Source organism: Sinohyriopsis cumingii, chromosome 10, assembly GCF_028554795.1.
Source record: "Sinohyriopsis cumingii isolate HCF-2022 chromosome 10, ASM2855479v2, whole genome shotgun sequence".
Lineage (NCBI taxonomy): Eukaryota > Metazoa > Mollusca > Bivalvia > Unionida > Unionidae > Sinohyriopsis > Sinohyriopsis cumingii.
This window is the reverse complement of record NC_142970.1, coordinates 35,550,375-35,805,668: the sequence shown is the minus strand read 5'-3', so window position 1 is coordinate 35,805,668 and position 255,294 is coordinate 35,550,375. Positions and strand designations below refer to the sequence as shown.

Below are 255,294 nucleotides of genomic sequence, written 5' to 3'. Positions count from 1 at the left end.
TTTGATGTTCTTCTATTAAATTTGACATTTGTTCCATGAAGCAAGAATTTCATAGTAGATAGGTTTATAAAGGATGGTGTTATCCAGAAGGGACAAGACTCATTCCACTTAGACTGCAGCAAAATAATTATTAAAAGAACAATTAGATTTGTAGATAGCTTTAGTTTTTTGGAGCAGTCTTTAGGTGTCAAAAATTGAAATGATGACAAATTTACAGAAGCATGAAGTATTTAGGGACAAGCATCCAACTGTACATGAACTAATGTTTTTGTTCTGAACAATTTCATGAAACAGCTATACAAGTCAAAGGAAAGTGTATTTCATATCTGTGTGTCTCAGACATGTATCTGTTGATGATTGCCAGTATATTTATGCCCATGATGTGATTTCACACTTCAAATTGATCACACTATGTAACCTTTCTATTAGATGAAAAAATATGGTTTGATGTGTGGGACTTTCAAGGAATTCTCAAGATGTATATCAAGGAATTCTCAAAATGTATATATGAAACACAACAAACTTGACCTAACTCACTTAGTTTTATTCATGATTGAGTTTAAAGAAATCAGGTATTGAACTTCAACGTTTCATGGACTATGACATGCATTTGATGATTGGAGTGGAATAAGGAAGGCATTTATATGATAAAACACAGATGTGCCAAAGTGAACTTTCAGTTATTGTGTTGATGATGATAGAAGAAAACAACATGGGAGCATCCAAGTCACAAAGAAGAGTACAACCAGGAAGTCAGGTCAGTGTTAAAGTCAATGTAATGCATCTTTTTTACCAAGATTCCAATAATTTATATTACCGAACAATGAGCCAATACACATGAGTAACAAATGTAAGATGGGGAAATGAACAAATGTAGGCAGAGAAAAACTTGTTAAATATTCATAGAGTCAGTGATGCACGGTGGGTTATAGAAGTGGATTTGGAGATAACAGCACATTAAAATGACCATTTCATGGACCATCCCTGTTCCAGAGAAAATAACTGCAATGAAAATTATGCAAAATAAATTGTTAAATGATTCAAGGGTATCAAACCAAAAGTACCAAAATGGAGTGTAAATTGAATAATACAGTAAAGGGTGGGACTGTTAAAAAATCTAAAGCTTCACCTACAAAAACAAGTATTAAAAAATCAAAATAACCAAACTATATCATGCAGTTTTGCAGTGTTAGATCTTTTGAAATGGTTGGTATATGAATTCTGTACCATGCTGATAAGCAAATATGATGACAGAATTAGACTTCTCATGACTGATGCCAGCTCATTAGAGAATTATGTAGGTTAATTAATAAAAAAAATGAATAAAATAGAAATGCATGTTCCAAAGAATGTGCACTATGAGACAGGTGATGATTGCTTATTTGATCACAAGGAAAATTACCAGGTACATGTAATACATTTACACAGGTTATACAATCACCACATGTATGACATCGCAATGAACAAAGTAGAATTGTTTATGTTTGATGATACATGTTATTAATTGGCAATATAATTACATTTTTAAATGTGTATTAGCCATAATACCCAAGATTCTCTGTCAACGTTATCATGGAAGAAAAGCATTTTCATTTCTTTACTTGTCATTAATCAAACTTATAAAGTCTGCTCTATTTTAATGCTGCTGGGAATGACAATGATGTGTTGGACTGCAGCATTTAACTCCTTGAGGTATTTTGCCTGCATGCTAGGAGTTAGGTATTTAACATACACTGATGTTTAGTATATGACATTTTAAATATTTGTTTGGTTGAAAAAGCAATTGCATTTTTGGTGCAGCCTTGTCAATGTCCTTAAGGGACAAACATTCTTGCACCTGAAAGCCGTTGTTCACCAAAGGTGTACTTCTCCAAGGTCAAGCTGGGCGTGATCATAAAAACCTGTAAGCAGATCGTATATGCTAGTACATACCACAACTGCAATGAAAAATGTTAGATATATGACTTTATCATCAGAAGGCTGGTAAACGCATCCATTTTGACCTAGTCTGATTAAATCCATTAGAAGCAAGGAACTTAGTTGCTTAAAGTAAATGCTAAGCCATTACATTTTTTGTGGTCACAATCTTGACTGCTGCTGTAGTCTTTTTGGGGATGAAAATCATCTTCTCCAGAGATAAGATCTGTCAGAGGCAGAACATCTCAAGTGAGGTGCATCCGAGGAGAAAAATAGTATAGTCTATGTTCAGTCAGAGGCACAACATAAGCCCTTTATTTTGAGTCTCATATTTTAATACTGGTGCAGGATTTCACAATACCTCCTGATGGAACAACATCCGGCTTTTTTTGGTCTCACAATTCAGTGATTCACTATAGTATATATATTCTCTTCCAGGTATTATATGAATTTTTGTTTATGTTATTCTAATCAGCTGTTATGACATCATTTGTTATATCATGGTTTATATCAAATTCTTTCTTTATCTCCACCGAGTAAGCAAAAATTTGTTCACCTACAGGTACTGCAGTGAAAAAATAAAATAAGGTTCACCAACAATAAATCTAACATGTAAAAGATGTAAACAAATCAAGTTGACAAATTTGTTTATAAACCTGACTTTTTAAAATCTAATTAGATAAAGTTGTCTAGTATCTATTGCTTATATCCTGTAATCAGCAAAACAGGATGGAACATAATTAAATCCATATGTGTCAGCTAATGTTTGAGGTGTAATTTCATTCTAACATCCAGTGCAACATTCTTGGATCCCATTTCTGTGGTATGATGCAATTCAGAATACCTCTGTTTCCATTTGTTTCATTATTAACTCTGTCAATGCTGCTGTGCACTTGTCTTTTATGTGTTCAGTTCAGTTGCTTTTATTCTGTGTTAACTCAGTCTGTGAGACCATTTAATTTAAGATTCATTTTGCTCATCTCAGTTTTAACAGCTTTTTTTTCCATAGTGACTCTGTCAACGATACTAATTAATGCAAGTATTATTTTAAATTTATGAGTATATCGCCTTATTGGTTTCAAAACAAAATCAGTGATGGACAAAAATTGTTAAGAGAATGAAATTAAACAAAATTAATATATAGGAAAAGTATTGTTTTAAAATCAATAACTTTAAATTGACACTTATTCTCAGTCTTGCAACATCTGGCAGTCAGTATTATAAAATATTTAGATGTATTTTTTAAACATTTATGTGGAATAATGGTCTTGATTAAATAAGTAGAAAAGCAGTTTTTAATAAGCAGAAAATGAGGGTTGTATTGCACATGAAACACTTGCCATTTTTCATAAAAATATATGTATGTGTGTATACATGCAAAACAGTCACAAGAATTTAAAAGCCAAAGTAGAGGAACTAAAACAAGCGCAAGAGGCAATGAATGACATGTTACAGCTAAGTCTGTGACTGAAAGTGCTCAAGATGAATCAGAGAAAATAAGTTTTTTCACAGGTGGTCTGATTGTTACATTTAGAATAGGTATCCCATTTAGGTGTACAAGAGCTGTGTTTTCAAAACTGTTATTATGTTACTTTAAAAAGAACCAATTAAATTAATTAATGAACAGGAAAATCAGTTTCCAGACATAATATGTACAAGATCCATTAATGATTGATTATCTGATATCATACCACCAGATAAAATAATGATGTAAATACATAGAAAAAATGAATGTTGTTGGACACAAGGGAGGTAAATATATGCCCATGCTAAGATCTAAATCAAGGTAGTGAATAGGAGTAATGACAATGAGCACAGTGTTAAAACCTCTAGTGGCACAGGTAGAGAAAAGACTAGGATGAAAGCTATCTGTATCATTCTACAAGTAAGTACACAATAAGGTTGTTAAATATGACCAGATTGTAGCTTTTTCTACAAGTAAGTACACAATGAGGTTGTTAAACAAGACCAGATTGAAGCTTTTTCTACAAGTAAGTACACAATGAGGTTGTTAAACAAGACCAGATTGAAGCTTTTTTTACAAGTAAGTACACAATGAGGTTGTTAAACAAGACCAGATTGAAGCTTTTTCTACAAGTAAGTACACAATGAGGTTGTTAAACAAGACCAGATTGAAGCTTTTTCTACAAGTAAGTACACAATGAGGTTGTCAAACAAGACCAGATTGTAGCCTTTTGTACAAGTACACAATAAATTTGTTAGATATGACCAGAGAGTAACTTCTTCTACAAATTAGTACACAATGAGGTTGTTAGATATGACCAGATTGTAGCTTTTTGTACAAGTAAGTACACCATAAGGTTGTTGAAAAACAAAATTGTAATTTTTCTACAAGTACACAATAAGGTTGTTAAACACGACCAGGTTGTAACGTTTTCTACAAGTAAGTACACAATGAGGCTGTTAAACATGACCATATTGTAGCCTTTTCTACAAGTAAGTACACAATGAGGTTGTTAAACAAGACCAGATTGAAGCTTTTTCTACAAGTAAGTACACAATGAGGTTGTTAAACAAGACCAGATTGAAGCTTTTTCTACAAGTAAGTACACAATGAGGTTGTTAAACAAGACCAGATTGAAGCTTTTTCTACAAGTAAGTACACAATGAGGTTGTTAAACAAGACCAGATTGAAGCTTTTTCTACAAGTAAGTACACAATGAGGCTGTTAAACATGACCATATTGTAGCCTTTTCTACAAGTACACAATGAAGTTGTTATATATGACCAGAGAGTAACTTCTTCTACAAGTAAGTACGCAATAAGTTTGTTAAACAAGACCAGATTGTAATTTGTTCTACAAGTAATTACAAAATAACATTGTTAAACAAAACCAGATTGTAGCTTTTTTTACAAGTAATTACATAATAACGTTGTTAAACAAGACCAGATTGTAGCTTTTTTTACAAGTAATTACATAATAACGTTGTTAAATAAGACCAGATTGTGGCTTTTTTACAAGTAATTACATAATAACGTTGTTAAACAAGACCAGATTGTAGCTTTTTTACAAGTAATTACACAAAAACGTTGTTAAACAAAACAGATTGTAGCTTTTTTACAAGTAATTACACAATAACGTTGTTAAACAAAACCAGATTGTAGCTTTTTTACAAGTAATTACACAATAACGTTGTTAAACAAGACCAGATTGTAGCTTTCTTTTACAAGTAATTACATAATAACGTTGTTAAACAAGACCAGATTGTAGCTTTTTTACAAGTAATTACATAATAACGTTGTTAAACAAGACCAGATTGTAGCTTTCTTTAACAAGTAATTACACAATAACGTTGTTAGACAAGACCAGATTGTAGCTTTTTTTACAAGTAATTACCCAAAAACGTTGTTAAACAAAACAGATTGTAGCTATTTTACAAGTAATTACACAATAACGTTGTTAAACAAAACCAGATTGTAGCTTTTTTACAAGTAATTACACAATAACGTTGTTAAAGAAGACCAGATTGTAGCTTTCTTTTACAAGTAATTACATAATAACGTTGTTAAACAAGACCAGATTGTAGCTTTTTTACAAGTAATTACATAATAACGTTGTTAAACAAGACCAGATTGTAGCTTTCTTTAACAAGTAATTACACAATGAGGTTGTTAAACAAGATCAGATTGTAGCTTTTTCTACAAGTAAGTACACAATGAGGTTGTTAGATATGACCAGATTGTAACTTCTTCTACAAGTAAGTAAAGCAGTATTGATGACCTTATGAGTAAAGCAATAAGTGGTAACGAAATAAGTCATGAGGAATTTAACATGATACAATAGTTACCATGCAATGAAATATAAATAAAAGCAAAATAGCTTGTAACACAGAAAGCCCAAATATTGAAAAGTCAAAACTAAACTGTTTTCATGGAAGCAAAGACATTAAAAGAGAAAGAAATCACAAATAAGCATACAGTCAAATCAAACTTTTTAAAACAAATAAAGAATCCAAGTAATTGACGATTGTGTAAAAGTCACAAATATAAGAGGCAAATCTGTACTATAATATCTTTAAGATGCACAAGCAATTTTATGTTACATAATGACTTAATCTTAAGCAACAACTGTATTATAAATTGAGGTGATCTTGTTAAAACCGTCTGAAGCAGCTACTTGGCCATTTGTACAATGACCTGTCGACATAAATGCATCGGACTTTGATAAATAATAACCTGAAAGATATAATATGGAGAGAACGAACTAAAAATAAGTTAACGAATGTGAATAGTGGTATAACATAAATAGATAACAAAGTTGAAGAATAGTTACTCACGAGATGGTCAATGACAACGGACAAAATTTCATTTGCATATGACTTATTTAAGCTACAATTTAATACCCTGTCCGATGCCAAAAAAGCACTGCAAGCTGTGAAGGAGGAAGTAGACAAAAGATCAGAAGAAAAACATAGCAGCGCTGCAATGCACAAATTCTTGAAACCAATTGAACAAAAATAAATTCAGAGACAGATGCGTAAAAAGTGATAGGAAAGCAATGAAGTCTCAAAGACTAGAGTTACTGAACCATCATAGCTGCAACAGCTAAAGAAATAAATCAATAGCGAAATGCAACAAAATAATCCATCAATTAGAAACTCGTTCCATCAATAATAACAATTTAATATAAACAACCAAAATAAGATGTATAAAATAAATAAAAACTATATGTGAGTTAAAGTGTGATTATATCTACGAGGAGTACTTACGAGTTGTGGGTACAATAAATCTAAAAGAACATGACTTGATCACTCTTCAAAATAAATTTACAAGATAATGTAAAACAGGTAATAAAGAATATAGAGATTGGAAGCTTTCTTAGTAATCATGTAATATAAGGAAATAATTACATATTAGACACAAAATTTAGGAGAAAATAAGCGAACATAGATACATTCTAACACTGAATGAAATAAAAATCTGCATAAAAATCAAAGCTTTAAACACACAAATTGATCAGATTAAAATCATGACATTAAATACAACAATTGATAAGATAAAAAGCATGGCATTAATTACAGCAAGAAGATTAAAAACATGGCATTAATGGTATTAAATACAGCAACAAGGTTAAAGGTATTGTGTTAAATACAGCGATAGATAACATTAAAATCATGACATTAAATACAGCAATTGATAAAATTAAAATCATGGCATTAATTACAGCAACTGAGATGATCAAAAGTATGGAATTAAATACAGCAATTGATAAAATTAAAATCATGATATTAAATACAGCAATTGGCAAGATGAAAAGCATGGCATTAAATAGAGCAAAAACATTAAAATCCTAGTATTAAATACAGCAATTGGCAAGATGAAAAACATGGCATTAAATAGAGCAAAAACATTAAAATCCTAGTATTAAATACAGTAATTTAGATGATTACAATCGTGACATTAAATACAGCAATTGAGATGACTAAATCATGATATTAATTACAGCAATAGATAAGACTAAAATCGTGACATTAGATACAGTAATACAATTAAAATCATGGCATTAAATACAGCAATAAGAATAAAATCTTGGCATTAAATACAGCAATTGAGATTATGATTAAAATCATGACATTAAATACAGCAATCGATAAGATTAAAACCATAACAATAAATACAGCAACTGATAAGATTAAATGCATGGCATTAAATACAGCAATTAATAAGATTACAAGCATGGCATACAATACAGCAATTGAGATAAATAAAATCATGGCATTTAATACAGCGATTGAGATGACTAAAATAATGGCATTAAATACAGCAATTGAGATGATTAAAAGCATGACAGTAAATATATCAATAAAATTAAAATCATGACATTAAATAAAGCAATAAGATTAAAAGCGTAGCATAAAAGCAGGAATAAGATTAAAAGAATAGCTTTAATTACAGCAATGAGAAAAAAATCATGACAATTCAATACAGCAATAAGATTTAAAGCAAGCCATTAATTACAGCGATATGATTAAAATCAATACATTAAATGCAGTAAAAAGATTAAAATCATGACATTAATTACAGAAATAAGATTAAAATCATAACATTAAATTCAGTAATAGGATTTAAAGCATGGCATGAATCATGTCATTAAGCAAAGCAAAAAGATTAAAATCATGGCATTAATTACAGCAATAAGATTAAAATCATGACATTAAATAAAGAAATAAAAATAAATGATGATATTAAATACAGCAAAATGATTTAAAGCATGGCATTAATTAAAGCAATAATATTTAAATCATGAAATTAAATACAGCAACAAGAACACAATCATGACATAAAAAAGCAATTGATAAGATTAAAATCATGACATTAAATACAGCAATTGGTAGGATTAAAACCATGACATTAAATACAGCAATAATATTAAAATCATGACATTAAATACAGCAATAAGATTAAAATCATGACATTAATTTTAGCAATAAGATTAAAATCATAGCATTTATTACAGCAATAAGATTTAAATAATGACATTAAATACAGCATTAAGAATAAAATCATGACCTTAAATACAGCAATAAGATTTAAAGCGTGCCATTAAATACAGGAATAAGGTTTAAATAATGACATAAAATACAGGAATAATAATAAAATCATGACATTAATCACAGCAATAAGATTTAAATACTGACATTAAATACAGCAATAAGAATAAAATCATAGCATTAATTACAGCAACAAGATTAAAAGCATGACATTAAATACAGCAATAAGATTTAAATAATGACATTAAATACAGCAATAAGATTTAAATAATGACATTAATACAGCAATAAGATTACAATCATGAAATTAAATAGAGAAATAAGATTTAAAGCATGACATTTAATGCATTAATACTATTTAAAGCTTGGCATGAATTACAGCAATAATATTTAAAGAATGGCATTACATACAATAATAAGATTAAAATCATGGCATTAAACACAATAATAGGATTAAGATCATGACATTAAATACATCAATAAGACTAAAAGCATGACTTTAATTACTGCAATAAGATTAAAATCATGGCATTAAATACAGCGACAAGATTAAAGTCGTGACACTAAATACATCAATAAGATTAAAATCATGACATTAATTACACAATAAAATTAAATAATGACATTAAATACAGCAACAAGATTAAAAACATGACATCAAATACAGCAACAAGATTAAAAGCATGACATTAAATACAGCAACAAGATTAAAAGCATGACATTAAATACAGCAACAAGATTAAAAGCATGACATTAAATACAGCAATACAATTAGAAGTATAGCATTAAGTACAGCAACAAGATTGAAAGCATGATATTAAATACAGCAATAAGATTAAAAGCATGACATTAATTACAGCAACAAGATTAAAAGCATGGCATTAAATACAGCAACAAGATTAAAAGCATGACATTAAATACAGCAACAAGATTAAAAGCATGACATTAAATACAGCAACAAGATTAAAATCATGGCATTAGATACAACAACAAGATTAAAAGCATGGCATTAAATACAGTTCTAAGATTAAAAGCATATCATAAAATACAGCAATGGATCCGATTAGAAACATGACATTAAGTACAGCAATTGATAATAATAAAAGCATGGCATTAATGCAACAATACTTTTCAAAGCAATGCATTAATAGAACAAAAAGATTAAAAGCATGTAATTAAATACATTAATTGAGATGATTAAAAACATGGCATTAAATATATTAATTGAGAAAATTAATAGCATGGCAATAAATGCAGCATTAAGAATTAAACTATGGCATTAAGTACAGCATTACTATTAAAAGCATGGCATTAAGTACAGCACTACTATTAAAAGCATGGCATTAAGTACAGCATTACTATTAAAAGCATGGCATTAAGTACAGCATTACTATTAAAAGTATGGCATTAAAGACAGCATTACTATTAAAAGCATGGCATTAAGTACAGCAATACAGTTAGAAGTATAGCATTAAAGACAGCATTACTATTAAAAGCATGGCATTAAGTACAGCAATACAATTAGAAGTATAGCATTAAAGACAGCATTACTATTAAAAGCATGGCATTAAGTACAGCATTACTATTAAAAGCATGGCATTAAAGCCAGCATTACTATTAAAAGCATGGCATTAAGTACAGCAATACAATTAGAGGTATAGCCTTAAAGACAGCATTACTATTAAAAGCATGGCATTAAGTACAGCATTACTATTAAAAACATGGCATTAAGTACAGCATTACTATTAAAAGCATGGCATTAAAGACAGCATTAAGATTAAAAGTATGGCATTAAATACAGCAATACAATTAGAAGTATAGCATTAAATGCAGCAATAAGGTTAACAACAGTTATATAAATTTAATGATGACACAATTTATGCAATTATATTGGTTTATGAATCTCGTATTGTACGGGATAATAGTATGAGAATGAACTAGATTACACAATAAAAAAAATGATCAATCTTTGAAAATAAATATTTACGAACGAGGCTTTGGATATATTAGATTCCCAAGACATTAAGTACTACATTTGAATTTGTCTAAGACCAATCACGTTATATTCAGTACAAGTACCATCGATTTATTTGTAATTTTTATCAGTTCCAGAAGCACATAACTTACTTTTAACAATACAAATTTATTGTATAGGTAGGTCAGTCACGTCTTCTTTAAAATGGCCCGGCTTCTTTTTTTTTTATTAATCTGAGGAACACCAACGATCTACTTTTTGTAGTCATACGTGTCGAAAGACTAGATGTTTTCTGCTATGCCGTTACAAAATATACACGAACACATACAAAATTTATCTCCGTCATTAAAAGTTTCCTTTTATTACTGCAGTAGTGTTAGATTGTTATAGCAGAAGTTGCAAAAGTTATACAAAAGCAAATTTGCTAGTACCCTTGTTGAACCACCATAAATATGTTTTGTTAAGTTTTATCTTTTGATTTTTTAAATAACTATTACTATATCTTTACATATAACTGTTCTAATTTTAAATAAAATATCATCTTCAAGTGTAAGCTATTTCATTTCTTAATTACATATTTTTACATCAGCTCTCTTTTTTAAACTTTCCATCTGTTACCGAATACAATCTATGTTCATCAGTTTAAAAAAATTAAACCTCTTTTGTTGCTTTTTGTGTCAAATAAGCAAACAGTTCTATGAACTAGTGTAGCCATGACTCTAATAAAATAAACCAGGGTTTGTATATTGTTTTAATTTTAATCAGAAATGTACTACAACTTCAACCTCATACAGTAAGATGCATATATGTTTTTGTTTTCATGCGTCCACAGTCACTCAGGAACGGAAGATTTTGCATCCTGTTTCTCTATTATTGTATCTGTAACGTATGTCAGCCATGCTCTTTAAGCGAGCACCGGGTAGCCAAGTGGTCTAAGGCGCTCGCATTTACAGTTCACCCAGACATGTCACTACTGTCCGCTTGTGTCCGGGTTTTGGCTCGACCAACGTGAACATGTGAGAACGCTTGTAACCTTCCCGTGAATCGGTGATTATTTTCGGGGTCTTTTTCAAGCCCAATATATAGTTGTCACTTTGCCTGCCCCCGATTACGTAAGGTGTTGCTCTACAGTTTCGTATTTTGCATAAGATAAAGAAATTCCCCGAGTTTCTTCACTGGTTATGCTGACTATTTAAAAAAGACCTTGTATATCTTAGGTATAATTCAAAGAACCTTTAATTCCCTTTATTTTGGTGTACGATTGATTGGTGTAATATGAGGTATAGAGTATACAGCTTGGCCTTACTCCAGATGTGTACCTTTCAAAAAAGTGCTAGCTCCACTTGGTCATTTTCACTTCCGAAACTTCAGAGGTAAATTGGATAAAAAAGAGCTGCTAACTTTTTTTAAAATACATTTTATATATTTGGTAACTCATTCATTGCACTTTCAGAAGCTGGTATTGTCTAGTCTGGCAAAATTCATTTTCCCTATTTTAACAGCTGCTATGGATAGTGTACTTTAGACTAATTCAGGCTGAATTTTTAGTACAAGGGAACAGTCATTTTAGTTAGCAGTGTGCTTAGATCATGTACAATTTCCAAAAGTACAATATCCAAAGAAATATCATCCACACTGCATTAATGGAGCATAGAGGTATACCAACTTTCTCTCCATTGTGCATGTTTTAAATGCAAACAGCTTCACCTTACATACGTCACTCTCTCAAAAGTACATAATAACTGGTGAGCGCCCCCTAAGTCAAGAACAAAGGAATTGGTTAGAAGCCACGTTTATATGTTAGACCCCCTCGGTTATAGTGGCCCTGTTCATAATTGTTACGAGAGCCCAGCTTTTGTGTGTCAAAAATCACATGTGAACGTTGAAAGCTTTGTTCAAGAACAAAAGCTTTGTTCAAGAACAAATGACCCTTATTGGCATCGTAAATCTTACCACGCCGACAGACGGCCGGAGCATTGTCTGCTAAGTTGAATAGAACAGGGTATAATCGATATCCAATCGGAATTGAGAGAGGGTGTGGTCACCATTTCAACCCGAATTTAACTGAGTATTCTAGACTAGAAACCCCAGTCATTGTGAAACATCGTGCTCAGAAGTTGTAGCAATAACTCCGGGAAACCACTCGTGAATTGGCTGGAAAACTTAGGAAATTCTAAGGAAAGACAAAGCTTCTTAAAGGTCAGTGAATTATTTGCTCGATTATTGCAAAATATTACGGCATTGTAATTGTAATTATGTGCAGTATGTATACTTCATTACTAGAATCGTTAGTACATAGAATTACCTTTGTAGTGTTTAATTTACATGCGTATTTGAGAAATGAGCTATGATTATGTAAAGAATTATGTAGATTGTTAGCTCGTAGTTAGAATTAATATTGTAATTCGCTATTTGGTTAATTCGTAGCAAACTAGTGCATTTATTCATGTGATATTCTAGATTTTGCAACTGTTGAATTGAATTGTAACTTTGGAAAATGGCTGCAGTGTGTAAAATTAGTTAATACGGATATTTGAATATTTGTGTACACTTGTGGGAGTGTAATGTACAGAGATGCGTCTGATTGCTGTGCTATTGTTCAGTATAATGAGAATAAGAATATATATATGGATGTGACGCAATTTATTGATGTCTGTATGATAAGTAGTTGATACCGTGCTTTTATTACGACGTTGTTTAACATACAAGAGCGTATGGGTATTTCGATGTGCACGAATGCGTGACCGAAACATGTAAAAGCCTTTATCTGATGATTGATTGTTGGTTTAGTGTGAGACGAGATGGTTAAGGAAATATGCTAACATCCTTGTGTTTTCACGGGAAGCTTTTAGGGGACAGACTTCCGGTGTGGTTTAGTCCCGAGTCTCTGGGAGAGAGACGGAATAGAGACTAGTGGAGAAGTCGATTGTGAATCGAAGGCTAGTCGGAGAGCAGACTCAGGAGGAGGAGGAATAGGAGAAGAGGAGGAGAAATTGGAGAAGGGGCAGTCAAGGAGAAGGAGTTAGGAGGAAAGTTGGAAGGAGAGAAGGAATTGGCGGGATAGGAGAGATACAGATGAGTAGAAAACAAGGACAGGTGGAAAAGCGATCTCACACTATAAATCACAGGATGCAATAGCCTATCACTTGGTCGAGAGGAAGAAGGATGATTGGGAAATTATTATCATTTGAATATTGGATTGTATTAAATTGTTATTCCTTTGAATTTCACCTTTGTCTTCTCAATAATTTAACTGTCGGCATTGCTGGCTGGGGGCTCTGAGCTTTACCTGTCTCTATCACTAATTTCACTTCCTACAAAATCGAGCCTGTGTGGGATTTCCATAGTAATTTAAATAATATATTGGGAGCACCCCACCCCAACCCTACCAAACGCCACATACAGACTGCCATGTATAGCAGATTATAATATCCTGAAAAATGGTTTTACAACCCACAAACAAACAGATTCTTTAGGAGTTTCTTTTTGTATTTTCGAAAGGAATTATTTAAAATACTCGTGCAAATGTGTTTCTAAAATGTATTTCTCGTTTTTCAACAAAACTTTTTTTTCTCAGTCTACGAATGGTGTTGGTACATGACCCGATTATATTGTTGATGCCGGCGAACAAAAGGAATATCATTAACCTTGAATTATCGTATTCTAAATTTTCTTTCTTTTTGAACTTATACATAATAGTCTCAGTTTTATTTAGCGAATTTATTGGGCGTCATAATGAGTCGTCCTGTAGTCTCAGACTCAGTCATAACAAAGTATCATAATCAGGGAGCAATGTTTATAACGTTTTTCATACTGACATCATAATCTTGTGTAAGTCCATTAAAATAATGTACAGGATTCAGTTTATAATCATTTATGTAGATATTCCTAAATTATTCTAAAGTGTGACATACCATCCAAGTATCTTTTTTGACGCATTCGTCAAGTAAGTTAAATATGTTTTTGTCCGAAATAATTGTTCAGCCCACCGTGCACTATTTCACGGAACCCAAATCGTTGTTTTTCGCCAAAGGTTATAGAAAATATAAGTGATAACAAATGTATTAAACAATTCTTACATTTCCTATTTTTCAGTTATACATACGTCATATATGACATAATATGATATATTCAAATATTATATGATGTTTAGTCTCATTTGTCAATCAGCAAAGAATAATCGAATTGAGCAGATCACGTGACTATTAAATATTATATATATATGTGTGTGTGTGTGTGTGTGTGTATGTGTGTGTGTATATGTATGTATATATGTGTATGTGTGTATATATATGTGTGTATCTGAGTGTATATATATATATATATATATATATATATATATATATATATATATATATATATATATATATATATATATATATATGTGTGTGTGTGTGTGTGTGTGTGTATGTATGTATATGTATATATATGTATATATGTATGTGGATGTATGTGTATGTATGTGCATGTATATATGTGTATGTGTGTATATATGTGTGCTTACCTGTATATTGAATATTGTTCATATTTGTATGTTTCCCAGTATAGTTACACATAGTCATTCTTGTCAAATTTGTACGAATGAGTGTGCAACTATACATGGTTATGTGCATGGTCTTCTATTTTTTTTTTATTACAAAAACTGAGGACCACATGGCAGATGGGTCAGCCATGACCAAATGTGTTATCCTCGTTAAAGATAGCTTATTAATATTACTATTATTATTAAGGAAGTCTACTCCACTATTTGTAGTTGTAAGCATGTGTTGACGTGTGAATCTGATTACAGTCGTACTTCTCAAACATATACCGTAAACTGTGTATCAAGAGTAAATATTTCCCAGTATTCTAAGCTTAACTGACTGAAATCTGGATGATTTTAAGCCCCTCCCCCCCCCCCCCCAACAAAACAAAACATAACATAGAGAGAACGGAAGCATATCTAATTCTGAAGTACTTATCGCTAGTATAAAATTTTGTTTCTTTGTCCGACTTTGTAGGCTTATTCCTTCTCTCAGTACTAACCGTAATTATTTTATTTATATAAATTTAAATAGTAATCCGTGACTACTTCGCCCCCACCTCACACACTTACATACACACACACTTTAACAAGTATATCGGAGCAACCAACATATCTAGTGTGGATGTCTTTTAAAGCGGAATGTTAATGACATGCTCAGACAGAAATAGTTCTGTAGTAGGAAAGCTTCAAGAAAATTCAACTCCATTGAACTTTGTATTACGAGGATTTTATTTTTCTCTTGTCTTATTAATATGTCATGATCAGCACGTTCCGTACCACATCAACCTCTAAGTGCGGTTCTTGAAAGGGAACATGTTGCTTTTGACGTATTCACAATCGGGTACACTTTTATGTTCTAGGAGACTCAAGTTGGATTCCGATATATCGTTCCAACGGGCTATTTTCTGACAGATATCTGTGTAAAATTTGCCCCCATGGCTCGTTGTTCCTGTAGGTAATTGGATGAATCAGTTTTCAAATAGCTTTACAAATATTTAAGAGTGTATAAGATGTTCATTAGCTATTTATAGACATAGATATGTAGCACCACGGGAATGTTAATAACAGCAAATAAAGAGACAAATGTGTAGCACGATAGGAAATGTTAACATCAACATGTACATAGAGAAATCTTTAATTAGATATAATTATAGATATGATGTTCTAATACATAGAGAAATCTTTAATCAGATATAATTACAGACATGATGTTCTAATACATAGAGAAATCTTTAATCAGATATAATTACAGACATGATGTTCTAATACATAGAGAAATCTTTAATCAGATATAATTACAGACATGATGTTCTAATGCATAGAGAAATCTTTAATCAGATATAATTATAGACATGATGTTCTAATACATAGAGAAATCTTTAATCAGATATAATTACAGACATGATGTTCTAATACATAGATAAATCTTTAGTTAAAATATAATTACAGATATGACGTTCTAACAATTCTCGCAGTTTGTAATGACATTGGTCATTCCTGTCAATTCCTTGTTTACACGTATTCAGGCGAATGATGCTCGTCTTCTTTTTTGGGGTCAAACTTCTGACCCAAAATATCCTAATTAAGAAATTGAGAAAACTCGAGAGTATTTTGCCTTTTGTAAACCCTTTAAATTGGTCTGCCATTATGAGAATATATGTATAGACTATATATATATATATATATATATATATATATATATATATATATATATATATATATATATATATATATATATATATATATATATAGATGGACAGATAGATAGATAACTTACTTACCAGCAAGAAGATAATCCGTGTCTCTCGTTAGAACGAAGCCGCAGAGGGAATCCCCTCGTGGAGCCGTCATTTCAAATACAGAATCTTTCGTGGATATTTGGACAGGACCTGCCTGAAAAACGAATTATGAAACGTTGTGGAATAATAATCAGTAAACCTCAATATATATATATATATATATATATATATATATATATATATATATATATATATATATATATATATATATATATATATATATATATATATATATATATATATATATATATATATATATATATATATATATATATATATATATGTGTGTGTGTGTGTGTGTGTGTGTGTGAAGCCAAATCGCAACCACCGTATGTGCAGTGTATGCTGAAGGTGTTTCAGCTGGAATCAGGTCATTGTATCTGCCAACGATTACATATGAAGAACTCTTCCTGAGCTCATACACTGCAAAATAAGAGAAGGGACGAAACAGATGTATTGGACTGACGGAAAAGTCCATATGAAGGTTGATGGAGAGATTTAAACAATAAAATATATGACATATTGTGGGGGGTGGGGTATGTCGGAACTACTGTGAGGTACAACATTGTCGTTCAATGACTTTCTGTACGCAAGGTCACATATTATCAATGGGAAAGGAAGGGTTTGCGCAAATTGTTTGAACAACACAAATGTCGATGTGTTGATGAGAATCAACCAAAATGAAAACAACAAATAGCAGGAGAAATGAGTGTGTGATATTGCTCCTTTAAAACCTTTAACTTGTTTCATGGTCCCAGTCTCAAAGTTCCTCCTAACAATCAGCAATAGCTCAGGAGGACAACCCTCTTCAAAAAATAACATGGTTAGCAGCAGTATAAATAGGTTCGCAAAAAAGGAGGACGTCTTTAACTGAAGCGTTTAATAGTGTTCATACCAGATTATCGATGTTTATTTTCCTTTTAGATATTAGATATGGATACTTAGCTTTGAAGACCCCAAAGCATATACTGAAGTGTTTACGTTTTCTTGTCTAAACTCAACGGCAATTGTGACATGTATTACTCTAGTTAGTAGTTGTCTGAATTGCTAGCTAGTAGTATCACAACAAGACTTTTACACTTCGATTGCTGAGAAAAGTCAACTCTTTCTATACCCCACGATTTTACTACTCGTTTCATGATTGTCACACACGAAAATATGCGCTATGGGGCAATAAAGATAATTCTAACGCAAGCGTGAAAGATTTTGCAAAGCAAAGTCGGCTAACTTAAAATGATGTAACTGTTACTAATTCTTTTGGTAATTCAATTATTAATGTTTAGAAATGTTAGAAATATTGAAGGACAACAACGGCGATGCCGTCAAATGCAGGTGCAGAAAGCTCCGTCTTTGTGTATGCAGTGTACATTGTTGTCGCCGCTTAGATTTGTAAAGGGGATACTCGTTACTAACACACTGGATACTATTCGCTTGACTGAATGATTTGCTATATGTTGAGTACACCCACTGGTCGCGTAATCAATTTTGCTAAACAAAGTCTCATACTAAACAGTTACTCGAATTTCACGGTCTGCAAATTAATCACCTGTTTTGGGGTTACTAATGCCTCGGTTTCGTATCTGTGCAAGAAGTCGTCGGTGGTTTTCCATTTTCCACCACCACCATTTCGAAGTCAACCATGATTATTTTTATCCGCAACTGCCATCGAATAGAGGTTATTAATGGCACTGAAACTACACTGTGCTGCCGTATGAAGTTCCGAAGAAACACGTATTCGTGAGTGCAGACGTAATTAAACTATTTTACCAGTACCACCATCCACACTTGTTACTATCGATATGGCTCAGATAACAATTCAGACTGGTGTTCCTACAATAGTTGCTGTGGTCAAAATTCTAGCAATACCAAGTCCTACGATGGTAATGGCGCTGCAGTATCTACCTCCAAATACACGGTCTATCTTAGTTCTTTCATTATTTACGTGATCGTGAAATATAAATGTTTGGAAGGCAAGCCTTCTTTAGGAGTAAGACGCACACGCACTTATAACCAATTACTCTTTTCACTGGTACAACTAACATTATATACCATAGAAAATATATTTCGTTGGAATATTTAAATTTCGGGCTATTGCGGTTCTTCGAGTCCTGGCATTACATCATAAAAACCATACTAATTGCGCCATTAGTTTGTTTCTAAAACGATTCACCTGTTACACGGACAAGTGCATCCTTGTTGAATAACATTCGAAATTTTTCTCTTCTTTGCTGAGTTAATGCTGGTAAAACATAATCAACAGATGAAGTCAACCGGGGTGGATTTGTCAGTGAACTCCAACTCATCAGTTGTCGAAACAATCCCTATGTATTTCATGCCTGTTGGTGCAATCAACGACGAAGTATTTGTTTCACTTGTTATTGGCATGACTCCAAACCGGCCTCGAGAGTCGGTAGTGGTACACCAGGGTGGTTCAAACGGTCTATTTATATCTTGCACTAGGTAGATTATAGTTGAGCGTATACGAGGGTCTGGTAATACCATACTGAAGCAGACTTTAATTAATAAGTGGAACATAACTGCAATGTTGGTATCATTGGTCACCCGTTCCACCACCCCGTCGACAAACTCAGCAACCTCATCACCACGTATTGGTAAATCTCATCTTAACACAAACGCCAAAGATGCTCAAGTACCTTCCGGATTTGTGCTGAGTCCTTCGAACTTAATTTCATTTGCGGCAATTAATGATTTTGGTATTGTATAAGTGAAAAATTCTTGAAAATAGGAGTCTGGAACGTCGTATGTAAAGTGATGTAAAACTACGCAGCTCACCATTTATATCTGTTGTTATTGTACCCTACTCAGTAAGTATGAGTAACATAAATATTCAGTATTTATTTGGATTTGTGTGCATTCAGGATTTCCCCATGGAGAATGAAAACGTTTTTGGGGATATGAACAAGCATTTCACACCATTTGAGCAACAATTAAGACTTCAATTAAGGGTTTCGGGTCTTAAATTTTAAAAACAAATCTTTATTTTGATTCATATTTTTATCACAATCTGAAGAATTTTCGGAAAACATCAAGGTAGTGTAGTTTCTTCTTTCTTTCCATGAAAAGAATTAGATGGGAGGAAGGACAGATTGATGGAAATTCCATATACTTATGTAAATATTTATTTATCATTCATCCATTGAACGAGAATGAAGAGATTTCTCAGCCATAATACTTCTGTATCATTTCTTCCTTTAATAAGAATGAGGGGATTCCTTGAAATGTACTTTCTGTTTTTCTTTTTTAATGTGTTGAGGGGCTTTCCTTGATGAAGCTATGTATGTATTATTCCTTCTTTTCTTCAATGAATAAGAGCCAATACCTTTATCTGGTGCAAATATCTCTTAGTTTTTCTTCTTTCCTACTGTGAATAAAGATGAAGTTATTCCTCTGACGTCAATATATATGGATGAAACATTAATTATTGTTCATTTACTATACATCTAACAATTAAATTAACGAAATTCTCAGATTTACAACACTTTACAACACTTGAATATATCGGTACTTTCTAGAACACATGCTCTAAAACCTGTAGAGGACTCCTCCAAAAATCTATAATAAAACCTGTTTGAACCTACCAAATTCCAAATAGTGACAAACAATCTGCTTGATTCAAGATTTTATACAAAACTAACTCAGATAGGTAATTCTCGTAATCACTTTTAAAAACTGGGATCAGTATCTAAGCACGATAAGGTAATGGTTTATAGTTCATCGGCTTCCGATACTACCAAGAAATGGCTCTAGTTTCATGAAACTCCTAAACTTGAGTGCACCCAAGCTCTAATTTTACTAGTCTATAATACATAAACTATATGCGATACAAAATTTATAAATTAACAATAACTTTACAGATATGAGTCGTATGTCGCATTACACGTACACCCAGTGTGGCCCTGACGAAACCAATCATTTTATTCTAAGAAATAAACAAAAACTTGTTTACATCTTAAACACGAAGTGCCATCATGACCTCGACAACAACCAATCATTTTAAAATAAAAATAGAACTTGTTTACCTGGTCGCTACACATTTTGAATTAAGGTCAGGTTTTCGATCGACACCTGGTGTTTATAAAACGAACAGTCATGGTCAAACTATTTTCTGACAAAAAGTATCATCTCTAGAGGATAAATCTACATTACAATAGCATGTAAGATAAAATATTTATTTTTTAAACTGACAAACAAATATATTTAAATAAATATATATTAAATCAGATACAAGTAAATCAAATATATATAACAATTAAAAGTAAACCAGAAGTGTTAACAAACAAAACTGTTACATTGCATTTTTACAAGTAAGCCGAGATTGTTTGAAAAAGAGATAAAATCTTCTAGTCTTTTTGTGGTATTACATCATTTTTCGAAAATTACTTTTTTTCCGTTATTTATTCTGGTAAATATCTTTATTCTGGTTAACCTATTGACCGCATGATTTGTAGTTTATGTTCCTCCCGTGGCATACCGCGATGAGGTGATGGAGCGATGAAGTGATAGAATGGAGCGATGAAATTACCATCGCATCGCTTCATTGCCTGGTAAAATAGTATACGATGGAGCGATGGAGCAATTGGCCCTAACAGGATTTCATACATTTTAGCATCTCTCAGTTCATGGCCGTCGATGCTGACTGGAAGTAACTTCCGTATACCTCTGGTGTGCCGTTTGTATAACTGTGATTTGGTAATTGGCGTCTTGTTACTATCCATTTCAGTCTAATGAAAAAGTCCTTGTTAACTGTTAAATCTACTTCAGTCTATTCAAAAAGTCCTTGTTAAATGTTAAATCTATTTCAGTCTATTCAAAAAGTCTTGTTACATGTTATATCCATTTCAGTCTATTCAAAAAGTCTTGTTACATGTTATATCCATTTCAGTCCATTCAAAATGTCTTGTTGAATGTTATGTCAATCCAGTCTATTCAAAATGTCATTCTTAAAAGTTATATCCATTTCAATCTATTAAATAAATACTTCTTAAATGTCATATCAATTTCAACCTATTCAAAGGTCCTTGTAAAATGTTATATACATTTCAGTCCATTGGAAAAGTCTTCTTAAAAGTTTTGTCAATCCACTCTATTAAAAATGTCCTTGCTAAATGTTATATCCATTTCGGTCTATTCAAATAGTCCTTGTTAAATCTAATATCCATTTCAGCCTATTCAAAGGTCTTTGTTAAATGTTATATCTATTTCAGTATATTCAAACAGTCGTTGTTACTTGTTATTTTTGTTTTATGATCTGTGTTTATAACGTCTATTGGGTTCTAATTTATCGGCTTCAAAGAATGAAAATGAAAGTCACTGGACTAACTGTCAACGACATTCTTTAATTTCAAACCATGTGCATTTAAAGACTGCAAAAAATACATCACCATATGAAATAGCAAACAATTTATGCCATACTATTAATACTTACTCCTTGCTTGGTATCTACCTAATGAATTCGGTAATTAATCCCTAGCATAAAAATAATTGAGTATACACAATATTTCCTCTTTATCAGTCAATAACTTATTTTAGAAGCAAAGAAAGAAAAAAATATATAAATATTTACATGAAGAGAATCCCATCGACTCTAGAAAATGAACGAAGAAAGAATATATCAAGAAATTTCCCTATTCTTATTAAATGAGGGAATGATACCTAACTAGTATCATTAAAAAATCTCTTTAAATGCATTCAGTGAAGGACTGATAAATAAATATTTACATAAATACGTGGAATCTCCTTCCAGCTATCCATCGTATCGTCTAAATCTTATCATGGAATGAAAGAAGAAAGGATATATTGAAATGTTTACATGAAATCACCGGGAATCCATCCTCCCCTTTTCTTTGTATCAGTCTAGTGTTGTACAGCGATCTAAAATTTTGCATGGAAGTTTCGTAATAACGACTGAAGTACAAAGTACTCAACCAATAGAAATAAACAAACGTTTGTAATAACGACTGAAGTACAATGTACTCAGTCAATAGAAATGAAAAAACTTTTGTCATAACGACTGAAGTACAAAGTACTCAATCAATAGAAATGAACAAACTTTTGTAAAACGATTTAAGTATTACATTTTAAAAGAATTAATATTTTATTTAAGATCATTAGAGCCGCATGCATGACGTATAGTATATTGGTTTTTTTTATTGTTTTTTTATATATCTTAATTTTAATTATTTAAACTTTGATAAAATCTACCGCTGTTACCCTTCCCTGATATTTTCATTCATTATTTGCAGAAGTTGGGTTTATTCGAGCTTTTCGTGGCTAGTGATTTCCTTCACAAAACACTCATAATTATGCAATATTATAGAAGTAAGGATTCAATTGTTCCACTCACTCATTTCTTTGAAAATCGGTGCTAATGAATGTTTTCGCTCACAATTGTTCAGGAGAGTGATTTTCAACTGCACTAACAGTCGTGAGTCATGGATTCTGCCTTAAATTATACCCGTCCTTCGAGAGAACCCTCGCTTCAAGATTCAGTCTTCTTAATCGACAGCTCTAGGTTTCTTGTAGCCTTGGAAACTGGCGCAGTGTTAGAGAGGAAAAATAAAAAATATACCTAGATTCTTTAATGTGGACCAAAATACTTTATGAGGATTTGAAAATATAGTTGTTGCTGATATCTTACGAAAACAAAATCACTTACATATTACATTTCTCTTGGCATGGATTATTACATGTATTGGATCTTGGTTGTCCGAATGTCGTCTGCAAAACAAATCTAGGCGTGAGTCCTGACACCATCTGTCATGGATGGACCGCCACTCTGTATATTATTGGTGTTTGCTAATTGTTTTGCATTTTGACCTTAAACTGTAGTTGTAGTCAAAGTCAGACTTTGTTAAGTCGTTTACACCCTATACACTCAGTACCATTTTATGTTCCTAAAACTCGAAAACGGTTATTTGACATTGGATTTATTTTACATTATTTTCTTTCTTTTTTTTTTGTTCAAACGATTTCACTGTAATGCTTGCATTGTAATTATACATCAAATCATGTTTTAAGCTAAAACACTTTGATTACCACTTTGTTATTTTTTATTGAATATCAGTTGATCATTCAGACTGGTTTGTGTAAATCATTTAATTTTCTTGTTCTTCATTTTATTTCATGATATGTTGTAACATATTTCATTATGATAATCTTTAATTTGGAATTAGAATTATTCATTCCGTTTTGTTTCTTCAAATCATATGATTTATCCCAGCGTCATTTGGAATCTGAATTTATGATTTCATTTTTTGGGGGTTGAATCATTTCATTTGATACTGCGTCAATTTTGGTTGATGTAATTTGAATGGTGACGGCTGCCCATACATTATTCCTTAATCAAGAAACCGACTGGTCCAGGTTATGGCGTATTCTAAGAAATTGATATAAACCGACCAGCCTGATTCAGTATGAAATCAATGAGACGTGGTACGAGGTATGTCACATCAAGCAGAACTGAAAACTTAGAATGCCCAAAATGAATTAGGTACTTTTAGCTACATTTAATGATGCTAGCCTGGAACTTCACTGACACACACGCTGATATCATTCGAGATGCTGCTCGGAACGAATTATAGTATCTGCTTTAAATCGAACGTCTCATATAAGCGAGTCTGTTATTTCCACAAATAAATGGGTGTCTGTCATTCCCACAGATAAATGGGTGTCTGTCCAGTCGCACAGATAAATGGGTGTCTGTCAGTCCCACAGATAAATGGGTGTTTGCCATTTTAATTCATCTGAAGATACCCATAGTTCATTATTACGTCACGAAAATCTAAATTTTCTGTATTTTCTACATTGGTCAGACTAAAAGATTAGTACGAATTCGGAAATGCAGTTCTGAAAGTGACTGCATTATTGGTGCATTTCTTTGCTAAATATAAAGAACCCTTCCCCCGAAAAAAAACAACCACACCGTTCTTTTGAAATCTAGACATTTAATTCTACTTCATTTGTGAAATAAAGCATACAAGAATTAAATTTATTGTTATTTGCATGTTGTTCTGACAGATATGATGATTTTCACTCTTGGAGGTAATCGGATTATGACAACGTTGAGAAAAAAAATGTTTGTAACATTCAATTTGAAGGACAAAATACATTTGCCAAAATCGGTATATAATTTTCCCGAAAATAGAAAAACAGTAGTTACTTAAATACATTGTCACTAAGTGATTCATACTTACATTTTGCAATGGTGCAAAATTTTGAAGAATAGTTTCTGAATATAATTTCGCTGTACATTCTGTCGTGGTCAGCGCGACAAGTAAACATTAAGATTTATGTACTGGCTAGGTTCTCTATAATTGGCAGTTTGTAATAACTAACATCTCCTTCTTGGAGGCATGAAGTGAATTTTGCTTAGGGACCATTCGATACCGGTCGGACAGATATGTCGCTGTAAAGTTATACGGCGGTAAATAACGGGGTTGAGACGAACTAGGGAGAATTATATAAAGTTGTAGTCCATTTGAAACAGGTGTCATAAAATTATGTTTTTCAGAATCGTTATTAATAAAGGCGAACTAGAGAGGATTATTCTAACTTCAATGGAAGTAATAAAGATTGTGGCAGGTAAAAAGTAATCCTGATTGGCTAAGCTAAGCGAGGGTGTGTGTGTTCCCAGACGTAATTGGCGCTTTTAAAATAATCTCCCTCGCGATATTAGGCAGTCCACGTTTTTCTTTCGAGAGGGAAAGTCTGAGGGACTCCCAGAAAAGAGGGTCTGGAACTTTTAGAGATCTGTAACCAGAGAAAGACAGAGGGAATTCTTTAACGAAACGTGTGCGAAGGCCCTGAAAGCACAAAGTTTGTCTCACTTACATACAATGTGGTCATTGATGTAAATTAGTAAGTATTGTTGAATTTATTCATTTTAAATTTATACTTAAAATGTTCCTTGAGTTATATGTTATATGATTCATGGATTGTAAAAATGTCAATATCTCGTCATAGAAATGAGTTAGGATTCACTTCTTTTGTATGTAACAGAAATCACGTAGCGTAAGATTTCGTGTATTTCTTCTGACATAAGCTGTGATGAGTACATTATCTCTGTTAAATGATTTTGTACCATAAAGATTTCCTGCTTTGTATAAGGTATACCTAAAATTGATTATTCCTATGTCTGGAAATATGTCAATGAATCGCTAATTAGCAGTGGAACGTTAGGCTCAGGAGTGAAGTCCATTAATTAGTGTGTTATTAAGACCTGATTTCTCTTCAACCGAGAATCTAGTAAAGTATATCTACTGGCTAGTTCAGCTGGTAAATTTATAGTCACAGCGGGGTGTGATGGTTCATCTAAAGATGTCTAAATATGTCATGGTCAATTGGAATGCGGTAGCCATTAACAAGACATTGATTTATGATAATAGGATAGTAAGCGTGTATTAGGTGCGAAATTACCATAGCCAGTTCTTTTGAGTTTCGATAGACGTGAGAATATTGTTTGATTTCAGGAGAAATAAACCTGACATGTATGTAGTTGGGTGCTGTATTTTTATTTTGAAGGAAAGAAATAGCTCTACATACACTGTATTGTACAGTGGGGAAAAGAGCACAGTCTGCAGGTGAGAAGTTGATGACCGCAGGAGGAGTTGGAGGACGGAATAGAGAGAGAGAGAGAGAGAGAGAGAGAAACGCCGACCGATTACCTACAGTGATTTGGGAAAAGAAAGACCGCAATCACCAGATGAAGCTGTCATGCCGACAATTTTGAGTTCGATCAGTCACTCGATCACATGACGAAATTTGATTAGCAGTGTAAAAGAACAGCTAATTGAATTTCGTATAATTTTGTAACTGTTTCTGGAGAAAATGAATAATTCACATGTCATATTCGATTTCGTTTTGTTTATGTATAATTAATTAAATTGCTTTATTTTGCATGCGGGGGATTGTGTTATTCTATTATAATCTCTGCTCTGATATCCATTAATTTCATGTTTTATTTTATTGTTTACCCGATCCGGGCAATAACACCGTTGTCGGTCATCTCATAGGCAATGATAAACATATACCATAAGGAGTGGGGAAGATCACCCCCACCCCCCACCCCCGACACATTTACTTAGGTGTATGTAAACATATTTGTAAGTGATTCATCGTTACATTTACTCAGGTGTATGTAAACACGTTTGCAGATGATTTGCAGTTCAAGGCGTTGCTACTCTATTTTTATGTATAGATGCTTATGACTGTATGTATATTTGCAGTAGTGATTGATGGCAGTAATGCCTATTGATTTTTTAAGACTAACATGCAGGTTGTTTTAGCTCTGTGTGGTGCATATGATACAAGACACGTGTGATTGTACATGAATATAACTTGGTATATCCGTATATCACTGCATATGATATTTTTTTTATTATTGATGCATACGTTCAAAGGGTGGCAGGACAATTACCCCCTCCCTCGTCAATTACTCTCACCCCCACCCTCCAGGTTAATGCTCCTCGGTCATTCACCCCCATGTGAATCACCCCCACCCATAGTGTCAGTTACCCCCCTGGACAACTAACCCTATGACATGGTTATTCCTCTGTATAAAAGAAGCAAATACACTGAATAGAGAAGTACAACCATAAGTCAGAACGGTGCATAGGGCTGTCTGCCCTACGATAGTGATAACACGACGATGCCTAGTAGTTGATATACCAATTTGTCATCGGTAGCTTCAGAAAACGTCAAGTCAAGGAAACGTCAAGTTGATTTCGAAATTGAATTTGGTCCACACCTTTTGCATATGAAGATGTGTACCAAATATGACCGATTTCTAGTTCATTTAAAATTACTGCAAGAGAAATAATAAACAATTTTTTTGTGGCTTACTTCCAGTTATCCATAGCGTATACTCCTAAATGTCACTCACTTTGAACTTCTTTGTTCCATAGTCTAAACATAAAATACAATTCTTTTTCTTGCGGTCCAAAAGTATTCTGTTTCAGGAATTACAAAATAATCCGATAGTCTGTAGTGTGGTAAGACTGCTTCGGAAATTATGCCACATTTGCAACTTATATTCTAATATTAAAAAAGAATGCTAGGCAGGGGTAGTAAAAGTGTAAGTTGTGTGGAAAAATTCACGTAAATAACGAATTTTGCTACGTTGATTATATTTACGAATTACACAAAGCAGGCGAACATTAACATCATCGTGGTGCTTTTTTAGTTGATGTTGATGAAAGATTGCGTAATGTGAATAACCATGTCAAAGAGGTAATTATTCAGGAGGTTACTGGTATGGGGGTGACTGACCAGGTGGGTAATTGACAGCAACTATATACGGGGGTGGTAATTGTTCTAGAACCGTTGATGTATGCCACGTTTTGGTATGCGTAATACAAATATGTATATTCGTATATCAATGTATATGTTCAATCATGCCACGTGTTGTGTGTGTGCATGAGTGTGTGTGTGTGTTGGATTTTTATCGTTCAACAATTTGAGTCACATCGCTACGATGCCTGAGGTTTATAGTGATGCAGACACGTGGCATCATGTACCACCAAGTCACATTATCCTGACACTAGGCAGACCAGTCCTAACACTACCTCCCAATGCTAAGCTCCAAGCGAGGCAGCGACTTGTACCATTTTTATGTTGTTGGTATGGTTCAGCCTGGATTGGAACCCGCGACCTCCCAAATCCGAGGGAGAAGTCAATATCCGGCCCTAGGATGTGCCGGGCCCAAGGCAGCAAAAGCAATGAGCGGGACCCGAAAAAAATGCATTGCAGAGTTGATTTCCTGAAAGCGCGGGGCCCAAGGTGGTTGTCTAGTTTGCCTTACTGTAGGGCCGGGCTTGGAGTAGACTAACCACTTAGGCCACCGGAGCGATATCACATTTACGTATGTGTGACTGAAATATGTATATCAGTGTAAGAATGCATACTTTTAGCATGCTATGTTTTTGTACGTGTGATATAAATATGTATATCAGTCTAAGAATGCATACTTTTAGCATGCTATGTTTTTGTATGTGTGATATAAATATGTATATCAGCAATTGAATAAATTATTTTTCTTTTCTTATTTATTGCCATCGCACAGTCTTTAAGTTTTTATTTAACAAATTAAGTTTTAATATCGAGGCCTCAAAAAAGATTAGTGTAATTAGGCTTTATGCTGTTGTTATTATTATTATTATTATTATTATTATTATTATGTAAAATGTTTGTGATTGTTGGGTAAATACAGCTAAAATTCTAATGTTTTCATATGGAATGGGATAATGTGAGAAGTTTGGGTTAATCATGGAGTAGGTTATACGAAACTCTAAAAAATGGAAATTTCTCATCTAGTAAACGTTAGAATCTGATAAGCATCAGAGCAGCTATTGGTATCCGGGTTTCTTTTTTATATAGGAGATTGTCACAGATAATGATGATAATTGACATCTGCATGATCAAATTATATTCAAAATTAAAATGTACTCGTAAGTACATTCACTCACCTTGAATGTTTTTTGCAGCTGTATCTTGTAACGTGTGAGGGCCAAGTCGTACATGAAACTGAAGTCATTCGTCGGTTCCTCTGGCAAGGGATTCCCGTTCGGGCCGATCACTTCCGCACTTAACACACGTGCTCGGATCACTGATGTACACATAAAAGCAGATTAAAAATAGAGAGCAGATCAGTATGAGCTCATGCATATTTGAATTTGTAGAATTTGCAATAATCAATCTCACTTTGAATATATATCTAGCTGAAAGGATGGATATGTGGTAGGTACGATTTTGTATTTCCATAAGACTGGTCACTTCCACTGCGCTTTATGTTATAAATATTAGTGCGGTAGGAAAACCGATTAAGATCTTAAGGGTGCATTCTTTTCTATTTCTCCCTAGATTGAAAGGACAAAAATGTTTAAATATTTCACGTATGTTTAAACAAAATTTTGTCAGAATAATTGTATGTCTGTATATACGTACGTGCGAATGTATATATGGGCAACATAGGATCTCAACAAAGGCCAAAATCTGCCGAAACAAACGTTTGCTGTGTTACCAAGAGTAAAGGGTATTTTGTTTGAATTAAACTTGGGGGATGAGAAAGCAAATTTCATGAAAGAGGAGGAACTATTGATGAATCCGCCAAGCTGAAGAGGAAGAAGAAAAAAAAAAAAAACATCTGGCGCACGATCACCTGCAAGAACATCGTTAACGGTAACATTTACAATACCTCGGACTTGGGCGATCAGTAGAGCTCATCATCCACAACTGCCACGCTTGGTAAGAAAACCTTCATTTCGTGGAAGTGCGCCAGATAAAGTTTTATGAGGGTGATGTCTGGAAGGGAATAGAGGAGACAACAGGAAGGAACTAAAACCTATGTGGGTTCTTGGTATGGTAAGGAAAAAAGAAAGAATTTTTTAAAATCAAAAATACGTAAATCCAATGCTTGGGGACCAGTTTGTGTCAGCAAGGTGAAAAGTTCTTCAGAACCCGTAAAAATGTAAAACATAGCTAACAACCACAGTCTAAGCGAATCCACCTCTGTAGATTAAATAGCGATAGACCAGAACGTCTGGAAACCAACGTTAGAGTTTATGCTGGAGGACATCCAGCGGGCATACGTTGAGCGTGGTTTGGAATAATTCCGATGATTATTACATTAGGTTACAAGCCTAGCATGGCCGCCTGCTATCTTTACAGCTTTCTAGGGATATGAAATTGCGCCGAGTTCTTTTAATAGTTAGGCAATCGAAATAGCACACTGTTAATGTTCTTCTTCTTGACAGGAACCTGATTAGGGTTGCACATGTGTGGTCCTGGGAATTCAGGTCATGCTGATATCCGGTTATTCCCACTTGGTCTGGACGCGACTTGTTGTACCCCTGCAGAAAATTAGTTAGTTCGCACCTACCCACTTCTGCCCCCCCCCCCCCCCCGGCTTTTGCATTTTGGCGTTCTTACGAATTTGCATGTAACGCATTATATATTTTATACCAACAAAAAGCAGACGAAAGTCTGGCTAAAGGAGGGCAATGAAAGGGGGTGAATTATTATTGACAAATTCAAATATGTCATAGAAGGCTCCGAGTGTCCGAGTGGTCTAAAGCGGTCTAAGTTACGGATCACTGCCATCTCACCTCTGTCTGCGTGGGTTTGAGTCTCGGATTCGGCTAATGTGGGTATGTGAGAAAGCTTGCCAGTAGCTTCTCGTGGGTCGGTGGTTCTTTCCGGGGTTTTCCCGGTTTCTTCCTCCACCATTAATACTGGCCGCCATGTACAGCCTATCGTGTGCTGAAAATGGCGTTAAACCCTACAACAACAACAACAACAACAAATATGTCATAGCAAGCGACTACAAACGGATATCGCGTCAGCTGGTTCTGATAACGGCGATCTGGTCTATCTGGTGCGAAGCTGCAAAGAGGCCAACGTTCTAGCAGATTGCGACAATGTGCTGATTGGGTATGTTATTACAAGCCATGACTGTACTCAAGTGCAGTACAAGCATCTTCCGATGTCCATGCTTGATTACGTAAGCATACGTTTTATTTGTGTGCTGTGATGTTACAACCGACATCAAGTCTTAGATAAAGGAGATGAAAGCCTACTACTCTGAGAAGCCATTTTACTTGGAATGCGCTTTTCTTGAGTGCAGTGTCCACGACTGACTGCCCGCTTAGTAAGCTGCAGCATGAGGAAGTGGCGTGTCAAGGAGGAAATGCTTTTGGCACCCAATAACATTAATGCCTACAATCCCAAGCTTGAGTACTGTACGCAATCAAAAGAAGAGATACCAGTTTCGACATCGTTTAGTACTAATAAGTCGTTAGCGGCGGACTTTCTTTCCTATCGTAACGGTGATGGAGGCTTTGTAAAACCATACGCAGATAAACCATTTAGTTCACACATCTATCTATCAGCACGCAAAAAGATATGTGACCAAGGCGTCGGTGTATAAATATATCACACCTTTCGTTGTAATGGATGCCCATTGGCGAAGTGGTGGACTGAACGCATTTGACAAAAATGTTTTTGGTGGTTCATTATTTGGGACGAAATCTGTAATCTTCCGCTAAATCTTTGATATATTTCTCGTACGATTGTAACAGCTGAGGCATTCAGATTACCTACTGTGGCGACCAGGGCCAAGCCGCGCCCATTGACTAAGAGCTGTCCCATGACTGGTTTAGAAGAGCATACAGACTACTACGACGAGGTAGAGAAAGTCCACCACGCCAAGTACGATGCTCTTAACAGCTTAACAAAGAGGATACTCCTTAAATCTTAGAAGGTCCATATTCATGAAGTTTGAAAGGCTCTTCCCGCCTGTCAGAATTGAATTCTGAAGCAGTGGTTGCGGAGGGATCGCTGAGATGCTCGTGTAGCGTAGGACAGGACTCAACAACTGTTATCTGAGCTACACCCACCCCCAAAGCAAACAAGCCCTTTGCAGTCAAGCTGGTTCCACTTCTTTACCATCCACATGATGACCATCCCCAAAACATTCTTTCTATCGTGCCAGAGGCAAACGAATTTATAAATAACACTATTATCGATGTGACAATTGAAACCACCGAGAGCCGATAAAAATTTCAAACGCGCGCCTTGGTTGCAGCATTACTGTGTTGAGGTTTTGGGGATTTTCCTTAGAAAGCCTGTGCAAGATATTGATTGTCGACAAATACGTTCAACATTCCAATATTGAGTAGCTGACATTGCCCCGTTTTGAGTATCTGTCTCCACCTGATTTTGTCCAGTTTATATTCTGGAGTGCACTGCCACTATCGCTCTTTAAGCACTAGTGTTCAGCACACTATTGGTTTATGCTTTCTGGTTTATTTGGCGGTACTGCCAGATTGTCTGGAGGCGGATGGAGACCAATACATAACAAAAGTTGGCCTCGTCAAGTAAGTGACATGGGATGAGCTGATAGCCTTCTTGAATCGCAAAGTGTCGCACCTCCTCTTTCTTTAAAATGGATGATATTGTGTGTACTTAACGGCAGACAGAATCACATCTGTCGACGGAACCAACTCGGTAAGCGCATCCGGATTTTATCGTTGAGATAAAAGGCAAAACTTTCAATATTATGACGATTTTGCTGCCATTAACAACGGTATTACTATCATCAGCATAAAGGTTGAATGATACTGTGTCAGACTCAGAGGCAACTTTTGGGGGCAATACGTGGTCTTTCTTTCAAACCGTGTAAAAGATTTCGTACGTGCCCCATAGTAAAATCAGAGACGCAAAAATGTATATAGAAATTAAGAATCCACATAACTTAAGACATGCTTAAGAGAAAGCGATTGGGTGGCAGCCAGACACGATAGAGCGAGAACGCGATTGGGTGGAAGCCAATAACGATAGAGCGAGAACGCGAGTCATTGGCGCCTGATTGTCCTCTTACAAAAGGCCAAGATGTTGTGTGAACGTTCTGATAAATAATACATAACTTTGCTAAAGAATATTAACCATTGATGGAAGAGTACTTGCTTCTATATAGGCTGGATAAAGTTAAACACTTCATATTAGGATTGGACAAAGATAAATTCAGAGAGACATTTACACTGAGATTACCTAGGACAACTACATAAATGAACCCGTGAACAACTGGGGTTAATTGCAATTGAGATGGCGCAAAAATAATCAATAGAACAAGCACCCTCCCCTAGGAATCTCGGACTCAATAATTACTAAAAATGACAAAGTGGTATTTGGCGAAATGGCCTCAGCATTAGTTCTTCCTTCGGGAACTGTATCGTACTCTATATATCGGCCAACCAGACTCAAACTCCGCGTCATCTTCGCAAAAAATATTTTCGTCATATTATGATGTTAGGTCAAACGCACACAGATACACACACACTTTCTGAATAGGGGAGTCCACTACAAAAAGAACATGCGTGCGGTAAGCGAGTTTGATGGAGCTGTGTTGTGGGCACGGTTGGGCGTGATCGCCTTCATTTTCCACAATCATTGTCACTCCCATCGATGTTGCCCTTGAGATCACAATTTTGAGCTGCAGGCTTGTTTTCATGACCAGAAATTTCTTTAGCGGGAGGCTCTCTCTGAAGGCCAAAATGTGCGACGAATTCCGGGTCCTTGCTGAGACTATACTCAACACAATATCCGACCATGCATCCAAATTGCTACGCGAGAATGCTTTTTCCGTGTGGGTCCACTACGGCGCCTCATATTCTCTGAGGAAGAGTTTTACGTTTACTCTCAATATAGTCGACATGTATATAGCCATGAAAACACCAGATACGGGCTGCGTCATACAAGGCATATGCCTCAGACGCTATCGACAACATTCAAAAAAAGGACAAATGAATTGATAGCCAGAAAAATAGACGAAGCACCCAAAGACATAAAATGTCTCGCTAGACATTTCGCATAAATATAAATTGTCCGGTGTCCATCAAAATGATTGAAGCATACACGGCAGAAACAGTGAAATAGCTGCGACTGCTGAAACAGTAGCTTTTTTGCTCTCAAGCTTTGCTCTATGCCTATGAACGCATGAGACCTATCCGCAAAGCAACCAGAGCCGACAAAAGGGGGGTGGGGGTGGGTGGTGGTGCAGGAGACCGAATGACACTTTTTAATTTTATAAGTGAAAAAAAATTGTTTGAACAAGAACTAGGAGAGGCCCGGGTGTTTCTTTCTCCAGGGCCCGTGATCGCCCTCTACGGCCTCGAAAGCAACACCACCATATGACGAATTGTGCCCATTTTAACCTTCTGATCCACGACGGAAACTGTTGTCTTCGATTTTTCTTTCATGCAGCGTAATATAACCGATAAAGTTAGCAAAGTAAATTAGGACACACATTCGCCCATTAAGTGTGATTGCCCGCACAAAGAAATTCCCCGACTACATGTCTCATCGAAAAAGCCAATTACTTTACGAAAAATATGTTGCAACTCACAAAATTGAATTATAGGCCAAATATACTTGCGTCTCATCTGCGAGCACCGATACGCTTGAAATTAAGGGGTGTCCGTTATGAGCCTGCTTCTAAATACTTTTAGTTACATTTTTGAAGTAGGCCTACACTCTGGGGTAAGTTTTTCTTCTTCAGCGCTTGTGCAAGCGTCTCAGAAAGAACGTCAGCCTCGCATGTCATATCAATCGTTTTGTATGGTTTATCTGCAGTCGTACATTTTAAGATTTAAAATTGCAATCATATTTACTTACTCCGCATTAAGAAAGTAACACTATTGCAAATAACCGTTGTTTGTACTAGGCATCACTTAATTTTTTGTTAAAAAGTGTTTTGACATTTGAGTTGCTTAGTCGTGGTGTTATATGACTGGGAATCGGATCAGAGGCTTACAACAACAGTGGGTTCTGGAAACTCCTGACTGTACATTTCTTTTGTTTAAACAGAGCAACCTATTTGCTCGTATCAGCTCGTTGCGTTAGTATAAAAGTCGACAGACTGCTGGCTACATATATACGTGTACACTAGCAGTTATCTGCTGGGCTTACACTGCATACGATAAATAAAACCTGCTATCACAATCATAATCTGAATTACATCAGGATTTTCTCGGTCTCGTTCCGGCCATAGAACTATAATGGGGTTAAATTTATAGGTTTCATTTTGCTCGAGGAACTCCGATGGGGGTTAAATTCTTAGGTTCATTTCTCCAAAATATCTCCAGAGGGGTTGAATTAAATCACGTAATTAAATAGTACAGGCAACATTCACCTCAACTGGTCATAAGAAACGAAAAGAAATCTGTCGGGGGGGGGGGGGGGAGGTAATACAACTATTTTAATGCTGCCACAACATAGCTATTTACTTTTTGGTACAAAATGTCCGACTGAACGACGAAAATTCAGAACAACATATAAGCTCCTGCGTAAGATATATATATATATATATATATATATATATATATATATATATATATATATATATATATATATGTGTGTGTGTGTGTGTGTGTGTGTGTGTGTGTGTGTGTGTTTTACGAAAATGAATCACTCGTTATCCTATAGCGAAAAGCTTAATCTTCTTAAACGTGATCATTGAAGAATTATGCAACATGGCGAACGAAAAATATGAGATGTTCCTTCACCCATGCCTAGGTATGGGATTTTACGCTGAGATTTGTACTGTGTTCTGTAGTTTCTGGTTCACTCTAATGGGAGGACGGAATTTCTGTCGTTCGGTCAGGTATTTTCCTACCAGAAAGTAAATAGCTATGCAATAGCAGAAGGTAAGGTATTACTGATAATAAAATAACCACTATTCAATGGGCTGCATTATTTTACTCTGGATTCTGGTCTCCACTGGACCAGACGGGGGAGGGAATGATTGACCGGAAATACTGACATATGCATTTGTTAGGCACATTTTGACCTTTGTTGAGACCCTCTGCTATTGTATGTATGTATGTATGTATGTACGTTCGTATGTATGCATGTGTGAATAGGAACTTTCGTTGAACTTGTTTCGTATTCTTTTGCAAAAATATCGCTCTTTAAATCAATAACATACGTGTAAATTAAGTATATGCACTCTGTTTGATAGATCCATATTTGTTTGTCTGTCTATCCGTCTGTTTTTATACATCTGATCATCATTTCAAAAGTAAATACCGTTAACTGCTGAGTGTCATGGATAGCGTAATGGAACACAATTATCAGTTTTGGTTCCAAAAGGATACATTTTATAACACTTACAGTTATTATTGCAATTTTGTTGATAATACTTATTTTGCCAGTGGACCCCGAACCTTCTTAATCTGTGAGAGTGTTCATTATTTGTAATACTCAATTTTTTGTTGTGTTGGCAGACCAAGCAAACCTGGTGGTTCTAACTCACTGATTGTTCTGAATAAATGCAAACTGTATATGATAATTAAACTTGCATAGTTAATCACAATAGCAAATTCTATTAACGAATTACAAGCATGCAGATTTGACGGCTTGCCATTGCATTTCCCAACGGTTTTCATTACACAAAAGCCCACACACCCCAACCCTGGTTAAAATATGTCATTGCGATTTTTGTAGATCTAATCTTTGACCTCTAATATTTGCCTCAACGGAATGCTCAAAAAATGACATCATCGCGTCAGGGTTTACTATGTGGGTAGCCTATATGCTGCTTAGAACAGTGTAAAAGAAGATTTGCTTAGGACTGGCTGACGGACGGACAGACAGAGGGCATCACATTATCCCCAGTTAAAGCGGGGTGGGTGGGGTATAAAAGGTTTGCTTTTCTCCACATGGTAATACCTACAAGAGCGCTCTCCTTAATTTCTTTTTACCTGGTTTAATTATGAAGTTGTTTCATCTGGTGTGTCTTTAATATCGGGTGAATTATAAGAAAATGAAAACACTGCAGATTGGGTAATGATGAATCAACTCGTATCTGGTCAATATCAGCGTTCGTGGTATAAAACTGTTACTGGAATGTCACCTTGAACAAAAAGTCTGGCTAACATTATCCTTTTACTGGTATCTAGGCGTATATAGATACATTCAGGTGCATATAAATACCATAATAATTTGGATGAAAGGGTCGTATAGGGTAATGCACATGATATATTTGCGTTTATACCGATGTATACCAGTTTTCACATTTGCAGAAAAGTATTCTGATTGCCACAAATGTACTATGCCATTAAATCTCGCGAGAATTATCACTGCCAAAACATTTATTGGGGTCCTAAATCGTACATATGAATGACGTCTATATTGTTAGGTACCATGGGCGTCCGTCCCAGCCTACATCAGTAAAACTGCATGCTTGCCCCCTCACCCCCAAAAAAGATAATTATTTAGGTGCACCTGGTTCATGTTATAATTTGCATACGGCCTGTTAAAAGATTAAAGAAAAAGCTAATCTAAATCTCCATAAAATTCATGCTAATTAACGTATCTATCAGCTTTACCGCCCATGTTACTATGCTAGAAAATGCCAAACAACAAAAATAACTGTTGTATTGCTCAGATTTGCCTGGGGAGTCGGGCTTATGTTGGTGGGGGTAGGAGTCAGCTAACAAAACTAAGGTATTCAAAGGTTGAACAATTGGGGTGGGGGCTATTAGACTTTGTGACAGCCCTGAGTTTATCCTATTTACATTTATGCATTTTCTTATCTAAATATTACCATTTCTACAATAATGCCAGCTTCATACACTGCGCTATCTAAAACCAACACTGTGGAGAAAAGAAAAAACAAAACAAAGAAATGTAAAAATTAAAACGAAAGAACAAAAGTGCAACAACATAAAACCTTTTAATTTTAATATATATTAAGTAGAATGTGTTACTCAAGCATTTAGAGACCGACCAACTATTTAATTCTAAGCAGGTGTGAGGGAAGAAGTTACTGGGATTTTCCTTCGAGTCGGGAAATTTGTTACTTTTACATCAAGATATTTTGTTCTCAACTAATTAAATGGCCATCATGTTTATATGTATTCATGAACTATAAATAAATCAGAGCAAGACTATTTTAAAAACTATTTTAAATCCAGATTTTTTTTTTCAAAAGACACTCCACCCCGCCCCAGTTAAATGGTCGGCCCCTTATTGAGCAGTGACACATCATAGTACTGCTTGCATACAACGACAATCACCATCGCTGCCACCAACTACCTATCACGTTTATCGTACGTACCGGTTGAGTGTGAATCACACAGAAAAGCCGCCAGAGGGCGCCAGAGACAAGAACAGGCAGTGGTAACGTCGACAACTACCAGCAAGATGAACAGGGACTGCATGATAATCGTGATCTTCTCCATTGTACAAGTTCCTTCAAAAAACATCATTAAAGGTTTATATTCCCACTTTGGTCATGACAACTTGTATTTTGGTCACATGACTTGAGATGGTTACTGCAGCCACTACACATTAATTTGGATTGATAGAAGTACTTATATGATAATCAAACACCTTCCGTTCCGTTTGTATCCCATACCGATTTTAAAAGCAAAACGCATCAAGGATGTAAGAAAATGCATTAAATTTAGTAATTTCATTCATCAATTGACAATTTCTATCTGCTTGTGGCCAGGGCCTTCCAAACAGTGCCAACTTGTTGTCGTTTCGAATCAAACAGGAGTTTCTATTGTGACACTGTCGACATATTTGCATGGGTTAGTATATATTTTCAAGCAACAGATGTGGTTCACTGTCTTTGATAATCTCAGTAATTCCTCCGGTTTATTTACTCAGTATTTCTTTAGAAATATAACAACTAGACATTGAAAATATAGGACGCAGACCACACATTTTTTTATATTATTGAAATGGATTTTTCTAGGAACCAGAAAAAGACAGTGAGCCGTCTTGCCTGCTTGTTTACATCGAGAGCTCCTGTTTAGTTTGAAACGACAATACGTTGACATTGTTAGGGACCTCTCTGAGACAGGCAGGTTAGAAATTATAAATTGATAAATGAGTTGACTATGTTTTGTGATATGCTTTTTAATATCCTTGATACGTTTCGTTTTAAAACCGGTAAAGGGGTGGGGGAGATTACACACTAACGGTTGAGTTTGCTAATACTATTGTATTTTTTATTGCAAATGCTAATAAGTAGAAATATTTAGCGAGCTGCCAGTAGAACAAAATATTGTTATTTAGCTTCTAACACGGAACTAAAACGAGTTAAAATCCAAACCGTCTCAAAAGCTATTTTGAAACATCCTCTATAGATGTACAGGACATAGAGGACAAAGCTTGGTACAATGATAAAGTAGCAGTTGAAAAATGTCAGTGTCATATGTCAAGAATTTCGATTTCACACGTTGAATCAAAATGTTGGTATTCAAGGCTCCATTCCACACGAAACACTTTTCAATTTTAACTGCTTAATTATACAGCCGTGGCTGAAATTTCGATGTTGTATTTACAGAATTTCAATTTCACACAATTAATGATTATTTGTGTCTAGAATGTTCGTTGCCATAATGTTCCATGTAGACCATGTTAAAAACGAGAAAAGACAAGCCAGTTAGTGCTCTTTGGTATATTGGTATATTTCATCTCCATAACTATAACGTATTATCTATATTGAAACTGACGTATCGACTATAATGAACACATACAATGACTATGACGTAAAACAGCCATTCTCAGACCAGAGTTATGAATGTTTTATTATCAACAAGATTGTTTTGCCCATAACGATTGGATAGAGGCAACAATGACACTATTGTCTTCAAGTTTTAATTGTTAACTGAGAATTGAATGCTATAAGAAATCGTAACTTGAGTAAACTGCGGCAGAGTAACACTGCTTACCTGGCTTTTGAAGATAGTATGATTCCGTTCTTATGAGAAATGCTCGTGATTGTATGGTTTCTATTACCTGTTTATATCAGTGATTTCATTCTTGATGGTATGAGCAAACTTGATGGAGGTAAATATTCATTTAAATTTATTTTTATATAGTTATAAACAGAAAATATGCTGTAGCCATTCAAGACAAACTCTCTGCACATATAATAAACTTCAAATCAATCGTCTGCAAACATTCCAGTTTCTTGTTTCCTCATATAATGAAAATAAACTCAAGTACTTGCTGATATATAATTGCAAGTACGATTATGTGAATAATAATGTCAGACTGATGTAAAATCCAAATAGATTCCCCATCATTCTTTTTAACGTAAATCAAATCCCATTGTCGGGAAATAGTAAATGTAATGTGTAGTTTAGCTAGTTTCGGTTTCATTCCTTTTAAATATGCTTTAGTCGACACTCGCAGCAAGATTACTTATAAGATCTTTGGACCGCCAAGTTTTATCTTTTGCTTACCTTTCCCATTCTCACGAGAAATGTGACTCAGATGAGATATGCATATGCTCAAAATTATACCCAACGTACCTATTGAAAAGTGTACCCACTTACCTATTATTGTAAACTGTACCTGCCTTAATTATTGCTGCAAACTATAGCCACTTTTCCTATTGTTGTAAACTGTACCCACTTACCTATTGTTGTAAACAGTACTCAATTTACCTGTTGTTGTAAACTGTACCCAATTATATATTATTGTAAATTGTACCCACTTTACCTATTGTTATCTGTACACTAAGACTAAACTGGGTCCTAGTTTCCAGTGTTCTATCTTTCAGTTTCTATGATGAAGTCGTTTTATGACCAACTTGTAATAATGTGAACAAATCTAGCTAAACTTGTGAAGTATTTGATCCTCCAAATTAAAACCGTATTATACATGTTGGTGTCAACGTAACAGCTGGAACCTCGTAGACTCATATAACATATCGTTTACATAGAGATTTCTAAATGCAGTCAAATCCAGTATAGCTCACACACGCTCATTACATACAACGTTAAATATAATTTTTAAATATTTTTATATCACATGCAGCTGGTAACATTTATTACACAGAATGACTTAGAATATCAGTAAATATCTGCTCGAGAAAAAGTCGCATAAAAGCAAACATACACGTATTCAGATGAAGAAAAAAAAATACATGAACGAGTCTTACCTTGGCGTTGCCTGTGAACGTGTAGTTTGAATTCGTTCGGTATAAAACTGCAATCACACAGTCCAGCGTGTTTTATACAGAGTGGACGCCTTTAATTGCTTTTGGGAACAAGCTCCAGCGTGGTGGCTTAAAGGTCAGCTTAAATGGATGAACAGATAAAATACTAGGATAAGTCCAAAATTGACGAAATGATTGCCACTTTGCCTTTTTGTAACAACCATAATACGTGTATGCGAGAATCATTATTTGGAGAAGTGCCTTTAATGAAGATTGCTATCCAGAGAGTTTTCATAACATTTCCCACATGGTACACGATATTTCCAGATAGTATAATATAATTATTATGAAATCAAATACTGATAATGACTCGTGGTGATTACATTTCCGACAGTTGTAAAAAATGGTGACAAATTAGTAATCCATTTAAAATGTGCTGATCCGTTTTGTTTCCTGTGAACAATTTAATTGGCTAAACCGCAGTAACGTGGTGGACCGCGCTAATTACATTACCAAATGTATGTGCGTGCATGCATTTGAAATGCACCGGCATTTTGAATTTTACTGGTGAATGGGTTCCCTTACCATTTTGAAACTGTTTGAAACTAGAGGGCTTCAATTTACTACCGTTGTTGTTAGGGGTGGTGGGGTTCATATTGTTGGTGTTGTTATTTTGCCGTTGGTGCTACCCCTTTCTCTGTGGATATCAAGCCGATGTATAGAACAATCAAACGCTACTATTTGAAACTTTACAGGTAAAGTATTGGAATTATGGTTGATTGCAGGACATAAATGAAGTATTTTTCCGTAATTATTTTTTTATCGAAATTTTTACCTATAAATTGACTCAGTTCACCTCGTGATCTCGTGATATCTTGTTGTTTATACAAATTGTTAAGAAAAGTAATAATTCAGAAATCACGGTTTCAGTATAAGGTAATAATAGTGTAAAAACAAGACCAGAATCCCTCACAGATTAAATTCCCAAAAGTTTGTTTGAACAGCGACAGAAATACAGTACACTATTTTTCACTGATGGGTCAGGTCACCGATACGACTAACTTTAAGACAATATAGTCACTGATATATGCCGGCATAATTCAAGATATAGTATAGTTTCCCCCTTAATTTTCATCTTTTTAATTTGCAAAGTCCTCACAACTTACGAATACTTTCTTAGCAGTACATTTTATTAATTCTATATTGCCAAAATATGTATGTCAATTTGGATTCCACCGAATGATTAAAAAAAGGGGGGGGGGGCGGTGAGTGGCTGATGGGGTTTGGAGTCGTTATCGGTATTTAATAAACTATCCATAGTTCATGTGAAAAAACGCACATTTAAAATTAGAAAGTGCTTACGATCACGGTATTTTGGTTTTTTGAGAGTTAAAAAGAATTGTCATCACATATGCAGATATAACTACTCTTATGACACGATGCTCTGTAACTGTGTCTTATTTTTATTTATATAAATGTTGTTTACTTCAGTATTACTCATTCCATATCTTAACATCAGTCTTAGTGAAATCAAGTTGTGTCTAGCTGAGAGGAATTTATTTATTTATTTAAATTATTCATTGGAATTACTAAGTGCTGTTAGTCTTTTTCAGACTAAAATACTATCTTGCAATTATGGTGAATTCATTCAAGGACATTTTGGATTATATCACTGTGATACATCAAGACTTTTCGCCCATCAACGCTATTCCAGAATACTGGCACATCAGCACATTCATTATGGGAATTCATTCGGATACTTTTGGACGTGTGATAGAACTTTTTAAGATTGTTTGGGTGTAGCTCAAAATACCGTAAATTTTTGTTAATTTTTCCGCTTTGTTGTTGTTGTTGTTGTTGTGGGGTTTAACGCCATTTTTCAGCACGATAGGCTATACATGGCGGCCAGTATTAATGGTGGAGGAAGAACCCGGAAAACCCCGGAAAGAACCACCGACCCACGAGAAGCTACTGGCAAGCTTTCTCACATGCCCACATTAGCTGAATCTTAGACTCGAACCGCCGCAGACAGAGGTGAGATGGCAGTGATCCGTAACGAAGAGCGCTTTAGACCACTCGGCCACTCGGGGCCCCTCCGCTTTGAATTATAGGGAAATAAATTGTTAGCTGAATTTGACCACACCTGTTGGTTTTCGCTCTTTTCTGTTACTTATTTTAAGAACATAGAGTCGTAATTATGGTACGTTTGACATTATCAGTAACTAAGCAAATATCAACATCTTGTAGACATTAATAACAATAAAAAAATATATCTATACGGTGGTACATACCTTTTCTAATGCTGGGAACTTGGAGTAAGTTGCACAAAATTGAATTCAACTTCACATCCCCATGTAAGTCGAGGAAGAATGTTAAATAAAACAAGCAAACAACAAACTGATACATTTACGGTACAGTTTAAATTAACACATTTTTAAATCTTTTTTTTAAACTGCGAGGACTCTTGAAAGCATTGTCTTTACTCTAACCTGTAAAGGTTAAACAGTATTTAGGATTTGCATTTTTCTGTCGGAAAATGTAAGACTGGAATGTAATGTTGCTGTCAAAAACTTGCCTTTTGATTTCTTGTAGCCTTGGGACTTCGTGCCGACAGCATTCTTCTGTCGATTTCTTCACACACACACACACACACACACACACACACACACACACACACACATATATATATATATATATATATATATATATATATATATATATATATATATATATATATATATATATATATATATATATATATATATATATGTAATGGTTTTTATTTTAAAGCAAAGGATTTCAACGGATAAATATGTTTCCAATGCATATTGAATGCCTTTTGAAATAAAGTATGACAAAGTTTTAAAGTCAACACCTGTCAATTGCGAAATCCACCAAACGTGGAAAAACAGCATTACTTCACACTTTGACTCTTATGTACGACTGCAGTTTTGATCCCTTGATCCTTGACAAATACAGTAATCATTCGATCTGACTCTTGCATGACATCATTGGAAATTATCAGAGGACAAACTGGTAAACATAATGTTTACATTGATATCGATTCTAAAACGATATAATTCTATTGGAGTACATAGTGTATACGATCATATTTGGAGGCAGTGTTATTCGTGGGTGCATTTTTAAAATAGACTACTCGCCAACAATCAGGACATTTTCGCAACATCAAATGGTGATGCAGAACTAGTAATTTATTGCCATCCAGTTTATATAAAATAAGCACGGAATAGGTGGTACTATGCAGAAAAAAACGAAAACTTCGAATAGCACTATACCATATCGTAGGAAGTAAGGGTATTTTATCGTGGAGTAAGAAAAAACGCGTTATCTACGACATGTCATGGTATATTCCCTTAACATGAATTGTAGCGCTAACGTTGTGTGAAACTATTAAAATCGACAAATGAAGTGTCGAATTATATCTACTCAGTTATATCATAGCTAAAATTGAGTATATAATCTCCAAATTCTTTGCCGTTTTCCCAAGCGTGTTAAAATTTGTATATTTCCGAAGGTACGTCTTTGGTTCATGACCTTGAATTACATGGCATGTGACGTAAGATTGGAATGTCACTGTTAAGCCAAGATCATGTATAAATCGATCGTTTATGATGTCTATATATAGCTATCTTATATATATATATATATATATATATATATATATATATATATATATATATATATATATATATATATATATATATATATATATATATATATAATAATAATAATAATAATAATAATAATGAGGACTTTGTATAGCGTCTAATCTTTAGAAGCTGAAAGAGCTTTACAACATTAGACAACACCTATAAGATAAAAAAACATGTCATGATATGATTACAAAAACAAACACCATGAAATTAGAAAACATAAAAAAAAAACATGCTGAGAATAGTTAAGGTAGGAAACATTATTAGGTCTTTAAGTTTGTTCTTGCAGTCGAAATAAGTGAGTTTTTGAGAGCAGTCTTGAATGTGATCACTGTGTCTTTGTGTCTAAGTTCAGTGGGCAATTCATTCCACGTTGCTGGGCTCTGGTATGCAAAAGAACGCTGTCCATATGACTTTGTTTTCATAGTGGGAATAATGAGTATACGATTGTCAGAAGAGGAGCGTAAGTATCTTGCTGGTGTGTACACATGGGTGAGGTCCGATAGGTATGTTGGACTAGAGTCCGACAGTGAAACGTAGCACAGAGAACAAATTCTGTGTTTGATTCTGGATGGAATGGATAGCCAGTGTAGGGTACAGAGCAGCGGGGAGGTGTGCTCTGATCGTGATACTCTAAGTATGATCCGAGCAGCTGTGTTTTGAACTTTTTGAAGTTTCTGGAGCAGATATTGAGATGAACCAGACAGAACTGAGTTAAAATAGTCCAGTCTTGAAAGTAATAATTAACACACAAGCGTTTTAGGTGCATCAACTGAAAGATATTTGCGAATGGAGCTGATGCATCTCGGCTCAAGATATGCAGCCTTGCATATGTTCATGACATGTTGGTGCAATGTGAGAGTACTGTCCAGAGTAACACATAGGTTTCGTACTGATTGTGTGAATTTAATGTTGGTGTTGCTGATATTTATTGTTTGAGGTAAAGGATGTGAATGAGAAAGTCTTTGTCTTGTGATAAGAATATATATATATATATATATATATATATATATATATATATATATATATATATATATATATATATATATATATATATATATATATATAATTTCATTCAAACTAATATTATCTGAAATAAAACACTTATAACTAATAATGATAAAAATGTCAAAGAAAACGAATATGATGCATATTTCAATATTGTTCCTTCCATGCTTTATTCAGAATTATAACTTTTAAAGATGTGGTGAATATTTAACAAAACAAATCATGCTATTTAATAACAGATCTCTGTTTTATAATAAATAATTTTAATGGAAAATTTCTTTATGTATAATTTTCCATTAGATTCAATTTTGCTAGCCTGACATAAGAAGTGTAGGCTATTTTAACCAAGTTTTTACATTGCCTCACAAAAGTCTCTGTCGTGGGTTTCCCGTAAATGAGGACATAAAGTAAACCAGCATGTGAACAGTTGCCCTGTGTTGTACAGCTAACACTTACTTCAGTACCAAAAACGTGTGGCATATATGTCATTAGTTAAATTTGACATTTCCATTGTGTTTTGTTTCATTTGAATTGTAGACTTGTAGTATACATTTAAATTTTATTTCGTCGAATATTTCTTAATCAGCACTTACTGTTACCGTAAACGAAAGGTACTAACCCAGCTGGAACATCAGGCTCAGATAACAAGCACGTGAGATCGCGAGATATATGGCGTATCAGTCATAGACGGCACAAAGTTAGGACGGTCGAGGATATTTTAACGAGTGGCGAAGCAGTGTACATATGTTCACATTGATGATATATTGGTTTTTGCCTTCTGTTCCCATTCTGCTGGAGAAAAAATCGTCTGCGCATGCGTTTTGGAGGTATATATTAATTTTTTATTCATTTAAAACCAGAATATACAAGAATTATGTCCATGCAATATATCTCGTGGGTGAAAATCTCAAGTATTTTCTCCAAGAAAATATCCGTTATTCACTTGATACAGGTAAATATGATCTTCATATTTCGTACTGAAAGTCAAAATGTTGTTAATATTCATCAGAGAAAATAATAATAATAATGAGGACTTTGTATAGCGCCTAATCTTTAGAAGCTCTAAGCGCTTTACAACATTAGACAACACCTATATGATAAAAAAAACATATAATAATATTATTACAAAAATAAACACCATGAAATTAGAAAAACATTAAAAGATAAAAAAAACATGCTGAGATCGTGATACTCTAAGTATGATCCGAGCAGCAGTGTTTTGAACTTTTTGAAGTTTCTGGAGTAGATATTGAGATGAACCAGACAGAATTGAGTTACAATAGTCCAGTCTTGAAAGTACTAATGAACACACAAGTGTTTTAGTGGCATCAACTGAAAGATATCTGCGAATGGAGCTGATGCGTCTCGGCTCAAGATATGCAGCCTTGCATATGTTCATGACATGTTGGTGCAATGTGAGAGTACTGTCCAGAGTAACACCTAGGTATCGTACTGATTGTGCGAATTTAATGTTGGCGTTGTATAGCCTTCCTCTAAAAACTCAAGGTCTTGTTGATAGATAAGTACGATTATGTGAATAATAATGCCAGGCTGATGTAAAATCCATCCTTTCAAATTTACCTTAGTGTACACTGGACCGCCAAGTTTTTGTTTTATCTTACTTCTCCCTCCCTCACAAGCATTGCGAGGAGATATGCATAAGCTCAAAACAACGTAAATTGTACCCACCGTACCTATTGTTGTAAACTGTACCCACCGTACCTATTGTTGTAAACTGTACCCACCGTACCTATTGTTGTAAACTGTACCCACCGTACCTATTGTTGTAAACTGTACCCACCGTACCTATAGTTGTAAACTGTACCCACCGTACCTATTGTTGTAAACTGTACCCACCGTACCTATTGTTGTAAACTGTACCCACCGTACCTATTGTTGTAAACTGTACCCACCGTACCTATTGTTGTAAACTGTACCCAACTTACTTATTGTTGTAAACTGTACCCACCGTACCATTTGGTGCAAACTGTACCACCTTACCTATTGGTGTAACCTATACCCATCGTACGTATTGGTGTAAACTGTATCCACCTCACCTATTGTTGTAAACTATATCCACCTTACCTATTGTTTGTAAAGTGTACCCTCCTTACCAATTGTTGTAAACTATACCCGCCTTATTTATTGTTGTAAACTATACCTACGTTATCTAGTTTTGCAAATTTACCCATCATACCTGTTTTTGTAAAGGGTACCCACCTTGCCTACTGTTATAAACTATACCCACCTTACCTATTGTTATTAACTATACCCACGGTACCTATTTTTGTAAACTATACCCACGTTGCCTACTGTTGTAAACTATACCCACCTTGCCTACTGTTATTAACTATACCCACCTTGCCTATTGTTATTAACTATACCCACCTTACATATTGTTGTAAACTCTACCACCTTATCTATTGTTGTAAACTCTATCACCTTTGTTATTATTGCAAATTGTACCAACCTTACCTACTGTCGTAAACTGTACGTACTTTACCAATTGCTGTAAACTTTTCCACCTTACCTATTGTTGTAAAATGTTCCCACCTTACCTACTGTTGTAAAGTGTACCCACCTTGCATACTGTAGTAAAGTGTGACCACCATACCTTTTTATGCATATTTGATATAATTGTGTCTGATTCGATATATATTTTTTTCAATTTAATTGTTTTTTTTCTTTTTGTTTATTTTTTTATTTTTAATTACATGCTATTGTGATGTAAATTTATTCACGAGAGATGATACCTTTTTCAGAAAATAGTTTGACCTTCACTGTTCGTTTTGTAAACACCAGGTGTTCATCTAGATCCTGACCTTGATTCAAAATTAGTAGCAACCACGTAAATAAGATTTTTTTATTATTTTAAAATGATTTGTTTTTGTTGCGGTCATGACTGGACCACGTATTTAAGATGTAAACAATTTTATTTTCATTTTATTAGAGTAAAATGATTGGTTTTCGTCAGGGCCACACTGGGTGTACGTGATCTTTAACAAGTTCATCATTTCGACGAGGTTCTTGAACATGATGGCGTGACCCTCTTTTTGCATTTTAGATTACGATATAACCTTTGTTTTGGAGAGATATTCGAAGTAGTAGCTGGGCTTTTTCTTTACACTGGAAGGTGTACGTTGTGCTGTTTGGAGTTATTTCAAATTACTTGGATTAAAAAAGGATTAATTCTTTTTTTCTGGAAAATACGTGTGCTCATGTGAAATTCTTGAACAAGGACAGCTTTTATAAACATTTATTCAGATTTCCAAAACGGAGTGATACATTTTTTTTTCTACAAGGAACTGTTGACTTCAACACTACAGGTTACAGCATGCGTCATCGTCTTCCATCTTGGATTCTTCTTCGGGATTCAAACTTGAAATCAGAAAAAACATTTTGTTATTAGGACTACTACAATTTTACTTGTAGATTATTCTTGGATTATTTTCATTTTTACAGAATTTTTCTAGGGAAATAAATCTTTATATTTTTCAAAGCTTGTTATTTTCACTCTATCTTGTGTTACTGTTTATTCGAGCCTAAACACGTATCAACCTATTTTTGTAAAATGTACCCACCATACCTATTGTTGTAAAGTATAGCCACCTTACCTATTGTTACTTGTTCACTAAAACTTCACAGTATCTTAATTTACCATGCTGGATCTGTCAAATTCCATTATGACGTCGTTCCATGACGAAAGGTCCCTCCTTGTGACTGAGACATAAAAGTCTAGCGGGATAGTTAAATATCAATCATCCAAGGTAAATACGTATTACACGTCCTGGTGCCAACGTAACAGCTGAAGTATCTTAGACTCTTATATAAAATATCACTTTCATAGAGATTTCTAAATGCAATCAAATCCAGTATAGCTTAAATCATTATGTACACCGCTGAATATCATTTTACAATATTTTTTATCACCTGCAGTTGGTAATATATATTTCACATAATGACTTAAAATACCAGTAAATATCTGGTGGAGAAAAAGCCGAGTAAAGGCAAACAAATCAGATTAAATAATACCAATGGGCGAGTCTTTCCTTGCCTCCGAACGTATCTTGTTAATTTGTTCTGTATAAAACGGCTAAACACTACAAGTCCCGCACACTTTATGTAGTCTGAACGCATTTAATTGGGAATGCGCTCCAGAAAATTGGAGTAAAGGTCAGTTAAAATGGATGCAAGGATAAGTGTCCAAAGTTGACGAAATGATTGCCACTTTCTCAATTTTGTGAAACCACAATACGCGTATGCGATAATTATTAACTGCTGAAAGGGGAGAAGTGGAGCCTTTGATATAGATTATTATTCAGAGATTTTCTGAACATTTCCCAAATGGTATAAGTTATTTTCAGATATTATATTATGATAATTACATTTAATCGAACTATTGCTAATGACACGTAATGATTTCACCTCCGACTTTTGTTGAAAAAATAACAACTTCGTACTCCGATTAAAAAGTGCCGATTCGTTTAGTTTCTTGTCAACAATTTAACTGACTAAACTCGCAGTTGCAATAATGAGATTGGACCAAAAGTAATCGCATGCATACGTTTGAAATGCACCTGAATTTTGAAATTTATTGGTCATTGGTTTCCGGACCATTTGGGAATTATTGGAACTTCGCGGGCTTCAGTTTGCTGCTGTTGTTGTTATTGTGTCGCTGTTGCTCTCTCTCTCTCTCTCTCTCTCTCTCTCTCGATTGGTCGATCTCTCACTCAGGTAAACGAAACTTGAATATTTTGGATGTTACAGCTAAGTGTCTTACGGAATGGCATTTTGCTTACTCTGTTACACGCAGGTGTACATAAATTAATTACATTCAGGCTTACTTTGTTCACCTCGTGATAAATCGTGGCGATTTCATTGTTAAGAAATAATTAAGAAAGCACGGTTTCAATCTAATCTAATAAGAAGTGTTATATATGTGACCACAATCTCTCACTCTAGTAATTTCCTGAAGTTTGTTTGTATAGGACAGAAATGAATTATTTTCCACTGACGAGTCACCGTTACGACTAAATTTGTGTAGACACATTGAAAATATAGTACAGTTTATCCCCTTCACATTCGTCTTTTCAGTTTGCAAATGTCCTCACAACTTACGAATATTTTCTAAGCACTGCATTTTCTTAATTCTGTATTGCCCAAAATGTATGGTAATGTGAATTCCAATTAATGTTTGGAAGAGTTTTTATTGGTGGGGTGCAGGGATGTCATTTGGAGGGGGCAGGTGGGTGTGCCCCCCCCCCCCCCCGATTTTCCATGTGCTGTAAAATTACTGTTGCCTATATACGAAAATTAACAAGCCCGTCAAGTTTTGTCCCCCCACCCAAAAAAAAAAAAAAGTTGAAATGACCTTCCTGGTGGGGTGCAGTGGGGTTTGTTGTCGTTATCGGTATTTAATAAACTAGCCACAGTTCACGTGACAAAATGCTCATTTAAAAGTAGCAAGTGTTAACGATCACTGTATTTTGTATTATGAGAGGTGAAAAAATTGTCATCACAGATGCAGATATAACTACTCTTATGACAGGAGGAAGCGGCGATGGTGAAACATATGGAAACACACACACGCACACACATATATACATACACACACATATATATATATACATACATACATACATACACACACACATACATACACACACATACATACATACATACATACATACATCCATCCATGCATGTATGCATACATACATACATATGTTCTTTAATATTTTTGTAATGTACAAGATGTTTGGTTACTTTAAACAAGAGAGTGGATACAATATAATAAATTGCCTTTTAAAAGAAGTAGCCATTTATCTTTAAGACTAGTTGATATACTGATAGATATACATGTAGTATAGTCTCTCCACCATCAACGAACAGAATAGTACTGATAACTGAGGAGAAACATTACTTAGTTTGGGGAAACTTCTACATTTTTATCAGGTACAAGATATAGAGGATCTCAAATAGGTAATGATATAATATTGAATTTATGATTTGAGAATCTTTTTATCACAGTTGTTACTTCAGTGAAAATTATTTAGATGGAAATAAGAAGGAATAATTTCTTTCATTCTGACAGACGTTGCACAAGACAAAGTTGAACTAGTATTAAAGTTTAAAAGTGGATTATACTTTTCTTACAATCTAAAAGTCAAAGAACAAGCGTACTTCATAAAAACAGAACATTTTACACAGACAAAATCATTTTTCAACACAGAACGTCGGATGCGAGTGATGTTTTGTTTGATGCAGTACCCCATTAGACTGAGTAGACTATCCATATTAACGTAACCTATCATGTCACTTTCACAACTAAACATTACATTGTTGCAATATTCACGTGAAAGAAGGTTTACTGGATGCAGAAATTCCCATATTTACTGTAATGTATTTGTGATCTGATATTTGCAGTATTTGACTTGGAACAGCAGACTACAGAATACGTAAACAAATCTCATTTTGAGTCGAAATTGTATCGCGTAAATATGCAGTGGTTGGATAAACTTCTGTCAGTTTGGAGACCGACTTGTGTCCACATTCTAATGTAAACAGAGGTGAGTTTATTAACTTTTGTCACAGGTGCTCGACGCGAGCTTGATGTTGAGAAAAAAACCGATAATCTGAAGGAAAAAAATCGTACAGAGTTACAAAAAATACCGTAGATGACCCCCATGACCCGTTCTGACATAGGACCCTCTCTATCATACTATGTAAGAGAGAAGGTACGTAACTTCCAAATACTTCGTTCCACCGATGACCCTCGATTTCCTTCCATCCGTCTTTAAAGACAAACGACCATACTATATGGCTTGTTTCATTACTGAGATATTTTTCTATTCATCGTTCACTTTTCTGCGTTACGACGAACCAGATTACTGTAGGTTACTTGGTACAAGTTCCGTTTTAATGTTTTCGTCCAGCGCGATGTTTTTCTCTTTCACTTCAGATTTTTGCTTATTTTGTCCCTTACGTTCGAGAGGGGAGAGGGAATGAAAAAAAAAAAAAAGGATTTCGATGAAATTGTGTACCATTTTAATATCATTTCGAAAACAGGGACTATTAATACTTTTTATGGTCATTTTCGTGTCATTAATGAATAATGAATGAGTAGTGTGTGTGTGTGTGTGTGTGTGTGTGATTTGGATTTTTAACGTAGCTTTAACAATTTTTCAGTCATAGCGCTATGATGTCTGCAGTGTGGCAGTTTATACCGGTGCCTAGCAGTGGGGCATCATGTCGCAGACATGTGGCATGATGTCCCACCCAGTCACATAATCCTGACACCAGGCCGACCAGTCCTAACAGATGAATCAGTTTTCTAATAGCTTTGAAAATACGAAAATGTTTATAAGATGTTCATTAGCTAATTATAGATAGAAATGCAGCAAGACGGAAATGTTAATATCAACAGATACATAGACAACTGTATAGTACGATAGTAAATGTTAACATATAGAGAAATCTTTAGTTAGATATAATTACAGATATGATGTCCTAACAGTTCTTGCAGTTTGTACTGACATTCGTCATTCCTTTCTATTTGATGTTTACTAGTATTCAGGCAAATATTGCTGGTGGTTTTTTCTTTCTTCAGACTTCTTATTAATGTAATAACTGAGAAAACTCGAGAGTATTTTGCCTTTTGTAAACCCTTTAAATTGGTCCAAAAGTATGAGAATACAGACGTAGACTATTAAACGTAAAATAGATAGATAGATAGATAGATAGATAGACAGATTACTTACCAGAAAGAAGATAGTCTGTGTCTGTTGTTAGAACGAAACCGCAAGCTGAGCGTATACGAGGGTCTGGTAACATCATCCTGAAGCAGATTTTCGTTGAGAAGTGGAAAATAATTGCGATATTAGCATTTCAGGTTGCCCTTTCCACCACCCGGTCGACTAATTCCGCAACCTCATCACCGTCTTCAGAATCCATCACTGACATGAAATGGTAAATCTAATCTTAAACACAAACGCTACCAACGCTTAAGAACCCAACCGGATATAGGTCGAGTCCTTCGAAATGAATTTCATCTCAAGCAACTAATGATTTTGGTATTATAGGTGATAAAGTCTTAAAAACTTGTGTCTGGACGTCATATGTTAAGTGATATAAAAAAATGCAGCTGATTATTTTTACCAATATTGTTTCTGTACCCTACTGACCTATATATCCATATAAGATAGATTGTTGTTGTTGTTGTTGTTGTAGGGTTTAACGCCATTTTTCAGCACAAGATAGGCTATACATGGCGGCCAGTATTAATGGTGGAGGAAGAACCCGGAAAACCCCCGGAAAGAACCACCGACCCATTAGAAGCTACTGGCAAGCTTTCTCACATAACCACATTAGCCAAATCCGAGACTCGAACCGACGCAGACAGAGGTGAGATGGCAGTGATCCGTAACGGTGAGCGCTTTAGACCACTCGGCCACTCGGGGCTCCTATAAGATAGATAAATAGAGCCAGACTTATACACCTTTATGATAGACTTAGGTCTATCAATGTAATCCCCGTCTCTAACAGCGAAAGGTCAATTAACATCTTGTAATAACAATATTTTATATATTGCCTTAGCCTGTTAATATTCCTTTGATATATTCCCATTAAGTTACTGCGTGTGGTGGCTGGAGCAACTTTGCGGTTGTTGCATCCACTTACTGTTTCACAGCAGATTCGGTAATTTTTTAAAAATTTTAAATAGAACCGACACACCAGAGTCTCTTATTCCTCCGATTTAATTGATTTGGGCCAGATTTTTCGCGACAGCACATCACAGCTTCGAAACATCTGGTATGTCCAAGTTAAGCGTTTTAAGTTTTCCAGTTCGATTTTGGGAAACTCATATGCTCGCGGGTCGACGTCAACAAAATCAGGCTGGAACATTTGGTCAAATTCGCTAAGATGGCAAATCTCAGATCAACATCAACGCCTTGTCGAGGTGAGTAACATCGGTAAATGTTAAAAAAGGTTAAATTATATACTATCAAGTGTAATTTATAAATGACAAGGTAAAATCAATCAGCGTATGAGGTGTTGGTGTTAAGGAAGAGTTGCTTGCCTCGAGTACATGCAAAGCTCCAACAAAAAGATGTCCACGTAGTGGCCCGTCGACTCGAGTTTGTAACGACAGAGTGGAATAAAACAGTGATAGACAATTTTGTCCGCTTCGGGTAAAACAATGTGCAACTTCGGGTCGCAGTGCAAGCCAGTACGAGACATAAACAACAGATGTCGATGCGTTATTATGAATACAATCCAATGGGTACAATGTCATGTTGGTGAATCCAGGCTAACAATGCTGGTTTCCAATGCACATATAATCATCGATACAAGTTCCAACTCTACAGAGACACCGCGGAAATGCTTGATTGACTTTATCACCGTACGTGAAAGCTGGTTAACGTCGCGGTCTTTTGTGAATCGTATCGGGTAGTCGAAGTCGTTGCTTGATGGTAGTATGCAAGTTGTACTGGGTAATAAAATACCTTTTCCTTTTTTGATTCGTTTACGAAAGTCTATGTGGCTACCAACAGCCTTTATCAAGGCCACCCCTAACGCAGCTGCTCTTTCAATTGCAGGAACCGCAGCTGCGAACAATGCTGGAATAGCCAAGAGGAACGGAAATATTTAACCAGTCTTTTGCAGTTGTATCACCACTGACTTGGATAATTTTAATGTCACCGAGGTGTTATTTTGTTTGGTTGCATTAAGCTGATTACGTTTTGTTTGGGTCCACCACACGTGGACAGTTCCAGATCACTGAGAAAAACTCACTGTGACCAAGCAATCATTTGTTTTCGTAAGTAGTTTTGCACTTAGTCCAACCTTAAATTCAGGATAGGACATTATTATTGGAAGATGTAACCATGTTCAACGTCTAGTCTAAGAAAACTTTACTAGTTTCCACCGATGCACCAATTATCTTCATTCGGCCACCCTCCACCAATAGCATACTATCAAAGAGAATCACTGCAATGCATACGTAATTGAGTAATGCGTGGACAAAATGAAGGTTATTATTATGTGCGTGGAAGTTCAAGTGGAACATGCACTGCTTAACAGATCCAGGGGTTCCAACGACAAGTATTAAATTGGCTATAACCAAGTGAAGTGTTTTGGGGAACTCTGCAGAAATATGTTAACGTTTTGAGCTGAGTGTATGAATGATAAAGCTTGTGTAATGCATATGCTACATGATGATTGCAAACGTCAAGCAGTTCTTGGTGACCGTTCAACCGCAGAGAAACTTTAAACACTCCTAAATTGTCAAATACCATCTTATTGATTGTCTGTCCGTTTTTTTTTTTTTTACACTATCCATAGTTTGAAATGTTATGAATGCACATCTTGGTATTCTTGCTGGATAGTTATTTGTCATGAAAACTGTTTAACTCTTGTGTCTGTTGCGTCTGCGTAAGTGTGTGAAATTACAGCGGTGATGTGCCTACAGAAGTCATAAGCAACAAACAAAAAATGCGTTTCTGCAAGCATTGAAATTATCGCATAAAGTCATGCTGTTAATTTAGACAAAACAACTTTGCCATACTGAATAGCAGCAGCACGTCAGATTACACCATTAGTTTTGGGTATCACGTGACCGTATGTTTGACCCCAAAAATAATCTTGCTAAATTTTCATTAGAAATTGAATATATGATTGAGATGAAATGCACACAAAAACAATTATGAAGGTTCGTAAGTAGTCCTCAACGCCCCGCGAATCCAATGTTGTAACTTAGATTTGTCTTGGCAGAACGGCGCCGAAACACCAGGTCAGTCAGAAAACCAGTGGGTTGTGGGCTCGCGAATGCATACTGTCTTATGGATTTCGTGTAATAGCTCTTTTCCACTCGCGTCCAGGCTTAGTCCACATCAATAATCCGTTTTCCATAACCTCGTTTGCAAGCACTGAATCATCCAGACGTTAGTGTGCAGCTGTATTGATGATTTGTGGCATTGTTGCAGCTGATGGAAGTGTAACTGTTATGGAACTGTAAATGCCCGTGGTGGTGGCAGAGCCACTAATCTCCGTGATCGATCTTGAGCTCGTAATCCCAGATTTTTCAACCAAATCGCTGCGATGTTTTCGACGCGATCAAAGACTCGCATTGTAGCTTGTTTAGCGACCAGTGCAGCACGCGATGACAAGAATGCGAGCTCTTTTGGTGCACTTATAAACAAAATCCCTGGATAACATTATTAACCAGTAATATGTCATGTAATCTAGGTTTCTCACGTTAAAAACACGTTTTGGTATCACGCGCCCACGTACTATCGTCATTAAATATTAGGTCGATCTCCATTCATAATTGCATTGTCAAGGTCTTCTGTCGGAGATTTACCATATGCCAGTCCTGATCCACCAGGGTACATCAAGTATGTGTCAACCGGGGACTGTGGTATGGAAGATATACGGGCTCTGCAGAAGTAATCGATGTCAAATCACTTTGTTCGACGGTTGGTGAAAACCTAAACAGTATGTGACCTTAAGCAGGTACATTTGCGGGAAGCTCAGGTTTCATAACTACCACCGATATCGTCTCTGGTTAAACTGGTCTAAATGGTTGAGGTAATCCAACAAATGTCTGCCACGATATGGTACACGGATTCTCCTGGTCCTGTGCGTAAGATTAATTCGTTTGTTTTTATGAATTTTATTAATGTCTTCAGGCCATCAAAGAATTGTTCTTACTGATAATTGTGCAATGTTAATCTCGCAGGGTACAGGTTTACTTGAGATGAAATGACGAACATGGACTGATGCCCGCATACGAAAATTGTAGAGTCTTATCAAAATGTTTCATCGAATCTCTTCATTGCTTGATTCTATGTCGTACGTGCCTGGGGACAGATAAACTTGCCAAGTTACGCCACCAACCATCGAAGACACGAACAATAGTATTCAGGGGAATACCTTCGAACTGTCTTGATCGAATATTGTAATACATAAGCAACAACGCTAGTACTATCTCGAGTATGCAGGATTTCTTCGCGTCGATTGGTGCAGAGAAAGTCACGTAGATTTCTGGCTTTGCTGGTGAGATTATGCTCATCGAGGTGACGCTCTGAGTTTTCTTTGCAACGACACGCTGCATCGCAGCATTAATCTCGCATAAAACACGAAGTGTTTCTGTATCTTCAAAATTCATCATCGGTGTCGTAATATACATCATCATGTCTTCGTGCCTCAGCACGCGAAACTTTCCCGGATCCATGATGTCATGGGTGAGCAACAACTGATAAATCAATGCGGCCTCATTGATAGGTTCTGGTGCGTTGTTGCTGGCTCGGGTCGGTCAAGTTCGAATGATGGCCCATATTTAGGTGAACGTAGTCCGTACGACGGCCCTGGTTCAGGTAGTATTAAATGAAATAATTTGAAGAAACAAAACGAAATGAATAATTCCAAATTAGAAGTTATATTTAAATATGTTGCAACATTCCACTTTGTTAAACATGAAATAAAGTGAAGCACAATAAATTAGAATAATTTGCACAAATCAGTCTGAATAGTGAACTGATATTAAAAGTAACAGAATAGTAATCCAAATTATATAATTTTATTTGAAGTATAATATAATTATTTGCAATAACAATCATTTGAACAAAAAGGAAACTCATGCACTATAGCACTATAAAAAAATATTTATGTAGTCTCGAAAATGGCACTAAGTGTATGGAATGTAGACGGTTTACCAACGTCTGGCTGGGAACAAAACTGGAGTCTAACGTCAAACTGCAAGTCATTTATCGAGAAACCGAAAATACACAGGGTAGCGATGTCATCCATGACCCAAGGTGTAAGAACACAAGTCTTTCCCGAGGTATAAGAACACACAAGACTTTATTCTATGTGTCTGCCATTTCCATAGATAAATGTTGTTTGCCATTTCCTCAGATAAGTGGGTGTCTGCCAGTCCCATATATAAATGGGTGTATGTCAGTCCCACAGATAAAACGTGTCTGCCACTTCCACAGACAGATGGTGTCTGCCATTTCCATAGATAAATGGGTGTCTGCCAGTCCCACATATAAATAGGCGTCTGCCAGTCCCATAGGTAAATGGGTGTCTGTCAGTCCCACAGATAAAAAGTGTCTGCCATTTCCACAGATAGATGGTGTCTGCCATTTCCATAGATAAATAGGTGTCTGTCAGTCTCACAGCTAAATGGGTGTCCAAATGAACAGATGCGTAAAATGGCTTTGTAATGTATTCTCCAACTACCCGCAGAAAACTATGTATACGTCTAGTTGCACACAACAGTATTTTGGTTCATCTGAAGATACCCATAGTCCATGATAAAGACCAGTGCAAGTTCGGAAATACGGTCTTGTAAGTCACTGCATTAGAAATACAGTCTTGTAAGTCACTACATTAGAAATACAGTCTTGTAAGTCACTGCATTAGAAATACAGTCTTGTAAGTCACTGCATTAGAAATAGTCTTGTAAGTCACTGCTTTAGAAATACAGTCTTGTAAGTCACTGCATTAGAAATACAGTCTTGTAAGTCACTACATTAGAAATACAGTTTTGTAAGTCACTGCATTAGAAATACAGTCTTGTAAGTCACTGCATTAGAAATACAGTCTTGTAAGTCACTGCATTAGAAATACAGTCTTGTAAATCACTACATTAGAAATACAGTCTTGTAAGTCACTGCATTAGAAATAGTCTTGTAAGTCACTGCTTTAGAAATACAGTCTTGTAAGTCACTGCATTAGAAATACAATCTTGTAAGTCACTGCTTTAGAAATACAGTCTTGTAAGTCACTGCATTAGAAATACAGTATTGTAAGTCACTGCATTATTGGAGCGCTTCTTCCACCAGAAAGAAAAGCACTGTTCTTTGGAAATCTGAACATATAATTCATACCTTTAGAGCAGCTAATAACATTATAAAGTTATTGTTATTTGCAAGTCGTTCTGAAAGATATGTTGATTTGCACTCTTAGAGGTAATCGAATTATGCCGACGTGGACAATAATTGTAATAAATTCAATTGGATAGACAATATACATCTTCCAAAATCAGTATATAATTTTACAGAAAGTTAAAACATGGTAAAAAATGTACACCTTTCAAAACTAAGTATAGGAAGTTACTTACCACACTGGAATGAAATGATTCTTAGCTACATTTCCTCAAGTGTGTGTAAACCCATTTGTTAGTAATTCTTAGTTACATTTCCTCAAGTGTGTGTAAACCCATTTGTTAGTAATTCTTAGTTACATTTACTTAGGTGAATGTCAACACGTTTGCTGGTGGTTCCTTGTTACATTTACTTAGGTGAATGTCAACATGTTTGCTGGTGGTTCCTTGTTTCATTTACTTAGGTGTATGTAAATACTTTTCGAATAGATTCTTAGTTACATTTAATCAGGTGTATGTCAATACGTTTGTGATTCTTAGTTACGTTTACTTAAGTGTATATAAACACATTTGTAACTGATTATAGTTGCACTTACTTAGGTGTATGTAACACGTTGGAAAGTAAACACATTTGTAGGTGAGTATTATTTACATTTACTTTGGTGTATGGAAAAAAAACATTTGTAAGTGATCCTTAACTAATTTACTTCGGTGTACGTAAACACGTTTGTAAGTGATTTACAGCTACACTTATCTAGGTGTGTGTAAACACGTTTGTAAGTGAGTTTTAGCTACACTGATCTAGGTGTGTGTAAACACGTTTGTGAGTTTTAGCTACACTGATCCAGGTGTATATAAATACGTTTGTAAGTGATATTCATTGACACATGCATATGTGTATGCTAACAAGTTGGTAAGTGATCCTTAATTACACATGCTTAGGTGTATGTACACACATTTGTAAATGTTTCTTCATTACATTTACTTAGGCGTATGAGAACACATATATTATTCTTCGTTACACTTACTAAGCGTATCTATACACGGCTGTAAGTTATTCTTCATTACATTTACTTAGGTGTATATTAACACAGTCGCAAGAAATTCCTCAAGTGATTCTTAGTCACACTTATTTAGGTGTATATAAACACATTATTAAGTGACTCTTATTTATATTTACTTAGATATATGTAAACGCTTTCTTAAGTGATTCTTTATTTGTTACACTTACTTAGGTGTATGTAAACACCTTTGTGGGTGATTCTAATTTACACTTACTTAGGTGTATCTAAACACGTTTGTGAGTGACTCTAATTTACACTTATTTAGGTGCATGTAATCTCCTTTGGAATCCATTATTAGTTGCATTTAAGTACGTGTATATATGCACTTCATAAGTGATTCTTAGTTACATTTACGTTGGTATATGTAAGCACGTTTGCAAGTAAACATATTTGCGTGTGGTTCTTATTAACATTTACATAACACTGTGGAAACACCTTTGTATGTGATACCAAGTTACATTTACTTCGGCATATATAAACACTTTTGTAACTGATTCTTTGTTACACTTACTTAGGTGTATGAGAACAGATTTATACACGAATCTTCCTTATATTTAATTAGGTGAATTTAACACATTTCTGATTCTTTGCTACATTTACTAGATGCACGTAAACACGTTGATATGTGATTTCCTTGTTACATTTACTGAGGTGTATGTCAGTCAAAACGTTTGTATGTGATTTCCTCGTTACATTTACTGAGGTGTATGTCAGTCAACACGTTTGTATGTGATTTCCTCGTTACATTTACTGAGGTGTATGTCAGTCAACACGTTTGTATGTGATTTCCTCGTTACATTTACTGAGGTGTATGTCAGTCAACACGTTTGTATGTGATTTCCTCGTTACATTTACTGAGGTGTATGTCAGTCAACACGTTTGTATGTGATTTCCTCGTTACATTTACTGAGGTGTATGTCAGATTCTTAGCTACACTTACTTAGATGTATATAGTCAAGTTTGTAAGTAATTTTTCCTTATACGTACTAAGACTATGAAAACACATTTGAAAGTAATTCTTTGTTACATTTACTTAAGTGTATGCAAACACGTTTGTAAGTGATTCTTAGTTACACTGACGTAGGAGTAGGTAAACACATTTCTAAGTAATTTTAGTTACTCTTACTAAGGTGTATGTAGACACGTGTTTAGTAATTCCTGGTTACATTATTTATGTGTATGTAAACAAACTTGTAAGTGATCCTTAGCTACATTTACTTTGGTGTATGCAAACTCGTTTGTGATTCTTACACTTCGGTATATGTAAACACGTTTGTAAGTGATTCTTAGTTACACTTACTTAGGTGTATGCAAACAAGTTTGTGATTCTTACACTTCGGTATATGTAAACACGTTTGTAAGTGATTCTTAGTTACACTTACTTAGGTGTATGTAAACATGTTTGTACCGAGAAATGTATGTAAGTGATTCTTATTTCCATTTATTTAGATGTATGTAAGCACACGTGTAAGAGTGAATTTTAGTTGCTATTATTTAATTTTAAGTAAACACATTTATGATTGATTCTTAGTTACATTTATTTTATTGTATGTAAAGACATTTGTGAGTGATTCTGAGTTGCACTTTCTTGGTTTTATGTAAACACTTTTGAACGTGATTCTTAGTTACAATTACGTAGGTGTATATAAACACGTTTGGACGTGATTCTTAGTTACAATTACGTAGGTGTATATAAACACGTTTGGACGTGTTTCTTAGTTACAATTACGTAGGTGTATATAAACACGTTTGTACGTGATTCTTAGTTACAATTACGTAGGTGTATATAAACACGTTTGTACGTGTTTCTTAGTTACAATTACGTAGGTGTATATAAACACGTTTGTACGTGATTCTTATTTACAATTACGTAGGTGTATATAAACACGTTTGGACGTGATTCTTAGTTACAATTACGTAGGTGTATATAAACACATTTGGACGTGATTCTTAGTTACAATTACGTAGGTGTATATAAACACGTTTGGACGTGATTCTTAGTGACACTTACTTAGGTGTATATAAACACGTTTGTAAGCGATTCTTTGTTATACATACTTAGGTGTATGTAAACACGTTTGTAAGCGATTCTTAGTGACACTTACTTAGGTGTATGTAGACACGTTTGTAAGCGATTCTTAGTTACACTTACTTAGGTGTATGTAAACACGTTTGTAAGCGATTCTTAGTGACACTTACTTAGGTGTATGTAAACACGTTTGTAAGCGATTCTTTGTTATACTTACTTAGGTGTATGTAGACACGTTTGTAAGCGATTCTTTGTTATACTTACTTAGGTGTATGTAAACACGTTTGTAAGCAATTCTTAGTGACACTTAGGTGTATGTAAACACGTTTGTAAGCGATTCTTAGTGACACTTACTTAGGTGTATGTAAACACGTTTGTAAGCGATTCTTTGTTATACTTACTTAGGTGTATGTAAACGCGTTTGTAAGCGATTCTTTGTTATACTTACTTAGGTGTATGTAAACACGTTTGTAAGCGATTCTTTGTTATACTTACTTAGGTGTATGTAAACACGTTTGTAAGCGATTCTTAGTGACACTTACTTAGGTGTATGTAAACACATTTGTAAGCGATTCTTAGTGACACTTACTTAGGTGTATGTAAACACGTTTGTAAGCGATTCTTAGTGACACTTACTTAGGTGTATGTAAAGACGTTTGTAAGCGATTCTTAGTGACACTTACTTAGGTGTATGTAAACACGTTTGTAAGCGATTCTTAGTGACACTTACTTAGGTGTATGTAAACAGGTTTGTAAGCGATTCTTAGTGACACTTACTTAGGTGTATGTAGACACGTTTGTAAGCGATTCTTAGTGACACTTACTTAGTTGTATGCAAACACGTTTGTAAGCGATTCTTAGTGACACTTACTTAGGTGTATGTAAACACGTTTGTAAGTGATTCTTTGTTATACTTACTTAGGTGTATGTAGACACGTTTGTAAGCGATTCTTAGTGACACTTACTTAGGTGTATGTAAACACGTTTGTAAGCGATTCTTAGTGACACTTACGTAGGTGTATATAAACACGTTTGGACGTGATTCTTAGTTACAATTACGTAGGTGTATGTAAACACGTTTGGACGTGATTCTTAGTGACACTTACTTAGGTGTATGTAGACACGTTTGTAAGCGATTCTTAGTGACACTTACTTAGGTGTATGTAAACACGTCTGTAAGCGATTCTTAGTGACACTTACTTAGGTGCATGTAAACACGTTTGTAAGCGATTCTTAGTTACACTTACTTAGGTGTATGTAGACACGTTTGTAAGCGATTCTTAGTGACACTTACTTAGGTGTATGTAGACACGTTTGTAAGCGATTCTTAGTTACACTTACTTAGTTGTATGCAAACACGTTTGTAAGCGATTCTTAGTGACACTTACTTAGGTGTATATAAACACGTTTGTAAGCGATTCTTAGTGACACTTACTTAGGTGTATGTAGACACGTTTGTAAGCGATTCTTAGTTACACTTACTTAGTTGTATGCAAACACGTTTGTAAGCGATTCTTAGTGACACTTACTTAGGTGTATGTAGACACGTTTGTAAACGATTCTTAGTTACACTTACTTAGGTGTATGTAGACACGTTTGTAAGCGATTCTTAGTTACACTTAGTTGTATGTAAACACGTTTGTAAGAATACACGCTAGTAAATGATTCTTATTTACATTTAATTATCTGTATACAAACACACTTAAAAGTGATTTTTATTTAATTTATTTACGCGAATGTAAACACACTTGAGGGTCATTCTTAGTTACACTTCCTAAGTGATTCTGCTTTGCATTTCCTTAGGTGCGTGCAAACACATTTGTACATTATTCTTCTCTACATTTACTTAGGTGTGTGGAAACTAAATTATTCTTTGTTTGATTTACTTAGGTATAGGTAAACACATTTGTAAGCCATTCTTAATTGCACTGGCTAAGGTATATGCCAACACATTTGTAAATGATTCTTAGTTTGATTTACTTAGGTGTATGTGCGCACTTTTGTAAGTGATACTTAGTTACTCTTTTTAGGTGTATGTAAGCATGGTCGTTTTTTTTGTTGTTGGTGTATTTAAGCATGATCGTAAGTGATTCTTAGTTACTCTTGGGTGTATGCACATACGTTTGTAATGGATTCGAAGTTAAACTTATGTGTTTATAAACACATTTGAAGTGATTCTTAATTACATTTACTTAGAATTATGAGAAGATAATCAGTGGTACCACTCTTTGGCTGCTGTCCTAAAGCACGTGCTTGGTATGCTTAATGGGTAACCTGGCAATGTACATACCACATTCAAAAGAATACAGAAAGTTATATTTTTAAGACATACTTATTAATAATTTGACTTTTATGTCCATGTTGGCCTGAATAGTTTATTTGTAACGCTTTTTATTCCCTCTGATGACTGTGCAGCCATTGCAAGTTCTGTCTGGTCACCTCCCAGTGAATCTAAGAAGGGTCTAAGGTTAAATACACACAATAATGGCTATTGCAGTAACAGTTGCTCATGTCAACTGTACAGACGGCAGGAGTGCATCACCCCTTGGTCATATTGTGGGCGGATGAGTAGGAACGTTACAATCGTCAGGATTTGCTATTAGTTTTCGTTAACTGCTACCGTTAGGTAATATATATTTAGTGAGTGTATTTCTTTTATTTCGTCTCTTGCTTGCATATATTTTAATTTTAACACTTCCCTGAACCTCCAGTTATGTAGAAAGCCTTAGGGCGAGATATTCGCATGATTTTAACATAGGAATACGGACAAGCACGTCGGCATACAGGTATAGTATACAGTGCTTACAATATTTATGCACAAATGTGCCTTTGAAACTGCTGTCAAGTTATAAAAGTCAATGTGATAATGTGACTAGCTTTCCTTGAATGGTATATATAAACACATAATTATATAACGTTATTTTATTCGTCAAAATGGTTCTATACATTCTTGAATTTCTTCGTTGCCTCCATCGAGGTCCCCAGTTTTTAGTCTCTACAAAGAATTGAATATAGGCCTACATGTGCAGAGAGAGAGAGAGAGAGAGAGTATAGTCGTATATAGTTATTTTAAACAATGATAAGGTAGAAAAATGCTTACTTTGACTCGTTTTTCATCGACGTTTAACTGAGCAAACTTGTTCCTAAAAATTCTTTGAAAGTTCCATTAATTCTATGAAGCCCCGAATCTTGCACGATGTAAATCACCATCTTTGCCGACTCGAAGTGCTGGTAAATATCATTTGCAAAACGAATAATACAAGAATTGCGTTGCTATTTGTTCTCATTATAGGTAGATGTTCTTTATAAACGTGTACATTCTCTCATTTCACAGACAACTATATGCAGTCAGTGTAATGCCGTATTCCCGCACTGGTTTAAAAATAGACGCAAAAGGTCTAGAGAGTACAATACATATAGTCTGTTTCGTTTCTGTATTCTCCAATGCCATTACTTCTAAAACATATTTCACATTTTTCAGAAGTTCATTAAAAGTTCTGAACCAATAGTTTTTTTTTTCTTTCTTATTAATGTCCATATTATATCTTTATGGATGTTTATATATAGATTACAGTTTGACTATAGGCTACCTTAATGGGCGTGGAAGTCAATGTTTTTCTTTTCTTCTAAAGATAGAAACACAGTAGTGTATATGTTATATAGCCACGAAAATGTAAGGATGAAAGTACATAAATACGTAAAGAACACTTGTCATTTGCAGTGAAGGTAACAAACCATGCATTCGGCGAAGAAGCGAACGTACATGCACCTGTTAACGCCTCCTTTACAGTCATATTCAATAATATCAAACACTCATTTAAATAATTCAATAATATTAAACATCATTCAATAATATTAAACACAATTTTATTGAGGAACAGTTTTTGTATTGTACGATTAAGTACCTTTTTATCAACGTATTTTTAGAAACAGTTTTCAGTTGACATATAAGTTCGATATTCTATTTTTGTCTACGATGGACCATTTTGGAATAGTTTTAGAAACGAAACTTTATATATATATAGGTTTATAACCTCTAAAATAATAAAAATGCATATTACAAAAGTGAATAGCTCATGGTAAAGTAGTATCTATGAGAAGTAAATGGAAACGATGACTACTTTTCGTGTCTTTTTTGATAGTGTTTTGACACCGTGTAACCATGGCAACGGAAACTGATGTCAGAATTAAATGTATACCACCTCATGTGTACAGTATACATCATATAGGGACATTTGGAGAGGGGGCAGAAAATTGCCCTTATTCAATATAGTCCTTTCTGTACGTTCAAGTTTGTTTGATTACTCATTTAAGTTCCATGTTCTGATTAGTTCCACGTAGGAACGACATCATTTCCTGATATCATTTTTTGAATTCGATGCGCATCATTCTGTTAAATCCTTTGTTGGACTTCATGCAACCGAGTATGGTGTCAGATTCATTCATCGTTCAGTTACATTATAAATAAACATCACATTCACGAAATGGCGTCCAGAGTCTTCGCTAAATCCAATGCCGACTTCATCCTATTACAGATTTCTTTGTCGCATGGACGAAAACTGATATCTATGTTCTCTTCTTTTGTCGTCTCATGAAACTTAGAGTATTTGAAAGAATATGATAAATGAATAAAAGTAGATATAACATGGAACAATTAACCTACGCACAGGATGTTGATTTGTGTTGATGACTATACCAGAATGAAAAGAAAGCACGTGCAAACAAAAAAACAAAAACAAAACAAACACAAAATGCAAAATAAATAGAAAATAAAATGTTTGTTGTTATACAACAAACTGGTACATACAAAAAAGTGACAAAGCGACTACACTACGGGATAGATACCTAGATAAGTAATAACACAGCAAAATAAATTATAAACAACCTTTATTAAAAATGAAGTTGATTTTCAATACATTTATATGAGGCTGATAAAAATACAGTTTAAAAGATTACATGTTGGTGTATATCGAAGGCATAAAGTGTAATGAAAACCACATAAATATTGATTTAATCATTAAAACAGTAAGACCTCTTTCAAACTTCATTCAAAGAAGATATATAAGCGATTCACGCAACTACTCAATTAGCTCTGCATTTTTCTTGGACAAAATAATTACCATGTTCAATTTGCATCGATAAAGACTTCACTTACAAAGATTCACCGCAAAATTAACTTTTCTCAGAAGATGTAGAAGAAGATAAAATCAGTATACCTTTCACAGTATGTGAATATACTACATTTGATAATTAAATTTTTGCACAGGCATCAAGTTGTTGTGTCAAAGATAAAAAATTATAGACTGTGCATGCACTTTACTCATCTTACAGAGAATGACATCAAAGCTTTTTTGCACATATTGGGTAGTAATCTTCGTTTTCTTCATCCTTACACTCTCACGTTTCAAGTTTTATGTCTATTTCTATACTGTAAAGGTGTCGAAGGAGAAAACTAGTGGTGTGTCAAGCTTTAGGTCTATTTCTATACCGTAAAGGTGTTGAAGGAGAAAACTAGTGGGGTGTCAAGAGGCTGTATGTCATGAACTTTAGAATCTAAAAAAAATATAGAAATTCATTCCATGCAGTGTGATGATCCTGAGAAGGCAGCATTACGAATTCACGCAGAGCACTTAGAAAAGTTTTAATTTTGGAACTGTTTTCTGTGTAAACTTTTTATTCGTCTCAAAATGAGAAAATGTTGGTTTGACTATCGTCCAAGTTCGATATGACGCGTTCGAAGGAAAACATACGGTAACGCAGAATTGGTTTTGTTATATCGCACAGAACGCTTAGGTAAGCTTTTAATATAGAAACTGTTCCAGTCTGAATGCGTAGCTTCTATAATGTGCAAAATATGATCGTTTGTTCCAAAAGAACAAAAAGACGTGGACCGGATTGAACGACACCTACCAGATTATAGTTCGATTATACAGAATTATATATAGGTCTTACGAGGTGATTCTATTCAATCATATATGTTGGTAATCTTGGTTTTCGTTAACCTTACACTCCAGGATCTGAAATTGTCTCATGATTTGTCAATCTGAAAGGGTTGAGAAAGAAAGACCTACATTAATGCTGATAGATTAAAAATAGAAACATAACTTTTTTTTAGAATGAAAAGATGAGTTGAGAGAAAATCGGATATGGTCACGAAGATGGTGTTCATATGAAAAGCTTCATTCAGTGACAATCATTTTCCACTTATCTTCAGGGAAATAAGAGCAACTTGATTTTGTAAATACTTATAAACCATTTCATTCAATAAATCGATGTTCTACATGCATACGATGTAAATCATTCAATAGATCGATGTTCTACATGCATGCGATGTAAATCATTCAATAGATCGATGTTCTACATGCATACGATGTAAATCATTCAATAGATCGATGTTCTACATGCATACGATGTAAATCATTCAATAGATCGATGTTCTACATGCATACGATGTAAATCATTCAATAGATCGATGTTCTACATGCATACGATGTAAATCATGTTTTACAAAAAGAGGTCATGAGCTACGTCTTGGATAGTTTTCGCACAAGGTATCTTTTGTATGATATCGTGATTTTCCCATATTTGATTATCGAAACATTTAAGATGAAAGAAACGTACCAATAAAACTTATAGCCACGCTACATGCGATCTATTTCTGAGAGTTTTCCGAAAAACTCACGTTCCAATTTAATATTAGTGCTACTCTCTCGTATAATTTTTGCCGCAGCTGTTATGTACAACTTTGCAATTGATTAACTTGTACTGACCTGAATTTGTCAATGGTGTCATTATAGCACTGAATCATTCCCATACCGACAAGTTACGAAACTCGTAGCTGGATGTTATTTTTACAGCGGTACAGTGCACCGTGGGTAAAATGATGACATTGATTTAACTTTTGGAAATATGAATGCTGAACGTTTTCTGCAATCTCAACACGCACGGGACGTCTGACTAAGTTGTAGGCGAATAAAAAAAGTATCAAACACAGAACTTAAGACACGCACCTTCTGATAGTGGGTTGCATGGTTCCAAGTATGTTTTAGGAATAGCATGAGAAAGCATTGTCTTTTTATTGCATTTTCTTGCAAAATAATGTATAATTGTTTAAATTTTAATAGAGTATATTTGTGAAAAGGTTGAAGTGCGTTCTTGTGTCAAAACCACTGACTGGGGAATACCGTTCCCCAATAAAACTGGGATACCGTTCCCCAGTAAACCTGTGGGATACAGTTCCCCAATAAAAAAATAGCATAATTTATATGACTTTAAATATAAAATAAAACACATCAGTTGGCGGGAACAAATCATTGGTTTTATTCATCCAGGCTTGATGGCTGTATGCAATCATTACAGGGATCATCGTCACCAGGAGTAAATTTTAGACCACGTTGGACACATCTACAGTAAATAGTTCCATACGTCCACTAATACTCTGTCAAATCATTTAATAAATTAATAAAGAATACGTTTCATTCTGCATACTTGAAGTAACTTTAAAACAGGTCTGATTTGATTATATGCATTTATCACATAAGTGGTGCACTTTAAATACTATGTTTGCAGTTTAAAATTTATATATGTCAGCACGTTAACATATCGCTTTCTTTGAATCTGATTGGTCAAAATGAGCCTCTGAAATTCTTTTTCAGCATTGTCGTTATTAATTGTATGTGGCCATGAAAAGTTTCCTTGCCCGGCCTTCTGGAATATTTTATTTCTACTAATGCTATCAACTCTATGGCGGTAGTCTTTCCAATGAATGCCAAATAGACATTGTGGAAAAACTTTCGAATATTAACAGTAATGGTCATGCTTGCTGAAATATGGTCCATATAGACTACATGGAATTCACTGAATATAACACTAGAACATGCATCCTACCCCAAAGACAAGGGTGGTTTAAATGTCACCCTAAATAAGAGTAAATAAACTAACATCTAATGTCGATGAATTCTAGTCGCCCACAGACAGAACCTTATCCAACAATAGCATTCTCGCAAATCAAATAATACAAATATCTGCTGCAAAGTATTGAATATTAAATCAATATTACATATACAAACAACTCTATAGTCTAGGTTAAGAAACATTTCTTCATTCAGCAATCATCCCTTCACTCGAAACGAACAGGAATGCTGCTTTTGCTGTCATATCCAGCGCTGCATCGATGGTGAATGTTCATAGTTAATTCCACACACTTTTTAGTGGAAACGTTGTAAACAGTCTCATGTCAGTCCATGTATATGGCGCATCAACTACTCCGGCTGGTTTGACTGAGTGAACTATGTGACACCAAACAGGAATTTGCACTGGAGATCTATTGTTGAAAAATAAAGTTGTCAGTCTCAAATATTCTATTGATTTGTTGTCAAAAGTATTTAAAAATATCAGACAATTTTTTTTCTTTTGATAAATTCCTCCGAGGTGGTGGAGGAGGAGAGAGAGGGGGAGAGCGGCTGAAGGTAAACGTAACAGATCCTACTGAAGATTACATTCTGTCTTTAGGGAAAGCTAAGGATCGATAAAAAGAAACGGACGGACAGACAGAAGACTAGAAGGAATAATGGTCATTGAATTTTGTACGTGACATGTTATTATATTTTTTTTAAAATGAAAGATACAAATATAAAGTTTAGATGCATAATAAACGAAAAGCAATACTCAAAATTCATGCAATCTGTGCAAGACACGTTTTGCAAAATTAAAAAGAAATTGTTTTGTTGTGAAAAGTTATGTGCAATAGGGTACCTGTGCAAAACAAAACATATGGTACACCATTTTTTTATAATGAAGGCACTGGAGAGGTCTCATTTTTCCTTTGGATAAATTGCCCCGAGTTAATATGTAAAATATTTTACACCTTATGCGTTTATTTCCTTCACACAAAAAGCTAACGTGGCACACAACGTACGTTTCTCTAGGCTGAAGAGCGAATGCAACTCCTGGTTCTTTTCATATTTGTTCCAGGTTTTACGAATGTGTCCAAAATTAAATAAATCCTACAGTATGAAGGCCCTGACAAAACTATAATCCAAGAATTTTGTATCAATTAAATATCCAAACAGTTTCCAATCGGGAGCAAACATTATGTCATCCATACCACGAGACGTTATGGTTTGCACGTACGAAGCCATTATGACTCTTACAGGTAAATTGTAAAAGACAACATCTACTGTGATCAGAGATCTACATTACTCGATACACACATCCTAATATTATAGTTAGAATGGGTAGTCAGTAAACACGCGCGATTTAGAATGTTTCATCAACGACAGAAAGTGAAGTTAATGCTTGCACTATCTTTATGATGAGCCTCAACTTGTACCCTCCATTCATATTAATCTTATACATAAATGCTGAAACTTTCTCCGCTTCGCTGGTAGCATCCCGTTAACACTGAGAGCACGTCTTCTTCTCTGGGCTTTTCCAACGTTAGAGTTAATATGTTGGTTGTGTACATGTGGTACAATAACTCGTTGCATGGTCCTTTTACGCATGCGTGATGAACAACGTTGTTAAAATCACTCAAACTTATTTGCTTGATTATCCTGACGGTTACGTGCCTCTACGCCTTTAACCCCCCCACCCCACCCCCCTCCGTACCTTGTATTCTTTCGTTAGGAGAAACAAAGAATTATGGTACTTTTTGAAATACAAAACCGTACTTTAACCGTTGTTCGATCTGTCAGGTATAGGTATACAACGATGGAATGATTTGTTCAGCAAATGTTTGATTTGTCGGGTATCGACCAATACAATTAGACTGACGTCTGTTGGACATTGTTCGGCAAACGTTGGGACAGTAACTAACGAAACAAAATCAGCACCGTATGAATGAAATTCCCACTTTACTTCATCCGTTCTCTCGAATGAAAACATCAGATGAAACTGAACGCAGTATTGGAAATTAACATTTATCACAGAATCATCACTGATACACAACTGGATGAATAACGAATGCATCCGCATAACCCTCTCCAGGAGGAGTAATCACCATAGAGACACTGTCACACCGCACTACACGACAATTAGAGCAAATTTATGCAAGCTCTGTCATCTCCTGACAAAACACTAGAACTGTGCTTCTCTTTTCATCCGCTTAAAATCTCGTGCTGAACAACAAACCTTCCTGCAAATGAACGAAGGCCTGGAGTTAGAATAATACAAAGTATTAGAGACAACGTCTTTTCTCTTGCTAATATATGCACAAACTATCATGTTGGACACTGACAAGGTCGGTTATAGTTGGCTGATTTGGATTTAACGCCATTCTGAGCGCAAGATAAACCATGCATGGCGGCCAATATAGTTGGTGGAGGAAGAATCCGGGAAACCCCGGTACGAACCACCGATCCATGTGAAGCTACTCACAAGCTTTCCCACATACCCGTATCCGCCGAGCCTGAGACTCAAACCCACTCGGACATAGGTGAGATGGCAGTGATCCATAAAGGCGACCGTTTAGATTACTCGGCCACCCGGGGCCCCCTGTCTGTTATGCATAAATAATATGTAGTTATACATAGTAACTCGAATATTAAATAAGTTGTGCTTCTACATAGTGACTTGAACTTAAAATAGCATGTACTTATACACAGTAACTTGAACTGAAAATAACATGTACTTTCTACATAGTAACTCGATATAAAATAAATCGTACTTCTACATAGTAACTTGAACTGAAAATAGCATGTACTTATACACAGTAACTGGAATTAAAAATAACATGTACTTTCTACATAGTAACTCGAATATAAAATGGAAAACTGTAAGATGATCGTTATAGTTATTAGAAAAGTAGATCAATACAAGTACCAAGCACCAGTGCCTTCTTTTCATTTATCACACAAATGTAATAAAACATTTCCTTTAATTACTCCTTTTTTATTTAGAGATGTAGTTTTGCGACATGTGAGATTCTAACATTTAAACTGACAAAATTTAATTATTCCTCCTCTTCCTGCTGTTATTATTATCATTATTATTATTATTATCAGTAGTAGTAGTAGCAAGAAACTACCTTGTATTCTCTGTCTTTCTGGGCCATGATCCTCCTTTTCTTACAAGGCTTTAAAACAAGAAAATGAACCCAGTCAGAATTCTAATGATTGATAAATGAAAGTATATAATTAAAGATAAGGTGAATAAATTCAAAATCAATGGTCAGTGATATATATATATTTAGTTCAAAGTAAATAGGAAATACTGATGCATATTTATGAACAGAAGAATTAGATAGGATTATACCTTATTTTAGAAACACCACTACAATAAAACTGGAATAACTTAAAGAACTATACATAACCCATCTTAGAAATGTATCGTCAATGACAAAGGCAAGATAAAACTACTCCTGTAAGCGTGTTTGTGTCACGATGTGGACATTCTTTAGAACTATAAAAATATATCATATAATCTAGTAGAGGTTTCAGAATTTCGGAAATTCGAGATAAATTTGAAATGTTTTTGTAAAAAATACTGGCTTAAGCAGAAAATGAGACAGTAGTCAAATGAACATAAGTACTCTAAACTGCAAATTAGTGCATTTGCATTTTCAGTAGTAACGAAAAAGCATTGACCAGGGGGAAGGGGATAATCCTGTACCACCTGGTAATGTGATGTGATTTTTGATTTTTAACGTAGCTTTAACAATTTTTCAGTCATATCGCTACGATGTCTGCAATGTGGTAGTGATGTCTAGCACTGGGGCATCATGCCGCAGACATGTAGCATGATGTCCCACCCAGTCACATTATCCTGACACCAGGCCGACCAGTCCTAACACTAACCTCTTAATGCTGAACGCCAAGCGAGGCAGCTGTTAGTACCATTTTTTAAGTCTCTGTACCACCTGGAATGGAGACGTCATGTACTAGGACTACGTGAATCCACTTTCTACACCCTGTATCTACACCACTAGATGATACCCAGAACCCAGAGTCCAGCAACTGCACCACCAAAGTTGTAGATAGCGGTAACAGCGATGTCACACGTCACCCTTTATCTCTAGCCTAAAAATGAGCACCTCAGCCTGTCAAATAAATCCATTCATCCCTTCGTCTTAATCCATCTGTACTGCTACTATGTACTAACTGATTAATGTATTGCATTGTTTTGGTATCATATTCATGGCCATCTCGTCTACACATGCAAAACTCCCAAATTTAGTTTATTCAACCTCCGTGTGAAACCCGATAAACAATTTCAGATTGCGTCTATGTTATTTCCATAAATACCCTACTCTCGGGCATTACTTCTAGGTTATTTCCATTAATATCCGACTCTCGGGCATTGCCTCTTGGTTATTTCTATTAATACCCGACTCTCGGGCATAGCATACTTGGGAACGATTTTTCAAATTAATATTCATTACATTTATTTACTTGTTTAAGTAATGCAGTGTGAAAACTAGGATACCACCGTTACATGTGTCAAGCTTGTAGAAAACTAGGATACCACCGTTACATGTGTCAAGATTGTAGAAAACTAGGATACCACCGTTACATGTGTCAAGATTGTAGAAAACTAGAATACCACCGTTACATGTGTCAAGATTGTAGATTTTAAAATATATATGGTACAATATGCATCATTTACTGTATTCCTGAAACATACATATACATATATCCTTCTTGGATATATTGTGCACAAATCAGCACTGATTTAAATGTACGTAACTAACTAACTGACTAACTCTCTTTCTCTCACACACTCGTAAAAATGGATTACATCAAATGCTATAAAATTATAAAGACAAAACTATTTGTACTTCTGCGTTAAGATGTGGATTTACCATCTTTAACATCCGCCTATCCCGTGTTTTGATTGATTTTGTGTTATTTTAGTCAAAAGCTTGAAAAAGATACTAGATTCAAGAAATAAATATGTTTACATTTCTCTTCAGACAATCCCTAATTAGTTCTCAAAGGCTGTATGTTTATCAATTAGCTGATGAATCGTAAACAGCAAAAATAATTAAGATTGAGTCAGCTAGACATCACTAGCTATCTTATAAAATAAATTGAAAAAGAAAATATACATTACAACTGAAAACAAAATGTCACCAACAAATTTGCACTACGTTACTGTCACTGGATTCTTTTCTTGCCTCTGTCCATGAATATTCTTACCTTAATGTTGAACATATCTACATTTTTCAGTGTTACCACTACCACTTCATTTAAAATACACCATTCTCTCTCTCTCTCTCTCTCTCTCTCCAACTCTGATAAAAGGCTGCAACGCAGTAGGCTTCTAAATCTCTATAGCCTCCATAGTCTCACAACCAGTGGTCGAGTCCAATCATATCTTTTGTGTGTTTCCATTTTAGTGTTCATACAAAACACATGACAGTCATCATACTCTCTCCAGGACGATACCATGAATTTGCATCCTAATATAAAATTATTTCATCTATTTTCTACAATGGCTTCCAACATTCAAGATTTTTAAACTGGTAATGTTTGCCACCGGCCCATAATACAAAAGTACTTGCAAAGACTCAAGCTATCATCTAAATCATACATACGTACACACATTGTCTTTATATTCAATATTGTATTATTTTGTTGTCGACGAATCAAATGGTATTAAAGCAATGCAACTCTGTGAATAACATGAAGTATTTTGTGTCGACATAAAGCCGTACATTTTTTTTTCTAAAGATGGGTTACTATATTCTAAATATTTTGTGTTGACATAAAGCCGTACATTTTTTTCTAAAGATGGATTACTATATTCTAAGTATTTTGTGTTGACATAAAGCCGTACATTTTTTCTAAAGATGGATTACTATATTCTAAGTATTTTGTGTTGACATAAAGCCGTACATTTTTTCTAAAGATGGATTACTATATTCTAAGTATTTTGTGTTGACATGAAGCCTGACATAAAGCCGTACATTTTTTTCTAAAGATGGATTACTATATTCTAAGTATTTTGTGTTGACATAAAGCCGTACATTTTTTCTAAAGATGGATTACTATATTCTAAGTATTTTGGGTTGACATAAAGCCGTACAATTTTTCTAAAGATGGATTACTATATTCTAAGTATTTTGGGTTGACATAAAGCCGTACATTTTTTCTAAAGATGGATTACTATATTCTAAGTATTTTGTGTTGACATAAAGCCGTACATTTTTTCTAAAGATGGATTACTATATTCTAAGTATTTTGTGTTGACATAAAGCCGTACATTTTTTCTAAAGATGGATTACTATATTCTAAGTATTTTGTGTTGACATAAAGCCGTACAATTTTTCTAAAGATGGATTACTATATTCTAAGTACTTTGTGTTGACATAAAGCCGTACATTTTTTCTAAAGATGGATTACTATATTCTAAGTATTTTGGGTTTACATAAAGCCTGACATAAAGCCGTACATTTTTTCTAAAGATGGATTACTATATTCTAAGTATTTTGGGTTTACATAAAGCCTGACATAAAGCCGTACATTTTTTCTAAAGATGGATTACTATATTCTAAGTATTTTGGGTTGACATAAAGCCGTACAATTTTTCTAAAGATGGATTACTATATTCTAAGTATTTTGGGTTGACATAAAGCCGTACATTTTTTCTAAAGATGGATTACTATATTCTAAGTATTTTGGGTTGACATAAAGCCGTACATTTTTTCTGAAGATGGATTACTATATTCTAAGTATTTTGTGTTGACATAAAGCCGTACATTTTTTCTAAAGATGGATTACTATATTCTAAGTATTTTGTGTTGACATAAAGCCGTACAATTTTTCTAAAGATGGATTACTATATTCTAAGTATTTTGTATTGACATAAAGCCGTATATTTTTTTCTAAAGATGGATTACTATATTCTAAGGATTTTGTGTTGACACAAAGCCGTACAATTTTTCTAAAGATGGATTACTATATTCTAAGTATTTTGTGTTGACATAAAGCCGTACATTTTTTCTAAAGATGGATTACTATATTCTAAGTATTTTGTGTTGACATAAAGCCGTACATTTTTTCTAAAGATGGATTACTATATTCTAAGTATTTTTTGTTGACATAAAGCCGTACATTTTTTCTAAAGATGGATTACTATATTCTAAGTATTTTGTGTTGACATAAAGCCTGACATAAAGCCGTACATTTTTTCTAAAGATGGATTACTATATTCTAAGTATTTTGTGTTGACATAAAGCCGTACATTTTTTCTAAAGAAGGATTACTATATTCTAAGTATTTTGTGTTGACATAAAGCCGTACAATTTTTCTAAAGATGGATTACTATATTCTAAGTATTTTGTGTTGACATAAAGCCGTACATTTTTTCTAAAGATGGATTACTATATTCTAAGTATTTTGTGTTGACATAAAGCCGTACAATTTTTCTAAAGATGGATTACTATATTCTAAGTATTTTGTATTGACATAAAGCCGTATATTTTTTTCTAAAGATGGATTACTATATTCAAAGTATTTTGTGTTGACACAAAGCCGTACAATTTTTCTAAAGATGGATTACTATATTCTAAGTACTTTGTGTTGACATAAAGCCGTACATTTTTTCTAAAGATGGATTACTATATTCTAAGTATTTTGTGTTGACATAAAGCCGTACATTTTTTCTAAAGATGGATTACTATATTCTAAGTATTTTGTGGTGACATAAAGCCGTACATTTTTTCTAAAGATGGATTACTATATTCTAAGTATTTTGTGTTGACATAAAGCCGTACATTTTTTCTAAAGATGGATTACTATATTCTAAGTATTTTGTGTTGACATAAAGCCGTACAATTTTTCTAAAGATGGATTACTATATTCTAAGTATTTTGTATTGACATAAAGCCGTATATTTTTTTCTAAAGATGGATTACTATATTCTAAGTATTTTGTATTGACATAAAGCCGTATATTTTTCTCTAAAGATGGATTACTATATTCTAAGTATTTTGTGTTGACACAAAGCCGTACAATTTTTCTAAACATGGATTACTATATTCTAAGTACTTTGTGTTGACATAAAGCCGTACATTTTTTCTAAAGATGGATTACTATATTCTAAGTATTTTGTGTTGACATAAAGCCGTACATTTTTTCTAAAGATGGATTACTATATTCTAAGTATTTTGTGTTGACATAAAGCCGTACATTTTTTCTAAAGATGGATTACTATATTCTAAGTATTTTGGGTTGACATAAAGCCGTACATTTTTTTCTAAAGATGGATTACTATATTCTAAGTATTTTGTGTTGACATAAAGCCGTACATTTTTTCTAAAGATGGATTACTATATTCTAAGTATTTTGTGGTGACATAAAGCCGTACATTTTTTCTAAAGATGGATTACTATATTCTAAGTATTTTGTGTTGACATAAAGCCGTACAATTTTTCTAAAGATGGATTACTATATTCTAAGTATTTTGTATTGACATAAAGCCGTATATTTTTTTCTAAAGATGGATTACTATATTCTAAGTATTTTGTGTTGACACAAAGCCGTACATTTTTTCTAAAGATGGATTACTATATTCTAAGTATTTTGTGTTGACATAAAGCCGTACATTTTTTCTAAAGATGGATTACTATATTCTAAGTATTTTGTGTTGACATAAAGCCGTACATTTTTTCTAAAGATGGATTACTATATTCTAAGTACTTTGTGTTGACATAAAGCCTGACATAAAGCCGTACATTTTTTTCTAAAGATGGATTACTATATTCTAAGTATTTTGTGTTGACATAAAGCCGTACATTTTTTCTAAAGATGGATTACTATATTCTAAGTATTTTGTGTTGACATAAAGCCGTACAATTTTTCTAAAGATGGATTACTATATACTAAGTATTTTGGGTTGACATAAAGCCGTACATTTTTTCTAAAGATGGATTACTATATTCTAAGTATTTTGTGTTGACATAAAGCCGTACAATTTTTCTAAAGATGGATTACTATATTCTAAGTATTTTGTACTGACATAAAGCCGTATATTTTTTCTAAAGATGGATTACTATATTCAAAGTATTTTGTGTTGACACAAAGCCGTACAATTTTTCTAAAGATGGATTACTATATTCTAAGTATTTTGTGTTGACATAAAGCCGTACATTTTTTCTAAAGATGGATTACTATATTCTAAGTATTTTGTGTTGACATAAAGCCGTACATTTTTTCTAAAGATGGATTACTATATTCTAAGTATTTTGTGTTGACATAAAGCCGTACAATTTTTCTAAAGATGGATTACTATATTCTAAGTATTTTGGGTTGACATAAAGCCGTACATTTTTTCTAAAGATGGATTACTATATTCTAAGTATTTTGTGGTGACATAAAGCCGTACATTTTTTCTAAAGATGGATTACTATATTCTAAGTATTTTGTGGTGACATAAAACCGTACATTTTTTCTAAAGATGGATTACTATATTCTAAGTATTTTGTGTTGACATAAAGCCGTACATTTTTTCTAAAGATGGATTACTATATTCTAAGTATTTTGTGTTGACATAAAGCCGTACAATTTTTCTAAAGATGGATTACTATATTCTAAGTATTTTGTATTGACATAAAGCCGTATATTTTTTTCTAAAGATGGATTACTATATTCTAAGTATTTTGTATTGACATAAAGCCGTATATTTTTTCTAAAGATGGATTACTATATTCTAAGTATTTTGTGTTGACACAAAGCCGTACAATTTTTCTAAAGATGGATTACTATATTCTAAGTACTTTGTGTTGACATAAAGCCGTACATTTTTTCTAAAGATGGATTACTATATTCTAAGTATTTTGTGTTGACATAAAGCCGTACATTTTTTCTAAAGATGGATTACTATATTCTAAGTATTTTGTGGTGACATAAAGCCGTACATTTTTTCTAAAGATGGATTACTATATTCTAAGTATTTTGTGTTGACACAAAGCCGTACAATTTTTCTAAAGATGGATTACTATATTCTAAGTATTTTGTGTTGACATAAAGCCGTACATTTTTTCTAAAGATGGATTACTATATTCTAAGTATTTTGTGTTGACATAAAGCCGTACATTTTTTCTAAAGATGGATTACTATATTCTAAGTATTTTGTGGTGACATAAAGCCGTACAATTTTTCTAAAGATGGATTACTATATTCTAAGTATTTTGTATTGACATAAAGCCGTATATTTTTTTCTAAAGATGGATTACTATATTCTAAGTATTTTGTATTGACATAAAGCCGTACATTTTTTTCTAAAGATGGATTACTATATTCTAAGTATTTTGTGTTGACACAAAGCCTTACATTTTTTCTAAAGATGGATTACTATATTCTAAGTACTTTGTGTTGACATAAAGCCGTACATTTTTTCTAAAGATGGATTACTATATTCTAAGTATTTTGTGTTGACATAAAGCCGTACATTTTTTCTAAAGATGGATTACTATATTCTAAGTATTTTGTGGTGACATAAAGCCGTACATTTTTTCTAAAGATGGATTACTATATTCTAAGTATTTTGTGTTGACACAAAGCCGTACATTTTTTCTAAAGATGGATTACTATATTCTAAGTACTTTGTGTTGACATAAAGCCGTACATTTTTTCTAAAGATGGATTACTATATTCTAAGTATTTTGTGTTGACATAAAGCCGTACATTTTTTCTAAAGATGGATTACTATATTCTAAGTATTTTGTGTTGACATAAAGCCGTACAATTTTTCTAAAGATGGATTACTATATTCTAAGTATTTTGGGTTGACATAAAGCCGTATATTTTTTTCTAAAGATGGATTACTATATTCTAAGTATTTTGTGTTGACATAAAGCCGTACATTTTTTTCTAAAGATGGATTACTATATTCTAAGTATTTTGTGTTGACATAAAGCCGTACATTTTTTCTAAAGATGGATTACTATATTCTAAGTATTTTGTGTTGACATAAAGCCGTACAATTTTTCTAAAGATGGATTACTATATTCTAAGTATTTTGTATTGACATAAAGCCGTATATTTTTTTCTAAAGATGGATTACTATATTCTAAGTATTTTGTGTTGACACAAAGCCGTACATTTTTTCTAAAGATGGATTACTATATTCTAAGTATTTTGTGTTGACATAAAGCCGTACATTTTTTCTAAAGATGGATTACTATATTCTAAGTATTTTGTGTTGACATAAAGCCGTACATTTTTTCTAAAGATGGATTACTATATTCTAAGTATTTTGTGTTGACATAAAGCCTGACATAAAGCCGTACATTTTTTTCTAAAGATGGATTACTATATTCTAAGTATTTTGTGTTGACATAAAGCCGTACATTTTTTCTAAAGATGGATTACTATATTCCAAGTACTTTGTGTTGACATAAAGCCGTACAATTTTTCTGAAGATGGATTACTATATTCTAAGTATTTTGGGTTGACATAAAGCCGTACATTTTTTCTAAAGATGGATTACTATATTCTAAGTATTTTGTGGTGACATAAAGCCGTACATTTTTTCTAAAGATGGATTACTATATTCTAAGTATTTTGTGTTGACATAAAGCCGTACATTTTTTCTAAAGATGGATTACTATATTCTAAGTACTTTGTGTTGACATAAAGCCGTACAATTTTTCTGAAGATGGATTACTATATTCTAAGTATTTTGGGTTGACATAAAGCCGTACATTTTTTCTAAAGATGGATTACTATATTCTAAGTATTTTGTGGTGACATAAAGCCGTACATTTTTTCTAAAGATGGATTACTATATTCTAAGTATTTTGTGTTGACATAAAGCCGTACATTTTTTCTAAAGATGGATTACTATATTCTAAGTACTTTGTGTTGACATAAAGCCGTACATTTTTTCTAAAGATGGATTACTATATTCTAAGTATTTTGTGTTGACATAAAGCCGTACATTTTTTCTAAAGATGGATTACTATATTCTAAGTATTTTGTGGTGACATAAAGCCGTACATTTTTTCTAAAGATGGATTACTATATTTTAAGTATTTTGTGTTGACACAAAGCCGTGCAATTTTTCTAAAGATGGATTACTATATTCTAAGTATTTTGTGTTGACATAAAGCCGTACATTTTTTCTAAAGATGGAGTACTATATTCTAAGTATTTTGTGTTGACATAAAGCCGTACATTTTTTCTAAAGATGGATTACTATATTCTAAGTATTTTGGGTTGACATAAAGCCGTACATTTTTTTCTAAAGATGGATTACTATATTCTAAGTATTTTGTGTTGACATAAAGCCGTACATTTTTTTCTAAAGATGGATTACTATATTCTAAGTATTTTGTGGTGACATAAAGGCGTACATTTTTTCTAAAGATGGATTACTATATTCTAAGTATTTTGTGTTGACATAAAGCCGTACAATTTTTCTAAAGATGGATTACTATATTCTAAGTATTTTGTATTGACATAAAGCCGTACATTTTTTCTAAAGATGGATTACTATATTCTAAGTATTTTGTGTTGACATAAAGCCGTACATTTTTTCTAAAGATGGATTGCTATATTCTAAGTATTTTGTGTTGACATAAAGCCGTACATTTTTTCTAAAGATGGATTACTATATTCTAAGTATTTTGTGTTGACATAAAGCCGTACAATTTTTCTAAAGATGGATTACTATATTCTAAGTATTTTGTATTGACATAAAGCCGTATATTTTTTTCTAAAGATGGATTACTATATTCTAAGTATTTTGTGTTGACACAAAGCCGTACATTTTTTCTAAAGATGGATTACTATATTCAAAGTACTTTGTGTTGACACAAAGCCGTACATTTTTTCTAAAGATGGATTACTATATTCTAAGTATTTTGTGTTGACATAAAGCCGTACATTTTTTCTAAAGATGGATTACTATATTCTAAGTATTTTGTGGTGACATAAAGCCGTACATTTTTTCTAAAGATGGATTACTATATTCTAAGTATTTTGGGTTGACATAAAGCCGTACATTTTTTCTAAAGATGGATTACTATATTCTAAGGATTTTGGGTTGACATAAAGCCGTACATTTTTTCTAAAGATGGATTACTATATTCTAAGTATTTTGTGTTGACATAAAGCCGTACATTTTTTCTAAAGATGGATTACTATATTCTAAGTATTTTGTGGTGACATAAAGCCGTACAATTTTTCTAAAGATGGATTACTATATTCTAAGTATTTTGTATTGACATAAAGCCGTATATTTTTTTCTAAAGATGGATTACTATATTCTAAGTATTTTGTATTGACATAAAGCCGTATATTTTTTTCTAAAGATGGATTACTATATTCTAAGTATTTTGTGTTGACACAAAGCCGTACATTTTTTCTAAAGATGGATTACTATATTCTAAGTATTTTGTGGTGACATAAAGCCGTACATTTTTTCTAAAGATGGATTACTATATTCTAAGTATTTTTTGTTGACACAAAGCCGTACAATTTTTCTAAAGATGGATTACTATATTCTAAGTATTTTGTGTTGACATAAAGGCGTACATTTTTTCTAATGATGGATTACTATATTCTAAGTATTTTGTGTTGACACAAAGCCGTACAATTTTTCTAAAGATGGATTACTATATTCTAAGTATTTTGTGTTGACATAAAGGCGTACATTTTTTCTAAAGATGGATTACTATATTCTAAGTATTTTGTGTTGACACAAAGCCTTACATTTTTTCTAAAGATGGATTACTATATTCTAAGTACTTTGTGTTGACATAAAGCCGTACATTTTTTCTAAAGATGGATTACTATATTCTAAGTATTTTGTGTTGACATAAAGCCGTACAATTTTTCTAAAGATGGATTACTATATTCTAAGTATTTTGTGGTGACATAAAGCCGTACATTTTTTCTAAAGATGGATTACTATATTCTAAGTATTTTGTGTTGACACAAAGCCGTACATTTTTTCTAAAGATGGATTACTATATTCTAAGTATTTTGTGTTGACATAAAGCCGTACATTTTTTCTAAAGATGGATTACTATATTCTAAGTATTTTGTGTTGACATAAAGCCGTACAATTTTTCTAAAGATGGATTACTATATTCTAAGTATTTTGTATTGACATAAAGCCGTATATTTTTTTCTAAAGATGGATTACTATATTCTAAGTATTTTGTATTGACATAAAGCCGTATATTTTTCTCTAAAGATGGATTACTATATTCTAAGTATTTTGTGTTGACACAAAGCCGTACAATTTTTCTAAACATGGATTACTATATTCTAAGTACTTTGTGTTGACATAAAGCCGTACATTTTTTCTAAAGATGGATTACTATATTCTAAGTATTTTGTGTTGACATAAAGCGGTACATTTTTTCTAAAGATGGATTACTATATTCTAAGTATTTTGTGTTGACATAAAGCCGTACATTTTTTCTAAAGATGGATTACTATATTCTAAGTATTTTGTGTTGACACAAAGCCGTACAATTTTTCTAAAGATGGATTACTATATTCTAAGTATTTTGTGTTGACATAAAGACGTACATTTTTTCTAAAGATGGATTACTATATTCTAAGTATTTTGTGTTGACATAAAGCCGTACATTTTTTCTAAAGATGGATTACTATATTCTAAGTATTTTGGGTTGACATAAAGCCGTACAATTTTTCTAAAGATGGATTACTATATTCTAAGTATTTTGTGTTGACATAAAGCCGTACATTTTTTTCTAAAGATGGATTACTATATTCTAAGTATTTTGTGGTGACATAAAGGCGTACATTTTTTCTAAAGATGGATTACTATATTCTAAGTATTTTGTGTTGACATAAAGCCGTACAATTTTTCTAAAGATGGATTACTATATTCTAAGTATTTTGTATTGACATAAAGCCGTATATTTTTTTCTAAAGATGGATTACTATATTCTAAGCATTTTGTGTTGACACAAAGCCGTACATTCTTTCTAAAGATGGATTACTATATTCTAAGTATTTTGTGTTGACATAAAGCCGTACATTTTTTCTAAAGATGGATTACTATATTCTAAGTATTTTGTGTTGACATAAAGCCGTACATTTTTTCTAAAGATGGATTACTATATTCTAAGTATTTTGTGTTGACATAAATCCTGACAAAAAGCCGTACGTTTTTTTCTAAAGATGGATTACTATATTCTAAGTATTTTGTGTTGACATAAAGCCGTACATTTTTTCTAAAGATGGATTACTATATTCTAAGTATTTTGTGTTGACATAAAGCCGTACAATTTTTCTAAAGATGGATTACTATATTCTAAGTATTTTGTGTTGACATAAAGCCGTACAATTTTTCTAAAGATGGATTACTATATTCATAGTATTTTGTGTTGACACAAAGCCGTACAATTTTTCTAAAGATGGATTACTATATTCTAAGTATTTTGTGTTGACATAAAGCCGTACATTTTTTCTAAAGATGGATTACTATATTCTAAGTATTTTGTGTTGACATAAAGCCGTACATTTTTTCTAAAGATGGATTACTATATTCTAAGTATTTTGGGTTGACATAAAGCCGTACATTTTTTCTAAAGATGGATTACTATATTCTAAGTATTTTGGGTTGACATAAAGCCGTACATTTTTTCTAAAGATGGATTACTATATTCTAAGTATTTTGTGTTGACATAAAGCCGTACATTTTTTCTAAAGATGGATTACTATATTCTAAGTATTTTGTGGTGACATAAAGCCGTACATTTTTTCTAAAGATGGATTGCTATATTCTAAGTATTTTGTGTTGACATAAAGCCGTACATTTTTTCTAAAGATGGATTGCTATATTCTAAGTATTTTGTGTTGACATAAATCCGTACATTTTTTCTAAAGATGGATTACTATATTCTAAGTATTTTGTGTTGACATAAAGCCGTACAATTTTTCTAAAGATGGATTACTATATTCTAAGTATTTTGTATTGACATAAAGCCGTATATTTTTTTCTAAAGATGGATTACTATATTCTAAGTATTTTGTGTTGACACAAAGCCGTACATTTTTTCTAAAGATGGATTACTATATTCAAAGTACTTTGTGTTGACACAAAGCCGTACATTTTTTCTAAAGATGGATTACTATATTCTAAGTATTTTGTGTTGACATAAAGCCGTACATTTTTTCTAAAGATGGATTACTATATTCTAAGTATTTTGTGGTGACATAAAGCCGTACATTTTTTCTAAAGATGGATTACTATATTCTAAGTATTTTGGGTTGACATAAAGCCGTACATTTTTTCTAAAGATGGATTACTATATTCTAAGTATTTTGTGTTGACATAAAGCCGTACATTTTTTCTAAAGATGGATTACTATATTCTAAGTATTTTGTGGTGACATAAAGCCGTACAATTTTTCTAAAGATGGATTACTATATTCTAAGTATTTTGTATTGACATAAAGCCGTATATTTTTTTCTAAAGATGGATTACTATATTCTAAGTATTTTGTATTGACATAAAGCCGTATATTTTTTTCTAAAGATGGATTACTATATTCTAAGTATTTTGTGTTGACACAAAGCCGTACATTTTTTCTAAAGATGGATTACTATATTCTAAGTATTTTGTGGTGACATAAAGCCGTACATTTTTTCTAAAGATGGATTACTATATTCTAAGTATTTTTTGTTGACACAAAGCCGTACAATTTTTCTAAAGATGGATTACTATATTCTAAGTATTTTGTGTTGACATAAAGGCGTACATTTTTTCTAAAGATGGATTACTATATTCTAAGTATTTTGTGTTGACACAAAGCCGTACAATTTTTCTAAAGATGGATTACTATATTCTAAGTATTTTGTGTTGACATAAAGGCGTACATTTTTTCTAAAGATGGATTACTATATTCTAAGTATTTTGTGTTGACATAAAGCCGTACATTTTTTCTAAAGATGGATTACTATATTCTAAGTATTTTGTGTTGACATAAAGCCGTACAATTTTTCTAAAGATGGATTACTATATTCTAAGTATTTTGTGTTGACATAAAGCCGTACATTTTTTTCTAAAGATGGATTACTATATTCTAAGTATTTTGTGTTGACATAAAGCCGTACATTTTTTTCTAAAGATGGATTACTATATTCTAAGTATTTTGTGTTGACATAAAGCCGTACATTTTTTCTAAAGATGGATTACTATATTCTAAGTATTTTGTGTTGACATAAAGCCTGACATAAAGCCGTACATTTTTTTCTAAAGATGGATTACTATATTCTATGTATTTTGTGTTGACATAAAGCCGTAGATTTTTTCTAAAGATGGATTACTATATTCTAAGTATTTTGTGTTGACATAAAGCCGTAGAATTTTTCTAAAGATGGATTACTATATTCTAAGTATTTTGGGTTGACATAAAGCCGTACATTTTTTCTAAAGATGGATTACTATATTCTAAGTATTTTGTGGTGACATAAAGCCGTACATTTTTTCTAAAGATGGATTACTATATTCTAAGTATTTTGTGTTGACATAAAGCCGTACATTTTTTCTAAAGATGGATTACTATATTCTAAGTATTTTGTGTTGACATAAAGCCGTACAATTTTTCTAAAGATGGATTACTATATTCTAAGTATTTTGTATTGACATAAAGCCGTATATTTTTTTCTAAAGATGGATTACTATATTCTAAGTATTTTGTATTGACATAAAGCCGTATATTTTTTTCTAAAGATGGATTACTATATTCTAAGTATTTTGTGTTGACACAAAGCCGTACAATTTTTCTAAAGATGGATTACTATATTCTAAGTACTTTGTGTTGACATAAAGCCGTACATTTTTTCTAAAGATGGATTACTATATTCTAAGTATTTTGTGTTGACATAAAGCCGTACATTTTTTCTAAAGATGGATTACTATATTCTAAGTATTTTGTGGTGACATAAAGCCGTACATTTTTTCTAAAGATGGATTACTATATTCTAAGTATTTTGTGTTGACACAAAGCCGTACAATTTTTCTAAAGATGGATTACTATATTCTAAGTATTTTGTGTTGACATAAAGCCGTACATTTTTTCTAAAGATGGAGTACTATATTCTAAGTATTTTGTGTTGACATAAAGCCGTACATTTTTTCTAAAGATGGATTACTATATTCTAAGTATTTTGGGTTGACATAAAGCCGTACATTTTTTTCTAAAGATGGATTACTATATTCTAAGTATTTTGTGTTGACATAAAGCCGTACATTTTTTTCTAAAGATGGATTACTATATTCTAAGTATTTTGTGGTGACATAAAGCCGTACATTTTTTCTAAAGATGGATTACTATATTCTAAGTATTTTGTGTTGACATAAAGTCGTACAATTTTTCTAAAGATGGATTACTATATTCTAAGTATTTTGTATTGACATAAAGCCGTATATTTTTTTCTAAAGATGGATTACTATATTCTAAGCATTTTGTGTTGACACAAAGCCGTACATTCTTTCTAAAGATGGATTACTATATTCTAAGTATTTTGTGTTGACATAAAGCCGTACATTTTTTCTAAAGATGGATTACTATATTCTAAGTATTTTGTGTTGACATAAAGCCGTACATTTTTTCTAAAGATGGATTACTATATTCTAAGTATTTTGTGTTGACATAAAGCCTGCCATAAAGCCGTACGTTTTTTTCTAAAGATGGATTACTATATTCTAAGTATTTTGTGTTGACATAAAGCCGTACATTTTTTCTAAAGATGGATTACTATATTCTAAGTATTTTGGGTTGACATAAAGCCGTACATTTTTTCTAAAGATGGATTACTATATTCTAAGTATTTTGTGTTGACATAAAGCCGTACAATTCTTCTAAAGATGGATTACTATATTCTAAGTATTTTGTATTGACATAAAGCCGTATATTTTTTTCTAAAGATGGATTACTATATTCAAAGTATTTTGTGTTGACACAAAGCCGTACAATTTTTCTAAAGATGGATTACTATATTCTAAGTATTTTGTGTTGACATAAAGCCGTACATTTTTTCTAAAGATGGATTACTATATTCTAACTATTTTGTGTTGACATAAAGCCGTACATTTTTTCTAAAGATGGATTACTATATTCTAAGTATTTTGGGTTGACATAAAGCCGTACATTTTTTCTAAAGATGGATTACTATATTCTAAGTATTTTGGGTTGACATAAAGCCGTACATTTTTTCTAAAGATGGATTACTATATTCTAAGTATTTTGTGTTGACATAAAGCCGTACATTTTTTCTAAAGATGGATTACTATATTCTAAGTATTTTGTGGTGATATAAAGCCGTACATTTTTTCTAAAGATGGATTACTATATTCTAAGTATTTTGTGTTGACATAAAGCCGTACATTTTTTCTAAAGATGGATTACTATATTCTAAGTATTTTGTGTTGACATGAAGCCGTACAATTTTTCTAAAGATGGATTACTATGTTCTAAGTATTTTGTATTGACATAAAGCCGTATATTTTTTTCTAAAGATGGATTACTATATTCTAAGTATTTTGTATTGACATAAAGCCGTATATTTTTTTCTAAAGATGGATTACTATATTCTAAGTATTTTGTGTTGACACAAAGCCGTACATTTTTTCTAAAGATGGATTACTATATTCTAAGTACTTTGTGTTGACATAAAGCCGTACATTTTTTCTAAAGATGGATTACTATATTCTAAGTATTTTGTGTTGACATAAAGCCGTACATTTTTTCTAAAGATGGATTACTATATTCTAAGTATTTTGTGGTGACATAAAGCCGTACATTTTTTCTAAAGATGGATTACTATATTCTAAGTATTTTGTGTTGACACAAAGCCGTACAATTTTTCTAAAGATGGATTACTATATTCTAAGTATTTTGTGTTGACATAAAGCCGTACATTTTTTCTAAAGATGGATTACTATATTCTAAGTATTTTGTGTTGACATAAAGCCGTACATTTTTTCTAAAGATGGATTACTATATTCTAAGTATTTTGTGTTGAGATAAAGCCGTACATTTTTTCTAAAGATGGATTACTATATTCTAAGTATTTTGTGTTGACACAAAGCCGTACAATTTTTCTAAAGATGGATTACTATATTCTAAGTATTTTGTATTGACATAAAGCCGTATATTTTTTTCTAAAGATGGATTACTATATTCTAAGTATTTTGTGTTGACACAAAGCCGTACATTTTTTCTAAAGATGGATTACTATATTCTAAGTATTTTGTGTTGACATAAAGCCGTACATTTTTTCTAAAGATGGATTACTATATTCTAAGTATTTTGTGTTGACATAAAGCCGTACATTTTTTCTAAAGATGGATTACTATATTCTAAGTATTTTGTGTTGACATAAAGCCTGACATAAAGCCGTACATTTTTTTCTAAAGATGGATTACTATATTCTAAGTATTTTGTGTTGACATAAAGCCGTACATTTTTTCTAAAGATGGATTACTATATTCTAAGTACTTTGTGTTGACATAAAGCCGTACAATTTTTCTAAAGATGGATTACTATATTCTAAGTATTTTGGGTTGACATAAAGCCGTACATTTTTTCTAAAAATGGATTACTATATTCTAAGTATTTTGTGTTGACATAAAGCCGTACATTTTTTCTAAAGATGGATTACTATATTCTAAGTATTTTGTGTTGACATAAAGCCGTACATTTTTTCTAAAGATGGATTACTATATTCTAAGTATTTTGTGTTGACATAAAGCCGTACAATTTTTCTAAAGATGGATACTATATTCTAAGTATTTTGTACTGACATAAAGCCGTATATTTTTTTCTAAAGATGGATTACTATATTCTAAGTATTTTGTGTTGACACAAAGCCGTACAATTTTTCTAAAGATGGATTACTATATTCTAAGTATTTTGTGTTGACATAAAGCCGTACAATTTTTCTAAAGATGGATTACTATATTCTAAGCATTCTGTGTTGACATAAAGCCGTACATTTTTTCTAAAGATGGAATACTATGTTCTAAGTATTTTGTGTTGACATAAAGCAGTACAATTTTTCTAAAGATGGATTACTATATTCTAAGTATTTTGTGTTGACATAAAGCCGTACATTTTTTCTTAAGATGGAGTACTATATTCTAAGTATTTTGTGTTGACATAAAGCCGTACATTTTTTCTAAAGATGGATTACTATATTCTAAGTATTTTGTGTTGACATAAAGCCGTACATTTTTTCTAAAGATGGATTACTATATTCTAAGTATTTTGGGTTGACATAAAGCCGTACATTTTTTCTAAAGATGGATTACTATATTCTAAGTATTTTGGGTTGACATAAAGCCGTACATTTTTTCTAAAGATGGATTACTATATTCTAAGTATTTTGTGTTGACATAAAGCCGTACATTTTTTCTAAAGATGGATTACTATATTCTAAGTATTTTGTGGTGACATAAAGCCGTACATTTTTTCTAAAGATGGATTGCTATATTCTAAGTATTTTGTGTTGACATAAAGCCGTACATTTTTTCTAAAGATGGATTGCTATATTCTAAGTATTTTGTGTTGACATAAATCCGTACATTTTTTCTAAAGATGGATTACTATATTCTAAGTATTTTGTGTTGACATAAAGCCGTACAATTTTTCTAAAGATGGATTACTATATTCTAAGTATTTTGTATTGACATAAAGCCGTATATTTTTTTCTAAAGATGGATTACTATATTCTAAGTATTTTGTGTTGACACAAAGCCGTACATTTTTTCTAAAGATGGATTACTATATTCAAAGTACTTTGTGTTGACACAAAGCCGTACATTTTTTCTAAAGATGGATTACTATATTCTAAGTATTTTGTGTTGACATAAAGCCGTACATTTTTTCTAAAGATGGATTACTATATTCTAAGTATTTTGTGGTGACATAAAGCCGTACATTTTTTCTAAAGATGGATTACTATATTCTAAGTATTTTGGGTTGACATAAAGCCGTACATTTTTTCTAAAGATGGATTACTATATTCTAAGTATTTTGTGTTGACATAAAGCCGTACATTTTTTCTAAAGATGGATTACTATATTCTAAGTATTTTGTGGTGACATAAAGCCGTACAATTTTTCTAAAGATGGATTACTATATTCTAAGTATTTTGTATTGACATAAAGCCGTATATTTTTTTCTAAAGATGGATTACTATATTCTAAGTATTTTGTATTGACATAAAGCCGTATATTTTTTTCTAAAGATGGATTACTATATTCTAAGTATTTTGTGTTGACACAAAGCCGTACATTTTTTCTAAAGATGGATTACTATATTCTAAGTATTTTGTGGTGACATAAAGCCGTACATTTTTTCTAAAGATGGATTACTATATTCTAAGTATTTTTTGTTGACACAAAGCCGTACAATTTTTCTAAAGATGGATTACTATATTCTAAGTATTTTGTGTTGACATAAAGGCGTACATTTTTTCTAAAGATGGATTACTATATTCTAAGTATTTTGTGTTGACACAAAGCCGTACAATTTTTCTAAAGATGGATTACTATATTCTAAGTATTTTGTGTTGACATAAAGGCGTACATTTTTTCTAAAGATGGATTACTATATTCTAAGTATTTTGTGTTGACATAAAGCCGTACATTTTTTCTAAAGATGGATTACTATATTCTAAGTATTTTGTGTTGACATAAAGCCGTACAATTTTTCTAAAGATGGATTACTATATTCTAAGTATTTTGTGTTGACATAAAGCCGTACATTTTTTTCTAAAGATGGATTACTATATTCTAAGTATTTTGTGTTGACATAAAGCCGTACATTTTTTTCTAAAGATGGATTACTATATTCTAAGTATTTTGTGTTGACATAAAGCCGTACATTTTTTCTAAAGATGGATTACTATATTCTAAGTATTTTGTGTTGACATAAAGCCTGACATAAAGCCGTACATTTTTTTCTAAAGATGGATTACTATATTCTATGTATTTTGTGTTGACATAAAGCCGTAGATTTTTTCTAAAGATGGATTACTATATTCTAAGTATTTTGTGTTGACATAAAGCCGTAGAATTTTTCTAAAGATGGATTACTATATTCTAAGTATTTTGGGTTGACATAAAGCCGTACATTTTTTCTAAAGATGGATTACTATATTCTAAGTATTTTGTGGTGACATAAAGCCGTACATTTTTTCTAAAGATGGATTACTATATTCTAAGTATTTTGTGTTGACATAAAGCCGTACATTTTTTCTAAAGATGGATTACTATATTCTAAGTATTTTGTGTTGACATAAAGCCGTACAATTTTTCTAAAGATGGATTACTATATTCTAAGTATTTTGTATTGACATAAAGCCGTATATTTTTTTCTAAAGATGGATTACTATATTCTAAGTATTTTGTATTGACATAAAGCCGTATATTTTTTTCTAAAGATGGATTACTATATTCTAAGTATTTTGTGTTGACACAAAGCCGTACAATTTTTCTAAAGATGGATTACTATATTCTAAGTACTTTGTGTTGACATAAAGCCGTACATTTTTTCTAAAGATGGATTACTATATTCTAAGTATTTTGTGTTGACATAAAGCCGTACATTTTTTCTAAAGATGGATTACTATATTCTAAGTATTTTGTGGTGACATAAAGCCGTACATTTTTTCTAAAGATGGATTACTATATTCTAAGTATTTTGTGTTGACACAAAGCCGTACAATTTTTCTAAAGATGGATTACTATATTCTAAGTATTTTGTGTTGACATAAAGCCGTACATTTTTTCTAAAGATGGAGTACTATATTCTAAGTATTTTGTGTTGACATAAAGCCGTACATTTTTTCTAAAGATGGATTACTATATTCTAAGTATTTTGGGTTGACATAAAGCCGTACATTTTTTTCTAAAGATGGATTACTATATTCTAAGTATTTTGTGTTGACATAAAGCCGTACATTTTTTTCTAAAGATGGATTACTATATTCTAAGTATTTTGTGGTGACATAAAGCCGTACATTTTTTCTAAAGATGGATTACTATATTCTAAGTATTTTGTGTTGACATAAAGTCGTACAATTTTTCTAAAGATGGATTACTATATTCTAAGTATTTTGTATTGACATAAAGCCGTATATTTTTTTCTAAAGATGGATTACTATATTCTAAGCATTTTGTGTTGACACAAAGCCGTACATTCTTTCTAAAGATGGATTACTATATTCTAAGTATTTTGTGTTGACATAAAGCCGTACATTTTTTCTAAAGATGGATTACTATATTCTAAGTATTTTGTGTTGACATAAAGCCGTACATTTTTTCTAAAGATGGATTACTATATTCTAAGTATTTTGTGTTGACATAAAGCCTGCCATAAAGCCGTACGTTTTTTTCTAAAGATGGATTACTATATTCTAAGTATTTTGTGTTGACATAAAGCCGTACATTTTTTCTAAAGATGGATTACTATATTCTAAGTATTTTGGGTTGACATAAAGCCGTACATTTTTTCTAAAGATGGATTACTATATTCTAAGTATTTTGTGTTGACATAAAGCCGTACAATTTTTCTAAAGATGGATTACTATATTCTAAGTATTTTGTATTGACATAAAGCCGTATATTTTTTTCTAAAGATGGATTACTATATTCAAAGTATTTTGTGTTGACACAAAGCCGTACAATTTTTCTAAAGATGGATTACTATATTCTAAGTATTTTGTGTTGACATAAAGCCGTACATTTTTTCTAAAGATGGATTACTATATTCTAACTATTTTGTGTTGACATAAAGCCGTACATTTTTTCTAAAGATGGATTACTATATTCTAAGTATTTTGGGTTGACATAAAGCCGTACATTTTTTCTAAAGATGGATTACTATATTCTAAGTATTTTGGGTTGACATAAAGCCGTACATTTTTTCTAAAGATGGATTACTATATTCTAAGTATTTTGTGTTGACATAAAGCCGTACATTTTTTCTAAAGATGGATTACTATATTCTAAGTATTTTGTGGTGATATAAAGCCGTACATTTTTTCTAAAGATGGATTACTATATTCTAAGTATTTTGTGTTGACATAAAGCCGTACATTTTTTCTAAAGATGGATTACTATATTCTAAGTATTTTGTGTTGACATGAAGCCGTACAATTTTTCTAAAGATGGATTACTATGTTCTAAGTATTTTGTATTGACATAAAGCCGTATATTTTTTTCTAAAGATGGATTACTATATTCTAAGTATTTTGTATTGACATAAAGCCGTATATTTTTTTCTAAAGATGGATTACTATATTCTAAGTATTTTGTGTTGACACAAAGCCGTACATTTTTTCTAAAGATGGATTACTATATTCTAAGTACTTTGTGTTGACATAAAGCCGTACATTTTTTCTAAAGATGGATTACTATATTCTAAGTATTTTGTGTTGACATAAAGCCGTACATTTTTTCTAAAGATGGATTACTATATTCTAAGTATTTTGTGGTGACATAAAGCCGTACATTTTTTCTAAAGATGGATTACTATATTCTAAGTATTTTGTGTTGACACAAAGCCGTACAATTTTTCTAAAGATGGATTACTATATTCTAAGTATTTTGTGTTGACATAAAGCCGTACATTTTTTCTAAAGATGGATTACTATATTCTAAGTATTTTGTGTTGACATAAAGCCGTACATTTTTTCTAAAGATGGATTACTATATTCTAAGTATTTTGTGTTGAGATAAAGCCGTACAATTTTTCTAAAGATGGATTACTATATTCTAAGTATTTTGGGTTGACATAAAGCCGTACATTTTTTTCTAAAGATGGATTACTATATTCTAAGTATTTTGTGTTGACATAAAGCCGTACATTTTTTCTAAAGATGGATTACTATATTCTAAGTATTTTGTGTTGACATAAAGCCGTACATTTTTTCTAAAGATGGATTACTATATTCTAAGTATTTTGTGTTGACATAAAGCCGTACAATTTTTCTAAAGATGGATTACTATATTCTAAGTATTTTGTATTGACATAAAGCCGTATATTTTTTTCTAAAGATGGATTACTATATTCTAAGTATTTTGTGTTGACACAAAGCCGTACATTTTTTCTAAAGATGGATTACTATATTCTAAGTATTTTGTGTTGACATAAAGCCGTACATTTTTTCTAAAGATGGATTACTATATTCTAAGTATTTTGTGTTGACATAAAGCCGTACATTTTTTCTAAAGATGGATTACTATATTCTAAGTATTTTGTGTTGACATAAAGCCTGACATAAAGCCGTACATTTTTTTCTAAAGATGGATTACTATATTCTAAGTATTTTGTGTTGACATAAAGCCGTACATTTTTTCTAAAGATGGATTACTATATTCTAAGTACTTTGTGTTGACATAAAGCCGTACAATTTTTCTAAAGATGGATTACTATATTCTAAGTATTTTGGGTTGACATAAAGCCGTACATTTTTTCTAAAAATGGATTACTATATTCTAAGTATTTTGTGTTGACATAAAGCCGTACATTTTTTCTAAAGATGGATTACTATATTCTAAGTATTTTGTGTTGACATAAAGCCGTACATTTTTTCTAAAGATGGATTACTATATTCTAAGTATTTTGTGTTGACATAAAGCCGTACAATTTTTCTAAAGATGGATACTATATTCTAAGTATTTTGTACTGACATAAAGCCGTATATTTTTTTCTAAAGATGGATTACTATATTCTAAGTATTTTGTGTTGACACAAAGCCGTACAATTTTTCTAAAGATGGATTACTATATTCTAAGTATTTTGTGTTGACATAAAGCCGTACAATTTTTCTAAAGATGGATTACTATATTCTACGCATTCTGTGTTGACATAAAGCCGTACATTTTTTCTAAAGATGGAATACTATGTTCTAAGTATTTTGTGTTGACATAAAGCAGTACAATTTTTCTAAAGATGGATTACTATATTCTAAGTATTTTGTGTTGACATAAAGCCGTACATTTTTTCTTAAGATGGAGTACTATATTCTAAGTATTTTGTGTTGACATAAAGCCGTACATTTTTTCTAAAGATGGATTACTATATTCTAAGTATTTTGTGTTGACATAAAGCCGTACAATTTTTCTAAAGATGGATTACTATATTCTAAGTATTTTGGGTTGACATAAAGCCGTACATTTTTTCTAAAGATGGATTACTATATTCTAAGTATTTTGTGTTGACATAAAGCCGTACATTTTTTCTAAAGATGGATTACTATATTCTAAGTATTTTGTGTTGACATAAAGCCGTACATTTTTTCTAAAGATGGATTACTATATTCTAAGTATTTTGTGTTGACATAAAGCCGTACAATTTTTCTAAAGATGGATTACTATATTCTAAGTATTTTGTGTTGACATAAAGCGTACATTTTTTCTAAAGATGGAGTACTATATTCTAAGTATTTTGTGGTGACATAAAGCCGTACATTTTTTCTAAAGATGGAATACTATATCCTAAGTATTTCAACAACATCTTGATACAGATACATCCTATTCAACACACTCCAGACTACTTTGGAATAAAAATAAGTATCTGAAGCAGTAATACTATGATGTCCACCAGTCTTTATACAAATTATGACTTGAACATCTGAATATCGAATCAGCTTTGATACATAAATATGGAAACCTATGGAAAGATACTTCTCAACATTTAATAATGTTACATTTTTTTTGATAATTCCAATATTTCGACAACTGCATAATTTTATCACGCTAATTTTGACTCGTGCAATCCTTCATTGTGTGAGAAATTGCTGTTACAAAAACACCAACATTTACATCTAGTGATATCCATAGGCAGACAAAACAACAGCTAAATAATAAATGTCTTACATCTGATGCCCATGTAACACGTCGTTATTATTTCATGTTTCAAGCGTTTTGTAGCATTCTGACTAGTATCTAATTGTATCCATATGTAACAATTTATACAAATATTAAACATACCTGGAGTAATATGTAACAATCAGCAGTAGTCGGCCACATTCTCCAAGGGCACCATAATTACTCACATTACGTGAGATAATACATCGATATTGTCTTCAGAAACGGCATTAAATACTTTGAATACATTTAGAATACGCGTGTCCCAAATTTTAGAACCATAACATAATACATGTGTTCAGTATCAAATATTTTAAAGGTATCTACACAACTGATGTACACAAATTTCGCTTTCCTAATAAAGATAGCATTAACATGATTTGATAATTTGAGTTAATAACATTTCTTTAAAAATCGTTCACGATAATTTGGGGTTTGCGAAATGAAACTGTACAAGTTTTATCCCATTTAAAAACCACTTTTCATAATTCCTTAAACACCATAATTCTTGTCTTGTTTAAGTTAACTACCATTCCAGTTGTATTATAAAAGAGTTTTATTATTTGTATATGTTATGGTAATGCTATCACTGGATCGGCGCAATTACCTCATTCGTCAGCAAATAAGAGTCTTTAAAGATCAGGGTAATTTTCTGTAAATTATTTTATACCTCTACCACAATTTGTTCTCAGTAACCGAAACAAATAAAATCATAGTAGACTCACAACACAACCTTGACTAGTCCACAGTGAACAGTCAAATTATTCCGGTAAGGTTTCACTTGACCTTAAAAATATGAGCGCAAGTTAACGTATTCTATCTTGGTAAACGCTTTATAAAACTCTACAATGACTAAAACCTGCTTCCTCTTTTGATATATGTGTCTGTATGGCAGATTGTAGACAAACTCAGGAAGATCGACGTGCGACGCAGACTTGACAAAGTGATGTGCACTTAGTTTTAAGACCAGTTGAGCTAACGCCATCTTGGGCTGCCATCAACCGTAAGTCTACATAATTTGAACAGGTAAGTACGAGATATGAATATTTTTTTCAATAAAAGTGTGGCTTTCATGTATTTCAACAAGATATTGGCCGGGGATCAAATATAGTGAATCGGAATTTTAACATACACATGTAGTTTATTTTTGACGCTCGTGGGACTGTGGTTATATTGGTGGTGATATTGGTAGTAATGGTCATAATGGTGTGATGGTGTGGTTTCGCGTGCCATCTTTTATAGGGAAAGGCTATTGTTACAAAGACAAGAAAGTTCGGCTCTAAAATGAAATATGTATTGATTTCTGCCAAATTCTGACATTCCCCAAAAAAATGGCAGCGGAGGAAGTGTTGTTCTTGCTAGCGGGCGAAAATGCGGAGCTAGAGGTGTATTTGATGATAGGGGCGTGATGGACGTTGTGCATATGATATGAAAGGAGGTCATGGCGTTTTTCGGGGTGTTTCTCGTGATGTGGTGGTGGAGATGGTGGCAGAGAGTGTTTTGGTGGTGGTGATGGTGTAGGGCTTGGGGTGATATATGTGGATTGCGGTCTGTGTGGTCGGAGATGGTAGTAGTGATGACGAGGATGGTAATTAAAGCAATGACGATGTGGTTATATTATTGTGATCAGCATGTGGTGAAGATGGTGGTGATAGTGTCCAGGTGATGTTGAAAGTATGGTGGTGTTGGTGGTTTAATTGTTCTGCATGTAATAGTGACTTAAGATGGCTACAACGATTACTATTAGAGCTGCCATTACCAGCACAATCAGTCCCACTAAAACTATCGTCGTCAACACTACAATAGCCGCTACCATCATTTCCACATAACTATGAATTGTACAAGATACCAGAACAATATCACCATTACCACGACCGCGACCTCTGTATCTTAACTATATTGTCACAATTAACACCATTACTTCGCCACAATAAATTACCTACATCTCAAAAGGCACCTCTAACGTAGCCCTGTCATAAAAGCTTTATACATGGAACAGGTACATATGAACCAACAGTAATGCAAGAAGGGATGCGGTTGGGTGAATGTAATTGCCCCTGGACTCTAGGCGTCGTAGAGAACCTTCTATTCGGCAGCTGAAAGTTTCATAGTATTTCACCTTCATCTTACTTATTTTGAGGGGGCGGGGTGGGAGCCTGGTAACTGACATGAAACGTGTTCTTTATAACAAAGTAGAGGCGCCACTAAAGATCATTGTCGCCGCGCGCCTCAGTTGGTGCGTCACTAAGTCACTAAAGAACACTGCCCCCCTCCCCGGTACATCGAGCTCTCGCTCCGCTTCTGATAGGACCATTATCGCTTTCCCATTGGATAGTGCAGCATTGTTCGAGTACAGATGAAAATCGTGATCAAGCTGTTGTACAGGTAGCAAGATCTGCGATGAAAATAGTCAGAGAAGACCTCAAGTGTATGGACTTCTTTGCAACCATCCTCAAGTGTAAGGACACCTTTGGAACCATCCTCAATGGTAAGGACACCTTTGGAACCATCCTCAAGTGTAAGGACACCTTTGGAACCATCCTCAAGTGTAAGGACACCTTTGGAACCATCCTCAATGGTAAGGACACCTTTGGAACCATCCTCAAGTGTAAGGACACCTTTGGAACCATCCTCAAGTGTATGGACACATTTGGAACCATCCTCAACGAAATGAAACAATTGTGGATAAAGGAACAAAAGAAGAAAAAACTAAGCCTTACATTTGTGATAGGAAGGATTGATTTTAAACGGTATTTTGTTCCAACATCATCACACAAAGTATGTAAAGTATGACATCAACAGATGCAAAAGACTGAGTAACAAACTTATTTTCAGCTCTCTTCTCATTAACATTTAATCTTAGATTAGATGATCAGACTGATGTGAGAAATGAAAGACAATAACCAAAATTTGATGCTAGTGAATGAAATATTTTCCCAAAATTGTGCATGCAACATTCGAATAGTGCTATTCATCAATAAATGACCATTTATTTATTGATTATAGAATTACCGGTATGTTTGTTACATACTGGCAGACACGATCTGAACAAAACTGGTGCTGACTAAGGAGATGGTGTGTGGTGCATTTTAACTTCAAGTCACACGACGCATGTGAAGTAAATAAATATATACCCGAAGGGTCATATCAAAAAAGTATAACGATCACAAACGATATTTATAACTCTCTTGGTTTCTGTTATGAATGTTTTGACCGAGATGAACATATTTCATTTGTCTCAGCGACTGCAAGGGGTCATACAAAACGAACCCAATAACAGCTAGGTATGTCAACGGTTTGGGACAAGTATCCTAATAATAACAAAGAAATGTCAACAGTTTGGGACAGGTAAACCACAAATAACAAAGATATTTCAACAGTTTGGGACAAGTAATCCAACAATAACGAAGATATGTCAACAGTATGGACAAGTATCCCAATAATAACAAAGATATGTCAAAAGTTTGGGACAGGTAATGCAATAATAACAAAGATATGTCAAAAGTTTGTGACAGCTAACCCCCAAAAAAACGAAGATATGTCAAATGTTTAGACAGGTAACCCAATAATAACGAAGATATGTCAAAAGTTTGTGACAGCTAACCCAATAGAAACGAAGATATGTCAAATGTTTGGACAGGTAACCCAATAATAACGAAGATGTGTCAAATGTTTGGACAGGTAACCAATAATAACGAAGATATGGCAGAAGATTGTGAAAGGTAACCCGGTAGTAATTAATATATGTCAACAGTGTGAGACAATTTACGTATGTACGGTTACTGTTAACAATATATTTGATACATTCAACAATGTGAGACAATTTACGTATGTACGGTTACTGTTATACAGTCTCATTGAGATATTTGAGTTTCTGGTTTATCGCCTGAAAAATTGATGTTTAATGACAAATAATGTCTGATTAGGTCATCGCTTAATGAGCTGCGGTATAGTTGATATCTTTAATATAAAAAGCGTTCATGCATCTCAGCCAGTTGTAATACGCAAGACATTAAAAGATTCCTGTCTAAGAATAGCTTATACAATTATGGGTTGTATCTACTTTCTAAGTATAGCTTATACAATGATGGGTTGTATCTATTTTCTATCTAAGTATAGCTTTTACAATGATGGGTTGTATCTATTCTCTAAATATAGCTCATACAACGATGGGTTATATCTATTTTCTAAGTATAGCTTATACAATGATGGGTTGTATATATTTTCTAAGTATAGTTTTTACAATGATATGGGTTGTATCTATTTTCTATCTAAGTATAACTTTTACAATGATGGGTTGTATCTATTCTCTAAATATAGCTATAAAATGATGGGTTGTATCTATTTTCTATCTAAGTATAGCTTTTGCAATGGTGGGTTGTATCTATTTTCTAAGTATGGCTTTTACAATGATATGGGTTGTATCTATTTTCTATCTAAGTATAGCTTTTACAATGATGGGTTGCATCTATTCTCTAAATATAGCTTATAAAATGATGGGTTGTATCTATTTTCTATCTAAGTATAGCTTTTACAATGGTGGTTTGTATCTATTTTCTCTCTAAGTATAGATTATATAATGACGGGTTGTATATATTTTCTATCTAAGTATAGCTTACACAATGATGGGTTGTATATATTTTCTATTGAAGCATAGCTCATACAATGATGGGTTGTATCTATTCTCCGAGTATAGCTTATACAATGATGGGTTGTATCTATTATCTAAGTATAGCTTTTACAATGATGGGTTGTATCTATTTTCTTTCTAAGTATTGCTTATACATTTATGGGTCGTATCTATTATCTCACCCAATGTGGGTATGTGAGAAAGCTTGTCAGTAGCTTCTCGTGGGTCGGTGGTTCTTCCCGGGGTTTTCCCGGGTTCTTCCTCCACCATTAATACCGACATGCATAGCCTATCTTGTGCTGAAAAATGGCGTTAAACCCCACAACAACAACAACAACTATTCTCTAAGTATAGCTTGTACAAGGATGGGTTGTATCTGTTATCGAAACGGACGTAATCTAGTCATTTTCAGACTTTGGTAACAATACATTTTTATGAAGTTGTATAGGTAAATGTTGGGTGGGTGGGTGGGAGGGGAGGTTAGATCTATTGTGAGGTAGCTTTTAGCTTACCTGCTGGACATTTGGTGGAACGAAGGTCCACATTTGAAACAAATGAGTCATATTCGAATACCGTATCCTCCTTGGAAAACCTTACTGAAAAAAGTCGAAATGCATTTAGCGATTGAGTAGGATGACTGCGTATGTATTCGATTTTGTTAATGATCACAAAGGTATGCAGAGAAAAACTATGGGTGGACCTGGGTTCGATTGTTTGTTGGAAGGGACGGTATTTGGGTCCTTGCGTCGCGATTTTTTCTCAACGTTGATGAGAGAGAGAGAGAGAGAGAGAGAGAGAGAGAGAGAGAGAACAAATTGTGGTAAGCATTTACAAAATGCCCGGATTATTCATTAAAAGTCGTTAACAATCTAAACAAATTATAAAGCAGGTTTAATTAATAATATCTTAAATGAATATATAAAAAACTCGATTGCTGAAATGTTAAATTTGAATGTAAAACTTTTAAAAATAATCCTTAATGCTGGCTGCGGACCAGATAGTTGGACTATAGGTGTTACTGTGCCAATTTAAAAAAATAAAGCTGATTAAATCGATAAAATTACTGACCTATTACTTTAGTAAGCTGCTTTAGTAAAGTTCTTACCACAATATTAAATTTAAGATTGTCTAAATTCCTTGACGATAATGAATTACTTTCTGAGACTCAAGATGGATTCAGGAATGGGTATTCCACAACAGGCAATATCTTTCTTTTGTACAGCCTTATTGAATGTATTAGACAACGTAAAAAGAAACTCCTTTGCACGTTTGTTGATTATTCAAAGTTCTTTTGATAATGTATGAAGAGTTCGATTATGGCATAACTTGTTCTCGGTAGGCATCAGGGGAAATTTTTTAATGTTATGTTAAGTATTTATAATGATATCAAATCATGTGTGTATATAAATAATGAATTTTCTAGTCTTTTGTCACGTGAACGCGTTGTATATGGTTTGGAGAAAATTTATCTTCATTATTGTTCTCCTTGTTCCTAAAGGATCTACAATATTTCTGATTAGTAAATGGGTGTAGACGATGCGCTACACCCTCCAAACATCCTGACTTTGTTAATATGTTGCTTTCATACGCTGAGGACGCTATACTTGTCACATATAATCCCCCTGCTGACACGCAATATACTCTTGAGCTTTGTAGTAGATATTGCGATAGCTGGAAACTTATAATCGATATAGACAAAACGGAACATACCGTGTTTGATTAAAAAAGAAGCATACAAACAAATTTAAGATAAGCAATGCCCACATTGCTGTTGTGGATGAATAAAAGATATTATACATTCTGTCAGTCTCAAGAATAAAGAAATGAATAACACTATTTTATGTCTCGTGTTCTTATTTTCATGATGAAATAGAAATATATGAATACGTCATTTTTACACTTCCAGGACAAACTTTTATAAATAAAATCAAGTATGAATATAGAAAACGTACGACTCTTAAGAAAACTTTTTTTGGGTGTGTGTTTGTGTTTTCCGAATCTTGTAAAACCTATTAAACATTATGTAATAAAATCACACGCATACTCATGATCTTATTCTTATATGCCTTATATGTTCAAATTTTTACAACTGAGTGTAATAAAGCCTTGCCTTCCCGTACAAAATATGACACAGGTCAAGTAAGAGTAAAAATATCATAAAAGCTTTTGTTTCTTAGGTTTCCAAATAGGTTGAATTAGGATACAGTGGAAGTTTTACCTGGACAGAGTGGTGGCTATTTAACTGTTATGAAAATGTGTGTGTGTGTGTGTGTGTGTGTGTGTGTTATTTGGATATTTAACAATATTGCAGTTATATCGCTACGATGTCTGCCTGATATGGCCATGATCACGCCCGCTTAATATTGAAGAACAACGCGCTGAGTGGAATTCTGCCGTCTCATTGGCCAACTGAAAATAAGTTATTAATAAATACAGGACGTGTTTTCTTTTAAGCAATGAGAGGACAGTATTCCATTCAGCTGGATTTCACTAAGTAAATGCGATCAGCGATCATGGCCGTGTTAAGCGGTAGCGTGGGCAATTCTTCTGGCATTCCTTAAAGATATGACGGCAAGCCAAACTTTGGATACGCGTACAAAGTCGAATGCCTGAGCTAATCATCAGTACCAGATTTAATACTCTACGCGAAATGTAGCTTGAAATATCAGCGTTTATTCTAAACTAGGTCGCACGAGAAAGGAGAGAAGTGTCCTCCTTTGTAGTTTTTATATAGTACATGTATGACAGGTAAATTGTAAGCAACGATACGAACCTCTGTGGCTGTAAGTACTATTTTTTATAAGTCTTTAATTCGAACCCACGACCTCCCACATCCGAGGAGAACGCTCTAACCACTAGTCCACCGGATCGGTTGTTACGAAAATAAAAGCAGTTGTAATTGAAAAATTCGCAGTGCAACAGGTTATTTGGTTAGTACGTCATAGAAAATGTTGCCATCCACTCCACCCACCCCGACAACCCCTTCATCAAATAAAAAAAACAAAACAACAACAGCAAATAAACAAAAGGACTGAGACCGACGATGTGTGGCTCTATGAGATACCGACCTAAAAGCTGTTGGCGTCCCTATCTGAATGTCCTCGCGCCTATCATCATTTCTTAATCACCTAACGTGCTTTTTTATGGTAGGGATGACATCGCCGGTACTGCAATCAATGGTGTATGGCAGTGATAATGCAGATGCAGTATTCTGGGTGTCACGTCAACAGTGTACGGGGCCCCCATTTCCGTTGTTCTGCTCTCTTTTGAGTTTACCACGTGTTTTCAGTTTAACAGTAAACGTTCTAAATATTCTTTGTTTCGTTTGCGATGGCGTCTTTTCTTAGTACATTTTATGGATTTTAAAAGACTTATGTAATAAATTTATTGAAACGATACTACAAGTAAGCTTTTCAAGATTCGTGCCCAACCCGAAATAATAGTATTTGTCTTCTAAAATAATAAAAGTTAAAATGAAACTATATCTTCATACTATAAATACTCGTGAATGGTCAGATTTGTCTAAAACTAGACATACAAACAGATAAATCAGCACGACAAATCCTAGGTTGTAGAGTACGTATAGTATTCCCAGTACGGTTAGGACGATTCCTTCGATTTCGTCTGCTCGAGTTCGGTTGTCCAGCAACCGCGTTACTATGGCGTGCCATGTGCACACCCCAGACAGCATGATCATGGACGCCAGCAGGTACTTGTCCTGAAAACAGAACACTGTTCTCGTGACTTTGGTCACATAACAACTGTATGTTATATTCTAAAACTTAAGTTCAGTATAACACGTAATTTGATATGTTGATATCCTTATCCAGCCAGTCATTGGCTGTATTACCTGTCATCATCATTCACTCATCATGCTTCTAGCATAATTATAACGTTATCAAGTCTCACCTGATTACAAGTACGACACATTTTGAATATTTTCGTTTTCATTTTGTCTTTGCCAAACATTTCAGGTTTCAAATTGTATTATGTTTCTTCCAGATGTCAGCCAGATCCACCATACAAACAGACGTTCACAACGGCCACCGATGAAAACTCAATGGCATAATGCCGGGCCGTCTACTCTTGCCCTCAATGGCATAATGCCGGGCCGTCTTCTCTTGCCCTCAGATGATGTGGTCAATAATCGAACCTTTCTAAAATGTTTATGGTTTGCACGGGCTTGATTACAGTGTATATTCTTGATTACTGTGCACATATTGAAAAAATCCCATATATTTCCAATGAGTCCCCATTTAAAAGATTACTAATATAATTAACGTCAGGGGCGAAGGTGGTGGTGTGGGGCAGGGGTTTCCAGAAGTACCCCTGGACCAAAAAAAAGAAGAACAAGAAAAAACAACGTACACACAAACATATAGTCACATGTCATTGAAATTTAACAATCATTTTATTCCTGCGCACGTTTATTTGGGCATTATGCGCACTTTGAGTAAATAGACGCAGAGACTTTGCTTTGGTGCCCTTTCGAGGAAAGTCAGAGCCTTTTTGAAATTTTAGAAACTCACCTACCCCAAACCCCGCCAACACTTGACCTGACCCGGCCCTGTTCGTATAGTATAGTTTTTATTTGGTGCTTTACGGCACAACAACACGAATAGGTTATTTATTATCGAGGCAACTAGTGTAGAGTGCCTTGCGTAACGACACGCCACGGTATCGAACCCCAACTGGTCCGATGGGATGATTTAAAGCCGCACCCTTTCAGTCGTGAGTCTGACATATTAACCACTGGGTGACCGCGGCTCCAGTTTTGTGTGGCAAAAACCTCCGTAGAGGCGAGGGTGTGTGGGTAGTCACACTCCCCTTAACACTCTTCAATTTCATGTGTCCATTTTATATCATCAAGATCAGTGAAAGAAATAAGACTAAAAATGGTGTTAAGTTACCGACCATGTAAGTGAGATAGGAGATCCTTGGGAGACTGGAATTTACCACGGACTTGAAGGCCACGGCGGTGAGGACCAGAGTAAAGGACAGCTGCAAACGGTTCTGAGGCAGTGATTTGTCCACCGAGAATGTGGCGAAGGCTAAGCTGCAGATCAAAAACTGAAATATAGGAAGAAGTACTTCGTTAATTCAGACATGTCTATATGTTTTTCCGTGCTACTATTTCTTTATCAACACAAGATACGTATATTGTATTTGATCCAATACTCTAAATTGTATCAACACAAGACACGTATATTATATTTGATCCAATACTCTAAATTTTATCAAATCAGGATACATCTATTGTATTTGATTCAATCATCAAAACTGCATAAAATCAATACAATATTTCATCAACAATACAACTTGTTCAAATCAGTTACATCTGTTGTATTTGATGCTTTATCGTCGCCATCCATATATGTTCTCAGTATGTACACTGGAGCATTTTTACATGTTAGCTAGCTTTAACGTCGTCATCCGTATAGGCTGCTATCATCACATTCCCTGGAACATTATTGCATGTTACCATGAGTTAAAGTAGCTAAATCGTTATTCAGCCTTTTGTCTTTAATCTTGGAAATATGCCGAAAGTTTGTTTTTTTGTTGATGTATAGCTTTTTTCCGTTTTTCCTTTCCCTTTTGCAAAACCAAGAAGGATAGAGAGAGAATACAGGGAGAATTATATAATACTCCTGTGTTGATTTTATTTAATCTAATTTTTTCTGTTTAACTGATTCAATTAGTACAACTGAAAAACTTTCTTCCCAACAATACCCAATTAATTAATGTAACTCTTTCGGAGTGCTCAATTCAGTAAGCGCGCGCTCGTGTTTGTGTTGGATTTTTAACGTAGCTTTAACAAATTGAGTCATATCGCTACGATGTGTGCAGGTTAGCAGTTTATAGTGATGTCTAGAACTGGGGCATCGTGCTACAGACGAATGGCATCATGTCCGACCCAGTCACATTATCCTGACACCAGGTCGACCAGTCCTAACACTAACCACGTAATGATGAGCGTTAAGCAAGGCAGCTGCAAGAACCATTTTTATAAGTCGTTGTTATGACTAAGCCTAGGTTCGAACCCGCCACCTACCGTATCCGATGCGGTTGCACTAACCACTTAGGTAACAGGAGCACTCCTTTATTAAGCCTGTGAAGGAGAAATCCAGTCCTGCACCAGAACCCCGAAAAAGAAATAGCAAAACAAATGTGCGTATTATTGAAGAAAAAACGACAAATGCTACCGTATAATGGGAATTCTGACAAGTATATCAGATACAGAAAAGTAATAAGCTATAAATAGGTTATCACTGACGGGTTCTCTATCATTCTTTCATCTTTCTGTTTCTCTATCCGTTTTACTACTTATTTTGAGTGGCGATTTTGTACCTTGACAGTTGCCAACGTTCCCAAGTCTGCTTTGAGTGACTTTTAAAGAGTGACTAGAGTTAAACACCGCGGCAAGATTTAAGAACTTAACATCAGCAACAAATATCCATGAAGTTATAAAACTATTAATATTAGTATTGACATTTTAACTTCTCATTCGGAAGCTTAGATCGTGTTCTTCATACATTTTATGAACTAAGGCTGTTAGAAATATTAAGAGAAATATAGGAAACAAACTTGACAGTCCGAAAACATAAACAATTCAACCCAACAGCATGTATTTACACCATGATTTTTCCCTTTGACCCTTCGACTCAGTGTTACTAAAAACATGTTCATTCCCCCCATGGCATGAGAATTTTTTTTAGCCTTCTTATAAATTTATGCACGGTCAGATGGTCATATGAATGAAAACGAACCCCAACCACATGTAAGTCAAACAACGCCGAAATTAAAACTTAAACCATTTAACGCCAGCAGTCCTAAGATGAAGGTTATATGGCTTTCATTCTCTATGGATGTTTGTCACGAAATATTCAACTTCTGTACTGGGTCTCCTGATGATGCCCTTTTGACAAAAATAGATTATCCTGCCCCCAAACATTACAATCAAAATCATAGCAGGGCGGTCGAACATACATCACGTGTGTATCGTGTCTTTTGCGATAATCATCGGACACGAGGCATAAAAGAGCAGCCTACTAACGTGGTCACGTAAATCACCAATACAGTCAGTTATATCAATTAGGGTTGCTCAATATTTCCAAAAGCGGCTATCGTCAGTGTTGCTAAGCGACCAGAGAAGCTGATAAATGTCAATTTACATCATTTGCTTGAGAAGATTTCAGAACTACTTTCTAATATTAATCCCTTTTATATTTCTAATATTACATCCTTTGGTATTTCTTATATGAAGCTTTTTGATATTTATAATATTACGTCCTTTGATAGTTCTAACACAATGTTTAAAACAACGAGCCATTTGTTTTATATATACATAATCGGATGACATGAATTCTGCTGTTGATTAATGAATTGTTATTTTATTTACTCTGTTTGGAGATTGGTGATTATAAATGACGCAAAGTACAAAACCTTTTGGGTTTGATGGTTATAAATAACGCAAACGACGCAAACGTATTCTTAGAGATCACATTATTTCAGAGCCTAAAGCTTGGTGTAGTGTTTGTATTGATACTTGCGATTGAGACAAAAAAAAAATTATTTTGCTTTGTGATTGAAACGAAAAATAAAATGCAGGTATCTAAAAAATGTGCAGTAAATGCATTACAATAGCTTAAAAGCAACCTTTGCATATAAAACGAAAGGTGTCTCCTTATTGGAGAATGCTAGTAAATGCGGGTGAGATTACACGTTTTTCACGTTGGAGTTTGAGATGAAAAAGGTTGAGCAATGTACCTTCTTAGTCTATAATAACTCTTTTCAGTGAGGCTTGTATCTACTTATGTACTCTATAATAACTCTTTTCAGTGAGGCTTTTTTCTACATATGGACTCCATAATAACTCTTTTCAGTGAGGCTTTTATCTACCTATGGACTCCATAACTCTTTTCAGTGAGGCTTTTATCTACCTATGGACTCCATAATAACTCTTTTCAGTGAGGCTTTTATCTACCTATGGACTCCATAACTCTTTTCAGTGAGGCTTTTATCTACCTATGGACTCCATAATAACTCTTTTCAGTGAGGCTTTTATATACCTATGGACTCTATAATAACTTTTTTCAGTGAGGCTTTTATCTACCTATGGACTCTATAATAACTATTTTCAGTGAAGCTTTTATCTACTTATGGACTCAATAATAACTCTTTTCAGTGAAGCTTTTATCTACTTATGGACTCAAAAATAACTCTTTTCAGTGAGGCTTTTATCTACCTATGGATTTTATAATAAATCTTTTCAGTGAGGCTTTTATCTACCTATGGACTCTGTAATAACCCTTTGTTTTTAGGTCGGTGTTTGGCTTGAATGATAAGATTACTGGATACAGTTACATGGCGTAACAACCACACATGCAATCACCACAACTGGCGTGTGGAGTGATGTGGAGACCCAAAATTCCCAACAAATAGTTTTACTTAAGCAGGAGAGGACATATTCTCCCGTTATGCCACTGGATATTGGCCACGATCGTCATATACTACGTATACCTTTATTGGGCATCTGTAAGCAAATTAAAAAGAAAGAAAAACAATGACAAGGTGAATGTATCAAACGTTTAGCGGCCATATACGTGAAAGTTTACAAGTGTAGATACGAATTTTGCATGAAGTTTGGTCAGCTGTTTCAAAACGTTTGACGGATGAAAAGAACATAAATACTTTAGAAAAGTTCCTACAATAGATAATTTACCATATCTTGATTGACCAAGTTGTCCTAGGCGTTCAAAGAGACGTTGATATACACAGTTGATATGGTAACAAATAGATGAAATCAAGCTATATCTAAGACACGAGACAATAGCCTTTGTATATCTGGACCCACTGCTCATTACGATAATATCCAAATACAGTTTATGCGGAGAGTATTCAGCCATCATGACTTATTTCCTCAGATAATTAGATCAATGGCTGCAAAATAGAAAAGCTAAATGGGGATGCTTCTGTAAAGTAGTAAGTGTACCAAAGCGATCTCCGATGTTAATCTACAATGTTTTCAAACGTTTCATAAAAATAAATAAAAAGCATGTATTGAAAGCTTTAACTATTAAACAAATGGTGTTAGTAGTATAAACGGTGTCAATAACCTAAGCATCCCTACATTTTACTTAAATCGTTCCATGTGTGAAGACCGCTCCAGTAGTCTAGTGGTTAGAGCGTCCGCCTCAGATGCGGGGGGGGGGGGGGTGTCCGCGGGTTCGAACCCCGGCCGAGTAATACCAAAGACTTATAAACAAGGTACAAACAGGTGCCGCGCTAGGTGCTCATCAATAGGAAGTTAGTGTTAGGACTGGTCGACCTGGTGTCAGGATAATGTCTTCGGCATGATGCCAAGTGCTAGACATAATTATGAACTGCCACACTGGTGACATCGTTGCGATAGGACTGAAATTTTTTTAAAGTTATGTTACAAATCCAAGCCAAACCCACACCCATGCATACAATTTCTGCCTTCAAAGTTTAAAGCTGGTATTGTCAAAGTAAAACGTTTCAAACTAACTTATGAGCCACCCTTGAAATGCAGTCTATACAAAAATATACTAAGCTGTGGTCATTTGAAATGATATAAACGAAGCTATCCTCAATCGCAACTTCGAGGTCAGTCGTACAGATCATACCCGGAATGTATTGCGATGCCATTCGGACCACCTCGGCTATGTACAAATAAGGATTGACCAAGGAGTTACAAATGTATCAAACTAATTTTTTCATTCGCAACTTCTCAGTCAATCCTACCATCAGTCTAATGGTAAAAATATCCAAGATGTTCCGAATAGATTGTGGCTTCTATTTTTGGGTGAACGAAAATGTAACTTTTCGGTAAATTAATTCACCAACATACATATGAGGCATATTTTTGTCCCGCGTAAATAACCGAGATGATCTACTGTTATTCTACTTTCAAGTGCCTTGCTACGGCTGTCTGCAAAAAGACATCAAATTGTTGCTGTACGTGCAGTAAGTACCGTAACCAGGAATATATTCCATACGAAATAACCGGGTCTTCTGGCTGCCCGGCACTTGACAGACAGGGATGCCCGCTTGACACTGTTATCTGCCTGATCTATGACCAGTTCTTTTTTCGAACACTCTGTATGAATGTAGAGGTGCCACTCCTGTTCATCAACAAAGGATTGCCTGTTTACCACGTGGTGTTCGCTAGGGTCCACTACTAACTCTACCTCATTCGACGGAAGTTCTGAAGCCACAGTTATTGTCAAGTCCTGCAACGGAAATACGTTTCAAAATAAAATCTGCAAAAAATGCCTCTTTGATGTACATATTTTTTCAATTCAAAATTCCTCAAAAGGAATATCAAGATAGTCAGACACTTATCTCATGTTTCAAATTTCAAATCAACAGTTGTGGCGCACTCTCATCATTCATGGCAAAGAAAGCTAGTGAAAAAATGAACTGGTTCGAACAATATCTAAGTATTTATACTCTATTCCATTAATTATGTACAATGGAAAAATATATGGTCGTCTGAATGTGAATGAATTTATTTTGATACGAAACACCGTAACTCGGTCAATTTAAACCACTTTGCCAGGACAATATGGTACTCACCATATTGTACAAAAGGTATTAGTTCAATAAGCGTAGTATTAAATTTATGATAATGGTGGATGGTATGGGATTAGCGTGTCATTCATTATCTGGTATGTTCATGTTGCTTTGCTTGTTTATTTCTAATGGGGGAAAAAACCCGCATACAAAAATGATGAGCGTAATTCTCAAAGGTGCGTCAGTGACCGAATGGTTAATGCGCTGAGTCTCCGACTCATTACATAGTGAATTGCGTTAGGCTGCAAATCAACACCTTTCCGCTTCAAGCCTAGCATTCGGTATGGGAGTGATACGTCCGAAGGGCCAGCTTTCATAACGATAGTATAGTGGTTTTCCCCGGGTACTCCGTTTCCTCCATCTCAGAGTAGTGGCCCTCCGTCTTTCTACTGCTTACCGATATAGCACCGGAGGGATATGTAAGATAATGTTGTTGATGTAGGGTTTAACGCCATTTTTCAGTAGGGTAAATCTAGCATAATAACTGTACAATAGTAAGGAAAATCTTGTATAGTACTGTACATTAGTACGGTAAATCTAGTGTATTACTGCTCATTAGTACGGTAAATCTAGTATAGTACTGTTCATTAGCATGGTAAATCTAGTATAACACTGTACATTAATTAGTACGGTATATCTAGTATAGTACTGCATATTAGTACGGTAAATCTAGTAAGTACAGTAAGTACTGTACCTTTGTAGAGTAAATCTAGTATAGTACTGTGCCTTAGAACGGTAAATCTTGTATAGTACTGTACAATAGTAAGGTAAATCTAGTATAGTACTTACTGTACATTAGTATGGTAAATCTAGTATAGTACTGTACATTATTAGTACGGTAAATCTAGTATAGTACCGTTCACTAGTACGGTAATTCTAGTATAGTACTGTTCATTAGTACGGTAAATCTAGTATAGTATTGTACGTACAGTATGGTAAATCTAGTATAGTACTGTTCATTAGTACGGTAAATCAAGTATAATACTGTTCATTAGTACGGTTAATCTAGTATAGCACTGTATATTAATACGGTAAATCAAGTATAGTATATTAATGCGGTAAATCTAGTTTATTACTGTGATTTAGTACGGTAAATCTAGAATAGTAATGTACAGTAGTAAGGTAAATCTAGTATAGTACTTACTGTACATTAGTATGGTAAATCTAGTGTAGTACTGTATATTATTAGTACGGTAAATCTAGTATAGTACCGTTCATTAGTACGGTAAATCTAGTATATTACTGTTCATTAGTACGGTAAATATATTATAGCATTGTACAGTAGTACGGTAAATCTAGTATAGTACTGTATATTTTAGTACGGCAAATCTAGTATATAGTACTATATATTAGTACGTTAAATCTAGTACGAGAAATGCTTTACGGTATATCTAGAATGGTATATCCAGTACGTTATATTTAGTACGGTGAGCTAGTATAACATAAGGGTCTGAATCTGCAGCAATATTTGATACAAGCAGAGTTTAATGGTCTAAAGTTACACCAATGCTTACCGCAATCAGAATGGAAGGGTCTGAAGCTACAATAATGTGTACTGTTAGCAGAGTAAGGGTTATATATTTGAAGGTTATAAAAGTTGTCACATACCCGTGTAAAGAAAGAAAAATGTAATTTGAAAGTTGCCATTCGCAATGCAAGACACCCTCCCACCTCAACACCAATAGGGGAATTGAAGTTTACAAGCTAGAATGCATATAAATTCATTTTCAGGTCAACTCTCAGTAAAGATACAACACAGTGACTTCGTTATGCAAATTTTATTTTATCTATCTCTTATGATTATAAGCATGATTGACATATTTAAAGTGAGTCTGATGATGAAGTGGACTAGTTAGATGTTTTTCTCACATGTCTTAAAATCTGCTAACTAAAAAGAACCCATTACTGAAAGCAACGATGACTATTGAAAAGAAGCAACCATGACTGCTGACATGAAAGTTCTAACTATTATACATAACTTTGCCAACAATTTAAAATTTGCTTTCTAATAACTTATTATTTAAATGGTCATCACAGACTCATCTCAGGCAAAGCTAACTATTTCAACGATCATGTCGTCAATTCTCCCTGTAGGTAGTACTGAAACCAATACATGTACATAGGGTTAATTAGGTCGGTTGTGGACGTTGACTATCTAGCTTTAACAGACCTCTAGATGACAAGGTGGAACGCTAGAAATCAGGGACAATACATCTTGCTGACAAGGTGGAATGCTGGAAATCAGGGACAATATATCTTGCTGTCAAGGTGGAACGCTGGAAATCAGGGGCAATACATCTTGCTGACAAGGTGGAACGCTTGAAATTAGGGGCATTACATCTTGCTGACAAGGTGGAACGCTTGAAATCAGGGACAATACATTTTGCTGACAAGGTGGAACGCTTGAAATCAGGGACAATACATCTTGCTGTCAAGGTGGAACGCTGGAAATCAGGGGCAATACATCTTGCTGACAAGGTGGAACGCTTGAAATCAGGGACAATACATCTTGCTGACAAGGTGGAACGCTGGAAATCAGGACCAATACATTTAGTTGACAAGGTGAAATGCTGGGAATCAAACTCGTTCAAGGTCTCTTCATTGTAGAGGTGCGTGGCAAATTTAGTTGTAGTCTTGTTAATAAAATGCCTTTTAAACCAAAGTCAAGAGGACAACATTTAACCTGGGGCATTAACGCATGTAAATGATGTCGTGGTACGCTAAAATCGAACTCATTCAAGAACTCTGAATATAAAAATTCAATGACAAATTTTGCAAACCAGCAAAGGTTGGGGAATTTAGGAGGAAAGGCAATTGGAGGGGAATTAATTTAGTAAATGATATTTTCAAATTCTGAAAATCTAATTTAATCAAGTTTCCACCAATATAAAGCCGTATACTAAATCTGGTTGACATCCAAGAGACCTTGATTAAGTTATGCTGCAGAAACGACATTAAGACACTTTGTCGTCTCATCAAAATAAAGCTGCAAACCAAAATTTGGTTAAAATCCAAGAATTCCCAATTATGTTGTCTGAAGGAAACCAGTTTGTTCAAGGTTGGGTGGAATTACAGCAGAATGGACGGACTGATGGAGAGACAACGACAGTACAATTGGGCTATTGTGACTTCGTCTAGCGGGGCAGAACAATAATGTACAAATATGGATATGCTCGGATATTCAAAAGGCAATAAGAACATATTCTACAATGAAGTACTTGAATTATTCTGAGGAAAAAGGCTACGATCTGCTTATTATATTACTTGCTTAAGAGGTTGTTAAAGTAAATTTTCAAACCAAATACAATTAAATAATATGTTTATCGTGGCAATTCTTTTTGACAGCTAATCTATATGACAATAGTCTGTATATAGCTATTCTGTGAGAAAGGCCAGTATGTAGCTATTCTGTGAGAAAGGCCAGTATGTAGCTATTCTGTGAGAAAGGCCAGTATGTAGCTATTCTGTGAGAAAGGCCAGTATGTAGCTATTCTGTGAGAAAGGCCAGTATGTAGCTATTCTGTGAGAAAGGCAAGTATGTAGCTCTTCTGTGACAAAGGCCAGTATGTGGAGCTATTCTGTGATATCTGATAAATCTGTACGATAAAGGTCAGAATATAGCTACTCTGTGATAAAGGTCAGGATATAGCTGCTCTGTGATAAAGGTCAGGATAACGCTATTATGTGACAAAGGTCAGGATGAAGCTTCTCTGTGATAAATGTCAGGATGAAGCTATTCTGTGATAAAGGTAAGGAATAGTTACTCTGTGATAAATTTCAGGATAAACCTACTCTGTAATAAAAGTCAAGATATACCTACTATGTGATAAAGGTCAGGATAAAGCTATTCTGTGATAAAGGTCAGGTTAAAGCTATTCTGTGACAAATGTCAGGATGAAGCTTCTCTGTAACAAAGGTCAGGATGAAGCTATTCTGTGACAAAGGTCAGGATAAAGCTACTCTGTGATAAATTTCAGGATAAAGCTATTCTGTGATAAAAGTCAAGATATGGCTACTATGTGACAAAGGCCAGGATAACGCTATTATGTGACAAAGGTCAGGATGAAGCTTCTTTGTAATAAAGGTCAGGATGAAGCTATTCTGTGATAAAGGTAAGGATATAGTTACTCTGTGATAAATTTCAGGATAAACCTACTCTGTAATAAAAGTCAAGATATAGCTACTATGTGATAAAGGCCAGGATAACGCTATTATGTGACAAAGGTCAGGATAAAGCTTCTCTGCAATAAAGGTCAGGATGAAGCTATTGTGTGATAAAGGCCAGGATAAAGGTATTCTGTGACAAAGGTCAGGATGAAGCTTCTCTATAATAAAGGTCAGGATGAAGTTATTCTGTGACAAAGGTCAGGATAAAGCTACTCTGTGATAAATTTCAGGATAAAGCTATTCTGTAATAAAAGTCAAGATAAAGCTACTCTGTGATAAAGGTCAGGATAAACCTACTCTGTAATAAAAGTCAAGATATAGCTACTATGTGATAAAGGTCAGGATAAAGTTATTCTGTGATAAAGGTCAGGATAACGCTCTTATGTGACAAAGGTCAGGATGAAGCTTCTCTGTGATAAAGTCAGGTTGAAGCTATTCTGTGACAAAGGTCAGGATAAAGCTACTCTATGATAAAGGTCAGGATATAGCAACTCTGTGATAAAGGTGAGGTTATATGTACTCCGTGTGATAAAGGTCAGGATATAGCTATTCTTTGATAAAGGTCAGAATAAAGTTATTCTTTGATAAAGGTCAGGATAAAGCTACTCTGTGATAAAGGTCAGGATAAAGCTACTCTGTGATAAAGGTCAGGATATATATACTCTATGATAAAGGTCAGGATAAAGCTATTCTTTGATAAAGATCATGATATAGCTATTCTGTGAAAAAGGTCAGAATATGTCTGTTCTGTGATATCTATACATTTTATTCTGCTCATTTTAACACGTCTGGCGCTAACGTTTAGAAAACTAAACTACTATTAAACTAGATACAAGATCACTAACCGATCAATACGATGCACATTGCCTAGTTTTTCGAATGATTGTTAAGTGTATTTAATTTGCATTGCTTGTTTGTTAGTTTATTTTAATTTTTATTTTTCATTATATGCTATGGATAATTATATCTTGGACCTGACCTTGTCCTAAATCAGGTAATTTCTACCTAACCTAAATCATTAATTTTGGTTTTGTAATAAACCTGTTTATCTAAACCTGAGTCTAGAACTTTGGAAATAACCCATGAAATGCCGGGTCTTCCTGTTGTTTACTGCATTTTATATTATAATTTTAGAAGTAGACTTCAAATTGTAACTTATATCTTATCTTGTAAACATTTGTAACCTTCCAAAAGGAAACATTCCATTAGGTAATAATTTGTTCATTTTCAGTTTAGAAAATGCTAATTATGACTTCATGTCAGATAGAGGACAATATAATCTTGTTTTTTCTAGATATTAATGATTCGTGTCGTAAGTTCTTGGCAGAAACACTTGTATTAATCTTGTATTAAGTAATTTATTTGGGCTGGAATTTGTTTATTCAAACAATTTATTTCAAGTTATTTTTCTCTGGAAATACAAAGTGCTCCACCAAAAATTTTCTTGGAAATAGAGACTTAAACTTATACTGAATTTTCAGATAAGGATGCATTCTTGGACTGTATTATTTTGAACCAACAAAAGACTGATGGCACATTAACATTACACGAACTGGCACTAGCACGTCAACAGTTTCAGCGTTGAATTTAATTTGGATTTCAATTGAAGTTTATTCAAAACTTTAATCATTAGAAGCTGTGTCTGTAACTCTACGATTTTGTTCGGATTTAATTCGTAATACCATAAGGTTTTTATATATACATTTTTACTTTATATTCAGGGAAATAAATTACTTGTTGAATTTTACAAAGCTCATTTCTTCTCACTCTTTTCTACTACTTAATTGAAGACCATTGAATCGTAATAGAAAACCGAAGTCTCGTCTTGGGATACGATTTGTTTTTAAATATATCACAAACTTTTGTTTTTGAAATTTAAATTCATCTTGTTTTGGAATTTTCTAAGTCCCAGGTAATATTTCACATTTTCGAAATCTATGGTGAAGGCAGCAAGTTTTACAATATCATCTCAAGTGGAGGACTTTTTTTAAAACAATTCTCCTCAGGAAGAGTTAGACACATTGACAAAAGATGAATTGCCCCAGCTTTCCAGATAATATGATCTTTCTGAGGCAACGGTTTCTTTAACGAAGCAAGAAATAAAAATATTTTGGTCCACTATTTGGTAGAAAAGAATGATTTTGGATAAATATGTTTTGGATTCGATTATTGAGTCTCTATCTGGCTATAATTTAAACGTCATGGAATTGAAATTAAAAGGCATGAATGAAATCCGGTTAAGAAAGCTTGCGCTTCACATAACATACAGTTGAAGTTGCAATTAAAGATAAAAGAGGGAGGAAAATGGAGATGCAGAAACAGAAAAGGAAGAAAGAAAAATGCAGATGAAGATAGAAAGAAAAAGAAAGATGGGAATTTCAATTTATAATAAAATAATTACAGCTAACAAGTGAAATGCCCTCCCCCACTCTACATACAAATTCAAGGTTTAATGTTACTAAAAACATTAGGTTAGTACCCCCTTTTAAGGGAAAGTAGATAAATATTGTCTTCATTTTGAACAAAAAATTCCTCAAAATTTGAAATGGCCAAGAGAATATTGGACGTTGTTCATACAAAGTGCATTTTTTTTGTTTGCAAAGCTGGTGACATATACTTTTCAGTCAGCACAACAAAGTGCCGATTATAATCTGGTTAAGGAATTTATCTTGTATGGTTATGCATTGATACCAGGTATCAACACATAACCATACAAGATAAATTCCTTAACCAGATAAGTCTCAGGGACTTATCGACAAAAGGTTAAGAATTATAATAAAAGAAACAAGACAAACCCATATCGAATTTGCAAGAGAAAAAGAGCAATTACTTTATAGGTGGTGTTAAGCCAAGACAGTTAGTCAAGATTATGAAAATCTCAGACAACGCATTAGCTATAAAGAGTTCAAGAATTGCATTACTGGTGACCTTAAGACTTACTTTGACGAGCATAAGGTCGAAACTTTAGAAAATTTGCTCGTACATCTGACGAATATTCCTTAGCTCATTAAGTTTCTTTTGTCATTTAGTCTTCCACTTAGCAGTCTTCTGATCAAAATAAACTGTTTCAGCCTAATAAGAGGACTTCCAAATTTCAAACTGGCACAACTTTTAGAAATCAAGTTTCTGATAAGATTGATCAGAAGTCTTTATCTCTTCCTACTTATACCTAGTGCAAGAAGAAAGGGAATGTTATTTCTGATCGCTACAAAATTAAAAACTAAGCAACGAATTAAAGACAGGTCTATTCTAAATGCTCTTATTTCTAAGGGATCATGTATTTAAAGCAATACATGTGTTAGGTCAAATAAACAACTGTATTTTTTATTATGGAGAATTATGAACTAATAATGTGGAAGGGGTTTATATCACTCACGTCTGATTCTGCCAGTCATATCCTTATTAAAATGTTTCGAGACACATCAGCTTCTCAGAGTCTTTTATTATCAGATACTTTGCTTTTTCTGAGAAGTCTTCTAGTGAAATTCAGGTAGTCGTACTCGTACATAGCTTTGTTAATATTCCTCTCCATTAAGCAAATTTGCCATCAGGCATAGTTTCAAGACCCTTGACAGTTTGAACAATACTTCTTTACCTATCGAGGGTATTCATTGATTACTAGGCAATGATCTAGCTGGATATAAGGCTGTACTTAATCCATTTGTAACTGACAGATCTTGTTTGAATCAGAAAGTTTATGCTATTGGAAAAAAACACATCGCTGATTTATACCCAGCTTGTGCAGTTACTAGAGCTATGGCAAAGAAAGCTCTTGAGAATGATGTTGATCAGGAAAGTATTCCTTTAGCAGACACATGTATTGGTTAGGCTTTCGATGAGATCACTTTTGCTACTTGATTGGATCAACCAAAGGGTATTGATCAGAGTGACTGTCTTTTAAATACTAGGTTTCTTTATTATAATTAAGGTGACAAACGACAGTCATGAGATATCCTGTTTGTTTCAGAGGGCTTTTAGTGAAACTGACGCCACAGAAGTACCGGTTTGTTAATTTTTTAAATGGGGTCATTATGAGAAATGGAGACGACCTGGGGTACCTGTTGTTGACGAGTGGTTATTGAACTATAACTGTGCAGCTCCAAGGTCATATAGACAGGAAATTGTTGGTCTGGATGGAAAAAAGACCAACCTTCGGCTGGTCATTTAGTAGTCAATTAGACTTACTATAAGATCTTGAATCCCTTTCAATGGATACATATTAAATGTGATATTTGTAAATACTGTAGATCTTGTCACGCTTACCAATGATAGGAAACCCCATTTAGAAGATCCCTAAGACTCATCTGCAGCCTATTCCTGCATTTGAAGAACCATTTAGCAGAATAATTGTAGAATGTGTCGGTACCTTACCTAAGACCAAGTCAGGCAACCAATACTTGTTGACCATAATGTAAGTATCCACAAGATTCCCAGAGGCAATTCCTTTGAGGAATATTAAAACTAAAACAATAGTAAAATCGGTCCAATCTCATCAAGGGTAAAAGTTTATGTCTGGAATGTTTCAGCAAGTTATGCATCAATTAGGCACCCATCAATTCAAGTATTCTGCCTATCACTCTGAAAGTCAAGGGGCTTTAGAACGATTTCATCAAACCTTGAAAATTATGATTCGGTCATATTGTTTTTGATATTGGAAACTATTGGGACGAAGGCGTTCATTAATTGCTATTTGCAGGTATGGAATCAGTTCAGAAATTATTAGGATTTAGTCCCTTTGAACTAGTCTTTGGACACACTGTCCCTGGACCACTGAAGTTGTTAAAAGATAACATTCTTTCAAATGAAAATACATAAATTAATGTTCTCGATTAAGACAAATTGTCAAAAGCTTATGAAGTAATCTGCAGTCTGCTCAGTGAACAATGAAAGTATTGTATTATAAAGATAAAAAGGATTGGAGTTTTCAGGATTGTGATAGACTTATGGCTCTCTTGCCCATGTTACAAAATCCTCATCAGGTTATGTACATATTCAGTTGAAAAGAAACTGAGTGATTTAAATTACATCTTTAATTCTCCTGGGATGCGAAAAAACAACAACTTTGCTATATAACTATATTAAAGGTGTAAGTTGATAGAGATACCCATGTTAATCATGCAATTAATTTAGTCATACATATCCAACACAGTGAAGATTTAAGTGATGTAATGCAGTCGGACTGTAGTGACCTTGGAGTAACAAGTCTTCGGAGTTCAGAAATTATGAAACATCTGGATCAGAAACTTTCACATCTGCTGCTACAAAATAAGAATGAACTAAAGCAGTTATTACTTGAATATGAGCACTTGTTTCAAGATGTTCGTGCACGAACAAATAAAGTCCACCATGATGTTGAAATTGTAGATTCCACATCCGTACATGATGAGCCCTCTCAAACAGGAATGCTTGAAAACGATATTCATTATTTGCTAGAGAATGATTTTATAGCACCGAGAAAAAATGACTAGAATTCACCTTGTATACTTGTATTGAAATCAGGTAATACTTTCCGCTATGCACAGACTATAGAAAAGTGAACAGTGGGACGAAACCAGATTCATTTCAATTGCCAAGTATTGATGATACTGCCAATTCACATTGCCAGAATTTTATTAGGATATAATCCTTTATACAATAAAATGTACGTTGCCAAGTTTTGCATAGGATACTATAATCCTTTATGCAATAATATGTACATTGCCAAGTTTTTCATAGGATATAATCCTATGTTTAGTGTTTCTAAGGGAATAGTCCTTTATATAATAAAAAGTGTATGCTGCTTATGAATCTCTTCAGTATCGTTTCCAACTGAAATTGAAAAGGACAAGAAAAACGTATGCAGCACAATGTTCACATGCTGACCAATTCATATTTCCAGCCATATATAGTCCATTACAGAGTAACCATCATGCACATTTTATGTCAAGAAAGTGACTCTTGAGATTACGTCACCATCTTTTTATAATTTAATTTAAGTTTGGTTTTCATTTGTTCTTTTGGTTACAAGTATATTTACAAATTTCTATCCCTATGCTGTGAATATATAATTTTGTTATAGTAATTTTATGTAAAATTGACGTCACACCTATTTAGTATCCCATGATAGACAGAGTCGCCTGTCACGGAATAGGGAGTGAAAAGTTGTAATTGTGTTTATTTGAATGCGAAAACTATAGTATGAGCTATGGGTCTTGTTCCAGCGTACACTATTATCAATGGTGTATATTATTTAGTTGGTCGACCAAATTACCGTGGCACGTGGCGAGTGCTGATGGTAGCAGCTTATTTACCTCGTGTTTACCGTCGGTGTGGGCTGCCACGTACCAGTATACATAGTTTTGATTCTTCAGTATAGTTATTTAGCGCGATCCCTTGTCAGGTCTCCATTACGATGGCAATTCTTTGAGCTGTTGAGATATGTAATAACTGTATACATTCTTCTCTTTCTGTTATCTGTGTTATGATGGATATAAGAGTGTTACAATATATGATTCCGAAATGTGTCCCACATTTACATTAAATCAGACAAATTTCACATATCACATATATGTGTGTGAAAAATTGTTGATTAGCTTCGATAAATGCAAGAAATGGAAGAAATACTTAAATGTCTTTTCCATTGTATGCGTGTTTGTCAACAATGAAGTTCGTCTGCTTTTCGTATGAACAAGCGTGAACAATAAAGAGAAACTATTTTTTAGTCTTATAGATTAGAAAACAGACCATAGTAGCAAATAAATATGACATAATAATTTAGTTTGACATAGGACTTTTTAAGTTACAAGACAGTGACTTATATGGATTCCGAGTAAAGGGCCTTTTAATTGATAGGACTGAAAAACTGAAGGATTTTCTTATAGCTACATGGAATAGGTACAAAGGTTATGCCTCTTTCTCTGTACATTTTCAATACATGCACGGTTTACCTATGCAATATATTTCGGTAGCAAAATGAACTAAATTCAAAATAATACTTGTTCTAATATTCTAACTAAAATCAATCCCCTTTTGCCAGTATGCGTGACATAAACCTGGACATCAAACGGGAAATCATTCAGCTCCAGGTTCTCCATGAAGGTCCCCTTAACAATGCGCTTCTGGTATATATAGGCCTCGCCCTTGTCGTCGTATATCAAGCGGTGGCGGATATGCTCCTTGGGGTCTCCTAAAGCGTTCTCGATGTACAATTTAGGGTTCCAAAATTTATCCAAGTCTACGGAGTCGATACCAGTTCTCTGAAAATAAACAACAATAAGTTCAATAGTTCAATTTCAGCCTTCTTTGCTGAGGTCTCTAGAAATCCACTACATTGCTCATTAAGTAAAGTCACTGGATACAGTTATTGAATGCGTTCTGGTCAACAACTTTCATCTCACTATTTGGACAACACTTATATTTTCAGGGGACCTTGATCTTGAAATAGGCATATTTACACATTTTATAAAAGATTAGGCACATGAGCAACGTCGTTTGTAACAAAATATATTCGCGCGAAGATGTTTATTCGAACACTCCAGATTAACAAACACGCATGAATTTGATCTGACTTATTGCTGTAAATATTAATTATTTTTTTTTCAACAGACAAATATCCTGCCTTGTTTCACCCTGTATCAAACAGCACTTCCTCAGAAATGCAGGCTAATTTGATAAACTACTCCTACCTTCATTTTGTAAAAAGAAAATCAGTCGCAGTGGTTGTCAAAGTGCGGATCAATTGAAACGTGCCCCTGACCGATATACCCTCACATAATTATTAGCCAAAAACACTACTGCGCGTATAGTTTGTCAATATTACGAATAACAGATTCCATGAACCAGAATCGTCAGTAAGCCAAATGCATCTGAAAAGTGCTATACAAATATTTTCTTGATATAAACGTGTGCTCGACTGACATATTATTATTATTATTATTATTATTATTATCCTTTAAGCTTATTGTGATAAATGCCTTCTTATTTTGCAAAAATAATAATAAAGATTAATAAAGATGGTGTTGCAGTAGACATTACAGATCTCTTACCTCATCTTATATGGTTTCGTGTGTAGCTAAATAGGTTGCTATGGAAACGCTATACTTGTTAGTAACAACGCTTAAATACTTTAAGATCTTACCATCTATCAGTAATTTGATGGCTAAAATGATATGAGATAATGCAAGATTTTACCATTGGTTGTCATGGGAACCTCATAGATTCTACATTGACAACCACAAAACCTGTCATTCAGACGTTAACGAATCTGACAACATCGGAGTGAATGAACAGGTCAAAGCAATTAGATGCACTACACCTGACACATGCAATATGATGGACAAACAGTTCAAGAAGTTTCGAAGAGAATGAATAATCACAGCTTGCATATACATGTATGGATCCGCAGTTTTCAATTCACTTCAATGCAAATAATCAGCGAGTTTTCTTTCATGCTAATTAATATCTTGCATGGAGAGACAGATTAAAGAAAGTTACTTGATAAATACTTTGTATCCCAATGACTTACTACTGATAAAAGATAAACACTTTGTATCCCAATGACTTACTACTGATTAAAGATAAACACTTTGTATCCCAATGACTTACTTCTGATTAAAGATAAAAACTTTGTATCCCAATGACTTACTACTGATTAAAGATAAACACTTTGTATCCCAATGACTTACTACTGAAGAATTACTTAAAACCGTATAATTCCAATTGTTATTAATCGACTGAACTTTTTGCAATCTAATTGGATATAAACGGTCACGTGATAGTGATCATGATTTTTTATAAAAAATACATTGGTAAATTCTTCGGACTAATTTTGGTTCCCAAATTCTATGTCATTTTATGTGAACCTTCATCTATACCAAAATCTTACACCATAATAATAATAACAACAAGCATCACCCATGTCCGTATTTCCGACCAAAATTTGCAAGAAGTTAAAACAATGTAATTGCATAGTCATTTCTGCTGGAAAACTCACCCCTTTTGCCAATGAAAACATATGGCAGGCTTTACACGCCAATCTTCATAATTTAGTGTGTCTTGACAATATGTTCCATCAGTTGTTATTAAAGGTCAGGGTCATCTGACGAGCAAGGGGTCTTATACAAGTGGACACAATTTTGCTTTTGTTGTTGTTGTTGTTCTAGGGTTTAACGCCATTTTTCAGCACAAGATAGGCTATACATGGCGGCCAGTATAACTGGTGGAGGAAGAACACTGGAATACCCAGGAAAGAACCACCGACCCATGAGAAGCTACTGGCAGGCTTTCTCACGTACCCACGCTAGCCAAGTCTTGGACTCGAACCCACGCAGACAGAGGTGAGATGGCAGTGATCCGTAACGGTGAGCGCTTTAGACCACTCGGCCACTCGGGGCCCCATTTTGCTTTTGAAAAATCTAAATGCGTAGAAAGCAAAAAAAATGGATGCTATAAAAGTACATGTCATACTCAAGCGTAATGTAAAGAAATGAATAGCATGGTTTAATTAACATCAACCAATTTATTTATTTTTAAAAATGAGCATAACAAGCTCCTTAAATCAGTGGCATGACCCGCTCTAACACTCTGCCCAATATGATTATAGAAAGAGTCGACAACTCTTGGCAGGCGAAGATGGGGATAAGTATTCCGTCGCAGTGATGAGGTTAATGAAAGAAAACATGGAGATACCTAAAAGTGAATGCTTTGTTGATGAAATCTGCGACATGATGACAGAAAGGAAGTAAATTGGAATTATAAGGATTAAGTGATCACGGTTTGGTTTTTATCGATATGTATATTGTTACCTAATCCTTCGGACTTTAATACTTTGTGAGTGATTAGGTAAAATGTACACATCGATAAATACCCAACCATGATCATTCAATCTTATAATAAAATATTAATAAAAGAATTTACATTTTGTGTGGATAAAGTACATTATATTTATTGTCTAATTGAAATAAAATATGTTACTCTTTCCCCATTTAGATTAGTCTATTTCACATACTCGTTGGCATTGATTATGGATACTCATAGCTTACTGCATCTGTCTGGCAAAATATGAACTAGTTTTATGGGATGGATACTGCAAGACCCGTGGGAGTAAAGTATCCATCCAAGAAAACGAGTTAATAGGTTCCCATACAAATGCAGTAACCTTGCTATTATATACTCATTTTTTTCTTCTACCTAATACTTAATTATATGTAAAAAAAATACACTGCAGGAAACAAATTAATTGAATGTATGCTGTATTCCAAACTAAATACACAAGCGCAGATTCATAAACACACAACAATATTAATGCGCACATAACTCCTCTCAGCTAAATTTGATCTTAGCCGAGCGCTTGACATCACTTTCAAAAAGAATTGTCGCTTTTGGTCCGCTTAAAATTAAAGAATGAATGCGCATTGCAACACCTTTTCCTTTGGTCGGGAATGAATGGATTTGTCCCTTTTTTGGTCAATTCTACTCAATTCCACTGATCTTTGACTGGATCTAGCTGTGTCAGTTCTACATGACGTACATGTGATCTGAGCAGGGAGGGACGTCTTGACTCAGCTACACGTGTGTTTCTGTTCTTTCATTGCATGTTTAGAATCATAATGTGGGAAAAATATGAACTCTTTAAATTATCAACAAATAAATATAAATAATAATTTCAGTTCATTTTGAGTGAAGAATGGTGAATGTTATTGCAGTTGCAATGTAGTCGAAATTACAGTACAATTATGACATGTTTAATCACGCTTTAGAACCCATGAATAGCTCGTGTATTTCGAATTTGCAGAACAAAGAAAGTACATTTTGAGGAAATTCAAGATGCAAAAATGTAAGTATAATTTTGACCATTTGTATTACCAGCTAATGAAGACATGTTTATGCCACTTGCATGCTGCTTGTAGGGAGCCCAATTATGTTATGACCTGTATGGCGTCTATCGCTAGTCTAAATCGAAAACATTGTAGTTAAGTTAATGCGGAAAACTGCAAAGTAGCGGGTGTGTGGACAATCCATTCAGCCAGCGGAAATAGAAAATTTCGTCGTCTTTGGCTTATTGACTCTGAGTAGCAACAGGGGACGCCGCTAGAGGCCACTGGCGATCAAGATTAACGTTTTCTCAAAATGTTAACCTCATTACACCCGGTACTTTCTCCGCTTTAATATGTAAAAAGCCGATATTATTACATCCAACTGTATTAATGGTTGAAAGGTCAATTGTCTATATTTAGCGTATATGACACTGGGCCATTTCTACAACTTATTCAGCGGATAAAAACGAAAACCGAATTTTTCAAAACGCAGAAAAACTAAATAAACGAACATATACGCTCACCTACGCCTACTTTTTAAATACTTTGGAGTTATTTTTACGAGAATAATGGTAAAATGTGTGCGAATATTTTCGGAACCCACGAATTACATCTTTTTCAAAGGTCACCCATGGCAGCAAGAACGGTAACTCTTCCCGGCACACGGGTACGCACAAAATGTAAACATTGACAACAATACGACATATTTTGGGTTCAAAAACACACGAAAACTTGATTGTATGAAAAGGCAGACGTTTATAGCAAGGAATCGGATTATACAGACGTACTGTCTTCATTATACCGAACTTATTACAAAATATTTGTACAACTTTTGTTGTGTAATATATTTTCGAGGTTAGAGACTCGACGGGAGTATCACTCACCGACTCAGTGATACTAGACGTATTGATAATATTATGTGATTGTGATCACTGAGATATTATCAATGTCAGGTCATCTGTTCTACGTACGGTTCTTATCTAGAGACACTGGTATTAAAATTAAAATGTTCATGTTTAGTAGGGACGGAAAAGAGGTAAAAGTTCAAATATTTTTCAGATTTTTGAAGAATGAAAACAAATTCGTTTAAAATTATCATGCCATTTTTTGTGAATATCAATATGAATATTGTCATCATAAGCCAAGAATCGATCTGTAGTATTTCTCCATTTAAACAAATACATAATTTATAAATATTTCTTGAGAACCAACTCGGTGCCAGTTTCTCCTCTATCTCTGATACCACAATTGTATTTACTTCATGAACTATGTAATATTGCTCAAAACAATGGTCAGAATTATTATGAAAATATCGCAAAGTTAGGACATCCAAAATTTGATGTTGCACCATCCTAAGCTGACACTGTAGAAATCCTGACTTACTGTATTGAAAACTTAGTGGAAAACCTTTTGTCATTGATTTTATTTTATAGATCTGAAAACTGACCAAATATATCTTATGATAACTAAATTCTAAAATAGCAATTGTTATTTACTAAATTGTGATTTCAGATAAATGTATATATGTACAAGAACACTGTAATGAATATGCACTATTGGTTTTAAGAGTAACATACAATTTCAACTTGGTATGACTCATGATTATGCTATTTCATGCAAAAATGTTAGGGGGCGTGTGATAAAAAGGCACAGAATGTCTTCAGAACTACCTGGAGGATAGAAAAAGTGAATTTATTCTTGAAGCTGAATGTTCACAACACATATATAACCATATGTAAAAAATATGCAACTTTCAGCATGAAGTAACATGAGGTCAAGAATTTTCAAAAAGTGACCCAAGACCAATATTAAAAATGGTGGATGGTACATGTGTTTGAATGCTTCATGTGATTTTATTTGAAGAGATATCATAAAGATGTGCTCATTTTTGAAATCTGCACACTCAAATTAAGCCGAAAATATTCCATTTTAAAAGCAACATATAATTTCAACTTGTGTATGACTCAAACATATAGTATTTCATGCAAAAAAGTTGGGGGGTGGGGTGATAAAAAGGCACAGAGGGCTTATGAATTACCTGGAACATATAAAAAGTCAATTTATTCTTAAAGCTGAATGTTCACAAAACATTTCTATATAAAATATATGTAAGAAATATGCAAATTTCAGCTTGAAATAACATGAGGTCAAGAATTTTCAAAAATTGCCAAAGACCAATATTAAAAATGGTGGACAGTACATGTGTTTGAATGCTTCCTGTGACTTTATTTGAAAAGATATCATAAAGATGGTTCATTTTTTGAAATCTGCACGCTCAAATAATGCAGAAAACATTCCATTTTTTTATATTCTATAATTATGAAAAAATCATCCCCTGTTGCTACTCTGAGGCCCTTATTTTTCTACGAAAACCTTTAGTTGCATTATTTCCCAACAAATTTAGTACTTTCACTTATAAAATGGTACATCTCTGATAGATATGCGATTGCCCTTGCCCTCGTTATGTTTTTCTATGCTATTTTATATATCCCAGAGGGCAGTGGTCATAGTCTGAACCATTCCATTAACGAAAAGTTACAAACATTTCTCCTAAATAACTGTTTAAACGATCAGAATGGTATTTTCAATACTGGGTCTCTTACTTTTGTCGTGGACATTGCAAACATCACGTTCATTCATTTGCTTGTTTAAAAGTTTCATTTGTGACTCAGTAAACACGTCCACATTGTTCACTTTATCATCTCTACTTTCAAAGACACGAAACTCCTGTTTTAGTTCATCCACAAACAAATATAATAAACTAAAACCTAAAGTCTACTACATGAGTGTACATGGTTTGCTTACAAAGTAGTTCCTAATACACTATACTATTTTTAGCACACATTTTTGTACACGTGTGTGCAATGTCAAGGTGTTAAGTATCGTAGATTATTCTGCACGATTCTGACAAAAATAAAGTTAACGGAGAATAAAAGGAGACTATGATATTTTTTAATTATTGTCAGGTATAACAAAGTATTCCCACATATATCCAATAACCCACCATAGACTGAATTCAGTGTAAATGAATAAATCACATCCCAGTTTGTCACCAAACAACATCCTATTATAATAAGCATTTCTGTTATGTTTTTATTATAAGAAGAGTTTATTTCTGTTATGTTTACTATTGCACATCCTTCATTTTCTCCTTCTCGTTGTTATTTATTCAAAGCCTAGTATGTTTTGAAAGTTGCCGTTAATTGTTAAATCAGTAAGGTTATTCTCTGTTAACACTTTTGATGTTTCGTTGACCTGTGCTTCCAACGTTAAGGAAATGAATCTCTCGGGCTCTGGCACATGGGTGTAGTCGGTATGCGCGTCATGTCCATGAACTGGATATTCTAAGTCAACGTCCAAAATATAACCTGTATGGTTTACACCACATAATTTATCCATTAACGTTTTTGGCTTCATCCAATAAAAATAGTCCACAGAAAGTTTATGCGACGAGACGCAGCCATATTAATCTTTAATATAAAAAATAGGTAATATATTTTGATTTTTGCGTCTCATCTTAGCCTGGCAAGTATTTACTGTTTGCCCACATAGTGTTTATTATGACCTAAATCTCAGCGCGTATTCCCTTGTTCAATAAAAGTGGACATGTCGATATCAGAGAAAACCTCCAACTTGATTTTCGTTAGCTTGAGCGAAACATTGAACGATAATCCAGAACAAGAATACAACCACGCATGATCCCGCGTATTTAATGTCACATGCAGAGAAAACAAAAATTCTGAAACATGTCGGCAAGCAGCAGTATTTCTGAATTTAAAAAAAAAAAATTCGTGACACTGGTCTAAATATTCGATACAAAACTTATCACAGATGCTGCTAGTGCGGACGTACTTTTCATTAGAAATACCAGTGCCATCCGACTTTCTGTAGAATTTTCTTTTTTTACTGGCAGGGCAGTCAGATCATATTTTTCCATGACGTCATGTAGTCTAATGGGTACCTTCGTTTGCGAGTTCGCTGTCTCAGCTTGTCACTACAAAAAAATTTCTCCAGTGTATCGAAATGATTTTGTATTTTTGAGAAGCTGCTCAGGCTAAATATTAATGAACTGAAGAATGTCTATGAAATGCGGCTCATTTAAAGAGTACAAATATCTGTGGAGTAATTAATATGCACGCTATTTTCTTGTGGAACTTGAAGAAATTGTTTCTATCAGATGCGAGTCGTGTCCTCTAACGTTTTGAAACACGACCAGATTGAATCCTGGCGTCATTAATTTCCGATTGTATTTAATATTCATATCGTGATATCGGCTTGTGAAATCCTGAACTTTGTCTTTACTAAACGGCTGCTGGCAAATCCATCACAGAAGTCGTGAAGATTTTCAGATTACCCGAATCACAAACAATTCTCGCAGTTGGGATACGATGAATGTAACTTGAGAAGACACCGTGAAATAATGTTATACCAGTGAACACTTTTTCATAATTACTTAGTGGTCTTGTATTTCAGGAATCAGCATACCGTGCGCTCGATTTTTTAACTACTCCATGGCCAGAAAGCTTTCCAAGTAGCCCAGGCAACATCACGCCTGCATCACCAACAGCAATCAGCGGCAACAGTGCTATTTTGTTGTAAACATCAGAACGTGGTGTTTGGGGCGTTTTGACTGCAACAAGTTTGATTGAAATGCCTAATTTGTTGCGTACCGTCTGAATTGACTCATACAGCGTTAAAAAAACGCTTATTTATGTGTAATGCATTTTATCTTGGAATAAATAAAATGAATTTGGGTTGTTACAACATCAATGTCATTTTTCTGTGGTAACTACAGCAAAGGTATGATAATTTGCGGCCGCAGCTGGTGTTATGGTCGACTTCACTTCGATATCTGCCAAACAATCTTTCATTCGTTCGTTAGAAACGTCAAAGTGACAAAAGATACAAGTTCGCTCATTCATCCAATGATATTTGACTTCTTGAATGAAAGTTCTGATATTTCTGAAAAGCTTCTTGAAGGATAAAATAAGCACGCGAATAATTGTTATTTTCCGCCACGTTCACGTTTGAAATTAATATTTGATATGAACTCTGATAGCAATGTGAGTCATACCTTATCATCAAATACCCGACTGCTTGTCTCTCAGTCTTCTTATTGTATGGCAAGTTGAAACGCTATTAAAACGTGCCTGGACAACACGCTGGCAGTGTCACTACTCTCCATTTCACCGAAAACTGCGCGCGTAGATACGTGATGTGTGTACATACGCTTTTCCTGAAAATAACGTTTTTGTTGTTAGATCGAGAAATAAGGTTGTCTAATTCCAGCACGGGATAAATAGGAGGGGTTATCTTTGGAATCAGGAGAATAACTTAGTAAGAATAAATAGTCCATCGTCTACAGCAACTTAAAAGACAACATCATTCAAAATTCATTATGGCGGTCGGTAATAGCTAGTCATCTGGCAAAGCCGATATTGTAATTAGGACGTTCTGGCGAAATAAAAGCACTACACCTGGCAGAATTTGATAAAGAACTTCAGCAGGATCCGCTTCTGCTGCATTTGATGTTATTGTAAATTAAATCAGCACTTTGCTTAAACGTGATGCTAACTCCTCCACTACTCGTGTATTTCTACCAAAAATATATTTAACGCAGAGCTTCTGAAAGGGGTACCGTTCAGAAAAATAAAATTTATAATTGTTCTGGCTGCAAGCAAACAAATGTTTATGTCCTCTACGGTCCGAGTATTCAGCTGATATCGAGCAGTAAGCACCAGCCATTCTTTGCCAAGGATACGTTTATATTTGCTAGAAAATCGGCAGGTGGAGCAGCAGTCGTTAGCATTTTCTCTAACGTCAAGAAAAGATTTATGAGGAAGCATATATCATATCAATTATTCTTGTACTAGCTTCATTAATCTGATGGGAACCGTTGTCCAAGTACCCCATTTACTCGTATTTTGTAGTAGATTCGCTATGGCAAACTCGTCAAAAAGCTTAAATACTCGGGGTACATATCGACCACATGATTATACACTTCTGTTAAACAAAAGCAATTTTTAGACTATAACCTAACATAATATTTGATAGGTTGGGTAAAGGCGTCAATCTTGTATCAAGCTGATACATATTTTCTTGGCAGCGCTTAGATAATAATCCTTAAGTTGTTGTAGGCATCACGAGTGATTATTCTTTCATTAACTTAATGCATTTGATCTCTGCTGGCATGGGCCAATTGTTTTCTACGATCTTCTTTCCTGCTGCGCTTTCTGTGATTGATGCGGATCCCTTGCTAATTTGATACAACACGATCATTTGTTCTTGCTATGACTGGTAATAGCGGCTATTCTGCCAAATATTCGAAAAACCATGACGGAATTGCAATCACCATACAGTTCTTCTACTGGAAAAAGTTATTCTGTCTCTAATATATCTTAAACGTAGCACCACTTGCGATGCTCAAAGCTTCATCAAAGTAGCTAAGTATTTTGTACTTGTAACCTGGGATTTAGCAAATAAAGTTTTACTTTGTCATAGCTGAGTACATTATTAAGCAGCATGTTTAAAACAAGTTTGGGGGCCCCGAGTGGCCGAGTGGTCTAAAACGCTCTCCGTTACGGATCACCGCCATTTTACCTCTGTCTGCGCGGGTTCGAGTCTCGGATTCGGCCAGTGTGGGTATGTAAGAAAGCTTGCCAGTAGCTTCTCGGGGATCGTTGGTTCTTTCTGGGGTTTTCCCGGGTTTTTCCTCCACCATTAATACTGGCCACCATGTATAGCCTATCGTGTGCTGAAAAATGGCGTTAAACCCTACAACAATAACAACAACAATAAAACAAGTTTGTCTCGCTTCGGACAGTTGGACCTACTTTCACTTAGTGGCAATCAGGGAACAAAAATTCTGGCGCGAATTTTTTTAATCTTATGAGTCATAATTAATTATGTGCTTTTTTGTAAGCAGACTATATATAATGAGTTATTATAAAGCTTTTTGGACAGTCATTGGCAACGGCAGTCCAAGTACATCGTCAACAATTTCTAATGCTGAACTCAATAGAGGCGTGCTGAGATCAGCAGGAACTATGACAGGAACGCCAAATACGTCCGCGCTAAAGATTACAAACGTATCCGCACCTACAGATAACACAAATGCGACCAACAAGGATTACACGGACAAATATGCAAGCACAAACGTTCTGTTGCATGAGGCGAACAATAGTTTATCTTAAGGTCGTGTACATTCTATCATACAAAAATGTATCGTCTGCAATCGTGGGCAATCAGATATTGCTGTCTGCACCAGGTAAATTGCCGATATGTGGAGAGACTATGGCTGTTGATCTTAATATGGGAAGCAAAAAAAAAACTTTGTCGTGCCTGCTGCTGATATTGAGACGACAAAAAATATTAATGACAAAATTTGATTCCATAATTTGTGTCAAAGCCGCCAAAGGGCCTGTGGAAATTTTACGTCGAGAAAAACAATGAATATTACAGCGATGGTATTCCGGTTCACACCAAGCAAAGAAATATACTGCGACAGTTATCAGATTGTACTTACTCTCCCATTACATTGAAGGCACAAATCCGATTCATATGCTTGGATGGTGGATATGGTCAGCTAATTTTGATCACAGGTTCTGACACGTTCTCCAGTATCTTCTTAGAATCGAGTAACAATTAATAGTCCAGGCTTGACGACGCCAACAACAATCCATCTGCAGTCAGCAAGCAATATAAAGATACAAAACGTAGCTCTCTTGGCGTCTTTTAGTTGAGAATCCATCCAAGGCAAACAGTTATGTTACGTTGACATCCGAGATGAACTCACCTCGCTTTGTTTTACTTTTGCATCGCAGGTTAGGCGGATTTGTTACAGGAACATCCGAGTTGGCATGTAGTCCAATAATTATTCAGGCCCCAGAAGGATTTTGAAAATCAAGTAACTTGAATGTGCCTATATTTGAAGTTAGTACGGCTGGTGTGGACGTAAAATACTCCGCAATAAAAAATGTTTGCGCGAAATAAAGCAATATAGACGCATCAGCAAAACAGTATGCTGATGTCAACTGCGTAAAAATACTATCATGCATATTCCTCTGCTGCGCTGTCGTATAATGTTTTGAACAGTTGTCTTTCATATACACGTTTCATCCGAAAAACTTAAACATCTATCGACCTTCTACGTGTTTGCAGGCCACGTTTCATATTCAACACCAGAGTGACTGGGCTTCTGCTGACCTCTACAGTAAGTTTTTGAATTGAATAAATTGTTCAGCAGCAGTATGCATTTGGCGTTTGCTGGCGTCTACACTAATGTCTGGAATCGGATAAATTGTCTAGCAGCAGTGTGAATTTGGCATTTTCATACTGGAGGCAGGATGGGTGGCAACGAATTTATACATAATTGGCCACTGGATACGTACATTCTTTGAATCTACAGCCTTGGCATCGATAATCCAGGAACGACGAAATGCTAGACGTTTTGAACAGTTTGTGTTTCTACAACGCAAACGAACGCTGGTCTCAGTTACTTTCAAATATTCACGTAAGATGATCTTTGGTAGACAACGTAGCATAAATCTTATCAGCGTTCGCGAGAATTGAGCACAAAACTTAATAAGCTGTGTTTGACGAGGGACATGAAGAAACTGAATTTGATGGCGCGCTGGCCAAGGCTTATATCAACAGTATAGGATGTATAAAACATCTGTACAAACTATTTCGTCTGAACCGTACTGCGATCCGAGTAGACGCTGAATAATCTTTTTTGTTGCTGATATGAGAGTACACCAGATGCAAATCGAACTTGATAACTATGATAAAATAAAAACGATTCCAACGACAAATACAAAGACTCAGCTAGTCTCAGCTAGTCTGTGAAAATAGAGATGACTGTAAGAAGTATAATAAGCGAGCTCAGTAGAAAAACACTAACAGCGCCTAAATAATCAGGGGCAGAAACCACTGACAGCATGTCTGATCAAATATCTCCCCAAATAACATTCTAGAAAACAGCGTGGAATTGTTGGAAGAAGAAGATTTTATAGAGAACCTGGCCTAGATGATGACGATGTGCAAACAATACTGCAGAAGATGAATTTGTCCGATAATGAAGACAATAAATATTCGAGATGACGTGAATCTAAAGCTTGAAGCAGAAACCGCAAAACCAGAGCTGCCACAGCCTTAAGCAGAAAAGCCGCATTCACAGCTAACTCAGCCACAGTAAGACGATATTTCTGAATTGTGGAAAAGACCACTTAAGATTACTATTGCATCATCACACCGCTACGGTGGCCTAGTGGTTAGAGCGACCGCCTCGGAAGCGAGAGGTCGTGGGTTCGATCCCCGGCTGAGTCATACCAAAGACTTACAAAAATGGTACTAACAGCTGCCTCGCTTGGCACTCAGCATTGAAAGGTTAGTATTAGGGCTGGTTGGCTAATGTCAGGATAATGTGACTGGGTGGGACATCGTGCTACATGTCTGTGGCATGATGTCCCAGTGCTGGACATCACTATAAACTGCTACACTGCATACATCGTAGGGATATGACTGAAAATTGTTAAAGTTACGTTAAAAGCCCTAATCACACACACACACACACACACACGCACACACACACACACTATCGCATCAAAAAGTAGAAAACTAGGAAGAATATGACACTGTTCTTGCAGCGGCTCTTGTACATATTGTGCAATTAATTCCAGATGAAGCATTTTATGACGTGATAAACATATACTATATTTACACTTTGCTGGCGCACCTTATTCCGGATACTTAAATATCCGGGCACATATATGACCGCACACAAGCCGCATGAGAACTATCTTGAGAAAATAATAAAATCTATTCAAGTTTCACCTACAAATGAGATGTTGAGATAATGCATATTTTACAAAAAAACAACTTGAGGTTTATTACCTTCTTGTTAAGTATTACCGCAGGCATATGTATAATGTCAATGTCCTTCAAGCCACTATTGCGTTTATTAGGTGGTTCAAGTTTGATGGCAGAATAGGAATGCTGAAGCTACAAACAACATAAATACCAAGCTTATTTACTCAGCAATCACTGTGTCAAATCCTATTTGATAAAAAAGATTTGTCTAATATTAAGGACATCATAGACTTACTACAAACAAAAATAGTCAGCTCCTACTAGTAGTATAGGGAAAGGGGAGTACTTACAATTCTGAACATACGCTTTTCCATGGTTTCTCATAGTTTTCCTTTTGTCCGATACCAAATTGTGCATATAAAATTAATTTACTCTGATGTGTGCTGGTGGTGGTGTCATCAAAGAGATTCTCGTCTGCACACTCGGATAATAATTGTTTTAAAGGCTTGTGGACGCCTTGGGAAAACGAACGGGTGAGCTCACACTCTTGTTTCTCACCCCTATCTAAACTGGATTTTACATGTTTAAATAATCCATTCCAAAGTCTGTGTACCATGCACCATTTTTGTTATTAACATATCTTATTATATATGCTTATATATAATTTATAATATTGTTAAGTAGAGCACAATCGAGTTCAATAATCATGTAATTATGTAATGCTACATGGTGTACTAATGAACTTTTATATCATTATTTTAGTCAATACCTAAAATGGAGGGGGGGGGCCGGAGTGGCCGAGTTGTCTAAAGCGCTCTCCGTTACGGATCACTGACATCTCACCTATGTCTGCGTGGGTTCGAGTCTAGGATTCGACCAATGTGGGTATGTGAGAAAGCTTGCCAGTAGCTTCTCGTGGGTCGGTGTTTTCCCGGGTTCTTCCTCCACCATTTATACTGGGCGCCATGCATAACCTATCGTGTGCTGAAAAATGGCGTTAAACCCCAAAACAACAACAACAACCTAAAATAGCATGAAAATATCAAAATAACTTTGAATATTAGTTACAATTGAAATTATCATTGTTTCTTCAAAACTACCTGATCCTCTGATCGCAAATTATTTATTAAAGATTCTTACAACAGTTTCCCATAAATTCGCATAATATAATTTGCAAATACTGGAACGAACATTATCATAATCACAAGAAAATATCCATGATTAATAAGACTGGCTATATGTTTCTAGCTTGCTTAATGTAGACTGTAATATGTATGTAATAGTTTGCTTAATATGGACTGTAATATAAATTTAATAGTTTGCTTAATATGGACTGCAATGGGCATGTAATAGCTTGCTTAATATGGACTGTAATATGTATGTAATAGTTTGCTTAATATGGACTGCAACGGGCATGTAATAGCTTGCTTAATATGGACTGTAATATGTATGTAATAGTTTGCTTAATATGGACTGCAACGGGCATGTAATAGCTTGCTTAATATGGACTGTAATATGTATGTAATAGTTTGCTTAATATGGACTACAACGGGCATGTAATAGCTTGCTTAATATGGACTGTAATATGTATGTAATAGTTTGCTTAATATGGACTGCAACGGGCATGTAATAGCTTGCTTAATATGGACTGTAATATGTATGTAATAGTTTGCTTAATATTGACTGTAATATAAATTTAATAGTTTGCTTAATATGGACAGTAATATGTATGTAATAGTTTGCTTAATATGGACTGTAATATGTATGTAATAGTTTGCCTTAATATAGACTGTAATATATATTTAATAGTTTGCTTAATATGGACAGTAATATGTATGTAATAGTTTGATTAATATGGACTGTAATGTGCATGTAATAGCTTGCTTAATATGGATTGTAATGTGTATGTAATAGCTTGCGTAATATGGACTGTACTGTGTATGTAATAATTTGCTTAATATGGACTGTAATATGTATGTAATAGCCTGCTTAATATGGATTGTAATGTGTATGTAATAGCTTGCTTAACATGGACTGCAATATTTATGTAATAGCCTGCATAATATTGACTGTAATATGTATGTAATAGCTTGCTTAATATGGACTGTAATATGTATGTAATAACTTGCTTATTATGGACTGTAATATGTATATAATAACTTGCTTATTATGGACTGTAATATGTATGTAATAACTTGCTTATTATGGACTGTAATATGTATGTAATAACTTGCTTATTATGGACTGTAATATGTATGTAATAACTTGCTTATTATGGACAGTAATATGTATATAATAACTTGCTTATTATGGACTGTAATATGTATGTAATAACTTGCTTATTATGGACTGTAATATGTATGTAACTCACAAACTGAACTATTTGTTCTTATTACCAACACAAGAGAAGACGTACCAGCAAACGATCGTTGTCCATCATCATAACAACAACTCGATCATTACCAAGCTTTAGCATAATTGTTTTCCACCTCCAGTATCAGAGTTACCAGCACGTCAAAATGCCTCCATTGAAAATGTTTACAATATCAGTCATTGTACCACCACATTTTAATAAATAAACATCATCTAATTTCAATACTCGTTTATCAACTCACTGGAATTGGTAATCAATGAAATGTGTTAAGAGAATGTTGACATTATTATACAGGCACTGTTTTGTTACAGCATAATCTGCATAAACAGCGACCGTAATTCCCTAATTTTATAATTTATATGTAGATTTTGTAATATAACTGAAAATGGTCTCGATACCAATATGTGTATATATATATATATATATATATATATATATATATATATATATATATATATATATATATATATATATATATATATATATATATATATATATATATATATATTGGGATTTTTCAGACGTTTTTATCTGCTTACTAAAACAAGACATTTCAAGCTAAATAAATGTCATGTTTTATACAGGCACTGTTTGTATCTGATTATTACCTAACGTAAGAACTTTCCAATTTATTAAATTTCCAATTTCAATATGTCTTGTTTGTTATGTGATAAATTAAGTGCTTTAAATTACTTAGCCTTGATGTTTTAGTGGTATTTCTCTCAGATATTTAATAGTCAAATTTAGCGGAGTTAAGTTAAAATGATCAAAAAATGGTTAATGTTAAACTGATTTTTATAATGCTTGCAATTTTAATTGTTCCAGGTGTTTCGTTTTTTTCGATCTCTATATATTTTTAAACAGATTTTAAAAGCGGAATGTTTTAAACAATAAAAGAAATATGAAGTATATGGTAAAAATGTGTAGTGCGTTTGTTCCCAGAAATGTATATATGTGCTAGTGCTATTAAAACTGTGTTCACATTTATATGATAAAATTATATCACATATATGTAAAACGTATTGTATACAGATAATATGATAAAATTATATCACATATATGTAAAACGTATTGTATACAGATAATATGATAAAATTATATCACATATATGTAAAACGTATTGTATACAGATAATATGATAAAATTATATCACATATATGTAAAACGTATTGTATACAGATAATATGATAAAATTATATCACATATATGTAAAACGTATTGTATACAGATAATATGATAAAATTATATCACATATATGTAAAAAGTATTTAATACAGATAATATGATATAATTATATCACATATATGTAAAACGTATTGTATACAGATAATATGATATAATTATATCACATATATGTAAAACGTATTTAATACAGATAATATGATATAATTATATCACATATATGTAAAACGTATTTAATACAGATAATATGATATAATTATATCACATATATGTAAAACGTATTTAATACAGATAATATGATATAATTATATCACATATATGTAAAACGTATTTAATACAGATAATATGATATAATTATATCACATATATGTAAAACGTATTTAATACAGATAATATGATAAAATTATATCACATATATGTAAAACGTATTTAATACAGATAATATGATATAATTATATCACATATATGTAAAACGTATTTAATACAGATAATATGATATAATTATATCACATATATGTAAAACGTATTTAATACAGATAATATGATATAATTATATCACATATATGTAAAACGTATTTAATACAGATAATATGATAAAATTATATCACATATATGTAAAACGTATTTAATACAGATAATATGATAAAATTATATCACATATATGTAAAACGTATTTAATACAGATAATATGATAAAATTATATCACATATATGTAAAAAGTATTTAATACAGATAATATGATAAAATTATATCACATATATGTAAAACGTATTTAATACAGATAATATGATATAATTATATCACATACATGTAAAAAGTATTGTATACACAGTAAGAAGTTTGTAAAACAGAAACAAACAAAACTTTGCATAGTCAGATAAGGACCAACACAATAAAATTTATTATAAGATAAAGCAAAAAATGTTAAAGATTATATTTTACTAATTTAAAGCGATATTTCAAAACTGAATCTTGTATAATGAAATTGAGATTGAATATCATAGTATTAGATTTCAAATACATGTGTCGTGCTTTATTGATAAAAAGCAAGAATCCCTTGAAAAGACTGACGATCTGTTGGCAGAAAGGAATTTCCTGGAATTCAAGATGACACCAATTCTTGGCTTAAAACTGCAGACTGTCGAAACCATTTTTGACATTCTTCATCGATAACAAGATTTTCAAAGTAGGTTATGTGGTGGACATATAAGATGTCAACTTGTCACCATTTTCATTTAGGACCAACAAAAATCTTCTTTCGGAAAAACACAATGCCGATATAACCAGCCATCGCGGAGAAGTAGTCATAACACGAGCTTCATTTTTGTTATTATGACAGTCAGATCAGAAGTAAATTGACTTCATTTTCATTTATGATCAATTATACAATGGCATCCACGTAAATGTAAAGTTTCATGGCAATCCTAAAAGCAGTTCAGAAGGAGTAAAGATAACAAAACTCGAGTAGCGGACGGACGACAGATGAAGTACGGACAAAGAAAGATGAACAACAGACCATCCCATTCATCAGCGGACGGACGACAGATGACGGACGGACAAAGGAAGATGAACAACAGACCATCCCATTCATCAGCGGACGGACGACAGATGAGGGACGGACAAAGGAAGATGAACAACAGACCATCCCATAAACTCTTTTGGTCATTCATCAGCAGAACTAAAACAAATTTTATTACAACATTTGAATGAAAGATCTTAAATTTGATTTTAAATGTTCTTCCATAAATAACAAATATCCATCCATAAAATATTTAAATTAGGAAATTCAACAAATACTAATAAGTAACAATTTATATAAACAGTATAATAACCTGATATTTTTATAAATATTTTAGAATAATAAAAATAAAGATATTAGAAGGCAAATTATTATAATTTTATCCATCATACTTTAATAATTTAAAAAGAAATCACCACACCTTCAAGAAATACGCTGGAGAAATAGTATTAAAAATAACGGAAAAGTGTAAAGGCAAAAATGCAAATTATAATGGCTAATTTTGTTTAACTGCAATATTCTTGGATAGAATGGATTTTATCAGATTTGCCGTCCCCAAACTGCTACACTATGTAACACCATACCCCATTTTTTCCAACCTGTCTTGATTGTTCATTAGTATTAAAATACTTTATTGTCACATAAAAATTGTATCTGTTCAGATTACTTCCTTTCTTAAAAGAAAAGTTTCAGTCATAAGTTCAGAAAAATTCTTATGATGATATCTGAAGCGTAGCAAAGAAAATAAATAACTTCCTTAGTTTGTAAGAGCATAGTTACGGCCGTTGTGCATCTCCTGTAGCACAAGTTCTGGCTTGATTCGAATTGGTAACATTTTCCATTTAAAGACTGAAACCCCAATTATATATAATACTAATTTACAATAATAAAACGTATCACGATATTTTCGAAACGATCAAAGCAAAACATGAAAATTTCATGTTTTTATCTAAAATATTTTCAGACATATTCCGTTGCAAAGTATTGGACAAAAATGCCAGAGGTATTTCATAATACCCGACCAGATATCGTGCATCTTTTAAATTGTACTTACGTCCTGCCTATCCAAAGTCGGTTCCCGCCACTTGGCCTTCACTACCACATCTGCGTTAAACTGTTCCTTCAAGGTATCGATTTCCCCCACTTTAAAAAATTGGACCACAATTTGTACTTGTACCTGCCAATAAAGTAGGTTACATTGTTTTAGGTTTCTTGCGGTCTTTGCACAGAGACTTGTGTCAGCATACCTTACTCCAAACTACGCACAGGTAAAGAAAGAGTCCCGAATTAAATGTCAAGGTACCCTTGTTTGTATGTTGCGAAGCGTGACCTTGGAAATATCATAAAAAGTAGTGTGACTAAATATCTCGAAAACATCATTACTTTATTGGTTCAAGAACAAACCAAGCTCTTCTAAAAGCAGTACAATCATATCAGTCTATGAGAATGTAATTGAATCTGCATTTCATTTTATGGAATCCTAATGATTCGGTCAATCAGGAACTTGTATTTTTTTATGCCTCTACAAATAACAACATATATAAAACATGCATCAAAACATAAGTAGATATAAGTAGTCTCCCCTATGTTTGGTACTCCGATATCTATACATAATTATAATTTCATTAAGACATCTTGTATTTCAGATCAGAAAACAAAGCAAGTTGAGTTCTCGTCAACCTGGAGTCCCATATCTTCGACCTTGTTCGAACTTTCTTTTGGGGATGAGTGGGTGGCCGAGTGGGCTAGGCGCTGGAGCAGGGTGATACATGTCGTTACTCACACACATTTTTAATTATTATTTTTATAGCTCGTAAATGTAGAATATTGCCGCATGGGAAAGGTTGTAAAGTCGCCTGAAAATAAATAGTCTACTAAAGCTTCTATTGTCATCATCTTGTCAAATAAATTACAACTGCTCCATGTTAAACATATCTCCCGACAACATTGTAGCCAGATACTTCCGGATAGAAAGTATATGCTTCTCGTAATAATCATTACAAATTATATTACTAAGTATGTTAAAAAGTAAGAAAGTTTTTTTTTAAAAAAAATGATATGAGCGGATTTAAAAGATGGTTTGAAGATAAAAAGACAAAAATGGAAAACAATTGTATGCTGCAGAGAGCTTAGAAAGAAATACAAATGTGGGTGTTTATATACAAGATGGTTAATTGACTTTATTGCCAAATAATTGCAGGTTCAGACATTACTAATTAAATGGTTCTCATTACTGTATGAAAAATGAAGAAAAATATGTATGAAGAAAATTCGTAGATGTATGAAAGTATAAACATTGAGGTGGTATAGAAACTGAGAACAACGATTTTATTTTCGAATTTCAAAGAAAACTTAGACGTATTGAAAATGCAGCTGTTGAGTCAGAAAATATAACCGATACTTTGTTTCAGTTTTAATACGTAGAAGGTTGCGAAGGTTCAGAGAGAAAAAAGTTTCAAAAGTCAACAATTCATATCTTGGATAACAGATTCATACTGAGAAAATAAAACAAAAACTGTTAAAATATAGTTCAATAAATAATATCAAAATATAGTGGTGATAGAAAGATATTTCGTGCAAAATGCATACAGAAGAATGGGAACACAAGGTCATGTACACTGGATTATGATTCTCTTTCTCTCTCTCCCTCCTCTCTCTCTCTCTCTCTCTCTCTCTCTCACACACACACACACACACACACACTAAGCAACGAATTCTTACTATTTATGAATCTTTTACAAAATTATTAAATCAGTTAGACAATTGAAAAGCAGAAACAATAGAACACGTACAAGAGAGCAGAACTTAACTTTTATTTCCAACTCAGGTCCAATAATATACATATCAGATTAATTACACATTATTAAAACGTATCATTCTTTCTCTGGAACTTTGTTAAGTATTATATATGTTTGATTTGTTTTTATTTATTCACTTTTCTTAATGATTATATGTTATATAAATTTGTGTTTAGTACCTGACTTTGTCCAAAATCAAAGTTATTGTGTACCTGATTAGTAACAAAGTGCTCAAACATATTCGTGAACTAGAACATCAATTCAGAATTATAGTGAATTCAAACGAAAACATTTTGAATTATATCATCTTTAGAGATCTATAGACTTAGCACACCAACACACTCCATGCCATTGGCACATTAGGATGTTTGAGACTACAGGCACATCAACACAATCAATATTGGAACGTATTTGGAATACCACTGGAATTCAATTGGAACTTCATACATTTGGACTTGTCATAGACATATATCACACTATTTTTTTTTTATTTAATTCACAATAATGTGAGTTCTTTTTAAATTTTCACATTGTATCCAAGGGAAATAGATTAATTGTTGAATTTTACAAAACTTGTTTGTTTTCGCTATTTTCTGTTACTTAGTTTAAGACAATAGACTCCGGACAGAAAACTGGGGCTACTTCTAGGATACGAATTTCTCTAAAATATTTAAGAAAACGTTGTTTTGGAAATTTAAATTCATTTTGTTTTGGAATTTTATAAATCCCAGGTATTGTTCCACATATTTGTGAAACCTTTAGTGAAACCAACAAGTTTTCAGAGTGTCATCTAAAGTGGATAACTTTATTTTAAATCCTAACCCAGTAAGGGTTAGAGTCCTTGATGTACGACAAATTGTTTCAACTTGCCATACAGTATGACCTTCCTGAAGCGAGGGGTTAAAGGGTCTAGAGTCTTTATATTCTTGTCCTTAGGAACTGTGTGATGGGAAAACCTTAAAGTTGCTGGCGAGAAAGCTTCTGATTGAGGCAAAAGAATAGCTTCTGCAAATATATAAAGAAAATGACGAGTTAAGGAATTGCGTTCATAAGTGACGTCAAAACCTACCTTGATGAGCAAGAGGTAATAACTTTAGAAAATGCTGCTCGTACAGCAGTCGAGATTTCCTTGACTCACAAAGTTTCTTTTATCAGCTAGTATTCCACTCAGTAGTGTTTCTCTAAAATGTCATTTCAGTCTCATACGAGCACTCCCAAATGTGAATCTGGCACAACTTTTAGGAATCGAGTATTTTTATAAGACTGATCAGAAATTCCTATCTAATCCTACGTGCACCTATTACAGGAAGAAAGGACACGTTATTATTTCTGATTACTACGGATTGAAACATGAAACAGAATCATGACATAGCTATTCCTGATGTTAATATTCATATGTATAAGAGGTCAAGGTCACGGTCATGTGTTGAAAGCATTATATTTGATGAATCAAACAAACCCCAGCCTGATTTCATTATGGAGAATTATGAGAACTGTTCCAGTCGAAAGGTTCTGTATCACATATTAGTGATCCTACCAAGCCTATCCCAATTACAATTTTAAGGCACACAGGAGCTTCTCAGTGTCTTTCATTATTAGGCATTTTGCCTTGCCTTTTTCTGAGAAGTCTTCTTGTAATGAAAGTGTTTTTAATCAGGGAGTAATGTGCGACTTTGTTAATGTTCCTCTCCATTGTATAAATTTGTCATCAGACTTAGTTTCAGGACCCGTGACAGTAGGAACAGTGATCTCTTTATCCATGGAGGACATTCATTTATCTGACAATGCCCTAGATGGAGATAACATTGCGGTTAATCCACTTGCAACTGAAAGCCTTGTTTATATCAAAAAGTCGATATTATTGAAAATGCATTCCCTGAGTTATAGCTAGCTTGTACAGTTACTAGAGATAAGGCAGAAGAATCTCTTGAGAATGATGTTGATCAGAAAATTATTCTTTAACTGCCACATGTACTGGTCAGTTGTTTCATGAGGTGACTTACTCGTTGTCGAATAGAAAGAATATCATGAGACCTCATTTTCATTTCAATGGGCTCTTAGCGAAACTGAAGCCACAGAAGTACCTGTTCGATATTCTGTTACAAATGGTGTCCTTACTTAAAACTGGAGTCCAACTGAGGTACCTGCCGATGAAGAGTGATCCGTGAGCTATCAGATTATTGTCCTAAAGTCGTTCAGACGGAAAATTATTAGTCTAGCCCATGAAACTCCTTTGGCTGGTCATTTAGGGGTCAATAAGACCTATCACAAGATCTTGAACCATTTATACTGTTCGGAAATTACAAGCAATGTCTGTAAATGCTGTAAATATTGTCACACTTGTCAGATGATTAGACAACCCAATCAGAATATCCCTAAAGCTCATCTCCAGCCTAACCTGCACTTGACCTACCATTTAGTAGAATACTGGTCGACTGTGTATATCCCCTACCAAAGACAAAGTAAAAAATGAAAATAAGGTGTGGCAAAATACATGGGAAAGGCGTTTTAAGCCTGGTGATAGACTCTTGGTTCTACTTTTCCCATACCACAACGGCCTCTTCAGACTTAACATTTTGGTCCTTATAAAGCTAGAAAGAATGTGATTTGAATTATATCATTAATACTCCTGGGATATTAATATGTTAAAGGAATATATTCATGTAGATAGTCGAGTTAATTATTCAATTTATTTGTAGCACTCAAACACAGTGAGGATTGAAGTGATGGAATGAAATCGGACCCTAGTGACATTAGTGTAACCAATCTTTTGGAATTCAAAAATAATGAATATTCTGTATAGACCAGAAACTTTCACAACTGCGGCTACAAGAAAAGAATGAACTAAAACAGCCATTATTTGAATATAAGCATTTGTGTTTAGATTACCCAACACGAGGAAATAACCATGACTTTGAAATTGTAGATTGCACTCCTGTGAAGCAGCATCCATACAGGATGAACCCTTTCAAACAGGAATATTAAAACATGAAATTTAATTTCTGCTGGATGATGATTTCATAGAACAATGTAAAATTGACTGGAGTTCAGCATGTATTCTTCTGCCGAAACCAAATAATATTTTCAGCACGTGCACCGACAATATAAGAGTGAACAGTATGAGCAAAATGAATTAATTTCCATTACCAGGAATCGATGGTTGCATTGACAAAATTGGAAATGCAAAATATGTCTCAAGGTTTTACCTTTTGAAGGGGTTCAGGCAAATTCCACTCACAAAATGGACAAAAGAAATGTCAGATGAAATTTATCATTATAAAGTAACGCTTTTGTGGATTACAGATTTGCCTTGTACTTTCCAACGTTTAAAGTACATGATTACACCTCGTTTTGATAAGCGTGACGCTCACATTCATGATAACATCATCTACAACAACACCTGGAAAAATTACTTCGAGACTATTCGGAAATTCTTTCATAGACTCGGTGATGCAAATTTGGGAAGTGATTTTGTAATGCTTGTGTTTCATTTATAGGATATATCTTGGGACACGAAAAACCGATAGTAGTTAAAGTTAATGCTATTCCTGAATTTCCTGTGCCTACCAGTCAAAAGCAACTGATGCGAATTTTGGATATGGCTGGCAATTATCTGAAACATTGTTCCAATTTTTCCATAATTTCTTAAACCCGAACTACTTTGTTGAGTACGAAAGCGAAGTTTTATTAGTCTCAAAAAGGTGAGGAGTCTTTTGCTAAGTTAAAGGCCATACTTAGAGCGCATCAGTTGTTTCAGCTCCAAATTTCATTCAGTGATTTAAAACGTCTGTTGATGCAAGTGACGTGGACGTTGGTGGAGTATTGATTCAAGAAATAGATCATCCACAATGTTATTTTTCTAAACAGATAAACAAGCACCACAATCGAAAAGGAACATTTGGCTTTGAGGCTGACTTTGCAACAATTTGAAGTGTATATTAGTTAAGCTCCTTCTCTGATTACTGCATTTGCGATTACAACCCACTTACATTCTCTAGCAAGATGATAAACAAAAATCAGCTATCATTAAGATATACTTTAATGTTGCGGAAATAAAAAAAGGAATACAATATTGACGTTATGCACATCAACTGAAATGATAACCTAACTGCAGATGCACTTTCACATGACGTATTATATTGTTTCTTGTATATTTTGTGTCATGTATAAGACATCATCTTATGTAAATTTTAATCACATGTATATTTGACTTACAGTAAAAATAATTTTTTTATTTATATATATATCTTTATTTTTATTTGTTAGAGGATATATATATATCTATATCTATATATATATATATATATATATATATATATATATATATATATGCATGCATGCATTTAGTACTTGACTTGTGATAGAAACCATTTGGGATTTAATTGACAATACTGTAAGTTCTTCTGTCTCACTGTATTCTAGGGAAATACCTTATTTCTTGAACTTTACGATATTTGTTGATTTTCTATTGCGTAGACCATAGATTCGTAACATAAGATTATTCAATACTTTTATAACATGTTTTAAAAATGGTTCAACATTAAGGATCTGTTCAATACCTGATAAGTTCTCCTTTCAGAAAATCCAAAACCTTTGAAAGCAGGAGTTTGCATATATTTATTTTTCAGCCACCATCAGAGGGGAATGAAGGAGAAAACTAAATTATTTAGCCATAAATCATGTAATTGGCTTGATAAAAGAAAACTATATAAAACTACATTTACCAGCAACAACATAGTATAACGCAACCTTATATAATATTTGTGAAAATACTTTGACACAAATTATCGTACAAATCTTTCCAAACTCTCGGTGCAATATATCGTTGGGTGCTTTGTCTAAAGGAATAAACGTTTCGTAAGAAATCAGAGTATACGTGTTCAAATCAGAATTGTCACTAAAATTCCTGATTTGTCATAAATAAATCAATAACGACAAAAAGGTAGAATTAGAAAGTTTTCATTATAAAAGCAATGATATAGACAAATTTCCTTTATAAATTCAATGAATAAATGCAATGATAAAGACAAATTTAATAATCATTTATGTTGGATATACATGTACATTTTATGTTGATATACATTTTATGGTGATATGCATGTACATTTTATGTTGATATACATTTTATGTTGATATACATGTACATTTTATGTTGGATATACATGTACATTCGTTGCTTATTAAAAGATCCTCTTCTACGTCGAATAATTGTATTTATAAAGTTACCCTAACAATAATGACTGATAAACTATTTTCCAGTGATTGTTTTCCAAAAACAAAACAGAAACGGTTAAATTGCCTTGGTACCAAATATTAGTGGTTTAATTTGAGTCAACACTGACTTTTAATTTCAATTCTCTGCAACATATACACAAATCAGTTAATGTTTCTGAAGATAGTTTCCGTTATCTGCAAGAATAACAGTATCGTCTTCATCAAGGGTTATAAACAGTGTTATATTTCTTACAAATTTACACACCGATGTATTACGAAATGTTTTATTTTTAAGTAAAAGTAACCACTGTAAATGATACATGAAAAAATGGGTAGGTTTTAGTAAAATGTAAAGAAAGATCAATACTACACAAAGCTGCTGCGGGTATATTCAATATTATTTGACTTTTCGTTTTTTAAATAAAAATTGTGTTATTTAGGACTGGATAATATATGCTTAATTCAGTCATCATTGTTGACTGGGTGAATGATAAATATATGGCATCTTAGCATATTGGATTCTTCAAAACGTTGAATTTACCGAATATTTCTACAAACCTTTGAATTTTAAAAACAATTTAACACGTGTGTAGAATTATTTTAACAAAGCTTCGTTCAACGAATCGTCGGTTTCCATTTTAAAGATGACTTCAATGGCAGAAATGTTGAAGGTCTGATCGACGCCAATTCATTTAGTCTATCCATGACATCATAACAAATATCTGAGTGAAACCCGATTTGATATGACGATCCATTTAGGAAAGGAAGCGATAGCCAGATTTTCAAGATGGCCACCATTTCTACCATGTTTGATGCAATTTTAATTCAAGAAACACTACATATCATAAGAAGTCTTTTAATAAAACTCAAAGCTTAATTGGAAGAGGAATATGAAAATTTTAAATATGGCAATCACATATTTGCCATTTTGTCACCATTTTTTCGGGAAGAGTGGTTACACCATGTTTCTTTAGAGAACAACTGTGGCAGTCATACAGAATGTTGGAATACATTCAGGACCAAGCAGGCCTCAAGCTGAAACTGTACGAAGTTTCATGACCCTTCTCCGTGTAGGTTAAATGAAGCAAGGAGAATAACAAAATCTGTTCTAACAGATGGCGGACGAACGATGCATGACATGCTATCATAGGAGCTAGCTTGGTCTTTTCTTCAGTAGAGTTAGAAAAGTCAGTATAATTTCCCATTTTCATCGGCTTAAATATTTACGTAGTACTTCATTCGAACTGTGCATCTATGCCATACTAATGACATCAGTATCCTAAGCATGCAATAGCATATCGTCCCTTTATATGATACATTATGTTCGTAAAGAAACAAAATCGAATTTATTTGTCTAGTTAGAGATTATAGCCTTGTAATGAAGCCAGTAAATATGATATCCACTTGTAATGCATCAGTAAAACAACTTGAAGTCATGTGCTATTAACAGTACATTCTCTACCTCTTCTAACACACACCTGAAGCACATAATTTTACCAGTGGAGCAAAAATGGAATGCAAACGAAACGATCAAATGCAAAACGAAGAATGCAGAAATATTACGACTACCAAAAACTAGAAGCGGAAGCTGCCTAATTGTCTAGGTTGAAAGCCCTATTACATTATCGTCCTATAATCAGGATCTCTGCACTGACAGACAACTTGGCACACCTTACAAACTGTGCCATTTCTCCTGTAGATATATAGATAGCTAACCACCACTGATGTGATGACATCATCATTGTTGCTTGTACAATGTTTACTTGATGGAATCAAAATAAGAAGAAAAAAAAACTTGCTAACAAATACTCTTGAATTGTATCCTTACATTTATTGCAGCTGCGGTTATACCTTGTTGATCATAAATTCATTTCCTATTTCATTATAGCACATTATTTATAAGACAATATATGCAAGTAGTTGTTCTCTCCCGTAAACGCTATTAAAAATGGAAAACCTGACTCTGGTAAATGCATTTCTATTAAATAAGCACAAATTAAAGAAAATGATGAATGAAAGCATGAAAAATTGTGTTGACTTCTGACGCTGTATTAATTAAAATGTGACAAGATGATAGCCAAAATACAAATACTAATGGAATTAAAAAGATATCAATTCTGAATGCACTTTCCATTCAACAATGCAGGTGATTCCAATTGAAACTGTAAGGTGACGACATTTGGATATATCTGAATGGAAACATGAATTCTATAAATTCTATACATTACAGGATACTTGTGAAAGAGGGCGGATAGAACGTTGGCTTTAATATGCCTCTCTATGCTATTCTTTTTTAAAGCAAATAAACTCCAGAGAGCACGATTCGTATTATTTACTATTCCATTTGCCAATCGTTATGAACATTTCTGCTAAATACATGTTTGAAAGAGCACTACTCATACATTTTCCAAATTTTTACTTTGCTCTCGGTGTTTCGGTTAGTTTTGAAATGTCGGAAAATGTTGAAATTAAGCTTGCGTTCGATCCACAAAAGCTGAAGATAGCGTGTAAATAAAGTCAAACTACGACGCAGGTGTGGCTTTCCTCGTCTAGCGTGTAAAAAAGGTCAAACTACGACGTAGGATATGGCTTTCCTCGTCAATACAGCTTGTCTATGCGTAACTTGATCTCGTATCAAATCACGATGAAAATCTAAAAGTAAAACCGCGTGAGTGGATGTTTATGTTTTCACATTAATATATGTAATCACAAAAGACTATATACTGTTGTGGCTCTTAGGATGAAAGAGTTTTAATAAACAGTAATGTATCCTTCCTAAAAAAAAGCAGTGCTTTCTCTCTCGCGCGCGCGCGTAAAATAAAATAATAAAAGGAATAGACCTCTACGTGTTTATCTATAAGGTAAATACACAATAATCCCAAGTTCACCTGTAGTAGTGTAAACAAGGAAAACAGATGGACCCACAGATATAAAATGAAGTAAATCCCATATACCTCTGCTTATTGATAAGAAAGTGTACAAGGAAATGTTTTGAACAGGTCGCAATTCTTGGGTACGTTTCTAGTCAGCTTTAATTTGGTTCATGAAACATACCTTTAAAAGAATCAAGGTTGGTTTGCTCGGTTAGCATTGAAATAAAAGTATAAATAATAATAATCTGCAGGTTAAACTTGGTTCAGAGATTTTACTTCTTGTTGCATGAAACTCGGGATCTGCCCGTTTACTTTTCAGAACGGGGGGGGGGGGCTGGGGGCTGGAAAAGTTTGGCCCCGAAATTAAAAAATCTCTAGCCCTCAGATAGATTGAAGAAAAACTGTTCCGTCAGTTGTACAGTTTTCACACTGGATGATTGCTTGGGCTTGGGTAACCATCCAATTTAGTGTCATCCAAGGTGAGACGCAGGAAAATGCATAGAATATCACCATGGTTAGTCTATATGGCTTGACCCACAAGCAAATTTTCAACGTGCATTTCTCTTTTCATATTCAATCAGTGTATATATGGTTATATGGTGGGAATCCTGACATTTTCCAAGTTATGATTCAAGGCAAGTCCCCTACCCGGGGGCATGGCCCAGAATATGTGTTGGGTGGACAAGTACATATATTCCCTTGCACACATTGGGTGTAAATATAGTTTTAGGATGGGGGATATTAGATTTCCAAATTATGCGCCATCGTCAAGTTCCCAGTCACTGGGACAGGGGTCATTTTGGATATATGTATAATGTTTCTTCATGCCATTCAAACTTGTTTTCAGTTATAAGCTGAGAATTTCAACAATTTCTAAGTGATGACCCAAGAACAAAACAAGTGTCCATCTACAGAATCTGTACTGGAAAGATATATTGTTTCTTCTCATGTCTTTCAACCAATGTTAGGTTAAAAGGTTTGGATCACATCTGCATTCAAGCTATGGCCCAGCAGCAAGTTCACAATCTAAGGTGCGTGACCCACTGTATGTATTGGATAGACTAGTATTTCCTTAAAATCGATATATTTGTATTATGTAGGAGTTTCAACGGTTTACAAGATATGACCCATGAGAAACTTACCCACAGGGACCATCATTGGGGAAGGCCAGAGTGTCTAACCGAAAGGTCTAATGCAGATGTGATAGCACAAGAAGATGACGCAAGCGACTTTCAGATATCTAACAACAAGACTTCAGTTCGACAGGTTCTTTTAACAAAATAACTATCCCCAGAAACTGGTTCTATCCCAGTGAGTCATAACTATACATTTTCAAGTCCAAGAGCGATTTGGATGGAATTTATTATACTTGGTGGCTGTCCATCAACTTCAAGTCAAGTACGAAGTCACTACTCCGATTCCTAGTGTAATGGTCAAGGGCAAGTTTGATGACCAAATTCTTTGTCAGAGTTATAACATAGGAAACACACAAGATATTTTCATGAAACTTGAAACCTAAATATATTATGATTAGACAATGTGTAGCGTACCAAAATTTTGCGCCCATTATAACGACCAAACCACAGCTATAGAAAACGTAAACATGGTAACGATATTTGGAGTGTTGCATACTACATACATGTCCCATACTTCAAATTCATGATCGCAAAAGGAATAAAGGTAACGAAGTAAACTATCTTCGTACAGAGTATACCTTTTGAACAACATAAAAACATCAGGCTACAAACACGAACAAACTTTAGTTATTTCATTCATCAATTTATAATTTCTAACCTGATTGTCGCTCGGGGGTCCCCGCCACTGTCAATTTGTTGACGTTTCGAATGCAACGGTAGTGTCTTTAGTAATACGCTTGTCATATTTGCATGGGCGAGTCTATGATTTCAAGCAGCAGTTGTGATGTAGTTCACCGTCATTGATAATCTCTATAATTTCGTAAATTTTGAAGTTAAATCTCTTTGAACACATGTATACAAGGGTTTCCGCTGTGTAAGCTAGACCTTACAAGTATTTGACGCAGACGACACAGATTTTACTGAAACAGAATATTCTTGAAACCAGAAAAGGACAGTGAGTAGTCTATTTGTTTACAAAGCGAGCTTCCGCTTGGTTTGAAACGCCAATACGTTGACATTGGTAGTATGTGCAAAAGTCTTGACTTATATTAAGGTCAGTTTATTGTAGTCCTTGTAAAAACACAATATTAGTACCTATAAAGTACTATCAAACATTTGGATTCATATAGATAATAGAAGCAAAACTTTTAGATTCGAAAAGCATCGACGTCGTTTTTTAAGTTATATAAGTAATTCATAGCAATGTATTCCAATAACTGTGGCTGTCATATAGACGTTAATTATTCCATATAAACGTCAGAGACGAAGAACCATACGAAAGAAGACGAAATTTATTTTGCGGAAAAACTGTACATATGTGAGTTTAATGAAGGAGACGGATAAAGAAAAAAATAGCAACAAGTATAACAGATACAACGGAACTAGACATTTCCAAGCTAAGGAAGATAATTCGAAGTAAGTTGAGATGTACGAAAGAAGGGCGTCTTTAAATGAAAACAAACGCTCGATTATTAATTATCTGGTTTGAAAGCATGATTTCGAGTTGATGCCTGCAACAAGTTTAAAACACAACGATAGTGTTACATAAATTATTGATGGAGGAATGAAGATGCATTTGATGTAATGGATCCAATAATCGTTACTGGAAATTAACGTGGAGAGTAAAGCCGTGCATATATACTCGACCATTTGGTCTTTAAATGCGTGCACGACTTCATAGCCGGAAACTCCCTGATGAAACGTGAAACATTCTAAAATTCCATACTGAATTTTCTCACAACAACCAAAACGCTGAAAGACAGAAAAATGAAACTTGCCACATTTGTTCCTGAGATGTCACTAATAAATGCCATATTTTGAAAAGTGATGGAACAGATCAGGTTCATGGAAGTCAAAGGTCGACGTGTAAATGTTTATTCTTCTAACACTAGTACATGAGACAAGCGAATTTGCTTGGACATCATTTATTTCCTAATTTCTCAGTTCAGGTTGTCTTCATTAAAGTTGTTTCCAATTGTCTCAGTTAAGGTTGTCTTCACTAATACCCATTTATCTGCCTCACTTAAGGCTGTCTTCACTTATATCCATTTAAAAATCTCAGTTAAGGTTGTCTTGCCTAATACCCATTTATCTGTCTCACTTAAGGCTGTTTTCACATATACCCATTTAAAAGTCTCAATTAAGGTTGTCTTCACTTATACCCGTTTAAAAATCTCAGTTAAGGCCGTCTTCACGTATACCCATTTTTAAAACTCAGCTAAGAATTGCTTGACTAATACCCATTTATATGTTTCACTTAAGGCTGTCTTCACTTATACCCTTTTAAAAATCACTGTTAAGGTTGTCTTCACTGATACCCATTTAAAAATCTCAGTTAAGGTTGTCTTGACTAATACCCATTTATCTGCCTCACTTAAGGTTGTCTTCACTTATACCCATTTAAAAATCTCAATTAAGGCTGTCTTCACTTATACCCATTTTAAAAACTCAGTTAAAAATGGCTTGACTAATACCCATTTATCTGCCTCACTTAAGGTTGCCTTCAATTATACCCATTTTAAAAACTCAGTTAAAAATGGCTTGACTAATACCCATTTATATGTCTCACTTAAGGTTGCCTTCAATTATACCCATTTTAAAAACTCAGTTAAAAATGGCTTGACTAATACCCATTTATCTGCCTCACTTAAGGTTGCCTTCAATTATACCCATTTTAAAAACTCAGTTAAAAATGGCTTGACTAATACCCATTTATATGTCTCACTTAAGGTTGCCTTCAATTATACCCATTTTAAAAACTCAGTTAAAAATGGCTTGACTAATACCCATTTATCTGCCTCACTTAAGGTTGCCTTCAATTATGCCCATTTCAAAATCTCAGTTAAGGTTGTCTTCACTTATACCCATTTCAAAATCTCAGTTAAAAATGGCTTGACTAATATCTATTTATATGTCTCACTTAAGGCTGTCTTCACTTATACCCATTTCAAAATCTCAGTTAAGGTTGTCTTCACTTACACCCATTTAAAAATCTCAGTTAAGGTTGTCTTGACTAATACCCATTTATCTGCCTCACTTAGGGTTGTCTTCATTTATACCCATTTCAAAATCTCAGTTAAAGTTGTCTTCACTTATACCCATTTTAAAAACTCGGTTAAGGTTGTCTTCACTTATACCCATTTCAAAATCTCAGTTAAGAATGGCTTGACTAATGCCTATTTATATGTCTCACTTAAGGCTGTCTTCACTTATACCCATTTCAAAATCTCAGTTAAGGTTGTCTTCACTTACACCCATTTAAAAATCTCAGCTAAGGTTGTCTTGACTAATACCCATTTATCTGCCTCACTTAGGGTTGTCTTCATTTATACCCATTTAAAAGTCTCAGTTAAGGTTGTCTTCACGTATACCCATTTCAAAATCTCAGTTAAGGTTGTCTTCACTTATACCCATTTCAAAATCTCAGTTAAGAATGGCTTGACTAATACCTATTTATATGTCTCACTTAAGGCTGTCTTCACTTATACCCATTTCAAAATCTCAGTTAAGGTTGTCTTCACTTACACCCATTTTAAAAACTCAGTTAAGAATGGCTTAACTAGTACCCATTTATATGTCTCACTTAAGGTTGTCTTCACTAATACCCATTTAGACATCTCATTTAATAATGTCTTTACTAATCGCCTTATCTCAAGCAAGGCTGTCTACACATGCAGTGAAATTAATAACCCAATCAACAAAGGACGTTTAATATGGCTCGTATACCTGCAATATGTGTTCTACCACCGAGTGATAGAGACACTCAGTATGGGTAAAGGAAAGTATGTTACTTAGCATTTGATTAAATGGTAAGTGCGCAAGGATTGTAAACATATTTTGAACTCCAGTTATAAACTGGACCAATCGATGATGCCAGTACCTATATAATAGACACCCAACTCCCATCACTTAGTTATATCCGCAGCTCATTTTCGCCGTTACTGTTTATTCACTGTTATAAAACACATGCGCTCACATACATATATCAATCTTCCAAATTTGATTGGAATAATTTTCTTTGAAAACATATAATAATTACTGGTCCTAATTTAAACGAATAAGGCCGTCATCCAGCACCAAACCTCAAATGCCTAATAGAAGAATAGTTATCTAAGCATTTTTATGTGTGTGTAGACAAACACAGACGTGTGTTTCTTCAACTGTCATTTGTCTTTTCCGTTCTTGGCACTAAATAACTTGTTCATAAATTATTGAGAATCCCTGAATGTGCTAGCAGATCATATAAGAGAGAGAGAGAGAGAGAGAGAGAGCTGCATCAAAACACTCAATTTAATTAGTGAAGGTGAAATAATGTGTGTGTGTGTGTGTGTGTGTGTGAGAGAGAGAGAGAGAGAGAGAGAGAGAGAGACAGACAGAGAGAGAGTATGATTTGGATTTTTAACGTAGCTTTAACAATATTTCAGTCACATCGCTACGATGTCTGCAGTGTGACAGATTATAGTAATGTCTAGCACTGGGATATCATGTCGCAGACATGTTTATCCACCCAGTTACATTATTCTGACACCAGGCCCACCAGTTCTAACACTAACCTCTTAATGCTGAGGCGGCTGTAGGTACCATTTTTATAAGTCTTTGGTATGGTTCGGCCTTGGTTCGAACCCGCTACCTCCCGCATCCGAGGCGGACTCTCTAACCACTAGGCTACTGGAGCAGTGTACCAAGTTTATTAAATGCAAGAGTAACACTCCTTGGGATTTATACACATAGCAGTTTTCATTTTTGTTGATGAAATAGGGTACAAAATGTTGGGAGTTTAGCAGAAAAAGCTGAAAATACAAAAGTCTCTTTGGTGTGAAAATTAGAGCACATTGACCTAGTCTTGGTATGGAAAGGCTACTTTCTTTGAGTTGTATCCATATGCCAAATTTCATGATTATGCGTGATATAGGGTCCATCATAAGGAGGAACAAGATGATGACTGAAAATATGGTGTCAGTCAAGCATGAAAATAAGGTCCCGTTGACCTAATTCGTCTAGGGTTGGGTCATCTACCTAAAGAAGTATCAATATACCAAATATATTGCGCGTGTAAGAAACGGAGAAATTAAAATACAAGTCTTTCAAGCTTGAACGTTAAGCTACAGTAACCTGTTTTGGTACATCCTCGAGATGTAGAGACTTTCCTTCACATGCCAGCTTTTCTGTGAATGTAGGTGGAAAAGGGTTCAAGATACTGAGCATGTAATGAACGAATAGATGATAATACAATAGTCAGTAAAGCATTAACATTTAATAATTTATGGCATAATTATTCACTCTGTGATGTATCTACATAATAATTTTAATGAGTGCAGGTGAATTAGGGTATACGGTATTGAGTGTGTAACGAATGATTAGCTGAAAATACAAGTTACTCAATAGTGAGAATTGGATCACCCTGGTTTGATTTTGGTTTCACTGAGTTACTCTCCTTAAGCTATATATCAAGTGACTTATAGTCAAAATGGGCATGGCGATGTCTACTTCAAAGCCTTAACAAACTACGCCTGACACGCTTCAATGATGCTGACCGTTGGAAACCCTTTTATTAGGATACTAAATAATTACACCTGTAATTGACCAGACAACAAAGTAAATAATGCCCTCTATTCTTGCTCAGCGAGGCACATTTAATTATTTTCTATGTTCTTTTAAATAACAGGAAGGAAAGAAAAATAGCGATAAAAATAGTAAGAGAGACAAAAAGAAAACTTCGGACCAATTGCATTAATGTATTGCAAAGTTTAAGAATGTTCATGAGGATTGTCATTAAAAGTGCATTTGCTTTTACGCTCCCCAATTTTGTTTTAATTTTTATTTCAACTATTGATTAAAATAATAAACGTAATTTGCTTCATTTCAATGCATATTGTAAGCAACGTCCACAACTGTCCCCATGTCTTGTGATATCGTACATTTACAGGAAGAAGAAAACAACCTTCTGACATATACTGAGTCAGGTACTCGCACTTTGTATTACAATATTACAAACAAAGAAATTACATGTGTAGTAGAATCAGCAATACAGAGTAAAGAAGTGAATGTTTTATAAAACAAATTGCTGATTCGTACTAGCCATGTGTAGAGAACTCACTGAGAGATCGAGTTATTTGTATAACTGCATTCTGCTTAACTTGCTGATAATTAAATGTATTAACAACATTTTAAACTTTTTATTTAATTTGTCAGTATTGACCTAACTATAATTTTGGACAATTAGGTATTATTATATTTTCTTGCATGTTTTCTTAAAATTAAATAGTCTTTAAATTTATCATTTGAATTTGTATCTGTGGAATAAAATCAGGTAATGAAAGTATATCGTCCACAAATCACCGCGACTGCTGGTGAGGTTCAACCAAGGCAATTTATAAGATTGGATTAATTGTGGGATTGAACGAGAAATTACGAGAGTCTCTTGAAGGGACTGATGCTCTGCTGGATTCAATGAATTCCTAGAAATTCAAGATAAGACCATTTCCTCTCTAATTATTGACTGTTAGATCCATCTCTGATATTCTACAGCGATAACAGGATTTTCAAGCTGCTGCGGAGCAAATATTGATGTAAGCGAAGCACGATTTTCATACAAGACAAAGTAACATTAAGTCCCATGGAGAAAACACCATGTCATAATGATTATCTCTTCAGAGGGAGCAGTGGCAACAATAACTGAACAACATTCTTCCTGGCATTCATATTTGATGTACGACTGACACCATTTTCATCTGGGACCAACTATGTATCATAAGAAGTCTACTGGTAAAATAATCTCTATGTTAATATCAACACAAACTTATAAGAATTTTTGTAAACAACATGACGATACAACACTCATTCAAGAGTGATAACAAGACTTTCAAGCTGGCCAATGTGGCAGCCACACCAGATCAGCAACATTTCATTTATGATTAACTGGTCATTATCAGACTTCATCTGGTGAAAAGTCCATATCAATAGGATCTTCAGTTCTGTACTAGTCACAAGACGATTTTCAAGACGGATGGTCATCTTGGACATAAGATTGCAACATTTTAGATTCAAACTAGACATTATAAGAAGTCGTTCGGTAAAAATGTCATGTTCATATAACCATCCAGTCAAACGGTGTCACGACAACATCATTTTCAAAATGGCCAATGTGTGGCAGCCATAATGGATTTCAGATCCCATGGTTCTTATTTATATCCAACTAGACATGTTACAAAACCTTTCATTGAAAACTCTATGTTGACATGTTGATATAACCATACATTCAGGAGGAGTAGCGATTAAAAAAAATTTCAAGATGGCTGCTACGGCGGGTATTTTCGACGTCAGATCGGCACAATTTTCATTTTGAACCAACCAGACACAATAAGAAGTCTTCTAGTGGAACCCCGTGTTTTCATGACCATCCGTGAAGGAGGAGTAGCGATAATAAGATTTTCAATATGGTGGCCATGACGGCCATATTGGATATTCTAGCTGCACCATTCTGATTCAGGACCAAGTAGACCATGCAATCCTTGAAGCAGTTTAAGAGGAATATCGATAACAAAATTACCAACGGAGGCATCAGAGAAAACAAACTTCGAACCTCGTCGTGCGTTCGACATCAGTTTAAAAAAGAATTGTTGTTTTGGTCTACCTAAACTTGACATTTAGAGTGATATTGTTAGCGAATGAGCATTGATTTTGTTTTTATATTGATCCAATTCAATTATGCTGTTCTGATTATGAGGGACTGGATTACTTGGTCAATTCAGTGCAGTAAGTAGACTGGATTTCAGCTGAAAATGTACTCCAAATTCCAGTACAGTTTCGGAGTATAAGGTTTTGCAGGACACATTGGTCGAATTTGAAGAACTAAATAAGAAAGAACATTCTGAGATAATTCAGATGCATAAAATATAGGTATATTTATTACCATTCTTATTACCAGCTAAATAAATATGTTTATGTCATGCTAGCTGCAACTCGCTAATGGAGGGACCCAGCTATGACCTGTATCATACAGTATGCGTCTTCTATCGCTAGCCTAACACTGTCCAAATAGTTACACGGGAAAAATTGAAAAGCATCTGTTGTGTGACAATCCATTTAGCCAGAGAAAATAATACTTTTTTGTCGTCTTGGCTTATTGGTTTTGAGGCTCCTAGTTTAATACCCAAACCTTCTGCTACATTTTATTTCACGAATCTAATATTTTGACAGATTCGTAAAATGGTATTTCTCTGATAGATATGCGATAGCCCCTGGGCTCAATATTCTTTTCTAAGCTATATGTTTATGGACCCTAGAGAGCACTGGTCATAGTCTGAACCATTCTATTTGCGAAAAGATACGAATATTCTCCTAAATAACTGTTTCAATTATCAGAACGATATTTTCAAGTACTGCGTATCTCACATTTGTTGTTGACATTGCGAATATCACGGACATTCGTTTTCTTGTTTGAAAGTTTAGTTTCTGACTCAGTGAACTCGTCCACATCAATAACTTTATCATCTATACAGCTGCTTTAATTCAACCACAAACAAATCCTGGAAGCTAAAACCTAAATGTTCTACTACATGAGTGTGCATGATTTGTTTACAAAAGGAGTTCCTAATACACCATAATATTTTAGGCACACGTGTCGTGAACGTGCGTGCAATATCAAGCTGTTCGGTATCCTAAAATACTGCACGATTCTGACAATGTAAAGTTAACGGAGAAAAAAAGGAATATACAATAAGTGAACGATACAGATTTAAGTAGACAGATACGACAATATAAACATTAAGGCAGAAACTATGAATGTCATGTTTACTCTGTATTTGACAGTGAGTAATGCAGACATATAAGATAATACATGTCCACATCGTTTCCAGTATATCTTATATAGTGTGATGGGAGTATTTTGACCACTAATTTCCCTCATGCATAAACGGTTATTACATGGTAAATTGATTCTTACGATGTAAACTTCAAGTAATAATAATTCATTTGTTTGCTTACATTCCAAGTTTATTTTGTTTGAATTTATTTTAAATTATATAAAATTTTGATTTATTTCTTAGATGCTGAACATAAAATACCAACATTGTTATGCACATGCTGGAAACAGTATTATGTAGACCTATATAAAGATCCCACGTCCACAGTTAAATAAACGTATCTTGTATGCATCAAGTTAAATGTACTGAAAAAAATTCTGATAAAGACATGCTTACATTATGCTATTTTAATATTCATTGTTTTGTTAGATTTTTTGAAAAATTATTCATTATATGCTAATTGTATATTGGACTTGACCTTGTCCAAAACCAAGTTCATTTTCTACCTGACCTGAATCACTGAATTTTTATTCTGTATAAACAACTAATACATACCTATTTTTTCCTTATGAGTATCGGCTAAATATTATGATTATTATTAAAAGAAGTAAAAATATTTATCTTGGCTTGAGTCAGCGACATTTTATTTTCCATGTTCATTATTTTAATTGTAGTAATAGACTTTGTACTTGTAACTAAGATATTATCTCGTAAGCATTTGAAACCTTACATAAAGAAATTTTTTACTTGTTGTTACGTTTTATTTAAAAAATACTAAGCATGAACTGGGTCAAACAGATGACTTTATCATCTGTAATCATGTTACTGGAAAATTATTTATTTGCGATTAAGATCGGAGCAGAAACAGTTGTATTATTGTAGTATCCAGTATTTCATTTGGGTGAAAATTTAGTCATTCAAATTATTTAATTAAAGTGGTTTTCTCTGGAAATACAAAGTGCTCAGAAATAACATTATTGGAAATAAAGATTCTGATTCATAGTAAAATTCAAACACAGATATATTCTTGAACTGTATTATTGTGATTCAACAAAAGACTGCTGGCACATCACTATACAACAGGCCATCACATACACAATAACACTTCCAGCGTTGGATATCCTTCCAGCATTGGGGGGCCCCGAGTGGCCGAGTGGTCTAAAGCGCTCTCGGTTACGGATCACTGCCGTCTCACCTCTGTCTGCTTGGGTTCGAGTCTCGGATTCTGCCAATGTGGGTATGTGAGAAAGCTTGCCAGTAGCTTCTCGTGGGTCGATGGTTCTTTCCGGGGATTTCCCGGGTTCTTCCTCCACCATTAATACTGACCGCCATGTATAGCCTATCGTGTGCTGAAAATGGCGTTAAACCATACAACAACAACAGCAACAACAACCTTCCAGCATTGGATTTATTTTGAGAATACCGCTAAAGTTTCTTCAGAACTTTAAATATTAGGACTTCGGTACGAGTCTATGCTTTTAAAATAAGTAACAGAAACGAGTGAAAGACTACAAGCTTTGTAAAGTTAAACAAATAATTTATTTCCTTAGAATACAAAGTAAAAATTAAAAATAACTTCAAGCATTGCGAATTAAATCCCCAATACTTCAAGAATTACAGATACAATTCCTTGTAAATTCAAGTCCTAAATAAAATTCAGAAGAAGTCCTGAATAAATCCAAAAACTGAAACAATCAAGTGTCCATTATAGCTCCTATAGTGTTGATATGCCAAGAGTCTTTGTGTTGAATCATATTAATATAATTCCATGTTTTAATTCGCCTTAAATTCCAGTGAATGTCTTTACCCATGTTTTATCAGAGCACATTTGTATTTCCACAGAAAATAATCACCTGAATTCAGTAATTTGAAGAACTAATTTCAGCCCAACTGGACACAACATAATATACAGTTTCAAGATGTACATATTAAAGCAACTAATAAAATCCTCTGAGTTACACTATATATAGTTCCCTACTTGACCTCAGGTCACAATTAACATTTTCTAAAATAAAACATTACCTAATGAAAAATAACCTTCTAGAATGATCCTGATGTTAACAAAAATAAATAAACTGGAATTTGTATAATTCACTTAAGAAATTCCAAAACCTTGACCCAAATAAACATGATTAATTCTTCTTTTAATAATGATACTGATTTTAAACCAATACATATAGAACATTATTTATGTATGTATTAGTTGTTTACAATGAATAAAATAAAAAAGTCAATTTAGGTCAAGCAGAAATGAACTCAGTTTCGGACAAGGTAAAGTCAAACGTTTGTAGTTTATATTTCTATCCATCTCTCATATCACTGATCAATCATACTTGTAATCTTTTATCTTCCAATACATAAAATCTAGTACCAAAATTCTAACTTTATATTTTATTATCTAGTTTGACAGAATTGTTGACATCAGATAGTTAAATAATTTCATTCTTCAACAGGTTTCCATCTGTATACCATCACTCGAGTCTCTACCTTTCAATAAAATCGAAGATGGAACTTTCATAGCCATAGATGATCTTGTAAAGTTCCTTAAATCTAACCATTCGATTCATGACAAGAAAAAAATTGTGAAGAAAGAAGATATTGTACAAGAATTACAGCGACATGATACTGGGATAATCCAGAGAGAAGAAAAGAATTTGGTTTCTTTGTTGTCTTTCTTTCGATATATGTTCCATCACTATGATGACTTCCAAGTTTGCAAAGTGGTATGTGATGAACTCTTAGAAAAACAAACACAGTCTATATCTTCAAACAAATGGAATAAATCAACATGGAACCTTTATCAACAACTAGCGTCTGTTGAAATTTTAAGTTTGGGTCTGTATGAAGAAACAATTAATAAGCTACAACTTGAAGGGCTGAAGATTCCATCTTTAATTATTGATTATAAAACACAGTTCACCGACAGCGAATGGAATAAAATTCAATTGTTCGAATGGCAGTATAGTTCTTTTTGTAAGAAAGAAGCATCAGACTATGAAGATGAGCAGGAAAGTAAATAGGAATTCTTTAGATTATGTAAAGAGTTGGCAGAAAAAGGACAAGAACTCAATCAGTTGTGCTTGAAGTTATGTCAGCGGAATGTTGCTCGAAAGTTTGCTGCTGATGCAATAAATGGAATTACTATCCATCTTGAAAGTATCCATCGACCTGAGAAAATAGAAACCGACACAGAAAATGCTCTTAGAGACATACCTGCTCCTCAGTTTCAAAATATTATTTGTTTTCAGTGCACAAAGGTGTGTGCACATAAAGCACGAGTACACATTGGTATCGAATTGCAGGAATTGCAACATAATGTTGAAATGTATGATGATATGTCTCTGATAGTTCGTGCCTCTCTGAAGAAAAGTCACAATGTTTATGTGCCTGTCATATTCTTCTTTCCCAAAGGCTGCCTTCCGCCTGGTGAGCGTTTTCTTGCAAGAAGTCATCTAAAATTTGGAAAACTCCAACCCCATTATGTGTCACTTTCATCTTGTCTGGATGACCAAGATCTCCCAGAGGAATATAGAATTCTGGACTCCTTTTGCTTTCAATGTTTTAAAGAGGAGAAACATTGGCTTGCTGATCCCTTAGATATGAACCACTTTCAAATAATGAGAGAATGGCGGTTGCACGTTCCTTTACCATTCCAGTGTTTATTAGAACAAACACTACTGAACAAAGACAGCCTCAGGCGTCGATCATCAGATGATTTCTACACATCAAAACTATCCTCTTTATATTGCCATTTCGATTCATCACTGAACATACTTAACAGAAATTACAGTGGTCTCATACAAGATATTGTCACAGATGAGTTGTTCATCAACTACTATAACATCACATCTGTTTTTTCCATCACATCAGCTACCAATATGAGTCAAAGTCTACGAAATGGAGACAGACGTCTTAAGAAAGCTGCAGATCCAGAACTTTGTCACTTTAAAACGTATCTGAAACCATATCCACTTTGCTATATAAAAGCAAGTGATGTTTCATCTTCTGAACATTTGGTTTGTCTCAGAGACTGCCATCTTATATTTTTCATGGACAATCTGGTCCAGCTCACCATGAAAACTGACCCACAACCTGGTGAAAGGAGAATAAATCAACTATGCACCCTGCCCATTACAATCAAAGGCATTCCAAAAGATTCAAACGATGTATTAACATGGCATCTTTGACTGCGTGAAGAAAAAGAAGATTGTGCATGCAAGGAAGCACCACCGCTGAAAAAAGAAGATCTAGAATGGGTTCTACTAAAGATGACCTCTGATGAAGAGTGTGCTTTTGAACGTTTTCAGCAGCAAGCCAAATGGGGCCTGAAATACATATGGACAAGACTTACATCATTACAGCCCTTCACAAACATTCTAGGCAAAGCGGCTTCGATGGAAAATTCAGAATTTCAGGAAGAAAACATGGATCTAGATGAAAGCTTTTCATCCTTGGCCATTCATGATTTGGAGAAAATGGATAAAATTAGTAATAATGATAGAACTGAAAACTTCCCACTAAACATCTCCAGTGGAGATATAGAGAGCATTAATGGAGCCATTACCTCCATTAGATCAGTTGACAGTAATGGGGATACAATCGAGGATATGAAAAACATCCAGGATGATCCAAATGTATCTTGTGATTTGTTACCATATATTGATATCAGTGATATAGATGAGGAGGATGTACATCCAATGTATAAAGATAAAACGAATAAAAAAAGAGGAAAAGAAGATGAAGAGGAGGAGGAAGAATATTCAAATATTAGGATAAAAGTTGGTGCTAATAAAGATATTCTCCAAGATGTTCAAGCCCTCCTTGAAGAAATACAGATACCATTTATGACAAACAAAGATGAAACTGTTGTCTGCGGTACTGATAGTAGCATACTAGTATATCAGGATATAAACAACACACCATCACCGCCACTATTATGCCGCCATCCTCCACCCTCCAGTGGTAAAGATGACGACATAACCACATTGAAAGTGGTTCTCGATGATTTTTGGAGAAGGCTGAGCTGAGTGAAACAAATAAGGTTCTGTTTGCACCTGACTACAAGATTGCCAGAAACCTTTTTAAGCTTATAGATGGGAACAAAAAGTATACAACATTTCTTCCAGAATTTCCAGTACTGCACTTGAGAAAGTCAAAAATCATGAATTTAATATCAGCTTATGAAACATCAGGCCTCATTCATATACTGAAATATATGAGAGATGATGATATTGAAAAAGACTGCAGTAAATTGGTAAGTATCGAGAACATCAAGACAGCCACGCGAAATGTTTGGCGATTGTCAGCAGCTTTGCATATCTCGGTTATCATCACGTTTATCAACTCGCTACCACATTCACATGCAGAGGAGCTGGAAAAAAATTTGTGTGATCAGGAGTTATCTGTCAGCCAGCTTGAATTGAGATGGGGACAAATGTTGAAAGAATTCATTAAGAAAACATCCACTGAGAATAAAACGTTTTCCCAGCATATTGATATAATGAGGCATTGTGACGAAATTGTAGCCATCGCCATTGCTGAAAGACTAGGAGGAAAAGATGGATACAACTTACTACTGGCCGGTGTGAAGTCTTCACTTCCGTTCTCATTCTTAAATGGAGCATCCAGTTATGCTGGATTTTGCACATGGCTTTTGATAGAACATTACAAATCAAGTCACTTTCACAAACAAATGAAACATGCTCTATTCAGTACCTCTCACAATGGTAGTATTGTCAGGTTTGGATTAGACACTGCTCGAGAGATTGACCACAGAGATGCAAAGAAATGTATTCGACCAGGGGCCACACTAAGCAATGTAATGATAAGGATGTCCACAGTAGACGAGCAGAGACAAGTCCATAAAGTAATCCAGTCTGTCGTCTCAGGAGAGGATGCTTCAAAGATTAAGCAAGATGAGAAAAAAGATGAAGAGATAGCATCCAAAATTTCAGAAAGGTACATGGGAAGAAAAGCCAGTGATAATGACTTGGGCCATATTGTAAGAACAGTTGGTCTGATACATTGAAGAAAGGGAATGTCATCAAGTTTTGATCCCATTCTAAGAAATGTATATCACAAGGAGAATCCAGAGGTTCAGCAAGAGATGTTAGATTCAACTACAGAAGAGATAGGAACATTCATGATTCACAGATATGCAGCAAGAGAGTGTCTATTGGGTATGACACTTAGTGATTGTCCTAACATTGAATTGATAAACGGACCCAAACATCTCATTAACAGAATAAAAAGATCAAAAGGGTCAACAATCAAGAGGACTAAAGGCGTACCAAAAAATACATCATGTAAGAGCATGAAAGAAAAAAGCGAGGAGAAAAGAAAAAGGACAGTAAAGAAGATGACAACGATTGTGGACTGTCTAAGCTCTTCAATGAATACTTGTCAGTCAATCTTTAAGCCAGATGGGACAAAATCATCCACTAATAAATCAGCTGGTGTGAAAAGAGCTCATCTCGAGTTGATAAAGAAAATATCTGATACCAGAGCTACAAGTGAGAAAAAGGACGATTTGCCAGACTTAGATGAGTTCATCCTAACAGATTTCAAAGCTGTTCCACCGACCATAAAGGAACAAACGAAAGCTTCAGTTGTAGAATTTGCCGGTGTGAAGTTCAAGACATCAGCTTCGACTGGAGACCAGTACTTAGAGTACGTATCAAAGGCAATTCTTCACAAGCTGATAGGACACCTTCCAAATTTACGTCACGTTGTTATATGTGAGGAAAAATATTCCTTCACACCAGACACACTAAAAGCACATACAAGAAAAATGCGGGATTCTAAAGGAAAAATATCTATCTTACATTTGAAGGAAGAAAAAGAGGTGATCAGTGAAGATAAATTTCACAAGCCCTCTGTTGTGGGAACAGGGACCGGCAAGAAACTTGTAAGTTCCTATTTAGGCAATCACACTGATCAGCTTCTTCTTAAGCAAAATATTATACTGGATATAGACAGTGAAGCTCTGCTGACAGCATGTCATTGCCAAGAGGTCCCCTGCACATGTTGTCCTTTCACAACACCACTGAGAGTTCGATTTACTTCCGAATCAGGAATTGTTGGTATGGAGAAGCTGTCTAACATCAGGCAGAGAAAGGGAGAAGCAGAAATGGCTCAGCTTGATTGGATGAAGGAGCTTGATGCTGAGTTGTCTGATGGAGATTCTGTTGTCAACTTTGTATCATCAGCTGATATCGACACAGTCCTAATTCACCTATTTGGTATCAGTTTCCACTGGAAAAGAAACCAAACTGGAACCTTTACACGCCCTGTTTATGTTTGGCTACAGAAACAAAAGCCTGAGCTGTACAACATTTCCAAAATCATAGAAAGTATTGAAAGATACTTCAATAAGAAGTATTCTGCGGCTCTGATTGCCATCATTTTGTGCATGGGAGGAAATGACTTTTTGCCACGACATTATGGAATTTCACACGAAAAGATTTTAATGAAAGCCATTGACAATCAAGGTCTTGAGCTTTTCAAACTCTTTCACATGGAAATCCATGAGACAGATGAGTCAGTTTCATCCATAATGCTAAATATTGATGCATACATTTCCTTTTTAAAGGATTTGTACTGTCCAAAGATCTACAATGCAGCTGCATTGTCCTTTGAAGAAGTAAGGCAAATGACAATCAAAATGTCTGGGAAAGAATTCCGACATCCACAAACATGGATGCCCCCAGAAAGTGCCCTGAGGAATTTAGGAAGCCTTATTCAAGTTCAGATAGATTATTTATTGACTATATGGTGTCACGAGGCCGCTTTGCCAGATCTTCTTTGATACTGTGGTATTTCCATGTGTCCAGACGGTGAAGTTTATTACAGTTTTGGAGATGATGTTCATGTATCTGACGAAGAACAATTATTATCAATACCAGAGGAGCCACTCCAGGAGAAAATTAATTGTGCGAAACAAACTAGAGTATGAACATCAAAGAAACGTGCCTTGCATGATACACCATGCAAACAGAATCCGAGAAAACGACAGCCTCAAATGTCAACTCCAAGGTAAGCATACAAACATTTTTAACTCAACAAATTTCTTTTTTCTCTCTTTCTCTTTCTTTTTGGGTTCTCTATGAACAAGCTGTGCAGTTGAATTTGAATTGTAATTAAGCACACCATACATGCATACATGTACATTGCCGTTATACACAGTTTAAATTATTCTATTTGATCATAAAATGCTTCAGTAAGGTTTATCAGATAGCTATTCATAAAATAAACAAAATTATTTTTAGACCATTTTAAATGTATAGCTACTTCTCATAGATTTCTGCTTCTCATTTTTCCTGGCAACATCTTTGAAAGAAAAACTGTTAACTTAGCCGCTAAATATGGGGAAAATTTGTACTGGACTGTTTTGGTCAAACGTCACATATCAAATGGCCAATTGTAGATCAATTTACATTTTATCAACATCAGTACTTATTTTCCTCAGTAGATACATTCTTCTTGGGACAAAAACTTTGCATGCATCTACGTGTTAATTATCCGTATTAAACTGATTTATATACCTTACCGTGGTGCATCTATATATACAGTTTTGAGGAACCCATAAATCGCATTCCATCAAGATCTATTTTTGAATCTAAGTTTCATTGTTTACCATACAGCAGTGTACTTGGATGAATTTGTGTTCTTTTCCAGAAGGATGAAGTTTTCCTAGCGATCAGCAACCAGGCGTTGTAAAACACAACAAATAATGTACTACAGGACTTAGAAAGGAATGATGAAAATATTGAATGGCCATTAAAGTATAATGCAATTCAGATAGGATAACGACTCATACCTTAAAAAGGAATTCATTTGAAATGGAAATAACACACAATGTGGACAGTGTACCCCATAGGGCAGCATTTTGAACAGTTGTAAATACTGTGCTCAAATAATTCTAGGATCTTGTAATAAGCATGGATAGACGCATAGTTGATATCGTACCATAGATGTTACCTCTGATGTGTTCTGGTTCGGATGTACGAAATGTTATGTAAACTTTGACAATACTTTTAATTTACATATCATCATTTGGAAAATAAATATCAGATTCGTTCATTGGACTTTATTAATTTACAGTGCAGTCTGCAATAGATGTTAAACATATTTTGTACAAAAGTGTTACAGTAGAAGAGTCATATGTAAAAATGGGGCATAGCAAATGATTTTTTCATAAGTTCATGTGTTTACCATCTTAGAATTTCTAAAAGTATTATGTGATATTTTTTTTTTAAAATGCACATTCATTGAAATTAAAAAAGCAGGTGCATTATTCTTTGAGACCGACAAATTACAATGTGGGATGTAACAACATTTATATGGACTATTCATAAAACCATATAGAATGTTTCTATGTGGCTGGAAGAAAAAAATCATATGGAGTAATAAGCCTTTATAGTACAGTAATGAAATGCATATAAAACGACACTCATTATATTGTCCAAACACTTGCTTCAATTGCAATATTTGGAGGTTCTGTGAACTAATAACCAGGTTCATACAGTAGCTTACACCAGCCTGAAAGAACTCATCAGGCTCACACAGGCATGGGCTTGGGATGTTAATAGCAGAGGGCCATTCAGCTGGGGTGTCATATTACCTTGGATAGAAACTATCCAAATTTTTGGGGCCTGTCCTATGAGTAAAATATAGAAATCCCATATTTAAAGCTAGCTTTCAAACACAGGGAACTGAAATAGGGGCATTATAACTGGACAGTTAGCTGGGAGTCTAAAAGCAATTATATTTGACATCAGTGAAAGTCACACTTGCTGATAACAAGGTGATGACAGATAAAGCAAACACTGGCAGGCAAGCAACATAATCTAGAGATATTCAGACCTGGGGCCTGTCCTAGGAGTAAATGGAACTGAACCTTAAATACATCCAAAATGAAAACAAACGAAAAAGTATTGTAACATTAGATATTTGCTGCAGAAAAGAAAACAAAACATTTAAGAAAATTAAATAACATATTCCATAGGACTATATCTTATCGTCAATGTGATCACTGTTTGAGATGGATTCTTTCATAACTTTAAATTTGCATTTCTCTACCATACTAATAATTACTTAGAACGATTTCCCTAGTCAGATACAATGGTAGAGGATATCTTCCTTAACTTTACTACCATCTAGGATTTCTTGCACACGTTTGGTTTTTGAAAATAAATGAAACATTTATGTTGTCAATAAACCTAGTGACATCCAATTTAAACCGTTTGGAAGAATAAATACTTTTGCGTTTAGTGGTTCACTAAATATTATACACATTGTCTAATACAAGTTAAAATGTTTAATACAAATGATAATGTCTAATGCAACTAATACGCATGACGGAAATGCACTTTCCTAGCCAAATTAGCTCGAACAAGTAAAGCTAATCGTTGGAGAAATGAATATTAATGCAGGTAGATTCCATTTTTAATTCTCATCATCTGTACAAGGCTAGTAAGGCAAACATGGTCTTGTCACTTTCGGAAAAATATTATATAAATGTTCATGAATCAATATTTTTCAAATTTGATCAAAAGGGGATACATATACAATGCCAATATTAAAAGTAATGAAATCTGTGTTCTGGTTCTTCTGGATACACTGAATTTCAAAATGTGACCTATTTTAAATGACCATTATATGGCCTAACTAGAAAAAAAGGGAACACAGACGATAGAAGAAAATGATAGATGGAAATCTGTACAAAAACACCCTATAAGATGAAATACCGCTGAAAGAGAGCAATAGAATATTGAATATACAGCACTGGCTTCTGAACCATGTAATCAAATGTGCGAACAACATAACCGTTTGGTATGTTATCGGCGAAGTTTAAAACAGACCACAAATTGCAATTAACGTTTTAATTTGAACTCAAGTTAGGATTTAGCGTACTTTTGTTTATTTCATTACTTTTATTTTTACGATTCTGCAACAGTCGCTGCCACAGAGTATAAACGTACCTTCTCCATGTTCGCTTCAATGAATCTTTTAATGAAGCGATTACGTTCATTTTAGATAGTTTAAGGCGGCATCTGTCTGTGACTTGCCGCAGTTTGTTTTGTAATATCATAAGCTTTGTTACTGTCTATTTATTCTGACCAAACACAACCTTAATCTTTCAACTCTTACTTCACAGAACATCCCAACAGCCACAACTATAACCTCCAAAGACGTAAAGGTCCTGATATATATATTCCAAAACTCATATTACCAACTGATTAAAAGATGTTTTTCGTCAATTTTCCCATACCGCACCCAAGGATGAGTCTTTCGTGGTTATGTTTATCTTACCATGACTCCGATCTGAATGTCTCCGTTTATGATCAGCGCAAGAAGAACACTTCTTCGAAGCCGGATTTGATTCCGAGCGGCTAAACTGAAGTCCGTATTAATTTTGACATGCTCACTACAGGCCCAACGGTTTTATTTATTATTTGGTCAAATTCATCATTGAGCGACAGTTTGTTTACTTGCAAATCGTTTCAGGGCATTCATATTGGGAAGCACAGAAGATTATTAATTGCTCTCTTTCACAACATAAAGATTCCTTCGTAGGGACTGACACTCTGTTGGGCAAAAAGATTTTCAAGGAATTCAAGATAAGACCATTTCTTCCTTTTAACTGCTGAGTGTTGAAACCATCTCTGATATTATTCAGCGATTACAAGATTTTCAAAATAGCTCCTGTGATGGACAGTTTGGATGTCAGATTGGCAACATTTTTATTTAGGACAAAGTAGAGATCATTGATCCATTTAGGGGGAATCGTTAAAAGAATTTTAATACATTCGTCGTGGCGGCCATATTGGATTTCAACTGGCACTGATTTCGTTTAGAACTAACTAGGTATCATAAGAAGTCTGCTGTTAGATATAACAATATTTCCAAGTTAGGCACCATTGTGGTTTACAATTTTCATTAAGGACCAAATAGACACCAAAAAAACTCTTCTTTAGTCAAATTTAGTTTCCATTTAAGAGGAAAGATTTTTAAGCTAACTGTTGTTTCGGCCATATTGGACGTCAGATTGGCACCATTTTCTTATAAAAGTAACTAGACATTATAATAAATCTTTTAGTGAAAACTTCATGTTGAAAATCCGTTCAGGAGGAGTAGCAATAACAAAGTCAAATCGGCACCTTTGTTTTGAGATCCATTTAGACGATGGGATACATATATCAAAACATGTACGTTTTTGGTAAAAGCAAAAACCTCGAACAAGCACAAAATCGAGCGAGTGGTAAGGAGTTATTGATAACACCGAAAAGACAACTTTGAATCAACTTCTGAACCAAAAAGAAGCCGTCGAATGTTAAGCTTTTCTAAGGTACCAAATGTTGGCAAGGAAGTAGAAATATGTAATAATCTTCGGCCTTTAATTATGTCCTGTAATATTGAAAACTCTATGTTAAATGTTTATCTTGTCTCTATAACATTGCCGTATGCGCCATTATCAGGGCCAAAGATAGCTAGGTTTCATGTTTGCAATTTTTATTTCCTTCCATGACACAAACATTATATTTTAGTGCAAATGAATTCATTATCAACATTTATTATTTTAAAAATTACCTCAAAAGTTATTTGCATAAAATACATTTAACACATAAAATGAAAAATATGAAATTTCTTCTAATATTGTCCTTAATCTTGGTACTAAATTCACACACACACACACACACACACACACATATACACAGAGACACAGAGGGAAAGAGATGTTCTCAAATATATTTTGTTCTGTGTTGCGAGTATACAAATTAGACAACTAGAAATTAAAAAGGCATTTATGCATATGGGGTCTTTGAGTTACATGCATAAGATTTTATTTCATATACATGTAAATATATATCAAATATATTATTCCAAAATTATATTTTTGTTCGGGTTGTAATGAAAATTATTTTAAAATTATGGAGTTTAGTGTTTCTCTTGTAAAAGTATATTTGTACTCTTTAAGTGAAAGAAAATATGAAGCCCCTGATGGTTCCATTGATTGCTAAGAATAAGAATATATGATAACCTGCTCCTTAAATATGTAATAAAGGTCATCAAATTAAAACACTGTACTTGTAAATAAATCACCTTGTCATTGTTTGCTTTAAGTTCATGAAGTTATACAAACTCAAAATGTCTTTGGTTTTCTGCAATAAAATGAATATTGTTATATATCATGTCAGCCCATAGTTGCAGTGGCAGGAAAATCAAAATTTAACTGTGGGAATTTATTTACCATATATCAGCACATTTACAACATAACATAAAGTAGCTTGCCCCCCCCCCCCCCCCATTGCAGCTAAAACTATTTTGACTCTTTAATACTGATTAGTGCTAAGGGGAGCTAATAATGTGTAAGGACTCAAAAACGAAGGATTGTGATTAGCTGCAAACAGGTAAAGAACTATATTTTGTAGCGGACACACTGAGCAGGGATGTGTAAGTATGTGTGTTTGTATCTGATATAAATAAAATATATGTATATTACCACATTTCCGTTACACTGTATGTTTAGCATATGCAGTTTTATATGGCAACATGTTAAAATATCACTTCATGTGATACTGATTGGGCCAAGTAAGCCTATGTAATTCTTGCGCAGTGTCCTCTTTACTGATTGGCTGCGATTGTGGGGATTATTTTCCTTTCTTCACCTTCTGAAACTTATATTTTTACTATTACTGTCAACATTTTGGCGGCAATTCTTCGAATCGATTGACCGCTCCGGTGGCCTAGTGGTTAGAGCGTCCGTCTCGGATGCTGGAGGTCGTGGGTTTAATCCCCGGCCGAGTCATACCAAGGACTTATAAAAATGGTCGTAACAGCTGCCTCGCTTGTGGCTCAGCATCATGTGGTTAGTGTCAGTACTGGTTGGCCAGGTGTAAGGATAATGTGACTGGGTGCGACATCATGCTTCATGTCTGCGGCATGATGCTCCAGTGCTAGACATCACTATAAACTGCCACACTGCATACATCGTAGATATATGATTGAAAAATTGTTAAAGCTATGTGAAAAATCCAAATCCCACACAAGTCGTGCGAAGTCAATAGTGTGTATGGTTAACCTTTCACAAGTGTATAATTTCAACAATTCTCGATCCATTTTGTTTGAATTTACTCCTATGACTAATGCATAATGATCATTCTTACAGTCTGTGAATCGATAGACTATTAAATAGTTAGGAGCTATCTGAGACGGCCAAACATGAGAATCATATATTAATGAAATAGAAAATTAGGGTTACGTGCCATTTTCTATAGCTCATTTTAGAATGTATTAAACCTATTCCTGGGGGCTACACAGAACGATGTTTTCACTTAAATTTGTGACGTGGTTCAATCAAAGGTAAACTATGAGCTGTCTTTAATAATGAATTTTTATGGAATGCAGCAATTAGTATGGTGGCTTTAGTGTTTGTGGAAACCATGCAAATAGCGATCAATTGTGTTCAGCCGTCGAGACTAATCGATTTGGTTCATACTTCACTGTGTACAAAAGGGTTTTGGTTGGCCAGGCAGATGACATTTGTTTCCGTGAGCAATCAACGAAATCTATGTTGTTCTTATCAGGCCATTGCCACTCGCACCTAATCCTATGCCATGATCAGCTCATTAATATAACCACTCGCACCTAATCCTATGCCATGATCAGTTCATTAATATAACCATTCTAAGCATCTCAAAGAATTCCATTCTTATGTAAAACATAAGAGGCTTTTCTTGGCAATAAAGTAGATTTGTATCTATACCAGAAAGTAACGAGTAAACCTTAAAGAACTAAAAGGCAACAAGAACAAACAATACATATTTGAGTACAATTAAAAAACGTGTGGTTGGTAACCTCAGTAGTTATAACAGAAGAAAATATAATTATATCCCATAAAGCTAAGAAACTATTGAAGATGTTTGTACTCTTGTAAATTCACCCTATTTTCAAGGGGATATTTTAGGTAAATTTCATTTAGAAAGTATCCCAACTAAGTCATAACAGCTTATAACAAGCAACTTAAACATAAGGGATATGTAGCACAGGAATATAAATACTTACGATTTTATTCAAATTAATTTTTGTTCAACATACTAAAATTGTAAATAAAGCTGACATCTAACGGACACCGAAGTCTACACATTTTGTGAACATGAACAATTATGAATTAGCCCATGACAGTTTAAAAACACCGTAAAAGCACCAATTTTGGCTACTTTGGAAATATATAAAAATATAATCGAATTAGGATATTCAGTTGATAGGCTGACATAAAGACAGTATGTACTCTAAAGCAGACAAAACGGAAATAGGCAGTCTGATTAAATATTCTGGATAGTGTGCTCGCATTTTTAGTGTCTTTTTACTGGGCCAAACAGTCTGTTTCTGCTCAGGCATTATATTCTGAATCATTTTACTGAATGAGATTAAAGCTTTGAACATTGTGACTGTTTTTATGATCGTGTCACTTACGCTGTGTTACATTATACTGCAAAGTAGCACTTGTTTTGACAAGCAGGAGTTAATTACTTTTGTTTTGACAAAAGTTAATTACTTTCTATCTTCTTTAAATGCATCATCCATCTTTCCGAAGTATATGTACAAAGGTAATTCATTGAAATATCTTTCTTTATTTAAAAATTACATCTCTAAAATGAAATTTAATATAAGAAATACTGATGGGATCGATAATATTAGCGACATTTGAAACGTACATAATGAATATCGGAATTACTATATTTCTTCACAAAATGTAACTATCGATCTATCATCTGGCAGGTAAGCAGCAAATATTTTGAATGAACTCTTTTGTGTAGGAACGGTTTGCTATTATATGCTATAGAATAGAGCGGTCACAAAAATGAAATAAGGATATTACAATTGTTACAAGACTGTATACTGAAGAATGTAATCAAAAACAAAAATAAAACAAATTAGTCTCTGGGTGGTAAATCTTTAGAATGACAGAACATCATCTTAAAATATCCGTTAGAAATACTGACACTATCTTGATAATATTGTCACATTTCATTAGTAGTCATGGTAACAACAAATAATAATTAATGATCCTAATCCTATTTAGCATTCCCATGATTGTTTTTTTTTCTCGTTTTTTTAAACTTTCATACAGTACATATTTTTAATGACCAGTCAGAACGAAAAAGTATAATATGAGACAGAGAGAGAGAGAGAGAGAGAGAGAAAGAGAGAGTTTATTCACATCTACCTTCTCTTCCCTCGTCAAAGTTTCAGATCTGATCAAGGATCGCCGAACTGCCGACTTTCGCTGCGTATGTTTGGTATACTGCTGGTTCTGATTCATGTATGGGGAAATAGTTGTTGACAAAGCTCTCACCACACTTATTTCTTGACCACACATATCGTACATTTTGCTGGGCATCAGTATATGGTCTTATTTATATTCGGCGAGACACAATTCAGACATGATTTTTTTGAAACGATTTATAACACAGTCTTCTGAAAGCTTGCTTCTATTTCCATACTGCTTGACATTTTGGATGACTACAGCATTTTTAATTATGCCGATAAACACTACAGCTAGTAACGTTTTGACGAATGACACAAGGCGTTGGCTAAATTAGAATACAACGACAATTACAGCTTTAATTTATACTGACCTCCCTGCCAATCTCTAGCAAATACAACATTTTCACAAGTCCTCTTAGTGACGCATCTATGGAGATCTTACTGCATAACTGGCACCACCACGTTAGAATGAATATGAATATATGGTGTAGCCATTTGGTGCTGAACTGAAAATTGCAATATTGGTGTAGTATGTGGCATTATCGCTGTCAAAGTTACAACAGTCACTTGGTACCGTTACATATAAAGAATATGCGCCTTTTCGCATCTCCTTTCATCATCAAGAACCATGCGCACGAATTTCCTCATGAGTTTCTCTCCGTTACAGTGAAAAGGATTACGACGCTTTATGATAATGTCAAGGTACAACCATCCCGCTAAGTATCTCCAGGTAATATCAATCGATAGAAGCAGATTGAACCTGTACCTGAAATTCACTTCCAGTTAACTTGAGGACGAAAGAAATCGTTTACGGCAAACTATTGTTATGATACTTAAACTGAATATAGTGAGCCACATAAGTCAAGGCTGAAATAATAATGGTAACAATAATCGAAAACAGTCAATGGGCAATGACGTATATTGATGTTACTGCCTCTTTTAATGCGGTGCATTTTTTTTGCAATGCAAATCTCCGTACATATCGTGCTATTCAGGCTTAGCATTACTTCAGACTGAACGCATACCACTCATTACTACATATTAATGTCAGACGTGTAGTAATGCTGGGCAAAGCCAACCATCTTTACCACATTTTATTAAAACTATGCCGTGGTTTGATGGACATTTTCATATTGAATTCTTATGATATGTGCATCAAACCATTCTGTGTTTTTGTGTGAAACATTTGTTTTCTTAGTCATTCAATACAACACTAACACTTTTGATAAAAGCAACAATTATCACAATTACAGCAAAAGAAACCATGCCAGGGAGGAGAGAAAGAAATTTTCAAGCAATAGTTTTAGTGATGCCATTTCCAAGCCATGATTAGGTGACATTGCATAATTGACGGTACTGCATGTATTGAAAAGTATTTAATGTATTCGTAATTACTTGCACAGTAAAGGGCACTGACACGTGGTATTGCATATACTCTAACTCCATGTATTTTACTTGTTATTTTTCTGTTTCTGTACATTACCAATAAGACGCCGAGGGTAAGCAAAGCTTTTAGCTTATTAAATACTCTTTCTGCTACTTGTTAATAATATGTGTATGCCTAGCTGACGACTGCATTCCCAATTCTTATTCTGAACCGTTTTCGATTTGGAAATAAGTTGAACAAAAACATATTTTCATGGAAGCATGAAGTGGCTTTTCGCTTTTTGCACATTGTTCAGGTTTTGACCAGTATGTTTTATATTTAAATTCAACCAACATACGTGTACGTAATACAATTAATTATACTTGATTCAGTCTCCTTCAATATCATATCGTCATCATAATATTTTATGGGATCATATCATAACATTATAAGCGATCATATCGTTATCATAACATTTAATTCGATCATATCGTTATCATGATATTTAATTCGATCATATCGTTAACATAACATTTAATTCTATCATATCGTTAACATAACATCTAATGCTATCATGTCACCATAACCTTTAATTCATTTCGTTTCTCTTTTCATTCTTTTCCAAGTCCCCAAGGTACGGTTCTAATGTACGTTATGCTAAACCCAACGGTTTTGTAAGTCTCTAGTATGGTCTGACGCGTGACAGGTTTTGTCTACGATACTCTGGTATGGTCTAACATGTGTGTCAAGTTTGGTCTACGATACTCTGGTATGGTCTAACATGTGTGTCACGTTTGGTCTAAGATACGTTTAATTCTTTAGTGATACAGTATTCGAAACCATTGAAAATGTTGTTCTGTTAATAAGCTAACACAGCAAAGACAGAAGGTATATTGAGTAAAAAATATCATAAGGCAAGAAGTTTTATTTATTTATTTATTTGTTTATTTACTGAAATCTTTTGTTACTAATAAGAAATTAAACATATCCAAAAAATGCATTATCTCATCCATTTGAAGTTAATGTATTTGGGTGATTTATACAAACCCGTCTTTTATTTCTACAGTCGAGTAATTTCTCCTTTAATTTATTCCAAATGCTAAAAAAACAGTTGTCTTGCAAAATCTAGAACGTGAAGCACATTTTAAAATCTTTACACTAATGAATTTGACATTAGAGTGTAAGTTGTACTGTTATTTACACTAATGAATTTGACATTAGAGTATAAGTTGTACTGTTATTTACACTAATGAATTTTACACTATAGGCTGTACTGTTCGTTACGCTATTGAATTTTACACTACAGGCTGTACTGTTCTTTACGCTAATGAATTCGAAATTAGAGTATTGATGTACTGTTCCTTATACTAATGAATCTTACATTAGAGTATAAGCTGTGCTCTTCTTTACACTAATGAATCTTACATTAGAGTAGCTGTAATGTTCTTTACGCTAATGAATCTTACATTAGAGTAGCTGTACTGTTCTTTACACTAATGAATCTTACATTAGAGTAGTTGTACTGTTCTTTACGCTAATAAATCTTACATTAGAGTATAAGCTGTAATGTTTTTTACACTAATAAATCTTACATTAGAGTATAAGCTGTACTGTTCTTTACGCTAATGAATCTTACATTAGAGTAGCTGTACTGTTCTTTACACTAATGAATCTTACATTAGAGTAGCTGTACTGTTCTTTACACTAATGAATGTTACATTAGAGTATAAGCTGTAATGTTCTTTACACTAATAAATCTTACATTGGAGTATAAGCTGTACTGTTCTTTACACTAATGAATCTTACATTAGAGTAGCTGTACTGTTCTTTACACTAATGAATCTTACATTACAGTAGCTGTACTGTTCTTTACACTAATAAATCTTACATTAGAGTATAAGCTGTAATGTTCTTTACACTAATAAGTCTTACATTATAGTAGCTGTAATGTTCTTTACACTAATAAATCTTACATTAGAGTATAAGCCGTACTGTTCTTTACACTAATGAATCTTACATTAGAGTAGCTGTACTGTTCTTTACACTAATAAATCTTACATTAGAGTATAAGCTGTAATGTTCTTTACACTAATAAATCTTACATTATAGTAGCTGTAATGTTCTTTACACTAATAAATCTTACATTAGAGTATAAGCTGTACTGTTCTTTACACTAATAAATCTTACATTAGAGTATAAGCTGTAATGTTCTTTACACTAATGAATCTTACATTAGAGTATAAGCTGTAATGTTCTTTACACTAATGAATCTTACATTAGAGTATAAGACGTACTGTTCTGATGCAAAACCCATATCATGATGATGTTCCATTTAAGAGAACTAGCGAAAACAAGATCTTCAAGTCGGCTTTTATTAGATGTCAAATCAAGACTGTTCTGATTTAAGATTTTAAAAATAAATACACGAAGTCCCTTAGTGAAAACCCCATGCTGACATGAACATTAAGGAGAGGTAGTGATAACAATATTTTTAAACTGGTCACTGTGGCAGCCGTGTTAGATCGCCGACATTTTCATTCAGAACAGTAATACTGAATTATTTTGGTAAACTTACCATCTCAATGTGTCTTTCCATTCAAAGGAGTACTGATAACAAGATTTTTAAGATGGCCATTGGACACATCTAATTTTTAGATCGCCACCATCACGACTCAAAATGAAATATAGTTAAAAAAATTATATAATTGAAAACAACTTTAAAAAGACATCTTTACATGCAATGTCTGGTAGGTCTTTAGTCTGTAGGAAAGGTGCAAACATCTCACCAGCAACTACATCACTGCCTTCACTTGCTTTTAATCAGAAATTTAATTTGGCCTAAATAATCATTCAGATTAATCAGCCGAATTTCAAACATGAATTTTGTTTCTTAATCAAGGACACCAACATCTGATAGAATTACAGACTATGCATACGAAGCATGATTTGGTTGACCGAGATCACTCCGAATGAGGGACCGTTGAGTATGGTATACAGGACACTATGATTGGTCCCATTCTATTTTTAGCGCCTTTTAAGTTAATCCCAAGTCCATCCTTTAAATTTTATGTTGCATAAAAAACAGTCTCAATCTGACCATGTGATCTTATGATGGAACTAGAAACCGTGATGAATGGTTCAATAGGCTGGACTGTGTGGTTCATTGCTAAACAAATGCTACACGACGAGCATACACAGCAAACCATGTCATCTTTATGTTTTAGATCATACTGTTAAAAAATTTAAAGTGAATATTTCCTTGGTTTACAGCTGTATCGTCATGCTATGGGACTTAGACATCACTAAATCACCGACAAAAATACAAATGTCTCCAAGTTTTCTCGAAAAGAAACGTGAAATCTTTTCCTAAAATTTTTGTATATCGAAATATTTGCTGTTTTGCATGGTCAGTGCTAGAATATAGGTTGATTGTTTGGGACTGAGATTTAGACAGCGAAGCAGGCTGTCTAACTGGAGCATCAGATAACTTAGAAATTCAATTTTACAAAGCAGACACTGTGATTGTGGTTGAGGCCTTAATACTGTCATTAAATTACATTTAATTTTTCTAAAAAGTTTGCAACACTAACATATTAATGTGTGAAAATAACATTAATTTATTTTAAGTTAAAATATTGTAGAAAAGTCAGCAGTCAGCACAAGCAAAGATTGTGTACGGAGGAATACATAATATAATCAATTTTGGAACATGTTCGTTGTGAGAATCAGAACAGATTGGAACAAGAAATTCCTAAAAGAAATTTTTCATCGTAACAAAACAACCCTGCACCGTTATACCATAAACAGAAATAGAAACTCTAGATCAACTAGGGGCAATACATGTTTTCGTCTTGAGTAACAAAACAAGACCAAGACTGGTTGATACCGGATTACGCCTATTTCGAGTTTTCATTTCTGTGTAATATCATGAACGAACAGATTCGTTACCTGCATTATAAGAGCGGTACCGTTTCCGTTCCTTTGTATTACATCAAAACAGAGATTCTTTATTTGCATTATAACGGTGGTATCGCTTCTGTTTTTGTATTACATAAAAGTATATATTCGTTGCCTGCATTATAATGGCGGTATCGCTTCCGTTCCTTTTGTATTACATCAAAGTAAAGATCATTATTTCTATTATAACGGCCGTATCGTTTCCTTTTCTGTGTATTACATCAAAGCACAGATTCGCTATTTGCATTGAAACAGCGATATCGCATCTGTTTTTGTATTACATCAAAGTAAGGATCATTATTTCTATTATAAGGGCGGTATCGTTTCCTTTTCTGTGTAGTACATTAACGTACAGATTTGTTACCTATATTATAACAAAGGTGTCGCTTCCATTTCTGTGTATTACACCAAAGTACAGATTCGTTACCTGCATTATAACAACGATAACAACAATGTCCCTTCCGTTTCTGTATATTACATCAAAGTAAAGATTGCATTATACTTGCTTGACCATTTAAAGGAATACACTTTAACTTCAAAATTCAAGATCATAATGAATTATATTCTTGCAAAGAAATTTATTGATGATTACAAGGGTACAGAAACATTAATGCTATGCCTGTTGTGGGCATTGAAAAACAAAGAAAACAACGTTTAAGATACACTTCGGCTTGAAACTAAAAAGACAAGTGGTTTTCTTGTCTGAACAACTGCTGTGGCTTAAAACCTAAAATAAATTGAATACAGAACACAGAGAGCAAAGAACGGTTTAAACAATATTCCTTGAAACTAATCAATAACAGCATGTATAGTAAACAGTTGGAAAATGTATAGATTAGAAAACCAATACAAACTATGTATAGATGAACATAATCATTTTAAATGCCAGGATGATCTATCATCGACCAGATGAAGAATTATGGAGACTGGATTAATGTTAGCCACTAAAAAGATAAAAACTTGCAAAAGCATTTACAATAGATTTTTAGTTTTACTTTTGAGTGAATGGCTGATGTACATATTTTACTACACGAAGTTGCAAAACAAATGCGGTGATAAAGTGGTGCTCTTAATGAATGATATTTATTCTTTATGTATTCATGTTGAGACCGAAAACATTTAAAATTAAATGAAATAAAACATGAAGTTCTGTAATATTAGCGACTTAGCCAAGTACAATATATATTGTTTACCACATACGAATAAGAAAAAGCTGAACTTTCAAGGATGAGTTGAATAGCATTCCAATTAAACAGTTTTGTGCGCTAAGGTGGAAACTTTATTCGTTCAGGAATTAAAGCTATGAGCGATTGAAAAGAATTCAAATTTGAAATGCACAAAGTTAACTTATTTAATCACAAAAAATTATCAGGAAGTTAATTTTACTGGTCAACACATTATGAGATGAATTATAAAATAACGAAAGGTAACATTTGTCTTTTATATTATGGCAAGCGTATTGTACTTGACAACGTAAATACATTACGCTGCTGACGCGTAAACACTGTGAAGATAAATGGATGCTCAAGCCTCCTAAAATAGTATTCCTTCTGTTATATAGAACATAACCATAATTCATGGGGAATATCATCGTTTCCTTCAGAGTTTCCATTCCCCTTGTTGTCAGGCTAAAGAATCCTACTAGAAACATAGCATGTTCACTTATGTTCTTTATACCAGAGTTATTCTTTTGCACCTTCACCCATATTGTATTTCAAAAGCATTTAAAGCCAGTTTGGTTGGCTAAATTGGTTTCTATCTGTACGTGGTCAAGATTGCCTCAGTCACAATCCCAAAAAAAACCAAAAAATTAGTTCCTTGGTATACATCAACCTGTAATTCAAACTAATTATCGAATTTTTCCTATTTTCATTTTTAATCACTCACTTTCTCGTCGTGTGTCTTGCTGTATAGACACGTTAGACAGAGACCTGCTATGTAGTAAAACTATTGTATTCAGTTTTATAGGAATCAGTGCCAACAAAGTTTCCGTGCAGCATGCATTTCCACATATTATCATGATATGTAGCTGTTGCAATTATATTTTGTACGTGCCTAAAATCGAACTTATTTAAGTCCATTATATTTTGATGTTTACGTGAGCATCTGAAACGAATTAATGTACATTTTTTGAACATCTACATTGTTTTGGTGCTAATTTGGAAACTAATGCGTTGTGTTAAACGTCAGGTTAATTTAGAACATCTACCAAGCAATCGGATATAATGTGTACTTTTAATATCGATTCCGATGCAGTTGCTATCACTTACACTTATAATTTATCTGTGTTTTGTTATTCCTGTGTATATTTTGTGCCTTTGAAAACTGTTCATAAGACTGAAAACCACGGAAATATACCATATTTGGCAGGAATTCTATTGACACTGAGATTGTTTCTATTGTTGAGATTAAAACTATTACTTTCTTCACTATTTGTAGTACAGGTCACACACGCATCACGCTTGTTTTGGGCGAGTTTATAATGATGTTGTATTGAATACCATGTCGATGATTCTGTATGTGAAAATGTATTATTAAAATAAAGCAAGTCCTTTTCTGTATATGTCATTAATTGATGGTGCAATTAATTTAGAAGTGATCGTATCGTGCTGCCACAATTGTTTTCCAAATTGCAATTTGGATTACCACTTTCTGCTCCTTCATAACCTTTGAAAATGTAACGTTAAATCTGATATCCCGAGGAAGAACACGAGGATACAGTGAAAAGTGGTCTGTTAGTATTCTAAACTTATTTTCATAAACAAAACAGCTTAGCTACAATACAGTAGTTTGCATATAATCTTCAAATGGTAGTAATATTCCCAATTTAGTTTAAACCATTATTTATTTGAGAAACTTTGTCATATGCAATTACAAATATATGATTTTGTAAGATTCAGTAATATTCTTAATTTATCGATCGTAATGCCTTGTTCAACCATATTTGTCTAAGTAACCACATATATGTGCATGCCATGAAGATGTTGAAATCACTGAATTAGAAATGCCTATTGCTTTAGTAGGAGACGCTGTTGTTGTAATCATTGAAGCCTATCGCAATTGTGGGTTAGTAAACATTGAATATACAAAGATTAAAAACATGATGTCCCAATTGTTTATTATTGAGTTGTTAGCATCTCAGCAAGATGAAAAACTATTTGACAACAAGCATCATGATAGGTTGAAAATTTTGGAATTGATGAATGCAAAGTGTGTTCAGGTTTATTGTTACTCAGTATGTATATGAGGCAATAATGCGTGGAACTGAGGTAATTGATTACGTGCCATATCCATTTTTTCTTGTTAGGAAGTAGCAGCTATACACTGACTGTATGTTGGATTTATATTATTGACAAATCACAATTATATATATATATATATATATATATATATATATATATATATATATATATATATATATATATATATATATATAATCAGTGGCATACACACCAACATCCATCACCAGAAAGTAGGTAAAATTATTCAGCTTTTGCGTGAATAGGCTCTTGAACTAATAATTTATTTTTTAGGTAAGCAGATCGAGTAAAATCTCCGTTCATGTTGTTAAAGTCTGAATCACCAAGCCTTGTTCTGTCCATCTGAATTATCAAACACTGTTCTGTCCATCTGAATTACCAAACACTGTTCTGTCAGTCTGAATCACCAAGCCTTGTTCTGTCAATCTGAATCATCAAGCCTTGTTCTGTCCATCTGAATCACCAAGCCTTGTTATTTCCATCTGAATCACCAAACACTGTTCTGTCCATCTGAATCACCAAATTTTGTTCAGTCTAAATCACCAAGCCTTGTTCTGTCCATCTGAATTACCAAACACTGTTCTGTCAATCTGAATCACCAAACACTGTTCTGTCAATCTGAATCACCAAATTTTGCTCAGTCAGTCTAAATCACCAAGCCATGTTCTGTCCATCTGAATCACCAAACACTGTTCTGTCAATCTGAATCACCAAACACTGTTCTGTCACTCTCAATAACCAAACACTGTTCTGTCAATCTGAATCACCAAACACTGTTCTGTCAATCTGAATCACCAAAATTTGTTCAGTCAGTCTAAATCACCAAGCCTTGTTCTGTCCATCTGAATCACCAAATATTGTTCTGTCAAGTGGAATCATCAAACCTTATTCTGTCAATCAAACTGAATCTCCAAACCTTGTTCTGTCAATCTTTCGATCAAGTAATCAATTGCCTTCAGTTTGTTTTCATTGCACTCTGCACTTTTTTCCCGCAATTTATGTATAGAAATGTCGGGCCTAATTTTTTCATCAGTATATCTATTAGGTTCAAAGAAATTGAACAAATAATTATTTCCTGTGCATTCTAAACCATTAGCTATTATACATTGACAAATTAGACCTGATTCAAATATTGTACTATTTATGAAAAGCAAGTTTAGATAATGCGGCATGTTTTCATTTTACATATGCATCCTGTTGTATTTTTCAGTGCAGTTATTAAAACATATTTTTATTCTAGATATCATGCAAATGGTTACAATTTTTATATTAGATGCGTCATCTCGTTTAAGGTCTCATTAGTAAGCAACCATAACTAATCCAATATAAAAACATTATTTAAGCCCAGTGCAATATTGAAATTGAATATATTTCGCATAAGCCTGTATTTTCTAAATGGCTTAATGACTGATTGCAACTACTGTGTGCATAGTTGAATCACTCATTATTAACTTACGGCTGGAATGTAATTTCAATGTTTGAAAATGGTGTAACAACCATTTCTTCATGGTATTCAATGTTAACATTTAACTGGGATATTTGTGATATTTGCATCTCTCTATCAATGTACATGTTTATCTCTTCAATGCATACATAATTTTGCTGCATCATTATGCTACAGATATAGTGTATTGCAAATTCGTAAAGTTACAGACCGATATTAGTTTGCCTTTCTTCGAAAACTTCATTTTGTGACGTTTTGTTATTATAGATTTTCTATTTTAATGCATCCTTTCTAACATTTAAACCAGCTTGAATGTCTCTGTTTTCGTGACTTTAGATTCTGACTATTTGTGCTCAGCTTGATGCGAAACTTAATATATCTTCTTAAGGTTTGAAATTTACTTGCATCCATTGTAAACTAACTATTCTTCCAAATCAGTAAAATCCAAGTTTCAAATCAATGAAATCCTTGTTTCTAGATGCTAATCTTTTCTATTTTGTCAATACTACATTGCACCACACATGTATTATTCAACGCTTCTCGATCATTATGTTGTTCGGAATCTTTTATGACTGTTAATATAAGAATCAGAAATGTTACATCTTTAATCCTTTTGTTCCTATTAAACAAATACATAAAAGCTAAATCGTACGATGTTTTCAAAGATCTAATAGTTTTATACAAATTATTATATGTTTTGCCTTTGGCGTCCGCTGCCTTATCAACTATTTCTGCAGCTTTCTTACCTCTTTCATTTGCAGTGATAACATTCTCGTGCTAACAGACGGACGGACAACGGACAACGGATAACAGACGTAGGACGGTATCCCATAACCTGTTATTGTATATAATCAGAAGTGGTAAATATCAGCCAAAACCTAACTTCTTATAACTTAAGGCATTTTCTGTTCAACTTGTATTGTCTTTTACAGTCACTCATTGAGTACGTTTCGCACGGTTGATTTCCTCTTTTCCGTTTTCTCTAGTGCCAGTTTCTCTTTGAATTAGTATGCATTATACAATGTCTTCCAATGTTTAAGTAACAAATCATATGCAATAAGATAACTTCTTTCAGGACGTTAACGTCGTCATTGAGAGATACAGATAAAGTATTGCCTAGTCCAGTCCATTTCGCTCTGAGTATTTCATGCTTAGCAGCTACTTCGTTAATAACATCTACTTAGCAATTGTTGTTAAAGACACAAATGCACTAACAACAGAACAACCAATACCTATGTATTTATTTATTATACAACAAAGCAATTCGTATTTTCTGTTTCATTTGTAAAATCTTTATATCAAAAAAGTTGTTAAATTGGTACTCAATGCAGATACTGGTAATCCTAATTTGAACTCAAAAGTCAAATCAAGTAAAAATGTTCTTTTTGAGGTCATATATACCTCTATTTAGTTCATTTTGTAAACTGTCTAAATTGTTGATTGGAAGAAATCTGAAATGAATGAAGTCGCAGTGTGAACCACACCTGGCAGCGAATTAAAAATGCTAGCTACTCTAGGATTGAAAGGTGTAATATATCTTACTGACTGTCTTTTCCAACTCTTTTTCAGTTACTTATTTTTTAACCTGTCATCGTTCGGTATAGTCGATTTGTAATAGCCGTGTCCAACTTTAATGTGTAATCCGTAGAAATGGAGGCATTCCAATTTTTAAATATGTCGCATTTTTTGTTTTCCAGCTTGATATGGCTGTTTACTCGCTATTTAAATAAGCACACTAATAAATTTAAAAAGCAAAGGTGTGGTGATGATTTTGATGGTTAATACGAACATCGTGTGTATGAAGAAACTAACTAATGAGGTTGTAAATCCTGTAAATGTTTTTTTTTTTTTCAGAGCAAAGCGTGAGACCTTTAGATCATCTCAGCCTAACTGGATATTTGAGAATTTCCAGAAACGTTATTGACTTCCACAAGGAATATACAAAAGTACATTTTTTTGTAACAGGTAGGCCTTGACTTGAATGAATTACAATACCTTTCTGGAGAAAATCAAAGTACATTCATCTAATCTAAAGAAGACAAATTGCAAGACAGCTCGAAGCTTAATATAAGTCGACTTCTAAAATATGCTAACACCATGCTAATCCAGTTCTAAATAACGAAAATGTTGATACTCATAATCTCCCACTGTCGTATATTAATTAATATACAGCCTTTTATTCTATCAACCCCAATTACACAAATATATCTCGCCTGACTAGTTCGAATGTTCAACTAAAGAGTCTGTCAACATGGTTTTTAAATATGTTATAAGCTAGCGAATTAAAGATTTGTATAGGGTCTTGTGTGCCTCATTCACTCCGGCCCTATTGAACCACCATCATCTGCCCACGTGACACACCTCTGTGTGGGACTGATGCATTTGAGATGGAATGCAAACAGAGACTAAACCGAGGTAGGTTTTCAGTTTCTTTGTTTATTTATATCATTCAATGATAATAATAATAATAATAATAATAATAAATGTTATTATTAACTTACACTTTATACCTTCCTTTGAGTTTGGTTGTTCTATCATCCTTGCCATAATTGATACTTTAATTTTAGGTGTTATTGTTTTCTTGTATTCCCCTTCCTATTAATTATTTTAAATGATTTTATCCAGTTTACAAAAGCTATCCAGTTGATAAGTTGACAGTTTGTGTAAGTTACCTTTTATGTCTTTGGATTGTTGTTGTTGTTGTTGTAGGGTTTAGTGCCATTTTTCAGCACAATATAGGCTATACATGGCGGCCAATATAAATGGTGCAGGAAGAACCTGGGAAAACCCCGGAAAGAACCACAGACCCACGAGAAGCTACTGGCAAGCTTTCTCACGTACCCACATTGGCCGAACCCAAGACTCGAACCCACGCAGAGGTGAGATGGTAGTGATCCGTAACGGTGAGCGCTTTAGACCACTCGGCCACTCGGGGCCACTAGTCTTAGGGTGATACAGAGTATAATATTTCGCATCCTTACAGTTTCAAAAATATATTAAATTAAATTTCTGCTCGCTAAATTTCCTATTTCAAAAAATGAAGAATACAATTTAATGGACAATTCTCTCTCTCTCTCTTTCACACACACACACACACGCACACACACACACACGCACACACACCTTACTTCAACATGACAGTTTTCTGATGGCTTTGACTGAAGTATGGGGTGTGCGAAATAAACAGGAAATAATGCATTAGATTTACTAGTAAGCCTGTACTTCATCTGTATTGCCCCAGTAGTTATAAGCACACACACACACACACACACACACACACACACAGAGGGAGAGAAAGATATGGGGGAGGGGTAAGTGCTGAAGGATGGCGGAATCTACACCGTATAATTTAATGCACTGACAGCAACGCTAAGTTACGTCAGAAAAAAACAACAACAATAACTGAAGCGGTAATTCTGAGCAATTTGTACACAGTCAAAATACTTTGCGTCTGATCAATCAAAACGATGACCAAATGTAATAAACAAGCACTATATCTACCAAACAAACCGGGCCAGCTAATAAAATAAGGCGAATTCGTATGGATCTCTCCACACATCCTAACGCTGGGCAACAAAAAGTGGACGCAGAGGCGAAAAACAACCCCAACAAACCCGTGTTCAAAAGCATTGCTTACGGCGTGAAAAAAATAGTATGATTCAAAAATTTAATTCAACTCAAAAAGGCAGGAATTGTTGGAGAAGTCGATCACAGGTAGGAACAACATTAAAGACAGAACAAATTAACTAGGAAAATAAAAATATCCGACACTCAAAAATTGAAATCATCTGACAATAATTAATAAAACCTGAACAGGTAGAACCGTGTAGGAAGGGTGGGCAGGAAAGTACATGAAAATAGTAAGAAATAACAACTGATCCCACTGCCCGACCCCGGAAACACTAGAACTTGTGCTAAACATCGGACAGGCAAGAAAAACATATGTCACGGAATTGTGAATCGTATTTCCTTATCTATTATAGATAGAATTGTTTTGTTTTATTGATCTAATACTTATTGTGCATATTTTTTTTAATAGTTAATAACTGTGTAATGCAATGCTAGATTTTATTATAGTCTGTTTTCAAGTTCACCTATATATTACTGAACTGAAGGATTCTATTCACATTAATGCTGCATGAATAAAGGTTTGAAATAATGTTACTTCAAGTTCTGTAAGATTCTCGTTAGATACAGGTTCGCATATGAATCTAATTATGACAACCTTATACATCAGTCTCGATGCTATTTTTCGATCAACTCCACTTACGCACAAGCGTCACGTACGTCATTGCATGTTATATATGACCGTGTTACTGATATTACACGGATTTATATATATATTTTCAGCTGAAAAGGGGTGAAGGGCCAGAAGGGGAAAAGGAGTGAAGGGCTGAAAGAGCGATGGAGTGATAGGGCGATAGTGATAGAACTATGTTTTATGTTTGTCTGCACCGTGTTGAAGGGGGTGTTTTTAGCCATGGTGGTATATACCTGGTGTGCTGCTGTTGGTGGTGACGTTGGCCCTGAGGAAGACACTGGTTTATCTCGTGGTGAAGGACCAAAGCTTCTGGACCAACGGATCTGCAGGGAACAAGAGATAGGTTCTACGGATCCTTAGGCAGACCTTGAGGGTCGGACAATTCGTGGTGGCTCGTTGACCATCCGTCAGAGCGGTGGGGCCGAAATTACCTTGTGGTTATGAACTGGACGCCACACATGATATGCCCCAATTTATATTAATTCAGGTATCACTGTTTGAGTGAAACATTGAAACATTGTCACTGTTTATTTGAAACAATTTGTCGCCGTTTGAATGAAACCATGTCATTGTTTGAAATTCACGTATCCAATGATCAATTTGTTTCTTTTTGTGCTTTAATATTTTGTTTATTTTCATTCCCTTTTATTATTGTTGACTGTTCGTTTTATACTACATCTTACGGTTCGTAACTGGGACGAACTGTATCATGTTTCGTTATATTAAATCAGTTATCGTTACGTCAACTCGGTGCGCATCATTGTGTTAAAAATCCAGTCATAGAATTCATGCGCAGAAGTTTGTGGGTTTTTTTTTTCTATCTTTAATCATCTATAAATTAACATCGTGTTTTCGTTATTACTCTTAGTGTCTTCATTGTAATCTGACCCAAACCCGGTTCATCGTGTTGCAACATATAAGGGGGGACAAAGCACATTTCCTGAACTACTTGAGGCCAATTGCAAAAAGAATAAGGAAGTACATAAAACAACATACTAGCATTTATAACTAAAATGGAGAAAACGTAAAACCTATCAACAACGCAAACCTGAGGGGTAGGACTGGTAATCGGTGGGAACAAAGATACCAGTTCCCTCCCCCTCCGCCAAGTAAACACTGGTAAAAGTAAAATGGATCTGTAAATCTGTATCGTAATAATTCACTGGTGTATGAAATAGCGTTTTTCTTCTGAATGATTTCTTCAGCAAAACTAGCTGTCATCGCGCTATTTTCATGTACAAACCTGTAAACAAAACTATCTTTCATCTCGCTATTTTCCTGTACAAACCTGTAAAAAAACACAAGCTTTCATCTCGATATTATCCCGTACAAACATGTAAACAAAACTAGCTTTCATGTCACTATTATCCTGTACAAACCTGTCAAAAAAACTAGCTTTCATATCGCTATTTCCCCGTACAAACCTGTAAAAAGACACAAGCGTTCATCTCGATATTATCCCGTACAAACATGTAAACAAAACTAGCTTTCATCTCGCTATTATCCCGTACAAACCAGTAAACAAAACTAGCTTTCATCTCGCTATTGTCCTGCACAAACATGTAAACAAAACTAGCTTTCATCTAGCTATTTTCCAGTACAAACATGTAAACAAAACGCTTTCATCTCGCTATTTTCCAGTACAAACATGTAAACAAAACGCTTTCATCTCGCTATTTTCCTGTACAAACATGTAAACAAAACTAGCTTTCATCTCGCTATTTTCCTGTGCAAACATGTAAACAAAACTAGCTTTCATCTCGCTATTGTCCTGTACAAACATGTAAACAAAACTAGCTTTCATCTCGCTGTTGTCCTGTACAAACATGTAAACAAAACTAGCTTTCATCTCGCTATTATCCCGTACAAACCAGTAAACAAAACTAGCTTTCATCTCGCTATTGTCCTGTACAAACATGTAAACAAAACTAGCTTTCATCTAGCTATTTTCCAGTACAAACATGTAAACAAAACGCTTTCATCTCGCTATTTTCCTGTACAAACATGTAAACAAAACTAGCTTTCATCTCGCTATTTTCCTGTGCAAACATGTAAAGAAAACTAGCTTTCATCTAGCTATTTTCCTGTATAAACATGTAAACAAAACTAGCTTTCATCTCGCTATTAGCTAGCTTTCATCTAGTATTTTCCTGTACAAACATGTAAACAAAACTAGCTTTCATTTTACCGCTCCGGTGGCCTAGTGGTTAGAGCGTCCGCCTCAGATGCGGGAGGTCGTGGGTTCGATCCCTGGCCGAGTCACACCAAAGACTTACAAAAATGGTACTAACAGCTGCCTCGCTTGGCGCTCAGCATTAAGAGGTTAGTGTTAGGACTGGTCGGCCCGGTGTCAGGATAATGTGACTGGGTGGGACATCATGCTACATGTCTGCGACATGATGCTCCAGTGCTAGACATCACTATAAACTGCCACATTGCAGACATCGTAGCGATATGACTGAAAAATTGTTAAAGCTACGTTAAAAATCAAAATCACACACACACACAGCTTTCATTTCGCTATTGTCCTGTACAAACATGTAAACAAAACTAGCTTTCATCTAGCTATTTTCCTGTACAAACTTGTAAAATAACCTAGCTTTCATCTCGCTATTGTCCTGTACAAACCTTTAAAGAAAACTAGCTTTCATCTCGATATTTTCCTGTACAAACATGTAAACAAAACTAGCTTTCATTTCGCTATTGTCCTGTACAAACCTGTAGACAACACTAGCTTTCATCTCGCTATTTTCCTGTACAAACATGTAAACAAAACTAGCTTTAATCTCGCCATTTTCCTGTACTGTACAAAATGTAAACAAAACTAGCTTTCATCTCGCTATTTTCCTGTACAAACATGTAAACAAAACTAGCTTTCATCTCGCTATTTTCCTGTACAAACATGTAAACAAAACTAGCTTTCATTTCGCTATTGTCCTGTACAAACCTGTAAACAAAACTAGCTTTCATCTAGCTATTTTCCTGTACAAACATGTAAACAAAACTAGCTTTCATTTCGCTATTGTTCTGTACAAACCTGTAGACAAAACTAGCTTTCATCTCGCTATTTTCCTGCACAAACATGTAAACAAAACTAGCTTTCATCTAGCTATTGTCCTGTACAAACCTGTAAACAAAACAAGCTTTCATCTCGATATTATCCCGTACAAACCTTTAAACAAAGCTATCTTTCATCTCGCTATTATCCCTTACAAACCAGTAAACAAAACTAGTTTCATCTCGCCATTTTCCTGTACAAACATGAAAACAAAACTAGCTTTCATCTCGCTATTGTCCTGTACAAACATGTAAACAAAACTAGCTTTCATCTCGATATTATCCCGTACAAACCTTTAAACAAAAATATCTTTCATCTCGCTATTATCCCGTACAAACCAGTAAATAAAATTAGCTTTTATCTCGCTATTTTCCTGTACAAACATGTAAACAAAACTAGCTTTCATCTCGCTATTGTCCTGTACAAACATGTAAACAAAACTAGCTTTCATCTCGATATTATCCCGTACAAACATGTAAATAAAACTAGCTCTCATATCTTCAGATAACGTCATCGCTGCTTTCAGGTTAAACTCTTAAAATGTATGACCTCGCTAAAGACTGTTGAATTCATTACGACGAAGCCTTTTGTCGTATTTATGAAGTAAACAAAATATCAAATTAGTTTCTCAACGGTTGGTCTACAAATGGATCAGCTAATTGTTACAATGGTGTTCTCATAGCCCTATACTAGTGGTTTGGTATAAAAAGATACATTTCCACCCACTATTACTGTCATAAAAACATGTTTATATTAGTGTTGTCGAATTTCTAGGATGAGTGCGCTATACATATTGTTTCATTATAGCGTTAAATTGTGCTGGGTTACAAAATTAGTACTCATTAGAACTGTCTATATACTTCTGTCCCACATACCTTTTGATTATAGATTACAACGATAATATTGATTGTTTTCATGGATACACGCACTGATTACTATCATCTTAACACTAGGCCTTTGTTACTGTGCGTGTTAAAAGTGTAATTAACACAAAGCGAAGTATGGAATTAAATGATAGTTTTCCATTTCAAAATTTATCAAATACGAATATTTATTCTCTACTCGCAGGTCAGGCCCTAGGATGTGCGGGGCCCAAGGCAGCAAGCGATGAGCGGGGACCTAAGCAAAAAAATTGCATTGCGGACTTGATTTCCTGAAAGCGCAGGGCCCAAGGCGGTTGCTTCGTTCGCCTTGCCCTAGGGCCGGGCCTGTCTACTCCGGACCGAAAGTAAGGATCTTTTACAAAATGTGGGCAACTGAAGTCTTGTGAATGTTATAACCGATTTTATGGATTTCTAAGTTATGTGAACCTCTGTTTCAGTCATTTTGAGAACACACGTGGTTTATAGTAACTGAGGGGAGTCGGTAATTTCTTCTGGAAAAAAATATGAAATGTGCTTTAGATCCCAAGGCACTGGAAGACATTCAAGACCATTTTGATTTCCTCGTTTGTTTACACTTGAATTTTTAAAATATGACGGTTTTCGCTCTTTTCTTTTACTTGTTTGAAAACCATAGAGTCGTAACACTTCTCAAACCATCCGGAAGCAAGCAGCAGGGGGGGCGAATCCGACATTTTGTCCAAACGTCATTTGGCTTAATTAGTACTTTCTGCACTCAGCGGATCCGGTGTCGTCAGCGCCTGGTAAAAAGAAAAACGACGTCGTCGTCGAGGGGATCGTCCGGACGTCATTTGGTTTAATTAATACCTTCTGCGCGCCGATCCCAGCGTCGTCAGCGTCCGGTAAGCACATCGACAACCGCGTCGATGTCATCGCCCCCCCTGCTGCTAAGTGGTTATTTACAATGAAAATTAGTTACAATTTAACCGAATATTTGGTCAAGTCCGATACGATATCGTGTCCGAGGATCATGTAAATTTATCGTTACAAATCCATGTGGGGTCGACTGAGCATGACTAAAAAAGTTTCGAAAAACATTAAAGTCCATGTCACCGCCGCACCATGTCTGCCAAATATTTCGTAGCGTGTGTGTATCAACGCCGTTGAATACAGCAAGAATATTACAGTTGTCTCTGATTACTTTTGGAATCTGAGTGTATCGTTGAGTGACATATATCACGTCAGTGTTTTTATGCCTGCCTCTGGAAAATATCCTAGCTGGGTTTTTTTGATTGTCTAACATAACATCATCGTACACGACTAGATTGTTAACGTCGCCATCAATATCATCGATACCTGGTGCATCATTGATATCTGTAATAAACTCGATGACATTTTTTTTAGCGATCGCTGATGCATTCTCGTTGAAATCTTTCAACACCTCGTAGCATCGTTGATCATCTACGCTAGGGGCGATTAAATACAACTTATCCCACTTCATCCATCTCATTATTAAATTGAGTAACAATTGCGTCTTGCCGGATCCAGATGGTCCGATGATAATCATCCGGATCGAGTTTGGTAACGCTGCAACATGCTTAACTGGTTCTCTTGTTTTAGTCGCTGAAAAGTCAATTATATTCATGTCTCTATACATAAATTATGGATCTATATTGTGTAAAGTGTAGAGTGCGTACTGGCACAAATGATATGACAACCGTTACAACAAGAAATAACAGATCGGCGCTTACTGGCAAGTGTGTACAATGCGGTACAAAGAAATTTAGATTTATTTCTATTAAACCCGGGGATGTTTTAAAAAAAAGCGAGGAGGTGATATTGCAGCCAGGTTATCAAAACTCCCCGGAACCCCGTGGGCAAAGTATCCAGGAGAAAAGCACCTTCCAGGATATAACTACTGTGGCCCCGGAACGCGATTAGATATCAGACTCGATGATCAAAATCAACCCAAACCCGGCGAGTATCCAATAAACGCTATCGATAAGGCGTGTCATGCTCATGATGTTGCCTACTACAAAAGTAGCGATCTGCAACAGCGTCATATCGCGGACGTAAAATTAATTCACGCGTTAAATGCTATTCCTGATAAATCCGTCAAAGAAAAATTGGCCTCATGGTTGGTAAAATCGGCTATGAAAGGTAAATTAATGATTGGAAGCGGAGCTTCTCGCGCTGGTAATTGAAAACGCTAGCGTTTATAATAACAACATGGAATCCATCTATTATTCTCCGAGAGGATACTGGAAGGGGAAGGCCGCAATTGGTAAGCTTGCAAGCGCTGCAAAAGTAACGAGGGCCACTGCGGCTAATTGGTTATCCAAACAGGCTATATGGCAAATCTATCTACCACCGCCTAAACAAATCAACTTCTCGTGCTTTGATATCAGCGTACCTAATGAAGTTCATCAGGCTGATATACTATTTCTGCCGCATGACAACGGTTACAAATACGCGCTAACCGTAGTTGATGTTGCGAGTCGATATAAACAAGCGGAGCCGTTGAAAACAAAGTCAGCAACTGAAGTAGCCGATGCGTTTGAGCGAATTTATCGAAGAGGTCCTCTGCGCTGGCCAAATCTATTACAAGTTGATCCCGGTGGTGAATTTCGCGGCGCTGTTCTTTCAACGCTGAAACATCATAGCGTCGCGGTACGACGAGGTCATACTGCGCTACATCGTGATCAGGCAATTGTTGAACGATTCAATCGGACTCTTGCTGAACGGTTATTTGGATATCAATACGCGAAGGAATTCATCCAAGAAAAACGATCTCGTGAATGGGTCAAAAGGTTGCCAGGCGTAATTTCAGCGTTAAATAACGAGATTACCCGAGCAATCAACATGAAGCCCAGCGACGCGATTAAAGAAAAGTATATACCCGGAAGATCAAAAATAGATAGCGTTTCCAAGCCGATTCTCGGCGATGTCACTGTTAGATATCTGTATGAACCAGGAGAGCTTGAAGGCGGTAAAAAAAGAGCTACTGATCCTATCTGGAGTGTTACCACACATAACATATCAACGATAACACGATCAACTGGTAGACCACCGATCTATAGACTGGATTCAACTGCTCCTCAGCGCGGATTTACACGCGAGCAACTACAAGTGATACCTGACGATACTCAATTACCCCCGCGTGGTCTTAACTAGCGCCGTTGCGTCTATTGCACTCAAGACAGGTCAACCTCACATTGTTTTTGACATGACCGAGACTGTTATCGATCCTGTCCACGGTAAATTGGCGAGCGTCTTTATCCGAATAGCGCCAACTCATTATACAATTGCAACTCGCGCAGTGATTATTCTGTTGTTGTCGTAACGCAATTATTAATTCGGCATCAATATCAAAACGCCGCTGTTTTTTTTTATCCTGTTGGCGGTAACCCGAGAGTTTTCTATCAATGACGCTTGCATCGATGGTGACTCCGTCACTGGCTCCGTCAATAACAATTCTTCGAAGCTGATTTATCCTTCGTACTCTGGACACTGCAAGATAGACTAGATTCGACCATTCGATGCGATTATCAACCATCCAAACAATTGTATCCGTGATAGTCAGTCCCTGCGAGGAATGTATTGTCGTTGCGTATCCTAGCGTCCACGGGGATTTATCAGCACGTAGCGCGTCCTCGACGACGCTGATATCAACGAGCACGATATCATTCAGCACGAGAATTTGTTTTTCTGTCCGGCCCGGGATTTCAACTTCAATGTTCTGTCGCCGTGTATCCGCGGGTCTATAACATAACGGCACTGGACGCGTTGGAAACTTTTCCTTATGCAACGTAAACAACTTCCGCTGAAGTGTGTCTCTGACTATCTTTCTACTCGCTACAATCAAATCGTTTGGTCTCCATGTTTCCCAGAATTCATTTAACGGTGTTTCCGGAATCACCTCGCGGATTATTTCACATTGAATTCTATCTGGCTGTAATCTGATTAATTTTTTAACCTCGCGCAGTTGTTCATCAAGTGCCCGGTAATCAGTATCGGTTTCTTCATAATAGTCCACAAAACCCTTTAACCAATCATGTGGACCCTCGCCGACAAATGGTGGTGGTTGGCCATGGTCGCCACACATGATTACCGCTGTATTCGCGCGCAGCAACCACTCAAGAAACATTTGTAAAACGTCTAACGAAACAGTACATATTTCGTCCCAGATGATAACCTCAGGAATAAATTTTTCACCCATTCGATCAGGAGTCCACTCACCGCCGCTGTATCGAAAAAAGCTGTGATAAGTAACGGCGTCAACATTTCGTTGTTTTATCTCTCGCGCTAGTCTATGGGTCGGTGTAAGCACGATTATACTTGCCCGCGTTCGAAATAATTCAATTGCCCGAGTCGTCTTTCCCGACCCGCCACAGCCGCTTAAATAAACCGTCTTGTGTCTACAAATTGGATCAGAACACGGTGGTGCATTAGACCATTCTGATAATTTATCACCGCGTAGGTAATTGTTTTCAACGGCGACATCTGCTGACGGGGAATAATCGCGTCGTATTTCATTTTTAATTCTCCATGTACCCCAACTCTCGTCCGGACTAGTAAACTCGGCTACGTTTTCCTTATACGCTACGTCAACATAAAACGAATCAACGGCCACTCTAACCGCGGTGTCGGGGAATCTATTTATCATCGAGAATAAATTGATAGCGGCGTAACCCAGCATAGACGCCCTCAAATGCGGGTATGCCGGGCTGTCTCCATCGCTGTAGGTAACAACTGTACCCAACCTTGTTTCATTGGACAAGAAAGCTGTTTCGCAGTTCACGTATCTATTTTTCGCCACTGCGTCCTTGATTACGAAATCATATTCTGCGTCATCTATAATCAGCCGTGAGCAATATCGTTTGTAGTCGTGGTTTTTTCCACCTTGTGTGAACTTACCGATTATTCTTCTACCGAGATCTTTTGCCTCGCGGTTTCGTTGGTTAAATATCCTCCTGGACCATTCGATGATATATTCCTCGTCGGCATCAATGTTTTTTCTGGACTCGTCAATTATGCTATCTAGACGCTCCGGTTCTGGTAACCAGACTTCAGTCTGTGCCCGGTATGATATAATCGCGTCACTGACAATCAACGAAACTAGCATGCTACAATCAATCATATACCGTAGCAGCGCTATTGGCAGCCACTTCTTTTCAGCCATGTGTCTACCGATCCAAATATAGCAACAGCGATGAAGTCCTGCCGCGAACTCAAATGATACTATGCGAGCGAATCCGGTTAAATCAAAATCAGGCAGTGGTCCATTAATAGCAACACGAGTCATTTCATGTCTGGGGTGTCCAAATCGTTTGAAATACTTAGCGGCGGATCCATACCCGAGAAAACTCGCTGGATAACAGGCAACCATATCAACCGAGATCATAGCGTCGCGGCTGTATTCAGTGTTCCATAGTCCACCGTGATAGTATTCCAAACAACTGGATTGTACATCCGGTAGAAATTCCTTGCGCGTTGGTCTCCACGCATTTTTCCTCGCTGCAACATGAGCTACAACCGATGGAATTGTAAAACAATTTGTTAGCAGTTGTTCATCATGCTCTTCAAATTCCATGGCGGTTTTTTTCATCCTGTTGTGAAATGCTTCAGTGCGATATAATTCACCGTTTGGTCTTACAAACTGATCAAAGGTATCAGCGCTGCGAAGTAACCACACTGATACAGGGTCGTTTTTACACAAATAAGCGATAGCATCAAATAGTTTCCTCTCCGCGAGAAAACCATCTTGTATAAATTCCCCCGGGATATACTTTACCGTTCTATCCCGTGGAAACACTGTGATCGCGGGCGTCCATGCGTGTTCGTTATGATCAATAATTTTGATTGGGGCCCCATTTGATTTGTACTTTGATTCGTATAATACTTCACCGGTTATTGTTGTAACGGTTATTGGAAATCTCAACGACGTTTCTAATCTCGCTATGTCGCTGATGGTTGCTCCACGCTCTTTTACGGTTAGTTCCCACTGGTTGATTTTGCTACGTCGTAAATCAGTCAATTTGTTTCCTCGACACGCATTTGTAAAATGCTCTATTACTCGTTCTGCTACACAATTTATCCCCGTTGACTGTTTCATCGGCGCTAGTTTTCCGATATCAGGTTTCTTATTTAACGGGTATATTCCATAAACAACTGCTGTTTCAGGATACGCTCGTTCATAGTATGGTTTGTCAATTTCGGTTAACAACCCCGGCTTGGAGTCGCGGCTGACAATGACTGTTTTCTTGTCGCTGAGAACTGGTTCAAATTTATCACGTATGATCCAATTACCTGATTCCACCCGGACAATGAATTTTACTCTGAAGAAATACTTTTTACCGTCAAGTTGTGATGTTATCGTTGCCGCGCGTTTGTCGTTCATGGTAGCATCAACAACGCCATCAATTCGAAATGTTGACCAACTATGAGATGCACCATCACGCTTGAATTCATTGATACAATCGCGTATTTTACTCAACAGGGTTTTATCGTTTATTAACGCTTTTGGTGCGTCCTTGAGGACTCTATCAAGATTGAATTTAATATTTTTCCAGGGCTTAATTACTGCTAATCTCTCGAACTCCTCATCCATATAATTAAAACAAGTATTTAAATAAAAGAATATAGTATAATGAATAAATGCAAATGGTTGATGATTGGGTCGATAACCCCGTGCAATAAATCATGTAGAGGTGAATTCTGCGGGTATCATTTACAAAGCGTTCGTAATGGTTCTCTTGGCCCCCTCCCGTGCTTGGTTTGTCACGTTGGTGTAAGAGGAAAATCGCAGTTGTGTATTAATTGTGGCGGAAAGCGATACAGGGAACTAAAACGCTATTATGACAAACGAATTAAAAACGCCGTCATTGACCCCACCGCTGACTCCGTCATCAAAACCCCCCAAGACTATGTTGAAAGATTTATAATTAAACCAAATAATAAATTAGACAAGTAGTATTATTATATAAATGGACCAAGAATTTCAGCCGCATCCCCTGCTCGTCAATTACGAGGCATCTTGCGACGGCATTGTTAGAAACCGCAGACTAAAAAAACCGGTTGGATGGAAAAACAATCACGGGTATTTAATGTTTACTGCTGGAGGGAAAAAATATCTCTGTCACAGAATCATCTATGAATGTTTCCACGAATTGATCAAAGACAGTCTCGTTATTGATCACATTGATTCTAATTATCAAAATAACAGACTGTGTAATCTGCAAGCTATCTCTCAGAGTGAAAATATTAAAAAAGGCCAGACTGGTAAATACTCAAAAGCAGCAAGGGGCGTCAAATCATTTGATACATCAACGCACGAGGAAAAAATATTTCAGTCAATGAATGAGGCAGGAAAATATTTTGACATTTGTAGCGCCTCAGTACGATTTGTTGCAGAACGAGTATATCAAACAGCTTTCTCAAGTAAAAACGGACATAGAATTCGATTTTCATATCTGAAGGGGGATAACTCGTGAGGGTATGACGAAGTCGCCATGATAGAGTTATGCTGTCACGTGATTGCAAATTGTCGTCTGTTTCAATGTAAATGAGTTACCTATGCGCGTTCACCTGGAACGCACTACGTGCTTATATTTTTTAAAAACTCGTTATTTGTTAGGTGCGTCCGTAGTCCGATGCAAACATGTTTGACTATGAAACTCGAGTCAACAATTTACGGGTTCGCGCCTCGCAGCGGGCAATTGCCTGGCGGGAAACGGTTAGATGTTTTTTTTTCTATATAATTGGGGGGGGAGGGGATAAAGCCCCCTTCGTTGAAGTTCAAAACGAACCAAAACGCAGCCCACACACTATCATTCATAGTGTGCGCGGTTGGTTTTTTCCAACTACGCAACCATGATTGATTTTTATGGGTTGCGTTTTGGTTCGGTTGAGTGCAAACCACGCCCCCGTCATTGTTTGTACTGTCCATAATTAAGTATATGTATGCCTGTAATCTGCCACAAACATTTCTGCAACATCGAGTGGAGATTTACGGCATTGTACTGTCCATAATTAAGTATATGTATGCCTGTAATCTGCCACAAACATTTCTGCAACATCGAGTGGAGATTTACGGCATTGTACTGTCCATACAAAAAACGGGGTCAAAAATGACCCCCCAATAATTTTATTAAAATTTTTGATATTAGAAATAAGATGTTTATAAGAATATGGATCCCCAAGACATCAATAATATATTAACTGAGATTTCAAAATTAAAAAATCAAGGAATTGTATTATCTGATAGGCTCAACAGCGAGGAAATATTATCCGATTATGAGGTTATAAACGAGCAATCGAAGCGGGGGCGTTTTACGCTAGCCCGCGAGTATTCTTTTATAAAACGATTACAACATACAATTAATGAGAACCTGTATGGCAATGACGTAAGCGTATTCATTGGGTTATTCACTGCCGTTGAAACAATACGAAAAAAACTCGGGCAGCTTTATGAAAAACGCCGCGAGATCTCTAGTAAGATTAAAAACATTAGGAGGATTATAGACGAAACCCCTGTGGGAAGCCTCAGCTTGAAGTTACCTGTGCCCACGTCGCGTGACGAAGTCGGCATACCAATGTAACATTATATACATGTGATGTGAAAAAGTAATGGTTTATTTTTTTTTCGATAAAGTCGTACTATAACGTTTTTAATTACCTATCCATTAAACCAAACAGCTACTAGTCTAGAATGGAAGCCCAATACATTTCTTAAATTGTAAATTTTCACTGACATGAACGGTCAAATCATTGTGAGTTTTACATTAAGAATTTTTGTGATGTCTAATTGGATCTAATTGTAAAATGTGCTGGCCTGACAGCGGCCAATATAGTGGCCATCGTTGAAATCTTTTTATCATTACTTCTTGTCCTATCAGTATGCTGTCGCCAATCTGATGTTCACAGCATGGAAATATAGTGCCATTTTGAAAATATCTGTAAAGGCTGGTCATTTCAACATTGGGTTTAAGTGTGTTTCGTATGTTGTTAGTTCTAAATGGTAGTGATCAGACCGTAAACATCTAGAAAAACTCCTTATAATTACAACTTCACCTGAACCAATGGCCATATTGGCATGGGTTTTCTTTAAAAGACTTCTTGTAATCTCAGATTGGTCCTAAAGGAAAATGGTGGTGATCAGATCTCCAGTATGGCTACCCTGGCATATATATTGAAAATCTTATCATTATGACACAACTTTCGCTTCGATATATTTCTGCCACCATGGAAAGACTCGGCGGAAAATTAGAAAATTTTATTTGAAATTGCGGATCAATTTACAATAATGGTAGGTGAATCACTTACTACTCGGCTAGCCAGAGAGCGGCTAGCAGCGCTTAAAAAGTTTATACCGTTACGAGACAGAGTGAGAGAAAAACTTCAAACGCGGCAACAAATGCAAACTGATTTTGCTGTTGGAAGTGAACAGTTATTTGCCCCGGTAACTAAAGCGACTAAGGATGTTACAGCGGCAACAGAACGAGCAATATATGGAGATATTCCTAAGGAGGGCGAGCGACGAGAAGTGCCTCTTCTTCCTGTACTTGAAAAGATAGCAGCAGAGACCGAACAAACAAAAAAGTCTCTGGAAACACTTCCCGTGGATATAACAACTACTGGACAGCAACAACGACAAAAAGAACGAGTACTAGAAGAACTACGACGACAAGGTGATACTAAAGAAGAGGAAGGAGACGCTACTATAGAAAAAATATATTCACCACAAAGTATATTTACACACGATGTATACAATAAAATTAAAAGTTTAGATGTCACTGAATTAGCTAGATTCACCGCGCTGAATTTTTCACCTGATCTAAGAGAAAACGCTGTAAACAAAATGTATAAAGAGTACATAAAAAATGACAAGAATTGGATAAAAAAAGTATACCTGGCAAAACGCGGCAAATTTAAAATCACAAAAAATATTCGCAATGATTTCGAGGATTTTAAAAAGATGGTATTGAGTAGAGTGGATAAAGAAACAACTGGAAATGGATATTTAGGCAGCGGCTTAGTTGGAAACGCTAGTGTTACTTGTCCTGGTAGTGTTCTCAGTGATATATCACGGCTGGAAGTACTAATGGGAGGAAAACGAGCCGGAAATAACTCTCCGGAAATAATCAATGAGGCCGCTGATATTTGCAAGCGTTTATTTGCGGGCGGTATTATGGACATTAATGCATATCGAACGCTCATAGACGAGTTAGTGGATGATTAATTGGAAAACTGGTGTTTTTAATAAGGATGATCATACACTACAACCATGATAAACCAGTACTCGTCTACGTGGTAAACTCGCGATTGCCTGTTTACCGCGCGTACTATGGAGATGGTCTCGGTAGCACCATTGCGGGGTTATTTACAAGAATGGCTCCAAAAGTAGCGCCGTTAGCCAAACAATTAGGAATGAAGGCTATTGATGTTATTCGTGATAAGGGTATTAGTGCTATTGGAGATGTTGCCGGAAAGGCGCTTTCTGCAGCAAAGGACAAACTAATGTCATTGGTGAGAAGAAAAAAACAAAAACCACCGGTGATGCCATCAACGACGGTGATGCCTGCAAATGTCAGTAAAGTAATAAATAACGCCGTGGAAGAAAAACTAGAGTCGTTGGCGGCTCAGTCACTCACCAACGCGCCCATGAACGCAATAGCGGGGGAGTGGTCTTAAACAGAATTCAAAGAATTTACGACGAAAAAATCGCAATTGAAAACATCGACATGAATAATAATAGAAATGTTTGCGCGAACCGCTGATCCCGCGTTTGATATGGATGCCCCAGTGCGCAGAGATGATTCTGTCCGTGATTATCAATTTTATTCTTATTATGCAGCGCAACCTGACCTACGATCGCGAATTGAACTTCAAGTCCAAGATACCAGTAGATACTTTCTGCCATGTGAAGCGTTTATCGAAATTGAGGGAGAACTCGTGACAAATGCTGCCGATAATGCACCATACGCAGATGACGATCGTGTTCGAGTTGGTTTCGTCAACAACGGTATCATGGCGTTATTTGAGAGCGCCAGATATCTTATTGACGGGCGAGAAATTGAATCAATAGAACGCGAGGTTGATGTTGCAACGACGATAATTGGGTTGGCGAGATACTCGGATGATTATACAAGATCGGCGGGGCCATCTATGATGTTTGCGAAGGACACCGCTAATAGCGCTGATCATCTTCAGTACATCAACGTGCTGGTGGAAAGAGATACCGCAACTAACCCACAGGCTGAAGCAGCCAATCCAGACCGCAGAGCAAGACCGGGCGCTGAGTTCAATATTATAAAAAGTCTTAACGATAATTACAATATGGGATTCGCAGCACGAGTAACAATGTTGCAAAGACCACGCCGACAGTTTTCATGCGCGATTCCACTCCATCACATATTTGGATTCTGCAGAAATGTCAGGAAGGTTATCTATGGGGCTAAGCATACAATCGCGCTAACGCGAAGGGGTGATGATAACAATGCAATATGGCGTGCTGCTGGCGTCGCTGCCGGTAAAGTCGTTTTAACTAAAATGGCATTGTGGATGCCGGTGCTGACTCCATCAGTTACCACGGAAGCACGATTGTTAGCATTTATGGAACAGGGAGGGGGATCGTTGTTGAGTTGGCTAGCGGTAACAACTGATGCTAAAGAGGATAACGTCGCCGATACGTTTACATGGCACCTAGCATCAAAACAGGGTGTTTCAGCCCCGCGTCATATTTTTATAGCGCTACAGAATAGGGAACGATTGGGTAATCAAGAACACAGCCATATGATATTTGATCAATTAGGAGTCAGGGATGTTTCGCTGAGAATAAACGGACAACAGGAACCATCCGAGGATATACAGCTTAATTACGGCGACAACCATGTCGCACGTGTGTATCATCGATTGCTGTCATATATGGGTCGTGATCAAAACGTCGACACTGGTTTGCAAATATCACAACTTGATTTTAAAAAGCTGTATCCGATTTATTATTTTTCGCTGGAACATCTTGATTTAACGAGACAATCCGTCGTTGATATACACTTCCGAGCTCGTATAGCCCCGGGTGGTGCCAATTACAGAGCAGTTGCTGTCATTCTCAGCGATAAATCAATGCTGTTGGAAGGTGTTGGTGGACGAATGAGAATCGTTGATGCGCCAGTGGAAAACATGTAATTGAAAGCACAAACGCGTTTACAATAAATGTCGTATAGTGTCGTCAGTGTAGAGTTGACTGATGGTCAAGTCAAGAAATTACGATCAAAGTCGGCTAAACAATGTGGGACCACAATAACGCTGAAGCCGTCGCAGATGGCGGGTGGTAATCATAAGATATCGTTGACGGCGCGTCAAATAAAACATTTCAATAATGCGATGAAGAATAAAAAGGGTGTTCAAATAGATTTTTCAGCCGCAGCGATTAAAAACATGGAAAAGACCGGTGGGATATTTCCGCTGTTAGCTGCGATTCCAGCGTTGATTGCCGCGGCGGCCCCAGCAGTGGCTAAGGCGGCGGCGTTAGGAGCCGTTGGTACCGCGGCGGGAATGGCATTGAAGAAGGCAACCGGGAAAGGCTACAAAAAAAAACGACCCGTGGCCGGAAAGGGTCTAAGACTACCGGGAACCCCGTATTCATGGTACTCGGGAAAGGGTCTAAGACTACCGGGAACCGTTTATTAACGCAAGAGTCTATGACTCCAATGTCTAATTTTGATTTAATAGACGCCGCAAACGCGCTAGCGATAAAAAACTTCAGAGGTGTTTTTATGAGGGATCAATTACCGGCGGCACCAAGGAATATTGAAACCGGCATAATTAACCTCGATGGGTCCTCCGGAGCGGGAACTCATTGGGTTGCGTACGCGATTGATCCGCGTGCGATCGTCTATTTTGATTCATACGGGTTAGCCCCGCCGAAAGAGTTCATGCGGTATGTCCGGGCGTGTTCAGCCCGGGTTTTTTATTCCACGCTGCCAACACAGCAGTTAAGTGACCCACCGATATGTGGCCGTGAGGTATTGAACGTACTCGCGGCGATTTCATCATCGCGAAAACCACCTCATGTGGTTGTAAACGAATACACTAGTGGGGTCGTAGAAGCTCAACGGATTTTAGAGAATAACATTTACAATAATAATGATTGATATTTGGGGACGACCGGTTTCGGCGCTGAAAAAATCCACGGAAACGGCCGCCGCCGACATAAAAAAACTAATTGAGGATGAAATCGCTGATATGTTGAATCTAACAAGTGTTGACCCGGGCGAAATAGTCGTATTTCAAGACCGCCAGGGTAAATTGAAATCCAGTAATGTGTCGCTGGATGACGTTTTAATACGACAGCGTAATGCCAACGAGGGCACTATCGCGCTGTATGCCGGCGACGGACGACTCAAACCGGGTGAACATCTGTCGGAGGTGATGAATAGGATAACATTCGTCCGAGACCGTTTTACAGGGTTGAATTTATTTATGACCGAACTCGACGCGCAGGTGAAAAAATCTGCCACCGAGGTGAAAAAATCTATCACCGACATACAACTCACTACCGCTAGTTTTTTCGGGACCCCGACGGTAACCGAACCGAATCTTGCAACAATAAGGAATGCTATTTTGGATTTTGCAACGCTGTCGGGCCAATTTACCTCGTTACGGAAAAATGTTAACAGGATCGATGACAACTTTGATAAATTTTTTGGTAAAAAAAATACCAAGCTGGATGAGATTACAACAACTATAAATGATATCACTGCGTATGGACAGGAAATAAAAACAATCAAACTTGATGTTGCAGAGAACAGAAATGGTGTAGTAGTACATGAGCGGGAAATAGAAATAATCGGCGCTAATGTTGCAACGATCATAAATAATGTAGACTCGCATGGACGGAAAATAGAAACAATCAAAACTGATGTTACAACGATCATAAATAATATGGACACGCATACACAAGAAATAGGAATAATCAAAACTGATATTGAAGCGAACAAAAAGAGTGTAGACGCACATACACAGGAAATAGGAACAATCAAAACTGATGTTGAAGCGAACAAAAAGGGTGTGGACGCGCATACACAGGAAATAGGAACAATCAAAACCGATATTGAAGCGAACAAAAAAAATGTAGACACGTATTGGCGGGGAATAGGATTAATCAAAACTGATGTTGCAGCGAACAAAAAAGGTATAGACGTGCATACATATGAAATAGGAACAATCAAACTTGATGTTGCAGCGAACAAAAAAAGTATGACCGAGAATACACGGGAAATAGAAACAATCAAAACTAATGTTGCAACGAACAAGAATAATATAGACGCGAATTTGCGGAGAATAGAAATAATCAAAACTGATGTTGAAGCGATTAAAGACGGACTACCGAGAATAACAGAGCAACTCGAAACTAATATTGAAGCGAACAAAAAAAATGTAGACGCGTATGGAGGGGAAATAAAAACAATCAAAACTGATGTTGAAGCGATTAAGGACAGACTACCTAGAATGACAGAGCAACTCGAAAAAATGAAAACACCTCATGGGATCATCGGCAGTGGCGTATACACGGTTCAATACGGATCATTCGATTGGACTCCTACGCGTAATGCAATAGATGTCACCGCAATTGTTAAGGGTATTTATCGATTGACATTGATTTCGGCGATGCAGTTCAGTATATCATCGCCGAGTTCATCCGGGTTTAACAATACAATATCAACAATCATCGACAAGGATACAATCGAACGGTTTATAATTAAAGCCGTTGATAGCAGTCTATTTAGGGCAAACATCACATGGTATGCGGAATTTGTAGTGGATCTAAGTAATTAAAAACACTAGCTCTTTTAAAATAAAAATGACCACCAAGGTAATTGAATCAGAGGTATCACCGACGTCACATCAATATCGATTCGATACCGCAAAAGAATTCTCCGCGAACTTAAAAACGCTTTCCGAACAATACCGTGCAAAAATAAAAAAATACCGTCGTAAAATAACCGCCATCGACGCGGTCGTGTACTCGGTGTCGGGTATAGTAGCTGGCACCGGTGTTATTTTATCCACGGTGACCACGATAGCCCCGATCGCTGTTCCAATCGCTGTCTCCGCGATGACAACAGTTGCTGGAGTCGCCAACGCAATCACTAAAAAGATATCATCGTGTTTTCAGAAAAAACTCAACGAGTATACAGTAAAACATCAAATAGTATCCGACGCGTACTCGAAATTATCCGGGTTGATCTCATTATCGATTGATAATTTGTTCGTATCCGATGTTGAATTCTCCGCGATGGTCCAGTTATATAGCTCCGCGATGTCAAAAATCGAGGATTTTTAACTGGAAGCCGGAACCACCTGGTTGCTGAAATTAGACACTAAAGACAACGAATAATAATAATGTCGCTGAACCCCGAAGGGTTTCAGTTGCTTCAGCGGATCGCGGAGAACACCACTCCGGTACAAACAAGTATGATATCAGTGACATCAACGAAACCCGAATTCAGTGTGAACTTTCCATCACCGGTTCCAGTGAAGGAAATAGCGCTGGCAAAATTGCGAATATATCACAGTTGGCCTAATATCCGAGCGGACGCATTTAACGGACAACAACCTAATAACTCGCTGGTTTTTGCATGGACAAATAAACCCGATGGAACCACAGACTGGAAGGAGGTTACAATACCAACTGGGTCATACCAAATAGAACAAATCAATGGAGAATTTCAGCGCAGGATAAAATCGATCACAGGAAAAGAATCAAAAATCGCTATTACGGTTCATGAACCGACGTTATCGTCGACGATTGAAATAAGCACACCGGGGTATATGGTTGATATTTATAACAGTTCAATAAGAACCATACTAGGATGGCCTAAGAATCCACCTCATGAAATCCCCGCGGACTTGCACACGAATACGCGATCGTATCATGAGATTGATCCCGCTTATCAAATTGATTTGTCTATTATGAAAAACGCGTTATTACCCAGTAGGTTTATATTTCAAGACAGGAATACCATGCAATGGATATTTCCGTATAAGGAAACTCCTAAATTGTCCGCCGAGGGCACAGTTAAATTAAGTGATATTAATATGTATTTTATCGAGATTAATCATTATTACCAATTACAACTAGAACGGCTACGGAAAACAAAAACACAAAAACACGTTGAGGTGTTAAATCAACTTATATCAGACATGGAATATATCAATGAACGAATCATCGGGACAATATCCGCTAACAGCGATGATAATAAACAACGATTCCTAACCGAGTATAATATCGCAGAAGCCGATTTACCCGATTTTAGGTTTCCAGGATACAACGCGCCAGAACTAAGAAAGTCTCTTAATGATTTTCTCGGTCCATCAACTCATATCCTCAGACACGATAATGGAGATGGTGGTAGGCATATTGCTCCATACAACGTAAATATCGCATCGGTGATAGCAATTAATCTAGTGTGTGATGTTATCGAAGGGAGTTACCAGGTGGATACCAAGCAATCAAATCAGGCTCAACAGGGGTACATCCTTTATTCATTTTCACCAACAGCCCCTCCGGGATTTTTAATCGTTGAGAGTCCGATTAATCCGGTCTATATGCGATGCCATAATCGGTTTTTAACGAGAATTAATTTTAGAATTACCGATCAGTCAAATAACCTAATTGATTTACAAGAGGAGGAGTTAGTGATCACTCTGTTTGTAAGATCATAGCAGCAGGGGGGGCGATGACATCGACGCGGTTGTCGATGTGCTTACCGGACGCTGACGACGCTGGGATCGGCGCGCAGAAGGTATTAATTAAACCAAATGACGTCCGGACGATCCCCTCGACGACGACGTCGTTTTTTTTTTTACCAGGCGCTGACGACACCGGATCCGCTGAGTGCAGAAAGTACTAATTAAGCCAAATGACGTTTGGACAAAATGTCGGATTCGCCCCCCCTGCTGCTAAGCATGCATAGCCAAGTCCGACAAGGGGGAGGGGGGAACCAGTGATATATCCCCAGGGCCCTGGCCAGTAAGTGGGCCTGAGCCTAACATCATTTTTTAATTTTATTTTTAAAAATTGTTTAAACACGAACTTGGAGAGGCCCAAGTGTTCTTACCTAGGGCCCGTGATCGCTTTCTACGGCCCTATGCATAGCACGAGTAACATGACCACTGGAATTATTAGTTAATCCATGTAACCGTAATGTGCCCATGACATATGAGCTGATTTAACGTTATAACTACCAAACTAAAACTGAGTAACATCGAATGACCAGTAAAATTTCTCGTATTATACTGCTAAAGGTACGCTACTGCTTATAGTCCATTTACATGTTAATTCATCCAAGCTGCTTTAGATTGTATGGGCAAACAAGACCTTGTGTTGAACAATATCTGTTAAAGTCTGTTGGTAATGCACAATTCAATACAGGTGGTTGGGGATAGTATTCTAATTGTCAAGAAATGGACAAAAATTATGGCAATAGTGATATCCCAATGCATTCACTTGTCTCAAGCACCATATAGCAGTGTGTTAAATAATTTGTAATAAAAACAATTCCTTACCTTTTTTCGACAGACACTGATGCAGTGTACTGCAATATGGAGATTTAATGTAGTAAATATGAATTGCCATTGACACTTATGAATAGCCCATTTAGCGGCAAGAAGTTTATTTTCAATAAAACTTTGAGAAATTAGAAATAAGCTGTTTTTCTGTGCACCATGCTGTTTGCAAATAAGATGGATTATAGTAAGCCCGTGTTACGTGTTTAGGCTCTCATAAACAGTAACAAGAAAAAAGTGAAGACAATAGGCATTGCAAAACTTAACAAATAATTTATTTCCCTAGAAAAACAAGGTAAAAATGACGAAAAGAATTTACGGTTTCAAGAATCAAATCCAAAAATAATACAAAAGTAATCCAAGAATTAAAAGTTAAAAAAGTCCTGGTAATAAAATGTTATAATGAATTTGAGTTCGAGTCCCGACGAAATCCAAAACGGAAGGCGATGACGTATGATATAGCTAGTACAATAGTGACGTGTCAACACTGATCCACAAACAATAACATTTCGGTGTTTGAATTCTGAATGAAATTTCAATAACTATCTTTGTTCAAGAATTATGTATGAGCACTTAAATATTCCCAGCAAAAAGACTTCATCTCTTAGAATCCAAATACTTTGAAGAAACATTAAAATTGAACTCCAACTGGTCACATTAGAAAAAACACCACCTTGACGTCGATGTGTTTAAAAGTCCAACTGACTAAATTCTTTATAGAAAAAGGTTGTACATTAATTTAAGACGCAAAACAGATTCCCGTGTGAGGGTCACGTGATCACTTTCCAAAACCAGATAGAAGTTTTACATCACGTAATCCCACTACAGCCTCGATTTCACTCTAATAAGCACACACTAAGAATGAATTAAAAATAAAATAAAACGTTGTTTACTTCAACTCTTACCAATTCTGTAGCAAGGTCAGGAACCAGGTCAGCATCAAGATACAATATTCTATTATTAGGTGTTTATGAAAGAAAACAGTCAGGTCAAACCAATTTCTGGAAAATATCAAATTCCAGTAAACAAAATTTTTTACATTACTATAACATGTAATGGAATACAAATTTTAAAACTAACAAACAATTAAATTAACTCAAATATAATATGAAATCACATATACATAACAAATGAACAATTTTTACAAATGTCTCTAAAAAGGCATGAAGGCCGCATTTGCCATAAGCAGCATTTTATGATGAAGACAATGACATTGTTCTCCATGCATTTTGGTAACGAGTCTTTTGTCCGAAATAGTATGATGTTCCCCGAAATCAAGAATCTTGAATATGCATATACTCTGCTCACATGTCTTACTGTACATGATGAACCATCTATTTTACCACAATTGGTAATTCAGTTACAAAGTTCTTTAATAATATTGAATCTGGAGTTAAAATCTCTAACCACTTTCTTGGTATCATAATAAAGGATTCTACGCAAAATGTACAAAATCTAAGAATTTTATCTAACAGTTTCCTTTATGTAGATAGATTAAGCTGACACCTTGTATTCTGGTTTCTAAAGCATCTTTACAAATCAATATAATGTACAACGATAAAAACGAATGAATCCAGTGTTCACCTTTCATACACAAAAGATTATAAATAACTAGTAATCACTAATACAGGAAAATGTCTCTAAATCACCACTGATATGTACATCACTAATTGTATTAATCAGTACCAATTCTTTCCGTGGCCTTTTGGACACGACGTAAATCCAATATAGAAAAGCCCATAAACGTACACATGTCATATTCACCATCATTAAGCATGCTGCGCTATACTTACTTTAACATTCACGATTTGTGATAATTGTGACTTCAACCAGAACTGTACGAGATACCGTCTAAAAAGCATGCATCTGTTTGTACATCTTCCCAGATCACATTTCGTAATTAAAACTTGTCTTTTTCTGAACTTGATTCACTCTTGTTTTGCAGGATGTGCCTACTCACAAACTAGCGGAAACGCAAACCACAAATAGAATAGTTCTCATCCTTAAAATTAAATTCAATATACATTCCATGTGTGCATACATATAACGTTTATTTAGTATAAGTAGCTAACAGCAAATATGTGTCATTATCTGAAGATGGGTAAGAAAGACTAATGATACTCGAAGGTATAAACTTTGGCGGATTAATACTAAGAGAGGTACGTGCGGTGAAAGTTGAGATGAAAAGTAGCAAAATGTAAAAATGTAAAAAAGCAGATAAGTCTTTTTATAGTATTATTTCAGGAGAGTTTTGTACTTCTCGTTGCTACTATCAGTACCGCCTACAACTACTTTCAATATGAAAAGTTCGATAGCCATCGGGTTACATGTATGCGTGTAATATGACTGTCAGTCAAGGGACCAGGTTGACTGAAAGAAGACTAATATGGCAGTCCCCATTGCTTGGCATCGTGATATTTCCCCACGAGCATGTTATGCAAGGCTCAATGTATATGAAAAATGTTACGCTCGTTGCATTATGATTCGTCTTCATACAAGATAATTACAATGCAATAGCTCATATAATTACAATGCAATAGCTCATATATTTACAATGCAATAGCTCATATAATTACAATGCAATAGCTCATATAATTACAATGCAATAGCTCATATAATTACAATGCAATAGCTCATATAATTACAGTGCAATAGCTCAATACTATCTCAACGCCGTGATGTAGTGGGCGTAAAATACAATTATCACATATCCTAGTTTAGCTCACATAAATACTTTCCCGTAAAACAGAATGCCCTGAACATTTAAGTGATATCTTTTTAAAGTTAATATGTGTAAATTCAAACTCATTATGTACTATACGTGATATTTTGACTATACCACACTCTCCCACCAATTCATTTTAGCAATAGCCCTTCAAGTACAAAAATATTTGCATCTATCTTTTCCCCCATTGATAATGAGATGCAAGATGAAAACATACCACGAACAAAAGCAAGCATTTAGCGTAATTACGTTACTGAGAAAACGGGGAAAAAAACAAATCTTTAATTTGTGAGGTGAAAACAGCCAAAAGCATGGACTTTTTCATCCAAAACTATCCCCTACACCAAATTAAACGCACATTCTCTGTATGTATATCATCACCATCATTAGCGGCTCCGTCCCAAGAGATAATGTGAATAGCGCACTTGGAGTGTCGTCTGTCTCTGGGATTTTGACATCGTCTGCTGTGGCTGCACAGGCCTATGCGCGAGTGAAAGTCCCTATTGTGAAGTCTGAGTTGCTGGGGATGCTGCCGCGCTCTTCTTTCTCTCACGCTTCTCTGCCGCCGGCTGTCCTCTCTTCGCATCAGCGACTGCTATGCCCTTGCTCACCATCAGTCTCCAGGTGCATCGGTCCTCGGCCAGCACTTCCCAGTCGTCGGGTGAAATATCGCATTTTGCACACATCCTTAAAACGGAGTGAGGGGCGGCCAACTCTTCTGGTACCAGTGGCCAGCTGTCCACATAGGATGTCCTTTGGCATCCTCCATCCGTTGGACGTGTCCCAGCCATCGAAGGCGGTGTTTGCTCAGCAGGGAGTATATCCTGCGGATACTTGCACGCTGCAGGATCTCGCTGTTTTGAACGTGGTCTTGCCAGCTGATTTTAAGTATACGTTTTAGGCACCGTATATGAAAGGAGTTGAGCCGGCACTCTTGCATCGTGTAGGTGCTCCTGGTCTCACGTCCAGATAGAAGGGTGCTAAGAACGCAGGCCTGGTAGACTTGTATCTTGGTGTGCTCTGTCAGCGCGTTGTTTTCCCACACACTCTTCGTTAGTCGTGCTATGATGGTGTTTGCCTTTCCAAGCCTTCTGTCCAGCTCCACATCAAGCGAGAGTGTTGCTGATGGTTGACCCCAGGTAAGTAAAGTTGTTGACTGCTTCCAGGGTGACACGGTCGATTTTGATGGAATCCCCTTCCAAGTGGTGGTATCTTGCACGTTGACGTTTCGTTGTTCTTTTCCAGGCTGATGGTGAGCCCAAACTGCTCGCAGACAGCAGCGAAACGGTCTCCTAGTCTCTGGAGGGCATCCTCGGTGTGGGACACAAGAGCCGCGTCATCTGCAAAAAGCATCTGCCTGATGAACACACACCTCACTTTGGTCTCCAAGCGCATTCGTGCCAGGTTAAACAGCCTCCCGTCGGACCTGGTGTGCAGATATACACCATCAGTTGACGAGTCGAAGGCATAGGACAGGAGCAGGAAGAGGATCTCGAAAAGGGTTGGCAGCAGCACGCAGCCCTGCTTCACGCCGCTGTTGATTGGGAAGGTGTCTGAGGAGGATCCATCATACAGGACTGTTCCCTTCATATCGGCATGGAAAGATATTATCATGCCGTGGAGGTTTTTTTTGGGGGGGGGGGGCAACTGATCTTACTGCCAAGTTCAAATTGGCTCTTTCTGTTGACCAGGTCGAAGGCTTTGGTTAGGTTGATGAACATCATGTAGAGTTACTGAATTTGCTCTCGCCTCTTCTCTTGGAGTTGTCGTGGGGAGAAGATCATGTATGTCGTCGACCTGCCTGCTCTGACGCCGCACAGGGATTCCGGGTACACACGGTCCTTTTGCAACTGCAGCCTGTTGAGTATGATGCGGGCGTGCACTTTTCCAACGATGCTCAGGAGCGAGATGCCTCTGTAATTATTACAATCACTGCGGTCGCCCTTTTTTTGGTAAGGGTCACAATCGTGGCGTCGCGCATGTCTTGGGGGACTGCTCCTTCCTCTCAGCAGAGGCAGAGTATCTCGTTCAGCGGCTGAAGCAATGTTGGTTTCCCACGTTCGATAGCTTTGGGCGTGATGCTTTCACTACCTGGAGCTTTTTAGTTTGGGAGGGAGTCGGTTGCTTAGGTATATATGGCGATTTTATCGTATTTTAAAGTCAAACTTATGTTCAATCCGTTTAATCTAAGTTGTGTACTAGCAAAATGTACAACAAAATTCTGAAATTCGGTACTTCTGCCTTAGTCCTTTTCATATGAACGAATCCTTCTACGCACACACTCGTACGTAGCTTCATATGGGTTAAATTACTTTTTTCTATAGATACAATTTACCTTCTGACAGACTAAATGCTTTAATTTTATCTAAATGTTTTGGTAAACATTTTACTTTCTACTGGTTGTTCACACCACTGAATCATGTGGCAATCACCCTAGACTAGAAACATGGTCTGGTACATACTGAACGAATCAATGAAACTGATTCATGCTAATATAAACAATCTAATATAAACATTCTCGGATTCTTCATTAGGTAATATATAATACCATGGCTCAAGTAGAGGAACTAACATTTTAGGATAAAAATTCAACCTGTGCAAAATACCAAACTATGGGGTGAAACGTAACGTGAACGTAAGGGTTCTTTTACTTTAATTATCGTGGTTTCTTTCCTCTTTTTTGCTGTTTGTTTGTGTAATGAAAGTTATACAGTTTCCCGTGTCTTCATAATAATTAATCTTTAAGAGGATATTATTTCAACCCGGTCGGTTCTTAGATCTTGCCATATTTGGGAAATTTGTGTGACAAGATACCATATCCATGCCTTTTGTTAGTAGTATAAATGCTTGGATTTGACGTCACGTGACATATTTTCAATAAGATATGTCATGTCCAGATGATAAAGTATTCACACATTAGCATAAACAGTCTAATCCAGCGCATTAGCATAAACAGTCTAATCAAGTACATTTGTGATTCAGCATAAACAGTCTAATCCAGTACATTTGTGATTCAGTATAAACAGTCTAATCCAGTACATTAGCATAAACAGTCTAATCCAGTGCATTTGTGATTCAGCATAAACAGTCTAATCCAGTACATTTGCATAAACAGTCTAATCCAGTACATTAGCATAAACAGTCTAATCCAGTACATTAGCATAAATAGTCTAATCCAGTACATTTGTGATTTAGCATAAACAGTCTAATCCAGTACATTAGCATAAACAGTCTAATCCAGTACATTTGTGATTTAGCATAAACAGTCTAATCCAGTACATTTGTGATTCAGCATAAACAGCCTAATCCAGTACATTTGTGATTCAGCATAAATAGTCTAATCTAGTACATTTGTGATTCAAAATCACGAATGTTCTGTACTCTCTGGGGAGAATAGGTTCTGGTAGTATGTTCCTTGGTTCCTGATGATAAATACAATTTCAGGAAATGCACTTACTATTTAATGAATGTCGCTATGATGTAAAATGTGTCATTTGCTTGCTGGATAGCATCACGGTGATATGTAATTATAAATTGAAATGGGGGAGTCGCAGAGTTTCTTCCAACTAGCGCCAACATATTTACCATGAACTGTCTTAAATTGACAACAAATTTCACAGATATACGAAAACAAGGAACTAAAATTGTAAAAAGAAACTATTTATTCTACAGTGGTTAGAGGCCCTTAAGGCTACACTCCACAATTTGCACATACTTTTCCACTTTCTGGCAGTAATGACATTGACTTGGGTTGAAATTAAGCGGTAAAAATGCAAAAAAACATGACTTTTATCATCTGATACAATCGAAAACAAAATTCTCTATAAGTGTAGGTGTGAGTGTGTTATTTGAATTTTTAAAGTAGCTTTAACAATTTTTCAGTCATATCGCTACGATGTCTGCAGTGGGGCAGTTTATAGTGATGTCTAGCACTGGGACATCATGCCGCAGACATGTAGCATGATGCCCCTCCCCCCAGTCACATTATCCTGACACCAGGCCGACCAGTCCTAACAATAACCTCTTAATGCTGAGCGCCAAGCGAGGCAGCTCTTAGTACCATTTTTGTACGTCTTTGGTATGACTCGCCCGGGGATCGACCCCACGACCTCCTGCATCCCTATAAGTGTAGGTGGTGATTTTATCCTAGTTTTAAGTCAGGCGGGAGCTCCACCAAATTTAAACCATTTTGTGCACAAGTAAATATGTTTGACAGCTATCTAACCTTTGGTACTTTTACCCTGGTCCATTTCGGGGAAAATAATTTTTCTACACCTACACTCGAATGCATATTTAAGTGCCTTAAATATCAGTCAACTATAACGACACGTATAACTAATTGGCTGATTTTACTTCATTCATGTAAAATAGTTACATATCATGTGTTATAATCATAACCTTTCCTTACCTATGTTTCTTATCTATAAAAACGAATACTTAAAACTTTGACAGCCACTTTAATTATATCATAGTAAAATTCGAATCTTACCCCAGGATTTTCGAGTTTAGAGATGTCCTCCTTTGTTCTCCTCTTAAGCCCTCTGTGAACTGCGGGACTACTGCCACAGCTTCCGCTGCCCGTGTCATCATAGCTTGGGTTGGTGAGGGGACGCTGGTTATAATGGTATTCGGTATGGCGACGCTGCCGCCGATTGTCCTCCTCCCGCGCACGCCCATTTTCTCCCTCTTGCATAAAACTGTAGGCTATTGCTGTCGCCATGCTTCCAATATCCCTCCACTTTCTAAGATGACCACACACCATTGAGGATGGAAATACAATGCATTACTTAGCAAAATTATTATAAACCGAGTACGTGACTTTGTGAGATAGCGAGTTTGTTAAGTATACTTTCGGTGATAATTAATGATCAGCAGCACGATATGGTGGAAATAATCCCATATTTCTAGGACAGTCACCGGTGATATTTGTAGTTTGGACGTGAATTGAATCAGATTCTGTGGCCACTTGCATTCCTTCTCCTTATACGCCCCTGAAAAAAAAATTCTCAGATATATATTTGGATGGGAACGCACTGAGGCAAAGTGAGAATTTCGAGTATTTCACACGTTATACATGTGACTTTATTTATTGGAAGAAGGCGGGAATGTGTCGACCAGTATTCTAACTTCACGCCTCTTATAATGTTAACATTAGGACTCAGAATGATAACTAATAGTAATATAAACCAGGTCAACGAAGATAACTTTTTTAATTACTTGGTGGTCCGCAGGGGGTGTTGGTAGGATAATCGCTTGGTCCCTTCGATTTTGATTTTGACACTCTACCCCCTTCCCCAAAAATATCCTGCGAACGCCCATTCTACTTATACCATTCATTGTCATATAACTGTATATGGGCTAACAGAATAAAATAAAGATACAGCAAAAGATCGGTCGTTTGATGATGCGTCAAGTACGCGCTACAAAGCCAAGAATTCAGTGGAAAAAGTTCAAAACGACCTTTTTTTAAACAATGCTGAAAGTAAACCAGTGATATAAAGATACATGTCGTGCGCATAATCAAATATCTATGTTGCTGATAATGTCGTTTATATAATTATATTTATCTTTGTTACTGATAAGGCCGTGTATATAATTATATTTATCGATGTTGCTGATAATGCCATGTATATAATTATATTTATCTATGTTACTGATAATGTCATGTATATAATTATATTTATCTATGTTACTGATAATGCCATGTATATAATTATATTTATCTATGTTACTGATAATGCCATGTATATAATTATATTTATCTATGTTACTGATAATGTCATGTATATAATTATATTTATCTATGTTACTGATAATGCCATGTATATAATTATATTTATCTATGTTACTGATAATGCCGTGTATATAATTATATTTATCTATGTTACTGATAATGTCGTGTATATAATTATATTTATCTATGTTACTGATAATGTCGTGTATATAATTATATTTATCTATGTTACTGATAATGCCATGTATATAATTATATTTATCTATGTTACTGATAATGCCATGTATATAATTATATTTATCTATGTTACTGATAATGTCATGTATATAATTATATTTATCTATGTTACTGATAATGTCATGTATATAATTATATTTATCTATGTTACTGATAATGCCATGTATATAATTATATTTATCTATGTTACTGATAATGCCATGTATATAATTATATTTATCTATGTTACTGATAATGCCATGTATATAATTATATTTATCTATGTTACTGATAATGCCATGTATATAATTATATTTATCTATGTTACTGATAATGCCATGTATATAATTATATTTATCTATGTTACTGATAATGCCATGTATATAATTACATTTATCTATGTTACTGATAATGCCATGTATATAATTACATTTATCTATGTTACTGATAAAGCCGTATGTATAATGATATATTCACCTAGTTTTACTGATAATGCCGTGTGTACAATTGTATATTATCTACTTGTACTGACATGACCGTGTACATAATGATATATTTATCTTTGTTTTATTTATTGTCGCACATCACCATATTTCAGGAACTTATCTTGAACAAAAATAGATATACCACTGCTGTTTCTACTTTTATCATACCAGATTTAATTATATTAGGTGATATTGAAGTCATCTGTGTCATAGATGAGCAGAGACATTTGTATATAAATCGCTTGATAAATTCAAGTATTGTTTAGTTATGATAGAGGGTACATCTGTATTTAGTGTTAAATTTAGTATCGAAGATTCGTGTTACATACGTTTTTAGCAACAGACACTCTAGCCAAATGGGAGTGGTTACATTCCAGCTGTCAGGCCCGTGAATAAAAAAAAAGCCCATTGTTGGTTGGAAAGGTGTATTTGTAGACCTACAATAAATTACCAATACAAGTTTTTCTTTTCAGCTATAGATTTAGACTTGTAACTACTGATGCAAATTCGTAGCTCTTGAAGTGCATTTACGGGGCTTAAAATAGTTATTAAGTTGTTACATTGTAATTTGGAACTAATTAGCATATAAGGAAATATTTTACAAGCAATTTCCAACTTAATATAAAAGAAATTTGTAAATACTAGTATACATTAAATGTAGTGTGAGTGGCGAATGGATATATGGCTACAATTTGATTATATAATTTATGTTGTGTGCATTGTAGTTTGAATGCTGAGTTTTATAAATATCTGTGCAGTTAACACACTCGGACCATAACGTAGCTCAGCATTAGTCAAGAACGGTTTTCAGAGAATGCTTGCTCTGAAGAGTGCTATGATCATATATAACCATAATGTAAACCATAATGTAAACGTCCAGCCAGCATGCAAAACTTTGAAGGTTCCATTTTGAATTAAATACCTGAAAGAAAAAGCCTCTCGCTTCTCTATTTCCCGAAGTAGAGCGCAGTTACATCAAAATAGGCGATACGACACTACAATTAGAGCTCTTTGTTCTATGCAGGCAAAATGTTCACATGCATTAAACAAGTTACCAAATCCATCCTTACTACTCCCCCATATTTCACATAAACCCAAAATGTCGTATTTAGAACAATATTGTAGAAAACTATATGACTGTTTATATTTGGAAAGACCTTTAAACTTTCACACTGAAATGTCAGCGTTTAAATGAGTTTGATACATAAGTTAAATGTATTGCTGTATTATTTAGGAATTAGGTATGCATATTTTGAAAATGCTTTTATTGTCAATGTACATTTGTCTTCATTTAAAATGTTTGCCGCCTTCTCTAGAGCGTCTTTAGTCCATCCAGAATTCTAATAGTTATTTCATAATGGTTTCTTCCATCTTTTCCTGTCCAGTCAACCATGAAGTTTGTACAAAATGTAAATAGTTTTCGTCTCTGTTCGGTATTTGATTTACTTGGTGCTTTTGTTATTTTGCTTTACAAACTATTTGATGAACTGATGTAAATGGATGGCCGGACAAGAGTTTAAATAAAATGTGGAATGACGCTAGGTAAATTTTAAATTTAGATTGACTTTCTGTGTGAATAATCTCTACATCTTAATATCAAGTGATCATCATCACCCACGTCTTTATATCAAAACTTTATTTTCTCGCCAATGTTATGAATGGAGCTGAAACAAAACGTAACATGTTTTCTTCATCCAAGACCATTATCTTAGCATTCTCTTACATGAATTCATCCAAGACCATTGCTTTAGCATTCTCTTACGTGAATACATCCAAGACCATTGTCTTAGCATCCTCTTACATGAATTCATCAAAGACCATTGTCTTAGCATTCTCTTACATGAATTCATCAAAGACAATTGTCTTAGCATTCTCTTACATGAATCCATCCAAGACCATTGTCTTAGCATTCTCTTACATGAATTCATCAAAGACAATTGTCTTAGCATTCTCTTACATGAATTCATCCAAGACCATTGTCTTAGCATTCTCTTACATGAATTCATCCAAGACCATTGTCTTAGCATTCTCTTACATGAATTCATCAAAGACAATTGTCTTAGCATTCTCTTACATGAATCCATCCAAGACCATTGTCTTAGCATTCTCTTACATGAATTCATCAAAGACAATTGTCTTAGCATTCTCTTACATGAATTCATCCAAGACCATTGTCCTATCATTCTCTTACATGAATTATTCATAGACCACTGTCTTAGCATTCTCTTACATGAATTCATCATAGACCATTGTCTTAGCATTCTCTTAAATGAATTCATCATAGACCATTGTCGTAGCATTCTCGTACATGAATTCTTCATAGACCATTGTCAGAGCATTCTCTTACGTGAATTCATCATAGACCATTGTCTTAGATTTCACTTACATGAATTCATCAAAGACCATTTTCTTAGCATTCTCTTACATGAATTCAGCAAAGACCATCCTCTTAGCATTCCCTTACATGAATTCATCAAACACCATTGTCTTCGCATTCTTACACGAATTCATCAAAGGCCATTGTTTTAGCATTCTCTAACATGAATTCATCAAAGACTATTGTCTTAGCATTCTTACACGAACTCATCCAAAACCATTGTCTTAGCATTCTTACGTGAACTCGTCCAAGACCACTGTCCTAGAATTCTCTTGCATGAATTCATCAAAAACCATTGTCTTAGGATTCTCTTACAAGCATTCATCAAAGACCATTTTCTTAGTATTCCCTTGCATGAATTCTTCATAGACCATTGTCTTAGCATTCTCTTATATGAATTCTTCATATAATATTGTCTTATCATTCTCTTACATGAATTCTTCATAGACCTTTGTTTTAGAATTCTCTTACATGAATTCATCAAAGACCATTATCTTAGCATTCTTACGCGAATTCATCAAAGATCATTGTCTTAGCATTCTTACATGAATTCGTCAAAGACCATTGTCTTAGCAATTTTACATGAATTCATCCGAGACCATTGTCTTAGCATTCTCTTACATGAATTCATTATTGACCATTGTCTTAGCATTCTCTTACGTGAATTCATCATAGACCATTGTCTTAGATTTCACTTACACGAATTCATCAAAGACCATTTTCTTAGCATTCTCTTAAATGAATTCAGCAAAGATAATCGTCTTAGCATTCCCTTACGTGAATTCATCAAACACCATTGTCTTTGTATTCTTACATGATTTTTGTCAAATGCCATTGTCTTAGCATTCACTTACATGAATTCATCAAAGACTACTGTCTTAGCATTCTTACACGAACTCATTCAAGACCATTGTCTTAGCATTCTTATGTGACCTCTTCCAAGACCATTGTCTTAGAATTCTCTTACATGAGTTCTTCATAGACCATTGTCTTAGCATTCACTTACATGAAATCATCAAATACAATTGTCTTAACATTATTAAATGAGTTCATCATAGATCATTGTCTTAGCATTCTTGCATGAATCAATCAATGACCATTGTATTAGCATTGTTGCATGAATTTATCAAAGACCATTGTCTTGGCATTCTTACATGAATTCATCAAAGACCATTGTCTTAGCAGTCTTAAATGAATTCATCATAGACCATTGTCTTAGCATTCTTAAATGAATTCATCATTGACCATTGTCTTATCACTCTCTTACATGAATTCGGCAAATACCATTGTCTTAGCATTCTCTTATATCAATTCAGCAAAGAACATTGTCTTAGCATCCTCTTACACGAATTCATCAACGACCATTGTCGTAGCATTCTCTCACATGAATTCATCAAAGAAAATGATCTTAGCATTCCCTTACATGAATTGATGCAAGACCATTGGCTTAGCATTCTTTCATGAGTTCATCAGAGGCCATTTTCTCAGCATTCTTACATGAATTCATTATAGACCGTTATCTTAGCATTCTTACGCGAATTCATCAAAGACTATTGTCTTAGCATTCTTACGTGAATTCATCCTATACCATTGTTTTAGCATTCTCTTACAAGAATTCTTCATAGACCAGTGTCATAGCATTCTCTTATAGGAATTCATTATAGACCATTGTCTTAGCATTCTCTTACGTGAATTCGTCATAGGCCATTGTCTTAGATTTCACTTACATGAAATCATCAAAGACCATTTTCTTAGCATTCTCTTGCATGAATTCAGCAAAGACAATTGTTTTAGCATTTTCCTACATGAATTCACCATAGACCATAGTCTTAGCATACTCTTACATGAATTCATCAATGACCATTGTCTTAGCATTCTTACGTGAATCCATCCGATACCATTGTTTTAGCATTCTCTTACAAGAATTCTTCATAGACCAGTGTCATAGCATTCTCTTACGCGAATTTGTCATAGGCCATTGTCTTAGATTTCACTTACATGAACTCATCCAAGACCATTGTCTTATCATTCTCTTACATGAATTATTCATAGACCATTGTCTTAGCATTCTCTTACATGCATTCATAAAATACCACTGTCTTAGCATTTTCTTGCATGAATTCATCAAAAACCATTGTCTTCGCATTCTCTTACAAGAATTATTCATAGACCATTGTCTTAGCATTCTCTTACATGAATTCATAAAATACCACTGTCTTAGCATTCTTACACGAATTCATCATACGTCATTGTCTTTGCATTCTTACATGAATTAATCAATGACCATTGTCTTAGCATTGTTGCATGAATTTATCAAAAACCATTGTCGTGTCATTCTTACATGAATTCATCAAAGTTCACTGTCTTAGTATTCTTACATGAATTCATCAAAAACCGTTCCCTTAGTATTCTTACACAAATTCATCATAGACCATTGTCTTAGCATTCTCATACATGAATTCATCAAAGAAATGATCTTAGCATTCCCTTACATGACTTAATCCAAGACCATTGTCTTAGCATTCTTACATGAGCTCATCATAGATTATTGTCTTAGCATTCTTACAAGAATTCATCAGAGACCATTGTATCAGCATTCTTACATGAATTCATCAAAAACCATTGTCTTAGCATTCTCTTAGATGCATTCATCAAAGACCAGTTTCTTAGCATTCTCTTGCATGAATTCATCAAAGACCATTGTCTTAACATTCTCTTTCACGAATTCATCCATGAACATTGTCTTAGCATTCTTACATGAATTCATCATAGACCATTGTCTTAGCATTCTTACGCGAATTCATCAAAGACCATTGTCGTAGTATTCGTACTTGAATTCGTCAAAGACCATTGTCTTAGCATTTCTACATGAATTCATCCGAGACCATTGTCTTAGTGTTCTCTTACAGGAATTCATTATAGACCATTTTCTTAGCATTCTCTTACGTGAATTCATAATAGGCCATTGCCTTAGATTTCACTTACATGAATTCATCAAAGACCATTTTCTTAGCATTCTCTTACATGAATTCAGCAAAGACCATCCTCTTAGCATTCCCTTACACGAATTCATCAAAGGCCATTGTTTTAGCATTCTCTAACATGAATTCATCAAAGACTATTGTCTTAGCATTCTTACACGAACTCATCCAAAACCATTGTCTTAGCATTCTTACGTGAACTCGTCCAAGACCATTGTCTTAGAATTCTCTTTCATGAATTCATCAAAAACCATTGTCTTAGGATTATCTTACAAGTATTTATCAAAGACCATTTTCTTAACATTCCCTTGCATGAATTCATCAAAGACCATTGTTTTAGCATTCTCTTACATGAATTCTTCATAGACCATTGTCTTAGCATTCTCTTATATGAATTCTTCATATAATATTGTCTTAGCATTCTCTTGCATGAATTCATCAAAGACCACTGTCTTAGCATTCTCTTACATGAATACTTCATAGACCATTGTCTTAGCATTCTCTTAAATGAATTCATCATAGACCATTGTATTAGCATTCTCTTACATGAATTCTTCATAGACCATTGTCTTAGCATTCTCTTATATGAATTCTTCATATAATATTGTCTTAGCATTCTCTTGCATGAATTCATCAAGGACCATTGTTTTAACATTCTCTTACATGAATTCTTCATAGACCATTGTCTTAGCATTCTCTTATATGAATTCTTCATATAATATTGTCTTAGCATTCTCTTGCATGAATTCATCAAAGACCACTGCTTTGCATTCTCTTACATGAATACTTCATAGACCATTGTCTTAGCATTCTCTTAAATGAATTCATCATAGACCATTGTATTAGCATTCTCTTACATGAATTCTTCATAGACCATTGTCTTAGCATTCTCTTATATGAATTCTTCATATAATATTGTCTTAGCATTCTCTTGCATGAATTCATCAATGACCACTGTCTTAGCGTTCTCTTACATGAATACTTCATAGACCATTGTCTTAGCATTCTCTTAAATGAATTCATCCAAGACAATTGTCTTACCATTCTCTTAAATGAATTCATCATAGACCATTGTATTAGCATTCTCTTACATGAATTCTTCATAGACGATTGTCAGAGCATTCTCTTATATGAATTCTTCATATAATATTGTCTTAGCATTCTCTTACATGAATTCATCAAGGACCATTGTTTTAACATTCTCTTACATGAATTCATCCATGACCATTGTCTTAGCATTCTTACGCGAATTCATCAAAGACCATTGTCTTAGCATTCGTACATGAATTCGTCAAACACCATTGTCTTAGCATTTTTACATGTATTCATCCGAGACCATTGTCTTAGCATTTTCTTACGTGAATTCATCATAGACCATTGTCTTAGATTTCACTTACATGAATTCATCAAAGACCATTTTCTTAGCATTCTCTTACATGAATTCATCAAACACCATTGTCTTAGCATTCTTACATGAGTTCATCAAAGGCCATTATTTTAACATTCTCTTACATGAATTCATCAAAGACTATTGTGTTCGCATTTTTACACGAACTCATCCAAAACCATTGTCTTAGCATTCTTACGTGAACTCATCCAAGACCATTGTCTTAGAATTCTCTTACATGACTTCTTCATAGACCATTGTCTTAACATTCACTTACATGAATTCATCAAATACCATTGTCTTAACATTCTTACTTGAGTTCATCATAGATCATTGTCTTAGCATTCTCTTACATGAATTCATCCAAGACCATTGTTTTAGCATTCTCTTACATGAATTCATCCAAGAACATTAGCATTCTCTTACATGAATTCATCAAAGACAATTGTCTTAGCATTCTCTTACATGAATTCATCCAAGACCATTGTTTTAGCATTCTCTTACATGAATTCATCAAAGACAAATGTCTTAGCATTCTCTCATATGAATTCATCAAAGACTCATTGTCTTGGCATTCTTACATGAATTCATCAAATACCATTCTCTTGGCATTCTCTCACATGAATTCATCAAAGTCCATTGTCTTGGCATTCTTACGTGAATTCATCAAAGACCATTGTCTTGGCATTCTTACATGAATTCATCAAAGACCATTGTCTTAGCATTCGTACATGAATTCATCAAAGACCATTGTCTTAGCATTCTTAAATGAATTCATCAAAGACCATTGTCTTAGCATTCTCTTACAAGAATTCATCAAAGACCATTGTCTTAGCATTCTCTTACATGAATTCATCAAAGACCATTGTCTTAGCATTCTCTTACATGAATTCATCAAAGACCATTGTCTTAGCATTCTCTTACAAGAATTCATCAAAGAACATTGTCTTAGCATCCTCTTACACGAATTCATCAACGTCCATTGTCGTAGCATTCTCTCACATGAATTCATGAAAGAAAATGATCTTAGCATTCCCTTACATGAATTGATCCAAGACCACTGTCTTAGCATTCTCTTGCATGAATTGATCCAAGACCACTGTCTTAGCATTCTCTTACATGAATTCATCAAATAATAGTTATGCAATCACACCCAACTAGTTGTAAAATGCCTGAATGCAAACATTGCCTCTGTGAATGGCTTGTCTGTTAATTTGTGAATTTACTTAATGGAATTTGTTTAGATGTTTGCATCGTCCATCATGTATTTGACTGATGCAAAACAATATGAAAATTGGGTGGTACGCAGACGTGAAACATCGTGTTATATACAATGATGCCTTCAAAATGACAATTAACAGCATGAGGAACTGTTGACTGCACAATTCAGGCGTTTATTAGGCATCAGGACTATTAAATTAACTTCATTGGCCTATATAAAACAAATCGATTATTTACTGCTGATTGATTTTCTCCAGCCATTTTTTGTGATGGTAGCAAACTTGATAGATCCTTACTGCATATTTAATTACCTTCCATCATTGTAACTGTTAGGGTCGTCGCTTAAAAGAGCACGAGTTAAAGTGTCAGTGTATCCATGCTAGTTGTTTTCACCAATGTGATTTCTATCAGCTTAACTGTCTTTCACACACATTTACAGAGGTACAGAATATAGCTTCACCTTTTGATATATTTTCAGCCTTCACCGGATATGTATTTAGCCAATGACTGCATCTATTCTGATTGTACTTTTTAAAGTCTATTACTTCATAAATTGGTGTCTATCGCTAATTCCAGAGCACAAAAAAATACATATTTCATATTTCTTTTGTACATTGACACAAGCTTGTGCAGTCTTAAATATCTATATAAATTTCTTCTTAGCGGGTGGCATTCATCAATCTGTCAAACAATCCTACCAAACGTTCATTTATGCAAAACGTCAGATAAATGTTCTATGACATTATTGATTTAACCTCTGGATAGAGCGTCCGCTTCTAGTGCTGGAGGTCGCGGATTCGAATCTCAGCCGAGTCATGCAGAAGATTTATAAAAATGTTACAAACAGCTGCCTCGCTAGGCGCTCACCATTAAGAGGCTAGTGTTAGGACTGGTCGGCCTTGTGTCAGAATAATGGGACTGGGTGGGACATCATGTTACATGTCTGCGGCATGATGCCCCAATGCTAGACATATAAACTGCCAGACTGCAGACATCGCATTGCTATAACTGAAAAATTGGTAAAGCTACGTTAAAAATCAAATCACACACACACACACACACACACACACACACACACCCTCTGTAACGGATCCGCGGTCTTAAACTAAGTAAAAGAACAGAGAAAATCATCATGTTTTGTAAAATTCAAGAAATAGTTTATTTCCCGAGAATACAAAGTGAAAATTTAAAAACTAATGGTACTGTGAATTAAATTCAAAATAGTCTTACGAGTTTTATTACAAGTCCAAATGTATAAAGTTCCAACTAAATTCCATTGGTATTCCAAATAAATTATAATATTGAATGTGTTTATGTGCCTTTTATCTCGAGCGTGGTAATGTGCCAATGGCATGAATTGTGATGTGCTAACAGCCTTTAGTTACGATTTCGCTTCCATTTTGTCACTCATGTCTCAATTTATTTATGATTGTACACGCATTTAAGGAGCTTGTAAGTTTGCTTTTACCTTGTAATCAGCAAATCGTCACTGCTTTATTCAAACAGTAATGTTTCCAATATATGTCAGTACTAAATGTTTAAATATGTGTGAATCTCTTTATACTGTGCTTACTACTGTCGTACTTGTTTGCAACATTTCCATTTCAGTATCAAAAGTTTCTGCATCTTGGGGCAGTAGACTTACCACCCCAGGAGATATTTCCTTGTCTTTCCTATGTCAGTAATCCAACATTTTTTTTGCGCAATAGTTCTTTAGTATATATATGAGAGAGAGAGAGAGAGAGAGAGAGAGAGAGAGAGAGAGAGATTTTTAAAGTCTTTAGAAATTTTAATTTAATCAGAATAATGGCTTAGATGAACTGTCAACATATTAAAATATTTTAATTACCTCTTGTTGGTTCGTCATTTCACTTAGTTTCTATTCCATGCTGATTTCCAATATGCCAGTACGTGAATGCCTGACAGTACAAGTTGAGTGTACGAGAAGCTAACCGTGTTTGCAGTGCACTACGTTCCTCATATAAACCATATTTCAAGTTTAGAACATGAGTGTTTTTTATATTGATTTAATAACTGTGAATCAGTAGAAACTGAAAAAGTAAACAATCAACTTATCAATTTGCATATGTGATTGTGAACAAAAAGAAAAACTGTAGAACTACATTTTGTAGCGGACACACTCGCAGGGATGTGAGTTCATTCACTTAGTCTATACAGTTTCAGGAGCATGTTGTAACTCCATTTCAAGTGCAAATATGTGTATTGTACGTGATATAAATAAATAATATATATATATAGTATGTGCTCTGTATCAATGATATACCACTCATTGTAAATATTTATACATCTCGTGGTATATCATTGATACAGCGTACATACTATACATACCTTATATATGACCTGGAAACACAGCTAAAACTACAATGGATGTTTAATCATTTTCTGCTGATGCCCGTATATCTTTTCCTCCTTGTTTTTCTAATCAGTATACCCGAGTAATTAGCCAGACGTCAATATGTATAGTATTGATAGGACCCCAAACCAAATACCTACAATAAATAAATATCTACAATAAATATACAGGCGCAAAAAAGAAGATTCAACAAGCATTCTGACAAAGAAGTATATAATGTATTAATTAAGGGAAGAAAAATAATAATACATAGCATCCTTTACATTATGTCATATTCGGAACATATTTGGAACCATTCTCCCTCAAAATATACAGATTATTCCAACATGGTATATATTTTATTTAAATGAGCATCGGATGCATTTTTAATGGGATTTCTGTATTTACTCTCAACAGCTCAATCTCAGAACTTCTCATAACTTGACATAAAAGTTATAAATAAGATAGCTTTTCTCGGTTCTGTTCTTCATGAATGATGTATGCTTGATCTGATATTATGCAAAAAATATTACCCTATACTGCTGACCCGTTTTGACAATCTACCAGAACTATAACCCCATACTGGTAACCCGCATAATCTAGAATAGTAATGCTGGTGCGTTCTATGCTTCACCTCATTCTTGCATAACAGCTCGGTTATTCTGACGCATTTTTGATCAACAGATCAGTTCCTCAAAAATATTCAAAAAATTGTCCAACAATCTCTGATTTTACATAACGAGCGATGGGGCAACGGGATGACAGAAATGGCTAAAGGGTACTTTCCACACTTTTTCAATACGGAAGCCAATCAACACGCCGTTCTACCCCATTTACCTGAGGCTCACTATTACGACTCCGACAACATGCGTACCGAACAACGAGAAGATTTCTACGCTTGGTACCAGGCTCATGCCTCGGACCCTTTCGACTTTCAGGAAGAAATGGTAAAGTATTGTCGTTCCGACGTGGACATTTTACGACGTTGCTGTGGAAAATTTCGAGAACTGTTCATGGAACACGGAGGGGTCGATCCTTTGAAAGAAGCTTGCACCATTGCCAAAGCGTGTTCCTTAGTGTATCGACAACGATTCATGCCTGAAAACACCGTGGCTGTCATCAGTCCTCAAACGACCCACTTTGTCAAACGTCAATACTCGGTCAAAGCCCTACGTTGGTTACATTACTTGTGCGACAAGGAAGACAAGTGGATTCAGCATGCCCGCAACGGAGGGGGTGAAAAGACCATCGGAACGTATTCGGTCGATGGCTGAGACTTAGAAAACCCCAAGATCGTGTACGAGTTTAACGGTTGATTATTTCAGGGATGTCCCGTCTGTTACCCTGATCGTAGCACTAAAAATCAGTTTTTACAACGAACCATGGAAGACTTGTACCAGGACACTTGTCAGCGGCGCCTAAAGTTGGAACAGGAAGGATACCAAGTGGTGGAAATGTGGGAACACGAGTACGATCACCGTATGAAAACCGATCCCGAGTTTAAACGCCTCGTGGAAAGTTACCAGTTCATGGACCCGCTGAACCCGAGGGATAGTTTGTACGGAGGAAGGACCAATGCCACCTGTTTGCTGTACCAAGCCGACGAAGAGAAAGGAGAAGAAATCAAATACTTGGACGTGTGTTCGCTGTATCCTTACGTGTGCAAATATTGTCGCTTTCCTACAGGGCACCCACAATTGTTCACGGAACACATCGACCTGAAAAACATTCGACAATACGAAGGTCTGATCAAGTGCAAAGTTTTGCCTCCCACGAACCTATACCATCCCGTCTTACCTCACCATTGTCAAGGCAAACTGATGTTTCCATTGTGCCGTACTTGTGCCGAAACGTGCAACCAAGATCAGCCTTGTCAGCACACCCAGGAAGAACGGGCCTTGACAGGGACGTGGGTCAGCGTGGAATTGTTCAAAGCTATGGACATGGGATACCAACTGTTAGAAGTGTACGAAATTTGTCACTTTCCCAAGACACAACAATACCATAAGGGTGACCCCACGCAGAAAGGCATTTTCGCTGACTACGTGAATGCCTTTTTGAAACTGAAGCAAGAAGCCAGCGGCTATCCTTCCTGGTGTCACACTCCCGAAGACCAAATACAATTCAAAGAGAAATACAATGAACAAGAAGGCATCACTTTAGACCACATCGAGAAAAACGAAGGCAGGCGATCGTTTGCCAAAGTGATGTTAAATTGCTTGTGGGGTAAAATGGCACAACGACCGTGTTTACCCAAGACGGAATATTTGACAGAACCTTCCCGCTACTTCCAGATGATTCACGACAAAACCAAATACATGAAACACGTGGACGTCGTTCGCGAGGATTTGATCTTGGTCAATTACGAAGAAGATCTGGACTTTGTACAAGACGACCCTTTTGGAAATGTCATCATTGCGGCTTACGTGACAGCCCATGCTCGTTTAAAATTGTACGAAGCTTTAGAACTGTTAGGGGAACGCGTCCTGTACTTTGACACGGACAGTTGCATCTACATTCATCACTCGAGTCAACAGCACCCTGACATCGAAGGAGACCGTTTAGGAGCCTGGACAGACGAGCATCCCGACGACAAGATTCTAAGTTTCGTCAGTGGCGGTCCCAAAAATTACGGCTACGAATACCGGGACAAACAAGGAGAAGTGCACACGACGTGCAAAGTGAAAGGACTGACTCTGAATTATCGTACCAGTCGAGTGGTGAACTTTGGGGTACTGAAAGAAGCCTTGCAATCGGGAGAGGATGGAAACTTTAAAGTGACCACTCACCAACCCAACAAGATTGTACGTTTACCCACTCACCACATCGTCAGTCGGTCCTTGGAAAAAGTCTATCAAATCGTGTACCAGAAGCGAGTTCGACTTCCCAATCATTTCACCTTACCGTATGGACACGTCGGTATTGGTCTGTATATAAAAAGGAACTCTAGGCAAGATCGATAGTTCATTGTGACTACCAAGACCGAGCGAACAAGATGAATACTTTCAGAGAAATGCAAAACAAGTTTAGAAAGGCACAATTCAAGTGTGGGGCTTCTGAAGTGGAATGCGATTGTGAGCCTTGCGATGGGTACGATGCTGTACGTTGTGACCTTAGCGATGCCGTAAAGCATCATGGGAACTTTGTTCTCACTACCCCTATCATGGAAAGTGATGCTGTGCGTGTCAAACCTGAGGGATGCGAAAGCGATGCCACTCGTCCTCTTGGACACTTTACTGGGTTTCGTTTTAAAGGGAAATGTTCACCTTCACGTCTACCCCCCCCCCTACGGATGTCATCCAGCCCTGAGCAAACTCCTACCCATGTCACTCAACCCTCATCGAAACGAACCTGTGAAAGAAGAATATTCGTTCCCTGTGCGTTTGTCGGAATACTGCGACTTTGAAAATCGTCTTCAATCGTTCAAAGGAAAATGGCCTAAGTATCTGGGAGGCCCGACCCCCGAAGAATTAGCCAGAGCCGGATTTTTCTACTTGGGCGAAGGAGATAAAGTCAAGTGCTTCAGTTGCGGTGTGTCACTTCACCACTGGGAACCGCAAGATTCGGCCTACGTAGAACATGCTCGATGGTCACCGAATTGTCATTACTTACCCTTAGTGGGACCGAGACACTGAAGTAACTTACCATAGTCTGTTCATGGATACTTTACACGAGAACATTCGTGCTTTGCCTGTGGAGTTGAGAGAACGCATTTACCGAGAGCTGGTCAAAATACAAGTCAAACGTAAAGAACAATTGCATCCGTTACGTCACCGGTGTTTGAACCACTGGTACCTGAATGCTATAAAAGGACTGATTCAGTTGAAAGTGTTCCATTGGACAGACATAGATCAACAACCCCCTGGTTTTAAAAAGAACTGGTTTGCTATTGATGATTCTATCTTCTACAATGTAAACGTACTGCATCGAATTCCAGAGGAAGAGTTAACGAATTACCGACATCTTTTACACAATGTCAACTTAGTGAAAGAGGAAACTTCTGAACGAATTGTAATGTGTAAATTAGTGACTAAACGATTTCGATTCGACAATGAATTAAAACTGTCTGTGCAAACAGTACATTTCTTGTGTCAGACCAAAGAGGATTTAGTATGACCTATTCATGGATACTTTGCTAGAGAACATTCGTGCTTTACCTGTGGAGTTGAGAGAACGCATTTACCGAGAGCTGGTCAAAATACAAGTCAAACGTAAAGAACAGTTGCATCCGTTACGTCACCAGATCTTTAACCACTGGTACCTGAATGGTATAAAAGAACTGATTCGTCAGAAATTGTTCCAGTGGCCAGACCTTGTTCAATACTTCCATGACCCCGATGATCCACGTGTTGATTATTTTGGTTACTTCGAGATTCACCTACAGCAATACATTGAGGAAGACAAGGTAAAGGATTACCGACATATTTTACGTGGAATCTACTTAGTGGAAGAGGAAACTTCTAAACGATCTCTGACGTTTCGGTTACAGTATGCAACATTTAAATTCCCCACTGGAAAACGAAGATCTCTGGCTAGAAAGTACGTGTATTCTTTTCGAAACAAAGAGACTATAAAAACAGGCTGCCATGCCACGACTTTTATCACATGTAATCCAACAGATTCCGTGGAAGGAACTCAATGACCATATTCAAACCGTGGATCATTACCATCGATTATTACAAGAACTGTATCCATTCAATTTGGGTCGACAAGTGGTGTGTGTCTTAGTGACTTGTTTTCTGGGATTTCGTTTACCAGCCGATTCTTTGTGGACTATTTACGATCAGTACTTACCACACCCCCATAGCCTTAAATGGTCACGAAAAACTCCTTTTGCTCAAAGCCTTACGGTTTCATCTGGATACTTCTCGACCTCTACCGGAAAAAAAGATTCGTTAACTTTTAGCTACCCAAGACGTGTATGACGATGTGTGTGTAGCGTGTGACTTACACCCCCATTGGACAGATGTCCGTGCCTGGAAAGAATGGGATTTTGAGGCTTGGACCCAAGAAGTGGCCCAGTATGCACGAGAGTTGTTCAAGGAAAAAAGTTACTTTTCAACCTGTGTTAGTGACGGTACCAGAAGAACCCGTCACCCAGGACAGGACTGTTGTGGACAGACCTGAAAGACCCTTTCGGGAGGACACTTGTGTGACCTTACCCCCTACTATAGAACTGGTCAGAACTTTACCCAAAACATGTTGTACAGACACTTGTGTTTATTCCACGTTAATGGTTATCCTTGTACTTAAGCCTTTGGCTTTTATGTATTTTTGTCTTTCGTATTCATATTTAAAACATTCAATAAACGTGTTCTGAAAAAAGTATATAAACTCTTGTCTTGTTTGTTTTCGTGTCACAAGTGACATTTCTGACACTATGGCTACCTCTGCTGTCTCTGCTCCCTCTTCCTCCACTGTCAAAGTCATCGACGAACACTTAGATCGTGCCAGTTGGGAGGCTTTGTATCTTCGCCATCCCTTTAACATGCTCATTGCTGGACCTAGCGGTTCAGGCAAAACCGAATTCGTCAAACGTTTGATCGAACATAAACATCATTTGATCGATCGACCACCTCAGCGGATCATGTGGTGTTACAAAGAGTGGCAATCGGCGTACAGCCTCTTGCGAGAAAGTCAAGGCGATTCCATCGTGTTTGTGGAAGGCATTCCTAAAGAAGACGACGGCATCGTCTCTGACTCCCGTCAAACCCATTTGGTCATTTTCGACGACATGTTAGGAGAAGACGAAGAAGAAATTAAACTGTGGTTCACGCGCAAAGGGCAAAGGGCATTTTCGACGACATGTTAGGAGAAGACGAAGAAGAAATTAAACTGTGGTTCACGCGCAAAGGGCATCACCGTAATGCCAGTGTCGTTTACATCACCCAAAATTTGTTTCAACAAAGTAAAGCCCATCGCACCATTAGTGTCAATGCGCATTACGTGGTCTTGTTTAAAAACCCTCGAGATAAATCGCAAGTGCAAGTCTTAGCCAAACAGTTAGGAACGCCTTGGCTTACTCAGGCATACGACGATGCCACTCAAACTCCACACGCCTATTTACTCGTCGATTTGAAACCTACGACCCCCGAGGATTTGCGATTTCGTACGCACTTGTTTCACCACTGGTGCCAAGACGAAGGACCTGTCCTGTACACGTCTCCGTCCTCGACTTCATTTCACTCCACATAAAAAAATCTATAAAAACCTCAGACCCTTTTCGTCTGTCTCACACAACGTCAACATGACGTCCCTTCAGTCGCATCTTCCCGTCAAATTGATTCGTGCCTTGTATGGCATCAGTCGAGAAAAAAATCCACAAACACGAGCTCGTGTCTTAGAAGCTAGTCTCAAAGAAGTCTTACGATGGTTCACGGTGACGGCACGTCAATTACTACAAGGGATCATTCAGATTCCTCATCAAACCAAACGCTTTTTTGATCGAAACAAAGTCGCTTTGACCCAACTGGCTGATCCCCGCATCGACACTCAAACCAAAAAACAAATCATTTTGAAACCTGGAGGGAGCGGTACTCTAGGAGGGGTCATCATTCGCTCTCTCTTAAGATGGGATCCTAATGCCCCCAAACTTCTCCCCAAGAAAAAAGTCAAACGAAGCCCCAAGAAGAAGAAAAAGACCAGGTCCCCAAGGAGAACTTCTCCAGTGGCGGGACCCTCCTCTTACCAGACACTACCCCGGAAAAAGAAAAGAAGCCCCCAGAAAAAGAAACAGAGAAAAAGTCCCCAGAAAAAGAAAAGTCCACAGAAGAAAACTAGTCGCAAGAGAGGCACTTCGGCCAGGACGCAACCTTACACTCGCAAACCACGACCTGCAAAGGCGGTGACCGCGTCTCCGGCAGCCTCAGGTTCATTCACTTCTCCGTTGATGTCACCAAGAACTGAAGAGTACTTGGAGACGTTGATCACACCAAGAACTTCTCCGTTGATGACCCCAAGAAGAACTTCCCCAGTGGCAGGACCCTCCAATTTAGTGGCAGTGGCTGCTGCTCACAAAGTACCTTCTCCCAAAATCAAAGTTCAAGAAAGATCGGGCATGTTACAAAGTTTACTGGACTTGTCCAAGCAAGAACTGACTCGATTTAGTCCGTTACGTACCCCTGCACGACGTGTCATGCCTGTCCTCAAGCTGATACGACGTAAAGACAATCAGTGGCGACGCGTTCCAGTATAAAAAAAGGTGTGTGACCAAGTCGGGTATCAGTGTTTTTGGTGTTGAAGACTCAAAGATGTCACCCTCCAGAAAACATCCCTCTTCTAAACAACCCCAAGGAAAGAAAAGGAAAGGACTGCCTCATCGTTTAGTCAAACATGGGGACATGTTATCTGTCCTGTCCAAAGCTTCTCCACCTCTACGAAAAAAACTCATTCAATCAGCCTCCAAAGAGGTCATCGATACCGTGTGCGAATGTTGTTTGAACGTCTTGAAAGGCACGATCCCTTTGTCCAAACACCAGAAACAATGCTTAGGCAAACATCGTCACGTTCTGCGTCAAATGGTTCAAAAGAAAATCCCCCTCCGACAAAAGAAGAAGATGTTGGTCCAACGTGGAGGCATTTTACCCCTCTTGCTAGGCCCCTTACTGAAAGGAGTCTTGGGAACCATGTTGGGAGGACTGATGGGAGCAAGATAAAAAGGCCCTCTGGAGTCCCAAGATCTCAGAATCGACCCTTGACATCCCATGGAAGGACGAAAACTAGCTTTAGTGCCTTACAAACGATGGATGGAATACCATCGTTGGCAAGAACAACGCACCCCGCATTTACCTCCCAATCCCCATTTGAGCGAAATGTCCCAGTTACAACACGAATTGCAAACCTTGATGGATCGTCAAGATTTGTCCGAAACAGAAAAATCGCAAAAGTACGGTCAACTCTTGCAACGACTGCAACTCTTTCAAAAAAAGCTTTAGACGAAACAGCTCTTCCCACTCTGAAAGATTTTAAGACCTTGATGAGAAGTCCAGCACCATCATTACCACCACCACCACCACTACTATTACCAGTGACCAAGACAGATAAAAGAGAAGAAGAAGAGGAAGGGTTTCAAACTCCACCAGAAAAAGTACGCAAGTTAACAACACCTCCTACCTCCAGAATTGGATGGATTAAAAAGATGATGACCACCCCTTCTTCATCAGAAGAGAAAAAGAAGGTGAAGACAGAAGTGAAACAAGAAAAAATATCCCCTGTTCAGGCATTCTCCTCCTCCTCCTCGACACCTAATGCCGGTCGCACACGCAAAGCATTACAATCCAAAAAAAATACCCCAAGAGAAAAAGAGTAGCATCTTCCAAGAGTGGTTGCCTTATTAACACACAAACACAAAAAATGGAAAAAGTCTTAGCCAGCATTTACTACGATCCCTCCCATCCTGCAGGTTACGCAGGAGTTCAAAAATTGTATCGTGCTACCAAAACTCGACTGAAAAGTCTCTGTTTACCTCAAGTGCAACGATGGTTACAAGAACAAGCTACCTACACTTTACATAAACCCATTCGACGCAAGTTTGCCAGAAGTCGCACCCGAGTGGAAGGCATCGATCATCAATGGCAAGCCGATTTAGCCGATGTCTCTCATTTGGCCAGCTACAATCGTGGCTACAAATATTTGTCTTGTGTCATCGACGTCTTTTCCAAGTTTGCCTGGGTCGTACCCTTGACTTCCAAATCCAGCAGCGAGTTAGTGCGAGCCCTGCAACGAGTGTTGAAACAAAGCGGTCGTCACCAACTTCGATGGCAAACGGACAAAGGCACCGAATTTCTGAACCAAGCTTTCCAAAAAGAATTAAAGAAACGTGACATTCATTTTTTTACCACCGAGAATCCAGAAACCAAAGCCAGCATCGTGGAACGTTTTCAACGCACTTTGAAAGAACGCATGTGGAAATATTTTACGCATCACCACACTCTGAAGTACATCGACATCTTACCGTACCTGGTGCAAGCGTATAACCAATCTTACCATCGAAGCATCGGACGTGCCCCGCAAGAAGTGACTCCCGACAACGAAGTACTGGTGTTTGAGCGCCTGTTTGGTACGTCCCCGACAAGGGCTATCCCCAAGAAAAGTGGAGAGTTGACCGTAGGAGATTGGGTGCGCATTGGCAAAACCAAACGCACTTTCGACAAAGGTTATTTACCTAACTGGACGACCGAATTGTTTCGTGTCACTGGACGAGTGCATGGCCGTCATCCTGCCGTCTATAAATTGGAAGACATGAACGGAGAAGTACTCAAAGGAACGTTTTATTTGCCCGAGTTACAACGTGTCACCAAAAAAGAAGACGACGTGTACGACATCGAAAGCATTCTCGAACGCAGAACCCGTAAAGTGGGCAAACGACGTGTCAAAGAAGTCAAAGTACTTTGGAAAGGATATCCACCCAGTTTTGATTCTTGGATCGACGCTTCACAAGTCATCGACTATAAAAAGAAGTGACCATCATGCCCTTTCACACAGACGCAGCTACGTCGACCACTCCTTGACCTAGTTCTTCTCTGCAAGATTTACAAAAGCAACCCTTGTGGGTGTGGTGTGGAGAACGTGTGCCTAAAACGCAAATCGTCTTTTTCTGCCAAATCTTCGTGGTGTATTGTGTCATCGGGGCAGCCATTGCCAATTTGAGTTTGCAACAAGGAGACAAACAATTGTGGACCATTTTATTGAGCAGTTGCATCGGTTACCTGCTTCCTAATCCCTCCCTGAAATTCTCCTCGAACGGGAACCCCGGGAACCTTGTGTCCAGTGCCAGTGCCAGTCACCACTCCAACAACAACAACAACAACCCCATTTTGGGCGGAGACACGCCTCTGACGTCCAGTAACCCCTCGGACAGCCACAGAACTCTGGAATTATGAGTCATACTAACCAATTTTACTTAACCTTACCCAGTGACAGTTCCATGGAGGTGTTTCCCAATAACACGTTGTGCTGTTACACGGCCAAATTACCTCAGGCCATCCCATTAGATCACGAAGCCCATTGGGAAGTGGCTTTGGTAGAAATCATTCACCCGACTCAAGTCCTCAATGTCCTTCCCAATCAAAATTTTTTTTCAGTGGAAGTTCATGACGAGCAAATGCAACAGTTCTTGAACACCCACGTCAAATATGACCACAAAATATATAACCCAGAAACTCAAAAGACGACCTATCGTTTGATCATTCCCCCAGGCTATTATTTTAGTGGTCAACATTTGGTCAGCACCATAAGCTCTAGGTTTAATGTCGTGTTTCTGAAAGCTTTGGAGAGTGTCAGAAAAAGTGTCACCCTGGAGTACCACAAAGTAGCTCGTCGCTTCCTGATGAAATTTCCTGAGGGGCACAAAATGTTGTCTTTCTTATTTTGTCCTGAATTGTTTGACATGTTGGGCGGGGACATGGACATGAGGATGGCCATGATGAAGAAAAACGAATTGCTAGTCATTTCCGACAACGATTCTTTTAGCAAGTTCTTTCGTACCCCAGTAGAACTGAACCAAGGACTGAATTTGATGTTTGTGTACTCCGATGTGGTGGAGTACAACGTGGTGGGACACACCTCCGTACCGTTACTGCGTGTCATTCCTTTCAAAGTGGATTCTGCCACGCTCGCTGACGAGGAAGGTGGAAACACTTATCACGTCCACCGCGAATTTGTACATCCTCACTATTTGCCCGTCAGCAAATCTTATTTGGACACGGTCAACATTGCTATAAAAGGAGATCTGGGACAAAATATTCCATTCACCAAAGGGAAAGTCACAGTGAAACTCCATTTTCGAAAACGATTCTCTCACGACTCGTAAGTCATGTATCCAGTGTACCGAGGGGTTGCTCGACAGCGAGGACACGGTTTAGGAGATATGTTAAAATCAGCCTTTCGTTCGGTGGCCCCAGTCTTGAAAGCGATGGTGACACGCGGATTGCACGCCTTGAAAGATGCGGCATTGACACACGGCAACGAATTTCTCCAAAATTTCATCATCGACAAACAAAACCCCACAGAAGCCTTCTTGAGGGCAGGTAAAAATGTCTTGTTGCAAACCGGCAAAGACCTTTTGAGCCGACGAGAAACACCTATAAATGCCCTGCACGCTACCGAGTCAGGCATTCAGCAAGGACAAGGCAGAAAGAGACGACGAAGAAAACACCCTTTCACCAGACTTCAAACGTCTAAAGCTAGAAAGGCAAAGAAAAGATAAACCGTTCGAGACTTAGACGTTTTCGATTATTGAGACACAAAAAAAATGATGCACCGAGAGTCTTGAGCCTGTTCCAAGTCGGAACTGGATCTGTTTGCCATGTCACCCACTATGATGACCATGCAAGAATCCCAATGGGTGGAATTTCACCCTGTCTCCTCTTTGACAAATTCCGCTCCCATCGAGTTTGAAATCAAAGGTCAGCCCGAAGATTACATCGATTTGAACAGCAGTTACTTGTACCTGAAAGTCAAAGTTCTTGATAAAAGAGGCGGTGTAATAGATGACGAGCCAGTAGCTCCCGTCAACAATTCCATGCATTCCTTGTTTAGCGGAGTGGACTTGTACTTGAATAACAAACTAGTCAGTAGCAGCATGGATACTTACCCTACCGTGCCTACCTGGAAAATCTCTTGACGTACGGAATAGACGCCAAAAACACTCGTCTCAATGCTTGTGTGTTATGGGAAGCTGACGATGCAGGCGAGTTTGACAAATTGGAAATTGATACAAAAAAAGACTACAATGAGGGATTTGTAGAACGAAGAGTCAAAATCAAAAATGGCCAGAGTTTAGAACTGATGGATCGTTTGCATTTGGACATGTGGTTGCAAGAAAAGTATTTGCTGAACGGGGTGAATGTTCGCCTGAGACTGAATCGTAGCAGCGTCACTTTCCATTTAGTGGCTGATAGTGACAATTACAAAACCATCATCCAAGAAGCCAGACTCTACATACGTCGTGTGGAAGTGTTACCTAAAGTGGGAAACGACATTAGTCAGACGTTGAGCAGAACGACTGCCAAGTATCCCATACGACGCGTGGAAGTGAAAACCTTCACCATTCCCAAGGGACAGCGATCCATAATCGAAGATCATCTGTTCCAAGGGCAGTTACCCAAACGTTTAATCCTTGGTATGGTCGAGAATAGAGCCTTCAACGGAGTCCACGATCAAAATCCTTTTGAGTTTAAACATTACAAAGTGTCCAAGATTGAAGTCAGTCGCGATGGCAAAACCTTGTGTACCCGACCTTTCGAACCTGACTTTGAGAAGAAGAATTACTTGAGGTCGTACTTGTCCCTGTACGAAGCCACGGGGCAGTTAGGAACCAACACCACTCACGGTATTACGTACGAGGATTATGCAGGAGGCTATGCTTTGTGGGCTTTTGATTTCACTCCAGACCAAGGCAGCGACGAGGGACATTTCCACCCTATAAAATCTGGTCAGATTCGTGTGGAACTTCAGTTTGCAGAATCTCTAACTGAGACAGTGAACGTCATCCTGTATGCAGAATTTGACAATACGATAGAAATCAACAGTTTGAGAGAAGTCATTCTAGACTATTAGAAGCCATGGAAGACTGTTATCCCTCTTTACCTAGTGGAGAAACTTTAGAGATGAAATGTGAGGAGACTGTGGAAGAAGTGATCATGATGAAGTCAAGATGGCCAGAACAAGAAGCCCATTTAGTCTCATGTTTTGCCAAACACTTGGTCGAAAAAATGACGGAATTGATCAAGAAAAATTGCTATGGATGTCAAAACGATCATCCCAGTCAAATTCAACATGATAAATGCCTGATGTTGAGTCAAGAAGAAAAATTGGACGAGTATCTGGACGAGGCTTGGAGTCTCATCTCGGACGAAGACGTGTTGCACCAGTGGTATAAAGACTTGCGTGAACATTCTTGTCCACCATTAACCACTCAAGAGATCCATCGTATCGAAGCTCTCCTGAATCAAAGTGAGGAAACGAAACGAAGAAACGGTTATTTGTCAGACATTTTCAAGCAAAAAGTCAGGGTCGAATTGATGACATATTATTACCTGTGAAGAAGAAGAAAAAACATGGATACTTGGGAACTTTATTACCTTTTGAACCACAGTTCGTCTACGTCTTCTTGGAATCCTGTCGTCTGTGCTAAAGATGAACTCCCTCATCGCAAACCTCAAAACCATCTAGCTTATGTGATCAACACGGACGAAAGTCATCTCCCAGGAACCCACTGGGTAGCCGTCTACTTTCCTCAAGAAGGATGTGTGGAATATTTTGATTCGTATGGATTGCCCCCTTTGGAAGACGATATCATCGACTTTATGAGAAGAAATGCTCAGACCACCCGATTCAATAATGTGAAATTACAAGGCACAGATTCCTTGGTGTGTGGACAATATTGTGTGTATTTTCTGCATCATCGCAGGCTGGGCTATTCCTTAGAACATTTAGTGACTCATTTTGATCCTCGTTCTTCTTCTAGAAACGATGTGAAAGTAGATCGATGGTTTTGTGACCATTATGCTTATCTTTTGTCCCAAGCTAGGAAACGTAGTGTCCATCAATGGCCTAATGACTTCCAACAGTGGAAATCACAATTTCATTCACAACGTTGTCAGCCCTGTTTAAGGTAGACTGTAAATTGAAAAAATGTTTGTCATTTTTAAAAAATTGTTTGATGTTATAATGTTGGATTATTGTTAAAAAAATGTTAGAGTTGTTGGTTAGTGTTAAGTGATTTTTGAATAAAAAATGTTGTGTTTTGAAAAAAAATGCCTTTGTCGTTTGTTTGGCTATAAGAATGTTGGATTCATGCTCTTTGACTTCTTAATATCCCTCTCATGTCACTCATTGAACGTTCCGGCTCGAAAACCGTGGAGGGATGTTTTCCTTCACGTCCGCGCTTTGACTTTAAGAACCGGGGCAGTTTTCCAGTCTAACCATCCATTGTCGACTTATCCTCCTACGAAGATGTGCTCCAAACTAGCTAAGCTAAACGAAGCCTACGTGAATTTGCATAGGGTCAGACACAGTCTGATACCGAAAGCTGAAGAGATAGAGAATGTGAGAATGCTAAAAGTCACTGAAGACCTGATAGAAGAGCTCTTCAGAGAAGAAGTGAACAGGCAGAAAGAAGAATGGACAGAGAAGTACAGACTTCAGAGACAGCAGCAACAGCAACAACAACAACAACAGCAGCAGCAGCAGGAACCTGAACCTGACAGAGGCTTTGTCGATTGTCGTATCGACACCAAAGAGTTCTTCTTCTCTTTCCGAAGAAGCAGACCTATCGTCAGAAAGTCTATCCTCAGAGGACGACGCATTCTTAGAAACTAAACGATTGCCATAGCAAACAAAAAACAGCCCTTTTCAGGGCTACCCAATACTCTAGAAAAGAAATAACCATCAATTTGCCAATGTGTGTAGGTAGAGTAGTGTGAATATAAACACTGACTCTTTTTTTCATAGTGTGAGTGTATGTGTTTGTGTATAAGATTGTGTGTTTGTAAGTGCTAACGTACGTTGGTGTGGATAGTAGATTAAGATCATGTCTTTTTTGTTGTTAGAGGTGTGGGGAGAGTAGATCTGGGGGTTTGATTGGATTGCTTTGCGTATGTGAATAGTATATTGAAGTGATTAATGAAAAATCTTTTAGAATAGGAATGGGTAGTATAAAAAAGTGAGTGAGTGTTTCTTTTAGGTCCGCGCGTTGTTTGGTCATGATCTAGGTAAGATCAATTTTATGTTTTAGGGGGATGTTTTCCTTCACGTCCGCGCTTTTAGTATAAATTAAAAGTCACTCGTCAGTCCAGCTACCCTTGTTGATTGATCAACACCAGAATGAATACCAGAATAAGCAAACTTCTTGAACTCCAGATACATCTGGAATATGTCAGGCGCCTGTTAAATGAACTGGCCGCGGAGGCTATAGTAGAAGAGGAAAGAATAAAGAAGGAAGAGGAGGAGAGAAGACAGAGGGAAGAGGAGGAAAAGAAAATAGGAGAGAGGATGGCTTACAAGATACCAGAGACAGAGGATTGGGGTGATGAAGCTAATCATCCTCCCTCTGCGCTCCCAGTCAAACGAGTCAACTGGAAAGATTGGAGTAGAAGATGCGTGTGTGGTGCCAGGCCAGGAAGGTGCCAACATTAGATAGGTACATCTGGAGTTCAAAAACAAACAGCCCTTTTAAGGGCTACCCAATACTCTAGAAAAGAAATAACCATCAATTTGCCAATGTGTGTAGGTAGAGTAGTGTGAATATAAACACTGACTCTTTTTTGTGTGAGGGTATGTGTTTGTGTGTTTGTGTTTGTAAGCGCTCACGTACGTTTGTGTGAATAGTAGATTATGGGTTTGTTTATTGTTTCTTAGCGTATGTGGAGAGTATAGTTAGGGTTTTGTAAAAGCTCACGTAAGATTGTGTGGATAGTAGATTATGGATTTAGTTATAATGATTTTCGTGTGTAAATAGTAGATTAGGGGTTTCTTTATTGATGGTTCACGTATGTGGATAGTAGATCATATGAAATGAGAAAAGTAGGGGATGTTTTCCTTCACGTCCGCGCGTTGTTTGGTCATGATCTAGGTAAGATCAATTTTATGTCTTAGGGGGATGTTTTCCATCACGTCCGCGCTTTTCGTATAAGAACCCACAGTATTCGTCGTTCAAACCATTCTACAGAGAAGATGGCTTCAAACCACCTGGATAAAATGCAAACATTGCAAGACGTCCTAGACAATTTGGGCATGATGGAACAAATGCTAGTGAGACTAAATGAAGACCACTATTCCTATAGTCCCCATCGAGTAAAGATGGAGATTAATAACTTAAGAAAAGCAAAGGACATGATAAGTGGTGTGATGAAAGAAATAAAGGAGGAGAAGGATGATGAAGAGGAAAGGATAAGGATAAGAGAATGGAATGAAAAAATTGAAAAAGAAGAAGAAAATGAGAACAGGAAGAAAGAAGAGGAGGAGAAGAAGAAAGAAGAGGAGGAGAAAAAAAAGAAAGAAAAGAAGAGAAAGAGTGTGGGCGAGAAAATAAGAAGTTGGTGGAGAAATAGAAAAAATTAGAAGCAGAAGAAAACCAAAGGCCCTTTTCATGGCCACCCACATTTCTCGAAAAGAGAATGACTTTCGATTGCCTACCCCTTTTTTAAAAAAAAATTAAAAAAAAAAAAATCCCATGTTCAATTTCCCTTGACGCTATACAGTCCCACCCTGTTTAAATTCCTTTTGACGCTATACAGTCCCCTATTCCCATGTTCAATTCCTCTTGAGGCTATATCGTCACACGATTTTTCTCCATGTTAATTTCCCTTGAGGCTATATCGTCCCACGATTTTTCTCCATGTTAATTTCCCTTGAGGCTATATCGTCCCACGATTTTTCTCCATGTTAATTTCCCTTGAGGCTATACGTTCCCACGATTTTTTTGCATGTTAAATTTCCATTGAGGCTATACGTTCCCAGGGGTGTCTGTAATGTTAATTCCCATTGAGGCTACGGTATCCCACTTAACTACTTATGTTTAATTATCAGTTATAAACAGAAACAGATAAACATCATACATTCAGATTTTTTTAAACATCTTTCAGTGTTTCAATTTAAATTAATGAAAATAATGGTTCACTCACAACTAAATCCACCCAGATATGTATTTTCGATGCCATTAGAGTCCAGTGTATTGCTGATTTTATAAATGTATAGTTCTTCTTCTATTCTACTGTTAAATTTTACCCCCACACCAAACAACCTCATTTCAAAAACTAGTTTTCTTAGAAATATTTTGTCCAAGCTTTGTTTCGTTTCGAAGTGCAAGAATTTATTTTGAGGTGGAATATTCCTTTAACGTTAAATGAAAATAAATACAGTTGGAGTAAAGACTTACACTTGGGAGTTAAAGTTGCAAGATGTTGCATGTTATAATGATTGCAACCAAGCGATGGTATCAAAAGGATAATGCATACTATGACGGTTCTTATTGTAGAAAATATACATTTCAATATATATGTTTACATACATACATACATACAAGGTGACAAGATTTCTTCCATTGTTGGTCATATCGAATTCCTAACTGTCACTGAACGGTATGTAATATGTCACACTCTATTAAATTAGTTATTAGAGCTGATTTCATCTATCGACATATATCGGGCTCAAAGAGAAATCGGGAACATATTCCAGCGAGTCTCTGAAGCAGTCTATCGACAAGCTTTGCAGACATTAAATGCCTACTATACGATAAATGTTGTTTACATATTAAGAATAAATAGGTCTGAGTCCATTACAATTTACTGAATTATAAAGGAAATTCTGCTATAAAGAGTTAATAAATGAAATACTAACCTTGGTAGTACAAGAAACAGCAAATAATAAAAGTCCTCAGCCATAAAACTTCACATGCAAGTAAAAGCTGTAGATCCCAATGTATTCCACATCTATTTCTATATCTCAGAGCATATATGGAACAGTGCTAAGGATATAACAGTTACAGGCTTCATAACTAAACAAAGGGCACGCGGTCGTGCGGGCCAGGAATCCGAGTATATATGTATCGGCCTGGTTCTATTCCAGCTGCAGTTAGATAATTCTGGCGTGCTCTTACCCTGAGAAACTCTTAACTAGCTGTACAAAAAAGTACTGCAACTTCACCTAAATAGCTGAGAGGCAAGGATTTTGTCCCATTTTTAGATAAAGAAAAGACACATTGCATTTCGTAACAAATAGATAGCTGCGTTAACTCACTTTGTTAGGCGCTAGATTCGTAATTAAGAGTCGCGTATTCCATACACGCTTGTGCAGCCCCATTCGGCTGCCTCTGTAGTTCTTTGGTAAAGGCGCTTAGCTCCGACTTCACACGCATGATGTGTAAAACTTGCCTTTAAAACCAGCACACACCAAACGCGTATTCTGTATGTTGAAGTATAGTTGTGTATATACGAACTTTGCCATTCTTACAGCTTAGTAGCTGTTTTTTCCTTCCTCTTATGACACGTATCTGCCTACACGAAAATTATATAAAATCACTGGACACAGCATTGTGACAAGGTTCGGTCCATCAGAGGAAAATAATACTGAATGCAATCAGAAATTAAAAACAGACGGTGTTTATCAAAATCATAACAGGTAGTGTATATTGAGCTCTAATACTTTTCTGCACGTACTCTTTGGCCTTTCCTTTTTCTCTGTTATCTGATAGAAAAATATTAGTGCTAAGGTTAGTTGAGCACTTCGTGCGTCAGCTTGTACAAAATGAATCATCTGTTCTTAATAGACCGTAACCTTAATGTCGCTATTCAAATAACAGATGTTAACATTTAGACAATTTAGCGGAAAAATGTATTAGGTATAAATTGCATAAATTAAGAGACATTACACATGCTGCTATTAAACAGATATGTACGTGTTTATATTATTTGGTATTTTTTTTTCCGTCGAGCTTACTGGGTTATCCCGTTCGCTTCTGCTGCCTTTGACTGTTGCTTTTGGGGCAGAGATTTCTTGACGGCTTTGGCACCAGGGACGTCATTTCAACTTTTTTCGAGGGGGGGGGGGCAAAACTTGATTCATGCAAATATCAACGCGCTGGCTCAGGCTGAATAACAGATTAGAGAGATAGTAATAGCAGGACGTCATTTCAATTTTTCGGGGGGGGGGGGGGGAGGCTACAGCAATTTTACAGCACATGCAAATTCACACATTATTTAAGAGTGTTGTGTGTACTTAATTTCTACTTTGTGCTTAACTGCTGATAGTTCTAAAAATCATGTTTACATAGCTCACTTTTTGACAATGGTTATAAGTTGTAAACAACACATTTACTAGCATCTGCGCTCAAGGTCAGTCCGTTTCGGAAGCAGGAGACCGTGGGTTCGAACCCTTGCCGAGTCATACCAAAGACTTAACAAAATGGTACTAACAGCTGCCTCGCTTAACATTCAGCATTAGGAGGTTAGTGTTAGGACTGGTCGGCCTGGTGTCATGTTAATGTGACTGGGTGGGACATCGTGCTACATGTGTGCGGCATGATGCCCTAATGCTAGACAGCACTATAAACTGCTACAATGCAGACATCGTAGCGATATGACGGAAAAATTGTTAAAGTTACGTTAGAAATCCAAATCACACAGACACACACACAAATTCTTGTTTACAATTCTATTACGTTATAGTTTAAATGAAAATTTGAATAAATGGAGATTTGATCAACAAATAATTAA

General features: G+C 35.3%; 2 protein-coding genes across 12 annotated transcripts; both read right to left on the bottom strand.

Annotated features, from left to right (window-relative positions):
- Window positions 1-15,634: 15,634 nt before the first annotated feature.
- LOC149789870 (putative metalloproteinase inhibitor tag-225) lies at window positions 15,635-65,985 on the bottom strand. 2 transcript variants are annotated; one of them, XM_089971877.1, is made up of 6 exons: window positions 65,967-65,985; window positions 41,204-41,341; window positions 38,360-38,494; window positions 29,211-29,350; window positions 16,711-16,822; window positions 15,635-15,878 (listed from the first exon to the last, which is right to left on the bottom strand). In XM_089971877.1, exons 3-6 carry the CDS (start codon window positions 38,481-38,483, stop codon window positions 15,718-15,720), a joined length of 537 nt encoding a protein of 178 aa, XP_089828003.1. In that variant the 5' UTR covers window positions 38,484-38,494; window positions 41,204-41,341; window positions 65,967-65,985; the 3' UTR covers window positions 15,635-15,717. The 2 variants fall into 2 exon arrangements, with proteins under 2 accessions (XP_089828003.1, XP_089828001.1); XM_089971875.1 differs by lacking the exon at window positions 65,967-65,985 and having other exon boundaries at window positions 41,204-41,537.
- Window positions 65,986-67,736: 1,751 nt separating this feature from the next.
- LOC149789869 (uncharacterized) lies at window positions 67,737-254,225 on the bottom strand. Of its 10 annotated transcripts, none has more exons than XM_089971863.1 (10): window positions 253,421-254,218; window positions 236,077-236,237; window positions 223,816-224,317; window positions 144,800-144,922; window positions 125,099-125,302; window positions 113,300-113,557; window positions 108,219-108,374; window positions 106,843-107,022; window positions 73,893-73,940; window positions 67,737-71,189 (listed from the first exon to the last, which is right to left on the bottom strand). In XM_089971863.1, exons 3-10 carry the CDS (start codon window positions 224,086-224,088, stop codon window positions 71,124-71,126), a joined length of 1,308 nt encoding a protein of 435 aa, XP_089827989.1. In that variant the 5' UTR covers window positions 224,089-224,317; window positions 236,077-236,237; window positions 253,421-254,218; the 3' UTR covers window positions 67,737-71,123. The 10 variants fall into 10 exon arrangements, with proteins under 10 accessions (XP_089827989.1, XP_089827990.1, XP_089827994.1 ...); XM_089971864.1 differs by having other exon boundaries at window positions 253,820-254,218; XM_089971868.1 differs by lacking the exon at window positions 236,077-236,237 and having other exon boundaries at window positions 108,261-108,374; window positions 253,421-254,222.
- Between the last annotated feature and the right edge of the window lie 1,069 nt (window positions 254,226-255,294).

What these genes read in the sequence shown, in the direction of transcription:
- LOC149789870 (XM_089971877.1), bottom strand. Translation starts at nt 38,483, where the DNA reads ATGGAGAAGATCACGATTATCATGCAGTCCCTGTTCATCTTGCTGGTA. An exon ending in AGCTGCAAAAAACATTCAAG is followed by an intron (nt 16,823 to 29,210) that starts GTGAGTGAATGT and finishes TTCGTTTTTCAG; the next exon opens with GCAGGTCCTGTCCAAATATC. An exon ending in CACGGATTATCTTCTTGCTG is followed by an intron (nt 15,879 to 16,710) that starts GTAAGTAAGTTA and finishes AATTACCTACAG; the next exon opens with GAACAACGAGCCATGGGGGC.
- LOC149789869 (XM_089971863.1), bottom strand. Translation starts at nt 224,088, where the DNA reads ATGGTGTGTGGTCATCTTAGAAAGTGGAGGGATATTGGAAGCATGGCG. An exon ending in ATTTCCCGTTTGATGTCCAG is followed by an intron (nt 113,558 to 125,098) that starts GTTTATGTCACG and finishes TTTCCGTTGCAG; the next exon opens with GACTTGACAATAACTGTGGC. An exon ending in TCTCCTATCTCACTTACATG is followed by an intron (nt 107,023 to 108,218) that starts GTCGGTAACTTA and finishes TTCTGTTTTCAG; the next exon opens with GACAAGTACCTGCTGGCGTC.